General features: G+C 35.4%; 3 protein-coding genes across 7 annotated transcripts; 1 reads left to right on the plus strand and 2 right to left on the minus strand.

The window, feature by feature from the left end:
* Positions 1 to 14,345: 14,345 nt before the first annotated feature.
* Positions 14,346 to 22,371, minus strand: LOC149076026 (tetratricopeptide repeat protein 33-like). 2 transcript variants are annotated; one of them, XM_089243547.1, is made up of 5 exons: positions 22,241 to 22,371; positions 20,892 to 21,118; positions 17,863 to 17,944; positions 16,069 to 16,161; positions 14,346 to 14,721 (listed from the first exon to the last, which is right to left on the minus strand). In XM_089243547.1, the coding sequence occupies exons 2-5, from the start codon at positions 21,104 to 21,106 to the stop codon at positions 14,470 to 14,472; spliced, it is 642 nt and encodes a 213-aa protein (XP_089099673.1). In that variant the 5' UTR covers positions 21,107 to 21,118; positions 22,241 to 22,371; the 3' UTR covers positions 14,346 to 14,469. The 2 variants fall into 2 exon arrangements, with proteins under 2 accessions (XP_089099673.1, XP_089099672.1); XM_089243546.1 differs by having other exon boundaries at positions 16,069 to 16,200; positions 22,241 to 22,366.
* A 238-nt stretch (positions 22,372 to 22,609) lies between these two features.
* Rtca (RNA 3'-terminal phosphate cyclase) lies at positions 22,610 to 49,331 on the plus strand. The gene is made up of 11 exons (XM_089243548.1): positions 22,610 to 22,780; positions 26,122 to 26,222; positions 29,117 to 29,260; positions 30,103 to 30,226; positions 32,410 to 32,468; positions 36,115 to 36,259; positions 38,669 to 38,793; positions 40,105 to 40,163; positions 41,532 to 41,626; positions 46,148 to 46,252; positions 49,184 to 49,331. Exons 1-11 carry the CDS (start codon positions 22,670 to 22,672, stop codon positions 49,256 to 49,258), a joined length of 1,143 nt encoding a protein of 380 aa, XP_089099674.1. The 5' UTR covers positions 22,610 to 22,669; the 3' UTR covers positions 49,259 to 49,331.
* Positions 49,332 to 54,255: 4,924 nt separating this feature from the next.
* LOC149076028 (protein O-linked-mannose beta-1,2-N-acetylglucosaminyltransferase 1-like) lies at positions 54,256 to 209,930 on the minus strand. 4 transcript variants are annotated; one of them, XM_089243551.1, is made up of 24 exons: positions 209,594 to 209,930; positions 114,714 to 114,764; positions 76,173 to 76,405; positions 75,074 to 75,170; positions 72,583 to 72,716; positions 72,077 to 72,142; positions 70,929 to 71,042; positions 70,116 to 70,233; positions 69,399 to 69,497; positions 67,346 to 67,473; positions 67,090 to 67,160; positions 66,374 to 66,449; positions 63,019 to 63,063; positions 61,734 to 61,814; positions 61,109 to 61,167; positions 60,947 to 61,019; positions 60,715 to 60,843; positions 59,473 to 59,663; positions 58,594 to 58,638; positions 57,579 to 57,642; positions 57,419 to 57,490; positions 56,180 to 56,221; positions 55,994 to 56,061; positions 54,256 to 54,985 (listed from the first exon to the last, which is right to left on the minus strand). In XM_089243551.1, exons 3-24 carry the CDS (start codon positions 76,311 to 76,313, stop codon positions 54,913 to 54,915), a joined length of 1,986 nt encoding a protein of 661 aa, XP_089099677.1. In that variant the 5' UTR covers positions 76,314 to 76,405; positions 114,714 to 114,764; positions 209,594 to 209,930; the 3' UTR covers positions 54,256 to 54,912. The 4 variants fall into 4 exon arrangements, with proteins under 4 accessions (XP_089099677.1, XP_089099676.1, XP_089099675.1 ...); XM_089243550.1 differs by lacking the exon at positions 209,594 to 209,930 and adding an exon at positions 144,212 to 144,491; XM_089243549.1 differs by lacking the exons at positions 114,714 to 114,764; positions 209,594 to 209,930 and adding an exon at positions 107,732 to 107,956.
* Positions 209,931 to 210,281: the final 351 nt, after the last annotated feature.

The following is a 210,281-nucleotide window of genomic DNA, read 5'->3' on the forward strand; positions in this document are numbered from 1 at the left end:
AGAAAAAAAAATGATTTTCACCCCGTTTCATACACTATTTTTCCTCTCGAGTCCGTCCCGGTTTTGGACCCCATCAATATCTCAAACGTCCCCATGTCATATATTTCCACGTTTTATCATGCACTTAATTTGCTGGCCACGTGCGACTCGCATGGCCCCGGGTTTGGTGATCTCGTGTTTTCACCCTTGACTTGGCAGCACGAGCCGTACACTTTCTGTGTTATCATTATTATTATTATTGTTATCCATACGAGGTTTGAAATAAATGCGGCTGGTGTAACGCTGTGTGTGCGGAGTATCTGCTTCGGATTATGTCGTGGCGATATGGTTCTTTTGGGAGACGATGTTTTGGATGGATGGTAACTTTGTATGGCATGTGGCCTCGATTAGCCGCGGACGGTGGCCAGAAACCTACATTCCCTGCCCGAAAAAAATGGGAAGGGAATGAAAATTGATTCGTATTATCGAAATGTGATTAAAGTCTCCCTTGGACTGGAATTTAATAATATATCTTTGTTTGAAAATTTAGAATTTTATTAAAATATCATTTTAATGAACATATTTTTCAGCACATATGCAAGACTTTGCCTTGAGAGATGATCCTGGTACGGCCGGACTTGGGCAGGTGTGAAAGGGTGCGTCCGAACTGGAATATTATGGGCCGTAAAACTTGATCAAAATATGGGATACCATACATGGGGGTTTTTTTTCACTCTCTTTCTTTTCACATTTTTATGGGCATCTTTTTCTCAGCCACCTCGTTGGGCATTTTGCCTGTTGTGGCGTTGTATTTGTATTTGTGTTTGTACTTTAACTGTTTGACTAACACCTAGCTTGAAATTCCATCAATTTATGGATAATATACATAGACAATATGTGTCTTAAGGTATCTAACTACGTTTTAAACGTCATTTTGGGGAAAAACATAGATTTTTTTGTATTGTTTCCCCCCTTCCCGAACGCCCCCATTTTTTATGATTCCAAAACGGGCTTTGTAATGTTTGTATGACGCTTAGTACCGAAATAACGTGCACTCAAGTGTTGCGTTCTTATATCAAGTAATTTGTGAAAGAAACTAAACACGTTTTATGAAGAATGTTTTTTTTTTTAACATTTCCCTTGAGTGATTTCTAAAAATCTATTGGTTGTATTATTACAAAATTTTAATATATCTTATCATATATTGTTAAGGTTGTGAACTAAAACACATATGAGGTTTATCACAATTATTTGCCGAATTACATACACGATATGTAGAATGAAGTTTCAAGAAATTCACGTGCACATTAACAGATTTAGGTGTAACTTATGAGCATACCATACAACCATTTAAATTTCGGTTAATAACCTGCATCATTACTAGCTGAATGCATTGTGAAAATAAGAAAAAATTTCATTCATAGAATTTTTTGCAATCGTTTTTCAAATATTACATGAATTTTGCTTAAAATATGAGATAAAAATTATTTTTTTTATTGATGGATATAACAGCCCACAACCCCGGACTGATGCAAAGCAACTTACTTGCGTTACCTTAAATGAGGCAGGGTTGTGTCGGAAAAAAGTTAACAAATATTTATTGCATTGGTCCCCCCATTGCCCATGCTTGCAAGTGTCAAATCTCACGTCGTTCTTCCCGAAGAAAACAGCTACCAAGTCGATGTAACATAAAGCCATTTGACTAAAAATGGATAGCTGAAATGCCCAGGGAGAAAATTGCACGAACGCCAAGTAGCCGTAAGGGTTGAAGACCGCAGCCTAGGATTTCAAAAGAAGTATGGAGCAAATAAGAAGAAAAGTTGTCATGTTGAAGTGGGGAGAAAGTCTAGAATGGTCTAAAGTACACAATACATACAAAATATACACTTTTTTTTTTTTAAATAGAAAATGGCATTAGGTAATCCAAAATTTAATATTGTTTTCCATCATTTTGAGACACTTTATATAAAAAAAATATTATTAAAGTGCAATCCAGTACCATTTTTAAGAAGTGCGAAAGAAAAGTGTAGTTGGATACCTTAAACTAAGAAATATATGTTTCGGCCAGTTGACCCGGTCAATGTCTGAATTTCGGGCTTCGGCCAGCTAGTTAGCAAAGTATCTGGAGATTCCTGGCCAAAGAAAAGGCGTGATTCGGAGTCATCACCCAGTTGGCGAACTTTTTTGTGATAATTATGGCCATTTATGATTATGGTTAGCTATGGCAACCATTAACGATCAAAGGAATCAGAATATCGATATCTTAAGGGGATCGATCATGGATAATGTTAGGATCTCCAGCCACTTTCGGATGGACATTGGCCGGTCAGTTCGAGAACTGGACGATTTGGGGATTTGGCCGTAACATATACATGCAGCCCCGCCCATTGCGAGCACTAGAATTTTTGACAACTCACCTCAAATCAAGAATTTTGTTAGACCCTCTAGTGATAGAGTGTGAATTATGTAAAAACGTCTCTACACTAGACAACTTTTAGTCTCCTTGGAAGGGAGGAGCTCATGCACACAAATGGGGCCGGGTAGTTTCAATCTCATCTGGACACAAAATTGTTTTTCGCCCCAGGCCACTAAAACCTAAAGTCTGCCAGGGGGCCCCATGAAGTTCCCTACCTCTGACTGGTCGAAAATGTCTGATTATTAAATGAATATCCAAAATTTGGTATTTACATTTCGGGTCCCAAAAAGTATGCCAAGTATTGAATTGAAGAATGGGTGTTGGATTAAACAGTACTAATAGAACCTGGAGTTATTCAGTATTTATTTGAATTGTAACGTCTAATTTTGATTGATACACCGTCTTCGTATCAGTACAGCATATACTGTATGAAAGTTTTGTTAGTTTTTGCGTTCGTTCCCTGCGAGCGCCTGGTCGGGTCTCATAATTGTATTGTAATAGCGGTGATGAAAATATGTGAAGGCAGTTATTCAAGAAGATTTTGGTATGAAGATTTCTCAATTGACAACATCTTCACCACGGATTTTCGATCCTTCTCAATCGCAAGCACCATTAATACCCTGAATCAGAAAAATCCCCCGTATCCAACAAAGCACAAGCTCAATTAACATATTATTCTTAATTCTCGAATATGCTGTGGGGAGAAAGATTACGTGAATCACAGCAACTCGCAAGTATAAAATCGGCCACAAGCACCACGATCTCTCGAGTGATTGAGCTTTCAGCCAGCAGCTGTTTTAATATGTCTGTCTTACACCACACATGCTCATACGTCACTTGATACATCCCACTAACTCAAACTCAAACCCACTAACTAACTCAAACGTAAAAGGATAATTCAATTGAAAATAGACTTGCCACTATTGACATTCAATCTGAGAATTCTTTTTTTTTTTATAAGTCCTTTTAATCAAACTAAAATCCTTCTTCCAACCAGAAAAATTGAGACTTTCCATAGTTGTATTTTCTATTATAGATGCCAAGAAACTATTGATGAAGACTGCGTGAAAGGCCAGTGGGACTGTGAAATCAGGATCCTTGTTTTTGTTTTGAAACTTTATCATGCCAATTAAAATTAAAAATAAAAATTAGTGAATCGTTTCATTTTATTATATGACCGCGACAGGCTATCATATTATCTCTCGGTGGGCCCCGGCAAGTTGTCAAATCACTTCGGCGACGCATATTGCTTTCCAGAACATTGAGCAACTCCAGGCCAAAGACTCTTCCACCCGTTCTCTCTCTCTCTCATTGCATTTTCCATAATTTTCTCCATCACTTCACATACAATGCAGTCTACGGTATGCCAAGTATGCAAACAACAAAGTTGTATAACTTTCGATCTCACTTCGAAATAATCTCTCACAATAACTCCTACTCAATATAACAAACGTTCGTATATAAACACCGCAGTAAATAAACACCGATAACGTGATGGTCTATTGTGCTTTCAAAAAGAAGCCACTGTTACCAAAAAATACATAAATTCCCATTTTATACAATAGGATGATACCACTATATAATCCATACTTTATGTACACGTACTTAAGAAGTCAAACATGTAAGAGTGTCGAAAATATGGTGAAGAAATTAAAAAGCATCTCGAGCACCATTTAAGATCTTTCATACAGGACAAGGACTGAAAAGGTGTTATATCATACATATAATAACCATCTCTCCTCTTTTCCATGGGGGGTTTCCACCATCCTGTACGCATACTGGAGGGGGGGGGAGGTGTCACAAAGTTCTCTTCCCTCTTCTATCCGATTTCACACACAATGTATAACAAAGCTCATTGTTGTGTGGTGCTGAGTGGTATGCTCGAGTGGTGACAAACGGCACTTTTCGGTGGGGATGGGGTGCCACTTTTATGACGTCAGAACCGGGAAACAACCGCAACCGGACTCTTCGGTGGCTTTACTTTTTTTTTTTTTGGGTGGCACGTCTATTCAGGCATGTCCTTAAAAATGGTTTATGTATTGCCTGCACGTAATTCAGTAACCTCGTGTATATCTATGGGGAGACATTTTTTCCCCCCTGCATTTAAGTATAGTTTTCGTTGATCTATTTTATTCAGTGATATTTTTATTGGATTTTTATGGACCATCCTCTCTCCCATGGTTTTTTTTTTGAAATTTCTATTTGCAGTTTTGCTAATAAAATGGGTAAAGGCAGGTAAATGTATAGGACAAGAAAGACGTGTTTATATGTGCGTTATATTGAATCAATATCTCGTATACAGTCCGCTCAACACCTGTGGTTTCGAACACAAAGAAAAATTTCCGAGACATTTTTTTTACGGAAATTTCATTATTCATGTTGTTTCTGACAAGCAACTGAGCAACCTTCGCTTTTAGACAGTCATTTTAAAGCAAGGGTGCTCAACCTTTCTAAGAGTGCGGGCCACTTCATTGGCTTAAAAATGTCTCACGGGCCACATAAGTGATTTGAAAATGTGCCATGGGCCACTCAAGTGAGCTGTAAATATGCCGCGGGCCATTTGAATGATCTGTAAATGAACCGCGGCTCACTCAAGTAAGGTAATATGTCGAGAGCCACTCAAGTGATCTAGAACAGTGCCCAACGGTTACTTGATAAGTGGTCTGGGAATGTGCCGCGGGTCACTTAATTGATCTGCAAATGTACGGCGGGTCACTTAAGTGGTCTGGGAATGTGTTACAGACCACTTAAGTGGTTTGTAAATGGGTAATGGGTCACTTAGTTGATCTGAAAATGTACGGCGGGTCATCTGTAAATGTGCGGAGGGTCATTTAAATGATCTGTAAATGTGTCGAGGGTCACTTAAATGAGGTAAGAATGTGTCGAGGGTCACTTAAATGAGGTAAGAATGTGCCGCGAACCGTTTAAGTGATCTATAACAGTTCCCAAGGGCGTAGCGAGGGGGGGGACTTGGGGGTCTGGTCCCCCCCCCCCGAAATGTGAGAAAATGACCGAAAAAAGGGAAAAAGATGGCCAAATCCATTGTTCTGTCACTTTGGTCCCCCCCCAAAAATGAAAGTGGTCCCCCCCCCCCCGAACGAAATTTCTGGCTACGCCCCTGACAGTTCCCCAGATCACTTGATTCAACTGTAAATATGCGGTGGCTCACTTAAGTAATCTGCAAATGCGTTGCCATTTACCCATTTACGCAAAATAAATTTGAGGTCGCGGGCCACATTGGATAAATTTTAGGGTCGCATCTGACCATCGGATCATGGGTTGAGCATTTTTAAAAGGTTCTGGGCCTTTTGTTCAAATATTTCTAGGAGTCCTCCGAGAGGCTGATCTATATATTAAAAATATCTTGCACGTCTGCGAAGTATACTGTATGAATATATCGCGTTATTTTTTAATATAACTTTAAGCATCTACTGTTTTACTAATGATCCCGTTGAATTACCAGTAAGACGCTCTTAGGTAAAAATCTAATGACATCTGAACGGTTTGCTATGGCATCCTGGGGTGACCTTAGGTCGGTCTTGAGGGTACTTACGAGATATTTGTGGAAAAAGTTGTATTGAAAGTAAAAAGCTGTTTTTTTCCCAACAAATACAGTACTGTTTTTATTGCACTTTTTAGGGGTACAGTCGAAGCATCCGAAAACAGGGAAAGGGTGCCACGCGATATTTGAAATTTTTATCTAAGGAATTCAAAATGATAAAATTTTCAATTCGAAGAATTCAGAACAATTTTTTAATCTCAAGTTTTTTTATCTTAATTAACCTTTTTTAGAATACAAAAGGTTTAGAACCCCTGATCTAAAGTGTTTTTCTCAATCCAAAAAATTGAAATTTTCATACAAAATTCTTTGCCCAAGAATGCTATGAACTTAATAAGTTTTGGAATTCCAGTAAGTAATTCCAGTAGTAGTGCGCTGAGCCAGCACACATGGCGCATACCGCAGCCCATGCAGTAACTTTAGGCGAATGCAGTGGTTTCTCTTCACACAAATGAGGATTTTCGGAACCCCAAAATCTCCAGTTTTGTTTTGTTTTTTTTAATTTTAAAAAATTAAAAAAAAAACTACATTTTCGAAATTTCTGTACAACATTCTTACAGTTTTGCTAGTAAACGTACCGTTTACCGCATAATTCTATTGATCTTTGTTGTAGAGATATTTAATTTTGAAATAAAGGCTTATTCGCTGATCACCCTGTATGAATTGACATCATCATCATCGTGCCCCCCCAGCAATAATGACCTTGCCCCCCCCAGACTTCCAAGTCAATCACCGCCTATGCCCTAGGGCCCCCTAAAGTCACAGTTAGATCCCGGACATCTTTACAAATGAAATTTTAAAACTCTCGTGAATATAATTTTCGGAAAAAATTTCAGCAGCACACAATGAATCGATATATTTCTGTAATTGTAAAAAAGAAACGAGGCATTGAAAGATTTAATAACTTGTTTCGGAAACTTATTAAATCTTTCAATATCTTTCTCACAACGAGAAATTACAAAACTTTGGTACAAAAAAAAACCCATTTTTTTCCCCTTCATGAACAAGAAGTTTTTCCACAGAAATGAGAAAAAAAAAAGTTTTTCTTCTTACAATAAATAAAGGAAAGGGGCAAAGAATGAAAAACCTCGAAGAAAATATGAAATGGAGAAAATAAGAAAGGAAGAAAATGTATATGTGCGGTCCAATCCGAGAGGCAAGAAGGGATTCAATATTGTATGAGAGAGTGGATTCTCGATTTTTCCCCCACTTTTGGACGGTTTTTCCCCTTTTATTTAGCCTTATCTCTCTCGGAGTTTGAGCACACATTGGAGATGGTGGTGGAATGGGGAAAAGTTCTTTGATCCCTGGGGAAAAACTCAGCCATTCAACTGGCTGAGGGTGAAAATGCAGCGGCACCGTTTATCATCTGACCGCAGAAATTGGTGTTGGTTTATTTCTCAGTAAAACGGTTGGAGAAGTTTCGGGGTTGCTGGAATGGCGATTTATCTCTCCCTCTTTCCTTTTCGTTTCACGAGAATGTAACCAGAAATTTAGGTTTCTCGTGAGTTTTCTCAGTCTTTTTTTAATATACAATGGAACCTCTCGATAACGGATACCCATAAGACCGAAAATTTGTCCGCTAACGAGTAGTGCCCGTTAATAGATACTAAAATACACATTGAAGCCCGTGGACCTTGTTCAAAAAAGTGTCCGTTAACGAAAGGTGTTCGCCAACGGAGAGTGTCTCTTATGGGAAGCTGTATAAAAGGCATCCACTGGAAGAAAGTGCTAAACGAAATAGCCTACTTGAATTTCCTTATTCGGTAACTTGATAACTTGATAGCAGTGCTTAGTGGCCTTTGGTTTTCCAACTTCGAGACACAAATGCTAGCTGATTCCTCATTTAGAAGTCTCTCTACAGAGAGTAATCAGGCAGCGCTTCTTAAGCATGCAACATGCATTCCACAGAAACAAACTTCACGTTAGGTACACACTAGAGCCGCAACTAGAAGCTAGGTCAGCAGGGGCAAGCATGCATTTTGGCGCCCCTTTGTAATGTTAAAAGAGAGGTAAGAGTGTGAAATTTGCGCCCCTTCTGATCCAGCGCCCGGGGCAGTAGATCCGCCTACTCCCCCCTAATTGCGGTCCTGGTACACACACATACGCGCACATCCTGACGTGCACCAGTTCGTTAGAAGTTCCTCAGAGGAATGTTTACGTGGTGCGTATGCGGTTTAAAAGTAGTAGCACTTATTGACAGATTCATGCTCATCATTGGGAATGAACATGCAGCTTTTTTGTATGCGTATAATTCAAGATAAGTTAACGTAATTTCTCCAATAACAAATGAAAACAATTAAAAAAAAAAAAAACTTTGAACGTTCCACTCTTCATAACATTATAAACATTGATATGAAGAGAAGAAAATATATTCAATGCAGGCAATAGCTTAAAATTTGGTTTCCAACAGTTCAACTTTATGAATTTTCCTTGGTGGCATTTCAAAGCATTGATATTTTGAATCATGTTCAGATCACTGCATTTCTGATACCAATCTCCTCTAATGCTATTAGACATCAAAGGCGCAACTTTTTTAAGGCGGTGACAACGACCGGGGCATATCTCTTTGGGGGGGGGGGGGGCAATAAAAGGCCTTTCTTTCTTCAAACCGAGCACAAGTCCAACCTATTGCCATGGGGAGCGCCGCAACTAGATGCTTGGTCAGCCGGGAAAGCACACATTTTGGCGCCTCGTTGTAATGTTGGAGAAGTTAAAAGGGGAAATTCGCGCACCCTCTGGTTATGCGTCCGAAGCACAAGACCCGCCTGCTCCCCCCTAGTTTCGATCCTGCCCAATTTAATACTGAATTAGTTGTATCGGAAGTGGGCATGCGTACCAATAGTTTGATTACGTGTCTAGTGTTGTGTTTGAAATATCGGTGCTGCCATTTATTTTTTAAACTATGAGTGAAGTCTTATGATTGATTATTTGAATCGCTGTAGGCCTGTTACTTTCTGTCGCAAGACTTTCCAACGGGTAAATCGGCCCGCATTCGTGCCTCGAAGTTATGGAATGTAAGTGGCCTGCTATACTTGCTACCCGCGGAAGGGTAGGTTGAGGTGGAATAATATGAAAGCCACAAGTAGACACTCAGTTAGCTGAGGGAAAACTAGCATTTTGGCACCTCCGTATAGATTTGAAGGAGTGGCTAAATTCGCTGGCTCCGAAATTTAAACCCTTCACGATCGAAGACGTAATATTGCGTCCAAACTCCAGTGGAATAAATTCAAACAAATTCACTGTGTTTTTTTTCCTATCTCCTTATCATCACGAAGCTTTATTGTAGCCCTATGAACAGAAGTAGTTTCTTTTCCTCTCCCCGTTTTTTCTATATTCCTGTTAGCGATTTTTTTCACTCATATAATGTATCTTTCTACTGTATACATCTAAGAGCGAAAGAGAACACATACAGTGAGGGTGAAAAGAGGATTCTAAAAAAAATTCTCACCTATCTTATCTATTATACTTTTTCCGTTTATAACTTTTTTATTTCCCCCTTCCTTTTTCTAACGTGCGGTTAGGTTAGGACAAGGCTACCAGATTTATCGCCGATTCGTCAAATAGAGATAATCCAAATTTTCTGTCAAAGTGTCTGAAGTGGTTAAATCACATACATTCGCTGACAAACCTTCGACTCTAATACTGTACTTGAGCTTGTAAAACGGCTGCTTTTCCAGGAACTCCCTGAAATATAAAGTCATGTCCTTCCTATGTGTATAAGATGGTATAATTTTATGCACATTCCACGGCACGACATTAGATTTGAAGAAATCCCTTTTCATATGCATAAAATCGTAAAATTTTGTGCAGAAGGAAAAACAAAAACATTGCGAGAAAAATTCACTCAGAAGTTATTTCAGAGAAATTTATTTGTCATCACACCAACAAAAGATATGAAACAAAAACCAAACTGCGAGATCAATTTTCGATATTAAATTCAAAAGGTTTATAAAATAATTAAAAAAATTAATTATCTATATCAGAGACTTTTTTCATTGAGCACAAAAAAAAAGAAAGAAATATTGATGCCAAAAGTCAATAAAGAAACTCTCTCTCAATCTTCCAAGAATGTGATTACAATAACCCTAAAAATCAGAAGCAATTCCATTATTTTTTTTTACTCTTTTATTCAACAAATAATACTTTCAGCACAATTTCTCCCTATTAAATCCGCTAGGAAAGCGTGTTTTGATGGTGGCGTTCGGGGAATTTTCGGCAAAAGTTTTACTTTTTTTTCTGTATCGTATCCTCAGGAATTCGATAGCAAGAGAGAGAGAGACGCCAGTCACTGTACGTGGAATAGATACGTTTTGTGCTCGAAGAGTGGAGTGAAGAGCGGGCGAATGAGAAAGTGAGTCTTCGGCTAAAAAGGAAATGGCGGGCGTCTGCTCTGGAGTGTGACTATCGGGCCCTGGCACGAAGCGTCCCCATCCTCTTCAGGGTGCCACTGAATTAATCCCATTTAGTCCGGAACGTCAATGCCTCTCGCTCGGATGCAAATAGATTCCTCCTCCGTGAGGTCTCTGTCCTGGGTGCTGACGTTGATTGGGGGGAAAACGTTTTGCAAAGAGATAGAAAATATATGCACTTTAGGAATTGGAGAGGCGGGATTCTCAACGCCTTATCTCTTCGTTTCCTGCCACTTCGAAATTGGAACTTATAAATCGCTCTTTGATGACCATTTTATGCCCTGGAAAGTCATTCTAGCGTTGTCGAGAATTCTCTAACTGAGAGAATTTATTGACAATAAATTTACAACAATGAAATTGCGGCTGACATGGAAATGTACAATTCCATTTGATTTTGACCTGCTGAACACGAATATCACCATTAAAAAGTTTTATTGACGCTTGTTTTTGAGATACTACCATGTTGACGGTTGAAAAGTGCTTTACGAGCGTTACTACTGTGGAACCTTGATAACTCGACACCCCAAGAGGGAACGAAAAACATGTCGACTTAATTAAGCGGATGTCAAGTTATAATAGCGAGGTTTCTTTTTCATTTTATCTTTAACAATTTTTAAAAATCGTTTATGTATGCATATGTGCCTGAATATTGTTGAATATTATTATATTCCATCATCTACAAATTCCTAAAATGTTTTGATCTGCAATTTTCTATAATTAGAAGCAGTATAGTTTGATTGCCGGAAAATCTGCCATTTGTGAATGAGCGGTGTCAATATGCAATCGCCAGAATAACTTTCCTCCTCTCAGAACATTTCGATTTAGCTTCTCGACTCTAAAAATTTCAGAAATCATTCAAATCTATCAGTGGTCATCCTAGTCCACAAGTTGAGTTTTCAGTTTCCAAACAGAGGAATAACGGGAAGTAACCCAAAGGTATAGGAGAGGATCTACGACACATATCAATCAACAAACAAACAGCAGAAACAGTGAAATATAGAATTTTTGAACTACGCGAGTGTGAAGCTGAATACAAATTTTCATTTCAGTGGTACCCGGTAGAGGCGTAGGGTTGATCTTTAGAGGGGACACACCGGGTTTGGGAATTTCTTCCAGAGAATTCTCGGTTTCCACGATATATACGATCTAGCACAATGATTTATATGACAATAAATATAATTATATATTAAGAGGTGGTGCGCCTAAGTCCGCTTTCATTTTGCCCTGGGACAAGGGCCGTAGTGGGCCTTTGCGTGGCCCCGGGGCAGACTTTTCCTTGGGGGCCTTCTTGAAATGGTTATTATTATGCAAAAATAAGTGTAAATTTTTTGGGGCCCCGTAATCGGTTCGGAGCCCTGGGCAGTGCCCCGATTGCCCCAGCCTAGTTACGGCCCTGCCTAAGGCTATGGTGCGGTTGAGACGGCATAGCAACACACTTTTCCTGGATAAATATTCCAAAATTACATAGAACAGCTTCATTATCATCAAGGGCTCCGCGGAAAAGCCTTATAAGGGTCCAAAAACTAGCTGAAAAATTGATTGCATTTAAGCCATTATTTTAATTATAGGTTATAACTGCATTGTATTACCCAAGTTAAATTGATTTCAAGCCCTATATGAAATGTTAGTATACCCTCAGGATTAGGCCCATTCAAGAATCACCATTACCAGACGCGGAGCCGTTAGAGAAAATGATCTGTGGGGCTCCTTCGCATTGCGAATAATTTTCGTTTATTTGTTGTGTTAATTGGAATAACTATTATCATTTCTATAGTTGAAACATGGTAATCATGTTCTATTTTTGTTTAAAAAAATTAACTTTTTTTTATATTACCACTTATTTGGAAGTCCTTCAAGCGCAGGGTCCTGTGTGGCCTCATCTGTCACACAACCCTGGTTGCGACTCTGGTCAATTTAATCAAATACTAAATATGCATGTATAATAAATGGCCATGATTGTTTTCAGCGCATTTATGGTGCAAAAAATAAAATCAAAACAACATGTGCCCCAGAGCACTGTCCGATCCAACCATCGCCTTGTGTGAGCCATGACGTCAATTCATGACCTCTCGCGACAGTCATCGGTCAGCTGTACACAAACAACGCAATACAATGGATGAGCGATACATATTATGTGAAGTGGAGAAACAAAAATTTCTAATTTTCCTCTGCTTTTCCAACACCGACTGCGTTCATCTGAAACAAAATCATTCACGTCTAATGCCATCCGGTCAAAACAAAGATTTTTGGTTCAATTTTTTCAAACTCTTGTTAACCGGGAAATTCTTCTGGGAAATATTTTGCCATTTATTAAAGACGCATTCAATTTCTAAACGATCCCTTACAGTTTCTTCTCCCGTTCTATTCCATTCCCGCTTGAATAATATTTTCGGGAATGAGAGCAGAGAAGCGTAAAAGAGAGAGGCGGGGAATAAAGTCGAAAATTCTTCAGAAAATTTACCTTTTCTTCGATTGGTGGTTGGGAGAACGCAAACACAAATTTCACCTCATCCCGCTCGAGGCTCTGCTGCGTCTTTTCTCATAACGCGTCCCGGATACAGTTACCCCAAAAGGAGGTTTTCAAAAGAGATTTCCTCTTATCACTCCCGCAAGGTGCATTTTGCATATTCTCAACTCAACAATATGTATGCACGCACAGTATACAAACACACCTATTTCGGTGTTTTCACGCGTACAATTCGCAGTTCTTATTCCTTTCAATTCGAAGAACGTCCCGGACAAAACTTTGCTTTTGTTTTGATACAATGAACAAACTTCATTAATTTCATTTATACTTGAGCAAACAAGAGACTCCAGGGGAAAGGAATCCCGGCATTTAGTTAAACTGGTGAAAATCTCAAACGAATAAATGAAAGCATTGAAAGTATTCGAACAGAATGGTGCTATTGAATATGATGATAATTGCACATACATTTGCGAATAGAAATGTGTGCAAAAATTCATTTGAACGATCGTTCATGTTAGCAACAGATTCTGCAAAATTTTTCATTTATTAAATTTATATTTGAAGATTTCAGAATTCATGTCGAAGACTTTTTAAGAAAACTTGTTATAATTTATTTATTTCCAGTTGGATTTTTCTAAAAATCAACAGATCTTGCTCACGCGATTTCAGTCAGGAACAGTAGGAAATCCGAAACTGTTTCAACAATTTGGGAACATGTTTTTAGCAGTTTGTTTATGTAATAATGATTAGTAATGATGTAGAAAAAATCCTTAGTTGCTCTTTTATAAATACACTGTTATGCCTGGATTTAAAATAATTAATTTAAAAAAAGTATTTGAACTTGTTTCCAATGAAACATTCTTGTGCTACACAATGTGCTTCAATTACCAATATCATCTGTCATTCTTTCATGTGAATTTACTCTTAAAATTATTTTCTTTGATTGAAGAAATACAGAGAAAATTTTGTCTCATATCAAGAATGACAGAAAGGATCTAGTAACTACCCATGCTTATTTACCAAATATTGTGAGACAGTAAATTTAACTCTTCATACACACATTTATTCAGACCACAAGTTTGTTGCCTGTGGTTTGCATTTACAAAAATAAAATGAATCAAATAAGCTGACACAAGATTAAGCTTCATACTTTGAGCCTTAAACGTAGTTGCCCAAAAATCTTGCATAACTCTTAAAGTTGGTTCCATTCACATAGGAATCAGAAGCATGTTTTATAACCAAGAAAATTAACAATTGGCATATAATACTTGACGTGCAGAGTCACTTTAACAGCATCATAGGTCCCTAAGCCAGGTTATGCACTGAGCTTCCTGCAAGTCTAATACAACTGATGTTGCTTGCTATAAGGTTGTCGAGACCCCCTCATGCACTGAGAGGCTCTAAAGCCTGGCCCGAGGTAAGCTCGTGCATTGACAGCCCTGTTGATGTGAATGAAACCCTCAATATGATGTTTGAAACAAAACAATAATTAAATAAAATAATATCTCTACATTTAATGATTGAAACAAGTTATATGATTTAATTAATATCAGTAGAAACATTTACAGTTGAAATATGATGTTGCACAATTTCCGTCTTAATATAAAAGCTGGTTTATTTTCCTCAAGTTATACTTTTACGTCTCATCAGCTTTAGGTCCATTATCTCCAAGTATTTCTTTGTTATCAAAAGATGAAGAGAATTCTTCATGTATCACATTCTCATCCTGATGGCAAACTGCTCTTGTAGTTTCTGGACTATTTTCTGAAGGCTCACTTTCCAGTTTTTCCTTTTCCTCTAAAAGTTTGAGGGCCCACTTCAAATCCTCTATCCAAAGTTCTTCGCAACTTGGATTAATATGTAATGCTTTTGAAAAACTTACTATAGCCTACAATAAATGAATATAATTTCAATTAGAATTGCAAGATAACATTTGATCAAGGAAAAGTTTTCTTGTTATAAAAAATCATTTTGAAATACAATTTCAAAAGATTTGTTTGAGAATTAATGAGAATTCAATATCAAATGCATAATGAAATGCAATTTTCATTGTAAATTTATATCCACTTTACTCCCATTATTTTTCTTCAGAGTGAAAGAGGTTGTAAAACAATATGGCAGAGAGTGTGAAATTTTTATTTTTAATTTGTTGGAAACATTCCTCATCATTTACTTCTGAGTAATAAAGTGGGAAAAAAAAGGAAATTGAAATACGAGTCAAACTTTAAAAGATATATGTAGAAAAAGACATCCCCTTTTTTGTTAATACAGTATGTATATAAACCTGGCTGTGTGCGTGAAGAGATATTGATGATTGGGAAAGGAAAATTCATCTCAGCTCTCACAGGGATTCAACCCCCTGTTTCTCCTATGGTTGAAGATTCTATATCTAAGCTATGAAAGTAAATTGAATATTCTCTCCAAGGCGCGTGTACATATGCCGAATGGATCCCAGCAATGGACAGTGGTAACATTCCACTAATAGCTCCCAAATGGCATCAAGGCCATCAGATGGTGAAATGCACTGAGGCATTTCCTTTCCTTAACATCAATATTTCTTCACACAGTCGGCTTTCAGTAGTTTTAAAAGATATATTTATTAGTTACAAAATAAAAAATAAAAGAAGCACAGTGGAATAATTTTGATGCTGCAAAGAAACGGTAAGTGAGCTGATTTGCATCAGTACATGCATCACAGATGAGCTATAGGTATGTAGGTAAATCATTATCACAGTAATTTATTAAGATAGGTAATTGATTCACAATAAAAAAATAATGTGACTAATTGATTCACAATAAAAAAATAATGTGACTAATTGATTCACAATAAAAAAATAATGTGACTAATTGATTCACAATAAAAAAATAATGTGACTAATTGATTCACAATAAAAAAATAATGTGACTAATTGATTCACAATAAAAAAATAATGTGACTAATTGATTCACAATTATAAAGAAATTGATAAGAACATACTTTGCTAGAAAAAGTTTTAAAAGGAACAAAGTAATCTTGTAGTTTCTGTTCAAATAAATTTATTTTTCAAAAATAATATTTTGCTTAAATGTTATCAGTACCTTTACAGTATCTGCCATGCAAATATTTTGTTGTAAATCAGACCCCCAGAATAATTATGGAACAAAGGCATCCATAATTTAAATTTATAATTTTTGACAATAAGGAAGTAAAACAAAAACAAATTATATATTTTTGTAACTCAATGAAGCCACTAACCATTTTAATTTCACCCAAACTGAGCTGAGCACGACCAAGAGTCTGGTAAGCAACCCACCATCTCGGATCAGCCATCACAGCTAGTCTAGCTGACTGTAAAGCAGGAAAGGCTTTATTCATTTCCAGGAGAACCTTATAACAACAGAAGAATCATAAAATCTGATAATCTTTTGATAACTTCATTAAAACAAATAGGAAAAAAATGTAATTCTCTCTCTTTCCAAATCATAAATGTGTGTCACATCAAATTTATTAAAAACGTTCGCAATAAATAATTTTATAATTGAGAATATTAATGACTCTTATTTTGGCTCATTTTGAGACAGTTTCTAACTTGAAGCAACACTTTCATTCCTCCTCTTAACCAGAACATGGCCCGCTACTCTGTCTCAATGAAGAAATATAAGCAGGTGGTCAAAGACCTGAAAAATCAACACTTTCAATGGGTTTACAATGATTAATGAAATGCATTTAGAATATTTATCCCTTTCAGACTCTGAATGCACACAATGTGGTGGCTGCTTTTTCTCGCTGTAGAAAAACTTTTTTTAACCTCAGGAAGTTAAGCCTTAACTCAGAGGATTGTGTAAGTTTTCAGTTAGAAATAAGACGAATATGGACTTTGGGGGGTGGGGGGGGGAGCTTTCATCAGAAGGCAGAGCCTTCTACATACATTTGAAAGTTTTTTTAAAGATGGCTTCCAGGAGAAAGTGTGATATATTACATAAAATTTAGCAATAAAATTCTGAAAAAAAAATTGTATGTGAATATAAATATACCCTACATATCATCTTGGCTGAAAAAAAACTGAATAAGATGAATTATTTCTTCACTTATAAAACAAAATTTTACAATTTTTTTAAACATATATGTATTTGCTGACATATGTTTTAAATGTATTTTTTTGAGTATCAAAAATGCAAATACATTTTGAAAATTCCAAAAAATTAATGCTTGGGTCTGAAAGGGTTACAGTTATGCTTTCATAGATGACAAAAAAAGCATAGCTTCTGAAAAAAAAATTCATTTCTTTAAATAGTCTTCTGAATAAGTTTCATTTTTCCAAAAAATCTTCTGAATACATTTCAGTGAACAAGTCTGTATGGCTTTTGTATACAAAAAAAAAAAACAAAGTGAAATAAATGCAATTAAACTGATCTATGCAATTTGAAACACGTTAATAATAATCATCTACCTATCTCTTACTTAACACAATATCTCATGAGTCAACTGAAATTTGAATGAGTTAGTTCTTGAATTAGAAAGATAAAGTGAAATTTCATAAATCTCTATAAAGTGTCACAAGATTTTACAAAAGAAAACTTTTAATGTGTGGATTAAACATTTCGAATGTTTTGTTCATGACCTCAAGAAAAAATGCAAAATGATAAATTTCCAACGACAAAAATTGTAATTTAATTCTATTTTAGTTTAAGAAACATAATCCATATTAAAACAAAACACAAAGATGAAAATAGAAAAACAAAAAACATAAATAGAAAAATACAATCAATACTTGTTTTACGAACTCAAGCCATTATTTCTTTAAATTTGTAAATGAGAAAAATGTTTAAAGACATGTCAATAACGTTTGGGACCAGGAAAACTAGCTCATAACAAACTTTTCAGTTTGTAAAACTGAGCATCAACAAATATATAAAAATGTTTCATAAGTATTAAAAGTTGTTAAGAGCAAGGTATTTTGATGCACTCAGATCAAATTGATGTATCAAATAATAAAGTATATACAGATACATCAAGAAATATCTCAAAAAGTATCCCTATTAATCTCACCTGTGCTTTCATTTCCAGGAGCTGAGCATCTGATGGGGTTAGCAGTAAGGCTTGGTTCCACACAGAAATAGCATCAGCATACCTAAACAAGAAGGAAAAACTCATTCACTTGTACTGTCTGATTGTATAAAATGCTTGTCATTTGATCATTTTTGTTGCACCACGGTCATTTTCTGCACATGAGGGCTAATTAGAACGGGGCCTACAATTTATTGCCGATTCCAAATGGCAGACTTGTTTTTTATACTCATCGAGAGATTGGAAAAATGCTTAGGTAGGTACGTGAGTGGGGTGAGCCTACCTGTTTGTTTGCTGAGTGCGTGTATGCGAGTTTTCTATTCAAATCTACAATTTTCGATCGATCGACGTTATCAAATTTTGCATATGTACCAAATGGGACCCAACTTGAATGATAAGCTACTTTAAAATTTCTTCAAAACTGGGCAAATGCTCCAAATGGGCAAAAACTGTCGAGCAACAATGGTTTCTGAGCCTCAACAATTCTTCTCCTCTTTCGGAATGTTTACTTTGGTTACTGTGGTTCCCTAGCAATGCATTTCAGACATTCATATACCTTTACAGTGGTTTGTCACTTCTTTAATGCTGCCAGTATTACGTATAATAGTTTATTCATCCTTTATAATGGTTTTTGTCACTTTTCAATCCTCTCAGTAATTGAAGAAAACCTGGGCAGTGCATGGTATTGTAGCTAGTCATGCATAATTTTTGCCAAAATAAATTCCCCGTTTGACAAATATTCTACAAAAAGGGGGGGGGAAGACTAAAATACAAACGAGAGTCAATTTTGCGGGGGTGAATGAATGAATAACAGAACTTTACCACTGGACGTATCACATTGCCGAGATCTCTTCCAGCCCAGCTTCGTGGCAGTCTGAAATACTTTATTTCGAGTCAAAAAGAAAAAAAAAAATAACAAACTTACAAAATTTTTACAATAGCTTTTTCCCTGGACAATCACGATTCACAGATTTTGCGGTGATAACATGAAGTTAGGAAAAGTTCAGGGAGTTTCATTAAGAAAAATGAAAATGTACATATTACAACATAGTTTCCCACAAAACTTTGTATTCTATCCCCCTCTTCTTCAGAAATTTTCTTCTTTCTCATTGCTTCCCCAGCTCAAGTAAACCACTAGGATTCTATGTTAAATCTGTAGCTTCTATCTCCCCCCCTCCCCGGACATTCCATCACCCACCAGGGGGCGATATTGCCCACTTTGGGAAACACTGTATTAGAATAAAGGTACAGTAAAGCCTCCTCTAATGGCCACCTCCGAACAACGTTAATCTTCGAATAACGGCCACATTCTGTTGCAACCGAATGCGTCCCATGTTCTTGACAATACAGATAACCTCAGAACAACGGCCACTTTCGACATGGAGTCTGAAAAAAATATACGTACGTGATGAGAAAAATAATTTTCAAGCCGATTTGCAATGAAGTTCTCTTCTCCTTCGAACTCTACAGATGAGGAAAAATATTTTTTCCTGGGTACAAATGCTAGATAATTTGAAAAACATTGAAGTTGATGGGAAGGAAAACAGGGCCACTTAAGTGATCTACAATTGCGCTGTGGGCCACTTAAGTGATCTTTAAATGCATTTTAATGATTTATAGATGACATATAGATGCGAATTGAAAAATCGAACATTTTTCCACAAAACAGTACAAATACAACCCCCTTCTATTTCTTAAAATTTTGCTATTGATAAAAGAATTCCCTGCTTCCCGGCAAAGAAAAAGCTTGCAATAAAGTCTTGCCACAGAGAGCAACAGGCCTACGATGTACAATTAATTGTTCAATCATTACTCTTCACTCATAGTTAGAAAAATTGATAGCACATGGTAGCACTACACATAACATTACACAGAAACAAACTTCTCATTAGATTCACAACATATATACACACATTCCGGCATGTACTAATTCATTAGAAATTTCGTAGATGAATGTGTACGAGTTGCATGTAAAGTTAAGTAGTAGTGTTTGATCAGAGTATTCATTTTCACGTTTTCATCACCAACAGAATTTGACTGGAAATGACAGGTATCGGAACCCATGGGTTCAGGGTACTTGGGCTTCCCCTCAATTATTTATTGGGGAGGACTGAGCCCTCTCCCAATAATCCACAAATACACAATGGAATGCAAAACTCTTTCTTGCACACATCCTTAAGTCCTGAATGAATGAATGCCAGAACTTTGCCACTGGACTTATCCTGTTGCCAAATCCTTAAGTCCTGTACATGTAGGACAACTGACGTCTTTACACCCAACGGTGGCTTCATATTGGCTCCCAGGGTAACTGATATAAGGGTGGATCAAATGAAAACAGAAGAGTTCTTATACTTTTGGTTTATTTTTGTATGAATGTGGAGAAACTTTGTGTAGAGGTGGAGCTGGAAGTAAGGAAGGAAACCCTTACTGTGGAATAGACTTGCCCTATCTGTTATGTAGTCATGGGGGATCACATGATATGTGCTGGCAATCGTCCAACAGACAATCGGTTGTTTTTTGGATTAAAAATGGATTACTTGTTGGACGATACTGTCGGTTGACCGCAGGCACATACCATGTGATTCAGCATGACTACCAAGTGCAATTACAGTCCGAATAAGGGGTTGCCTTCAGGGCAGTCATTTCAACTTTTTTCGGGGGGGGGGGGGGAGGCAAAGGGCATGTACTAAAGGTACGCATATATATATATTTGTATATATATACCATTTGTAGTGTATTTTCAAAAGCCGCCCCCCCCCCACCCTCCTTAAATGACAGGCCTGGTTGCCTTTCTTATCTCCTGCTCCACCTCTACACATAGCTTTGCCACACTCATACAAAAATAGCCCAAATTATAACAACTGTTCTATTTTCAGTTCCGCCCATTCATGTATCAGGACTGATGCCAATAATAAAAATTTGGCATTTATAAGCATTACATATGGCAATAACAATAAACAGGCATTTTGCTTGTTGTGACATTGTATTTGTAAATGAAACTGTTACTCTACCTTCTATTCTCGGCAAAATTTACACCTCTTTCTTTGAGATGAGAACTTTTATCGCTGCAGCTGGTGTCTATTTTCCTTTTCTTTTCCCTAAACTTGGAAACATTATTGTTTTCGAAGCAAATCGGCGATGACCCATCATCATCTTCATCATCAATAAAGCTCGACGAAATGAATAAATTCTGTCCAATTTTACGTTTCCAAGAAAATGCTGTCATTTGATTCAAACCCTAAAAAATGAAATGGAAATCAGCTTTTTGAAGGGATATTATATTTTCACTGTGATCATGGTACACACCAAGTTGGTAACTAAAAAAAATTGTAAAATATGATTTTTTTTCTTTATTTTACTCTAAAATAAAAAAGAGCTCCTTTCCGATCCCTCTTTTTAAACTTGAAGGGTTGCTAGAAACTTGAAATGCAAGCTTAATAAATGGCACGCTTTCGTTAATATATGTGTGCATACACCTATAACCAAACATTGTTATTACTAATGCTTGAAGCCACCAAAAAAAACTTGCTCTCATTTCACTGGATTATGAAATGAGAGCTATGCTTTCAAATATTTCTCATAAACACATCATTTAGGTATCGTAAGAAATTGCATCATATACAGTCGAGCCCCAATTTAACATTATCATTTATTTCGCAAAATTTTGGTGCTATAATGAGTTTGGTGTCATATTGGTTACATGGTTCAACATACGTCCGATCTCTAGAAATGAAAGATTTGTTCACTAAATGTCTGGTGCTAAGTGAGGTTGGTGTGACAATGGGGGGAAAGGGGCTCTCAATTGTATTTAATTTTTAACTTATAAATTCGACATTGTGATAAAATTTATGATATTAAATCATAAATTTCCCGCTTAGTACACATAGGCAGAGATAGACTTGGAAGTCTGGGGGGGGGGGGGGGCACAATGATGATGTCAATTCATATATACATATGTACATTAGATCAGTCAACTCCTCCTTTGACGCTGGGGGGTGGGGGAGAAATGCCCCTCTATGCCCCCCCCCCCGTATCTCCGCCCATGTTAGTACGACTTATTTTCGGGTCCCAGCACTCACTTAAGTGAATTATATGAGTGTGTATAATTATACTCATCAAGATTTTCCGTTTAGTGTTTCCCCGCCTACAACGTCATTTTTAATGACGGTTTCTCAAACAACGTTATAGGCGGGATCCACTGTATTTGATAATTCAGTTGACAATGCTGCGTTATAATGACAGTTGTTACATTAAATCATATTTGCTAGTATTGAAAGAAATTAATTACGAATTCACATGAATAAATTCCACACAAATATTTTATATTAAATTAAATAGCATAGCTAGATGAAACTCTAACTTTTTATAAGCTTATTTAATCACAAATCGCATTCATAATAACTCTACAATTAATAATAATAAACATATAATTAAATATTTTTTCCCTAGCTTAGTCCTCCATCTCGAGAATGTAAACAAACAAAACATCACACAAAGATAGAGTATAGTATTAATATCTTCTATTCCTTCGGTTTCGGTATTTATTTTGAAATTGAATAGTTGATAATTTTCAGGATAAACATATCTTATGGACAATAAATTGCAGCTAAAATTACTCATAAAATGTTTTTATTGATTTATTTAGGATATCTTTTTATTTGTGGAAAATATTTTCGGGTAGGTATTTACAACCGATCTTAATTGTTCCTTAGAATTCGGCGCCGTTTACTTGAGCTTGATCCGGGGTCGGTGTGAAATGCTCAAAATAAAGCAATGACGTTGTTTTTTTATGCTTGTTAAAACTCGCGAGTGTCTCCGATTGTCTTTACTCCTCTTTAGACAGACACTTTTCAACATGTCTCAAAATGTTGTGGACATTGATGGAGCAATTTTGGAAGGGGTGAGTGTAATTTTTCTTCTTTTTATTTTTCACGTAAAATCTTTTTTTTTGTTGAAAAATTTGGCAAGAATATTGTGAATTATTTGCAAGAATTTTGTACCACGTTTGTACTTCTTTTTTTTTTACACATGTAATTCGAAATTCTCATTTCAAAACATTAAATAGCCATTAACTGTCATTGAGCGAGCGCCAAGTACCTCGTATATAAATAAACGCATTGATCACTTGCAATGAAAAAAAAAAAAGTGATATAATGTTACGATAAAAGTGTTGAATCGATGATTATTCATTATGCATAATCACCAATTTTATCAACCGGATATTATTCATAATCATATGCATAATATCCAATCGTCTCGGTACAGTCCCATAGCCAGAAATTTCGTTCGTGGGGGCCCATCTTTTTCCTTTCATTTTCTCACATTTCAGGGGGGGGGGGGGGACAAGAACCCCCAAGTCCCCCCCCCCCCGCTTTGCCCTTGTTCCGGTAAGTTTGACAAATTTTCCTATATTTTATCAGTTTTGCCCACAAACCCCCCACTACAGTAGTGCTGACAGACCTCCAGCCCGAAGGTCTGGGATAATTCTTATCTTTTTGTTTTTTCACACTGTAAATTCATTATGTAGATCGGCATGCAAAAAATCTCAGCTTAGGAGCCCTGCAGCAGGATGTGGGAAAAAGCATGCTTTTACCAGTGATTATGCATAATTCCCAAATAAAGTGGGTAATTATGATAAATATGGAAAAATTATCATGCAGAAGGAATATCACTTAAATCGAACCACTTATAAGTATCTTCCGTACATGATGGGTACACTGCACATATTTTGCCATAAAAAGTAAATGAAAATAAGTGTTGTAAGAATAGAAATGTATAAATTATTATCGGTCTTGTAACATTACTTTTCTTCATATTTAACATCACCAATCGAATCCATGATCCTAGATTGAAGTTTGAGCAAAATGTTTGGTAAATTTAAGTTATTCATTAAGGATTTATCAAATTTACCACCAATATTTCAGTTAGGAATCATACATTATCACTGGCAATTGTCATAAATTCAAAAAACTTACCAAAATCATCTGTGATTATGCATAATCACAGGATTTATCAAATTACCATATCATATACAGTGTAACCTTGATATAATGATACTCTGTGAACCAAAGAAGGTATTGTTGTTAAGGGATTACCATTATATTAAGAGGTAGCAGTTTAAGTTAGACTAAATAAGACTTAGAAAAATATCATTGTCGAGGAATTTGCCGTTATGTCAAGTATCATTGTGTATGTGTTTAATGAGGTTTCACTGTGTATATATATATAGGGTCATTTTGCCTGAAAGTCTCAGGGTAAAAGGGTCCTGTTTTGTGAAAATTTTCCATAATTTTGTAAAAAGCAAAAAAGTCTATTTTGTCACAAAAAAATGAAATGCCAAATTTATGATTTCGTTAATTTTTATTTTGTGGAGGATCCATTTTTCAGACCTGGAATTTTGTAGAGGATCCAGAAAACAGTCCTAAATATCAGCTGGACAGACCTTTGAGTTACTCTACCAATTCACATACTATGAGCTTGGTATGATTGATAAATGTACTCTGAAATGGTATCGTATCTCATTTTATTGGAAGACTTCCTTTTTCTAAGTCCGGATGGGGGCCCCATGTGTTGAGACAGTCCTGCTGTCTATATCGTGACGCAAACACCAAAATTCTGCCACTAGACTTCTTCCATTACCGAGATCTTCTCCAGCTTGACTTTGTGGCAGAGCTTAGAACACTGCCTATGCCAGTAGTTCCACCCTGTGGTACTTTGGTGGGTATGTGACGGCCATTCACAGGTGTATGCCACTACTACTACTTAACTGTATATGCACCTCGTATGCATTCCTCTACAGAATTTCTACCGAATCGACACATGCCGGCAGGGTATACCGCTTTAAATCAGCTTGATTTTTTTAAAATATCATTGATTTAAATCAAAAAATTTAAATTTTGTGTTTTCTTTACATAACTTCAATGACATTGAAGTAAAAGTAACCTGGTATGGTAAGCATATTACTGATATATGGTAAAGTTCCTAGTTATAATAAGTAGTGGTCGGCTGAAGTTGGTTTTCTGTGGTTCCCAACTTCAAGGCGCGAATGCGAGCCGATCTCCCCAACATCATTCAAGTCGGGAACACATCCATTAATGACAATAATTATTGACAACTTTGTCAATAGAATTTGTTTTATTTAGTTGATGCTGAATGGTTCTTTGGTTGTGCATCCAGTGAATTGAGATGTCTACACCATATGTGTGATACTGAGTTGGCACCACTCATTCAGTTTAATGGGGAAGGGGATGGGGGGGGGGGGCTCATGGACCAAAAACACTTTTCCTTATAAAAAAAAAAGATTATCCATGAAGTTAATTTGTGCTCAATGACCTTTCATGTTACATAAACACAGATTTTTGGTGTTCATATTTTTTGCTTATAGTTCATTTGTTTATTGATTAATGCTTAATTAAATTAAAGCAATTAAGAGAAAAAAGTTGGTGATATGAAAATATGAATTTTTAATGATTAACAAGATTTGTTTTAATTAATAAACAGCCAGTTAATTTTAATCAAAAAATAATTTAAATCATGATTTTTTCCATACTCTACATGCCTGAGAGAGGGAATGTGTGTTCTGAATGTATGTGTGGCCCTAACATATTTATGTTGTGGAATTGAACTTGCTTCCTGTTCATGCTGCCATCTGTCTTCCATTTTCTGAAGTAAAGATGAAAATGCTCGAATAGAACTGATTATTTCTGGCAAACACCTGACATTAACATGTACATGAAAATTAATGAATGCTTGAATTTTCATTAACATGAAAATTCAAGCATTCATTAAATTTCGTGTACATGTTAATGTCAGGTGTATGCCAGAAATAATCAGTTCTGACAAAAAAAAAAAAACCCTTGAAACATGATATACAATGGTGGGTGGGTATGCTTTATACATGCATTTTTAGCATTTGACATGACTGCTACATATTTCTATGGGAATATGCAAGTCTCTTAACGTTTTCAAATCCTACACAAGTTTCCTACATATTTCTAGCATGGTGCACATACCTTCTATCAATTCCTAATACTATGCAAGTCTCTTGCACATTTTTAGTTTTGTACAAATTTTTTTTATTTAAATTTATGATATTGTGATTGCTCTGTAAGTTATGAAAATCACATAAATTTTTGTCCTTCAAGAAAAATATTAATCTTGCATTCTTGAATTGACATTTTTTTTAAACTTTTCATTCCTATTTATTAGGGTTTTTAATTATCTCTTTCTATATCCTCACAGGGTGGTCAGATTCTTCGAATAGCAACAGCTCTCAGTGTCTTACTCAGACAGCCCGTCAGAATATACAATATTAGGGCAGGAAGATCAAATCCTGGGCTAAGGTAACTCTAAAGATTTCATTAGATTGATATGCAATAGCCCCTCACAGCCCTTGTTATTTTACAAATTTTGTGCCTTTAATTAGAACTGTTGTTAAATATTTACCTAATAATAATAAAACAAGTCCCAGTTGCATTTCCTTATCCCTACTTCTATCCAAGTTAACAGACAGCAAAAGTAACAGATGTGAAATTGATTTTCCACAACAAGGCATTTCTTGACAATTCATAAATATTTTATACATCAAGATTTTTTACTCAGTTAAACATAATTCAGATTAAAATTTGTTTTTCAGTAACAGTGAATTTCATCCAAAAGATCCCAGCATAAATCATAGCACAAATCAAAGATCACACCAATATGTTGGCTAGTTCATGTCTTTTGTTGACATCTTGCCGTTCGAAGTTCAAGCAAGACAGTTTCTCACTAGATCGTTAAAGTACAGCATGATAATTTTTTTGAAAAGGTGAGACCATCTTATCCTGTCACCATGAAGTTGCCATGGGACTTGTAATAGTAAGATGAAAGAACTGTTTATAAAGCATGGGAAGTGTTGACGTAGCACCAGAAAACTTCTCCGGATATTTGAGGACACCAACTGGGGAGGGAGAGAGCGTGTGTGTGTAAGTATAAGTGTCCACCCTGTCTGGCATTATCACCAATGGAGTCACCAGTAGGATCCACAGCGAGATCGTCACAGGCGCGTCATTCATCCCAAGCTTCCTCACTTCCACCAGAACAGGCTAGAATAAAAACTCAGTAGTTATTCTTAAAATATATTCTGGTCCACCCAGAATTGAGCTATTGCCTAGCCACAATTTAGAAATTACTTTTTACATGTTATTATAGTTACCAATTCTTGCCAAAGGCAAATTGAATCATACTAGAAAGTATGAGGTTGAGTACTGAACAACTAAGCACGAAGAAATGTGATCGGGTTCTATTTACGATCAGTATTTATACATAATCGGAACAGGTTTGTTCTCGCCCTATCAGTCCTCACAGATCTTCTGTTGAGAGATGGGACAAAAATATATCATCACATCCAATTTGCATAATCATACCCAACAATAAATAATCAAGTATCAATATAGAAAAAGAAAAAACCATACCAATTGAACTGGCCAGTTTTCTCCAATTTACATGCAGCACTTCTTTCACAATGTCTTTCCTATAGTGGCATGTGTAAGGTCAAAAAAGGTCTATTTCATAATTTCCCAACCTTTTTTGTCCCATCACCCCCTGCTTCAGCAACTTTTCTCCCATTGCCCCCATGCTTGAGCAACTTTTCTCCCATCGCCCCCTGCTTCAGCAACTTTTCTCCCATCGCCCCAACTCAATCTAACCCATAGGATCCTATGTTACTATGTTATACCCGTAGCTTCTACCCCCCCCCCCCCGGAACATTCCATCGCCCATGTTGGGAATCACTGGTCTATTTCTTAAGTTCATGGTCAGTTTCTTTCAACTGATCACATTCAGTTCCCTGGCCGGAAGACTTCAACAAGGGAATCTATAGAACATACTGTACATTATGAAAAGTATCAAAATTAGACAGTTTCACCCTAACTCCTTACAATATCTGAATAAAATAAAAAGATTTTAGGTTAAAAGAGGGGGGGGGGGATCCTGTTTTATAACAGTTTGGAAAGAATAAGCACTATTAAGCATTTTGAAGCCTGTTATGTTAGAAAGAAAAATGGAGTTGTCCCCTTTTCCAAACATCCTGTTTGACCAAATGGGACCTATGATCAATATGCTTACAACCTGGACTTTTTTTTGGCTAGAGTTATCAATTAGTTATTGTTATCAGAGGCCTTGAGTCCTGATGTGATCACATTTAGCGGCATGCACTGTATATAATAGCTTATTCATAATGCTGTTTTGCTGTTTTTGTATGGTTCCCTCTCCTTCCAGGACAATTATGATATAGATATAGATCTATCTTATAAAGAAGGAAAAGGGATATGCAGCTGGGAGAGCTTTGCTAATCCAAATAATAAAATAATGTTTAGCTGAAAACCAACTTAACCTAAATGACCAAATAAAGGTACACAAGAAAGGGCAAAAGAACCCCTTTTAATGCACAGGGACTATCCTTAATGGAGTGAGCCTTCCCCCTGGGTAAATAATGCATAGGAATCCCCCCCCCCTCGTTCCTGCAAGGCTTGACACAATTTAGTTAATTGCAATGAAATATGTACCTCTTACTGTTTTCTGTGATTTTTAACTTCGAGGCATGAATGCAAGCCCATCTCTATGTTAAAAAATCTTTCCACAGAGAGCAACAGGCCCACAACAATATAATAATTCAATCAACACACTTCACTCATAGTTAGAAAAATTGTTGACAAATAGCAATACTATAACAAGCATTACTCAGAAACAAGCTCCATGTTAGTTTCACAACACACACATACACGCACATTTCCCAGCATGGACCAGGTCTTTCACCACCTACTAAAATCTCTTCAATGAGACACAGCAGCGGGCTATGATTTGGTTAGGAGGTCTCTCTTACACAAGGTGGTCACTCCCCAGGCTGTATCCTCATGTTAAAATAGCCCTGCCCATTACCATTCAATCATTTAGTCTGTTTAAGAAGTCAGGTTGCTAAACAAAATTATCAAGTCTGTAATTCTCATCTAACATGTACAGGAAGCCACTGTCATCAGTGTTCAGAAGGCGAATATAGCAATCCAAAATTTCAGCCAATCTGAACAGGGTCTCTAGCTCCAATAGGTTCATACTAGTATGGTTCCACTGTGTATCGTTATAAAGTTGAGACATGTATTGAGGTAACCGCCATTGTGTATAAATTCACATCTTAAAATACCCTTTAAAAAATTGAAATTTCTTTTTTAGTGATGTAGTTTTTTCTTCCTATTGTTTTCAGGCCCCAACACCTTGCTGGGTTGAATCTCGCTCGTGATATATGTGATGGAAAATTGATTGGAGGTGAAGTAGGATCCACAGAGATTGTGTTTCATCCTGGTGTAGTAAGGAATGGCAGCTTCATTGCTGATCCCGGTACAGCTGGGTAAGATAAATTCATTCAAATAGTACACCAGTTTTTATGTAAATGTCTTATTGTGTATAGAATGATGAATACCAATGTTTTTCAATCGAGGATCCTTTAGACATTGGCTTCATCAACAAGAAATATCAGTGGCAAATAGTTATGGTGATGTTGTATTACAGTGATCCAATTTTATGCAGAGAGCAGGCAGGCCTGCAGCGCGGTACTCATACAACATAAAAAAAGAAATATGAAAAAAAGATGGCAGCACCAATTTAAAACAAAACAAGCATAACTCTGACAAAATAAATACCCAGACATACACTCAGAATAAACATTCCGGCATGTACCAAGTGTCGCAGGAATTCCACAGAGGAATTTTGTTAAGTACATGTATGGGTTAAATAGTAGTAGCAGCAGTGATCCCCAACTTTTTGAACCTTAAAGGACTACTAAACTTATAATTTTTCATCCCAACAGACCCTTAAATTCTATGTTTTGTTACTTGCATCCATGCAAGCAACAAAACATGCTATCTAATATCTTCTGAAAATTAATTTTTTGATATATTACTTTTATTCCAACTTTTTCTCTGGAAAAAAAAAGCTGCAGATGCACAGTCATTCATGCTAAAAGATTTGGATTTTTTTTAAAAACGAATAATTTTCAGATTATATGCAGAAAATTACTGTATATAGGTATTTATACTACAGTGGTGCAATAGCTGTGCTCAGACTATGAATATTATTCTCCTATGCACTCATGCAGCGAGCTGCAATATTCTGAAAATATATTTGTTGTGTATGACTTGAATTTTTCATGAAAAGTGTAGTTTTAACTTTTCTTTCTCTTAAAATTCCCAGGAGTACTGTGCTATTATTTCAAGTATCTTTCCCATGTTTGTTATTTGCTCCTGGACCTTCAGAACTCCGGTTAAAAGGTGGAACAAATGCCGAGTTTGCACCTCAAATTGATCATACTCTAATGGTGATTTTATTTCTGATGTTAAAAAAAAACCATCAATTTTCAAGTTCTTGTGAATTCAGTAAAATATCAACTACTCAAGTTCTCAATACTTGATCAATCTCAGAACTTTTCAGTGATTCATGTATTTGTCATTTTTAATATTGTTGAATGTTGATCAAAATTTCCAAATGATTTATTGCTCTTTAATAGCTGTTTGTGATGATTAATAGTATTTGCCTCAGATTGCTCTGTAAAAATTTTGATAACTGAGTAATTTTATGAATTATTGAATTCTCTATTGTGTTTTGTCTCTTCTTGTGAAGAAAAAAATTTAAAACAAAACTTTTTCGTTTTAACTTCTGGTTGTGCATAGGAAAAAGAATCTCATTATTCGAATGGTCATAGTAGAACCCCATATACAGGATGTCTGTAAATGATTGGAGCAGTTTTCATTTTTATTATTGCTGTATTAGAGATATGGTGAGGGAGGTTTGATATTGAAAGACAAGAATGTTTGGAAGTTTTATTCCGTTTTTGCTTGTGGCCACAGGAAAAGAGTAGTTGTCTTGTGTGTAACAAGATGAAGGCCAAATGGCAAACAAGTTTTTGCTTTTTTTTTCCTTGTGCAAACTCACTCCTATGAGACAAATGTATCTAGACCAGGGGTTCTTAATATTTTTCAACTGTGACCCAAAATTGATAACAAGATTAGCTTCACAACCCATTGTATGGTAATTTTCAAAATTAGTGGAACCATTGATGTAATAAACGCATTGGCATACACAAAGGGGGGGGGGGTTGGGATTCTAACCCCCCTTGAGCAAAGATTATAGTGTTATTTTGCAGGGGGGAAAAAAAAGTAAAACCCCCCTCAGAAGGAATAAAATCTTAAAATCCCCCTCAAGAAAATTCTGCGTACACCTATGAATAAGTGCATTTATAACAAGGACTGTAAGGGGATTTGTGCAACTTATCTAGGAAGCTGCTGCTAATCAAGTTTGGGTCATGACCCATAGGTTGAGAACCCCTGACCTGGATATGCTGAAAAATTGGTCCTTGTCACAATTGAAGAACACTCTGTCCCATTTCTATCATAGTGATTTTTGAATTCTTAAACACCAGATTGTGAAAGAAGTGGATCAGATTTATGTTGAAAATGAACACAAATGGCACGCTGTAATCTCTGTTTCCTGATTTCAACTCCTGCAGTACATATGTAAAGAAAAAGAAAACCAACTTTTTAAATGAGTCTTCCAGTTGTAAAGCTCGTTAAATGCCAACCAGATTTTTTTACAGAGAGTGAAAAAGAAACTTTTGTAGAGTCTATTTTTTTAGCTAATGCTTGTTGAAATGTTAATGTCATGCCATTAAAATTTTAAATTTCAAGCAGTCAGCTTAAAAAATACACTCTACAAAAGTTTCTTTTTCACTTTCTGTAAAAAAATCTGGTTGGCGCTTAACGAGTTTTGCAACTTGATTACTCAAATATAAAACTGTAAATTTTGGAATTCCATGTCAATATGCCCACAAAAAAATTGAAACAAATCCAATCATTTACAAACACCCTTCAGAGCTGTAGTCACATTGTTTTCTGGGAGAAGGGTTAAACTCCAGAGGTATGGCAAGTTGAATCAAATTATCTATATCAGTTGTATAGAAGTTATATATCATCCAGCCGTTTGCCATTTTCTCACATTTTGGTGGTGGGGGAGGGGGGGTCTCTCAACCTTCAGACCAGAGTTACTAGTCATCCTCATTTATGCCTATATTATCACATGTCTATCTTCCTGCATGCATTTTTACATCTTCCCCTTTTTGTGCATTTTCATCTGGCTATAACCCAAACAATCTATAAAACCTATCTTGAAATGTACTGTAATACCCATATAAGGGCCCTCCTAAAAGTCTTTGCTACGAAGGGGTATGCACTGAAGTATATGGAGACCACGACCTCTAATGTTGTAATTAGAAGGTAGTCAGTTTTGGGGGTGAGAGGTAGAAGCAATAAACTTGTGATTTGAAACCAATGAATTTAAGAAAGGAGGTGTGTGTGTCTGCAACCTTGGCCATTCTGTATTTATGATAGCCTTTGATTGTTTGTGTTCCCCTGATAAATATCATCTAACCTTTGTTACATACTGTATTTCTCATATTTTATGCTATATATGCTTGGTTATATGTGTTTCAAATTCTATCGATTTCAGGTTTTTCAGCCAATCATTGAGAAATTCGGTGTGAAGTTTGATTGCAGTATCATTAGAAGGTAAATTAGTTCTCTATTTGTCTGAGATTTTTGTTAATCATATTTGCATGTTTCTCTGTAATGCTTGTTATGTGTAGTGCTGCCATCTGCCACCAGTTTTTCAAACTATGAGTGAAGTGTTATGATTGAATGATTTTTCGTTGTAGGACTGTTGCTCTCTGTGGCGAGACTTTTTAACGGGGAGATCGGCTCGCATTTGCGCCTTGAAGTTGGGAACCACAGAAAACCAACTTCAGCCGACCACCACTGTGGGGTTCGAACCCGGATCCTCGCATCGCGAGTCCGTCACTATAACCACTCGACCACCACAGCATGTGTTCGTGATTAATAAATGTAAAATTGAAATGATTAAAATTTTTAAAAAATGCAGATCAGTTGTTTTTTTTTATATTATACCAAACTCTTTTGTGCTTAATTTTGCATTTATATATATATATATATATTGCAAATGCTTTATGAAGCCATTTATAAAAGCAACTGAAAATAAAACAGAATCTTACTGATGAAATAACTTTAACAATGTTCAACTTTAAATTAGAAGCAATGAAAATTTGAAGGGAGTTGAGCAAAAAAAATAGTTTTAATTTTTTTGTGTGTCAAAAATGATAAATTCACTTTTCTGTAATCTTTGATCTTGAAAGAAAATGTTGTAATGATTTAAGGTATAAAACTAAAATTTTAAAATAAATCTTATAGTCATGCAGATCTATGGCAGTTATATAAGAAATTTTAAATATTGGTCTGTGGTCATTATGTTATGCTTGATTGTGGATAATTTCAAAGCATTTTGAAAGATCAGTGCTTGAGCTGATTATAATGTTGCTTTGTAACAAACAGATATTAGGCATACAGGTTGATTAGCCTCCATGTGAACGAATTTTGAAAGTCGTCGTTAGAGGGCGTGTGGGAGCCAAGTGGAAATCATTTGTGTTTTCGAATGTGTGGATGGGGACATTCTTTTTTTGCACTGCAAGTTTTGAATGTGAAGTTATGGCGCCTAAAATAAATTTGTTTTGCTAAGGATGTTAGCACTTTTCCGCGTGTAGTTCAGCTTCAGTGCAATCACAAAACAGTGCAAGGATCACAGACTTCCGATAAGTAAAGGTGGAATTAACAACATCATTAGATGGATAAATGATTCGGACATTCCATGTAAGAAATCTCCCACAAAGGCTGTTCCGAAGCAAACCTGCCCTAAGGTCACATCAGCCATAGAACAGGTTTTCAGGTGTTTCACACTACAGGCAAACCCACCAACGCAAAGAATTATGGCCAGAAAGGCAACCATATCCCAACTCATTAAAGGCAAATTGCAATTACGGAAAGTGCGGAAAGCTCAAGGACACCTACTAATCTATAGGCATAAAGAACAAAAAAGGAATGCACGAAAGTTGTATGAAAATTATCTGGCAGGTAGCAAGAGTGGAAATTTGTGGCTTCCCTAGGTGAAGCTTGGGTCTACCTTTCCAACAGCGATAAAATTCGAGCCATCACTTATCATCCTGTCCATTGTAAGAGTCGACCAGAATGGGTTAGACAATGTAAGGAAGCATTTCCAAAGGGATTCATGATGGTAGCAGGATACTCGTACAGAGGGAAGCTCATGACCTGGAAAATCAGAAAAAATACAAAAGTTGATGTAATCAACTTTTGCATCTACTACTTCCAGTAATCGGTAATGACACCAATTTTCACCAAAGACATACCCGCCTTGTACGGAACTGATGCAAAAAAGGTTCACATTCACATGGACAAGGCATTCAGCCACACAGCTAAAAGCTCACGAGCTTTCTATGAACAGATGGCAAAATCCATAGGAATCAAAGTTATCCCATTCGACCATGTATTCGTCAAGTCTCCAGACGCAAGTCCGATGGATTTTTTGTGGCTTTGGACTACTTAAAAGGGCACTTGCAAACCATCGTCCAAGCAAAGTCAGCGGCCTATGGAAAATATGCAAGGAGGAGTGGGACAGAATTCTCCTGCCACAGCTTCAGAGAAGTCTCCTTCAATGGAAATTATGGTGTCGTGCCATTGTTCGAGAACAGGGTGGCCACATAGAGCACAAGTGCTGGTGGAGACATAGATTTTTCTAGTTGAATTTTATTTTCAAAATCGTTCACATGGAGACTAATCAACCTGTATGCTGTTGTGACATGAAACTATACGTACATACACATAAGCTGATACTTAAGTTGTGAGCACAAAAGTATTTCAAAAAGGAAAAAGTCATCTATTAGTATATTAAAGGTCGAGCACTCTGAATAAGCTGAAGCCAATGGTGGATATTCTGTGCTGTATATTATCAGCACCTCCTAGAGATAGAAGGCCTCCACAGTCTGCTTGTGATGTCAGTAAGTAGTCCATTTTCCCCCAGAATATTCAGGGGAAAATATTCCCTGCTCATGCCAGTATCATCATTGTGAAGAAAAGAAATGATCAGGCTTAGAATTGGCGATTTCTATGCCCTACATCAAATCACTATGTGGTATTTGTGAGCCAATCAGGAATATTCTACTCCAAAATAAGAAGAAATTAAATAGGATGCAGTGTTTCAAAATGTGGCAAACTTGCTAGGTAGTTTGAATGACGATTATGGCAAACAGTGCAGAGGTCTTATCTCTAAGAGGTGCTGATACTATACATTAAAACTTCCATTATCTGACACAATTAAGATGAGCCTGTGCCAGAAAATAAAAATTTCTGGATTAATAAATATGCAGTGATCTGAAGGTTCAGTATCATCAAATTAATTATAGTTGAATATGCAGTCACGACAGGACAACAAATGAACCACAAGTATTCTGGATTGGTACTATGGTGTTAAACATCCGAGAAGGCATCCCCACGCAACATGGATCGGCGAGATCAGGAAAGTGGCTGGAGTCAACTGGATGGTTAAGGCATCAGACGGAGTAAAATGGAAAAATTTAGGAGTCCTTCATCCAGCAGTAGATCAGTGGATTAAAAATGGTTGATGATGATGCTGTCAGATAGACTTTCAACAAACCAGAACATAATATGGGCATCTTTGCTTTAATTATCTAGGTTTTACAGCTGCATCACATAGTTTTTTTAGCAATAGCGTTTCTGATGAGTAGCAATATTGTTGCTGTATCTCGCTTGACTCCAGCTAGCTAATGTAAACAAAAAACTGTTCACACATTGAATTGTTCAAATAACATTATATTCCTCCAACCAAGCAATTATTTTCAAAAAATAATCCTAAATTATTGTTTTTGCATATTTGCATTCTTTGTTTTCATTTACGTAAGTAAAAGAATTTCTGACTTCTGTGATAATTTTCTCATCAGTAGAACTAATTAATGGGATCTCGATCATTTTTGGAGGGAGGAACGTTTCTTGAAAGTACAAGAATTTCTGAGTATAAGCAACTTTCAAGAAAGCATTGAGCTTGTAAATTAAAATATGACTGCATGTACAAAAGTCATAATGTTTTTTATTTGCACAATAATAATTGTGGTGGTTGAGAAATATCTCCATATTCTTTAAACCAATGAATAAAATTGCATCATCTTTTGAGTATTTATTTCATTCTTTCAAATGAAATGTATCAAAAATCATGTTATTGATTTTTCTTGGATATAAATGTTTCACATTTTAATCGTTCTAATAATTTTTCCAGGGGGTATTATCCAAAAGGTGGTGGTGACATTATAATTAGGATGTTGCCCGTCAATGGTTCCATTACAGCAGCTGAAATCGTAAACGCTGGTGAAATCACTAAAATTTTTGGATATTCCTTTGTTGCAGGTGTTCTTCCCATAAAGGTATTTTTCTTTTATTTTTGATTTTTATAAAATAGTTCACTGACATTGTAATTTACAGTTTATTAATTTACATTTCATTCATAGGTGATTTTTATGTCATAAATGCTATAAAAAAATATACACAATAACGTATGTGCATTTGATTCATGCCAAATCAGTCTTTTATTACATTCAGTTTCAGGCCATGTTGTTCACATTACTGTCAAAATATTGCAAGCATTTTATAGGTATTTGTTTCCTTGAGGAATGTTGATCGAAGCGAAAGCATGCATTACTATCAAGATCACCGTAGTATGCCGAGTATGAAATATTTTGTTTCAATGTAGCTCTCATTCTACATACTATGTTGATTACTAATCCTTTTTTTTTTTCACCTTGACAGAAAAAAAAATGTGCAGAACATTAGCTGAGGAATAACTCTTATCTTTGTTGAAGGGGAGACAAACATACATTCATTCTGTGTCGAGTAAACTGACTTGCATTCCTCCCATATTTTTCTTGTATCATTTGTTCGGAAACAGCTGTTCAGTTTGTCCCAGGGTTAAGTAATGACCACTAGCTTTGGTTTAATGAATTGCTGATAGGCCGTTTTTGTGGTTTATCACCAAAGATTTTAGAGTAGCATCCTGAAGGGTAAATTTTTTTTACTGTCAATTACTCAGTATTTATAGCTTTTCTGAATGAAATGTCCTGGGAATCCCATTGTTCATCAGGAAGTGAGAAGGGGAAAACTTTTTTTTTTGAGAAAGGATGGCTTTAATGGCTTTTCTTTGGTTTTACTTTTTTGGCAATTTTCCAGTTGTGTAGCATGAGTTCATTGTCTTTACTGTGTTTGTCTGTCTGGTGAATGTGTTTCAAGTGAATGAGAAGGAGACCCCCACTGAGCTACTATTTTCAATTTAGTGGTACCTCCTTTGAACTAGTTTGGCATTCACAGTGTCATTAGAGTCGCTGTATTTCATTCAAAGAGACAGATATGCATGGCTTAAGTACTTTGTGACAATACAAAATGAAAGATAAGTCGTTAGCAAATATGTTGATGTGCAAATTTATTTCAGAGTGAAATTTTCGTGATGATAAATGCTAGAATTTGTTACTTGATTAATCTTGTTAATCATCCTATCTCTAGTTTATTATGTTGCATATTATTTACCTAGTGTTTTACATCCTGTGGTCTGTGGATCCCTGGCGGTCCATGAGTACTATGTTAGGGATCATTTTTTCATTCACTACCATTACCTGAGTGACACAATTTGTGCTTGAAATTTTGATTTGTTACTTAAATTTTTTATAATATGCAAATTATAAAAAGCAATACATTTTGGATTTTATGGGAGACAAATGGATTTTAATAGATAGAAATTGACCTTCTGATGCTACATGGGGTCTGTGGGACATTGACTACAGGGGATCCATCAAAAAGGTTGGATAACACTGATTTAACCAATGAAATTTTCTTATTTAATATATAATTTGTATTCTGTGATATGCAATTGCACAAACTTTTCAATCTCTTTTTTTTTTTTTAACTTTCGCTTTTTATAAATTAGTAAATAAATAGCTGTTGTATGGTAGAAGTGACTCAAATAATTCATAATTTTTCATACACCTCTCTCCTTCAGGAGTGTATATAGGATTGAAATTTGGAAGGTTACATAGGGTTTCAGGAAGGAGGGGTGCTAGGAATTTGTTACAAAGAAATTTTGAGTTATCAATCTTCAGAAAATTATTTCAAATTAACAGAAATTAAGATAGCATACAAATATACTTTTCTCTCAAAATTTTATTTTTTTTACAAAAGTATTAAAAAAAACATTTTCAGTTTTTGATTGTCTTGGGTAGGACTCACTCGTCCCCTCTCCCACACTCTTCTTCGTGTATTCTTAAATTTCAGCAATGATTTATCCATCCACCTTTCTCTTCCTTAAACTGTCAACTTCAAATGTACAGGGTTCCCAATGATATGGAAAGTCATTAAAATGAAAAATGGTCAGAGTAATGTAAAATATTTGACAAAAGTCAAGAAAGTATGCAAATATTTGACAAAAGTAAGGGAAAAGTTCTGTGAAAGAATAAAAACTCAAAAACACAAAGTTATATTTTGAAATTTGGAAGGTTAAGAATTTATTTCTTTTTTCCAGAGTTTTGGTCAAGGAGATTCAGGGAAATTTTTGAATTTTTGTTCGAGAACTGATCAAGCAGATTTTGCTGGGAAGTCTGTAATAACCATCCATTTTTCTGTATTGATTGGAGTAGTAGTAGAAGTTGTAATATAGTGATTGTTTGATGGGTGTAAAACTAATTTAAATTAAAACAATCGTCTATCTATTACTTTGTTTCATCAATCGTGAGCTTTTTGTTCTATAATTCAGTTGAAATAAGTTGTGTTAATTATTATTCTTGCTGAAGATGGCGCATGTAATGGCAGATGCAGCTTGCAGGACGCTGAAGAAAGCCTGTCCTGATGCTTTTCTCAAAATTGACAGAGTCAAGGAATCTCCACATCTGGCTAATGGAAATGGCAGTGGTATAGTGTTAGTAATTATTCATAGTTTGCAGAATTTTTCTATTTTTAATTCCAAAAATAAATTAGTTTATCATTCTGTTTGCTTTGTAATATACAGAACGTGCGAGAGGTCCTGGACACATTTTAAAAATTGATGAAAATCAATCAATTCACATAAAAAAGAGCGGTTTGAACTAAAATACTTATTTTTACTAGTTTTTTTTTCCAATAAAGAAATATTTTAAAATTTCACTAACAGATAAGGCTGTATCACAAAATATAACTCCACATAAAATATTACATAAACAGTGCATAGTTAATGTAGTTCATGATTTGTGTTACATAAAATTACTGAATTTCAATACAAGCACCCTTCGTAGCTCTGGCTATTTCCAATTCAACCCACACTTCTGCTAACAGTAGGGTTACCAGATTTCAAAACTGAGAAAGGCGAATGAATGCTCGCACGCCCTTCATGACATCACTTTTTGTCATTTCCACAAAAAATGGCACCACTATACTGACAGAAAAACCCACCACTAAAATTTTTCCCCCACTAAAACAGAACCACTAAACAGACTGGGCAATATAACAAGGGCTGTTTCATAATGCACCAGAGTCAGTACCAGCTGGCATCATACGTGACACCATTGCTCAAACAGAACCAAGTGTGCCTGCTTTGCTACCTTGTCAATTGCGATAGTTTGCAATCACTGTACCTCCCATTTTACTGAATTGTTTCCAAAATTCAATTTTTGATTACTGTCTTTAGTATCTGTCAATTTATTGTTTTGCTTTCTTTCAACATTTTAAACACTTAAAAGAGAAATTTTTCAGTATTTGTTTATGAGGTAACTTCCAAGTATATTTTTCTCGGATTCATTTCAGTTTAATCAGATACATTAGTTAGTTTTTATTGGAATGATTGAAAGCAACTTATAAGGCAGATAATTTCAATTATCTTCAAACTTTCTAATAATTTTTTATCTTCTTGCTTTCATTTGAATTAAGTGTAGCTTTAAAAGACTTGGACTTCTTTATTACAAAGGTCCGGATGTTGTTAACCTTAAAAATCTTGAAAAATGGCCCCAAAACTAAAAAAAATACCCTAAATATCTGTTCACACACAAAGAATATAAATGAGGTACATGTGTGTGTAATTTAGTAGTAGTAGAGAGAGAGAGTGATCCCCATGGGTATCACATGCATAAAACATCTCTAGCTTAAATCCTTATCATATTACAACCGGCATTATAAAAAAGTGTTTTTGTAAAGTATCTGAGGAAAAAATCTACAAGTCAAACCAATTATTCTTAATTTGTGGATTTTTATTTTTTAGAATAGTTGCCGAATCATCAACAGGGTGTTTACTAGGAGGTTCTGAGCTTGGAAAGAGAGGTATTAAAAACAATCTTTTGATCTCAGATTGTATTTATTTATTGATTAACTATTCAAGGTTTTTACAGCATTCCCCTGCCTTAACCGATATGCCATAAAAATTGGGGAACACCAGCTTTTTAAATGTCGGAGTCTGATCCATTCTCAGCATGCCAAGAAAAGTAAGGTTCAATGACAATCACACCATACATTGATAAGACTAATATCAAATCTATATTAAATACAGTATAAATATGTGAATCAGAATAAAATAATAGTTTTCACTGTAGCAAAAATGTTTTGTCTAGGAATTTAATAACGATAATGAAAATTTAAAGTTTACTTATGGTTATAACCTAAGTATCACCAGCCAAATACAAAAATGAAAATATTGTATTGTGTACATTTTTTCTTTTTGCATGCTCCAGAGATTGAGAAAAATATGCTGTTGCTTTTTTATTGCAGTATCATGTTTTGCAGAGCAATTCTTTAATTTTTGTTCCGCTACACATTTAAATCCTAAACACATGATCAAAGAATTCAAAAATATTTTGCAGTTTACTGATTTTTCCATTTAGCCCATCTAATCTATGAGAATGAATATGCTTAGTGTCTGACATTTGCAATAAACCAAGATTTATAGTAGCAAAATCAAATGCTAAATTCAATCTGTACTTTGTACACTTCCAACATACTTTGTAAAACAAAAAAGACCCTAAAATGCAGAGAATAGTTGTTCAAATCTTCCAATTCAATAGATTCTTTGAGCCTAGATATTTAAGAATTTTCTGGGATCTGTGACTCAAATTTACTGGCATGCCAGAAAATACAGGAGAATGTAGTTACTATAATACAAATACCACAACAGACACAATGCCCTGCTTTATCACTAAGAAAACTGACTTTGGTTAACAGAGTTTTGAATGAAGGAGGGTTGGATGAGCTTGGTTTTACTGAATAAGCCACATGAAGTTAAATGCAATACAGGGCTGGACAAATCTTAGGTGCCAGGTCGCTATGACAACTAGAAAATCTGTATTGGCACCTTTTAACATGGGAAAAGTAAAAAATAAATAAAAAAACATTATTTAGGACCATTTTTTTCTTGAGCAAAATATCATGTTTAACTCCTAAGAAATCAGGCTGGCTCCTAAATATTTTTTGATTTGTCAAGCCGTGATATAATATTAACACTAAAATATGTATCTAAAGTGAATTAGTTAAACTGTGAGCACTGATAAGGTCCTCTGTACTGATTAACTTCAGAATGTTTGTGTTTTATATTCATATTTACCCTTATTTAGCTCTTATATAGCCATGGAAGTAATCCTAAGTAAAATGTGACACTACAATCCTAATTTCTAACATAGGCAAATTATTTCTCGACAGGTAAGACTCCAGAACAAGTGGGAGATGAAGCTGCCAAAGAACTAGTCAAAGATATCAAATGTGGAAGCTGTGTGGACAGATACATACAAGACCAGGTGATTTTTTTAAATTTAATTTTTGTATTACAGTAAAAAGCTGTGATAATCCCTTTTTTCTTTCTGAAGCAATGTGACTAATTATGTAGGTTCATCCTATATTTTATTGGCCATATTATCTGGCTGTTTAGACATATACTTATACATGGCTGGCTACAAATGGCAGCACCTATAGAACAGTAAATAAGTATAAATTCTCGCAACATATAAATATGTCGGGCTTCCCCACACACATTTTCCCCTCATGTACCAATTCGTTAGAAATTCCACAGAGGAATGTGTGTGAGGTGCATATGTAGTCAAGTATTAAAAGTCATGCCGGCCAGTACCTGCATAGATATTATCTAATGTAATGGGAGATTTCACTCTTTTTTAAAAACATTTTTTAATGTCAGTCACTTTAGTTCAAGTTATTCTACTCTGTGATAGATAGATAGGTATGTATGTTAATCCTTGTACAATAAAATTTTCAATCATATTTCAGAACTTATGGAAATTAGTTAGATTTGTTTCTGGTTTTGCCCAGTTTTAAACTGGGCTTGTCTTGGGATTTCATTGTGTATCTCTCTGCAGTCTTTCTAGAATAGAGAAGTCTTATTTCAAGTTATCAATAATCTGGATTGATTACTGACTCAATTAACTTGGATTATTGGATCTTCATTGTATTTCTAAGTTTGCAGTTTTTTTATAATCTTATTGGTAGTGTGTACCATATAAACTTGTGTACAAGCTATTTTTTTTTTGTTGAAAAATTCCTTAATTGGGGGGAGTCGGCTGATTTATACACTGGTCAGCTTTTGAGGAAAAAATATCGATGGTGCTACTAAATCAGTAAAGTGGTTTTTGTAGCTACAGATGACATTGGTTTTACCTTCCAGGTGAAACCCAAGTGGTAATTTTTTCCCAGAGTCAGTAAAAGTTGTGATCACCCATGCGATAGCCATTGATCCATTTAACACTAGAACCGTGGAGTAGGTCAGTTTGACCCAAATCAAACTTTGTTTTATCTCAAAAACTTATGCACAGATGATAAAAAAAAATTTTTGACTTTTCATGATATCATATTGTAACATATCGCCCCTAGGGCTTTATGTTCCATTAACCCTTTACTATTAACCTTAACACAGAGTGGTCCCCCCCCAGGAGAAAACCTGTTCGAATCACGGAATTATTGTTCATATGTTTATTTTGTGATATTTTAATAATATACATATACATTGTATGAAATATGATTAATATTTCTATATACCTTGTCTCACGGGCGAAGATACCCACAGACTTCCGTTCCGTCATCACGATTCCACGGTCTCACATTGCCGGAACTTTGTCAACAATGGGAGAAGCCTGATCAACTTCCTCCATCTTGTTGAGCCTGTTGCCACCCATACGAAAATAATAGTATTCTGATAATTGCAAATCTGGTTTCAATATGCAAATCCATCGAGTGACGTCATAGTTTTCTCCGTGCGCTGAAGGTCAGCAGTATGCCGATTGGTCCTACAAAAAAAATCTGTTCTCCACCGCTATATATACTCCTGGCTGATGCTTCAGCAGTACATTCGTTTTTCAGTTCATCTTGCTTCATCAACAAAGCAGTTCTGAGTGTAAAAGAGCAGGAAGCTCTCACTCTAACCTACTAATATCATATGGTATTGTGAGCAAACCCTAACCATGTTCGACTAATATTTTCAAGTGTTGAGTTTTGTGCTACTCCGACTGGACCGAGTGGTTAGTGATGAGTTCTTACGTATAGTTATTCATGTTATGTTCACATTGGTGATAAGGGGGTCAATGTTACAGTAATACGTCCGGCAGTGATGTGATTACGGCTTCTTGCAACGAGTGGAAATGGTCAACCTCTTCACGTGATGAGATCTCACTAGATGGTCAATGTGTCGTCTTCCTGTCAACTAATGTCTAATCTTGTGTGACGTGTCGTTGATGTGACAATTGGTGAATAGTGATCTTGCCGACATTATCGTCTGATTCCTCAGAGAGGTCGTCAGGATTCTCTTAGCCTGAGGGATGGTTGCTGACATAATTGGGTGAGGTCTTACATGTTTTATGTCGAGAATTTGGCAATTGTGTTCAACTATGTTTAATTGATTTATTTAATGAACATAACCTAAGATGTGGAAATGTGAAATAATAAATGATTTCATTTGGAAATATTTTATTTATATATATAAGGTATAAAATTTATACCTATATTTTCTTTGAGTTTGCCAATGACTTACATTATGGATGTACGAATCACAGGACATAGCCTATAGGAGATGCTACAATATGAATATTAATTCACAAAAATTTTATTCTCTTCACATCTCGTGTTTCAGAACTATAAGCACTTATACCTAGAACCACGGTTTGGGTCAAAATGATCCAACATACTATTCTATAGGAAAAAGGGGAGGTGTAGAATTTTTTTTGAAGTGGTTACCCTTTCTAAAAAGTATTTCTAAATGAAGATAGTGAAGAATAAAGGTCTTTCAAGGTCAATGTGCCAATTTATTGTCCAAGGAAATCAACTTTTTTTTCAATGAAGGAAATGGCAAGTAAAGCTATGTATTCCCTTTTCAGTATTCTTTTCCTTTGTAACTTAAATACCTGATATTCTGACAGCACCAAGAAAGGTTTTGGGACAGTAAAAGCTTAACTCTGGAAAAAACATGTAGCTGAAATTTCTGTAGGCAAACTCTGCAACAGAAAAAGAATAAAATTCTGGTTTGCACAGAATACGTTTTGAACGGATTTCCAAACCTTGGGAAGGATCAGCGTACAAGGAATCTCTCTCTTTCAGAGCACATAGTGATGCAGCTGATCAAGAAATTTGAGAACAAGGGCAGAAATGCAGCACCCGTCACTTTTTTTCACTACACTGAAGCTGGCTCAAATGCTAAAAGCCAAAAAAAACGAGCTTAGTAGGGAGGGTGAAACGAAATCGAAGAGCAATATTATTTGACGCAATGAAGATAGTGAAACTACATTTGCATGAAGCATCACTATGTGAAAAAAAATGATGCCACAATGAAAATTTATCAAGGAAAAAAAGATAAAAATATTTTATTATACTCAGCATGCTGCATCTAACAGTCTATATCGGCAGTGGAAGCCCCAAAAAGCTTCCAGAAATTATTTCACACTACAATTCAACAAAGTTTGCCATAGTTGTAGCCGATCAAATGGCCAGAAAATGTTCAGAGAAGGTAGCATCACGGGGTGGCCTGTCCATCCTAGATCTCACTATTAAAAAAAATTCCTTTATTTTGTATAGAGCAGTACAGGAGGCCAGAACTATTTTCCAAACACAGTTTCTCTAAAATTTTATTGAAGAGCTGCATTCATCATATGTTTTGCCCTTGTTCAAGAGGAAACGTCCGTGCACTCTTGATCATGTAACTGTTCATGAGCCATCAAAAACGAATAAATAAATAGAGTAATGTCAGGTAACATCTGATGTCATGTGAAAACAAAACTTAATTTTTACATCGGTTGTGCAAAATGAACATGCGGTGAATGTGCAAGAATAATGAAAAATATTTGCTCCAAACATAAATTTCACTTATCAGTAAGAAATCAATACTTATTTGACAGAATCATATTATAGACTTTCTCATACTTAATTTGACATGCTTATTTTACATTTTTGTCTTATTATGGGATTACTGAAAAGCAATGTAAATGTATTCTAAATCTTATTTTTACTGAATTACATCATTTTTAGCTAATTTTGAAGCCCATTTTATATTCCTAAACAAATATAGTTTCCCTTTATGAATACACAATTAAACAACATTGAATGACTATAGGGAAAAACCCAGGAACTGAAGAGAAATTCCTGTTTTTGCTTTGAAACACTGTTTCTTCACAGTTTGGGTCAATTTTACCCAGTCCGCGGCTCTAGGTATACCAAAAGGGCTGCGGTTCTAGTGTTAAAACATTGCTGTCTCGTGACATCTCAGCTGGCGAAAATGGAAAGAGGAAAAAGATTTGCATATGATGATTCTTCCAAACTAAAAGTAATTAAATAAAAAAAATGGCACAATGTATGATGACATTGTGAATGAGGCTCTTTGAATGAGGGGGGAGGGGGTTGTTGGTCATCTCCACCCACCCACCTATGACAATAGTATAATTTTTATTGTGGGGGGGGGGGGGTGATCGCTTCCTTCCCTATATCTGCTTATGCTTGGTATTTTATGTAGAGCTTGGAGAATCACAAGAAGAAATGGATTAGAAAATTTGGATCATTTTCCATTGTATGAAAATAGACATATTTTTTTACCTTTAAAATGCCCTGATTTTTGAAAGGCCGGCTTTCAATTTATTGCAGTTTTGGTGGTTCTGAAGTCGGTGGGGGGGGGGGGGTCAGTTTATATGGTAATTTAGTAGGGTAAATTTTATATGGTAATTTTTATTTTATAGTTATCCCCTAAGCATTTTGATATATTGCTTAATATATCAGGAAGATTGAATATTTTAATTATTTCCTACTTCAATAATAGTTGTCTTTTGTTACAGTTAATTTTATTCATGGCTCTGGCTAGAGGAAGGTCAAGATTGCTTTGTGGACCAATGACTCTACATACAGAGACAGCGATACACATTACAGAGATGCTGACCAAGGTAAATATTGAATATGTTAGTCTTAATTATTTAGTGTTGTATATTGTTTGGAATAATGTGTAATTTTATTTGATAAATTCAGATGAATTAAATCTGTGCACGATGCTGACGTGATTGAGCATAACGAAAAATTCAAGTAATATGGAATCTCATAAGTCTTCTCTTGCACTCTCTACTGCTAAAAAGGGGATATTTTCACTTTCCTCTTGTAATCATTTCACTAAAATGTGACATTTTCCTAGTTTTCTATAAAGCACGGTATAATAATGGAAACACATTTTGCTGTTGAAATGCTTCTGATGCATGAAAATCTATATTTTCCTCACAAAATTATGCCATGATAAAACCTGTCTATTTGGAAACATAAGGTGCCATTTACAAAGAATCAGGAATTTTATAATATTGCAGATATAGTCGATTTCACTTGAAAACTCCCTTGCAAAGTCTTATTTTATATTTTTATCCCACATTGAAATATTTCCAGTTTAATCAGTTTTCCAGCTTAATGTGCTTATATGTATTGCATAATCCAGATGACAACATTTCAAGTTGTATCCACTGTTGAAAGGCTTGAACTGACGAAGTATGACAAAAACTGACTATGGTTATGCTGTATTGTTAACACTTAGCACCTACTGTTTCTGCTTTAGTGCATGGGGTCTTGATACAAGGGGCCTGAAGATTGGGGTTGTGATCTTCCAGATGCATCCATTTTCCAAGAAAGCTTTGGTATCTCTATAAGATATATACATTCATTAAACGTATTACAATTTTAACTTTCCGATACTTACCATACTTTTAATGATGACAAAAAGATTCAGATTTTGAATGGTACCTCTTGATCAGTAGGTTCAACCACATAATTGGTATCAAGTAATACACATTCTCAATGCACTACAGCTGAATAATGTTAAAATATATGCATTAAATTATCAAGGAAAAAAAGAAAAAAAAATTTTCAAACTTTTTATTAGTCTTTAAAAGTTTGTTATTCAATAACTTGATAGAGAAAAGCAAAAAGCTTGTAGGCTAGCTTCTGGTAGAGTTTTTCCAAAATGAATTTGCTCATACAAAAATCATTTTGTATGAGCAGATTTTTTTTCTCCAACTTCAAATTATCCAAAAAATTCAAATTAAACAAGAAATTTTAACAAAATTAGAAAACTCAAAAGGAGTTCGTAAAAATTTAAATTATCCAAAACTTGAATTAACCAAGTTCTACAATACATTATTAAGAATACAGACTTCCCACGCTGTACATAATTTTGCTAAAACACTATTTCAAAGCTGCCAACTTTGGAGAATGAGAATTCTGGAGGTTTGTGTGTGGATCCAAATTCTGTACAAAAATAAATGCAAAAGGAATCTTTTAAAACATTTTAGGGATTTTTCATTAGTAAAAGGAAAATTTTAGGGATATTTTCCCGTTGCAAAAACCTAGACACCATGCAAGCCCTCGCTAACCATGGCCAACCAGTACGTTAAAGTCCTTGGGTTAAATTACCTCTTAAAAATCTCCAAATCTTGCAAACCAAAAAATCTCAGCCGGGCCCGAAACAGGACATATGGATAAAGCAGATACACATGATCGTACCTATTTTGGATTTCGAAAGGCTGGATTGACGCTTGCAGATTGGCGAATTTTCTGTTTTCTCCCCAAAAATGAGATATATTTTGTGATTTCATGAAATTGCAACAATTTACATAAAGCTTATGAAGCAGCAGTTTTTTTTTTCAGGTAAATTCTTGGGAAAAATATTTTTCATAAATGTAGGGATTTTTTACAATCATGGCAAAATTTGGGGTGTAAAAGGATTTTCCGGGAGACACTGGAAATTTGGGAGCTTCCTAGAAAATCCAGGAGACTTGGCAGCTATGCCATTTAACCAGTCAAGTGGTTACGACGGCATTTGCCTTCACTACCATACGTAATGGTGTTGCCTACGACAGCATTTGCTTGCGGACATGCAGACTTTTCTTTTTCACATAAATATGACAAAATAATTTGTCATACATGTGCAGCAGTACATCTCTGTACAGCCATCCTTCTACTTTATTATCTCATCACTAGATGGAGTTGACAATTATATTTCATGGTCTGAGATTATTATTACTATTATCTTTGTCATGTTTTGCAAAGCTGCATCCCCATCGCTTTTTTTTTTTTTTTTCGATTTCCCATTCTCTTGCGAAGATGCATCTGTTTTATTACTCATATATCTTTTAGCAAAGGTTCAACTACTATGGTTCCACATAAATCCATCAACAGCATTTCTTTTAGTCACAGGACATTATGACCCCCTTCCCCACTTTTGGGGTATCATATTACGTCTCGACACATTCGAGCTATAAAAAAACATGGTATAAAAAAAATATTTTAATATATCAAACTTCCAAAAAAAGGGTAAAAGCATGCGCATCTTCAAAAAAAGTGGGCACTGCGGGTAATGCTCGGAGAAATTAATTGGACAGTTGACTGGTTAATTTTAGAAATTGCAACCCGCAAAATTTGGGGCTGTAGTTTGACAGTTTTTAATGTCAAACTCCAGACAAAAAGCAGGGAATTTGCCTGTAAGCAAGTTTTCAAAGGGATGCCTGTAATAATCATATTTCATAGACACATTTCCACATTGCTAAACGCCTCAGTATGTGTTGCCTTCTCTTTCCTTGATGCTGTGCTTGTTTTCTTTCCATTTCAATTTTTTTCACCATTTTTCTTTTAGTTTCAGTATGTGTATAATTTTCAGTGCAGTATAACTCAATTAATGCAAGAAGCACAAAAAAAAATGGCAGTTTTTTTCTTGTGTTAGGCATTATTCGTAAAATCTGTGAAAAAAATAAAAATCTGAATAATGCCGTAACACATCAGTTTGAATGAATGTGGGGGGCAAAACATGTGATAGATAAAATCACACATATTTTTTTTATTAGGTGAAGTTTGAAGTGAAGAAGAAAACTGCAGGGAGTTTTGTTATAGAATGTGAAGGTTTGGGTTTCTGCAGATAATTTACATTATTATGCTGACTCTGCTCAAAAAATATGTATATTTATTCAAATAAAACGAATTCCCTACTTGTTATTCATTTTTGTAAACAACATTTATTAATCATTCTTTTGTACCAAGATATAGTCCATTGATGTCTTGCTTATCAATGATATTATTTTCATAATATAAATTATAATTATGACAAGAATTATATTCATCTTACATATACTATTTGTGAGGTTCAACATTTATTCCACAAATTTAATTACGATCAGTGATTGTGTCTATTTTTGGCAATGTCTTATGGGACATCACCAATTATCATATTTTACAGACTAGGCCTGTTATTTGAGATCCCACTTTATCATATTTTTCTCAATGAAATATGGCCATCAAATCATTTCAATATTTAGACAGTATTGAAAATACAGTATTTTCATGAAATAATGTATTTTTGTTAACTGTGATTCATAGCAGCCTTTTATTTCCACATGCTTCAGCAGTAGTAAGTAAATTGCACTAAAAAATAAATAAATTGCAATTTTTGGCAAAATTCAGTTGCATCCCATGTTTGTGGCATGCTGAACCCAAGTATGAAGATATAGTTTCAGTTGAACCCATATGGGTATTACTATTATCAATTGCAATGGATGAATAATTTTATCAAGTCTGCCCGTGAACCACTGTCATGGACCATATTTTGTGGAATTCTGATGTAGGATAATCATTATATGAACACTAACAAAAAAGTACCCAGTGCTGCCTGGGTTTTCTTCATATACTGGGAGCAATTAAGAGGTTTCAAACCATTCTAAAGGAGTGACCATGTTTGAAATGCATTGTTTGGTAACCAAAGTAAACATTCCAAAAGTGATTGTTGAGACCCTCCATTGCTGCTCAAGTTTTTTTTGTCTATTTCAAGCACTTGTCCAGCACTGTTGAACTTCTAAGGTAGCCCATCATTCTAGTCGGGCCCTGTTTGGTCTATATGTGAAATTTGGTGACGATCTGTCTAAAATTGGATTTGTATACAGAAAATTAACTTTATGTATATATAGATTGCAATTGGAATGGTCCTTGTAACAAGTGTTGAACATATTAAACGGTATATGCACTTCCGTAAACATTCATTTGAAAAACACTGCAGTTTTGTATTCTTGCTATACTAAAATATATTCAATAGAGTTGGCGCAACCGTAATCCATTTCATAGCCAAAGTTGTAACCCTGTATTGTTTTGTTCTATCAAAATTAACATTAGCAGCTATGGTAATTTATAAGTTAAACACAACTTATTTAGACTTCAGGAAATGTACTTGTTTTACATGATAAACTTCATTCCCTGTAATTTTTTTTTTTACCCGTGGGGAAAGGGGAAATATGTCTTGTACATTAGTGTTGTATTACACATGCACTGAAATATTTTTTCCATGAGCTTATCTGCATACTCATGGTTCAAAGTTTCTAAGGACTTCTCACCATGGGTATATATCATAGAAAACCATTTCTTTATCATATTCAAATATGCTTTGCCTTAGTTGGATTGATAGACAAAAAAAACTCAATGTCCAAACATTTTGTTTTTTAATAAATTTAATACTATGAATTTGATTGTTATGCAAAACAGTGCTTTTTTTATTAAGAAAAACAAAATTCATGTATATATCAATCAGTCAAGGTATTTAAAAAAAAAAACTGTTCACATAAATGTGACTAGAGAATACATGTTGGTTTTAGGATGGTGTAAAATTATACTGAAAAGTATTCAATTTTACTCATTTAAGAATCTCCTTTCGATCGACAAACATACATACATACACAACAGAAAGTCGTTAAAAATATATATTTACATGAAATTAATTGCTTTCAAATGAACACAATATATATAATAAATGCGGCAGTACATAGCATGAATATCTTCATAGTTAATTCTCAAAGATGATGCTTTTAGGTGAATTATATAAATGCAACAAACATGTATTTTTACGTAGAAGAGGCAGTTTACTCCAACACACTTTTTTTTAGCCTTTTAATATAGAAAAGTATTTCAGGGAACTGATATGAATGATGACATAAAAAGTGAACAGTTTATATCAGAGCTTGACAGATTTCTTAGAAACCACATTTTTTTTTTTTTTTATTACCAGCATTTCCAAGAGTTAGTGACACTTCCCTATATAAGTTGCCTTCACAAACACCGGCATACAGAAAGGAAGAGGATTAGGGTTATATAAATCTCCCCTTTTGAGCCAAGAGTAGGCTTATGCTCGGACATATACAGTGGAACCTGAATACCCCAAAAGTATTGATAAACACTGATTTAAGCAATTGTCTTAGCAAGGGGTTCATTTATATATATAATCTCACCCTCACAATTTTTTAATATTTATGCATGTATGTGTACTTATATATATAGTTGAACAATTATATTCCATTGTCTATAAATTAACAAAGAAAACTACAGATATGTTTTTAGTGAGAAAAACACAACTTGTTGAAATACCTTACTTTTAAATGAGCAGTGCAATTTGCATATTTTTTTTTAACTTTAAAAATTTTGATCTGGCTTACTCAACCATCACTTGCTTAAAAGTTGCAGATGTCATTCACATGAATGAATTAATCCATGCGAATGACATCTGCAATCATCTGTAAGCCAAATAGGATCATTCGCACCCCATTGATTTCTATAGCTTCTCCCCCCCCCCCCCCTCCCTCTAAGGTGGAAGTGAGAATCTTCAACCAAGAGAAAATGGAATGCAAAAATGTTAAAATACACTGTCATAAAAATTTATAAACTGAGCAATTGAAAAAAAATTAGTTGCGATAACGCAATACAAATTGTAGTCAACCTGAGCAGGGTTTAGCCGTCAAGTTAGGTTTCTTTCCATTAAATTTAATATTGCGCAAACTACAACACTAATATAACGTGATCCTCGTGTATTCCCAAGGGATCAGCATGATCCGTCCAGGGAATTTGTTAGTATACATTCATGCCAGAACCAGGATACGAACCCAGACCTGCACAGTGAGAAGCTAGTTCCTTAACCACTCGACTGCCAGGCATCTATGTCGTTATCGAGATTCCACTGTACCAACCACACATTAAAATATAGAATTGATACCTAAAATTTTTTATGGTCATGGCAACCTGGGATATGTTACGAGCCTGGCTTTTATGGAGGCTCAATGTAAAAAGCAGGTACCGAGAGCTTTCAAAATTTGCATGCTCCTTCTCCATGCGTTAGTTTTCATCAAGGTGGTACTTAATACTGTGTTGGTCATATGTGTATCTGAAAGATATGCGGCTGCCCAGCAATTTATGATGAAGAGTATCCTGTGCTTAAAAATATGAGGGTGTGAAAAAAAAAGTGTAATAATAAGAAAAAGAAGAAACTGTTACACAGGCAGGCTACACGTGTGTCATGGTGGTTTGAAGAACTAATGTCCGTACGAACATCTAAATTTCAACTTTCATTTTCAATTCTAATAATATGCTATGTTTGTGGTTAATATTAAAAGGTTATAATTGTGTAATTATGAGTTAATGGATGGTCGTTGAGTTTTACATTCATGCACATAGATGTTAAATTGTTTCTTCCCTGTGCTTTGATCTTTTTGCTATTTTTCTGGTCAAGAGATGCATAAAAATGTTGTTCAAACCAAATTAAGGTAGGACAAGAAAAATACCAAAATTGTTTTTTTATTTATCTACTAGACACATGTAACCAGTGATGTTGAGATTTTTGCTGCTGTTATAATTTATTTTTTGCTTCCTAAGCATGAGATGAAAGAGAATTTTTGGATTTAAATAATCCTCAAGATCTAGATTGTGTTCACAATGTAATGCATTAGAAAACGAGGATACAGATTGCATTTGCAATCGATTGAGAACTTGAAGCTTTCAGTCAACTTTGAGAATACACACAAAGAAAACAAAATAAACGGGACATTAAAATATACTATTGAAAATATTTAAGAATTGCACACTTGGAATCCTGAAATATTATGCAACAAAGCAACCCGATGAGATATTTTTTGGTCAGCAACAATTGAGATGTTTCATGAGGACAGAGAAATCAATGTGATAAAATGGATTTGTAAAAAGGTGTCAAGATAGGTAAAAGTCTGGTATTACACACACATGAATTATACTACTGCATTCAAAAAGTTTCAAGACTCTATTTATTACAGATAGAACCTGTTTATATATTTGGTGTTACCCTTCGAAGTAACTACCCTGTGCACACATACAATTATGCATTTTTGCAATTGTTCATACAAAAGTATAAATGTGGATTGTAAGCTTACTTTAGAACCTGTGAATTTTTTCCCTTTAGCAAATTTTTTATCCGAGAGGAAAAACAAAAATGTCATATCGGGCAACAATCGGGGATAAGCTGGCTGTGGATGTGTCGGAATGTGATGTTTCTACAGGTAATCTGACACCAGGAGGGACTTCTCAGTCTTTAAAAGTGTCTGCATGATTTGGTGAGATGCAAGCGACCAGAACCGTGGAAAGTCAAGTCGTGGGTGCTCCATCACAATAATGCACCAGCACAAAGGTTCCTCTTGGTGTCAAGATTACCTGTCAAAACATCACAAAACTTCTACGACCAACTTATTCTCCCTGATCTTAACACACAACTTTTTCCTTGAATAAAGAACTTGCTTAAGGGCAATGATTCTCAGGTTCTGAAGAAGTGCAGTAAGCAGCGACAAAGGCACTGGAGGATGCGACAAAAGAAAAGATTGCGATTGGCATTTACATCTTTGCATGAACAATAGCAAAAATACATAACATCGCAGGGTAGTTAATTCAAAATAAGAAGGTTCTGCATTCATTCTTCTGTGATAAAATAAGTTTCTGAACTTTTTTAACATAGTAGTAATACAAGCAACAATAATTTACCTGAATAAATTTCCATATCCAACAGAAAGTGGCCATGTATCTGAGAGATACAAAGCAACCAATACTGTTAAAGCATATATTAAGTTAAGAAATATATTTAGATTAGATATTTTGAATAGCATAGTAAAAACCCACAGGGACGTTGTTTTTTGGGGAAGCAATCTGCTTCAGACTTGCATGCTATGTTCACAGTTAAGTTCCTCACATTTTCATTGATAAATCACCATTTTCAAATGGTCCATGTTAGAGAACATGAAATATATAAGTTCTGAAAAAAAGCTTATCAAAAATAAAGTTGAATTAATCTGTAAAATATAGGTTTATATTTGTGACTTTTGGTTAAGCTGATTTTTTTTTTCCTCATAAATTAGTGAATACATGTCCACATAAAATTGATCCTGAAGGTAAATAGTTGCCCCAGTCATTTCAAAATCATTTTATCATTGAAAATTTTGTTTTCAAAGCATTTGAAACGAGAGAAACTTAAAAAAAGCATTAACAAAACTCAAGGTCAGGAACTTGACATAGGAAATGGCGAGACCGATCACAAAACCATGGAAGGGGGAAAAAAAACAAAAAAAGCACTGCCCTGCAGGCTACGTGAAGTTCGAGAAATTGGTTTTTTTTTTCATTTTCCTGTACATTGTTCACCGCTTTTAAATGACTGAAAGTGTTTTTCAGAGGTTTCATGAAAACAACAAACACTCAAACTGTACACCAATAAAGTTGAAAGGTGAGTTCATCAAGAGTTCTATGGCACAAACTATCTATATCTGTCTTTGTCAATTTTCTGGTCTTCTAGATATATCGGTGTTACTCGAGCTGGTTTGAAGGACCTACAAAATATCACAAGAAATAGCTATAACAATAATATCTTTGTAAACTTTACTTACCATCTTATAACCGAAGCATGGCATTTACTGTAATTTGCTGTAGAGAAAATTTGCATATGTAGCTTTTATGCATCAATAATGAATTCTTGAGGAATAAGAGAAGTTATCGGCCATGTTTTCATAAAAGAAAATTGATTTTCCTATATATCTATTAAAAAAAAATTTCATGAATTCATTTATTAAATATTTATTTCTACTCCAGAATTTTGGGGGGGGGGGGAATTGGCAGATAATAAATATGCACTTAAAAATTATGATGTTTAACATAAAAAATCTACAGACTATACACAAGAAAATAGGGTACAATGAAACCTCGCCACAGCAATACTCAATATAACTATAATTCTCTCTACCATGATATTTTTTAAATCTTGTTTAAAATTGCCTGTAGTTTAATGCACAACTACCCTTGATGCAATGATATCTTTTACAACGATAAATCCTTCTATAATATTTTTTAGGATATTTCGAAACAGCTACTACAATATTTTTACATGCCACTCAGAATCACTTTCAATACATTTTAAAATTTTTCACCAGTTTTTGTTCTTTTGAGGGTATTTATTAAAATCAGTAGTTTGTGCAGTATGTCCTTTGAAAGAGTTAATGAAGTTGCTGTGAAGCTACTTTCTAACAGTGTTGTCCGGTAAACTACAAAGTGAAACTATTTGAATTTTTATTCATCAACTAATCAATTAGAATTTTTTTTCTCTGAGTAAATGCCTATAAAAGTATTTTATGATGGTACTAACAGTGCCAGTTCGTGATGACAACAACAGCATAAATTTGCCAGTGCTACGTCGGTGATAATGCTACCTCTCGATGCAATCATAATCCGTCTACAATTATGATTTTTCTAGGTCCGCAAAGTATCGTTATATTGAGGTTTCATTGTATTTTAAAAATTAATTAAAACTGTAATTTAATGTGTGTTAATGCTGGATAACTTACGAATAAGAAGAATTTGGCACTCCCACCACTAAAACATGGTTCCCCTTCATGAAAAGCCTCCACATGCTCTGATGGAAAAAAAATTATAAGACATGGGAATTACATAAATTTAAAATAAACTAAATTTAACTTTATCAATGGAAAAATTTCAAGCATGGTAACTAATGATGGACATTTCAATCTTACCTTATGATAACCCCTTGCATCAAGATCCCATATCTTGAAACACTGGAACAATTAAAAAAGATAAAATTGAGAATGTATCAAACTTAATCTAATATTTCACAAAAAAAAATTCATACTTAGTATGAGTAAGGGGAACATTACCCTTTAATTTCTCACACCACTCTTGATTATACGATATACTTTCTACTAGTCTATACTGTACAGTGATATCTCAGCTTAAAAATTTTTTGAAGATTTTGGTTCATGTTTTTCAGCTTTAGCTAACACAAATATTTTAGTTGATTTGGGTGCATATGATAACATTACACAGCCATGTTTTGAACGGAAGTTTCACAAAATCATCATCGGAACTGTTGCCACTCAAGCCTCTCTCTCTCTCTCTGATTGATTTATGTCTGCCTTAGGAATATCTGTCGGAAAAGTGATTCTATCTCTTTTTTCAGAAAGTTTTTCAGCCATTTCATATAGAATGAATTAATAGGCTAAGACAAATTCTTTTCTTTTTTAAAAAAAAAAAGCTCAGACTTTAATGTTTTCAGTGCACACTGTAATACTCTTAGCATCAAACTCAAGGCTTTGGACATTCTAGAAAATTATTTTTTCAATCTGCATGTATGAAGCATAGAAATGAACTTGGGCCATTGAGGAAGAACGGAGCATCATCACTATGACCTGGCTGACCATGTCATATAGCACACCACCACATACATATCTTTTTATTTTACCCCTGGCTTGACAAGTGGTGGGGGGAATTTGAATTTATTCCAAACAACCCGGCCCACCCCACATAATATCTTTTTTTACTTTTCTCGGACTTTATACGCCTTCCTACATTAGAAGACACGGCCGTGAAATCATAAAAGTTTGTGTCATTCATTGACACTGCAACTCAACAATCATATACAAAACATTTTTGTGGTGGTGTCCATTAAATATTGTGTTACTAATGTGTATTTTTCATGCTTTTCTAGTGATTTTCAATTTTTGTATTTTCTCAATTTTGCTTTTTCATGTTTTCTGGACTTCCAAAGCTTGCAACGACCTCCTCATTTTTCCATTTATTTATTTTCTCCTTTGATCTAATTTCTATTTGTGTGTGTGTGTGTGTGAGTAATATATATATCTTTTTTTTTGGTTCAAAAACATTTTATTTGGTTTTTTTCTTTTGTAACTAATTGGCCTCTTTACTATTGAAACTCCCTTCTTAATAATTTTTTTATATAAATCAAATTAACTTACTTTTGCTATTTGCAACCAAGTAGAGAAATCTCTTGGACCATTCATCTTTATGAACATCACATAAACTTCTCCCTACAATCATATAACATAATTCACATTATTAATATATTAATACTAAAATGAAATAATTGAGAAATGGCCACATCTTGTAGAAACTCACTTTGGTATCTGGGATAAAATTTTCTTCACACGGAGACTTGCTATGATCTAATACCACAGCTTTCCTAAATAAATATTTAAAAAACATCACATCAAATGACGGTAATAGAACCAAAAAATTCATTTTTCATCCGGGAATTAAATTAAATTTGTTTAGAAAATTTAGTTAAGTTTGTTGATGGGATGAAAATAATTTATGCTTGTGATGTAGAACAGTGTTTCTCAACCTTTCCGAGCCAGTAAAATTGAAAAAAAGACCAGAAAAATGTTTGAAATAGTTCAGCGGACCATGAACTTATAGCAAAAGTGCTGTGACTATGTGACCTGTATTTTATGTCAGTATTTTTGATCATACCGATCTTTTTATTCGAAGCTCATTTGGAATATTTGTAAATCTTTTCTGAAAACATGAATGCAGGTAATTTTGATGAGTTGTAAATTATATTATGATAAATTATGGCTATAAATATGAATATTCATCAAACAAATTTGTAATGTTCAATATTTTTTCCATGAATTACATTTCACTGCAATTTTTAATAACCCTTCAGCAATTGGCGCTGACCCATATTTTATCATATTTAATATCCCAATTTTCCATATTTTTCTTAATTTAAGTATTCTCAACCCCCTCCAAATCACTATCAATGTTTTTCCATGAAGTACATTTTCGTTTACAGTGATTTGCAGTAGCCCTTTATTTTCCCATCCTTCAGCAATTTTTGCAATAAATAAAAATTTTGTTGGATACTGCTTTTTTTTTTGGTGATGACAATCAGGGATATCCCATATTTAGGATCACAATTTCCCGTATTTTTCCTCAATAAATTATGTCATCCCAAGTGTGGTCTAATTTTTTATTTGATCAAAAAGATATTACCAAGTGAGTTACATACAATTGAATAGTTTTTCATTCAATTTGAAATTAAGTACGCCTGTGAACCGACCACCTTTACAATCTTCACAGACAATAGGTTGAAAAATGCTTATGTCGAATAAGAAATTTATTCATTTACCTCAAGAGATCATGAATCACATCTTCATAATTATCATGCTTGAGACTGTAAATAAAAAATTTATAATGATAATTTTTGTATAAAATAAAAAAAATTTATTTGTCTTTGAAATTGGAAGTGAAAGTGGCATATGCCTAGATTTTTGTGTATTGTGTAGTAAAACTGTCTATGTGGAGTGTTTTTTTTTTTGTTTTTTTTTCAATGGGAGACTGGCTCACATTTCCACCTTGAAATTAGAAAACAAACTTCAACCAACCACTGCTGGTCCAGTCCAGTGATGTTGTGGGAGAAGTCTTTGCTCACTGTACATATTAGGAACACAAGTGGGTGAAATATAATTTAAAACATGAAATCCAGGTTTTGGTTGCTGATAAAAACAATCAGTTAGAAATTGTCTGCTATTATGTTAAAAAATAATGAACAAAACATTTGGATGTTAGTAGATTAGTGATTAGTTTGTGCTAGTGAGGTGTGTTGTGCCCGAGTGGCATGGTGGTAAGATCCTCGTCTACCATCGTGAAGGTTGTTGTCAGGGTCCCGGGTTCGAACCCAAGGGAGGATGTCGATAAGATATTTTCCCTAACGAACTCGAGGTGACCACCGATAGACAGCGCCTTCACTTCCAACCCATCTCACTAATGGCAGTAAATTGCAATATAGCGATATGGCCAGAGTTGGTGTTTGGTGAAGTAGTGAGGTGTGTTGGTTTTTCATACATGCACAACCCTGTATTTAGAACAGCAAATGAGCAGGTTAATAAGTAGCCAAATTAAAAAAAATTGCAGTTATGTAACCAATATTTAAAAAATGGTTAGATGTTTCTAGTTTTAAATATTTTTTTTTTTAATGTATTAAAAAAATGGCAAGATGAAGTCTAACCTGTCGAGATCTTTTAACTCAACATTTGGTTGTGTATTGAAGGCATGTTTCTTGAAATAAATGTCTTGGAAAAATGAGTTCATATTGAGTCCAGAGGAGCCAAAGTGATAAGTTCTTGATATGTCTGGAACAATGCACTCTCTACCTTTCCTGATGTCTGGAAGACGCATCCACATATCCCAATCCCAGAGCTAAAAAAAATGGGATTTTAAACATATTTTACAGATCATAATTCTGTGCTCAGATGGCAAAATGTTATGCTACTTTGTTGAAATTTCACAATGACAAATTTGTAAATAATATTTCTTCAACGTGCCACAACTGAGGCTTTTCACTTATTGCAATATAATTATTACTATTTGCCTCTGTTGTTTCCTCATAAACTGAAAAAGAAATACAAAATTTTACCACCTGCCAAAATTTTAATGAACGAGACTCCGAAATACGAACAACTCAGTTTTTTAGGAAAAGTGACTTGTAACATTTTGCCATCTGAGCATAGAATTTATATTATTTCAGTGAGAATTTTTTTTTTTTAGATATCCACAATTCACGTGTTGAACTTGTCAGATAATTCTTGCCGTAAACCACAGCTTAAAGGTGTGCTCAAAGTAGGACTGGACAAATCGAGGAAAAAAATCGAAAAAAAAATTTTTTTAGGTGCCAGGTACAGACACAGGTGGGAGGACAATCCTCCTCCTCCTCCTTCCCCCAGTCTAAAAAAAATATGCGAGAAAAAGGTCTGCACCATACAATACATGGTGTATGGCTCCAGCATGGGGAATTTAAAATTTATTTTCTTACCACTGTAACATTAATTAGTTTAATTCCACAAGAAAGGAGACAATTTCCACAAGACTGTATGTGCTATACAGAAGTAAAAAATTTTCTAAATGGCAAGAAGAATTTACGTTCAGGAAGTGGTAAAGTGTGTAAAAAAACTAGAGTAGAAAGGGCATTAAATTTCTGTTGCACCCAAACAAAGAACCCTTAAACCAGTGATTCCCAATGTGGGCCCCCTGGGGGGCGGTAGAAGCTACTGGTATAGCATAGGATCCTATGGGTTCGATTGCATTGGGAGAAAAAAAATTTATGAAGAAGGGGGCGATGGGACAAAAAAGGTTGAGAAACTATGCCTTAAACTCTCGCTTTGCACAAGAACCCATACTGCTGTTCCAATAAGACTCAGAGCACATTTGCATTTCCACATATTAAACAAACCATGCATCACATAAAAATCACCTTTTCTGGAGTCGGCCACCGTGGCTCAAGCTCCTCTTTGTACAAGCTGCGTTTGAGTATCCACCCCAAGCCAGGCATCGTCTCTACTCTGTACAGTAAACCTGGATCTTCGCTCGTATGCTCATACCCCTATGGAAAGAAAAAAAAATTCTATAGATTAGCTTATCATTTAAGCATGTCGAGTAATATTTCTACTCTGAAATACAGCCTCGACTGATTAATATAATACTACCTGATCATTCCATGCAGATATGCAATAAATAGAATCATCTTCTTCAAGCAAACGTAATGTTTGACTGAAATAGCTGTAAAATATAAGGTAAAAGATATCAATGCCAAAAAAAAAAATTACACATAATATCCTGCGCAAATAAGTTTTTTCTAATGTAATAACCTGAAAAAGTCTGGCGACACATCCAAATCTTCTTCTATGATAATTGCATACTTGGCATCCTGAAACAGAGTTTATGGTTGTTTATGGTAATTTTGATAAATTACTGTATAAACTACTATTATTTACTTATAATGTTATTATTTATTTATAATAATTTGTTTTATTATTTATTTATTTATAATAATTTGTTTTATTATTTATTTATTTATAATAATTTGTTTTATTATTTATTTATTTATAATAATTTGTTTTATTATTTATTTATTTATAATAATTTGTTTTATTATTTATTTATTTATAATATGGTAATTTTGATAAATCTGGTGATTATGCATAATAACCAGAAATTATGCATATTCTCTAATTCAGCGGTTCTCAACCTTTTTTGACTCGCAGAACCCTTTTTAGTAAAAACATTTGATGGCGGAACCCTGTAGGCCTATTTTTAATTATTCATTAAAGTTACTGATTTATTTTTACTATTTAAAAATATTTATAATTATTTTTTTAAATTTTAATGTTTTTTTTATTTTCCTAGAGCAGTCGCAGAGTCCGTGGAGCACTGGTTGAGAACCGCTGCTCTAATTTATCACATTTACCACAACAGATATATGATTTGACATACTGGGAACAGGTTGAACGTGGCTGTAAGGCTGGCTTTATAATGTTGAGATATCCTGGCATTTTTCATTCCTATAGGAGTGTGCTATAACAAAGATACAGAGAAATACATAACAAATCAAGTTAGAATACATCTGAAACACAGTTTGTTCAAGAAGTATCCTACCATAATTTTCAGTGCATAAATCAAGGAAGATGGGGAAAGTATGGTTTGATGCATGTATGTAGGCAATCCTTTTTTTTTCTTGCCTGCAAAAACTGCCAGTAGCCAACAGACCGCTGATGAGTGAGGAAGCGTGAGTGAGTACCATATCACATTTTTGTTTTTTGACAAAATGGCAGAAAAGACTTTATCAATGTTACTGCATTAATCATGATGGATATGCCGATTGTGATGCAAAACCTCTTAGTAGCACTCCTTAATGATGGTTGTGCAGTGCTATGCATACTCATGATGAACTGCGCCCTTAGAGTTATAGAAGATGGTCAGCATGACTTTGACATTGTATTTCCTGAAGACCAAATTGTCAGTAAAAATGGAATGAACTGATCCAATGATAGTGCTCACTTCATCTGCAAGTTCTCTGATCAGGATTTGATGATCTTGCATCACCAGAGTCCTCACCTGGTCAATAACGATCTTATTTCTGAATATGCAGCTATTCAGCACCTACCAGAACGTGCTTCACTCCCTATTGATGTTCTGCCATTTTTGAAGCAATTGTACTACTCCTTTATCGATGTGGTGAACACTTCATCTCTGGAGTTCTGTTGAATCTTGTGGTTGGTTTCCACTTGGAACCACAAAGCTTCACACAAAATTTAATGCATTGTTCAAGTTTTTCCTGCCATTTTGTTAAAAAAATGAAAATGTGACAGTGTTTACACTTCTTCATTCATCAGTAGTCTGCAGGCAGGAAAAAATTCAAGCATGCACACTAGGATGTCCTACATAAGTACACCAAACCATGCCTCCCCGGCTAGAATATACCCGGCCCAGGTAAATATTCCAATACTTCAAATAAAAATTTGACCCTGAATCAATGTTTTCCTTATTGAATATTTCAATGAATGTGCTTTCAAAGAATGCATTATTCATTTCTTGATTCCAGAGCTTCTCAATTCATAAAATTTCGTTTTTAATAGTTCTTAAATTCAAATTATTCACAGTTGAAGTACTTCACCCACTTAAATCTATGGTAACTAATAATTGTTATTGAAATGAATACTGTTTTGATGACATCAAAAATTGTCAATACACTTTAATTTTTGTAAAAGAGAATACATACTTGGATTCCCCTTAAACCAAAGAGTTTTGTCACTTCCAAAGGTTCCTGCCATTAGTAAATACAGTAAATATCAGGAAAAGCATGAAAATACACATTATTAAAGGAAAAAAAGTAATAAGTATAACAATGTTTAAATGAGAGTATAGTCCAGCCAGAGCACCTGGAATTATATCTTTGCCAAATAAAATCAATGAAAAATTTTGATTTTAAACGCAAAAAAAATGCATAGATGTTATAAAAGCGCACTCATGTGCTTACTCCAGTACAATAGACTAAAAAGATGAAAGATTGTAATACGTCAAACAAAGGTTCAAGTGAAACAGGTTTATGAAACAAATTCATAAACATTTGAAAGGATTACTTTTCAATGATAATATATATCCAAACTTTTCTTCTCTCTTCGTTTAATTTCATTGACATACTATAGTATTTAATGCTCATAAAAAATTCATATTTCACACAATTTCATCTCTCATGATGCCATTGCTCTTTTCACGTATATTGTGCTATATTCATTTGTACAACATTTATCATTCAGGTAGTATAGTCCTCCAACTACAAGATGACACTGGGCTACGGCATGTCACATCAGATCATTCTATTTATTTATTTATTTATACAATATTGTTGGCCCTTGGGCCTATACAAGAGGATGCGATTGAGAATGACAAAGATATTGTTTGATGTTGGATAAAAAACTAGTGATAGAGGGAGATTCAACAATAGAGCTTGGGAGTTTGTTCCATTCACCAATGGTATGAGGAAAGAAGCTGTATTTAAAGCAGTCAGTGGAAGCAAAAATAGGTTTTATTTTAAGGGAATGGTCGAGTCTTCTAGAGATGTAGGATGGTTTGGCTAAGATACCAGAAGTATCCATGTTGAACTGACCATGGAAAATTTTATAAAGCAATGTTAATCGAGAGATGAAACGAAGAGTAGAGAGAGGGAGGAGATGAAGTTCATTTTTAAGTTCGGACACAGAAATGAAAGATGACCAGCAGTCGTGAACAAATCGGGCGGATTTATTTTGAATAGATTCAAGTTTGTCTATATTACTGGAGGTGTAAGGGTCCCAGATTTCAGCGGCGTAGGAGAGGACGGGGGATATATAAGTTTGGTAACAGAGAAGTCTGATATCCCGAGTAGAGTGTTTAAGATTGCGGCGGAGGAAGAAAAGTTTGTTAAGACACTTCTGGTAAATGTAGTCGATGTGTTTGTTCCAACTTAGGTCGGCTGAAATAATGACACCAAGGTATTTGATATGTGAAACTTGGGATAACGGTAAATGATTGATGGAGTAGGAGTATTCAAGAGGAAGAAGTTTACGGGTAACTTTCATGTGAACCGTTTTTGAGATATTCATTGGCATTTGCCATACGGAACACCAGTCGGCGATGGAAGCCAGGTTATGTTGGAGAAGTTCTTGATCAGATTGATGGTGAATGATACGGTAAATTACACAGTCATCAGCAAAAAGTCTAGTGGTGCAGTTGAGGGATTGAGGAAGGTCATTGATATAAATTAGGAAAAGTAACGGGGAGAGGACCGATCCTTGAGGGGTCCCAGACTTTACGGAGGCGGATGACGAGTTATGATCATTAAAATGAAGAAACTGTTTACGGTGTTTTAGGAAAGCCTCCACCCAATTAAGTAATTGAACGTTAAGGCCAAGGCGGGAGAGTTTGAGAAGAAGTTTATCGTGGGGAACTTTATCAAAGGCTTTAGAGAAATCTAGGAATACGACATCAGTTTGTAGGTTTTTATCAATGGCTTCAGAGAGGTCGTGGATGAAGAGGGCCAGTTGAGAGGTAGTAGAGAGAGATTGTCTAAAGCCGTGTTGGTTGGGGAAAAAGAAGCTGATGGAGTCTAAGTGGATACAGATTTCTTTTGCTACAATATGCTCGAAGATTTTACAGCAGGAGGAAGTGATTGCTATTGGCCTGAAGTTAAGGGGGTTGGAAAGTGAACCCGTTTTGTGGATAGGAATAATTTTATTGATTTTCCAGTCGTTCGGGAGGGTAGCAGAATTTAGTGAAACATTGAACAGGATTAAAAGATAGTCGGCGACTTCATCAGCACAGAATTTAAGAATAGAATTTGGGATGTCGTCAGGGCCAACAGAATGGGGTTTCAGTTTTTTCAAAAGTTTTAGGATACCTTGTTTGGAGAAGGATATAGGGGGTGAGTTGTGGATAGAATCAAAAAAAGAGTATTGGGGAGGAGAGGGGTCTATTGAGAAAACCGAGCAGAAAGCTAAATTGAATTCGGTAGCCATCTCTGAAGGAGAAAATGTATATTTATTTGAACTTCTCAGGGAAGTGGGACCAACAGATTTAGGTCTAAGGTAACTCCAGAATTTTGTTGGATTGGTTTTTAAGTAATGGGGTAGAGAATGAGAGAGGTATCTGGACTTTTGGACGGAAATGAGGTTTCTGAGGTGGAGGCTGAAATTATGGATTTGAGTGAATTGGATTTGTTAGTTTTATATTATTTTATTATTTATAAAATATAAAACTAACTTTTAATCTATTTTTATCTATCTTATTTTATCTATCTTATTTTTATCTATCTTAGAAATCTATCTAACTTTTAATCTATTATTTTCCAGAAGGAAAAACCAAGTGTGAAAGCTTCGTTACTGATGAGCTATTTTCGACACACAATTGGTGTTAAAAGAATTGAATAAAACTCATTCAACATGATGTGACATGATGTAGCCAAATTTCATCTTGTAGCCTCCAAAGCAGAATATGCCAAAATCTGTGTCGTACATCACAGAACAGTCAGTGCTACTACAGACCACAATCTGGAAGAATTTTAACAAAAGAAAAAAAGTGTAGAAAACCCACTATTATGGGAATTTTTACAGCAAAACATTTCCAGTCATCTGTAGGCTCTTTGCAGAACAATGCAAAACATTCTGCTTGAGGTCTTGTGTTTGGAAAAATATAGTCAGTAAATAATTACAGTTGGCAACCATTTCTACGAACCCATACGAACGTGAAAAATTTCACATAAAATTGAAAGTTTTCAAATGAAAAAGACATTCCAAGGAATAGTATATTCTTTAGAAACAGAAGATTAGCTTGTAAATTGGAGGTTCATAAAAATCGGGCATAGACTGCATAAACATAAATAAATTCTCTACACCATACTGAATAAATGTAGTTAATTACTAGATAATAATCATGTGTATGTGATTTCCTACTTATAAGAGTATTTTTTTTAAAAAAGTTAATCCCTAATAGATGAAATCATCTGATATCTGCAGCACTGGATAAGACAGAAATAAATACTGTAAAAAAATTACAGAATATTAGCATATTATTAAACATGATAGGTAATTCAAACTAACCTCAAAATATCCATCAATGAAAACGGTGATCATTTCTGGATTGCATCCATTCGCTGATAGTAAAGATCTTAGCATTCTGAAATAAAATAATGATTTGAAAGCAATGGCAATGTCAAAAAAAGAGCATCATATTAGATAATTTAATGTTATAATGAATATGAAATTTTATATATGAGTAAATATTAAAATTTAATGTGTGTGAATGTTAAAATTTAAAGTTGTCCATGAAAAAAATTGTCTGCTTCACACAGTGCTAATGGAATATATATTGAAAAGTTATTTTACACTTCTTAAGAGCAGAATATTGTTATAAAAGTTATAACTATACTATAAAGGAATATAAAAGTAGTTTCTGTTGCCACAATAAACTAATGAGGGTTCCGGAAATACATTCCAATATATCAACGTAAATCGCCTACGGGTATACCAAAGTTGTGTTCAGTTTGAAAGGAAGTATATCAAGGTTTTATCATGTATCAAAAATATGCAGAAAATGAAGATCAATTCATTTTGCAGCAAAAGTTAAAATGTAAAATTTGTATAAAGTTTCAATTAAAAATATATGAAAAATCTCGATTGGGATATTTCAGAAATAAAATAGGCCTACCAAGAAAAGTTAGAAAGCATTCACTCAAAGAAAGAATATCACAGCTGCAAACAGTGATAATTGCTAGAGATGATAAATGTAAAAATTAACAACCTTTTAAAGTTCTCACCTGTAAAGGTAGTGAGGTCTGTTGCTAGCAATTATTGCAATGGGCACATCATGAATTCTGTTATTTTCAATCTAAACAATAATAAGACTACAATCAATAACATTCCAAGACGAAATGTAATGATTTAAATTTATAAAATGCTAATGTATAATTTTATTTCCATTTTAATTTTGTATAATAATAATTAATTTCCTACAGAAAATTTCACTATTTATAAGAAATGTATATCAAGATTTATAACAGATTTTATACTGACGTCTTTAGGTGTGAACGTAAGAGGAGCAGGGTCAACACAACTGCACACGCTCCCATATCCTTCTATGTGATTACAAAAGGCTCTTCTTCTGTGATTTTCTTCTGTGTCTGTCCAATCGCACTCACTTTCTAATTTAACATTAAAAAATATATATATATATATATATTGAAAAATTTTGTTGTAGTAAAATTTTGCAGTGATAGTCAAATATGCAAGGTAAAATGAAGATATTTTTTAAATTAAAGATTATATTCAATAAAATCTTCAAGCTTTAAAAACCTTAATATTGCAGAACAAAAGAAAATTAAATTTATTAAATCAAATGGGTGAGTACATCATTCTATAGTATATTTGGCACTGCTCAAGTGCTCATCTTAATGCATGCAACATACTTACAACTTTTATGTATGATATGGGAGGTTGCTTGTGAGCTTGATCATAGCCTTGGGATTTGTAACATCCACATTAAGTGGATCATTTGGTGCAATTATCAGTATTTTTTTTCTGTTATTTTAGCTTCACTCATTAAAAATTTTACTAAAAATATTTATTCTTATGCTACAATACAGGTTTTGAACTTTTTTTCTGTACTAGTTCCTCCACAAAATAAAGTGTTCCAGACTCTGCCACGAAGCTGAGCTGGAAGACATCTCAGCAACAAGATAAGTCCATTGGCAAAGTTCTTGCCTTATTTCACTCATTCTACTAGTTCCTTTTAAAAGCTTCCAAAATTTCTCTGTACCTCTCTATTAAGGCAGTGCTTAATAAAGCTGATCCCCTTAATAGCTTAAAAAAAATTGGAGGTACTTGTGCCTCTCTCAAGAAACTCCAATGCCATCCCAATGAATGGGCACCTCACAGTTTGATAACCACTGTGTTGTACAATTCGTCCATGCAAAAAGATTTATTGAAAATAAAACTATCATTTTCTGCCTTGATGTTCTCTTATCCTTTGAGAAAATTTCACGGCAATCAAGCTGTGATTTTCAAATTAATTGAATTTTATTTTTTAATTATTTAAAAAGCATTTTTTATAGACCGATTTCCATGTACAGGTGTCTGTCGTCTTACACTGTTATGCCATAACACAATTTTTAAAAGTTGATTTTAAGAATTCCACCCTACAAAATTTGGCTTGAAATTTAACTGTAATCCTGGAAATGAGCTTGCAAATCGAAGATATACAACATAGCTGAATCCTTTGACAATGAAAAATACATTGGATTTGATGATGATGTAGCTCAGACAAATATTAGAGAAATGCTCAACTACAACTCACCAGATAAACAATGCTACTAAAGTAAAGGAGACAAAAAATGGTTCTTGTCAGCCAAATCTCAACTGTTTCATTAAAAAGAATTATCAGCCTACCATACTAGGCTTTTCAGGAAAGAATGCATCCACACACTCACTAGAATCAGTCAGAGGTAGTGAAGACAGAAAAAGTATTCATTCAATTCATTTATATTGCCTAAATTCAAGGGATTTATTCAGTTTGAATAATTAATTCATTTAGAAAAAGGTCCTTTGCTGCTGGAACTTTTTAGTTCAATTTTTTAAATCCTTCTGAAGAAAACTAACACCCTATCTCGATTTTCCCCATGTTAAATTCAACTCACTTTACGCGATTGTCTTACATGACTATTTTGCTGAACCTTTTAATCACATAAAGTGAGAGAGGCCTGTATAAAATTAGAAGTACTGCATCAAATCACAAATATTTCTTTTAAAGGAAAACTTAAGAGTAGTTTTTTACGACCTCTTATACAGCAAAACCAGTCTAAGTTGGACATTAAAATGGTTCCATTAAAATCTGTCCAAGCTAGAGAGGTGTCCAAGATATAGAGGTACAAGACTGTGGGTGAAAGGATTATAGTAGGCTGCATTCAAAACCGTTCAATGTAGAGAGGTGTCCTAACTGACAGGTTTTACTGTACTATAAAAGATGTATTTCAGTTTCTTATACTCATTTATAAAAAAAAGTGAAATGCATTATTTTTCAAATATCATATGTTTGTAGTAAAAAAAAAAAATTAAAAATATATAATATTACCTTCAACAGGAACCAAAGGGACCTCAACTCTAAGTAGCACTGGAGCTCCCCAGCTATTGAATTCTGGGCTTTTGCTGTAATTCTCTCCATAAACTTTCCCTTCAAGGAAACAAATAAAAAACATAAATGAAGCACTTGAGACATCTTATTTTGAAGCACGAAAAAGAGTAATAGAAAGTTTTTAAATACAGTAAAATCTAAACTATCTGGTATAATTTGGTGGAAGGTCGGGCCAAATAACAGAAAAGCCGAATAGGACTGAGTTTCTATTAATACTCATTTCCTATCCCCACCATACCATCAAAAACTGCACCTATTCATATTTTGTGACCTCTTGGCACTGGTTAATACTTTAATGCATAATGCAAATATTTGTTATGTTCTGTGCTGTACGTTTTAAGAAATTATTACAGAAAAAGGAAGTCCAAGAATATAAATATTGTTATGAAAATTATGTAAATACTACTTATTTATCATTTATTATGCCTTTTCTTATGCATGTAAATAGTCATAATAGCCTGTAAATAATAATCTTATGTAAAATGAATGCATTCCTCTGTAAATATAGAAAATTGGCAACAAACTTAGCAAAGTTTGGCAAGCTCTGATGATTTAGCAATGTCATGGCACCAAGAGACTAGGCCGTATAGTCGAGATTTCACTGTATATTTATTTATAAAAGACAGCTATCTTTGATATTTGCATGAAGACATTTACCTCCCTTCTGTGTAGCCATGGCCCACATGTCTCTCCATCCGATCACATGAGCTTTCTTACTACCTAGACGCTTCAAAAGTTCCCTTGCTGGTTGCTTCATTTGGAAAGTACCTTCATCCTATGTTTGTCATAAAATACAAAATTCAATTAATATAAATTAATTATATATAAATTAATATAAATTTATAATTAATATCAATTAATTATATGGCCAACAACCGAATCAACAGAGCTTGGAAATTTCCTGCTGGGGTAACAGTTTTCAACAAACACATATTCACACAACTATAATATTAATACGTTTATGTTTTGGACAAATTCATTATAATCAATATAATATTTAGAAATTTAATTCAAAGCAAAAATTAAAAATTGTCATAAAAAAAATGGCATTAACATACTGTTGTGCCATCTACAGACACAGAGACTTTAATACAAATTATAATTACATTCTCAATCATAAGGCATTAAATTTTAAAGAAAATAAAAACTGTTTTTTGCATAAACCAATCCAACACACAAAATAACAAATAATGGAACAATCTAACTTGCAGTATTTTTTATCAAAATAGATGACGTCAAAGATATTAAAAATAATATTTTTTGCATGGTAGTATTCCTGAATTTCTCATTAAGCTGGATTTTCTTTTTTCAAGTGAAAAACATGTAGTAACTAGAGTTCATGGCAGTTCGTCCGCCAAGTCAAAAGAGTTCAAGTCGCAACAGTATATATATATCATCACTTCAAAATTATTACTATATAGGAATCATCATTATCACTACACAAAACAATCATAATTGCGCATCACTGACCTTTATAGTAAAGATAAGTATCCTCCCATCAGAAACCATATTTAAGAATAGCGACATAGCTTCATCTTCATGGGGTGAATATGTATCAAACATACGCTGAGCCATCACACTGCCCTTTAAATGGATAAAAATGATTTGAAAAAAAAAACTTAAGTTGTAAATTGTTTTAAAAAATACAACTTTTCAGATATTTTGTCATTTTTAATCCCTCGTAGCATTACACTAATAATAATAAACCAGGTATCTTCAATTTGTCTCTTATGAACACTGTGGTGTCACTAAAGTACATAAGATTACTTGATACAGTCGTCATTCAGTTTCATCAAATCAAAAAGACTTGAATGTTCATAGGATTGAAAGTTCAGAAACAGGTTTAAAATTCAAAAAAATGTTGTTTAGGACCACTGGACAAATTCACAATTTTTAGTGGCAACTGAATTACAGTGAAACTTCACTACAACAATATTCAATACAATGATAAATCCCTCTTCAATTATATTTCTTCAAATTTTATTTGGAATTGCCTGTAGTCTAATGTTGATCTCCTCGCGATACAATGATATCCTTTACTTTTAGAGATTTTGAAACTGCTATGATGTTTTTAATACTTCGCTCAAAATCACCTTCAGTATAATCAAACACTGCAAAAAAACAATGTTAGATCATTTTTTTCACTTTATAATTAGTATCGTGTTATACTGGAGATAATAGATAAGAGATCATATTGATAGTACATATTGATAATACAGGCTTTTTCAATTAACACCTCCAGTAATCCAGGTATTTCGATAATCCAGCACACCATGGTCTGATATGTGCAGAATTAGCGAGAGTCTACAATATTAAATTTTATCGCACCATCAAAAACTGTCTTTATGCAACAAAATTGTATAAAAGAAATATTTTTTACAACCTAATTTTTACCAAAAAAAGCCATATTTCTCTTAATCTGTGCTATATTGAAAATTATTTCTCTACAATAAATGTCCCATGTAACAAATTTCTCTATGGAGCAAAGTGGTTTTGTTACATGGAAACTCAGCTGTATTTTCAATATATTGATTGTCATATTGTTTATATTGTATATATATATTGTTTTAATATACACACTTACAAAAATAAAAGATTCGGGGAAAAGTTACACTTACAGTAGCTTGATTAAGGACTAGAACATGGATACCTCTCCCTTTGTTATCCTCTGCATCTTCTAGTATCTAAGACAAAATATAAAAAAAATCCAATCATATTACTATGGAGATTTAAAAAATTGACCACACACTGAATTATAATTAATAAAACCAAACTAACTATGTCCATACATATACACTATTACTTTTCTTTTCAATATTTTTTATCTGTACTGAATGAATTTTCAACTATTAAGCATGTAGATAAAAAAATTTATGATTTATATTTACCAAAAATCAATGATTATTTTCTAAATTATATGACCAACAACTGAATCAACAGAGCTTGGAAGTTTCCTGCTGGGGTAACAGTTTTCAACAAACACATATTCACACAACTATAATATTAATACGTTTATGTTTTGGACAAATTCATTATAATCAATATAATATTTAGAAATTAAATTCAAAGCAAAAATTAAAAATTAAGTCATATAAAAAAACAACAAAAAATGGCATTAACATACTGTTGTGCCATCTACAGACACAGAGACTTTAGACTGACTTGACAGAACTTCAACAGTTAATATTTTTGGCAGGCTTTCTTGTAATCGAAAGCTGTTGTGTCTTCTCTCATTCCCAACATAACCATCAGAATCACCTAGAAAAGGGAACGAAGTTTTCAAAGTGTCAGGTGAATATATATCCACTCAAAATGAACTTCATTGTATGCAGATAACTTACATTTTAGATTTATTATATCACAGTATTAGCCAAGCATCGATCTTAATATTTCTTCCCAACTGAGTATGCAGAGTATGTCCTCATGCATAGGCGTACACAGAATTTTCTTGTGGGGGGGGGGGGAATTCAATTTTTTTTTTCCTTCTGAGGGAAGTTTACTTTTTTTCCTGCAAAATAACATTACAATCTCCTCTAAGGGCCACCTCTGAATAATAGTAACCTCTAAACAAGGACCATATTTTATTAGAACCATATGAGTCTCACAGCCATAACATTACAATTAACTTCCAAACAAGGATTTCCAAACATGGCTTCAGAAAAAAAATATGTACATCGTGAGGAGAAAAATAGCATTCAAGCTGATTTTCAAGGGAGTTTCTCTTCTCCCATCCCACTAAACTCTATGGGGGGAAAGATTATATATACTTTGTTTTCTTGGATGCAAATGCTAGATGGGCATTCAAAGCAGTGAAGAGGAGGAAGAACTTATAAAAATATATTAGAGGAGACATCAGAAGACCTGCTGATACAATATTTGAAATCACAAGGGGAATATGCAAACCGTCTGATTACTAGAAACTCTTTTGTTTATTTGGCATTCCCTACTCCAAGGAATGGTTCAGTCCGAAAAGATGGTGCTTGCGAATGGGGAATGAATAGAAATACCCAGGGCATACATTTTTTGCGAAGGATGTGTCAATCTCAATCTTCTTTTTACAAGAATGCTTGTCAGCATCTTATGCCTTCAGCTATTGAATTGAAATTAAAAACATCCTGAAAAGAAGGCTTTATCATGGGTGGGAACAAAAAGGGTTGCTGGTACACCATATTTGGGTCCATATCAGTTTTTCTCGCCAAGTTGTTTCTGTTGTGTTCTACCTTAGCACTGCAAGCCTAAATTTTAAGATGCCAAAACATCACTGAAGCTTGATTAATAAATTATTGTTATAATTATCAATATAACCATATATAATCAATAATATAATTATCATAATCAATTACAGAATAGATTATCATTTTACATGCTTTGTAGATTACAAATTTTAGTTCTGTTTTTCAGAAATAAGACAGCCCCACTCCCAATAACAGCAACTTTCCAATAGTAGCCGCATTTTCACTGTCCTGTTAGTGGCTGTTGGGAGGTTTTATTCTAGTTGCATTATAAGTTGGGCCTGATTTGCATATGGGCAAGTAGTGGATTTGATCAGAGTTCCATAATTTATATGGGACTGTTCACAGCAGTCTTGTGCAGTGCTGCAAGTTTTGGATAGCTGAACACTAATTGTAAATCACTGACACATTTTAAACATGTGTACAAACTGAGTGAAATGTAGAGCTTTCACCATCAATATCAACAGACTGTTTCTATAGCAGTTGATTTAATAACCTCTCAAATGAAAAAAAAAACTTCCTAATAAATGTGACTCAGGTCTGGAACATCTGATGCATATCTTGCACACAACCCCCCCCCCCCCAAGGTCCTGACTGTAAGTTGAAGCAATGGAAATTGGGTTTCACAGACCGTGCCATCAGAGGTGGATTCATAAGTTTGCTGCCTACAGGCTTTTCAAATTTTTCCACCCATCTCCTATTCTAATTTGATGTTCTTGACCACCGCCAAACTTGTTACTTCAGTATGTAGCCTGCTTAGTGCCCCCCCCCCCCAGTAAATATGCCTCTGGGTGACACCATATGTAATCATCGTTTGCTGCTTTTTGTTATCAAAAACAATATATATTTTGTGCAAACACGTTTGTCGCAAAATCAGGTGAGTAACCATACATCCTTTGAATAATTATACCCTTTGCTCAACCTTAGATTATCTGTATTAACTTAGTACTTGGTTTTCCTTGGAAGGTTGATTTTTTTTTTACACAGGTTCCAATCTAATCTGTCCCAAAAAATCAGGTTCTACAGCCTTTTCAAAATGTTCCTTTTTGCTATTTACACTGGATATATAATGGTGCATTCATTTTTAATCCTAAAAACTTTAAAAAAAAAAAATTCACTTAACACTATTTTGTAAGGAATAGAAAATAGCATGGGTACATTACATAAAATTACAGCAAAAACTAAACTTGCAAGGAAAACACTTTAAAACATGAAAAATAGTATATTTGAAAGGCATTAAGAACACAAAAAACAGGAAAAAATAAAAAGGTGCACCCCCCATAGGGCTTTACAAAGAAAGGCAATTAGCAAATGAATCATAAGCTCTCTTGGGTAATCATAGTAGTAAAATAAAGATTAAAAAAACCATTTGAATGCATTTACCACCAGCAGATGAGTCTTCTTGAAGTTTTCGACTTGTGTCTAGTATGAAAAGGACATTGATCACTACAGTGATCATTAAGACTACCAGGAGGAGAAACTGGGAAAAGAAAAAAAAAATTAAAATATGAATAGTTTCATTAGTCTTATTTTTTCCACACTTTGTTTTGAAATTAGCATTAGTAAAATTTCAAGGGAGAAAAAGAATTCAGTAACATAATGATGAAGATTTGATGTATCCACACAGCTTATTACATAATTACAAAATTATCACTAACATGTTTTGTTTTTTTTGCATGTATAATATTTCACCAGGAAGTTCAACCCTTTATCTACTGATAGCATTTTAAAGTACTGGGTTAGATAATTTTGTTAAGTACTAACTAATTGTTTGAAAAACATTGTGTTTTTGTTGGTAATTATCTCATTGCATTTATATTTTTTATTAGCATGTATTATAATTCCCTTGTTTCATTTTTAATAATGTGGTATATAAAGGGTAAACCATGTCTAATGTTTTTATGTTCACTGTATCAACCAATGTTTCTCAATCACTGTCCCATGAAAGACTTAAAGGAAATGAACTAAATAATTTTCAAAGGGAATGCAAGGTCCAACATTGATAGAATATGTATGTACCATATTATCCTGCATATAATCAAAAGATTACAGGTTAGTCTCTCCACAGAGAGCAGGCAGACCTTCAACATGATACTTACATAACATAAAAATTCGAACATTTACCATTTTCACTTCAAAATATTCACTATGAATGTCATTCATGTTTTATAGTTATTGAAATTAAAAAATTAACTTTTATACTCAGTGCCCCAAAACCCAATTAGAATGTTGTTGCCTTGTATTAATAAGAATTCCAATTGTATTTTAATCAACAATTACAATAAATCACTTTTTCTACACTAAAAACTAAATCATAAAATATAAATATTTTATTCTGCATTTCTATCTGAATTCAAGTATATGCCATGGAAGTTTAAAAAATTTTAATTTTTTAAATTTTCAATGAAATTAATCAGAAATTTTCATCATATTTTGCTGCAATAAATCAGGTTAGAGAAAAAAAAAAAAGAGACATTTTTACCTGGAATATTTTTGACAGAAACCTCCTCGGAGGCACCTGTCGTAAATATGTGGTGGGAATGGCATACATATTTGCTGACTGCCTCTTCGTCATGAAGGGTTGGGTTTTTGGGTTGGATTTCCAACCGTCTATTGCTGTCATAGTAATAACTGAACATGGATTAGCTACCTGTTGATCTGTCTATCTAGCTGAAACAAGGCTGCCATAACATCAAATCAACCTCTCAGCAGTACCTAAGCATCCATGCAAAAAATATAAATCAATAAATCAATTACAATTAATAATGAATATAAAATTCATGTAAAAAAAAATATCTAATTGTTACATTGACATGGGAAAATGCAAAAAAAAAGTCACAAAAAGCCAAAACTTTTTTTTTTTTTGTGGATAACATAGTAAGAACCCATGACAGTGACATGATAAATCAAGTCCCTAAAAAAGAAATGGTTTAGTTTAGTTTCTACAGATCTCCAAAGATGGCATTAGCAATGAATATTTATAGCTTTGGCAGACACTTTGGCTTGTTTTAATATTTGTGACTTGCATGTCAATGCAATGATTGATAACTGTCAAAACAGGCAATATCATAACTAATGATGTGCCTTACCATTCAAAACAAATTTTCATGAAATGAATTTCATGAATTTCAATTCACTTGCTATACTATTGCATAGAACTATTAGCTATTTATGATTTTTTTCTAAGAATTACAAAATTACATTAAATAATTAGGCCTACTCATTTCTTTAATTCAATTTGGTTTTATTTGATTTCAAAATATTGACAGTAATATTTGAGTTCAATTAAAACTAAGTTCTCTACTCAGCTTATCTTGAGCTGAAGTCTATCATCTGGGATAAGCTATATACCATTCTAGTTTTTCTGAGCATAGGAAAAATTAACAAATGGTCGAGCTGAAAATTTTAGAAATGCGTGTTAATTGTACTATTTTGAAATATTTGTAATCATAAAAAATGAGCAGGAAAATGACATTTTGACAGTCACGCCTGTAATAAATTACATCGATTTTTGTCAGTGTTGAAAGAAATATTTTTGAATTAATTTGTATGAGATGGACCTATACCCTGTCCCTTACGCAGGAAGCTCCAGCCAGGAGTAGGAGGGGAGGGCGCAGTATGAACTTTATAGTTTAATTTTTTTACACTATATTGGTCACGGTTATAATACATTATGCTTTTATAGATCGGGGATTCTTAACCTTTTGCATATATCTTTTGTGCCAATAAGATGAAAGCCCCTAACGTTTAACAGAATAATATTCAGCACATAATAATGTAAATACAATTAATTATTTTTTCATTCATGCTCACAGACTCCCTGAAACCTTCCAAGGATCCCCAAGGGATTTGTAGACCTCTGGTTAAGAGCCTCTCTTTCTTTCTTAGTGTTGTGTGAATTTTTTGTGCTATCATATATTTTTCAAATTGTGAGTGAAATGTGGTGTAGTGATTGAATATCTGTACCATTGTGGACTTGTTGCTCTCTGTAATTGCTCTTGAGAATTCTTAACGGGGGAGATCAGCTCACATTCGCGTCTCAAAGTTGTGAACCACAGAATACTAACTTCAGCCAACCACCACTGCAGCGACAACGGAGTGCGAACTGGTTAAGAGCCACTGTTACAGATGAACTATTTAGGGGGCTGTGACCCTTTCAAAGCCATCATTGCCAAAGTGGTGATTGGCTGAAGTTAGTTTTCTGTGGTTCCCAACTTTGAGGTGCGTATGCGAGCCGACCTTCCCGTTAAAAAGTATCGTCACAGAGAGCAACAGGCCTACAAATGAAACAAAAAATTCAATCATTACACTTCACTCAAAGCACTTCTGAAATATAGATGGCAGCACTGAGAAATCTGACAACACTATATATATATGCACCTAGACTGTTAGGTACAGACATTCACATTTCCGGCACAACTCACTCAGTAGTAAATTGCACATGGTGATAGACCGAGTTGCGTTCAATTTGAAAGAAAGGCCCTTACATGAGTAGGGCTTAGAAGGCTCCAGCCCAGGTGCCCGGGACGATTCTTATCATGTTTTGTTTTTTGAGACTATGAATTCAGTATAGAGGGCCCTTAACCTTTTGCGGTCTTATGTCGAGGTGGAGCCGACATCGGGAAAAACTGGTACTTCATTGTTACAACAACCCCTTACGATTACAGAAGGCTACTGCGAATTTGGCTTTTTGGCAAAGCTCATAAGCTATACAAAAAACGCAACAGTAAGCATTCAGAGACTCACCTACAAAGTACCGAAAAACCTCTGTGCCGTGAAAGGGTTAAAAAAAATCTGATTTTGGGTCCGCCAAAAATCTCAGCGCCGCTGCACGATGTGGGGCGACCATAGAACAGTGTTTCCTCAAAGTGTGCGTCGCGGTAAGCTGGAGTCATAGATTTTCGTGCCTATTTATGATTTGAAAAACGGTGCTTTTATGTGTGAAAATATCTACTAAACTATTCTGGGGAGCCGCATATGAAGCATGAATTGGGCAAGAGGGCCGCAAGGTGAAAAAATTTGAGAACCACTGTCAAAGAGTGTCGATGATTTTTCGCGGCCTGGGAACCTCGTAGGTTTAATCAGTTGGAATAGAAATTCACCAGCATAATGTTGGTATTACTCCAAAATAAGAAAACTAACGGAAATGCACGAACAACTCCCAAAATGTGAATCAGTGTCTTCCAATTATGCAGGGTCATGATTTCGAGTGCGTAGTAATTCCACAACGATCTATTCTACTTGTTTATATTTCTTCCCCGTTGCTTCCTACACGCACACACCACGGGATATCAGTTACAACGTTAAACCACCACCCACACAGCAATGATGACTGACTCAAAAACCATTTGTAAACGCCACAGAAGAGAAAAAGAAAGAACACATTGGATGGAGGAAACAAGAAATCACAGAAAATAAGAACTGAAAAGAAAGCACATTCCTGAATGTGGACTGCCATCATCACCGATAATAACATTAAAGCGAAAAGAAAACACTATTCACAGATGATTGATGATGATGCTGAGGGAAAAAAACTGGAGAAGGCAATGACTGGGAATCGCACAAGAACCAAATGGATAAACACAAAGGCGAGAACGAACAAAGAGGAGAAACATATTTAAGAAAAAAAAGTAGAAGCAATGATCAAAAGGCACCCACACGTGACCACAAGTTGCTAGACACACACACAAGACAAAACAATGACAAGTTCCTCAGCAGAACCAATAATTATAAATGGTAGTGCTATGGGGAGAGATTTCTTATAGTAGACAGTGTCTTCTTCCCGGAAGCAAGACAATACGGTTTGTTCTAATATTAGAGGAGACAACCCACGAGTTTGTTACTTTTCTTTCTCACCATAGACATAATGAACAGTGTGTAACTGAAAAAATTTTCTCCACACGCTAAACTATAGTGGAAAAGAGCCACTGTACGTTTCTAAAATACTGGAGCTTCCAAGACAGACGCGGCCCTTCTAAATAGAGGGAAAGTTAATATGTATGAGAAAAATTTTGAATCACAAAAAATTGGCCCTATAAGTAGGTTGCCCTCCAAAAAGGTTTTGCCTGTCGTGGGAACTGTTTGTTAATTCCCGTCCTCATGCATCAAGTAGTTCAGTTGTTAACCAAGTTTCAAGTCCTCTCAAGTGCTTAAAAAAACTTTCACAACGTAAGTAACCAAGTAGTCACTGCCCATTGGATAATAATAGAAGCCACACCCACTGGCGCATGCGCATAGGGCTACTTAACCAAGAAATAGAATCGGGTTTATCTACTCGTCTACACTGAAAAAACATGTAAACGGCTCTTATAACGTCTGCATGCATTTTAAAGTACTGTTTACTCGACGAATCAAAATTTAAACTACTCTCCAGCACCTTCGTTTCCTATCCATCTCATTAATGGCAGTAATTTGCAATATAGCGATATGGCCAGAGTTGGTGTTTGGTGAAGTAGTATCGTAAATACTAGTATCTTAGATATTAGTCTTGAGTTGATGATGACTTAATGGCAATAAATTGCGTTATAGCGATATGGCTTAGTGATATTGAGTACTGACGTAGATACCGTCAGGCAGGGCCGTGTGAACGTATGGTAGGCCCTCGGGCAAGTGATATTAAGAGGCCAAAATCTCGCTAAAATCACCATTCGGCCAAATTATATATATATTTTATCGAAAATCACAGCAGATCTCATAACCATGAAGTCCCCGAGTGAGTCCCGCCGGGTCAAGGCTCGATGGGTCTATGCATAAGATGGTACTGCCAACAGGGAAGTTTTACTGAATTCTGAAAAGTAGTCACTTTTTTCTACCATATTTCACTTGAATTCATCATATCTGCGTCATCGTCCCAGGTCTCTATGACCCATTAATCATCTGCCATGGCTCCCAAGTCGCAAGCATTGGGCCTCTTAGCATTGTGGGCTCCCAGTTTTTCGGTTAAATTTATGTTAATTGCAATAAAAGGCTACCATAGGACCCCGGGGCTACCAACACGACTTATAGAAGGAGACCTCCGCATGAAGCTTGTGACGTCACTGCAGGCCATCTCACCTTAAGCCACTTTAAAAAGCGCCTTATCAAGGCGCCTTAATCTCACCTATAGCCACTAGATATACTACAAAAAAAGGATAAATATGACGCATGCGTCGGCCTGGTATATCAACACCCGCTATAGATAAGATCTTACCTATAGGGGGTGTTGGCTATATCCAATAGCTACAGGTGAGATCACCTTCTTCACTGACGTCACGAGCTTCGTACCAAAGCCTACTTCTATAGATGGTGTTGGCCGCACCACGACGATTCTGTCCATGGGTATTTTCATTCCTCCCCTTCAGTAAATGTATTGTACTTCCGAGGATAAAAAATAAAGGCTGAGCATATAGACTTCCGTTTGAACACAATTAATGGGTCTATTTTCAGTCACGCATTTTTAGAATGATCAAAAATTAATTTAAACTAACAATTCGGAGCACGAAATGTTACATAACGATCGATTTCAAATTTCTACCACATGTCAAACATCTAAAACAAGCTTCTCGCACGTGCTTCAAATTGTCTCTCACTAATAATCAAATAACAATTCAGAAACCGAAATGCTTCAATTATAACCAGTTGAAACTAGAACACACACACAGCTCTTCTTGTCAAATTCCGTCCCGAACAAAAAAATCACTCAAGTATCAGCTTATGGCGGAATCACGAGCGTGATGCTGTTGAAAAAGAATATTTAGGATGATTTCGTGTTCTGTCGTCAACTCTTCAACCGAATAGCTAGTAAGAGAAGGTGGAGGGAAAAAAAACCATCACATTGGTGAGAAATTATAATAATAATGGGGGGAAAAACGCCTAAATCGTAGCAACACGGAAGAATGACAAAAAAGAAGGCAGTGAATAATTTGTATCGTTACGCCACTGTCAACAAGAATGCCAAAAAAAAAAATATGTGAATGAGAGCAGTAAAAAAGTGATTTATGACACTGTTTCGCACCAATAATCAGAATACATATGCAGTTTAAAAAAAAAATAATCTTAAGCACTATTCATTTTTATGAGACAGCGAGCGATAAGTTGTTCCTGTAACTTCCGAATGGAATCTTCCAAAATGAAAGAAAGCGCTGATGATGATCCGTTTGTGAAATTAATTTCAAGGCACTATACGCCAGGGCGTAGGCGTACGCAGAATTTTCTCGGGGGAGGGGGGATTTAATCTTTTTTTCTTTCTGAGGGTTTACGTTTTTTTCCTGCAAAAATAACACTATAATCTTGGCTCAAGAAGAGGGGGTACACGCCAATGCACCATGGGTTCACAACACTCGACCCGCGGAAATCGTTCCAGTAGAAAAGTATAAATACAGTAAAACCCCTCTTAACGGTTACCCCTGTTTTAAAGCCAAACAAAAATATCCCGTCACGAAGACTATTCCAATAATGAATTTCGAACCCCTTAACGGTCACCCTCAGATACGGCCACGGACTCCATTCTCACCATTCGTTCCATTGGACCCCTATACGGACACCAATAGTTGCAATTTTGGTTCAAATTATGCTAGATGGCTCACTTCTAATATTTGATCCACTTTTTAGCTAATTTTCAATGAAATTTTGGCTTGACGTTTGATAATGTTTAACAACTCTGATGTCGGTTCGTTAGTTGTGCTCGTATGTTTTACATGGTTTCACGCTGTTTAATATGACCACTCTAGTAAACTTCATTCTTTGCTACTAAGAGAAAAGATTCCGAAGAGAAAGAAAACTGATTTAGTCGAATACAGTGAAAAATGTGAAATGGGAGTTCATACTCGTGCAAATGAATTCAATAATTCAATGCCGAGAGAACACTGTTTTGTTCCATTTTGAAAAATAAATTTCCCAAGACAAAAGGATTTGCCATAGACGCAGTTGTGTACGATTGGTTCGATTGATCCCGAACGCTGGTCTCCCCAGTAAGCCGACTAATGCAGGAATGTACGAAAATTCTAAAATATGTTGGATTTGAGGATGCGGACGAGCTACGTGCGTATAAAATGGTCAAAATCCCCATTCATCACAGCGAGCTAATATCATATTTTCACTCACTTATAAACACCGTTTACGGCTCACAGATAAACGTGTGTAGAAATGTATAACGACATGAATAATGAAAGTCGGAAACCCTCTGTTGTTGAGCCCATAGTCAATTTTTACTGAGCCCACCAAATTTTCAAGAAAGCAAATGGCTGTTTTCTTCCCCCCCCCCCCAACACATTTACTACGCCATCAGAATTATAAGGGGTCATTCAAAGCATCGATGGAAGGAGGGAGGGAGGGGGGAATTTCCAATTTGCTGACAACGGGGGTTTCGAATGATGCTTACGTCATCAACCACCCTTTATAAAAATATGAAATATTTTTAATGGCATCTTACTCGGTGCGCCAAAAACGAGAAAACCTTTCGCTAGCGTTTGTGGACAACTGAACTAGCATTCTCCCTATTGATATGTCCCTTACAGAGCCACTTCAGTGATCTATAAATGTTTCGCGAATCCAAGTGATCTGGAAATGAATCCGGGCCGATTAAGTGCTTTGGAACCGTGCCACGCATCATTCAAGTGATTCGTATGCCGCGGATCACTTAGGTAATCTGGAAATGTGCCGCGGGTAACTTGAGGGATGTAGAGCCACGCTGGGGGCCGCTTAAGTGCTCTAAAACTGTACCGCATGGCACTCAAGGGATCTCTAAATGTACCACGGATCACTTAAGTGTTCTGGAACTGCGTCGCGGGTCACTTAAGTAATCTGTGATTGATCTCATCAGCGGGCCACTTAAATGCTCTGGAATTGTGCCACAGATCTCCTGAGAGATCTGTAAATGTGCCGCTAAGTTCATTTTTATAAAATTAGGTTTGGGAGCAGGCCACATCGCAGGCCATTGGTACATGGGCAAAGGATTTATCATTATATGTCTTAGAGCAGTTTCCCAAAGTGGGCAATATTGTCCCCTGGTGGGCGATGGATGGTTCAGGGAGGCGATAGAAGCTACGAGTATAACATAGGATCCTATGGGTTCACTTCAGTTGGGGGGGGGGGGGGGGCGATGACAGACAAAATTTCTCCGAAGAAGGGGGCGATGGAACAAAAAGTTTGGGGAACTTTATGGTTTAGAGGGTGGGTCAACTTCTACATTTGCGAGACGTATTTAGAAATCATTAATATAACGAAGAATACCCACCAAGATAAATCTCTACTTCATTAAAAAAATGTATGAATCTAATCATCCCAAGAATTTCAGGGAAGCGGACCACACACTGACAGGAACTAGTCTATTCGGCATCCCATTGACTGTCAAAAGTACACAGTATATAGTATTTACAAAATAGTGTTAATTGAATTCATTAATCCAATAAAGATGATTTATTGATTTTATTTATCACCATATTTATTTATAACCCTCAATAATTCGATTGAACTTAATTTTTTTTCAATTGTACTGAAGAACTACTCACTCATCCGCCTCCCAAATGGCTATCTTACCCATGCTAAATTCAACTCACTTTACGCGATTTCGTCTTACGTGATTATTTTACGGAAAAGCGTAGAGCGAAGGACGCTTGTAAAAATGTGGCTAAAAAAAGACCATCGTTTGCTAACTCTATTCTCAGCATGTAGACAAAAATTAAATTCAAATGATATTAGTGTATGTAAATTTAGATAATATTCTTCTCGGACATTTTTTCGGCGTCTAGACAATGCAAAATCATCGGGGCGGTAAGTACCAGTAGGTGGAACCGAAATCGCCCAGTCAAGCACCAAGCACAAATCATCACGTCTGTTCCTTCTGTAAACACGCGGCAGTCACATTAAAAGCAGGGAAAGTTGAAGACTACCTGCTTTTTTTTGTTGTTGAAAACATCGCCTTATTACGGCTAATGCCGCATTCAATCATCGTAACAGTGCCATTTAGACCCATCTCCGCGTGTATCACTCTGCCATCATTTCTTGTATGTTATCTTTTCATATTATTGAACCAAAAGTACCAATAGCATCCGAAGCACGAGTAAAAAAGAAAAGAAAACATGACAGCGCACGTTTTTAAAAAGCAGCAGGAAAATAAAAAAAACAAAACGAAAAGCTCTCAAGGCTAATTCATTTATAAAGTTTTGAAGGAAAAATATATCAGACACACATCACAAGAGCAATTTCGTTACCAAGGACTATCCTCCTATAGCTTGAGCATCGCCTGTGACTAGCAGAGAGTGAAAAATGTCACTTTTAGGACGAGGCAGCGGCGGTATGAATATAAATATCGGTGGAAATAATTAAATAAAAAAATCGCAAGCAACAGAGAAAACAATGGAAGGCAATAGATACAAAATCTTGGAAGAGGAAAAGCCAAGTCTAATTGAATATCCCCTAAAAGACTTTTTTCCCCCTCCATCCCATTGGAGAAGAAATTAAACATGCCAACCAGGCTGAAATAAGAACAGATTATGGATCGAAAATACTTCAAAGAGAATCTCTTTTTTTTTTCTCCTTGTATTGCTACGTGAATGACAGTGAAGAATAACAAGATATGATTTATCTTTTTTCATGATGGTACTGGATGGGCGAGAGAGAAAAAACAAAATCTTTTGAACATTCACAATTTGCAGATTTGCTTCCCATGCAACAAAACGGAAGATATGGATGTCAAGCTCTTTTGAGAGATCGATGATGATGAACCGCAAATGCAAAATGTATAGTACAGTGAAACCTCCCTTACCGGACATTTCTCGTTTTAGCGGACACCTCTGGTTAACGGACATTTTTTGAATCTAGACGTCGACGAGACAATGTATTTTACTATCTGTTAACGGCCACTCCTCGTTAGCTGACAAAATTTCCGGTCCCCTGCATGGCCCCCACAAGGGGTGGGCTGACAAGGCTCCAACCCTGGGGCCCGGTGCGATTTTAATCATTTTTTTTTGTTTTTTAACGCTATAAATTCATCATAAAGGGGCCCTGTGAAAGTCTGGTCGGGGGGCCCGTAAAAGATCCCAGCCTAAGGGCCCTGCTTCAAGATGTGGGGGGGGGGGCATGGTCCCTTGGGACCCAGACACTCATGGGAATCGAGAGGTCCTTAACCTATGGGTCGCGAACCAAATTTGGGTAGAAGGGCTTCCGAGATGTGTCGTACGAATTTTTTTGCAGCCCGAATCGCACTTATTACGCTACTGGTTTCAATGATTTCGATAACCAGAGCTATGGATTAATCATTCATCGAAAATCATTCTGCCGATTTTAGGTCGCAGCTAATAAAAAAAGGCAAAAACCTTTGTTTTATTGTATAAGAGAGAAGAGTGCATCGCTTCTCAATAGGCATTGCTCATTCATAGGCCATGAGTGCGTGAAATTTTAGATTTGCAGGCAGTATAATAGGTTCGAGGGGCAAATATAGATGCAAAATCTCATATGAATCGATTCAAACATGCTTGTTCTGATTAGTGCAAAGGTCTTTATACTGTGCTGGATAAATGAAAAAATAATTTAGGCACCGTCTAAATTTCTTAAACGAGAAGGATATGGTGTTAAAAAAAATAAAACGCCCAAAATAACTTTTCTTCCCGACTTTTTACGGGACTCGATGACCCTTTTCCATGTTCACCGACGCAATTTTGAGAAATTTTGTGTTTTTCCTCAGAATTCAATTCAATAATCACACAAATTTAGGCACCAATTCCATTCTTTCAGTCACCATAACGGCTTGGCGCCTGGGATTTGTTGAGTCCTGCTTTATGAATGTCAGTCAATTTTAATAATTTACATATGATCCCATTCTGTATATAAACCACATTTTACACACTTCACGTCTTATATCGCATTGACCAGATTAGTCTGCCTATCAACGTTTGGGCACCATACCACAGGCTAACAGTGAAGTTAATCATGTGCTGTAACACGTATTATATAGTACTTGGAATTTCAAAACAGAATGCACTTTTTCTTTCTTTTTTTAACATGGTTACAGAGACCCAGGCGAGTTAACATATAGTGATTTCACTTGCTAATCAATTTTTAAATACAAAAATAGTTGATTAAATTTTGTGTGATTTTTCACCGATTTTTCAGTGCTGCCATCTTGAATCTAGATTATTGGTAAGAGCATTCATGAAAAAAAAAATACTCCGTATAATTTCAAATGCTACTCCACATTTTTTTACGTATACTAAGTAACGATATGCGACTGACTGAATAGCGTCTTTAAATCTGCTGGTCAACTAATAGTAAGCCTATACTGTAATGCTCTGGTCAGTAAAATTGGAAACTCCATCAAACATGCACAAAGATGTTTCGCCGTGTAAAATAAAACCTGTCTAGAATAGTTGGAGATGGCCCCGGTCAGTAATGTTATTAGTAATCATAAAGGAAGCTCGAAACAATCAGAGAGTCAATCCCAGAACTGTGGAACATAAGGTGAATGTAACAGTATGGTACATTCCATTTGTACCATTTATGGATGGCCTATATAATGAACGATTAATATATATACTCTCCTTTACATCAAATGCGTAACAAGATCAGGGGCGTACCATGAGTTTCAAGAAACTCCGGAGCAGATTAAAAGGCCCTGGATGTTAATTTTTCTGCATATACAAAATATACTGATGCGAAGGTTACGACTGTATTAGTTTTTCGAATGGACATTCGGAAATCCAAGGGTGATTGTTTCGGTATTTTATGTATTATTTTAGGTTCGTGGATTGAATTTCGAAATTATATAACGGACAAGAAATTTTGATATTGATTTATGTTGTAGCGATACTATTGTATAGCAACCAATAGCCCAGCAGATGGCGTTAGTCATCCATGGTTCACATAATGAACTTGAGAGAACCACGCACACCCACACGTTAGCTTCTACTATACTTTGACAAGTGGACGCCAGTATCGTTTTTAGTATAGGACAATTCCAGGTTATGGTGTCGCAGAGTTTTTCCCTAATAGGATTGTTAATAAATGGAATAGCTTACCTCCTGGGGTGGTCGTGCATTTTAACATAATTGATATGTTTAAAAAGCAATGCCATAAACATATTTGGGTAAATTGAGAAGCTATCCATACTAAGGTTAAGACAACCATAATCTCTTTATGGCAGTGAATTATATAATTCACGAAAAAAAACAACTAATAATTATCAGTTTTTTCTTTCGTGATATATGCTTTATATTGGATTGCTTTATTGTGGTTTTATTTAATATCCATATTCTTTATGGCATTTTTTTTAGCCATCTCGTTGGGAAATTTGCCAGTTGTGGCCGTTGTTTTTGTATTAGCACTCCCTATACCTTTCCTTTCTAGCCGAACACAACTCAGGTCTATCTCCATGGACAATTTACTACTCAGTGGGTTGTGCTAGAAGTATGTGTGTACTTAACAGTCTTAGTGCGTATCTAGTGTTGTATCCGATTTCTCAGTGCTGCCATCTATATTTCAGAAGTGAAGTGTAATGATTGAATATTTGTGCTGTTTGTAGGACTGTTACTCTCTGCGGCGAGACTTTTTAACGGGGGAATCGGATCGCATTCACACCTCGTAGTTGGGAACCACAGAAAACCAACTTCAGCTGACCAACACTGTGCCACCGATGAGGTTCGAATCCCGTTTTCGAGATGCGATGAAAGTTCGTCACTAACCACTCGACCCTTACAGCGGCACTCCCTATACAGCTCACATAATGAAAAAAACTGATTATTATCCTGACTGGGGTCCGTGATCTTTATCGTATTAGTAAGGGGGGGGGGGGTCCCTTGCATGGCGTAAAGGGTCCGCAGAACACAAAAGGTTAAGAAAGGATTACACTAAAGCAGTGTTTCTCAAAGTGTGCGTCACGGCTCCTAGGGTGTCGCTAATTTTTGTCAGGGGCGTCAAGTCGAGATGGATATATTGATTTGTGTGCCTATTTATGCTTTGAATTCGAAGTAGTGCTTCTATAAGTGAAAATATCTACTACACTGTTCTAGGGAGCCACAAATAAACCATGCAATGTACAAGAGAGCCGCGGGTGATAAAAGTTGAGAACCACTGCGCTAGAACACGATAGTCTTGAGACACACACAAAGACATTTGAAAACACAAAAAGCATTTAGTGAAAAACATTAGCACGTGTAATGCTTGCCAGCAGTTTATATTAAAATATTTTAAAAATATTTTTAGTGCAAGTGTAGAACAAAAACTTGAACACAGACGCAGAAAACTTAATAGTATTGGAAAATCTGCGTGTAACAACCCCCTTAAACAGAAGAAGCATCGTACCCAGGCACGGCCGGCACTGAGGTCTAAAAACCATGTTTAAAATTCGAAATCTGAAGAATCAAATGTTGATACAATAACCTTCCGACAAATTTACGGTCCCATAAATAAAAGAGGATATAAAACGAAACCAGAGACAGAAGGAAAAAAAAGTCTTCAGACCACGCAACTTATTTTAGAACCAGACAAGAAACTTAAGTGCAATAATATAAAATCCCAAGCGCTTTTTCATTCATTTTTACCACGTGTCAGCGGCCTCAAAAATGCGCAAAATAGAACCGTAAATGTTGACCTTAACACGCATCGGAATACATTTTCGTTTTCCATTCGAATTTTCTTCTTTTCTTCTTGTAAGCTCTCTCCCAACACTTTCGTCTTCGGAGAAACGGGGATGTATCAGAAAAAAAAGGCTACGATAAAAAAAAAAATGCTTCGATGGAAGAATATGGTGGAGCTTAAATAAGAATTCGCCAAGATATTCATAGGCATGTACGTATGTACCAGGCCGGTCAGCGTCGTCCTAAAAGCAAAAGACAAGTCTGAGGAAAGGAAGTCATTTTTGAACTATTCTACTCTTTCGAAATGGCATCCGAAACGGTTTACAAGAGAGAGAAAAAAAATTACAATTTTTTTTATAGACCATAAAAGGGTCGAAGGAAGGAGTCTAGAGGAACAGGACCATTGAGAAATCAAAGCCACTCTTATAGTAAGTTGAACTCTCTGAAGAAAGAGTAGGGAAAAAAATGGCATAAAAGCTATTCCAGTGGTAAAAGTCGACTGGAATTCCTCGACCCGAGTATTGCCAATACCATCTACTCCATTCATAGCTTGTATATATATGCGTGTTTTTTTTTTACTTCATTCCTGAAATATTAGGACGTCTGACGGCCAGCAGATAAGGGACTTAATATTTTTATCACCTAAGACTTCAAATAAGAAGCAGGGAAAGCTCCTATGAATAGTGCGTATCCAATGGTTATGGTCAAAACCCTTCTTCTCCCAATGATTTCTTTTTCTTGACATTTTTACTATTTTTCCGCTTTCTACCCGACATGAATGGGATATTTCTTTTTACCGCGACTGGAAAATCGGAAACTTTGCCTTTCAGAAAGGCCCGGAAGCCTTCGGCAATCCCCCGAATTCCTCAAGAAAGAGATGGAAGTCAGCGCGAACCTTATAGAAATCGGGAAATGAACTTACGGTCGACTGCAACCAGTAAGAATTCCTTCCAGCAAATGGAGACATCATTCTATGTTTTCTCTCCGACTCTATACAACTAATGCATTTTTCTTTCCTTTCGATTGAAAAATTATTTTACTCTTCTTTTCTTCTTCAGTTGAAGATTCATCATACGTACGAGTGCAGTATAAATGAAATCCAATTACTTAAAAATATGAACAGAAATTTCATTCACTTATTTCTCTTTAACCTCTTGAAAATTTCTTATGAATTTTACGGTTGCAAATCTTGCCTAAGGGGGAAACCACTTCCGTTCTGAATAGATTGGCTAGAGTAAAAGAAATTATGCGTTGGAAGTTTTTTGTTCCTTAATAATGGAAAAACCCATGAAATTATGCTGCGCCAAACACTGATCATGAAAAGTTCTTGTAATTGGTGTAATGTTGCACAACTCAAATTTACAAAAGAATAGAGCAAATAAATATATTATACAGTAAAAATACGTTATGACAATTTACAATTAGAGGGAAAAATTGTCGCTATAACGGAATTGTCGTCATAAACGATTTTTGGTCTGTAGAAACATAAATGGGGGAAATTACAGACTAGATAAATTTGTCTTTCCTTTTATTTTGAACTACTTTGGAATATTCATCTAGAGCAGTGGTTCTCAACCGGTGCTCCGTCTGCACTCTTGAGAGGATCCGTGGCCGGTCGAGGAAAATAAAACAAAGAGTAAATTTGAAAAAAATAATAATTATAAATATTTTAAATATAAATAAATCAGTAACTTTGATGAATAAAAAAATAGGCCTACGGGACTCCGCCATAGAAATTACAAATACAAATACAACGTCACAACAGGCAAATTGCCCAACGAGGTGGCTGACTTAAGAACATCATGGATCCCCGAGCCCCTACCTACTACTGCTACACCACACATGCACCCCCCCCCCCCCGCGGAACCCCCCAACGAATCGGTAAATGCGGGAATGTGCGTGTACGTGTAGTGCAACCTGACGTATAGTTTGTTTCTGTGTAATGCTTGTTATGTGTAGTGCTGTCATCTGCCCCCAGTTTTACTAACTATGAGTGAAGTGTTATGGTTGAATGATTTACCGTTGTAGGACTGTTGCTCTCTGTGGCGAGACTTTTTAACGGGGAGATCGGCTCGCATTTGCGCCTTGAAGTTGGAAACCACAGAAAACCAACTTCAGCCGACCACCACTGTGGGGTTCGAACCCGGATCCTCGCATCACGAGTCCGGCACTATAACCACTCGACCACCACAGCGGTTTATTTTGAAAATAAAATGTACACTGTTGCCTCTTAGCGGAAAGTTTTTCTGCTCAGGACCTGCCTGAAAGAAGAAAGCTTTTGATTGGTTCCTTTATTTCAGAAGTTCACGGGTCTGAAAATATTCTCATTAAATGGTCCAAGCAATGTCGGCTGACCAATTGGTTGATATTTCCTTGAGAAAAATGAGGGAAATTGTCAGTTATAGCAAAAAATTGTCAAAAGTTAGTGAAGTTGCCAACTATTACTAAAATTGCTGATAAAAACCCAATAGTGGGGAATGAATTGTTGCTGCAAGTCAGTGGGCCAAAATGGATTTTGTAAAGGAAATTATAGACCAACCAGAACCAGAACCAGAATAAAAATTTTAAGGGGATGCCTGACCCTTATGCGGGCCATATATTCCCCATACAGGCTGGGGGCCCGTCGCGTCCCCCTGATGAAGGGATAGACAAGTGAGTAATGTATGTATTTTTATGTAGTGTATGTATGTGGGAGGAAAGGTCATCATCATCATCCTTTTTTTTTTTTTTTGTCGTATTCGGGAGAAAATTTTTCGATTAATAAAATGGTTCTTGGTTTTAACACATTTGCAGAAAAAATGCCGGCACAACCTCAGATGTTAGTGTTAACATGAGAAGTGAGATAGCGAAGTTGAAGCTGTGAAGAAAAAATTTTTTCGATGGTACAATGCGACATTCGATTTGGCAAAACCAGCTGTGGTGCAGGAGAGCCTGGGAGGTGATTTTAGACCAAAAAAAGATTGAGAACTGCTGATCTAGAGAAGAGATTTCTCAAGCTTTTTGTTCTATCGTCCAATGGCTAAAATTGACAATGGTCGATAGAGCCCGGGCGGTGCACGGTATGAAATGAAATGTTCTATCGTCCCCCCCTTCTTCCGGAATTTTTTTCGCTCATCGCCCCTCCCCAACTGAAGCGAACCCACAGGATCCTGTCATGCCCCTAGCTTCCATCGCCCACCGAGGGCGATATTGTCCTGACTTTGGGAAACACCGATCTAGAGTTAGCTGGTTATGTATGTATACACAATGATGATTGAATAAATTTTGCACTTTATGAATGATGGGGGGGGGGGATGATTTTTCAAGGTAAATAAAACAACGATGTCAAAACCTGGGGGTCGTGTTCCACTTGCCCAACCAACACGTGGTCCTCTTATCTATGGGAGATGTACTAACATGCCCCGTTTATAAACACCTATGGATAGGGTGAAGAGATTAAATAAAATTCCGCTCTCTCCGATCCATTTCATGCATAATTAATTCTTAAAGAAAGGGAGAAGAAAACATGCTTTTCCAAAACTTCCGTTGTCGTAATAGCAAATGTGTTCTGATTTTTATTCATAAATAACTTGCTATAAGCAGATATTTCTTGTATCTTTAACATTAGCTCTTTGACAACCACTTGCGAATTACTCGTAATAGCGAGATTCTGGTTATACGACGTTAACGGCCTATACTATATGTGTTACGGTAAATGTGATTAATGCATAATCACATTAACCCTTACAGCGGCAATCTTGAAATATCTCGTCAAACTTAATCTGCTTTATTTCGGTCACCCCGAAATATCTCGGGTTCATAACAAGCTTTTATTTCTAATGTGGCAGTTATAGTGCGGATCAGGAACATTTTAAAAACACTTAAAGGGTTAATGGTTATAACATGAATAACCTCGTTATACACAAGTCTATTTATTAAAATAACGAGGTTTAATACAGTAAAAATGAAGGCATGACATCTACGCACGTGATTTTATAAATCGATTAATATAAACTAAATTATTAAAACTGCTCAAAAAGGACACGGCCGCACCCCCACCCTGCGTAAGAATCCGGAAATCCTCCCCCACCCCCCTCTTCTTTTCTAATTGGTTTTTGACAAGCTTTGGCAGAGTTTTTAAGATTTTAACACAAATATGCTTTCATTTCAGAGATTAAAGCATTTCTCAATTCATAAGGTTTACCATTTTGGAGAAGGAAAAAAAAACCCAAAATATTTTTCTATTCTTTACAGCCTTTAATTGCGTAAGTCTTCTAAAATTTATGAGATTCTCACACGTCATGTAAGACATTTTTATCAGCGAGAAAGAGGTATTTTTTCGACAGCAAATCAGTTACTATGACACCAAGACGAATATAAAAACAGCAAAGATAACAAGAACAGCTGTTATAAAGCAACTCAAACCTACCGCTTGGTAAAAGGCGGGGGGGGGGGATTAAACCACCTGACTGATTTGAAAACGTGTCGCAGGCCATTTCATTAAGTGATCTGGAACAGCGCTCAGGTTACTAAAATGATCTGTTAATGTACCAAGTGTTGCTTAATTGCTCTGGAACTGTGCTGCTACGGTGATCTATAAATATGCCGTGGGTCACTTGAGTGCTCTGAAACAGTGTCGCAGATCGCTCAAGTGAGCAGTAAATATGCCACGAGTCACTCAATTTGTCAGGAAATGATCCCTATTTGGTCTGCAAATGCGTCGTGGGGTCACTCAAGTGATCTGGGAATGTGCTGCGTGCCGCTTGATCGATATGTAAATGTGCTGCGGGTTACTCAAGCGATGTGGAACTCCACCGCGGTTCACTGAAAGTGATTTGGAAATGTGTCGATTAGTTCGTTTTTAAAAAATTGCGTTTGAGGTCGGGCGCCACATTTCGCCCGAGATCAAGGGTTGAGCGTGCATGCAGTACAGCATGGTAAACTCACGATACAAACCGGAATTCGAAGTTAGTTCGAAATGGCGGATACAATTTATTTTCGCTCTTTATAACGCTGTTAAGAAAAATATATTACATACGAAGATAAATATCTCGCAGAGGGTAAAATAAATAATGTGAGAATCGACTCTTATTACGAAAAAAAAAATGACGCCATTGTCTTCATGTTTCTTACCAACCTGCATTGGAACAAAAAACCCCTTATCCATAACGAACTATAAAGCCTTTGTCACTACGCTACATTCGCGGAACAACAGCTACTGCACTGCACAGCCTGAAACGAGGATAGTTATGAGCTGTTCAAGTGGCTCTGACGCTGGTGGTTTTGATGAAGTGAGTGTTAAAAGGGAGGTACGGACAACAGGCTACGCACTTGTTCAAAAACAGCTGTTCAATTTAAACTCGCGGACTTCCTTGTAGGAAACCCTCCGAGGGAAAGGTGGGAAAACAAAACGGCACACTCAGAAGTCGTCGAGACGCGAGCAGTGGATGGCCATTTTAGCAGAGGTATTTGATAAAGTGGTCGCCTATAAGTGCTTCTCGAGATCTTTTCAGAACAAAAGCCTAGAAACAGGTGTTGGAGATGGACCTATCTACAGAATGGGGGGGAAGAGGAAACGTAGAAATTGGCGTGTGTTGCTCAGATACTGCTCTTCAAATATCAACCAGGAGAGTCGTGATGTACTTGCTCCAAATGAATGTCAGGAGAGGGGGAAAATAAGTCATTATTGTTTGATCAGCCCTTCTTTTAAAAACTAACGAAAAAAAAATATTTCTCTGTCAGTCTCAGAAGCATTTCTAATCGATAATAATATGAGATATTTCTTTTAATTCCCATCTTCGGATAACTAAGGTGAAAATTGGCTGATGGGGTAATAAAATGGAGGGGGGAGGGGAATTATTCTTTTCAGCATCGTCCAATTGGAACTATAACTAGTCAAACTCACATTTAATGACCTCTACTATTACACAGATATAACATCGATAGGAGGGGGAACCGAACACATTGATCATTGATAATTTCTGTGTCGCACCGAGGTCATTTTCTGCACAATTAGACCGGGACTTTCAATCTATCGCCGAATCCGAACGGCAGCGTTCGACATTTGGTCTTTCTTATACTCACTGAGCGGTTGGTGCGCTAACCCCCTCAGTGTGGGACTCCCTGCAGTAGCAATATTTTTCTGCGGTCATGTTGTTGTCGTTTCTTTTATGATTCCGGGTCAGGAAAGTTTCTGACAAAAACAAATCGGGTATCGAACTCGCGACACCTCTAAATATCCTTTTGTACATCAGGCGAGCATCTTATCCACCTGGGCTACTGCGTCCAAACTGAACACAACCAGTCGCTGTCACCGAAGTGATTTTAGCACGGTGTCCGAATCACAATTATAAAGTCGATTATCGATTGTCCTGGCTGATTACTTAGAAGAATAATGTTAACGAACCTCGCTTTTATCCAGAACTAAAACCCAATGAATTCGGATACAATGACATGAATGAATGAACTGTGCCGCTGTACTTATCCTGTAGCCGAGATCTCTTGTAGCCCAGCTTCGTGGCAGAGTCTGAAACTGCGTGACCCTAACAGTCTGAGTGCGTATATAGTGTTGAGTCTGGTTTTTCAATGCTGCCATCTTTATTTCAGGAGTGAAGTGTAATGATTGAATATTTGTACAGTAATGGGCCTGTTGTTCTCCGTGACGAGACTTTTTAACGGGGAGATTGACTGGCATTCGCGCCTCGAAGTTGGGAACCACAGAAAACCAACTTCAACCGACAACCCCTGACTGTGGTGCCGGTGGGGTTCGAACCTGGATACAATGACACAAACCTCTCTTGTACTTTTGTGGTAGTAATCAATTATTACAATTTTATTATAATAAAATTTTCTAACCTGATGCATTTCCACTACAACTGCTTGTATAAAAAACGAAATGAATAATAAAATTTCTTATTCCGTCTAATCATGAATCCTCTTGAGCTATTTTCTTTTTCTGTTTTTTAAAATTTCGATATTACGACTTCCTGATATAATGTCCGTTTTCCGTGAAACGAGGAGCGTTGTTATAATAAAGAGCGCCGACTAAATGCCCAGACAAAAAAAAGGAATGTAGGATCGGGTTCTCACCTTCGTTTAATCCGCCGTCTATTTTGAAAGGATTTCTGGAATTAATTTTACAGACTAATTTTAAGGAATACGTCAAAACCAAAAAGAAAAGCTTAACTTGTCGATTTTAATATCATTAAAAGGTGCGTCCTTTATTTCTGTCACCTCGACTGAGGGTGGTTCAACTTAGAGTCACGCCATATGTACACACACAAAACGTTCAGGGATGTACCAATTCGTCAGAAAGTCCCCAGAGCAATGTTTACGACATACATGCTCAACCCATGTCCCGCGGGTCACATATGGCTCTCTGAGTCGTCTGATATGGCCTGCGATCTCAAACCTAATTTTGTAAAAATGAACTAAGTGGCACATTCCCAGATTTTAATGACCAGAGAACATTTACAGACAGGGCCGTCTTAAGAGCATCATAGGCCCCTAGGCTAAGTGATTTTCCTGAGGCCCTTACCTAACAAATTTTCGAATATTTCTCCGGTTCTAATTCCCGAGGCCCCTGGGTCGTGCCCGGGTGGGCCCATGCATTAAGACGGCACTGTTTACAGATCATTCAAGTGACTTGATGCACTGTTCCAGATCACTTAAGTGGCCCGCAACACATTTAAAGAACTATTAGGTGACCTCACAGCCCATCTACACTCAAGTGGCCTGGGGCGGTGCTCCGGATCACTTACTAAGTAACCTGAAGAATATTTAAAGATTACTGAAGTGACAAGCGGAACATTTATAGATAACTCAAGTGACTTTGGGAAAGTGACCTGGAGCGCTGTTTCAGATAGCTTAAAGTGACCCTCGGCGCAATTATAGATCACTTAAGCAGCCCCGGGCACATTTATAGATCACTTCCGTGACCCGCGGCACATTTACAAGTCAATTAAGTGGCCCGCGACACGTTTTCAAACCAGTGAAATAGCCTGCACTCTCCAAAAGATTGAGCACCCATTGTTTACGAGGCACATGTGCGGTTAAGGGTGGATTCACGTCTCCAGACACTCACCGTGTCGTGTCAGACGCTGCAAAGATTCTTTAACATAAAACCAACGAACGTATTCATGTCTATCGTATCGTTTGCTGCGCAGGCGCAGACACTTAACACTTGAATTTATTTTTCCTCTTTCGCGATTCCACGACGATTTTTCCAAAGCAAATCATGAATGAATCTTATTTCATCGCGCGATTACCGTAGTAATTCTTTTTGACTAATCGTAGTTGATAAAAAAAAAAAATCACGGCATTGATTTAAAAAAAAAAGTAGAAAAATAAGAACATGGAGATTCTCACTCTAAGATGGCAACGAATAAATAATCCAGTGGAAATCTGAGAACCGAAAAAAAAAATTTTCTTTTCCCCTTACAGTCCGAGTTTTCATTCCAACTTAAAAAGAAAAAAAAAATGGCAACTGCAACTTGATGCAAGCTCAGCAGAAAGACCATGACCTCAAAACATTCTACCTAAAGATGTTTTAATGACTAAATACCAAAAAACTCTAGCTATCATCCAACCAGCAAGACATTTCTCTTTTTACCTTCTTTTTTCTCTCTGAAGTTTCCTTAGGAAAATATTTGTTTTTTTTTTCGGTCCGTCACCCACAAAACTCAGAAGAGAGAGAAAAGAAGAAGAAATTAAATAGCAGGGGCGTGTTCTTGCCGCAATGCAAATCTCACAATTAGCACTAATGACAAGAAGTTTCAAATTGCTGATGCCTAATGATTAAAAATGGAAGAATAAATAAATATGCAAATATGGTACAGGGTGGGGAAATGTACAAGTTACTTCTTTCGAATCGAGATGACGTTTATTTCCACTCCTTAAGCAATTGATACAACAAATATCGCCTGCTATGAATTACACGAAATTGAAATTTAAAAAAAAAACCATGATTCAAAATTTCACCGTTTCTATTTTAATGTTGATAATATAGCACGTTAATCAACACACACGCACTATATTATATTTTATCTATTAAGTGTATAATTAAGCTTATTTTGTATGTACCAATTAACTTCAACTAAATTAGTGAAGCCTTCCAAAATATATGATGAAGTAGCAATAAAACTGAGTTAATAAAAATTACCTCCCAGCGAAATTTCTGAATGATGAATCTTATGTTACGGTAAATGTGATAAACGGGTGATTAACCAACTCGCTGGTTATTATGCATAATCACCATAATCGTCTTGGAAAGTTTGATAAACTTTCTTACATTTATCATTTTTACCGGTAATTGTGCATAATGCCCGAGTGAGGTAAGAAAGATAAATATGGAAAAAAACAATGCAGAAATATCACTTAAATTCAACCACTTATCAGTTTCTCGCGTACGTGATACGTCCGCTAAACATATCGTAATTAAAATTGAATTATATGAAAATACGTTTATCAGTACAAAAACGTATAAACTTATTATCAGTCTTGTAATGTGTGTGTTAGCTTTTTTCACATTTATCAACATTTCCAAACATAATTAACATCGCCGATCAAATTCATCTCATCCTAGACTGAAGTTTGAGCGATATTTGCCAATACGAGCCGAAGTCCACTCGTTGGGTATTTTGCCTGTTGTGGCCTTGTATTCGTATTTGAAGATGAATACACAATCACGGTAAAGGTGACAATTTCCTTGGTTCTCTCCCGACATGTGCCACATTATACGGGGGGGGGGGGGTATTTATAACAAACGAACTTCTAATAAAAAAATATTTTGATATACACAGATATTGTAACATTTAATTTCATTAACCTAACAAGTTACTAAAAATAGACCTACACAAATTCAAATTTTAAAAAAAAAGTTTAATTTTATTGATTGGAAGTGAAAATCACATCCAGTATAAAAATAGAGCATATATCTGTATACATTGCTTATATCTCCCGCCTGTTATAGACTTCCCGATTACGATAACGAACAAGAAAACCATCCACTCGGCAATAATTTTCGAAATTTTTCTTAAAAATTTAAAATTTTTCAAGGTATAAATAAGACATAAATCGATGCATCCGCCCGCTCCTCCCAAATACGAAAACTGCAAACTTCATTAATCTTAACCTGAACAAGAAAATTAATATTAAGGTAGAAAAAAAAAATTAACGGATACTAGGTAAGTAGAGAACCAAAGTTTTCAAACACGCTTACACCAGAGAGAGTTTCGCGCTCCACTAAAAATACATGTAACTCATAAAAGATGCAAATTCAATTTCCGTCACCAAACTTATTTAATTGCGAATGAAATTCTTTTTTTTCTATTTCTGTACCACGGAACGCAATTTCCTTCGGTGTAGAGAAGAGGAAAAGTTTCCCGTATTCCTTAATTGAACCACGAGAACATTTCCCCCACCCCTTTTACATAGGAAGCAATTGAATTAGTTCGGAAAATGAAGAAAATATTTAGATTAACAGCTGATTAGTTTTCCGGGTATAAAAATAGAGGGAGGGGGCCAGTGGAGATGAGCTTGAAACACATGGAGGTTAACGTTAATATAGAAATATTTCGATAAAAAAAAAATAACTTTTATTTTATCTTTTTCATCCACGTCCGAATTCCGTTGATTATGTAACTTGTGTGGGTTTTTGGACTTATCTCTAATTCCTTTCGTTTTCCAATTTCGTACGGAGCTTGCACAAGTGAAAAATGAATGTGTGTGTGAAATGAAGAAAATATAACCGAGACAGAGATGATCCAGACTTTTCTTTGGTCATTCAATCGGTAGGAAAAAAAACCACGAAACTTTCGAAAGAACTGGATGAACACCCCATTCAGACCCTTTCTTCATTAGTATCTGCATAATTTCGGAAAAACGTTCATTATCCTCAATAATCCCAGACGTTTCAAAAATGTAAAAGCTCTAAATCATGAATAGAAAATTTCATCTGTCTTAACAGGTGACGCCATGTTCTCCGAAATTATTGTGACTTTTTCTTCGGGCCGTGAAATTCGAAAAATGAAATAAGGTGAGTAATACATTGATGGAGTAATTTATTTTTTACGTAAAAGTTGATAAATGCCATTAGAAACGGGAAGAACGATGAATATAAAAAAAGTGTGGAGAAACAATACAAACCAACGATCTGTAATTAATTTCGTGTTTCATCACTAAAAAAATATATATTTAAGGAAAAAAAATATTTTTGTGCAGTTTTCTTTTGATCTTGGTTCTTATTTATGATTTCTAGGAATAGTGGGATTCGGTTCTCGAAATTTTTGAAGATGACATTGCGAAACTTATGATGCATTGATGCATCACTGAAACAGCATATGATTCCTTAATACACACACAACAGCTATGAAATCAGTAAAGTAAAAATGTTTGTACGAACACCAAAGTTCTATGCACGGAAGTACGAATAACTCTGTAAATGCAGAGTATATATACAATGCAAGGTAGTTTATTAAATTCAACAAATTTTATATCATTTTATTCCACTGGACACTTTGTTTCATTATAATGGTTTCAGTCGTCTCGTTAATAAATGTGTCTGCTTTCCCTCCCCCCCCCCCCATTAAATAACTTGAAATGGAAAAACAAATAAAGTGAAACCTTTTGATAACAGACGTCATGTGACCGCAATTTTTGACGCTAACGGGGAAGAGTCCGTTAATCTAATAGAATAACATGTCTTGACTGGCTGATTCATCATCGCCGAGCAGAAACCACTGAAGCCAAAACCATGAAACTGTCAGTAGTCATATTTTATTATGTAGAAGCTCACTAAGAAAGGATTTCTCAAAATTCAACCCCTAAAGGGTTTCACGTCTAAGGGGTTGAGGGGGTTTTCAAAGTTTTATATGGAGAAAGCTATGAATATAAAATTTGGTCCGTTTTTTTTTAAGTAACGTAGGGACTCGGAGACAGCGAAGGGATTTTTCAAAGGGAAGGGGATTTTCAGATTTGTAAATCCACACGAGCGACACCACGGGTATACAGTAGAATGCATTGAGTTACGCAATCTTCAAAAGCGTCCGACGGAAGGTGTCCGTTATGGAGGTTCCATTGTAGTCCCTGATATTAGTGTGAATGTTTCAACTATAGTCAAACACGGTTATACTGACACCGATGATTCTGCTAGTTTTTTCTGTTATAACCGAGATGTCGCTATAACCAAGGTTGACGTTTTCAAAACCTTTCAAGTTAGTAGGAAAAATATAATTACACATAATCAAATACCAAACATGTATAGTATAGTTTTGTTTTATAGTCTTTATTTCATAATAGATTAGGATGACCATGTTTTATCGAGAAAAATAGGGAAATTTAAATCACAAATACGGGACATCGTCAATTCCTTGCAAAATTTTACTAACTGCCCATGAAATTGCCCATTATTGTTTATACCAGGGCTGGATGAATCCAAGCACCAGGTCACCATGGTGGCTAGGAAATCAGTATTGGCGCCAAAAATTATTTTAATGTGGTTGCTAAATTAAAGTAAATTACTAAATTAATGTATGAGGGTGACGAAATTTTCTTATTTTATTATGCTATCTTTTAACATGGGAAAAGTAAAAGAAAACAATATTTAGGACCGCTTTTCAAAAGCCAAATGTCATGCTTGATTCCTACGAAATTCGGCTGGCGCCTAAATATTTTATCGATTTGTCAATCCTTGTTGTTTATTAGTTGTCACCCGTGGCTTCGCTCGCGTGAATTTGGTAAACTGAAAATTGTTCGGCGACGATTTCCCCCATATAAAATTTGAACCTTTCATGACCACCAACGGGGGAAGAGTTGATTTTAGAGAAATTGCGTCTTAGAAGGTTTCTATTTACATAGAATATAATACTCACTAAATTTCATATTTATAGCTTCAGATTTTTATGTTCAGCGATGATTGCTCCGTATAACCTTAGGGGTCGAATTTCGAAAAACCCCTTCGTAGTGAGTCTTTAAATCTGAAGTCTTCAACCTTGCATATGAATGCCCGAAATCAGGACGATTTTAATCCTTGAATGCAATTAGTGCAAGGTATTCAATCGGGACGTTGATCGCGAGCATGAAATTGGACTCGGGCATAGAGCATTATGGGTGCTTCAGGGAACACCGTGGTGCTCGCGAGCAACAGGTTGAAGATGGTTGCTTTAAATCATGAAATAAAACTACTGACCGAATTTCATATTTATGACTTCAGCAACCCCCCCCCCCCCTTCCCCCAATGACCACTTTAGGGAACGAATTTTCAAAAGCCTTTTCTTTCTGACGTTTTGCATTTCAAAATGAAACTACTGACTAAATTTCATATTTATAGCTTCAGCGGTTTTGGCTCGGTGTTGTCAAGTCAGGGCATGTTATTTTATATATGTATATAGATAAATAACCCTTGGAGCAAAATGCACAGCTGAAGTAAATCTGTGGTGAATTAAACAAAAATATGTCTTTATATTCTTGGTCAATGCATGTTCATAGACGTTATAAAGCAAGATTCATTAACATCATCATACATGGAAATTAGCAGGTTGACGTTGTAGCAGAGTTTTAATTAAAAACATGATTGTAATAACAGAGATTCACTATATTTATAAATAAACCGAATGAAAATGAGGCATTTGAAATTCAGAAGAAAAAAAAACACTCAGCCATGGGCTACATCTTGACACTATCGGCCTAGTCATTCATAGATGAAAAAAACTTGCTGCAGCAAACATCACAATTTTCATCCATCTTTCAGCTTTTGTACTATAAAAATTATCAACTTGAGGCACGTGATGAATTTTTTATTTTATTTGTCAGTGTCATCGAGTAATCAGAGATACGTGGTGTTCGAGAATGACATCAGCAACCGATCTCGCGCCACATGTAGAAAGACATGAGTCATGGGCTGACATTATTATTGCCACACGCGGTTTATCTCCCTCCGTCCATTTATTTGATGGTACCCGCATAAACCGGTTTATCAGCAAATCTCATTGCGTTAGATTTTTTTTTTTTCAGTAAAGCACCTCAAACAGAACACCGCCCTTTCAATTTCTCATCTTCTCTTTTATGAAAAGCATTAGCAGAAGTTATAGTAAGGCTTAGAGCAACTCCTCTGAATTGAATTTCACCAGCCAAGCGAAAATGTATAATTTTCTACAAATCCATGTTTTTTTATAGCACACTATCTAAAGCCATCGGTGCCTTTCGGAAGTTCAACAGAAAAAGAAATTGTACCAAACCAAATTAAACACCGGAAAGTGCGGCTCGAACACAGAACCCGGCACAAAGTGAGAGGAACTCAATATTATGAAAGGGAGGGGGGGGGGGGGAGATTACATCACACAATGGATGTATAAAAAACTACCCGCAAAAAAAACCATTTGTGTTATTTTCTTCTGAATGCCTTGACAATGAACTTTGCCGAGCCGTGCGATTCCTATGTCGTGTTATAGACTAAGTTCAAAAACAATACATTTTCTGCACACAAAAGACAAGGGAATTTTCTTCCAAATTATTTTAGCGAAAGGAATTCGGAAAATCCGTCATAGGCAACTAAAAACAGAAAACGACCAGATAACATACAAGGTGTGTTTTCTTTTTCTTTCTTTTCTCTGAGAGAACTTACATAAAAATTGGGGTTGGAGCTTTGGGGGACCAAGTTCGTGGGACTCAGCAGCCAACCATTGGAATGCTGAGCAAAATAAGAAAGAAGAGAAAAAGAGGGAACAGAACACACTGGAATTTTAAACTGAGTGCGAATTTTTATTTAGTAACCGAGTTTTTATGTTCTTTATACATTAATTGTACATTTTGTTTCGCTTGATTATCTTGAACTAAAATCTTCATGTTTAATGCATATTTTTAATAGTGGTTTCTAGAGGTTTTTCAAGAAACTTTTTTGCTCAACATTTTTTTGAAGATACTCTTTTTCAGAGGGTTTAAAAAAATTTATACCTTGGAAAAACTTTGGACCATAAATTCTTGTCATTTCATACATTTTAAGTTATTAATGTTTATTATTGCATAATATACCCAGGGTAAACAAATCCCAGGTGACAATGTCTCCATGGCGACTGAGAGATAAGAATGAAGAATATGCTCCAAAATTTTCTACATGTGATCATTAGAGCTCGGAAGTTTAGGCAAAATGCCATAAATGCCTTTTATTGCCTATTTTCAATTATTTTTTTAGTAAAAATGCCTATTTTAACATAATTTTAAGTTTATTATTGAATTTCAGAGGCTATAATCTTTAAAACGTGGATATTTTGAGCATTGAGCTCTTTCCAAATGAACTGAATTGCCTTTTCCAAAATGTTCCAACTCTCAATACTACCAGCCCTATTTGAATGGAAATAAGTGATCTGAGAAATAGGGAATTTTTGTGTTTCCATGCAATAACTTCGTTTTCACCCAATGATGTAAGACATGAATGACTTTTCTTCAGATAATCATCAACTTTGTCTCAAATGGGCACTGGGAAAAATAGAACCCCCCTCCCAATCACTAAATACTAACTAAAACAAAAACTGCATGTTACTTGTACCCTGCCTCTCTGAGATGTAGAGTTGGTATTTTGGGTATTAACTAGTATTATTAACAATACTAGTAGTATTAACTAGATATAAAATATCTAGTTAAATACTAGATATTTTTTTAATAGTATATCAAATTTTCAATACGTGAATTGTCATAGTATTTATGTTGAAAATTCTTAGACAAATATGGAATTCATACAAAAAAATTTTGAGATAAAATTAGGATATAATGTGTATTCTAATATTGTTTTTTATGCACTTTTTCAAATGAAAATCAAAAAGATGTGAAGGATCTATAAACACATATTGCAATTGTTATTTTCGAAAACTGTTAGGAGGAGAGGCAAATAAGAAGACTGATTTGTGATGCTACTTTTCCCCAAAGTAGAATGTACCAAAAACTGACCTCTTAGTTTTTTTTTTCTTTTGTTTTTTTTTGAGGTTGTTCTGCAAAGTGCATCACAGTTTTTGGCATATTATACTTTTGGCAGGGTTAGTTTGATTTTGCCCAAACTAGAAAAACCCAGGTTAAAAAAACCCACCAAAAATTACAACTTAAAACTGCTCTTACTCGTAAACACTACGCTTTCTAATGATGTTATTGCATTGTATACTCTATCCAGATAAAAATACATTATTAATAGCTACATATTTACTATTTCAATTTAGATTATAGGGGTTAGAGGAAAACCCCTTGAGATGGGTGATGAGAGGCAAATCAGAAGACTCCTTAACCTACCAAAAATTACACCTCAAAATTGCACTTACTTACAAACAGTATGCTTTTAATGATGTTATTGCATTGTCATAATGTTTGTGAGTAAGAACAGCTTTAAAGTGTAATTTTTGGTGGGTTTTCCCCCCCTCTAGCCCCTATAATTTAAATGGCATTGAATATATATATATATTTATTAATGTATTTCTCTCTAAATATAGAGTATGCTTTCTACTGATATTACTGCATTGTTATACTATATTTAGAGAGAAATACCTAAATAAATGTGTATTTGTTACCGTCAAAGTGTATAATTCAGTTATTTTATAGTTATATTACTGAATCATATAGCATACAAAATGTTTTTTATGTTACAGTCAAAGCCTGAAATAGACCAAATTGAGAAAGGATTAAAGATAAAAGAAACATTTAACTTTCAACCCCCCCTACCCCGACCGCTAAATGTAAATATGTTTCTTTTAACAGAATTTTACACTTAACGGAACTTTACTTAACGGAATTTACACTTTAACGGAATGTAGATCATTATTCTATGAAATAACTAGTTAATGTATAGAATACAAGCGAGTTTCACGCTTTAACTGATCCAATCAATTATTCCATGTTATAACTAGGTATTTTATAGAATAACATATTTCATACTTCAACGGCAACATATTCAATGCTATTTAGATTATAGGGTTTAGAGAAAAACCCATGCAAAAATTGACCAAAAATTACACATTCAAACTGCACTTACTCGTAAACACTATGCTTTCTAATGATGTCATAGCATTGTCGTACTCTATCTAGACAGAAATACTTTAATAAATCTATGTATTCAATGTTATTTAGATTATAGGGGGCCATAGAGCCAGACATGGCCCAGCCTCTGTTCCACGGGGATATAAGTATCATAATAAGATGCAAAACTGTTTTGTTCCTCTTCCCCCTCCCCAGAGTTTTCTGCAATGAGCCACCACTGATATAATAATTACATAAATAATTACCCTATATTACTAGGTCTATTATGTTTATGTAGGCTACAGTGTATACAACTTACTATTCTCATGCTTGAATATTGTAAACCTCGAAAAAACCCAGCGGGTTGGGTTTTTTCTGGGGAAAAAACCGGGTTTTTGCCAACTTAGATTTAGGGGGATATCACATCATTTTTATAACATAAATAAGAAATAATAGGCTAATAACTTTGCAAAATGGAAGTAAAGGGAAAACATGCAAACAAATGTACCAGAATATTTTACTTCCATGCATGCAGATTACTGCAAAACAACTTAGACATGCAACATGATATAATTTCTAACATAAATTAAGAACCCCGAAATCTTAGAATTTTCTTTTTTTCGTGCTTCTTTTGGTATCTATTTGTCTATTTCTGTTTGTCTGGTAATGTTATTTTCTATAACATTTTTTATTAGTTGTCAAACACAGGCCTACACATTATAACAATTTGAAAATACTGAGAAATAATATTACTTTCATAATTGATGAATCACAAATTTAATGATTGAAAAGGTTTTAACAGACATTTCCACAAGGCATGCACAAAGACATCAACACCCCAAAGAAGTTTAGTAAAATAAAGTGTTTTATCTTAAAAATTTTCAATTGAATTCAAATTTAACATGTTCCGAAAGAATATGTGCAGGGGTAGACTTCTGTCTCATTAATAATTATTAAATAATCTCTTCTAAGAAAAAGTTTCTCAACGAAAGGTCAAAATAACCACTTGACCCTGTCACTGCATAAACTGTCCTTGAAATTTAGATTTTTAAACAATAGAATTTTTTTTCACGAATTCATATCTGGATAGTTCAAGGTGAGTATGGAAATGTGTATATTATAGTGATGCTTGGATCTGTGTATACAAAAAAAAAGGCTGAAAGACATTTCTCTGTCATCTTTGAATGCATTACAAGTTGTATACAAGAGAGATTACTCAGAGAGATGTCTCACGTGTTTATAAATGAATGCTTGGGGGCATAGCAAGAACAAGTTTTGTGGTATAACCACTGCCCCATATCGTGGTGATGCTATTTCCAGAAGGATGATGGATGCGAATGACACATCCTTCAAGAAAACAAAGAAATTGCGAAGTAAAAATATATGCATCTCAATTTAAACGGAGACTTTTAATGTCATATTCAAACAAACACGAGACAACAAAGACGTTTCCACAAGGTATGTCTAACATAAACACCCGGTATTTTACAAGAAATTTATTGAGGTAAATAGTGTGTCTTACCTAGGAAATTTTCAACTATAGTTGCATGATTTTTCTTAATTTGTCGGATATTGAATGGATGGAGAATCGACAACGGCAAAAGCACATACAACACATCCAACACACTCAAGACACAACAACAACGGCACTTTCACTGCGGGTAAACATCAAAGGAAAATAAAAATATGCAGCTACAATTTTTTTTTCTCTTCTTCGCCTTGACTTCACGCCCATGATTATATCCTCCCTTTATCCTGTTTTCTGTTTTTGTAAGCTAGCGCCATCTATCGATTCTATTAAGAGTGTGAATTGGATTCGACCTCTTGAATTTGGAAATTCTTTTGAATTTAGCATAAAGAAGCTTGGAATGAAAACAAACTAAAGAAAAATTTATATTATCAATCCAATAATATATAAAGGGATATGCATGGTCCCCACATTCTGGGGCAGGGCCCCTAGACTGGCATCTTTGGCAGGCCCAAAAGCCAGATTTTTTTATAGCATGGAAAAAACAAAAAAATCATGGTATTTGTCTCCCAGGCCCCAGGGCAAGAGCCTTGTCAGTGTCAGCCCCACCCTTGTGGGGGGCCATGGGGATATTATTTCATAGAAAATTTATTTTAGGATTCAGGAATTGGTGTTATAATTAATACGTTATGTCCTGTTGATTTAAATGCTTGAAATTACGCATAACACTTGAAGTGTTGTCTTGACGGGTAGCATTACGAGCAGGGCCGTAACTAGTCTGGAGCAACCGGGGCACTGCCTCGAGCCGAATGGGGGGCGCCCAAAAATTTCCACTTACAATAATTTTGGTCGAAACACTTGAGGAGTTCGTCAAGATCAGGAATATACGTAAAGGAAGCCCGTGGAAAGAAAACGATCCAGAGACTGATGAAATACAGTTTTTTTTATCATTGCCTTCGCATTCTTCATGGGAGGAACCCCTAGGCTATGATCTTTCGTGCCACCCCCTCCAGGCCAGACTTTTTACGGGCCCCGTATAGTAAATCTATAGTGTGAAAGAACAAAAAAAATGACAATAATCGTCCCTGGCTCCCCGGGCTGGAGCACGAGGGGAGCACGGTATTTTATTCACTATTTAAAGAAAACTATTCACATCCTTGTATCGGATAATATATATATATACATATATATGTTCGCCGTTTTTTCACACGTATTATTGTTTTCTTAAAACAAAATAGTGTATTCTAAAATCTTCATAATAAACTAAATTGTAAAGGAAAGGAATTTTCATTACCACAAAATGAACAAAAGAAATGGAAATCTACAAATTGAACTTGATCAAAAATATTTTTTGAAAAAAGCACAGTAGTACTTAAACATTAATGATAAACTTCAGTATTATTGATATTCAGCTATCAATAATTGTCATGAATGAAAAATGTAAAGAGGAAAAAGCAAATTGTATTGTTTCTCCAAGGCCATTTTATTTATTTCGGAGGCCATTGGTTCTGTCTTTTAAAAAAAGAAGAAAGACGTTAGGCCATCATTGTTACACCTTTGTTTTAAAAACCCAGGTGTACTCAACCACCCATGATGATTTTTCAGGTTGATAACAACGTTTGCTTTAGATATTCCACGTCCACTCTAGCTTTCACCCTTTTTTCCCCTTTATATATTTTGAATCTGGTTTGTCTAGAGAGCTCTATAATTAATTCACCATAAACTTTATTGTCTCTACCCAAACAATGGGTTTTCCGTCTCTTCAGAGAAATAAAAATATGTTTTATTGAGAGAATTTCTTTTCTTCATCAACCCACGGTTTGTTCTCGTTTTGCCTAATGACAGTTCGGCATCTCAAGGCAATAAAAGACTTTATGAACACGATGGAATTTTTCTTTATTTTTAAATTAACCAACAAATAGAGGTATCACCATTACATTTGATTAGTTCAAAGACTTTGGAAAGAAAATGAATTTTTTTTTTTAAATGGGACAATTTTTATATTGCTTCCGGTGAAAGCAAATAACTAATTTTATAGCCATATCAGCAATTATTGCTCCTCTTTTTTTACTATAAAAAGATATTGTTTCATAAATAAATATATTTGGGAATTCTTTACAGACATATCAAACACGAGAATTTATGTAAAGTCGAATTCGTAAGAAAGGAGTAAATGAGAACGTTTTCAAGGCTATAGTAGGTTTGCTATTTGATTGCAATGAAAATCTTTCGCCTTTTATTTCACATCTCAAAGTAGAAGTTCGGTTAACACGAGTGCTTTCTTTTTTTTTTTTGCACCAGGTGTAAATAATTTCTTTACACCTGGTTAATAACCGTTATACCGGTTACACCGTATAACGGTTTACACCGTTAATAATTCCTTTAACGTGAAAAAATAAAAAAATTTGTATATATTATTTATAATTTTTGTGATTGTGTTTTTGATGGGGTTGCTGTATTTTTGAAATATATGACATCCATATTGTTATGGGCATCTTTTTCTCATCTACCTCGTTGGACATTTTGCCTGTTGTGGCATTGTATTTGTATTTATGTAACGCAAATTGTCCTTAACGTTCAATTATGCACTCGTATGTATTGTACTTTATGTGTGTCATGTCGATTTTTTTCATTTTACAGCGCCACCTGTAAGTGAGAATGTAACTTTTTTTTTAGAATCTGTCAAACGAAACTTTAAGCCATGATAAGAATTTTAGTGCAAACCGCACCTTTTTATGTCAACTGGTTGGTCTGTTACATTCATTTTTTGAATGGGCCCTGGACTTTTCACCCACCCTGTATTTTACTTTAATTTTAGAATCAGCAATCAAATTTTTATTACCTTTCAGAAAACTCACGTGAGAACACCCTGTATGAATTCAGAAACAATCATCCAATGAAACGTCATTTAAGACTCAAAATAAGATTGTTTTTAAAGAAACAGGGGTACCTAATCAAAACGCAATTCAGTAAATACAGCCAAATTTTTACAAACAACAAAATCAATCGGATTTGTTGAAACCTAAATACTATTATTACTCAGTACTCAGAATGTTCACCTAAGAAACTTTTAATTATCGAATTTAATGGACATTTTCGTACAGATTATTAGTCGTTTCATTTGTACATACATAACGCATATGAATTTTTAAAAAAAAAAGACATCACATAAAAGAATTGAGAGAGAGGGCGGGGGGAGGGGGTCCTTTCCAATTCCGCGAGGCTTGTACGGACGCCTTCCATTAGCGCCTTTGATCCCGAAGTTCGTAAGCCTCCAGGCGCCGCTATTTTCGGTTGAGAGTAATGTTGGCTATGCTCTCATATAATGCACAGTAAAGTCGGGAAATGTGGAGGAGAAACTTCTCTCTTATCCCTCGGAGGTAAAGTCTCTTACGATTAATTAAACGAGCACCGATAACTAGAAAATTCTGAATATGTCAGTGAATGTTTTCGAAAATTCCGAACATTTCATGTTATTAGTAATACATAGGCCATTAGCGAGATACAGGAAGGAAAAAAAACGAAATTCGCTTGAATTTCAATGGCATTTTATTAACTGGAATCAAGATGCTCAATGTGTATTAAGTAATTTCTTTCTCGTTTCAAATTTATTAACAGTCATTCATTCGTCTTATGGCTAAGGTTAAGGTATTATGGCTTATGGTAAGGTATTCGTCCTAGTCAAATGTATGGGAATCTCGCTTGTGCCAGATCACAAAACTTCAACTACGAGGACTCGCGTATCTGTTGTCCCTCTATCGCAGAGGTGTATAACCTTTTCGGTCCCAGTCCGAGGGACAGGTATGCGGTAGTTCTGCCGACCGCGGGTCCGAAACTTGCAAACTTGCATATGTATAGGGCGACCTTACGATCCTCCTCCAGACCAACCGTGACCCCCGCTCTGTCCTCCTAGGGGATATAAGCTGGTTCGTCTCAGAAGACGTGGCCCACAGTGGAAAATCCAACGACAGCCCTTACGACCAGCATTTTACGAGAAATTTTCCCGTAATTTTTGTCATCCCCAACTTTTTTCATAAAATGTCCCGTTTTCCCCCTTATTTTTCAACGAGGCTTACTTGAATTTTTGTAATCAAGAATTTAGAGGTTATTGTTATGACTTTATGTTAGTGCTTTTTTTTGCCATAACTGATATCTTTACTTGCCTTTGGCATTTTTTTTTGGCTGCAATTTAAAATTTTTCTTGCTCTTGACAATATATATGACAATATTGGTTGTAATTGGGAATTTCACTTGAATTTGACAATTTTTTTCGCGATAATTGGTGATATCCCGTATGGATCCCGATTTCCCAAATTTTTATGTAGAAAATATAGTCAGTTTAGGCATTCATCATGTTCAGTGTGTATTGATACATTACTACCGGAACACTTTTTGTGGGCCGAATGAAATTCCTTGGCGGGCCGCATTTGGCCCACGGGCTGGAGATTGTGCACCCACACTCCATGGGCCCATGAATATTTGAATATACATGGCAAATACATGGTAAAAAAAAACACCGTCATAGCAATTTCTTTTCTCAACTTTTTTAGTATTTTAGGAAAGTACACATTTAGGTGCATTTCAGTACAAAACATGACTATATAAATACAATCCCTTTTTTTTGTTCTTTAGAAAAAGCTGATTCTTTGTCGGCGCCACATTTGTCGAGAGTAGCTAAAATATTTCAGGTGTTCAGAGATTATTTTTATAATATTTCAGGACTAGAAATATGAAATCAAGGTGAAAACTTTCCAACTTTGCCAATGAAAGTTTGGTCTGTTTATAGGTACCATGAAAATCAAAGAAAAACTGTATACGTATTTTTAGTATCCTTGATTACCCCTTTCAGCCAATTAAAAAAATCCACTCTAATTAATTAAATTTCTGTGCTACTGTATTGTTTCAATTAAATATGCGCTAACAGCACCAATTTACGTGTTTCCAAAAAAAAAAAAAAATTCAACACGTTTCTATGGGGATGGACCATAATTTATGAGATAGACAGAGACACCCACTATTGATAAAGTGACAGGCTATGTGTAGTGATCCCTGGAACCCCAGGCTGACTCATCCACCATTTTTGAAACAAGTTTGACGTCAGCATCACCGTTATAGCCAGTCACTGTTCCCTATCCTGCTTTTTTTTTAATGGTGAGGCGTTACTTTGGACATCGTCTTTCTTTCTTTCAAACCAAACACACGGCTCTGGCTCTATTGGCTTTAGCCAATTTTAGCCATTGCCCCTGTGAAGGGGCGAGACAGTGACGGGGGAACTTTATTATGCACAGTCAATAATATCAGCATGAGAATGTATCTGCGTACATAGAATCTCATACACACAAAATATTACAGCTTAAAAAATAAAAGAATAAATACAAAAACACGAAAAACAATGCAAATACATATTATCACCATCGTTTATCATAGTTCCACAGTATCATCTGACGTTAATATCATCGCTATAGCCGTGGCACCTACTATACTATAGCAGATGCCACTGCTATAGCGTCGTACTTTCCACTCAAAGACGGCGGCTTTCTCTCTCTCTTTACCTATTAATATTCATAATCATGCACATGAATCGAACCCTTTTGTCAAAATTTGCTTTCGGGGGTTCCATCTGCAACAGATGGCACCACGGAAATAACCGAACTATCGATACTCTTTTGATATCCGTATTGTTTAATAATACTCTTAGGCAGAGTGCACACTATACGAATACGATAAGCGATTTAAACTGCAACTATCGTATCGGTTCATTGTGTAGCCGACCTGACAATTAATAAGGAATCTTTAGCTTAAAATCATATCAATGTATGGACATTTATGCTTTATTCGCAAACGCACATATGCAGATAATGACCCGCATGGCCCCTACATCCTGGAGCAGGGGCCCTAGACTGGAATATTTGACGTTCTCTCCAAACCAGACTTTTCACGGACGTTTCTATAGTGAACTTATTGCATGGAAAAGCGCAAAAACTGATGATAATTGTCCCAATCCCATGGGCTAGAACCCCTGTTAGCCCCCACCCTTTGGAGGGGGGATCACGAGAGCACAGTGTTCTTTAACCGCTGGTCCGTGGACCAATGCCGCTCCTTGGAAATTTCCTGCTGGTTCGGGGAACCTATTTAGACCAATTCATATCTACCCAATGAGGCTGACCAACCAGATCATGGCCGCTCTGTCTCAATAAAGAGATATTAGCAGGTGGTCAAAGAATATTTCGACTATAAGCTGGAAGTTGTGCATGTATGTGTTTTGAACTTAACATGAAGCCTGTTATGTGTATTGTGCTTCCATTTGTGCGCCATCAATTTTTCTGACTATGAGTGTAATTGATTGGCCACTATGACCACTCGACCACCACAGCGGCTAAATTAGAGGTCCATAATTGTCTCGATTTTACTGGTCCTTGGATTCAGAAAGGTTTAGAAACGCTGTAGTAGAAAAAGCTTTTTCTCATCGAGAGACAAAATCATCAATTTCAATATTGAACTACTAAAAAATATTTTAATAATATATAATAGCTCTCTCTCTCTCTCGATTCTTTTCCCAATCACAGTGGAAGAAGAAAGTGAACATTTGCTGGAACGATGTACATGAAAAATCCCTTCAAAAGATTTCCAAAGTAACGAAATCCCAAACCACTTTTAAGAATTCTTTTAGTAGTCTATTATATTTTCTCTAATTTATTGTGGAATTCGATTCCAACAAGAGTATTCTCCGAGAACATACTGTGGAATTTGTACAGCTGATATCGAAGCACTCAACGATGGTGACAAGCCGAAATCAGTTGAGGTATTTTTTCCGTTTCGTTTCAAAAAACAATCATTAAACACAATCTTTCGTGAAAGTTAACAAGAATTCGTAACATTTGAACCTCTCTTCCCCCCCCCCCCCCCCGACATTAATAAGAAAGGAGAATTTCATAATGAAACTGCAAAAAAACAGAGACAGATATCCTATAAAACGATCTCTACTCTTTTGTAGAGATAAAACTAATAATGTAGAGGAAATTCAATCAACACTCACCACCTGGTTGTCTTAACCGGCTTTAGGTATTAAACATGGAGCTGCGAGAAACTGCAAATGAAAAAAAAAAAGAGAATTTTTTCTCAGTTAAGTTGAACATCAATAGTTGTTATGAATTCGTAAAATGTATTTGCGTACGTATAGAGTAAGAAAATAATATATACGATTCATATGTTTGTGTCACACCTTCAATCTTTGAAATAATCAGTTAGTAGATTACTCGAAATAGAAGTAAATACGTGGTTGTGGGGTTGTTTCGTTGTGTAGTTTCTGAATTATACAGCATTTACTGCAAGTTAAATTGCTCATGTTTTTAGTATGTCTTTTTTTACTTGAATTCGTCTTACGAAAGCATTTAAACGCTCATATCTCAGGAAGTATTCAAAATCTATCAGTGTTATTTTTAATATTAAACACAGTAATTTCCAGAGTCGTCTTAATAGCATTGTGGGCCTCTTGCCTATCTGGAAGTACCTGTTTATATACAGTATACCAATTTATATATATACAGGGTGATCACTTAATTCTCCTTGCCGCATTTTATTGGTGAGCCATTGAGTCTAGAGGCATAACTTCCAAATAGAAAAAGTATCCAACCACCGTGTAGTACTCAGATACGTCATTCGTGTTTCAAGGGGTTGTATAGTTATTCAAATTCAAAAAAAGACTTTTTTATACGGACACTCTGTCCTCAAAAACCTAATTAGAAAGTCGATGCATTTTCGCTCTTGGGGTCAAGAACTTTCACGTTTTTAAGTGCAATATTCGCTGAGGTATTTGAATCGAAAAATATTGGAGGGAAGTTCGAAAAAACATAATTAATGAGGATAAGAAGCGTTGTCCGTTCGTTTTTGCTGTTATTTCCCAATTTTCCTCCGATTTTTGAAATCAAATATCTCTACAAATATTGCACTTAGAAACATGGAAGTTTATTTTTTTGTTGGCCTCAGGAAAAACCTGCAGCAACTTTCTAATTGAGTTTTCGAGGGCAGGGTTTGCGTATAAAAAGTATTCTTTTTATTTCGATCACTATAAAAATTCGCAATACAGCACATTATGGGATGCATTTCAATAAGCAAAGCATTATAGTTCGCAATGCACCACAATACGCAACATGCAATAATGCAACATGAATGACGTGTCTGAATTCTACACGTTATTTTGATTCTTTTTCTAATTATGCTCTCTCGGAGTATGCGCGCTCTCTCTCTCTCTCTCTCTCTCTCTCTCTCTCTTATTATGCTCTCTTTTATTTCTAATTATGCCTCTAGGATCAACGGTTCGCCAGTAAAATGTGACAAGTGGAGAATTAAATAACCATCCTGTATGTATTAAGAATATACTGTTGTTTTATCTGAAAATTATAGTTCCATATTTTCACTATCACTGGGCTTCCTAAGCACTGGAGGTGACTGTAACCGGGTGGGCCCACGTACTAAGACGACCCTGGTAAGTAGAGAATCGTCTTAACCTTCTCAGGGGCATTGACAAGATATCTCGTCTCCGTAAAATCCTCTTACTTTAGCATTGGCAAGCCCAGATATTTTTTAAAGTTGATTTCCCAACTGAACACTTTTCTTCATAATCTGCACCCCCCCCCCTCGTACTTCGCATCTGCTGAAAATCGAACAAATCCTCATCATTAAAAAGTATATGGAATTTTAAAGGCGGTTTGTGCTACTATGACGCGGAACCATACTGAAAAACATACCAAGGACACAATTATAAAATATGATTTGCACCACGACCTCAAACCAAATTAACTTGGTAGCACATTTCCAGATCACTTAAGTGACTCGCGATGCAGTTCAACATCACTCTAGTGGCCCACGGAACAATTCCAGATCACCCAAGCGGCCCGCGCCACATTTAAGGATCACTTGAGTGTCTCTGTCACAGTTCCAAATCGCTTGAATGTCCCGCGGCACATTTAGATATCAATCCAGTGCCCGTGACGCGTGTTCAAATCGATATGATCTGGCCCGCTCTCTCTTAAAAGTTTAGCACCCTTGGCTTAAGACAGGATTGTTCAACGCATGTCCCGTTTGCCACATTTGGCCCTCGGATTTGTTGTCGTGGCCCGCCGATCATTTTCAGAGAGTGATTGAAAACACTGAAAAACGATCAACTCTAGAATTAAAGAAAGAAATAATTCCGGAATAAATTGATGAATATTCAGAATTAACGTAAGAAATAAATCCAGAATTTATGAAAGAAATTATTTCAGAAAAAATGTTATGAAAATTATGAAAATTTAGAATGAAATAATTCCAGAATAGGTGAAAATTAAAAATTAATGAAATAAATTTAGAAATTTTGTGATAAATAATTTCAAAATCAGTGAGAAAAATAACTTATAAATCAATAAGAGAGAGATATATAATTTCGTAATTCACCATCAGTAATGATTGCATAATTATTGAAAGAAATTATTTCAAGATGTAATTGTGAGAAAGAAAATGTTTTCAGATTTACCGCAATAAATAATTACAGAATCCTTTATAGTGATTTCAGATCAAAATCAATCATAATCGATTAACTAATTCAATAATTAATCAAAAACCTTTCCAGAATTAATGAAAAAAAAGTCATTTCAGATAAAAATTGATAATTATGAAAAGAAATAATTAGAGAATGAATGTCTTCAATTATTTTTCTCTCTGTTAAACTCGGGGCCCCATTAGCCCTTTCTAGTAAGATGTCTCTAAATTAATAAGTTGGTGGCCGCGGCCTTCATGGGAAATTTCAATTTGGCCCGTTGAAAGGTTGAAGATCCTTGGTTCAAGATTTTCCTGTTCGAATCGAGTTCCTTAAGGGCCGCATTCACCGACATGGTTTAAACTGTAGTCACAATTTTTGGATAAGAGATCAACATGGATTGGTTAAAAACCTGAATTTAAACAATCCTTGTCGATCTCTTATCAAAAAACTGTGACTAGTTTAAACCATGTCGGTGAATACCGCCCTAAGTCAAACGCTCACTCTGATCAAACAGCATATGAACATTTATAAACCAAATGCAACCTATTAACCACATCAAATAATTCTGCAACTTGAACTATTCATTCTAACAAAAGATATACTTTTTTTTACTTCTGTATCGAATCGCTCTGGGACAGGGAATAATGCTAGCCAAAGTCAGCTGGAATTATGCATGAGCCATAATCTCTCCCGGCAGAAGAAATTTGTATTTCCAATATGTGATCTGCATCACGGACCGAGAACACCACCGGATACCATCGATATGCCACACCGGATCGCTGGACACGCGAGAGCGTAAACAACCATCACAATTTCAGTGTTGCCGATGGGTATCTCGAATGTATTACCGATTCAGTTCCGAACTCGAAATGCATTAAAAAGAACGAGGAAAGATATGGCGGGAGATCCGTCATATCATTGGTCACTCTCTTCTCTGGGCAATACATTTTTATACGTATAAAAATGCCACTATGTAAGGGGGAGAGGAGAGATATGAATAAGCACGGTTACGGTCCGATTCATTTGGACGGTGTACGGTTGAGCGAACATCCAATTGAGAGAAAGAGAGATGGACAGATCGACAATATACAAAAAAAAAAATGCGTTCTAGTCTTTTGATCATGGGTTCCCTTTCTCACGCCGCCATCATCATCATCGTCGTCCTAATACGAGTAGAACTGACCAGCAACAACGATTTGTGTTTGTGTGTGTGTGTTGGTGGCAATTGTGAACTGGAAGAGAGAAGATGATGGGTTTTTTTTTGTAGAAAATTGTTTCACTTTTTCCTGCGGAGGTCACGAACAATGCGCGTCGGTGAACTCTTTAGTCCAGACGAAGAATAGACTGAAAAATAGTTATTCTTAAACATAGGAAAATTCTTCTATGTGTGGTATCACGCAATACGAATTGGATCAGCCCCGGTGGTCAGATGATTCTTTAATTACTAACGTACCGGGGGATGATTTCCGCATGGGTATAATTGGGATATTTGCCGTGAGTACCCACATATACTTTTGAAAGCCCAGATTTAAACAATATATTAATCGCTGACGAACTAAACATCTTCGACCCTAGTCGTGGAATTCTCCGAATGCCTTCTTTGCTCAGAGTAAGTCAAAGTCGGGTCCTGCCTCAGAGAAAAGAACTATGATTTTACGTGGAATTTCTTTGAATTAGTCTTGGATGTTGGTTTTACCCAGGTCAGTGAATAGTTCGATCTACTGTACAGCCAAATATCGTCACGGCCAATGTTTAGAGATGGACAGATCTACCTTTTTATAATATAATTTCGTCATACTTGATCATTTGATCTGCTTCCAAATAGGCAATGTTTTGGTAAATCTGGAAATATTCAATCAGAATTAACGATATTTGTCTAGAAGCAGCCGAATGTTGCCGTTCTGTCATATTGAAATATATTTCGGTCTACTAGTCACCGAAATTGATAGGTATTTTAAATTTAGCAAAAGGCAAATCCGAATTTGAAGTGGAAAAAAAAACTGCTACTAGGTTTTACTTTAGGCCGCAGGGCTGCAACTAAAAACGAAAATTCACCCTTCCGCCCGGGAGGCCAGATTACATTTTGACACCCTACTACCCATAATTTTTAACGCAAAAAATAATATACTCAGCACCCATCCTTTTCCAGTGCCGGGGGCACCAGATCCCCCGCCCTCCCTCAATTGCAGCCTTGCAAATGTGAGGTCACATGTGTGCAGGAACAATTGTGACCGTTGCCCAATAAAGAGTCTTGATAGGATATGCATGGGTCTCACTTCCCGACCCATCCCCAGACCCTCCTTTAATAGGCATAAATAATTTATTGATATACAATATCTATATGAGATTTCAATTGCGTTTGCCACCAAATAACACTAAAAAGAGCTCGGTTGGTCTTATTTGTCTTGGAATGGTAGGTTTGGCTTCCAAATGCCTCTTCAGCTATAATTTGCCATGGCGTTCTTAAAATATGAAATTTGCTTTAAATATTCGCGAAAAAACAATTTTCCCACTCTCAGTGTGGCTCAAGAACAGTTTACCTTTTAATGTGGTAAGGAAAATCAAAAAGCTTGGAAACTTACATTCAAATGATTTTTTACGATTATGGAACATCAATTAGCATGAATTACTCAAAGACACGAGTTACTGTTAAAGATATATAGTTGATGGCATAGTAGTTCAAATCCATCCTGAATTCAATAATTCTCAATATCTATAGTCATAATCCGAGGACTGCAGTTATTCGTCAACAAACGTGGTCAGTTCTTTATGCATTTAAATGGAAATCGGGTTGATCGTCACAATCACTCAAAATCGATCCCAACATCACGTGCCTCGATTGACCAAAAACACACATTTCCCGCCCCGTTCGACTGAGACTTGGAAGGCGTAATTATCTCGTAAATCTGACAGAGAAAACATCATTTTGCGTCGAATTCACAAATTACCGACATCGCGAGAGTTATAGCGTACTAAATGGAATAAATATGGATAACGTACGCTGTTACCATTCGAGATTAGCATACACATTTCGAGGAGAGTCAAATACAACCATGCGCACGGATAACGCACCTTTAGATGCGTGAAATGACGTCATCTGAATACGTAAAAAGCATATAAGCGAAGATGTAAGAGAGGGCGACCATTTGTCTTGTCATTTTGAGACACGGAAACGTTTCTGGAGAATGCCCTAAACGTGGTGGTTTTATTCCCAACTGATTAAGACATTCCTCTCTGTTGCTTTATTTTTACTCTGTTTTCTTTTGTTTTCTTTTCTTTTCCAAAAAAAAAAAAAATCAGCCAGCATTAGTTAAGAACATAAATGCAAACTATATGCACTGGTTGAGTGATCTACCTGATCATATTACAGGGATGAGTCAAAAGATTTTTTTTCCAATATTTTCCTACGAGCAATGTTTGCCGCTTGTATTTCATATCATGAAAGACATTTACTGCACCCAAAGCTGTGTAGCAACGTCATAGATGAGCTTTCGATAACCATTGCATCAAATCTAATGTTCAATGATGTTATATGACTAGTAATATTGAAATTTTATACTATTATTTTCGAGAGCAACAATGTATTAGTAGGTAGGTATTTCTCGAGCTAAATAGAGAGACCGCCAAGTCACTTTGCCAGATGCTACCAAGACTGCTTTGAATGTGGTAATTTACTTTAGTCACGTACAATACATGAGGCAAACCATCATAGAGTTTATGTCCCGCTACTGAGTTAACCACCATATCAATATTTTGATTCATTATATTATTCTTTTTGAGCCATCAGATTGAGTCCAGTGAATTTCACGAGAACTCTGTCACGGGAGAACGTTTTCTGGATATGTTAAGCCTTTGCGGGGGGGGGGGGGTAAACAAGATAAGCCGAACCCAACCAGGATGTGCCACTGAAGTTATTTTTTCACGGAGTGTCCCTAAGGATATGGTGGTGTCGAAAAATTCAACCGGCGAGTCCCCCCATCCCAAACAAGCACTCCCTCAACATGATATAAGTCAGAAAATATAGCTGACAGTGGGGCACGACACTTGAGGGGCCACGAGAATAGTTGAACAAAATTTTGATGCAGTCTCTTGATGTAGAGAATGTGATGCACAATAGTAAAGAAATATATATATATAGCTATACATTGTGGAATAATGCTTAGGGGCCAACAGAACAGCTGTACAAAATATTGATGCACAGTTAAGTCTTTGCAGGACGTCAGTGGCAACTTGATTTTTCAATTGGAGTGAAAATGTCATTGCACAACACTTATGGATTTAGTTTTGCTCAATTCAAGAACGCAAAATGCCCTCTTCACTGCAGACGCAACGGTTTTCACTGACTAGTCACGTGACACATTCCCTCTATCAACTGGCCGGCGCTATTTTCCAAGGTAGCGAGACACAAACTTTATGAGTATATCTACTTTAAGAATCTTAGTTGTGATCTGTGTCTTCAATTTTCACTGTTTAACAACATGTGAAACTGTATGCTTCGTTATGAATCACCCTGTTTTTCAGGCTGATGTGAGTTATGTGTTTATAGTATAGCTATTATATAATGTCCTTAGTTCGTAGTGATGTTTGAGTAGTGTGAAGAAATGAACGTGGATACCGCCAAATTTAATAATGTTTATCTTGAGAGTAAGAAATCGGCACGAAATATTTGTTTTGGAAAAATATGGAAAAAGCAGTCGATCTCAAAGAACATCACTTGAATGGTTCAGAAATTTTCACTCAAGTTGCAAGATCAGGTAAGGCCAATTAAGCCAAAAATTGTTCGGCAAAAAAGATGACTTCACACCGTGTAATACGATGGCTTGTCTCTACTTTGAATGCCAAGCACCTTTCGTTAACAATTGCAAATAAAACAAGTAAGTGACTAAAATGTTGCTCAATATTTATTACTGTTACTGCGTTTTTCGCAATAGTTTTCCTGATGCTCCGTTTACAGAACGCTGTAGAAAAAAAAAAAAGTTATATATGAAAAATTAAACTAGAACAATCGGGGACGTTGATCTCTACATAACTTTGAGATTGCAGTCGGATCGAAGCTCGTGCCGGGGTTAAAAAAAAATAGTTCCGAGACCTTCCGTGACTTTTTCCTGTTGAAATTGACGAATATTCTGTGTTATCTTGACTTCCACGCACTCATAGTAAAAATAAAAATTAAGAATCGCCTCCAGGCTACAAACCACGTGAGAATTTCCAAACTCACAAAAAATAGGGGAATAATTTTTTTTTTGCTATTCACCGTATAGAAGAGTATGATTGAAAAGAAATGCGGAAGCGTATGCGCCAAAAAAAAAAAATCCATGATGGTCATAAATGACCCATTCGATCAATTTACGTAATCAAGAAAAATAAAATTCACCTAGTTTTACTGTATCGATGCATTCCGATAATTTATGGCGCAAATAAATGCGAACATCATGTGTGAACAACATAGAATGCAAATGAAAATAAGAATTGATTTGTTTTTTACTTAGAAATTTCCCGAATCCTTGAAAAGATGTTTAAAAAAGTCGATGATTCTTAAATAATGAGTTTTCGCGATAGAAAAGAAAACTTCATTATGAGGGAACATTCGACACGACGCGACGTTTTTGAATGGCTGGCTATGTAGAAATTGAAAATTCACAGAAAAGATAGAAAATATTAAAAGCTTTAAGCAACTAAAACTCTCTTAATTTCTGATTTCTGTATGAAATCATGATAATCTTATAAGAGCGAAATTTCTCGAGTCCAATTTTTCCTCATTGCGTGTGTAATGAATGAATTTTAGAAAAACATTCAGCTTAAATCATGCCAATAGGGCAGTGTTTCTCAACCGCCGGGCCGCGGCCCAGTACCGGGTCCTGATATCATTAAAACCGGCCGCGAATCATTGGTCGTTCAATTTTCCTCCAATCATTCACTGTTAGCCATGTGTTTGACCGGGCCTTCTACTTACAAAAATAAATGAAACCGGGCCGCGGACTTCCAAAGGTTGAGTACCCCTGTAATAGGGTATGTTTATGATTAATAGAGATTTCAAAGATACGTTCTGCATCTCTGTACATAAAAATTTCAAATGGATGTGTCGTGATCTTTGTTTGATTTTGCATTGTTCTACTCCGGGTTAACCTAATTTTGACTGATGTTGCATTTGCGTAACATTGTTCAATTTTATTCATTTAATTCAAATTTTGTATAAAAAGAGAATTTTCAGAAATTAAAATGTCTAATGAAGAGAGAGTCGTTTAAATTTTAAAAATTTGTTTGCAAATAAATTCGATTTTTTTTATGACTATTCAGAGATTATATAAGTTTTCAAAAATTTCTTCCAAATTTTCTATCCAGAATTTTTTTTCCAAGACCACGAAAAGAAATAATTTTTTTTAAATTGAAAAAAAAGTTTTTCCCGAATTTTTTCGTCACATGTTACATTAGGTTCCCGAAATCATAATTATTAATTATTTTAATTAAATAAGTTAATTTTTTATCAAAAAGTTAATTAATAGAAAATTAACACTAATTACAAAGAAAAAAATGCTTAAACGTTACCCAATTTTTTGAAACTTAACAAATATGTTACTAGCTGTTACCCGCGAATTTGATAATCTGAAAATTGCTTGGTGATAATTCTTTCCAATAACCTTTGAATTTCTCACGACCCCCCCTTGGGTGTTGCATGTCCAGAAATCCCGTCTCGGCGAGTCCAGATATTATAAAATATAATACTGATCGAATTTCATATTTATAGCTTCCAGCGGTTTGGGCTCAGCGATGATTGTCCCATATAACCTTTGAGCCCCCTCATGACCACTTTAGGGGCAGAATTTCGAAAAAAAAACCCCTCTTGGTAAGCTTTTACGTCATGAAATAAAACTACTGACCAAATTCCATAAATATAGATAGCTACAGCGGTTTTGGCTCGACATGATTTCTCTCTGTAACCTTTGAACCCCTTCTTATGACCCCCTTAGGGGTCGAATTTCGGAAAACCCTTTTTTCAGTGGGCCTTTACTTCATCACACAAAACTACTGATCAAATTTCATGAATATATATCTTCAGCAATTTCAGCTTGTAATTGCGTAAGTAAACAATTGCGTATTGTTTTCAGCGTAATTTCTCTCTCTCTCTCTCTCTCTGTTACCTTTAAATCTCCTTTCGACTTTCCCCCAGGGGCTGAATTTGAAAAAAAAAAAAAAACCCTTCTTGGTTTTTCTTCACAACGTCACGAAGTAAAACTTCTGAACAAATTTCATGACTATAGCTTCAGCGGTTTTTGTTCGGCATGATTTCTATATGTTACCTTCGAACCCCCCTTTTGATACCCTTGGAGGTCGAATTTCGAAAAACTCCTTCTTTGCTGTTTGTTTACGTCATGAAATAACACTTCTGAACAAATTTCATGATTATAGCACCAGTGGTTTTGGCTCGGGGTGATTTCAATATGTTACCTTTGAACCCCCTTAGCGGTCGAATTTCAAAAACCCCTTTTTAGTGAGCCTTTATGTCATGAAACAAAACTATTGACTAAATTTGATATTTATAGCTTCAGTGGTTCTGGCTCGGTAATGGTGAATCAGTCTCAGTCAGGTCATGTTATTATATGTGTATAGATTTAAGTAACCAGTAATAATATTCAGAATATTGTGCAATTTAGTCTCATGCCAGTTTCATAAAAACCCCAACTCCTGTATTACCTACACCTTGGTTTATAATCCCACAATTTTGTTGCTCTTTGAATATGCATTATATTCGAGTTTGACTGTACGTATTTCGTAAGAATTCGGCGATGCAAACTCGAATATTTAGATTTATGTATTCTCGATGACCTTTCAACGGTGTTATATAGAATTAATCAAGTCCTCAACGCACAAGGACAAACCCCCCCACATTCCAAGGTGAATTAATTCTTATCATTTTAGAGATATAACTGGATAAAGTGGCGTGTGTTGGCATCTTCAGTAGGTGGGTGAGTGACTCACGGAGGTGTATGTGTGTTTACCTGCTTGTAGGAGGACGCACACACATTGGGCGTACTTGAAGAAAAGATTCCATGCTGAGGGAAAATGGGTAAAAAGAAAAATAAAGTAAAAGTGAAATGGAGAGAAGAACGTTTGGAAAGTTCGCTGAAGCATAGATGAGGAAAGTCCCACTTCGAGGGCCCGACACCATTTCGCAATTAGGCGTCGGAATAAATAAAAAAAAGTGAAAGTGGCTCACACACACTGAAGTCGTCCTTCTACAGGACGACCAACCCGGTGATTCTTCTAATAACAAATAAACCCAAGATCGTGGGATTGAGAGTATATCTTTCTTCTTTGTCACGCGCTATCACTTCTGGGATGGAATTAATAGAACCTACCTCATTTTCTTGAAATGAAAAAAACAAAAACGATCTGATAAATAGAGCTATAAGCTAGTACTGTGTGCGTGTGAGAAAAAATCGTAAATCCTTCCCACCGTTAAAAAATTGTATCCGATAACATTTTATTACATGGTCAATGATGGGGGCCTAGACGTCCCGTATGTCAAAGAACTGTGCCAGGGTCCTTTTTTTTTTCTTCCATTTTTTCTGCAAAATTCTATAAGAAATCTAGAATAGCTTTTCATTCAAGTAATAATTTAAAATTCTTTAGATTTTCAAAAAATAGAAAGAAAATCGTGTCTTCTTTGCAGGGCCGGCCTTAGTCATTTTGCAGCCCTCTACACATCTACATGCGTAATCTCACAAAAACGAAGAGACTGACAAGACTCACGCCCAGAGACCTGGACATCAGCCATGCATTTGTTTTCCAATTTTTTGTATTATAATCATATGAGAATATATATCCCATTATTATGTATATCACAAAATTAATGCTTTCACACTGATTTTCTGATATTGAATGCAAAGGTACAGTGCACAGCAGTACTCCGCATTTGCCACCGCAACGGGCTCCACTCTCACAGTAGCAGAAATGGGGAAAAAATTATTAATTATTAATTAATTTAATTATTTTCAACCGCAGAGGAAAAATTTTATGAAAATCTAAGCAGAGAGTAAGGAAGCAGCATCGAAAATTCTTCCTCCACGAACGAGTAGTAAAAACAAGTAAACCATTTCTAGATGGTCTCTCTGGTGGTCGGGGGGGGGGGGTCTGTCTGGCACGGCCCACCCCCCGCCCAACAATTCCGAGACGTCTTTTACCAATTTCTTGTTTTTCGCACTATAAATTCGCTACAGTAGGGCCAAGGAAAAATCTGACTGAGGGCCCGCCAAAAAGCCTAGCACTAAGGTCCACTAACAGGATGTGGGAGGCCATGCTGTCTGGTAAGGGCCAACACCATCTATAGCAGAAGGCCTCCGCGCGAAGCTCATGACGTCACTGAAGAAGGTCATATTACTTATAGCCATTGTTATATGCTTTATATACTAAAAAAAAAGGGTAAAGATGACTCATGCGTCTCCTTGCTGTATCCAATGGCTGTAGGTAAGATTGTCTTCTTCGGTGACGTCACGAGTTTCGTACGAAAGCCAGCATTGCATGTACCCATCATCAAAAGAAAAGTACCCTTACGGCAAGTTTGACAAACCAATGCGTGAAATCGGATGATTTCAATCCATCAATACAATTCACGCAAAGTGTTTACTTAGGGCGTTGAGCAAGTGCTCGCGAACACAGAATCGAGCACTCTGGGTGCTTCCGGGAGCACCATGGTGCTCACGTTGAAGATCCCTGGGCTAAACATTTTCAGTCCGCCAAGGTTCAGCTCTACTTCTTGAAAACCTTCATTGATACGAGGAAATGAAGGTTATGCAGGCATGGTGGCAACGCTAATTACTGTAGTACTAGAAAAAAAAGCAAAGTTCATTCGCTAAAAAAGTGCAGAACAAAAAAAAAGTAAAAAAGTGTTAAATGATTCAAATAAGAATAATAATTTTGTAAAAAAAAACCAAAATGTAGAAACACACAGGCACAATGCTGCTGGCTTAAGCGCATACAGTGATGGGTCACAGACATTCTAAGAGAGAAAAGTTTAAAGACTTTTTTTCAACCACCTTGTTGTTTTATTTATTTTTATTTTTTTGGTCTCCTCGTATCCTAGTTTTCTTAATTTTTCCAGCGTCTCTTTCTTTGGTTAGAGAGAGAGAGAGAAAAAAAACCCGGGCTAATTAGGGTAATCGGTTCTCAGCTGCTAGAAGAATTCTTATGGCGATGAACGAAAGTCTAGAGAACTCATCCAAAAGGCTGATGAATATGAGTATTAGGGGCTTGATGAAATTCAAAGAAGAGAAGGCATTATAGTGTTTTATTTAGGTTTTTATTTTTGGTGCTAATGAACGACATGCCCTCCTTGAATAATGATGGATATGGTCCTAGTCCTATATCGGCTCTTGCTTATCTGCAATGTATGGTCTTTTTCTTTAATGTGTCTTATACCATACTGACGAAAATTCACTTTATCTTAACCCGTTAACGCCATCACCTTGATGGGCTTTGAATTCCATTTCGGTATTGGGATATTTTGTTGAAATTGTGCCAATTTAGAATATTCCGAGAGATTTGTTAAGGGGGTCACATACCCTTTAACATGGGGGGAAAGTTAAAATATCATTAAAAATAACTTCAACCATTGTTTTATTAGAATTCCCCCTTCCCCACATTTTTGATTGAATAAGCTATCCTATGCCAGTATCAAATTTTACATATCTCTAACATTTAATATTTTTAAAAAAAATTTCGAAAAATACATTAAAAACAGTTTGCATGCAAGCTAAAATGACATGACATTAATGTAACCATACAATGATGAAATCATAAAATGAGCAAAAAAAGATTGAAACTTCTTTAACTCATTCCTATTTGATATTTAATTTAAATTTTAAATTTTTAAAAATTCAAAGAAAGGAATTTATTTTTTTTATAAATCAAATACTGTATTTACGTATGGATCTGAAATCTTTTAGTCCATTTTATGAAATTAATCGCTTTCCTCATTTTAATTTTAATAATTGTATAGTTACATTGATGTCATTTTATCATGTGCGCAAGCTGTTTTTAATGTATTTTTTTGGAAATTAAAAAAATCAAGTATTAGAAATATGTAAAATTTTATACTGGCGTAGGGTAGCATATTTAGTCAAAAATATGTGAAAAAAATTATAATAAATGAATGATTAAATAATATTTTTAATGATATTTTAACCTTTCCCTCATGTTAAAGGGGTATGTGACCCCTTAAATACATTAATAGGATTGATGACACTGGAGGACAAGTGTCCTCAATTGAGGACAGCATAATATGATGTCATTATAGTGATATAATAATAATACATAATATGATGACATTATATGTCACAACATATATGAAAAAGAAGTTAAAGTGAAACGAAACTGAATCGTGTTAGTCATTCACATTAAACTGTAATCTATATAATCAATTATAACGAATCACTTGCACGGAAAACATCAATATAATGTTCGATAATATAAAGATAATATAAGAATTTTTTCGATGACAATCTCTGAGTAAGGATGTCATCGACATGTGATAAAACATACAGCCATCTAGATGCAAGGCTAAAATATTATATAAAGCCAAATCCTAGCTGTCCTGAAATGAGGACACGGTAGAAACGGGTCAAATTAATTTAATAATATCTTTTTCAAGGTATTTTTTGTCTTTATTTAAATTTCTTAAGCCAAATTGTTCTCTCTTTGTTTCTCTTGCTATGCAGTAGCTATGCCCAAAAAACTTGAAAATTTAAGCATTTCTTCACTTCAAAATATGGAAGATAGATGAAATCTGCCAGCAAGTACACGAAACAATCAAAACTCTGACAACACAAATAGATTTGAGGCCACATATGCACTCAGAACACAGTTTTTGGCAAAGGTTTTTCACAGAGGGTTTTTGACGTGATGGTTTAAACCGTCAAAAACGGCCATGCGTCAAGAACCTGCCAACCCTGCCATGAAGTTAACTACTTCAGAATTTTGAGCTAAATAAATGGGCTGACATCATGCCAATTATCGCGCTTATTATTAATGGCGTGCCGTTAATAATTTTCATGCCATGGATAATGGCATGAAGCGCTCGTAGACCAGTGTTCCCCAAAGTGGGCAATATTGGAATGGGAGGCAATGGAATGGTCCGGGGAGCGGTAGAAGATACTGGGTTTTTCATAGGATCCTATGGGTTGGCTTAAGTTAAAGGCGATGAAAGAAAAACTTCGGTGGAAGAGAAAGGGGACGATGGAACAAAAAGTTTGGGAAACTGCCGTAGACTTTGATGCAGTTTGTTCTTCAGTGGATTTTCAACATTTGTTGTAGGAAAACTATATTTATCACAAGATGGCTTTTAATCTGTAACGTGTAGTGGTGTTCTAAGATTAGAAAAGTTTAAGAAATGTAATTTCAGTTCTGAGAATTCGCTAAGAAATCAGAAGCATCTGGAATAGTGGATTTATGTGCCACGGTTCACCCTTGGAATGTCCACATTTCTCACACTAATTTATGTTCATATTAGGAATGATGTCGCGAGTCACATCAGACAGCTCTACGGGTCACATTTAGCCTGCGAGTCACTGGTTGAGTTATGGTCTTAATTTATATCCGGGGGTTCTCAATGTTTTGTGTTCCACTTGACCGTTTGTGTTAATAAGACAAAGTACACGGAGGCCCGGATTAACCCATATGAGGCCGTTAAGCACACAAGTGATTTTGGTGCACCTCCCCCCCCCCCTCGCCCCTTTACTTTTAACTTTAGTGCATGACCCGGGAGCTCATGACAATTAGATTTGTTTCAATTTTCAAGAATAAATATGTAAATTGGTTAGCAGGTACTTCTGTGGGGGGGGGGGGGGGGGTTAAAAAAATAATTTCACTCAGGGCGCCTATGATCTCACGGCTCGGGAGCCTCGAATGCCCGGGAGGCCCCATGACAATTTGATTTTGTTAAAGTTTTGGAGAGAGTAAGTATGCAAATTGGTAGACAAGTATTTATAGCTAGGTGGGGCCGGGAGGAAAAGTGATTTTTCAGAAAAATTGGTTTTATCCGGGGACATATGATGCTGTTGAGACGGCTCTGATCTTACTTTAAGGAAAAAGGAGCAAAATTTCAATCCAAAAACTGAGCATTGACACGAGTTCTTTTTCGCAATTGCCTTAGTTTCTCTGTTTTGGTGTCACCGTCAGAGCCGCAGCTAGAAACTAAAATCTATCCTATTATTTGGGTGATATGTATTCATTTTGGCACCCCCCTCTCCACAATTTTTAAAGGAAAAAGTAAACTCAGCACCCTTCCTGGTTCAGACCCCCCACCCTCCCTTAGTTAGTCTTGTTCACGCTTTCGATAAATATCTTCAACTGTACAATCAAGTGCTCTTAAAATTTTAGGATTTTTCTGCCGGATGGTTGATGCTTGGGAAAAAAATAAAAAATTAAAAAGTACTATTTGATCATTTTTTGACTGTGGTGCCTTTTTTTTCTTGATGCCCTAACCCTGTACTCATTTTACTTAATGATTAATCCGGCTCCGAGTACACGGCTTCCTTGTGCCAATGAAACAAAAACCACAGATCGCTTTTGCAAAATAATATTCAGTGTATATCAATGTAAAACAATGAGTTAATTTCAAAGAGAGATGTGTTTTTCAACCTACAAAACATCTAGGAAGGAGACTTTCTGGAAATAACACCGATGTTAACTTGTTAAAGACAAATTAGTTGTCTCTTCCGAGAATCGAACCCAGATGACCAAGTGCAATCAGTGCAAGTTCACTAACCAATACACCACAGAGATACAACTTCCCATTCCTTAAAAAAAAGCAATTTCCCTTTATCATGGTAATTTCCTTAAGCATATAACTCTATTATGCGTGTTTTTGCGTTCACAGCACCCTTAGAAATGAGATTAAAATTTCGGGTATGTCCCATTAGTTCTCATCTCAAGACACAATTCAGTCCGACTGGAATACCGTTTTCGAGGAGATTAAGTTGCTTCTCTTGCATGACTGTAAATGTCGTTCGTTTTTTTTCTCAGCCAGGAACACATCTGGTGAAGAGACTTTCTGATTTTCATTTCGAGGTAACGTCCGGAAAAAAAAAAGTTGCATGCTGCTATGCACATCACGCTATTATTGTTGCAAGTGAAGGAAAGTTGTGTCTCTATGGTGTATTGGTTAGCACTCTCTCCGGATTGTAAAAAAACAACAACAACAGGTTCTATTCCCTTTGGATACAGCTAACTTTTGCTTCTGAAGTTCACCACAGCATAATGTCCAGAAAGCCTTTTCTTCTTGAGAGTGTTAATAGTTGTCTCATCCAAACTCCAGTCTCCTGAAATCAATTTTTTTTTCTTGTTCCTCCATGAACCCTTGGTAAAGTATCCCTGATTTAAAAGATGGACACACCCGTAATCAGAAAGAATCTTTCATAATCCTTGTTCTTAGACAAAGATTTTATGTAAAAAAAATCGTAATACGTGAGATTACGTAATATTTTACGTAAGATTATACGTTACTTATTACGTAAGATTTGATGTAAAATAAAATCTGATTGCGTTTGAAAAATAACAATGTTCTATTTGAAGATCTTTGAAACTGATGAAAAAGTTCACAAACTAGTAGTTGATTGATGTCTGGTGTCATACTCGTCTAATAGAATTTCTCAGTAATTTTCGTTCTACATATTTTCGAATGCGTCAGTGGAAGCAGATATCATTCCCCGATTCATCATGTCGTAAATATTTATTGGAATAATGATTATGGATATAGTGAATATAAGGAAAAAAATCACTGGTAAAAAAGAACTATAGTCCAGTATATCTCAAACTATCAGAAGTATCAAAGATTTTCCCAGTGAAATCACTTAAATAACTAATAATAAACTGATAGATTATAATATGTCCACCTACGCTGTCACAGGACAATTAGGTCGTTGAAATTGTAGTTGGTATCAAATATTCGTAGAAATTTTAAGATTTTCTTTCAGTATATTTATGTAGGTTTTCAGGGCACAATAATAAAACGATGGATACTTCTTATTGCTGGAAAAAAACCAATATTAAAAATTAAAAAAAAAAGATTAACCGGATTCAGTGAAATCACTTCGTCCTGCCAGATAACAACGATTACCGAAACATCCATTATGTGTCGAAAGCAACCTCTCAATTCATCAATGTCTCAGTAAATAAGAACAACAAAAACATGTAGTGAATATCCGAAGAGTCATGGGATGTATAGGCTTGTTGGTGACGTCGAACGGAAATAATCTTTGATCGGCAGCATTCATTTTCGATATCAGGACTTCTTTCAGCGAGATAACTGCCTATACTTGATACATTTTTCATGTTATCAATTAATTAAGCAAACAGAGAGCATAAAATGACTCTGAATACAGATCCAGTTACAACAACAACAAACTTATTTTGTTTGGAAAATTTGCCTATCTGACACGATCGCTTTCACTGTACTCAGCGAATTATCTTCATGGTTTTCAATAAATTTTCGAGAAAACGGAATCATTGATATACCATAAAAGTAGAACAGATTTTGAGCGGAGATATGAAACTATTGGTGAATTATCGATATCATTTAGATTCAAACCCAAAAAACGAATCTTAATAACGCGTTCACCCGATTTTAACCCTTAAATGCTCAGTTTTTTTTTCTTTTTTCGAACTGATAATTTTTCTCATAGTTAATGACACGTATATATAGAAAGCCGGAAAAATCCTTTAAAAAATATATTTACAATTGCTTGTGTGAGGCCTTCTTATTGAAGACATGCAAAGTCTCAAAAATCGCATGTAAAATAAATGGAATTAATATTACTTCCGAGTATAAACTATCTTCTTCGTGATTAAAACTATAGTAAGAAAAAAATTCGAATTGCGAACTTCAGGGTTAAAAAAAGACATGCAAACAAAGCATTTCAACAAAATCGCAACTACACGTGCTTTGCAACAAAGAAAGAGTTGCTGTTGTTAATTGGGACATCTACCAATAATTAAAAAAATAAAATGCAAAGAATATGACCTCACCTTTTGCGAAGGCGGTTCTGAATTTTTATCTTCAAACTGCCTCTGCAGTAATGTACGTTTAAAGAACCCCCTGAAAAGGTACGCATTTAACGGTTAAGACATGATAAAATGGTAAATCTTTCTTATTGGCTTTTTGTGAACTAAATACAGTCGACATGCGTTACAGTGACACTCTTCATTCCAAGGAAAAAAAGACATATTGAGAGGTCATTATAGCGAACGTTTAAAAAATAGCTTCTTTAGGGAATACTAATATAGTTGTAATAATTAATTACATGCATACACATGCATGAACCGAATTCTCCTATATCAAGAATTCAGATCAAATACAATTTTGTCAAATGAAAAGCACGGGTTTTGTACATTTCTTTTTGAAAAAAAGAAGTGGTGACGCAAAGCTTAATTCGAACGCTGTATTGCATTGAATGGTCTTTGTAGGTTGTTATAGAGGATGGAAAATAACATTAACTGAATACGAAAAAAATTGGGGCTTAGCGAACCGGTCATTCTACTGTAACAATCGCAATAACACATATTCGTTATAATGAGGTTCGATGTGTTATCTTCCGGATTTAGCAGTTATCCCTTCCCCCCCCCCCCTTCCAAATAGAGAGGAATCCCAAGCGGTCTTACAGGCTACACACTTTAAGACCTGCGATAGCCTAGAACCTTAAATACAGGATATTTGCCTTGTAATGTGAGAACCATAAAATAACCATGACACACTACGCAAGTTGAACATCACAACCCTATTATCCGGGCCGAAGCCTGATTTCTTGATGCTCAGGGGTGGACTTTTTCTTCGACCCCCTAGAAAAGGTAATTATTATGAAAAATAAGTGTAAGAGAGTCCCCAATTCAGCTCGGAGATCGTGAGGCAGTAACCCGGTTGCACCAGCCTAGTTACTAGCCTGCCTATTATAATGTTTATATTTGTTGTCCCGGGAAAAATAAACCTCTTCTCCTCGGAGGTTACGTACGGATTACCGAATACGGAAATTCCGCAAATATCGCGAAACTATAAACCTTTGTTATTTAAGCATGGCAGAAGTAGAAAGGGGTGTCCCAGTGATTCTCTGCAATGTTTTCTAAACGAACACATTATAATGTCTGCTTCTTCTTCATTTCAATAAATTTGTTAAAGTATGGTGACGAGGCTTCCTCGATCAATTTTTATACGTGTGAAGAACATGCCATAGTCGGGATCTATGCCGCGGGAAAAATTCATTGAACATTCAAAATAAAAAAGCTCTGTGTTGCTCGTAATGAACTTGTTTTCCACTTCTTAATCTTGGTCATCATGCGGTATCGCTTCAGTTTCAGGCCAAAGAACTTTGAATAGTAAGTCTTCGCTGAGAGGTGCTTTCAGATCTATTTACTTCCGGAACGAAACGCCGTTTAAATCAAAGAAACGTTTTTTTTTTACTAACTAGTCGATAGTTTTCCAAACTTTTGTTAATCGCCCCCTTCTTCAAACTGTTTTTTTTCTCATCGCCCCCAACTCGAGCGAACCCTCATGATATTGTATTAGCTTTTACCTTCCCCCTTGGACCACTGCATTGCCCTCAGGGGGGTGATATGACCCACTTCAGGAAACCTGATCTAATCCAAGAGCTTTTCTCTTGTTCATAAAAAATATTGGTAAATGTGCCTTATTCTTTCCCTTCAATGTTCGCGAATTTGCAGATTTAATAATAATAATTATAGAGTAGCAAATTATGCAATACCTAAATTGCGTTCTTTTTTTTACCGCAGCCGCAGAAAAACAGAACTTTTTACGTAAAAGACCGGGCTGTATCGTACCTATAGCAACGGCTGATTAATTTTTAAGTTCTTAGTTCTTATATATATATATCTGACTGTAGATTGAATCACTGATGCCTAATAATGTGAAACCGCAGCGATTAAGCTAATCATTGCCAGTATTTGCAATTTTTCTTCCAAGTTTTTCATTTTCTGAAATATTTAAATCACAGTCTTTTAGAAACATTTCCAGAAGCAATAGAAAAACCTTTATTAGGGGTTTATAAAACTTTTATTTGTCACCGACAATTTATATTTTGTCCCGATGCTAAAATTAGCAGTACATATAAAGAAAGGTGTACTTCACTTCTACAAGATATACTGAAAAAGTGTTTTCCAGAAAACTGAGAAAAAGACCGCGAGTATAAAAGCCACGAATACCGCGAGAGCCGGCTGTATTATATTGCCTTACCCAAAAATATTTTCTAACATCTCTCGCCCTAAAGTTCAGCGGCACATTTACTGGTAATCACTGCACTATATGACACGCTGATTGTAGTTATATTATCCAACTACTGATTCTGATTCTCACAGGAATGCTAGTCTTAATAACATGAGGAATTGAATTTTTCCGTTTTGTACATTTTAAAAAAAATCGTACTTCAAAGAAATTGACATATATATCGTTCTCCCCCATCAGAACAATACAGTTAGTAGAAAATAAAGCCATTCCTATTTAAGTCCTACTACAAATTGTTCTTTACCCAATTATGATTTCAAAGCGGAAAATAGACTTTGCAGAAGAACATTTCTTTAATCTCTTAGAAATGAGTAATGCTTTATAAATTCAGATAAGGTGGAAAATCATTGGCGTGAAAGCTGTGGCTCTTTTCATCCGTCACCTGTTGATGTACCCGGAAGCTTTACTTATATCGCCATATTGCGTAAATCAAGAAGAAAACGAACTTCCTTATCTTATCATTACAATAAAAAGCAACAAGTATTGCCGTTAACGTAAACGAGAGAAATCAAATGCCTCAAAAAAGAAGAATAAAGAAAAGCAAATAATTCTGACCGTTGGTGATTCTCGCGAGAATCCGTTTGTGTATTTGAAAGAAAAGAAACGGACGAGACAGAAAGAAAGAGAAAAGCCAAGAGCCGGCATATCTTTACGTACCTATATGGTATTATAATATACATGTTGTGTGCTGGCATATGGATGAGCGCCATGTAACGATTTGTAACGGTCCACCGAATCTTAAAGAAGAATCTTTCCGCCAATGTTTATTATACAAACAGTAATTCGTTCTTTGACGTGGTGTTCGGCCCGGGTTCGTGTAGTCATTCCGTAAGTGCCAAGGGTCAGAGCACTTACGTTGTTCAAGTACGCGAGGACATGCAGCGGCGGCCTAGCCGAAAAAAAAAAAGGGCTTTCCTTTTTTTACATTTTCGTTTCAAAAAGAAAAGCTACTTTTCTTCTACTTCCATGACTTTTTTCTTTACTCCATTTTGAATTAATTCTAAGAATATTCACAAAGGTTTAAATAAATGTAGTTTTTCCTCTAGCATTCAAACTTCGTGAACTTCTGTCCCTCAACAATTTCAATGGTTAATTTTTTTTTTCTAAAGAAGATGTTGTATAAGTGCAGTGAAGTTTCAAGAGCTGTGGATACTGGGATCAATGGAGCTTCAAAGTCCTTGAAAGAAACCGTGCAATCGATTTGTTCCGTTTTAAGAACTGATCAGAATAACGTGAAATTATTTATTCACGGTTTTTATTAATGCTCGATTGGATATGCTCAAATGGGTTGTAAAAATACGCTACCGGTGAACCCTAAAGGAACTAACCATCACTTAATAGGAACTCAATTTCAGAAGCCGGTAGCCCGAACGCTTACGTAGTAAAACCTTCCATACCCGGAAAAATCACAAATTTGTGTTTGGATGTGCATGCTCAATTATATTTATGGACTAAAAGAGTAGCGTATATATAAGGTAGGTCATTGACCAAAGAAGTAATGCAAATAATTTGCGTTATTTGCATTATCTTTTGCGAACCATTTTGTCAGATTCACGTAAAATATTACAAATTAAACCAGAGCAATTTTTTACAATGTTTCATTGCCTTTAAAGCTTTTTATTTAAGCTCTTTTAGAGCTCTATGGAAACCATCTCTTTCTCTCTGCATCCGATATTATTTGTATTTGAAATTGTTTAGGACTCCTTTATTCAAGAGCCATCTCAACGAATTCAAGAGCGTGGCTCCCGAAAAATATTCGGGCTTCCTTGAGAACCATTAAAAATTTTTCAAGGGGAGTATTGCATCAAAACATACATGTATAAATACAGAATGTACAGATGTGGTGAAAAGTACCCAAGTATATGAATATATTAATACAAACTTGAATCGAATTCAGAATAATAATAAAAAATTAAGAATTGATGAATAAAATAACTTTGAAATTGATGAGAAAATTCAGAATTGATGGAAGAAATGATTTCAGAATCAAATAAAAATAATAATTTCTAAATCTTCTCTCTCGGAAATATAGAATTAAACTCTTCAATAATATCCTGTTTGGCTCAGGGCCGGATAACGTTGATTCTTCCGTCAAGACGCCACTAACTACATAACGGAAAGAATTTAAGAGTCACAGGTACCCTATACCGGATGATTCTAAATTCATGGGATAACCTTTAAGAGGTGATATAAGACACCTAAACAAGCATTTTTGGTAGCAGAATGTGCTGTCAAACCGCAATAGCAAAGGCGGTAAAGAGTGTTTTTAGATAGCACACAACAGCACTTCACCAAAAGCAAACATATTTTTCTGACGGATTTGCTGCAATAAGTGCAATCAACCATTCGAGGGTGCAGGGTATTGTAATAATGCGTCAGCCCTTGTCATAGTGCAACCTGGGTAACGCAAATTGTACCACAAGTCATTATACCGCTTGATCATTGTTTGGCGCAGCATAACCTTGATGGTCCTTGCACCGATAAAAAACAAACTCTAATCCAATCCGAATGTACATATGTACCCTCGAATGGTTGATAGCACGTATCGCTGTGAAATCGGTCGGAAATATATGATATTTGTTGTGCACTCTCTAGAAACACTCGATACAGCCTATGCTATTTCGATTCGACCGCACATTCTATGGCCAAAAATGCTTGTTTAGATGTCTTATATCAACTCTTAAAGTTTGTCCCATTAATTTAGAATCACCCTGTATATAAAAAAATATTCTACAGGTCAAACTGAAAGTTTCCACAAGTAGAAATTATTTAAACGATGTATTTACATGAGTCAACATGGGTCGCATTTCATGCGACGTCGAGCCGACTCCAATTATACTTTGTATTTATATGTAAATTTGAAAGAAAACTGGTAATCACGTCAGAAATTTCAACTTCGTTCATTTTCCGAAAGAGGGAATTGATATTCAAATTTCTTTTCTATTTCAGCGCTGCCCTGAAACACCATCAGCAGTATGGGTATACGTATAATATGCAGGGTGTCCACTCTTACCGTTAACCGATGGCTATTTCCTGAACCGCTGGTTTTAGAGACAACTTTCAATTGAAGAAAAGAAATTTCAAATGACGTCGCCCATCATCTTAAATGCCGTTCAAACAGAAAAAGTTGCTGATAAAAAAGTTACAAAATTTAAATTTTGTGATAAGTCTCCCGTTCTTCCAATATTGCAACGTTGTTGCCCTGTCTCTCCTGCGGCTAACAAAAAGTTTCCACGATTCTAAGCAATATTTGCTGAGATGTTCAAATTTTAAAAAAATCTGATTCTTAAAAAAAAGGGGGAAAGAACAGTACAAATTAACGGGCAACTCTCTTTTCCTTCATTTATATATTCTGTTCTTTTCCCCTTTTCTCTCTGGTTTTTTTAACTGAAATATCTCAGCAAATATTTGCATTTAGAAACATGGATTTTTTTGTTGGCCTCAGTAGAGACAGGGACAACGTTGTAATTGGAAATTAGAGGATAGGGGGGGACTTATCAAAATTTAAATTTTATAACTTTTTTCTTTTTCAAACGACATTTAAGATGATGGGCGATATCATTCGCAACATTTTTTTCTAGTTAAAAGTTGTCTATAAAATGAACAGTTCAGGAAATAGCAACTGGGCAACGATAAGAATGGACACCATGTATATCAGGGGGTTTAAACTCATGGTCCGCGGGCCACATTTGGTCCTCGGAGCTTTTTAACGTGGCCTACCCATTATTTTCAGAAAATAACTGAAAGCTTTGAAAAACGATTAATTCTAGAATTAATGAAAGAAATAATTCTAGAATTAATGAGAGAAATAATTCTAGAATAAATGAGAGAAATAATTCTAGAATAAATGAGAGAAATAATTCTAGAATAAATGAGAGAAATAATTCTAGAATAAATGAGAGAAATAATTCGAGAATTGAGGAAAATTCATAATTATTGAAAGAAGCAGTAATGCAAAATTTAATTAAGTTTAATTGCAGTATGCAATTAAAATTTTTGGAACAAATAATTCCAGAATTTCAGTGAAAAGAATAACCAGCAAACCAATCAGAGAAATAATTTCATAATTTCTGATAGAAATTATTTCACAATCAATAAAAGAGTAATCGCATAATTATTGAAAGAAATGATTTTAAGTTACTGTATATTGAGAAGGAAAATGATTTCAGAATCGCCGAAATAATCAAAGAATCCGTTAAAATGATTTCAGATTAAAATTTATCTCAGAATTAATCAATTTAATCAGTAATTAATCAAAAACTTTTTCAGAATTAGTGAAAAAAATACTTAAGAGCTAATCGAAATTGACAATTAGTAAAAAAGAAATAATTTCAGAATAAATAAAAGTCTTCAATTATTTATGTCCCTGTTTAACTCGGAGACATTCATTTGCCTATTCTATTCAATTAAGATGCCACTGAATTGGTGGCCCGCGGGAAAGTTCAATTTGGTCCGCCGTGTCCGGAAGGTTGAAGACTCCGGCTGGACTGGACATAAACTCAATTTCAGTCAATCAAACTTTCTCAGAAAATCAGATATTCCTGGGATGTTCATTTGAAATAATTATCTTTGAATTTAAATGAACACGATGTAGTTTCTACGGCTGAATTGACAAAATGTATGAAATCATCAGAGATGTTATAAAGGGAATTATTTTCAGTTCCGCAAAAAATGATAGATTATTCCGGCTTCATCAGAGGGCACTGTTCAATGATTTCAACAACGGTTCGGTTCATCATTACATGCCTATATGAGTATGAAATGTGTAAGTCGACCTCTTGCTAAATAAACTAACACTGTATGAACCCAAAATTACCGAAGTGTAGTTTTAGTTTCAAGAAACCGAAACGGGTGTAAGAATACAGTACAAAAGCGTATTCATTCGCTCAAAGCATTTCACAGTCCATTTTTTTCCATATCCAACGTGTAATCCGCTTATCCAAGGATGAGTAATTTCCATGCTTGGACAATTTTTACGAGCAGTGAAAAGAATATCACGAGATACCGTTTAATGGGTGATTTTTTTTCCCAAAGATTATATGCATTAGAAAAACTTTGTAAATAAAAAAAATACATACAATTTTTTTAAAAGATGTGTTATGAAAATGGGTTCGTGTCTTTTCGGGGGTTTTTAGCTTCAGGATAGAATATTTTAAGAATTCCCCGACGGATTTCACTGTTTCTTAAGTAAATGATATTGCCCCGTAGAAATTCACGGAAAATAATCGAATGAAAGTGCCCGAAATGTTACATATTTATGATGGCCAGGCCATTGAAAGAAATGGGAAAAATATGTAAAAAGGGGATTCCACGAAATTCATTCAGTGTCAATGGCTTCTGTGACTGAACTCTCTGTCATCACGTGGTTATACATATTTGAACAAAATAAAGTTTCCGTATTAAGGCTTCTATCGTATGGGAATGGGAAGCTGATGAATATCGATATCTTCGGCTCACTTATATTGAATGAAAAAAAATTATGAAGTATTGAATGACAGTTGAGTCGAACGAAACCGGCCACCACATCATTTAAAAATCTTATTCGTTCCGCATTTTTTTAAATAATTTCAAGAGACTTTTTGGACACCATGCCTTAGGCGGACGTGGGAAAGAGAAATTGGTTGTATCTTCTGGGAATCAAATCGAAAACCTTCTACAATCTTGGTAAATGCACTCACAGGGATGGGGGGGGGGGGGCACTTGTAATGGAAGAAAGGTCATGTCTCTGTGGTGGCATAATAGTCAGTGCACTCGCCTGGATTGCAAAAGCCCCGCCGTTTGATTCCTGGCAGAGGCAGCAAACGTTTGTTTCCAAGGTCCGCCTTGGCATAGTATTCAAAAATATGCGATAGAAAATATCTTTCCTTGATATGTGCCGGCTGAGAGAAAAAGTTTTCCTTTCATCTTAATAATTTTTTCTTTATTTTTCGGTTCAATATTAAATTTAACTTGACGAAAAATTCAGTGTTTCGCAAAATTAAAAAAGACTGCTCTGAAGGAATGATAATTACAGTCGATTCCCGTTTTAACGAATACAGTTATAGCAAAAATTCTGTTTTAACGAAAACTTTTCTAATCCCCCAGAGAAGTTCACATAGAAACAATGTAAAAATCTGGAATTCCTTTATAGCGAAATTTCGTTATAACGAAGTGATTTCTCCGGTCTCTTAGAGTTCGTTATAACGGGATTCGACTGTACTATAAAAGTCCAGTGGAAGTCCAAAAAGGTAAGTAAAATGAATGAATGTGATGTATAAATGGTACAAAAAATAAATAAATAGGAGAAAAAGTATCGGACCAAGGCAAAAAACATAAATAGTAGAAAGAATTTACGGACCGGCAAAAAATACATAAACAGGAAAAATAATTGGCGTATCGGCAGTAAATAAATAAGAGAGATAACTTGCGGACAGGCAAAAAAAAAAAATACAATAGGAAAAATAGAGAACCAGCAAAAAATACATAAACAGGAGAAACAATTTGCGAACCTACAATAAACAAATACAAAAAAAAATTGAGAAATAATTTGCAGAACCGCAACAGAAGTACCGTATTTTAAACATGTTGTATAAGGAATCCCTTTTTACAAATAACTCTGTTCAAAAAATGGGGACGGAGTTCTTAGGGGGTCTCTATGGATAGTATTTTAGATATATCTTTTCAACTTTTCCAGATTTTAAGCCGGAAAAATCAGGGGATTCCTTATGTACGTTAAAATACGGTGAATAGGAGGAATAATTTGCAGACCGGCAAAAGATCATAAATAACAGAAAATCATACATACGAAAAAGTCTGAAATAGGAGAAACATTTGCGGACAGGCAAAAAAATACATAAATACGAAAAAAAAAATTGAGAACAGGCAAAAATACTTAAACTGGAGAAAAAGTTTGTGGACAGACAATAAATAAATAAGAGCAATAATTTCCGGACCGGCAAATATACATAATAAAAACAACTATTTGCACATAAATAGGAAAAATAATTTGCGGACCTGCAAAAGATGGATAAACAGTATATAGACTACGGTTATCCAACTGGGGTTCCGTGACAGTTTTTTTTTTGGGGGGGGTTCCGCATGATCAAATGCCAGGAACCCTTAAAAATAACGGATCCCGGAGAGTTTTCAAAATTGAAAATTTTCTTGTTGCTGAACTTTCTTTCATAAAGCTGATCTTTGTTTTGAATTTTTACGAGATAGTGTCGCGATTAAAAAATGCCATGACCACTTGTATGACTAACTTAGAGAATGTGGAAGCATGTGAATGACTAAAACAGTGCGAAAGTATGTGAGTGGCCAAAAGAATGACCTGGTGAGCGAGGGACGAAAACAATGACCTGGTGAGCGAGGGACGAAAACAATGACCTAGAGCAGGGATGGCCAACAGCTGGCCCGTGAAGTGATTTTGTGCGGCCCGCGACAAGGTAAAAGTACCGTGGAAAAATTGAATTTGTGATCATTATTTGAACTAGCGGCTCCAACAGCAAGTTTCTTGATTGACAAACTTCTTATTTCTAGTGGCGAAATTAATTCAATAACTAATTAATTCAATTGATAATGGAGCGGCTTATACACCGAAGTTGCACCACTGATGCGGCCCGCGACGCTATAGCTGACCATTACGTTGTCCCGCGAACAGAAAGAAGTTGGTCACCCCTGACCACCCATGCTAGAAGGTGTGAAAGCATATGAACAACCGAAAGATAGTGACACACAGACATATTTACTGTATGGGGGGGGGGTGAAGAAGGCTCTAGTCCGGGACGGCTAATTTAGGGGAATATGTAAGTCAAGACGGTCATCCATTCCAGTCTGAGAACAAGACTAGAATGGATGAATGAATTGCAGCGAAATTTGTATAGTTTCTAGGCCACGAAACGATAAATCCACAAAAATATCTACGCAGCAAAACAACTAAACTCTGTGTACACGGAGAAGTATTCTCATTCTTAATCATTCTCAAACTGTAAAAGTCTATATTTTATAAACTTATTAACAATAAAAAAAATCATGTCTTTCTTGTACTGTAATAGACTATTTTAAGCTAAAGCTCTGCATCCGATTACAACCGACAAATAATGTCATTCCCGTTTCATAATAATCATTACATTTTGCCAGTATTACTAATGTTATTTTACTTTGTACAAACATCAACTGTTCAAATTTTGTAGCAAACTTAATAATTTAATTATTGTTTACGTAATAATGTGATAATATACTAATATCACATTATATTGATTTTTTATGAGCACATTAGTCTTCACCAATCTTATTTTGAATGATCATTAACAGTTGCGTTTTTTATTTGATAGGTGGTAGAGGGAGGTTCCGGTTTAATCAATTTATATCAATATAATACATCCTGTACTGTATAGCTATCTTGTAAAAGGCATATTTCGACGGCATATTTATAATAACTACATGAATTGAGCGAAATGTGTTGCGAACCGGCACCGGTCCACAGACCAGCGGTTGAAGAACGCTGGTATAAACCATAAACCTCAAAGATATTGTAATGCATAAGTTCGATTTTGAAATATGACAACGTGAATCAACAAGTTGAAAAGTCGGAGAAGAATCAATAAGGGTTCTCCGTGAAATATAATTATTTAAATTTTATCAATTAAGTCGACCAAAATATTGATATTTCATAGTCATTGTCGTAAAGTAAACGTGAGAACTGAATTTCAGATACGATTATTATCTTTGTTTTAGGATAACAAACTTTTCTTACCTGTAACGAAAAATCCACTTTCCACGCAAACATTCGATCTCCCATCAGAGGAGGAGAGGATGAAATTAAAGGGGAAAAAAGGGAAAGAAATACGGAAACGAAAGAAAAAAAAAATATCGAAAAAAAATAAAAACTTCGCGGCTTGTCAATTTTTGGGAAAAAGTTTTTGGATATCGTTTCAGCGAGAGCTTCAAGAACAAGAAGATTGGGAAAGTAACGAGAGAGTGAGAAAAGAGAGAGAGAGAGAGGAAAGCTTTTCGGCGTTTTCCAAAACACGGTTAAGATCAGGTGGGCGGCGTTATCAGTGCCCCCTAGCGGACAAGAACTTAAATGATCCGTGTTATCTTCGCAACATATTGGTTCGAGTTTTGGAGGAAGCGTTCAGGCATGTCTTTGTGGATGGCGGACACCTGGGGCCTCAGAGAAACTCTTTTCAAATTTCCGTTGTCTTTCCTCCCGAGAAAGACTTATGCCGACACTGGGAAACTTTTAACGGCAAACTTGCAAAATATAAAAGTAAAGAGAAAAATGGTGCGAAATTCGGTTTTCTGAACTCTGTGAATGCAAAAAAAAAAAATTAATTAATTAATAAAAACCTAAGAACTGTGTAACTGTACGAAATAAGGATCTTATGCTTAGTATTATCAATACTAATATCATATCTTTGTCCACTGCTATTTGACCGATTTGAAACCGAAAACGGAATAGTAGATAAAATTATGTATATAATTAGAAAGTACAGTGAAACACTTTTAACGGCTACTCGGCGTTCCGCTAAAATGTGGAGGTGACCGCCGAATAGAGGTTGTATCACAGGAAAAACGCATTTCAGAGGGAGTGTGTCAAGATAACGGTTTTCAATGTCGCAAAATAATCTTGTGCTCAATTTATTTATAATGCCCAGAAAGAGATAAATATACAGTGAAACCTCGCTACAACGATACTCGATATAACGGCAAATCCCTTTACAATGGTATTTTTTCAAATCTTGTTTCAAATAACCTCTAGTGTATAATGTTAAACTTCTCTCGATACAACGCGATATCCTTTACTATGGCAAACCCCTCTATGAAAATATGTTTTAGGAGGATTTTGAAAAACCCTGCAACGTTTATTATTTTCATTTATTTTTCTCTCGAAATATTCTTCAGTATATTTTTTTAGTCATCTCACATGTTTCAGTTTTTTGGAGGACCTCTGATAATATCGGTATTGGGCACCACCTAATCACCGAAAGTGTTAGGTATCGGTATTTTTTGTGTGATACACCAAAGTGTACTGCGATAAACCTCTTTACAGGGGCAATGCACGAACAGAATTTCTTTTATCAGCTGATCAGTTAAAATATTTTTCAGCGAAAAAATACTCAAAAGCATTTTTTTTTTGATACCAAGAGCGTCGATTGAGAAAATTTGCCAACTGCAGCATAAATTTGATGACACGTGATGATAATGTTGCCTCTGGATATAGCGATTATTCATTTACAAAAATATTTTTTCTTGATCCGGTGTTATTATGTATATGAAAGTTTCACTGAAATACCAGATCATCCGATCATTCCTTAATCTGCATTATCCGAAATCTGTTCTTCCCTTATAACAAGTACATTTTCTTTTTTCACATTTCTTATAATCCCTCACTCTTGCTTTACTGAATCTCTGCATGCTAAAAAAGTGAAGAATGTATCCGCAAAGAAAGAACTGCCATATATCCTTTGCCTATTCAGTAAAGATCACAGGTTATATTTGTCTGGTTTACCTGTCACCCCGGGAAAAAATTTTCTAAATGTCTTATCAGCAAACAGCAACCATATAATATTAGCCTTTGTCATCCTATTTACAAATGTTTCCAACCTGATAGTGTCACACATTAACAGAAAATCCGATTGATTCGAAAAGACATTGATTCGGATGCAGGAAGATTATAATGTTATAAAAAGAGATCTATGAGCTCTGAATGCATTGGGAAGAAGAAAAAAAACGCACAAAAAAACTTGTGTTTCTTTAACTCTTATCTAGTGGCTGCTGACCGCATACAGAGGTGGCCGCGGAATAGGGGTGTTTTTTGTATTATGTCTATGGTGCCTATTGTCCGTTCCGAGAAAAACTGGTCGCGAAGTGAAGTTGGCCGGAGAATACAGGTGGCAGCCTATGGAAGTTTCACTGTATTTCATACGGGAAAATTCTTGTCCTTGTCGGAACCGTACTAAACACATTCGCATCGGGATTTTCCTAAAACTTTCATAATATAGTCTACGTCAGCGATTATAATTACAGATAATGTTATCATTCGGGTATTGTTATCATTTTTGCAAGAAACAGACCAATATCATAATTCATAAATGGGGAAAATTTCGTTAAAGTTGTTGGAACTTTGGTTTGTTATCAATTTTTTTCCCCGTCAAGTTTTTTTTTTTTCCATTTTGAAGCTAAGGTTATATAAACCAAACTTATTTTTTCCCAGTAAGTTATCATTATCAGGCTGCAAGGCTATGTGAGAGGCTCTAGAAGGTGTTCACTCCCCCTCCCCTCTCCATTGTTGACTAACATTTCTGAACTCAATGTCGTAATCGGTGCTTAATATTTACTGTAGTCCATGCACGTGTGGAGCTGCCTTTGAAATGACCTCCTTGCCACTGTGAAGGCAGAATGTACGACAAAAAAAAAAACCTTTTCTTGTGGTCTTGATCAGTTTCTATCAGGTGACCAGATTCAAATTTTTTTCCCTTGAGAAGTTCTCAAGGGGTCCATGAAAGTATTGTAAATTAAGAAAAATATCGTAATTCGTAGTATACATTAAACAATTCCATTCCAGTGTAATGGAAGAGTTTAATGTATGTATTTCCAGTACAATGGCCTTAAAGTAACAATGCAGGATTTTAGCTTGAAGGAAAAAATTTGCCCGTTTTAGAAAAAAAATGGAACGATTGAATATTTTGCAACTAATTATGTGGGGAAGAAAAACAGAGTTGTCCCGTTAACCATATATTCCGTTCGATCAAACGGGATGTATGGTCACGGTACTTGCAAACGGGGGGGGGTTGTTTTTTTTTTGTTTTTTTTTTTGATATAGTTATCATTCGATTATGGTTATTATAGTTATCGGAAAGCCCGAGTTCCGATGGGATCACATCAAGTGACATGGATTGTAAATCGGGGTATTCTAGTGATGTAAAGATATTTCAATATGCGTGTAAAACTGGAATTCTCGTTTCCCGATTAGAATGTGTTAATATTATGTTCTCTATCTATATATTCCAAGTAAAATTTATCACTTATCATATCATTCAGTACTTTATTTCTACTGTCAGTGGCCAAAAAATTTAAAAAATTAGGAACACCCCTCACTCAAACATCGACTCGTCCGTGCAGCACGTGCGCTGACGTAATAAACTGGATTTGCTGATAAAAAGCTTTCTCCTGGTCTCTGGCTCCAGTTAACTTTGCAATTTGTCTGTTCATGGGGGAACAAGAGATTTGAGTAACTTTGAACGCGACATGATTGTCGTTGATAGAAGGGGTGGTTCCAGTATCCTCGAAGCAGCTAACCTTCTTGGCTTTTTTCGTACAACAGTATCTGGAATCTTCAAAGAATGGCAGTTAAACCAAAAACTTCTAGCGGAATAGTGAGCGGAAATCGCACGTAAACGAAAGAGGTGAAAGGCGACTGACATTCATTCTGTGCAGCAACAGAAGGGCTACAACATAACAAATTGCAGCGCAATACAACTCACTATCATCGCAAAGCATATCCGTAAGCTGTACAAGACTGATCTTAAAACGAATTGGTTTTAATAGCCGGCTGCCAAAAAGAGTCCCTTTGATTTCACTGCAAAACCAAGGAAAACGACTTTTGTGGGATAGAGAATGCCAAAATTGGACATTTGATGAATGAAAGAAGGTTGTCTAATTTGACGAGTCAAGATTTATTTCTTCTCCATGACGCTGATGGCAGGATCCGTGAGTGGCGCAAGCTGCTTAAAGCCATGCATCCGGCATGCCACATGACAATGTTAGAGCGGGTGGCGTCAGAATCAAGGTCTGGGAAAGGATTTTTACAAAATTATGTTTGAAGTCACGGGCCTTATTATATGACTCCAAGAGGTACATTAAGCCTGTGGGTCTTGGGTTGAGCATATATTAGCCTTGGTTTATTTTAAAAAATCGTACTAAATGGGGAAATAAGAATTGCGTTAATCGCGGATACAATCTAAAAAGAAAAGGGAACGGGAAAACATGTCTCGGGTAAGAGAAAATATTTGTATTTTAAACATATCAAATAGAAACAAGTTTTTAAGAGTAATTCGGAAGGACTTCTGTCTCTTTTTCTATGTAGTCCCAACAAAAACAAAGACCGAAACTCACTTTAGGTTGTTCACCTTTTACGTTCATCAAAACGAGAAAATGATCCGAAAAAATCAATTGAGTAAAGAAAAGAAAAAATAAAACTACTTCGTATCTTAAATGCTGACGAATCAATCATCCATGATTGTCAGTCCTCTTTCTCCTATACTATTACCACATCAAAATCATTCAGTTTTTCTACAATACCAATTAGCCCTTCTTTTTCCTTTCCTTTTGTATCCAACAAGGTTGTAGAGTTTGTTCTTGAAGATATCAGTAACGGGTACTATAACACGATCGAGAAACAAGCTCACTTTTTTTTTTTTTTTCATAATGTCGTATTATTACTGATCGTAGTGATTGACAGTAAGCACCTCATGTAGTGTTTTAACCTCACCACTATAACTTATAACATCCTGTTATATTTTCTGTTCTTCTTCGTTACGTGGAAGATAATGACTACGTTTGAGGTATGCTAATTGGGGGAGAGATAAACCGAAAAAACAATAGAGTTGCTTCACCGAAATGATTCTTACACGAAACATAGGGATAGTTAGTTCTGCTATAAACAATTTTGACGTACCATGAGAAGTACTCTTTTAACTATTTTTCTTCTGTTTAATATCTCTTCTTTTCATTCACTAGTTCATTGAAGTTCAAGATTCTCAGTTTTAATTTCAATTGTTTTGAAATAAACCACCATGTGCCACTATTTACAAGGAAAGAGTCCCAAGGTGCCGTCTTCAAAAAACTATGAAAAAATTCAAGTACATTCATCTCACATATAAACACATAGAAACCAATACGTTATCGGCAGAATACACTTATTAAAGAAGCAAAAAGTTATTGATAATGATTGCAGTTGGCTTTACTCATCGCCTCTCTCGCTTCTTGGCAATATTTATAAAAAAAAAAAAAACCTTTTTACTTTCTTTTCTTCGCTTTCCTTCAACTTCTCTGTTCTAGGAAAACACTAGTTGTTTTTCTTTTTCTTCTCTTTCTTTGTGCTGTATGTTTTCATGTTTCGTTTGAATGACGCAGGGCCGCAACTAGATGCTTGGTCACCCGGGGCAGGTGAGCATTTTGACGCCCGCTTGTAATGTTGAAGGAGAGGTTTGAGAATAAAGTTTGCGCCCCCTCTAGTGCAGCGCCCGGAGCACGAGTCCCGCTTGCTTCCCCCCTAGTTGCGGCCCTGAATGACGTCACTCTAGAGTTACGGAATTTTAAATTCTTCTGTTGGCGTTCGAAATAATAATATTTACTTTTTTTTTCAGTGACCCATACTAATTCCGTCGGATTTTTTAATATTTATATGCACATTTAAATGAGTAGAATCAGTGGTTTGTTTTTTTTTCCTATACTTTTTGATGGCATCACCTTGGGACCCTTTCCTTGTTAGTTCAATCTGCAATTGTTTTGTTTTTAGTTTTGAGCTCTGCAAATTTAATAGGTATGTTCTACAAATGAAGCAGGTTATTTATATTTGAATGAAATATTCTAGTCAAATAATTTGACTGTGCTTCAGTCATGATTGTGAAAAAAAAAATATGCGGAAAATGCATCTTCGATTATTTTTCCATTCAGGATGAAAGAATTAAGCCTTATTCGATATAATACAATATAACACGTAGGTAACAAAAAAATGTAATCAAGAACTGATTCTAATATTATCACAAAGACGTAAATACAAAGTTGCCATCTCTCGATAAAAATTTCTTCTACTTTCACAAACACATTTTTCAATTCTCAATATTTTTCGATCTTTTTCTATGACACATACAGGGTTAGAGAATTGGCTCCATTAAGTTCAAAGCACAACCATTTTCTGGGACAGTGGCGTCGTTAAATTGCTTTAAACTACTGTGTGATAAAAAAAAAGTTTGTGATTTTTTTTTTTTAGCATTTAGTTTTAAGGGTGGACGAAATTTACCGACAAAACAAATAAAAAAATTTCAAAGGGTTGGTGTAAAAATGTCGTTGGAGATGATTTCTCGATAAAATGCTTTAAAAATTCATTCGATGGATTCTTTTCTTTTCTGTATCTTGTCCATCTTTAAAAAAATGTTCTTCATGGAAATAGTTCACCTTGTTTATTTCGAACAATTAAAATATACTTCTTTAATTAATTAATTATTCTATAAAAACATTTTTTTGGGTGCTACAATCAATATTTTTTGTGAATACATTAAAAACCAATATGTAGGATGATAATATATCATTACACTGTACAGTAGAACCTCTCGATAACGGACACTCATGGGACTGAAAATTTTGTCCTCCAATGGGAAGATACGATATACAATATAACCTTGTTTGTACGACTGTCACATTTATACGACGTTTTTCTTCGGTCGCAATCGGTTTCAACGCACTTTAATGTTAAAAATGTTTGCTGTAAAAGTAATACACCGGTGGTTGTGCATAATCACCAATTGTCTCAATAAAGATTGATTAAATTTCAATGCATTTATCACTTTTACCGGCGATTATGCATCATTCCCAAATAAATAAATATGAAAACATTTATTTATTACTTTTATTCTCTTCATTAAACCAATTAACTATTTTTGCCAATACATAATACATGCAGTACACATATTTTCAATAAAAATTGAATTAAAATAAGTGTGAAGACGGTAAAAACATTCAGAACAACATTATCAGTCTTGTAATGTTGGCTTTCTTCACACATATCAACAAATAAAACCAACACACACATTACCATTCAAATTCAACATCTTGGACCATAATTATGTTCAGTTAATTAGGTAATTAATTGACAATTTACCATATTTACCAACATGAGCTGGGGATTAAATATAACCTTAGTTGAATATGATATTCAACTCGGTTTATGACCAAAAATTTATAAATTAGAAATTTAAAAAAAATTAGAGTTTGCCTGATTTTACTGTCCTCTATCGAGGATGCCCACTAACGGGGAGTGAAATACATTAAAGCCCAATCCCATGGGACCGGAGATCAGAAAAGTGTCCGTTAATGGAGAGGGTCCGTTATGGGGGGGGGGGTTCCACTGTATACAGAAGTGTATCATCAGATATATCATTACATGGGACACACGAAGAATATTTGGAGAACACATATCAGAATTTACTGAGAGCATTGAGAGTATAAAAATAAAACGAAAATAACTGATTCAGTAAGGAAACAGCAAATACTTCAAAAACTTAAATAAATTTGAAAATTTTTCTTGCAAAAATTCTGAAGAGAGAGATGTGATGCATCAATTAATAATTTTTTCTGATCCATTCATATCTAGCATGAAGAAAAAGCGAAGAAAAAATCTAAGATTACCACAAAACGCCTTCAATAACGCAAAACTGGTTTTGAACATTTGAATTATGATCATAATAGTATTATGACATGTAATTAATAGTTGTTACGTTGCCATAAGAAATTTTTATTACTAAAAATATGCATTTTAGAAGCTGTAATCCATAAATTTTGAATAAAATTATTAAATTAATAAATTATACGCAGTGTATTTAACCCTTTAAGCGGCATTGCAAAGATATGTCATCTATCTCTTACCCTTTATTTTAGCATAGACAAACTCAGACATTTTGTAATGTTGAAAAAATTTCTAGCAATTGGACGGACACATGGTGAGGCATTTTGCGGAAAACGTGGTCAAAAATCTGTCTAATTCTATACAGAAATGTGGATGTGGTCAGTGCCGTCTTAACGCATGGGCCCACCCGGGCACGGCCCGGGAGCCTCAAGAGAAGGAGGGCCTCACAAAAATGAGATCTAGTTACAATTTTCGAGAGTAAACATGTAAATTTGTCTAGTAGGCCTAGTTTAATACGTGTGTCATTCCGTCAAAAACTAAACTTTTACTTTACAATGCTTTTATACTTTCTACACTCGCTTACCGTCAATTGATTTAGGGTCGCACATAGTCCGAAAACCTAAATTACTTAGCGATCATCCATAGACGCTTCCTTAGAACAATTGCTCATCATCCCCCCTTTCACGCATCTTTCCACACTATACCAAGATCATTCCGAATCATATACTCTACGATTATTTTCTTTCAATTTTATGATCAAAACAATAAAATTACACATGTTCTCGGATATTATACAACTCGCTTCCATTAACCACGAATATGATACTCGTACACGTAATGTACTTTTCCCCGCTGCAACTCGCATTAATATGCTTTTCAACAATGTTAATACTACGGGCCCACGCTGCTGAAATATGATACCTGTCGCTTTAAGAGAAATCAATAGTCTACGCATGTTCAAGACCCATCTGAAAATATATTTAACTCAACAGCCATAAGAGATTTAGTACATTTATTATTTTTTTTTCTCATTATAATAGCATCAATTTATGTTGTTGTTTTTCGACAATTTTTTTATTTTCCTGATTGTTTTTGCCAACCCTTCTTATCGGTCATCAGGGCATTAATATGTCCTTTTCTTCGTGGTTCGACTGTAGATGCACAATTTATATTATAGTGTTTAATGCACTCATCTGTATCAAGAATCTCTCATATCAGTTTTATAATTCTCTGTAATGTTTTCATATACGGAAATGAAATTGAAATTCAATATATTCTCGTGAAATTCCCGGTTGTGCATTTTAGGTATGAGATCCCGGGAGAGAAACTCTAATCTACACTCAAATGAGTGAAGAAATGAAATCATATTCGATCGTTATGCAGTAATTGAAGTCTTCATATGAAAAATGGCCAAATTATAAATTTCTAAATAGGAAAAAGAAAAAAAAGCTTCAATATATTCGAAGCGCATATTCTCGTTTAAGTGAAGCGAGAGTAATTTTTAATAATCTCCACCTGTTGAAGAAAAGCGAAAGTCGAAGCAAACTCCTTCAGAGAAGATATCATATCATTCGTCTTTTGATCCCTGCATATTCTCGAGACATTGTCAGATATAAGAAACAAGTCAAGCGTTTCCTTATTTAGTCAAGCATTCAGGGAAGAGGGCGGGAATATCCAGGAAACACAATGTCAAGTGGTCCGCAAACATTCCTGTAATATCGGGAAAAACAGCATTTAAGTACGGTGAGTTCATCTCGAAGGGAGACGCGGTAAACTTACAAGACGGAGAAATAGCAAAGGTACGTTCAAGGAGCTCCAGCGATTCTCAAGACAACGTCGGAAGAGGAAGCAAAAAATAAGAAATTTGCCCGGCTTTTCTCATTTATCTGACCGGAAATTTGATACTGGAATTTTAATATATCCATACTCGAAAAATTTACATTGTCATCCCAAATGAAAAAAAAAAAATCTGAAAATTCTTTTATTTTCGATGTTATTTCATACATTATATTGGAATTAATTCACTGATGCATGAAAAAAAATCATTAGAAGAATAAGTCAAATTAGGTATTCATTTACTGCGTATAACCACTATCCTTAATGAGTTCATGCTTAAAGAACGCGTAATTACAGTCGAACTTGGTTAATTCGAAGTCCGAAGTCACTGGAAAAAAGTTCGAATTATATAAAATTGAAACCACCCAATTAATCTATCCTGGATCTGTAAAATGACTACAAATTGCAACTTAATCATCAACATTCACATAGGATAATAATTATCAATTATTAAAATTTTATCATCAATTACGAAACTGTTTCCCAAGTTTTAATAATTTATAATTATAATAATTGATTTTAGTTTCTTCATTATTCCATTGTTTTGGAATCAGCATCGCTGAAGAATTTCTTGACCATGTTCAAAGCCTGGATTACGGAAACAGTTCGTGGTCGTCAGTTATGAAACTGTTTCCCAAATTCTGGTTATCATTTTTGTGCTGTTAAGGAAATATACTTTCATTAACATATTACAAAATATGAACTTTCCGATACTTTCCATACTCTCAATGATGGCAAAAAGATCCAGATTTTGAATGTTACACCTTGACTATAGGTTTAAAAGCATAATCGGTATTAAGTGGTGCACATTCTTTATGCTCTCCAGTTGAACAGTGTCAAAATGAGACTTAAATTAAATTATCAAAAATAAAAGAGAAACAGAATTTTTGAACTTTTATTAGTCTTTCAAAATTTGTTGTTTAACAACTTCATCGAAAAAATCTGGCTTCCTGTATAATTTTTCCAAACTATTTTGATTTCCGATTTTTTCGAACATTAGTTCGAACAAAAATCATGATTTTTTCCCTCCAACTTATAATTATCCAAAAAATTCGAAAAGGTTCGAATTAAGCAAGAAATCTTAACGTTAAATTAGGTAGAAAACTCTCTTTCAAGGGAAGTTCGTAGAAGTTCGAATTATACGAAATTCAAATTAACCAAGTTCTACTTTACATAGTTCAAACGAATGATACGCACATCGATATAAATAACTTATCATCATTGATGTAAATAATTTATCATCATTGATGTAAATAATTTATCATCATTGATGTAAATAATTTATCATCATTGATGTAAATAATTTATCATCATTGATGTAAATAATTTATCATCATTGATGTAAATAATTTATCATCATCTATATAAATAATAGAAATGTTTCAATTAAGAATAAAATAGTTGCGTAATTTCCAGTAAAAGCCACATCCAGAAAAATAACCAGAAAAATAGAGGCTTTTAAACGCAGTGGTTTTTAATAAGCTGTATCTTCGTATAAGTCGTGCGTTATTTTCATTCAAAAGCTAAAAAAATGCAAAAATTTTTATAAAAAGTCAATTTTGTACACTTAGCTTACTTTCCGTTCCTTTTGAAAATTTTATAATAACTTTAAATACAGTGCTAATGAAACATTAGACATGTAAAATGTTTATGAAAATTCATTGGGATGTCAGAAGAAAAGTTACTGGATAGGTGACTTTGAATTAGCCGCAATAGCTAAACATTAAGTTTTAAGTTTTATTAACATCAAGTTCTATAAGTAACGGCTTCATTACGGGATATCATTGCAATTATAAAGAGAAATTATTGAAATTATTTCATTTCTTAATTAATATTTATGTTTTGATTGTCTCGATGTGCGAACTATAAAAGTTACGAACAAAAAAAATTGAATAAGGTTATTCAAGTTATGAGATAAAAATACACAGTTGTATATACGAGCAAAAAATATTGGATGGCAATTGTTCGAGTTACGAGCAATGTATATTTGAATTATTCGAAATACAAACAAAACATATCGGATAAAAAATTTTGCCTGCTCACAAAAAAAAAAATTCTGAAAATCGACCTTCCGGGCTCTACTAATAACGTACTGTAATTTTTTTTGGACTACGGTAATTAGAAAAATTAATGTCAAACAAAAAACAACTAAAAAATTAATAATTAAGTTATTATCATGTTATAAAAAACACTGATAATACGTACACAAAGTTTTAATATTGACTTTAAAAATTTGAATCGTAAATTTGGAAAACAATACGAATGAACTCGGTAATTTTAAGATTAATAGTGAACAAATATTTACTTCGAGTCACAACAAAACAACGATTTTAATTGAATAAATAAATGAACATTGTTTCCAATAAGAGTTTCCATTTCTTAAATATTGAAAAGATTTAGCTCTGTCTGAAATGAACTAGAAAATTTTTTTATAAAAAGATTAAATTTTAAATTAAAAAAACAGAAAAAATTCTTTCATAAGTAGAGAATTTTTGTCCTTGTGATAAAAATTGATATACACCCATGACAATGATAAACAGTATAATAGAATAATATATGTAAAATATTTCTTTGATTTGATTTTTTTCCTTAAAAATCTGGTGCATTGAATTTTTTAATGATGAAATTTTTTCATGGTCATTTAATTAGTAACATAAAATAATTTGTATATAATTCTAAATTAATACTGAAACTTAAACATAAGAAAATGCGTGATTTTCATATGGCAACATTTTTCAGCCCAAACATAGGACTTTTTGTAAAATAAATTTGTTGTTTTTTTTCAAATCTTTTGTAAAATATTCTATAATTAGAGGTTTCATTTTTTTAATGTTTATTTTCCGACTTGAAATAAGGGTCAGTCGTATCAGTGTTCTACTATCGACACAGGTTTCCTCCACCTTTTCACTTTATCCTATCTGCCCACGGGCCACACAACATATCGAAGACGGCCACATTCTCCGCTGACATTGAAAGAGTGTGTTGACCGCCTTCCCAACAAAAAATAGCATAAAGCAGCGGGTCAGAAAAAAATAAATAACTGTTACGTCTTAATTATTCGAGTGCTTCAAATCTCGTATTATTTTCTTCCTCGGGGGGTATCAACATCGATACGATTCGATCAGTTTTTTGGGTAAAGAAATTATAATAGTTATTGTAATGGATATAATCAATGGAGAAAAAAGGGTGATAAAATTAACCCCAATGACTGAGGTTTTAATGTTTCCGCGTACAAGGGTGATAATCATTATCATTATAGCGTCCAGAACTACCGCGGGGCCTACCTTTGTGTCTGTTTGTCTGGATGGAAGCTGTCATTTCAAGTTATCGGCGTCAAATCGGGAAAATAATTATTGTTAATATAATTGTTAATTGGAATCGTTTCGGAGAGAGGCTGTTGGTTGGATGAAGTTTCTATGGGTTTTGAGGAAACTCATTTTAATAACCTAGTCTGGAACTGAATCAGCCGGCAAACTATTAAGGCTGGTTAGCAAACATGTAGTTTTGCTATTTTCGTACGAGCGAATCGCAATGAAAAATTTATCACATTCAATTAAGTGACGAAGACGTACGATTACTGTGAAATTTAGTATGATCGATCATAATTATGTGCGAGCCTCTGATGAATCTCATATGATACAAATTTCTCGAGACATTGCGAATGACTAGTTGACAATTACACAAAATTAAGGCTGGGAATCGATTAGAATTTTTAACTGGTTAATCAACAAATTTTTGTAGCAATTTTTCCTTTTTTTTTGGAGAAAATCAGTTGTTTTGGAATGGTCGCTGACTATGAAACACGTTTTTCAATCTTCATACTGTTGCTTGTTCGTCTTTGAAACTAGAAAAATCTCGCAAAGAGAGAGAGAGGGATGTTTCGCTTCTAAATACAAGTAAAGACCTCTCTTTCGCGGACACTGGCAACACAAGATTTCGTCTGTAAAAGAGGGGTGACCGTCAATCTAGGGTTTGAAGTGCGTACTCTTTTATTATACCAGGGGAAATTATTATCTTTGCGTGAAAGAGGGATGACCGCATCTGAGGGCGTTGCAGTCAAGAAGGGTTTTACTGTGATACATTCTAGTGGGAGCAGATGTTTCTGGAACAGAAAACTGTTGTCTACAGTGGAATGAAGTTAAGTCGTGTTTTTTTCTGAAAATCTCATCGAAGACATAAACAAAAGACAGAATTTGATTACCACTAGTCCTTGGTGACCAATACTGTAAAGAGAATGCACAGGCGCTAGTCACAAGCACGTTTAAGGCGTCATCTTGAAAGAAATCAGTCCCTGACCCATACTAGGTCTATCCCAGCCGTCTTTCCCGCAATAAGGTAATACAACAAAACCCCTCATAACGGACATCCCTCAGATACAGTCATCCACGTCACGTCAGCGTAAGCAGCCTTAAAATCAGAAACTGGCCTCCAGGTATCGACAGTAGAGATAGATGGGCTTTTCCGGTGGCAACAACAATTTCTTCCCACGTTCACATTAGCATAAAATCTAGAAAGACTTGTCATTTGATATCAAATCACTGTTAACCCCATAGTAATTCTTAGGCCAGGATTGCACTATAAAAGTTTTTATAAAAGTTGTTTCATAAAACTTGAAAAATGCAACTAATAAGCGTATCGGTTACATTCGAGCAAATGTAACCGATAGGCTTATTGGTTGTTTTTTTTTTTCAAGTTTGTAAAAGTTTGTGTTTTTGTTTTTTATATTTTTTTCATTGTAAAAGGTCTCTTATCAAACTTTTTACAGTGTAATCCCGACGTTATGTATGGAATATTCATTCATAAAAAATTTCTGGTGATATAGCGGGGTTTATCTGTTGCTGGTTACAAATATACAATATTTAGCAAAAATTATTATATTCGACTAGAATTGGTTAGATTTCTCGGTATTGTCATGTTCAGACTTGATCATCCCCAATTAGACCGGTAACACCATAAAAATCCTTTCATAATACTTAAAAAATTCAGCCAATGAGCTTTAATAAGCAATATCGATTCCATTCTCTCGAAGGTAATCGATATAGATTATTGGTTTAATTTTAAAGTTTTATAAAAGAAATTTTAAAAACTTTCATAGTTATACTTGCCTTAAGATGCTCTTTTAAATCACGAAATGGCGTAGCATTGTATTAAGTTTTATAGTTTCACCTAAAACTTGCCGTTATTGATACCCAAGCAGGGTGAATGTCTTAATTTAATAATCTTCGAAAAACACCCAATTAATAAGCTTTCATTCATTATTCCACGCACGCTGATCAGTTGAGTAAAACATCATGCGCATCGTGATCTCAGAAACATGTGTATAGATTGTTATCGATATATTTCAGAACAAACGAAAATGCGTAAACGATTTCTCACTCATTTAAATTCCTATGCGAATATTATAGGTATTTTGCAATCGATAATTTTAATTTGATTATTCCTAAAACAATGGAAAATCGAGAACGTCTGTTGATTACGACCGATTTATTTTCGAAAAAAGTCTGAACACGCAGCGTAATAATGTCTAGTGACCCCGCTACGAGGGCCGGTATAATCAACACTTTCTAGAGCAAGAACCAAAGAGTGGTGAACTTTAACCTGTATCCGAAAACACATTTCAGGTGTAATATAAACATGAAAAGGGGGTTTCGCAACTTAATAATAACACCACAATAGAAGAAAATGACCTTGTCTCTAGTGCCTCCCAATAGTATGCTTGAACCGAGAGAGAAAGAGAGAGAGAGAATAAAAATTATAAAAAAAATAGGTAGTTTTTTTCTTCTAAATTTTTTTTTACTTATATTTTCTTCAATAGTGTATTATCTCAATGTATAATCCCTTTCGTTTGACCGGTTTTCTTGGAGGTTCTAGAGACCTGCTTCAAAAAATATGCTCGATCTCTACCTCGAGCTAACCTTTATCTTAGAATTGTTGTCCTATTTCAGGGACTTGAATACGTTCAAATGATGATTTTTTTTTTTGTCATCGAAAATGATTTTTATAAATTTATTTGGAGGAATGTTTTACACAGAATCCAAAAACAGTTTTATTCCTATGCATGCAATGAGTGTAAACAAAGTTATGGCTGATTTAAATCATCTGGAAAACAATGGTTTCAAAGGCTACAAACAGTTTTCAAACGCGTTTTTTGAAGTTTTATTCCACGCGAAACCAAATTTCTCAGAAACTATGCAAGATATTCATAGAATGAAATTTTTCAATATGTTCCAGATAACATCAGCTGTGCAACGAGCTAGGATCTTGGCCATATGTTAAGACTTCAATATTTTACAGCTGTTTAAATAAAAAAAAATTAATTTTGTTGACAAAAAGCGTCATTTTGTTTTAAGAAAACCACCATATCTCAGACAATATGTTGTGTTTCCTAAAACTTTTACTCCATTGCACAGATGACAGTCATAGCAACATACAGCAACAAAACTATTCGAATATATGCTGTAGTTTTCAGTGTATAATGTCTGGCGCAAGTACTGAAAATAAGCTGATTTTGATCATAATCTCAAAAAGTTGTAGAAATATTTCAGATACCTTAGTGGATTTTCTTGTTTTATACAGTATTATGATTAAAACAACACGTTTTGTAAAAATCTCACTGTTTTGAAGAAAGAAAGTGTCCCACACGTAGTCAGTGCCTTAAGAATGAAACTTGTTACTAGGAAAAAAATTAAAATTATACAGTCAAAACTCGGTTATAACTACATTGAAGATTCCGCAAAATTTCGTCGTTACAACCAAGGTTGATGTTATCAAGAACATTCTTAAGTTTTAAAAATGCAATCAGATGCAATCAAATAGTGCGTGCATGAAGTCGTAGTTTTAACTTATAATTTCAAGTTTTCGGACACATTCATTCTTCGGGAACGCTTTGAAATCTCTCTCGGAGATGTGAAGCGGGACACCTCTGAGGACTTTTTTTCTGGGATTTTTTCGCTCACTAATTCAAATTTCCATCAATTCTGAAATTTAATTGATGATGAAAATATATCTTCCAATTAGTTGTCATTTTTGAATTCATCAATTCAAAATTTTCATTAGTTCTTTGATCAATAGGCCCAAAAAGTTTCATTAGTTTTAAAATTATTTCTTTCATCAATTTAAAATTTCCTTTGGTTCTTTCAATTGACCAGATTCGAATTTCTTTTTCCGAGAGACACTCTCAAGGGACAATCCATGAAACGTATTGTACATTAAAAAAGAATCATAATTCGGGATATACATTAGACAGCTCCATTCGCCTCACAATGGCTGAATAAAAAAATACCGGATTTTAGCTTTTTAAGTGGGGGGGGGGGACAAAAGTCCCGTTTTTCGGAATGAAATTGAAAAAATTGAACGATTGAACACACACACACACACATTTTTCGACCAATAATATCGGATCGACAAACAAAGTTGTGCCGTTTTACCAATATTCGTTTAGTATAGGTCCCGTACGATCAAGTAGGATGTATGGTCACCGTACTTGCATACAGGATTTATTTTGGATATTGTTATCGTTCGGTTATTGTTATCAGAAACCCCGAGTCCCATTGTGATCACATTAAGCAACGTGGACGGTATACAAAATCTAGGCTAAGGAGTCCCAAAATTATTTTCGCTCCGGGGCACCGTGTCTGATAAAGGGCGGCCCTGTATTTAACGGGGAAAAAGTTCGATGGTTCACATCGATAACTTTTATTTTATGGGGAAAAAATTTTTCCCCTATTATAAACAAAAATTGATAGTTTTTTTATATAACGTGTCACGTATAGAGTCATTAAACGTATAGAGTCACGTATAGAGTCTCAACCACCCTAAGGTCAAACTACGTACAATCACCTCGAAAGAAAGAGACGGCGTCATTGACAGCCATAAATAACAACCAATTTCACAGTTCTTTTATTGGTTATTTGCTATATTTATAAATACTACGTCAAATGAGATCCGGAACTCGTTGCTGTTGAAGCGAATAGACACAATTCGTATAATGTGAGAGAAGTCTCTGTCAAAATATATTTAAATTTATTCAATGTACTAGCCCAATGGCCATTTTCGCATGAAATTCATTAATTTCTATTTCCATCACCCAGAAAAAAAAAAAAAATTCTTTCTCTTAAATGTTTTTATGCATTTTCCTCCTTTTCTCTTTTTTCAACAATAGATGCCGCTATTACTGCTTTTGTTATTAATAGGGTATCGTCGTACAAAAAATGCCTTTGGGATTAAAATATGGTAATTTTGTTTTCTTTGGATGGATCATTGACACGGCTGTTTATATGTATATATTTTTTAATTCATTGCTTCATATATGTTACTGCCAAAGCCCGAAGTTGGTCACTTCGCGAACTGGTCAGTCCAGTTAGCTCGGCCAATGTCCGAAATTCGGGCACTAGCGATCAAAGGAATCTCAATATCGATGTCTTAGTGGTACATATACAGGGTGATTCAAAACTCAACGCACAAACTTTTAGGGGAGGTGGAAAACACAAAAACAAAACAGAATCACATAGGAATGTATCACTTTTTTTGTGCATAACTATGGATGGTAAGAACTTTGAGAGCACTTGTTGTGAAACTTAACGTGTATACGTACTGTCCTCGTGTAAAGTATCGCTAAATAGATAGTTTTTCCAGCCATTATTGGCTTTGTCATTTCCATATCTTTCGTTTATCCTCCAGCTGATCAGGTTGGGGTTTCCGGTCATACATTCCTGTGTGATTTTTTTTGTTTTGCATTTGTGTTTTCTACCTCTTCTAAAAGTTTATACGTTGAGTTCTGAATCACTCTGTATAGGGCTGTATAGGGATCGACACATAAGGGTCGGCCAAAGCCCAGCGAAAACCCGAATTTCGGACATTGGCCGATAACATATTGGTTTTGATTACGTATCGGGAAGTTACTGAATACTTTAAATACCTTTATATGTCCTTCACAAATGATTTAATTAATCATGCAGGCGGTCGTTTCGAAAGTTCTGAGCGTTTTTCTTCTAGTTAGTGAATGAGTGGCAGAGTAGTTAGTGTTGCGAGCGAGTGACCGAGTATGCGACCTAGAGTTGAAATAAGTGACCTCGTGAGTAAGTGTCTTGGTAAGTGACGCAGTTGTAGACTGAATGATCTAGTGATTGAGCGAGTAACAGAATGAGTGACCCGGTGAGTAAGTGCGTGATCTGGCGATTGAGTGTGTGACAGAGTGAGCGTCCTGGTCAGGGAGTAACAGAGTGAGTGGTCTAGTTAGTGAGTGAGCGAGTGAATGGCCACGTGATTGAGCGAGTGAATGACCACGTGATTGAGCGAGTGAATGACCACGTGATTGAGCGAGTAACAGAATGAGTGACCTGGTAAGTAAGTGCGTGATCTGGTAATTGAGTGTGTGACAGTGTGAGAGGCCTGGTCAGGGAGTAACAGAGCGAGTGAGCGACTGACAGAGTGAATGACCACGTGATTGAGTGTATAATAGAGTGAGCAACCTAGTAGGTTGATGATAGAATGAGTGACCTAGTGAGTGAATGAAAAAGTGAGCAACCTAGTGAGTAAGTGAGTGACCTAGGGAGTAAATGAGTAACGTAGAGATCAAGTGAAAGCGGCCACTGAAAGATTGATCGAGTGACATAGTGAGCGACATTGTGAGTGATATAATGAGCAACCTAGTGATTGGTTGAGTGATCTAGTGAAAGAGTGAGAGAGAGCACTAGGTTTAATGACAGGTCGGTTTCGCTCATTCATTCATTCGTTCGTTCACTTGCTCACTGGATCATTCATGTCGATTTAATGTCGAAGAATTGTTGGTCGGTGAATTTTCTCAGCAAGGAATTTTGAATTCGCTGAATTTTCCATACACGGTCTGGTCAATATGGTGGTTATGATAAAATATCCCAGTTTATCTTACGGGAAAACGAAAAGAAAAACGGGGCATTCGAAATTGGTCGTTTTTTGGTGTGTTTCTGAAGCTTGTCACAAACTGACATAGGCGTACGCAAGATTTTCTCAGGGCGGGAAGAGGTTTTTTTTCTGCAAAAATAGATAAAAAATACTGGGTGGGGGAAGAGAAGGCCAAAATCCCTTTCCCTTGCGTCATAGGCAGGAATAGACGTAAAAGTCCGGGGGAGGGGAGGCACGATAATGATGGTTGGGGGGCATGATCATGATGGAGTCAATTCATATATATGCATGTACATTAGATCCGTAAGCTCTGCCGTTGACGCTGGGGAAAAGAGGGAGCCACCCCCCGTATCTCCGCCCATGCCTGACGTACACCAGTGCACATGAATATAGATCAGTGGTTCCCAACATATGGTCCACGGCCCACAAGACAGCAATTCGATCTTCAACGGAAGGGCAATTTAAAAATGAAGTTATTAACGGTGAATTTTTTTTTTCATTTCTAATACTTTTCAAGCAATTCTCTTTTAGTGGTTTCTTTGAGAGCTTTGGCCCAAGTTAATGACCTTTTTTGTCTTTCTCTTAGTTCAATTTTAAGTCTCAATTTAGATTCAATTTTTACTTCGTAACCTATATTTGCTGCACGACAAGAAGGGTGGACTACGAAGAAGAAGAATGAATTTCAGCCTTCCAGACCAGTAAAACTGATACCAGGGAGAGTCTACAACTTGCGGCCAGCCACGTAGGGGTACTGGAAATTCACGAAACTGATACGTCGTTGAACGGAGAACCTTATTGGAGGAAACTATAAACACTTAACATGTAAACGTGGTGAATAAATGCCACCCATAATCCAGCTAACCAGCCGATGTAGCTTCAGGAATGATGAAAATCTCCTAATTTTCGAGGAGAATTAAGATGTAGGATACTTATGGAACAGGAATGTGCGCGTAGAATGAGCTAAAACACCTAAGTGTCCGAACATTGGCTGACTTGGACACTTGGACCAGGACTCCATGTGACGCAAACATGACATCGATTTGTCGTTGTACGGCTTACACGACTATGACGTGATATCCAACGAACGCCACCAACGGAACTTTGTTTGATTATCGAGTCCAGACGTGCCAAGGACGTTATAATATCAGTTTAGATTTCGATTCTTAGATCATGATTCATCATAATTATTCCGTTGATTTATACTTCTGTAATTGAACTTGTTATTCTGTTATACAAATTTATACAGATATATATACATATACACATTTAATAAAATTCCGGATGTACTCATCTTTCGGGAACGCTTCGATATCTCCTTGAGATGGGAAGCGGGGTGTGTCCGGTCCTTCAATGTTCAATGTCTTTCTCTTAGTGAATAAGAGCGCACGTTTTGAATATTAAGAACTATGAGAGAGTCAGGGTATAGGGAGTTATGCATGGGAAAAAAAATTAAATGCGAATGAAATGGTTTACCCGCATTTCATGCTGTTTTTTTCTTTCCAACTACATCCTCCGTTTCAAATATCGCTTCGAATATTGCACTTTGAAACTGGGAATTTATTTTGTTGGCATCAGGAACAACTTTATAACTGGACAGGAAACAACTTTATGCTTGGGTTTTTGGGCATAGGGTATCCGTAAAAAAGTTAATTTTTTATTTTATTTCGATAGCTATGCAACACCCCCTTGCAACATGAGTGAAAAATCTAAGTACTGCACGTTATTTAGATACTTCTTCTAATCAAAAGTATGCCTCCCTAGAATCAACGTTTCTCCAGTAAAATGCCGTGCGTCCTGTTATCTATGCATCTTGTATATATATTTGTATCATATTGTATTGTATGGTTTCTGTAATTTGCCCTATGCTTAAAAGGATGGGTGTCGGAAAAACCGGTTTATGTAAGTATATAAGCGGGATCCATCGTATAAAAATACCTAGAAATTTCAAGATAATATAATACTAACCAGCCGATATATATATACAATATATATTATACATTAACCATATCAACCATAATATTTATAGCCATTGAAAACTGATTTAGCTGGAGTTATGAAGAGAGGCCTCATGTTTTGAATACGTTTGCATAGGAACAACGCTGGTGTCGGGGGAGGGGGAGAGGATGATCATAGCTTTGAAATTTTCAACGGGATGGTTAGGATGGACCATGAATTATTAATACGCAGTCAATCGACTGCTCTGACAAAGGGACACCGGTATCGATTGGTAAGGGACAACTCAAGGTTATGGTGTCGAAGGAAATTTTTCTCTAATAGGGTTGTTGATAAATGAATAGCTTACCTCAGGGAGTCGTGAATTCTAACACAATCGGCACGTTTAAAAAGAAATACGATAAACATATTGAGGGTAAATCGAGCAGCTATCCATTCTTAGATAAGACAGCCATAAATAGGTTTTTTTTTATGGGGAGTGTATTATACTTAACATGTATATATAGTTTTAATTTATATAACTGTACTTTTGATTGGGTTGCTGTATTTTAGAAATATATGGCATCCATATTTGTTTTGGACATCTTCTTTTTAAGTCATCTCGCTGGGTATTTTGCCTGTTGTATTTGTATTTATATATATGTATTCAACATAATTGTCTTAATGTAATTTTGCCTTATCATTTTCATGCCTAATACACACTCATAGTAAGAAGGAAGAGTCTACATGGGTTGAAAGAAGTGTCTAACAAGCCAATGTCTGATTAAATTCGGCCGAGGCTCCGGGCGTAAAAGAAAATATTGGGCCTCTTAAATCAGAAAAAAGTGTGAAGTTTGGGTTTTTCGGGGCCCATCAGAAGTCGGGGGGGGGGACCCCGGGCGTGCTCCCGGTGCGCCGCCCTTAAATTTGCCTCTGTATCTAACGACATGATAAAATGCGAAGTGTAAGAATATTTGAAAATTAGTGGATTTTTTTTTTTGTCAAGTTCATACATAAAGTCTGCAAATAAATGTGTTTCTGTCACTTACAGAAACCGGCCACGGAGATAGAGCACGGACATGAAAAATCTGTGCAAAAATCAGAATAAATATTTGCAGCGCACGTTTCTCGGAAATTCACAAAATTCAAAGTTTGTGCAACAAAACAGACAGAAACGCGAAATACGCGCGCAGAATACGAAAAGGTTTTATCACCTAACGTTGACAATGATAGTGCAAGGGACCCTCCACGACCATTAGCCATTTAGCTAAAACTGAGGAGAGACACTTAAAAATCATTCCTTAGGTAAATAAATCCGGAGCACTTCTGTCCTATAAACTGCTTCCTCCTTATTCTTTGGTGAGTAAAGAGTTTACTGCTTCCTGAGTCAGCGCGTTGCTGTTTACGGCCCGCGCGAGTGCAACCTTTATTATAAAAGAGGCTTTCAAAGAAAACAGAAAGGAAGGCTTTTCGGGAGACTTAAACCCGGTCATTAAGAGGAAACGGAAATAGTCGAGTGGATGACGGTAGGAGACCTTTCAAACGCCATAACGCATTCGAACCTTCTTTTGCCGGTATGGCTGAGTATGTGCGTGAAATTGTAGATCGTAATATTTTGCTATTTTGAAAAACTTGATCGATATCGGAGTATCGAGAATCGAAGCTGTTTAGATGGATACTTCCGTGGAGAAATGGCTATGCAGTATTCTCTTCTGGATTGTCAAAACCCGGTACGACATGAGTTTGATCTGAAACAGAACCTGACTGAATATGCCATTTTTTTTTTCAGGTCATAAACCCTTCAACTCTTACAGCGGCATCGACGAAATATCTCGTCTTACTTGAAGTCTTTCATTTCGTCAATTAAAATATATCTCGCATCCTTAATCCTTTAGGGGGTATTTAAAGTTTTCTTGATCCGCATTATATAACTGCCAAGGTCAAAACCACTATACATTCTAGAAATTGCTACCTATTTTCAAGAACATTATTTTTTTTCGATCGCGCAAGCTGATAAATGCTTCCACCCTTTAAAGAATAATAATAAGGGGACAAGGAAGGGAAAAAACTGTAGTTTTCTGTTATTTATGCTGTACGCTTAATCGTATAACTACCTCGAGAAAAGGAAAAGCCTCCTTTCTCTCCCCTTCTGTTATCAGACTTCGGATAAAAGCCGACTCTGCCCACTGGCAGTTGATTGACGGGAGGGCGGAAAGGAAAACATGTTATCAGGAGAAGAAAACGTACAACGGTATCTGGGATCCAAGTCGCCGAAGTAAGAGAGTTTTAAGAACCCGAGATATTTCCGGATTCTAAAAATAAAACGGATCGAGTTGGACGAGATATCTAGGGATTGCCGCTATAAGGGTTAAAACTCTCTTATTTGGGCAATGCTGATCCCAGCCTCCTTTATATAGTGGGCTTTGCTAGAAAATATTTTTCCATCCTTCCCAACTTCCCAATCTGTCAGATCAACTGGCAGTGGATGGACTTCGTTTTCAGTCAAATTTTGATAACAGAAGGAGAGAGACGGTGGTTTTTTTTTTCCTCCACTTCGGGATAGTATGGGAATCTGCGTACAGTATAAATAATAGAAAAAGGTAGAGTACTTTTCTTCCTTGGTTTTTTTATTATTATTTTCAGTTTTGGGGGGGGGGAGCACTTATCAGCAGCACAAAATCGGAAAAAAATAGTCTTCTTGAAAAAATGGGCGGCATTTTGTGAAGATTTAGGGATTTCCACTGTGCCAGTTATAATGCGGATCAGGAAAATTTTAAATAACACTCAGAGAGTTTAAGTCAAATAAGATAGATTCTTTTGTAAATCAGGAAGAAGATCATCATCGATATAATTCCCAATATAGAAACTAAAAATTTCAATGTCCAATGTCAGATTATCAATTATTATTCCTTTGCTTCAAAACTATATACTTGATGAGAAAGTAATTATTAAATATTGATCGGTGGGTTGATGGTCAGACGTGAAAATTTAATTCTAATTGAATGAAAAGTTATTGAATTGTTGTAATTGAAATAAATAATATTTTTATGGGTTCAAGTAAAAAATTAGGTCATCGTGATTGAAGTAATGCCTGCAAACAAAAATATATTTCACGAAAAAACCGCTTATTATGCCTAGGAATAGGTCAGATCTTCTGCACCATCCATTCGATAGCTAAAATTGGTTCTCTGGGGTAGTGAATTCTAACACAGTTGACACGTTAAAAAAGAAGTACAATAAACATAATGGGATAAATCGGGAAACTGTCCATACTTAGATAAGACAACCATAAATATTTTACAACCATAACATTTTACCCTCACATTTCTCTGTTAGACTCAATCATTCCCAAAAATTTCAGCCCATCTTTGCCTCTTCAGATTATCACAAATTTAGCTTCTTCCCAAGAAGTATTATCGACTGGAACAACCTACTACGAAATATTGTAGATTGTACTACGATTTCCAAATTTTCCTGTTCCATAAATCGTTATTTTCGTCATACATAACTTCCGCATCCTCTTGTATAGGCCCCGGTCAAACAATATTGAATAAATAAATAAATAATAAATATTTTTTATGGCCAAGATATTATATTTTATCATGTTTACGTAGTTTTTAGTTTTTACAACCTCACTTTTAATTGGGTTGCTGTATTTTATGATATATTATGGCAATTTAATATGACAAATTACCTATGTTTGTTATGGGCATCTTTTTTTTTCAGCCACTTTGTTGGGCATTTCGCCTTTTGTAGCCTTGTATTTGTACAACTCGTCAGATTTTCAAAAAAAAACAACACAGAAACTCTGAATAGATATGAATGATGACCACAATTTTGAAAAACAAGAAGTTGGACAAAATAATCATGTTTGGTGAGGGGTCCCGAGTCATCACTCAGACTTGCACTTTATGCAGCTTAACTAATTTGTCATTATAACGGACCTACAAAAGTCCTTATTCGCCATCAGTATCCGCAATCTCCTCAGGAACTAGCTTCTAAAAACAAACGAGTTCTGATAAATATAAATGCATTCTGGCTTATAGATTGCATGTGTTCAATTCTCTCTTCCACACTATCAGATAAACCTTTTAGTTCATCTTAAATTCACTCAAAAACGATTTTCATTTGATTGTCCCTTATATATAGACTATATACAAAATGAAAAAGTTTTTTTCCCCCCCAAGCATCAAATTGAACCCATTTCATGGTTTAGCAATCGAAAAAAAAAATTCTTTTTCTACCATCTTCTGTCCTTTGATTTCTTTTTCCCCCTTATTCCTACAAGATTTGCCATAGTTGCCAGCAGAAGTTCCGGAACAGATTTCCGCTTTTCCCATTCACAATACTTCCTTATATTTTTTTTTTTATCTGGCCAGCATGGACAATGCTTGCTACAATAAAAAAAAAAAAATCGAGAACAAAGAAAGATATCAGAAGGTATAGAAGATATTCTGGGGAGGAAAACGGAAAAGGAATTATGCTTCAGAGAGAGATCGTTTCGGTATAAAATCGAGATGATACTGAAGGACACACACACACACACACAAAAGAAGGGGGCATTTTTGCCTAGAAGAAAATAAAATAGAAATAAAATATCTGTCTATATCAAAGTTATTACACGAAAATGGGACGAAAAGAACAGCGACGCTGCGTGGGTACCATGAATTCCTCGATGGCTTCTACAACCGTTCTTTTGTCCCGACAATTTCACTGCAAGTTCGATGAAAATGCGTTTTCTAGTATTTGGGGACATATGAGAAGAAGAAATGTTAAGGAAAAAAAATGTCTCACAAGCTCTCTTGCTCCGTGTAACTTTGTGGCTTCTTTGCATTTTTCAATACCAAGATCCCTGGAGCGAAAACGATCCAGAAGTTAGAAAAGAGCTTTAAAAAATACTGGAAATTCTCCTTGCTTTTCTGTCCACAAATCCTTATGCGTTCTTTCTTCTCATCCTGTTCTTCACTGGAATTCGTCTCCATATTCAAATTTTTTTTAATGATTTTTTTTTTCTCCCCCCATGGCCTAAGGAATTCAATGTTACTGAGGTGAACAAGAAATACTGGGTGTATAGGTGCCGATATGAATAAAACATTCGGGGGAGGCTGAAAGTTGCCAGTCTTCCTGTATACACAGAGCCACCCTTAGGGGTGTGCGACAGGTGAGGTCACACCGGGCCCCGTCCTTTTAGGGGCTCCGCACACACGATGATATTTTTTTTCATTTGTTCTGAATTTCCATCAATTCTGGAATTATTTCTTTCATTCATTTTGAATTTTCATGAATTATGGAATTATTTCTTTCAATTATTCTGAATCATGCTAATCTGATAATGCTATCTCATGGATGCTTGCATTGTTTATTTCCTTTGTTTTGAATTTTTCATAGGTGCTGGAACTATCCCTGTAAATTACTTTTTATTTTATTTTTTCGGTTCACCGATTCTGAATTTTCACGGTTGATGAGAAGAAGGCTGTGCTAACACTTACAGGACACCCTGTATAAAGGCAATATTAAAATCATGCCAGAACCCACTTAGAAAGTCCGGATCTTGCACCGTGCTATTTCTGGCTGTTTCCCACGCTGAAGGAAAAACTCCAAGAAAAAGAGTTATTAGTTATTTCAGTTGTGAAGGGTTCACTGAGACAGCTGCCAGAAAAAGCCTTCTTCACTAGCTTTGAAAAGTGGATTGAATGATGGGGACTATTACATATATCAACTGAGGGAAAGTATTTTTGAAATTTCTTGATTTTTATGATTTTACTCTAAAGTTCTTACGGAACAACGCTTGCATGTGAAAGCCTATGGTATGCATATGCTAAATGGATGTACAGTATAAACCCCCCCCCCCCAAGTAGAACACCTACGGTGCCATTAATATCTAGCCCAGTTAGAGAAATATCCAAGATATAGAGGTACAGTATTGTGGACATTCTGTGTTATAGGATTAAGGCCGGTTCTATTCAAAATCGTCTAATAAAGACAACAGCGTCAACCGAAAATTTAATTTTGAAGCGTAATTTCACTTCTCCCAAAAATTTTAAGACGTATTTTTGCTTTATCAGTGAGAAAAAACTTGAAAAAAATTACTTAAAATTTGAAGATATAAAAACTTGGGGGACTAAAATTGAATTTGAATTCGTGAATCACGCGTCTAGATACGTACTGGCGAACACCGGTAGAGAATTGTTCAAACTGACAGGTTTCACTGTGCAACTAACACAAAACACATCAGACAAAGTAAAAAAACTGCTGTTCGCCAAATTAAAGTTTGTATTCTAGGCATGTATCATATCCAAAAAAAATTTCTAACCCTCTGCTTTCTACTAAGAAGAAAAAGAAAAAAATAATAATCCTTCTTTTTTTTTTCTCGGAATGTACAGTAATGTAACAAAATCACAGGAACACATCATCCTAAAAACTGATGACCTCGGTGATAAAATTCCCGGATACTGTGACAACTCCGTAGAGAGAGAGAGAGATGGGATTCTGTAACGCTGAAACCATCTCACGCGGGCAAGACGAAAAATATCAGATAATGGTTCGGAAGACACACACTTTCACAGACGTCTATGGAATAGGAAAAAAAAATACTAGAACCAACACAATGACCCGATCCAAGGCATTAACCGACATGCGCTTAATTCCAGGAACGTCAGGACTTATCAATTTGCTATCAGTTCGATGTGTCAACCGAAAACCTTTCCTTTGGTACAAATAATGGGAAGACAGAGAGAGAGACCTCGAATATGATGAAAATGGTGATGATGACTGCTTTTTCCTCCTCTCCCTGACATGGTTATGATGTGAGTAAAAGGTCCATCCAGTTACACGCACTCCGACGATTGGCTACCGTAACCTTCTCGGCACCCACACACACAACATACCAAGGCGCTCATCCAAGTCCGAAAAGCGATAATGGAAGAGAAATTGTTTGTCGGGGGAGAAAAGCGACTATATCAGGGACATCATGGAGACATAGGGTCCAAAAGAGAAGACATATACGGAGAGAGAAATACGAGCAGTAATTGATTTTGCAGCAAAGTGGAACGAGCTCCCGGAATGACCCGGTGGATGACTATCCCAAGCCTGACAGCTTTCATTATGATGATGATGATTATGTTAGTGTCAGGGAGTAGGTTTGTCCCCCCCCCCCTTGATGGACGTCAAGTTTCGTTCGAAATGGAAATGTATTTGTGTGTTTAGGATATAAGCAATACACAATTCGTACACTTTAATGGAAGCTAACAACTTGTGATTGACAAAAAACTGAATAGATCAGAGCCGTTCTTAGGGGTGTGCGACAGGTGCAGTCACGCTGGGCACGCTTCACACTCCGCACTCACAGGTGATTTTCTTTAATAATTTCCAAAAAATGTTTTTGTTTGAGTGACCTAGAGAATGTGTGTGTAATCATAAGAGTAACCTAGAGTGTGTGTGTGTGTGATCATAAGCGTAACTTAGAGTGTGTGTGTATGTGATCATAAGCGTAACTTAGAGTGTGTGTGTATGTGATCATAAGCATAACTTAGAGTGTGTGTAATCATAAGAGTAACCTAGAGTGTATGTGTAATCGTAAGAGTGACCCCTCTGGAGTATGTAGCCCTTGAGAAAGAGCTACCAGGTCAGTAAATGAACAAAATATTCACCAAAGAAATGCCCAATAAAGTATGCAAGCATGGGTGAGTGACGAAAAGAGTAACAGAGACAAAGGCGTATTTACAGGGGCTTGGGAGGGGATTGGGCCCATGCGTGGATATAGGTTTAGTCCTATCTCTATCAACAGTGACATATATAGAGAATTAGACCAAAAGAGTGACCGAAAGAGCGTGGGACCAGGTCGGTTAGCGATCGTAAGAGTGTCGTAGAGCGTGTAAAATAATGTGAGTGGCCATAAGACAGTGTGTAAGCATGTGAATGATCAACAGAAGCGTTTCTCCACCTATGATCCGCAGACCACCTCTGGTCCGCTGCGATTACACATATGGTCCTCAAGCAGACTCGATAATTAAATTCTAATTGAATGGAAAATGATAAAATTGTTGTGATTTACACATATAAGTCTATCCTTGTGGATTCAAATGAAAAATTAGCATGTGATCGACCAAAGAGTGACATAGAAAGTTTGCGAGAATGAGAGAGACCACATAAAAAGAATGACATAGAGAGTGTATATTCATAGGAGTGACCTAGAGTGAGAGACAAGGGGCTAAACGAGCTATAGCCCAGGGTACGGTAAATTTGAGGAATGAATGGTCAAAAAAAGTTAGACTAGAATCGACCGAATTCGGCAAAATTTGTTTAGCACACAGATGTCAAAGCCATTGTACATAAACGAATGAAAAATGTCATATAAATGTAGCATTTATAGCATCATGCGTGATTCCTTTTCTTCTAATGAAGATGAGAAGAAAACGGATGTATGAAGTAGTTTAATGAATGTGCAATTACTGTTTACCGAAAAAGAGAAGCTTTTCTCGGTATCTTCGAATGTTGGATTTGACCAGAAAATTAGGCCACGAATTTCTTCCCTTTGGGAAAGCCTTCGGTATCTTTTACCTAGCTGCTGCTGCTGCTAATCTGTCCGCTTATAAACCTCATTATTCCAAAATGTAAAGCATGGTTATAGCTTCGTGTAGCTGCTGTAATCTCCGCCTTAATCTGAAACGGAAATACGGGATTTGTGCGTGTGCGTATAGCGCGTGAAACGCACGCGGAACGCTTCAGACATAAGTTTCCGAAACCTCTTTCCTCTCTTAAAGCCTCGGCAATTACCATTTCATCTGGTCTGTTTGCGGGCATGACGGACACAGAAGAGGTATGAATAATTACCCCAATTCCGTATGGTTTCGTGGGGACTAATTGCAAATCAACGTCTTGCTCAAGAAAGCGAGAAAAATTAATTTCAATCAGTACGGCTTCTGGTTGAGTCGTAATTTTCGATGCAACTTATGCGAACAATTATATTTTTCCTCGCTTGGATTCGAATCGTGCTTGTGATATTAATATGATTGGAAATGAATTTACGAATGGTCTTAGACAACGTCGGTTGCAGTTGTTGAGTGAAGCTAATGAAAAACAATGTTTTGTTACATACGAATATCTGTAATAATGTCTTTCTTTGTGTAGCTTTTTGTACACAAATAAGAGAGCTTATTTTCAGAAGGGAACATTTACATTTTTGCTAACTTTACAGTAGAAGTAAAAAACATATTCCTACGGCATAAGTTTGCATCACAAAAGTAGAAAATAGCTCAACAAGTGGCATGTATGAATGGTAGAAGAACATCTAAATATTATGTTTCCTAATCAACTTTCATGAGAGTTATCCACATTTGAATTTTGGTAATGTTCCGTTTTGAAAGAAAATTAGTGGATATGTTATATTTTTTGATTAAAAATTGAGTGACCCGCGGCACAGTTCCAGATCACTTGAGTGGCCCCGCGGCGCCTTTTCAAGCCATTAAAGTGTCATCCGCACTCTCCAAAAGGTTGAACACCCTTACTCCAGTGACTTCGGGCTGACCGCGCGTATGTTACGCAAACAAGTATTCAAAGTACTTCAAGTATTTTCTAGAAGTACCAACTATTGAACGAAACATAATATTTCCAATGAACCAATGTGAAAAGGGAAAAAAACATTCATATCGTAAAACTTTTTCCAGAATAAAAATGGCGCGATACTGATGAATAAATTCTCTTGTCAAAACATTGAGTGGAACAGTTTTCTTCTCTCTGAAAAAAGACAAAAAATAAGAATCTCTCTCTCTCTTAACGTGGTAAAATAACTCGGAAAGATCGGATCTACAAAGACGAAAAAAAAAGGTTCCACACGGAAAAGAATCGTAAGTGTTTAACAAAATGTTGATGTAAAGGTTCTCATCTGGTATCAGATGGTTGATATCATGGATCTTTCCATTCCCAAGACACAAGAAAGTAAGTCTCACTGTTTTTTCTTCTCGTCCTTCCTTTCTTTTATAATAATATTAACAAGATCTTTAGTGTATTTCCAAAGAAGAAAGAAAAGCCAAAACCATATATCATTGTGTAAGAAATAAAGTTCAATGTTTTTACAAATGCATTGCAATTTTTTTTCCCCCCACTAATTTTCTACAACCAATCATGTCATCCATTTATGTCATAGCCACCTGTTCCACTGTTATCATATGGATTATAAAGGAAAGAATTTACGTATAACTGTTAAAATTCAAGAAGAATAATCATTACAAACAGAAACAAAAACTATTGATGAAGTTTGCAGTAAAAAATTAACCAAATTTTGAAGCTTTTAATTATGTATAATAATAATTATTATGTTACCCGCGATTCGTTAGAAATTCCGCAGAGACGCGTGTACCAGGTGCATGTACGGTTATGTAGTGGTATTGTAATGATTAGGACTTGGATTTTTATGATATGTCTTTTTTTTTCTATGTCATATTTTAAGAATTTTTAAGCAATAGATAATCTTTTTTGCTCTTTTATTACCCAAAATTTTAATAATAAATAACCAATATAGTTATGCACTTATACAATGAATTCTTGTGTTTCCTCTTTTTTTGGAAGAAAACTTTCGCATTCAAGTAGCCACTTTTTTGTGCTTGAAGTATTTTTTTTGCTGTTTCTGAATAGCGCTCCAATCACTTGCGAGAGATGTTATTCATTTGAACGCAAGAAATCTTCGATGCATTTTCATCATGCATCAACGCAGGAATTTTTGTGAGGAGGGGCAGACCCTGTTTTGCCACCCACACCCCGTCATTTTAAAACTCCAAAGAGCTCTATAATAATATTTTTTGCATTATGTTTTGAAGTAAAAATAATTTTTCCAATTTTTTCCCTTCTAACTGCTGTTTCTTTAAGTTTGGTAGTTGCACTCTTTTGTCCCTTTCTTTGATTCTGTCGCTGTTTAAAGATGAGTGTTCAGAGTAAAATGTTACGAATTTTTTCCTAGACTGTGTGGAGAAAACATTTTCAGCACCGATGATACTCGGTGTGTGGTCATGTGGGATTCGCATCACAAGGACGGAGGTTCGAATCTCAACGGTGGCGCAGTGGTTGTTGGCTGAAGTTGGTTTTCTGTCGGTTTCCAGCTTCAGGTGCAAATGTGAAACGATTTCCCAGTTGAAAAGTCTCGCAGCAATGGCTGCGAACTCTCTACAACTATGGCCGCAACCAAAAACCAAAAATTGACACTGTCACTCGTGGCAAGTACCCATTTTAGCACCCCTTCCTCGTAATTTTGAACGAGCAAACTACAAACTTGGCGTCCTTCCTTGTCCAGCTCACGAGGCACCAGACATTTCTCCCTGCCCTCCGATAGGTGCAGCCCTGCGTGCAACTGTACAAATGTGCAAGCATTACACTTCACTCACAATTTGAAATACAGATGGCCGAACTAACTTCACGCACAACACTCGATATTCACGCAGACGGTTAGATACATCAGGTATCAGAACATATGCACACTTTTGGCACAGCACACATCTGAAAGTGGATAAAATGGTTGTAAATTTCCCAATGAGGGTAGATTGGAGTTGTGCAAGGTTTAAAAGAAGAATCGTTCCGATGGTTCCAACGCTGCATTTTAATTTGTTAAAAATACGTTAAAAGTTCCAGCATAAAACCTATTTGATGCGCAGCAACATTTGAAAATGAATTGCACAGAAAACAGTTATTGTCCGTAAGGTAGGCGTGTTTTCCATTTGAATCTGGTGAGAAAATTTTAATTACAAAGGTAAATTGATGAACTTTTTTGTTTATTTTTCAACTTAAGGTCACATTTTAAAGATTTTTAGGTCATTAAAATCCGAGCCTAAACAATAATATTAAGAATGTATTTCCATGTGAATACAGTATGATAAGTACGAGGGCTGTATTTCAAATAATGGCAGTTTGATAATATCTCTTCGAGCGTGTTTGCAGTTTCGCATATGTATAGTGTCGCATATGTTTAATGTATAGTTTCCCAAATTTTCCATCGCCCCATCTTCAAAAAGTTTCTTCTCATCGCCCCCCAACTCAAGCCAATCCCTATGATCTTATACTACACTTGAAGATCCTACCGCCCTCTTGGATCATTCCATCAGCCCCCGGGGACTATATTACCCACTTTGGGAAGCACTGGTTTAGTCTCTACTGATATCCAAACGGACGTGTGTAAGAAAAAAAAAGTGCGCCGAAATAATACGCCGGTTAGAACGAAAAAAAAATTAAAACTTATTTTATTCAATGTATAAATCTTGATCATTGTTGCCACGCTGTCAAAGCACGAAATACAAAGATGCGCGTAATGTTTTTGTTATATCTGTAAAATAACTACATATTTAATTTTTTTTTTCATTTCATTCGATAATTAAAATACATATAAAAATCAAACATAAAAACTAAAAAGAAAATTTTCAATATTTAATTATAATTTTTATCCGAAAAAAAAAATCTCTACAAAAGAAGAATTTTTTCAATTAAAAAAATGAATCACAAATATTTACTTGCAATATTATTTAATTAATTTAGAAATAGAATTTAAAAAAGGGAGTCAATCAAATTTGCAGTCAAATAGTAGACTTAATAAGAGCATTTCAGTGATGGATTGATACATATATTCGTGTACAAGATCTTTATAACTTAACTTATATACAGTAAAACCTCTCCCTGAAGGCCCTCTAAATAGGGTCAATGTTTATGTTCTGGAAATTCCTATGCACATTAAATCACTTTTATTAAGGGGCAACTTTACCAAGAATATCAAGTTCATAAGGAACTAAATGATACCCGGCGACGTTGCCCACCCCGTTGAAAAAATGTATATATCTAGAGCTCAATTATAGTCGGTATTTTCCAGTTCCATCTGAAAGAAAGTGATTCAATGATGTTAAATGTGACAATAGGATTTAATAATTTAAAAGTTCAAAAATTAATTTGTCTTTATTAATTATTTTGTGAGCAAAAAAACTTTCTGCATCAAATAAAAATAATTAATTTTTATTACAAATTTCAGGTGATCGCTTGTAGATGCACGATATTTTTTGTTTTTCCATCTGGTGCGTGTAGATGGAAAAATTTTTGGGATTTACCAACACGCGAACAGGCAACGTAACGTAGCTGTCAGTGTGAAAAACAGGGCTCGAGTAGGTTGATACCTGCCACTGCCAACGACTGGCCTCTTGCGCAATAATCAAAAATACACGGATTGCAGCAACACTTATACACATACCGAAAAAAAATACAATGACCAAAGCAACATTTGTACTCGTAAATTAAGATTTTTAAAATTCAAATTGCAATGGAAAACTCATTAAAAATGCGCATCTACATCTTTGGCGTAGAAAAAAATTTCTGCATCTGATTATAAACATGGAAAAATGGTAAAAAAGATTTTCTGCAATAGAAAGTGAAGGAATAGAAAAACCTCCAGAGAAATAGGTAAAGAGAATTTTCTGCAATAGAAAATTTTACCAAAATATTTTCTGGTGGAAAAATGATTACGGTTTCTTCCACACATTAGCGAAGAATCTTAAAAAAAATTGGAATGATACGATCAACGGTGTGGATTTGACATTTATATGTCAGATGGAAATGGTGGTCCACTTAAAAAGGTTTTACAGCAATTACGTAAATAAGACATGATAGTTAGTCTATCGATACGATTGTGATCAAAAATACAGGGTGCATAGCAAACAGGGAATACGGCATTTTACTGGTGAACCGTTGATTGTAGAGGTATACTTTTAGTTAGAAAAAGTTTTCACAAATAATGTGTAGTACTCAGATATGTCATTCACGTTCGAAGAGGATGTATGGTTATTAAGATAAAAACATTGACTTTTTATATTGTGCGCCTCAAAACCTAATTATAAAATTGTTGTCCTATCTCTCCCGATGCGAACAAAAACAAAAATTCCCTGTTTCTAAGTACAATATTCACTGAAATAATCAAATTCGAAAAACATAGGAAATTTGGGCAAAAAAGAGCTCCAAATGCGGAAAAACCGTTTTACCCGCATTTAACACTGTTCTTTCCCAACTTCCCTCCGTTTTTGGAATTTGAATATCTCAGTGAATATTGCGCTTAGAAACATGGAAATTTTTTCGATGGCATCAGGAGAGACAGGACGACAATTTTATAATTAGGTTTTGGGGTGCACGGGGACTGTATAAAAAGTTTATTTTTTTATTTTAATAACCATGTAAGACCTTGAAACATCAATAACATACCTGAGCAATACACTTTGTTTGAAAAAATTTTCTAATTGGAAGTATACATCTATAGGATCAACGGTTCGCCATTTTGCTGTGCACCCTGTTTATTACTTTTTTTATCATATGATGAAGTACACTCCGACTTACGAACTTCAAAACAAAAATATTTTGGTTGTTTCAAGTAAAATTTAATGAGACTGTGTGCACACTAGAAAAATCCGCATTTTTCCAAATTTTCCGACATTGAATTTATCGGAATTCCCTCTTCGAATGTAGCAGAAAAGTTTTGCCTCATTTTCCGAAAAATTTCAAGAAGGCATATCATCATGGCACACACACACACACACACACACACACACACACACACACACGCTTCTTACATTGTCGTAACCGTAGATTAATTGGCTGATCTGCTTCCAGAAACAGCGACATCTGCCGGTCGGGGGATTGCTCGAAGAAAACCTTGTTGGTCGTAAAAATTACGTTCGCGCGTGTTTTTATTACGAGGCGAAATGTGATTTTAAATAATAGTCGGCGCGGGGCGTTTATTGCTCGAGATACTGATTACGAGCAGTTAATTATTGATCGAATTTACGCGAAGTGAAAATACTTTATATTCGGAAGAGAAGAATTTTTAGCTCACAGTGAGACGAAATACATCGTTAGAGAGAAATAAATGCACCATCAAATTTAGTTTTAATTCAATGAAAAAATATATATATATTACAATTTATTTATTTTTTCATCTAGAACTAAATATTTATTCTCAAAATACTTCATGTTCCCGAAATTTAATGTTTTAATATTCATCTCTCTTGTGAATCATATTGTTTGTATTTTATAATGCAGTGAAATGAAGTCTCTCAATAATCTGAGGTGAATGAGACACATCACCCCAGATTATCCAAAAAACTATAAAATAGTTGAAATTTAATTAAATTTAGGTCCATTTAATAAATTTATATGTGCTTATCACGTGACCGTGATTGGGACGGGGACAAGTATTTTGCGGCTGAGGACTAGAGGAAGTACGGGAGGGGGAGGGGCTTAGCGGACTATAGCCGGGAACGGCAAGTTCGGAGGGGCAGCAAATTTGAGGAATAAATGGTGATGAAAATCAGCGAGAAAGGCATCAAAATTTCACTTACGGTGAAATTTTACGGTTATTCTGCCTAGAGAGTGAGGGGGGACTAGGTCAGTGAGCCACCAAATGAGTTTACCTAGAGAGTTTGCATGCGCGAAAGTGACCAGAAAATGGCCTAGAGAGAAAGGGAAGAAGTTCGTGAGCGATCAAAACAGTGTGCAAATGTTTGGGTGGCCACAGAGTGATCTAGAGAATTTGCAAGAATATGAATGACTTAACGAGCAGGGTACCAATAAGTGAATGACCAAAATAGACTTGAAGCGTCTACCAGCATGTGAGTGATCAAAAGAGTGAACCAGAGACAGGTATTCACAGGAGGGACTAAGCGGGTTCTGCGTCGGCTTAACGAGCTTTGACCAGGGTGTCAAATTTGAGCAATAATTGGTCAAGAAGATTAAACTAGAATAGAAGAAGGGCGGCAGAATTTGTGTAGCCCATAGGCAGCAAAACCATAAACGCGCCTATGTTCAAATCGAGTAACCCCAGTACCCAAACTTGATTACGTCAAAAAAGGTACCGTTGGACTTGTCTTAAAAGGGTTCTGTCCATAGATCTATCCTTAAAGTTCTATCCATAGACAACACCAAATTTTATCCGCACTATGTAGTTTCTGATATTTTCGATACAATACATGACGACCGTCATGGCAAAGTAACACTCTTCTGGTACTCAAACTCGAAGATCAATGCACAGGAATTGAAATACCATTGGATTTTTATTTTTCGAGATATATCCCAAGAGAGAGAGAGAGAGAGAGATTCCACTAAATTTTAATTACAAAATATACTACCTTTACTAATTCATGAGCGTTTAATGTGGCATGCTTTCATGAAGGCACTGTTTAGCCGTTCGTGTACTTAAATCCAATAGCATATCGCCATGAATAGTTGCCCTAGAATTTGTCTAGACAAAGAACTTAGCCTTAGATACCATTAACTTCTGTTGCGTGTAAGAACTCAACACTTAGTAAGAAATTAAGTGTTTAAAGTGTATTAGAGCAATTTTCATGGCGCTGCACTCAACTTTTCGTGTTTTCAGTCTGTAAGAGGTACCAGATTTTGATGACGCATTCACGCAAAAAAAGCCATTATTACTCGCATTTGTAGGGAAAAAAATGAACAATTTAACAATGGGTCTTGAAGTGAGAATTCGAAAATTTTCGACATCTTGTTGGAAATTATTTACTCGGATTATTCGGAACCTCGAACTTTTGGGACTAGGATTTCCATGACGTGACCACACTAGAATCAGAAATTTTAACTCCAATATCTGGCCGAGGCATATGCAGCTTGAAGAATGACTAATATTGCTTTTTTTCTAGGAAGGAAATGGAGTGACATTGTGCAAATATATATTATACATGCTCAACCCATGATCCAAATGTGACGCTTGGAGTCATCTGATGTGGCCCGCGGTGAATGAAACATAATTTTGTAACAGTTAATTAAACGGCACATCGTCAGATTACTTAAGAAATCCACAACATATAATTCCAGAGCATTGCTACGCAGTGCACTTACAGATAATTTAAGTGGCCCACGGTACAGCTCCACATCACTTAAGGGACCGGCGGTATATTTGCAGATCACTTGACTATCACGGCATAATTTGAGAACACAAAAGTGGCCCGCGGTGCAGTTCCAAATAACTCAACCAGCCCTAAACAAATTTACAAATTATTTTAAGAGAGAGAGAGAGAGAGTGACACGCAGCATATTTACAGTTCATTTAAGTGACCTGCGGCACAGTTTCAGTGCATTTAAGTGGGCATCGCTGCAGTTCCACAACGCTTACGTTACCCGCGGCACAGTTCCATATCCCTCAAGCGGTCCGCAACACAATCACAGATCACTCAAATGATCTGTGGTGCTATTTCAGATCATTCAAGTGGCCCGCGATGCTATTTCAGATTACATAAGTGGCCCGCGACACGTTTCCAAACGCACTCAAAAGTGGTCCGCACTCAAAAGTTTGATCACTCTGTGTATATTGTATTCCTGTGTATTGCATGTTTGTACTGACTTTGTGTATATTGTCAATACAATGAATATAATTAAGTACGAACAATGATTGACGATTTCATGTATTTCCTGGATCGTAAAAGAAGATTTTTACGGCCGATGAATCGCTGTCTTACAAAATGAATTCGTTTGTTCAGGGACTGGATTTTCCCACATTTAAATCATAAACCCGAAAACATCTGTTTCCACCGTTATTATTTGTTTCATCACGGAAATATTGTTTGCGTGTTTTGTTTTATTGACATGTGAGTCAATGGAAGTTATTTGTTCCTCGTTCTTTGTTTTCCATGTGGCACCAAGATTTACATTGAGGTTTGTTTCGTGGAAAATTTGTCGAAGGCTTCGTGGGAATTAACTCGGAACGTTTCCAGACTGTATTCACGACCGTGTAGCAGCAAAGAAAAACGGAATATATTTCATTTTTTTATATTTAAAAAACGACAACGTGAATAGAGATCTGTAAAACAGATCAGGGAAGTTTTGTCATGTATTCCAGTTGCTGGAAGCTATTGAATTTGCATAGTATGTGGGAAAACTGTTGGGAATGTCTCGATGCGTGTTACAATTTTTTTTTTTTTACCCCTTTCGTCCTGTCCATTCTCCTTTCTTTTTCATCGACCAATTACCTGCCATTTCTTGGACTATGACGACTGTGAGACTTCGGTAATCGTTCGTTTATCGTTTCGTTCTGTTGGATATCCCTATAAGAATTTCCTTATTTTGAAGAAATGGCCAATCGTATATATGTATATATGCATCAACAGCTTTATTCAAGCTTTATCTCCAAAAAAACCACAGGGAAAAATATTTTCAAACGCGTATAGAATATTATATCTCTCAAATAACTTACACTTGGTAACAGCTGCATTATGAAAAGAGCAATTAGTCTGTAAGAGCGGCCACGCAATTGAGCTTATTTAGGCATTCTGTTGTCGTAAAACAATTTTGTGACTCTACAGTATCGATAAACATGGACTGCATAAGGAAAGTAGATGGCAAGGCTCTATACTAATTTCCCGAGAATCAAAATTACATATTTTTCATCTTTTTTCACTATACATTCACTAGAAAACAAATGCAGGTGGGTAGGCAGCTCTGCAAAAAGTCCTTGCTGGGAGCGACGGGTTAAAAAATCTCTCTCTCTCTCCAAGACACTGTTTATATATTTTATAAGTTTGCTATTATTTTTATTATTATTTCATTTTTCATATGACATACCTATAAATTGATAGAGTATTAAGCCAAGATTTTATTAAGTATCTACAGTAGGTAGTCTGAAATTACAGAGTTAAGAAAATCGCCTTCGTTCATTGAATATTTCATTTCAAAATATCGAAGGCAGATGGCAACATCAATTGAACACGAAGCACGCACTCTGACAATATAAATACTATAAGGCCACACCCAGAACAAATCTTCGGGCGCGCAATTCGTTGGAAACTCTTCAAAGGTAGATCAGTTACGGTTAAGTCCAGAATCTTCAATGTTTCAGACATTGTGCGAGGCCAAATTGAAAATTTCCGTGCAGCCCGAGGGCCACCAAGTTTCTCCTTGTGGTATTTAGAATTGTAAGATGGTATTCGGATACAAGGACCTAATTTACAGTAACGTTTTAAAGGGTGGAATAACGGGTCACAAATTCAACAGGGGTCCCAAATCATTGAAGATTCATTTGCTTTTGAAAAAATATCTTTGATCAAATATTAATTCTGAAATGATTTCTTTCGTTTAATCACCGATTTTAAAAATTTTTTGATCAGGTATTTCTTTTATTTTGATTCTAAAATTATAATTTCAATAGTTCTGAAATTACTTCTTTTAATTATTATAGAATCATTTTTTATTAATTATGAAATTATTTCTTTCACTAATTCTGAAAGTACTCATCTATTTATAATTAATTAATTGAGAAATTAATTTTTTTTATTAAGATATTTGTCCTACGGACCTTTTGCGAATTTTGTTTTGAGTCAATCGACTTTCACTGTTGTGTCAGTTTTCTTGGAATCGATGGTGGGCCATAGCAAAAAGTTCCGCTGGACATGCGTTGAAGACCCCTGGGGGTTGAGTATTATATTCAGTAAACACAAACTTCAATAGTTTCATCATTCGATTGATTCTACTTTTTTTGGTAAGTGTCTTTCTTAAGAGTTTTAAAATTTTGTAAGACACTATTTTAACTTCTTCTTCTTCTTCTTCTTAACCGTACATGCACCTCGTGCACATTCATTCCTCTGTGGAATTTCTAACGAATCGGTACATGCAGGAACTTGTTCTGTGAGTGTACGTATATGCATAGAGTCCTACCGTATTCATGTTGTTAGAGTTGTGCTAGTTTCGAGTTCATGCTGGTGCTGCCAACTTTGTCTCATATTTTGAAGTAAAGATGTTAATTGAATTTGAATTTCTCATATGATGTAAGTATCATGTTGAAGGTCTGCTGTTGTCTGCGGAGAGACTTTTCAAATGGGAGACCGGATCGCATTCGCGCCTCGAAGTTGTAAAACCCACTATTTTAACTGTAAAGTAAACGCTTTAAACCAGAACGGTCAATGTACGGCATAATATGCCTATATTGAAATTTCAACCGGTTGTGAAATTCAGGCTTTAATCTAATTAGTTCTTATCGAATTGGGACGTAAAATGACCATTATGTGACAAATTGAGCTCAATGATTATACATCCTTATACTGACAAGATAGGTTAATTCACGTCTTCAAAAGATAAATAAAACAATCTAATAGATAAAACTATTTATTTATCGACAATAACGTTTTTCTTTGATGTATATTGAGTCATTTAATGATATGGAAATTTACTATTCCTCCTTTTTAATTTGTTGATATGGATTGACATGCATTTTGTAACGGTTGAATAAATACTAGCAGAGATATGATTATGATTTACTGCATCAAATCTTCGCAGTAAATCATAATCATATCTCAACTAGTATTTATTCAACCGTTACAAAATGCATGTCAATCCATATCAACAAATTAAAAAGGAGGAACACATGAAATTATAGTAAGCTTATCACGCGAATTATATTACCGATATATGTAAGCAAAAAGATGTGAAATTATTGGAAAAATTGCGAAATACACCGATTTTATGATGAATAAGCTCGGTATAAATAATACATCATTTAATATTTGGGTTACCACTAGCCCATCAATCTCAAAATTTTCAGCTGGTAATTGATGATCCCCATTCAATCAACAAAGAAAGAGATTTCCAGGATGGAGAGAGAAGAATCGTTTTAAAACCCCGTTTCTGATCTAGTTCACACGTAGTTTTTCTTTCCCCGTTCAACCAGCTCTAATGGTTGTGAATTTACCACGATTTTGAGAGAGAGAAAAAAAATTCTAGTCTTTTAACTAAAATTGTTCTTCTTCTCTCGAAGAAATTAGATCGTCTCCGTTAGGTCACAACTACTAATAATAATGAATCAGAGGAGATCATCCGAGCGGATAAATCGTGGGACACTATCTCCGACATCTGGAAAGAAAAATAAAATACCATGACTATATATGAGGGGAATCAGTGCAAACTAGGACCGGATACCGCATTAAATACTCTGGCTTTAATCTTTCATGGTTTTTTTTTTTCACTCTTTCAAAGACTAGTCTTCTCATTCATTTCGAGCTGGGATAGTCCGATAAAGATTTAATCACATATATATAGGTGATTAGGACTTTACTGGGAAATCGTGTCCGGTTACTGCACCAGTCAAGCTTGGCTGGTGTCAGCGAAAGAGTTCTGAATCTATAAGACGATTCTCAGACCATAAAGATGAATGCAAGAGAAAACAAAAAAAAGAACGAGGTTGACGAATATCGTGGAGACAAAAAGATAACTAACGATAGTCTTTTTCCATTGAATCTTTTACCCTCTTCTTGCTTGATCTTTTTTTTTGTCTAGATTTTCTACGGTTTATGAGCTTCGTCATGGCGAGATTTAAAAAAGATTCAACGCTGGCACGCCCAATATTTAAAAGAATTTGGAACAAATAAACAAACCGGATGCAGATATTTCTTACTATTCTTAAAATAACCATAGCGTCAAAATTCTATCGTGTCTGAGGATATAATATATAATCGGATCTATTTCATGACTAGAGCAGCGTTTCTACAGTACCCAAGGACTAATGAAATCTCTGAAACAATTCGACGTACCACCAATTTACATAATGACTAACTCTATATGTCCAGTATTTTACGGGACATTCTTGTATTTTCACATATTTTTGGCCTTTCCGGCATTCTTTTATATCAAAATAATTTTCCCGTTTTTTGAACGAAGCCTATAATTGAATTTATAATCTTCATTAAAATCGTTCATGAAGATAGTTTTCATAACTTATAAATTATGTGATGATAATTATGGCTATAATTTATAAATCTCATCTCATTTTGTGTCTGTCATTTTTCTTTTCATTATTTTTTTCCACATTAACTACATTTCAATTCACTGCGATTTCCAAAATCCCGTAATTTTTCACCCATTGGTAATTTTTTAAATAATTTTAGCAATATTTGGTGACTTTGCCGATTCATAGCATCCTTTCTGGTGATTCCCGTATTTTCGATTCTTTTCTTGATAAAAACATAGTCAATTAAGCCCCGATATGAGTGATTTTTTCCTTAAAACGCATTTCTGTGTACTGCGATTTGCAGCAATCATTTATTTCCTCCTAATTCAACAACGCGCGCGCGCGTGTGTGTGTGTGTGTGTGTGTGTGTTCCCACTATAGTACTATAAACTAAATACTGTATATCCTGTATTTTTCACAATGAAATATGCTGTAGTTATCCTAATTTTTCATTGGAATCTCCAGAAGGATATTACTTTTAAACAATTACAACAATGGAAAGTTATTTTATTCATTTAGAATTAAATTATCAAGTCTGCCTGTGGACCAACTGTGCCATAGTCGTAGATCATAGGTGGACCCGGGACCAAAGGTTGAGAAACTCTGGACTAGATTTTCGACGTTTGAACCCCTTCAATGGTTAAAAGACTGTTGCTCAAAATTATAAAAAACGTGAATATATTTCTAAAATATACAGCAGATGCTGTTAGTTATTGCATTGCAAAGAGAAATTCAGCTTTTGATAGCGTGGAACGCCCCGAAAAGCACCAGTTAGTAACGTATGCAATAGGCCAGTGTTTCTTGAATTATTTTTTGCCCATGACTTACAAAGTCCTGCCATCTATTTTTTCAAACTATGAGTGAGGTGTAATGATTAAATATTTGTAACTTTATAGGTGAGTCCTTCTCACCTCTCGGGTTCGAACCCCTCAGTGGTGGTCGGCTGAAGTTGGTTTTCTGTGGTTCCCAACTTCAAGGCGCGAATGCGAGCCGATCTCCCAGTTAAAAAGTCTCGCCACAGAGAGCAACAGGCCTACAACGTTACAAATATTCAATCATTACACTTCACTCACAATTTGAAGTATAGATGGCAGCACTGAAATATCATACACACCCAGACTGTTAGGTGTACACACTCACTTTGTTCCAGACTCTGCCACGAAGCTGGACTGGAAGAGATCTCGGCTACGGGATAAGTTCGGTGGCAGAGACCCTGGCGTTCATTCATTCAGATGAGTCCTTCTGTGTGGTGAGACTGTTTAATCGCTCATTCTCACCTCGAAGTTGGGAACCTCTGAGAAACCAACTTCACCTGACCACCACCCTCCACTGTGCCGTCGGTGGGGTTCCAACCCGGGTCCTCTCGTGTTGCGAGTCTGTCGTCACTATGACCACATGATCGCGCAGTGGCAGTTCTGAATTCTAAAGTTAGTTACTATGCCCACCATATTTCACTTAAATCTCACATCTGTGTTTTTTTTCATCAGTGTCTATGCTCGCCCCTAATCTGCCATCAGTGGCATCGGGTTCAAGGGTTTTGTGGGTGCTGGGACATTCGCAGTATTTTGCATACAGGGCTTAGCAACCCGCACAACTAATGCAGAAATCAAAATCTCCCGAGTAAAGATCAAACAGAGCACACGCGCCTACTCAAAAACATTTCCCCCACCCCTTACTGATAATGGTTCCTCTTTCTTATTTTCAACATGGCCTCCCTCAGAACATAGTATTGTCGCAAGAGTCTGATGGTCTGTTGGAAACCGTACTTACTTATCATATTAATTTCCTACTCTCGAAAAAGACTTAAAATTTAAAATTTTATCATGACTATTTTGATAAAAAATTTTTGATCGATCAATTTTTCTATACGTGAAGTTTTGGAGAAAAAATTGAAATTAAATTAAATTTTTTCTTGAAAACAGGATTAAATTTTTTTCAGTTTCCTTGTAAGATAAATTTTCGATTAATTCCAGTCAATTTTCAAATGTCTTAGATTGAAACTAAAGAAGAATGTCCCCAATCTTCCGACAAACGAAATAATTGTTGTTACAACTATTGGGGCAATCGCAACTTGATGCGTTAAATGCAACTTACTTATCATTTTCATTACCCAATCGGTCCGAATTTGTTTAGTAAATATTTTTTCGAAATCCCAGTGTCATTTCTCGTCCTATAAGTAGATTAATTGTGTTATCTGATTGCATTAATTTTACGCTCGACTGAGACAACCACATATTGAACGCGAATATATCAATCTTTAACGAGCAAGTACGAAAAAATTCGGAGATATTATTCTAAACGAAAAACCGAGCTAATTTTCTAACAAATCTAAAAAATTACGATGCATATAAAAAGGGGCATTCGCGGGGAAAAACGTTTCCTTCTTATAAATAGCCTACTAACAGAAATAATAGGCAAATCTTGACTTGTATTAAATTACACTCTGCTTAATTATATACTTCAATTACATCATTTTCTCACACTTCAATAATGCTTGCTCGTTATTTCGTCAAGAAATTTCACGGTTTCCTCATAAATAAATCAGTAAATTTTTTTCTCGTTATCGGTCTTTTTCCTGTTTTTTTTTTTTTTTTTTTTTTTGCTTGAACACTGACACAACTTCCAAGAATCTTCAAAAATCCATCGTATAATTTTCCTTTCAGGAAATCAATAATTTTAATTGACCGGTCTACTTTTAAACGGAAATTATCTTTTGTTTGGAAAAATTTGTATGAAGAAAAAAAAAGACAGTGACCTGTCTGGTCGGGACATTGAACTGTACAAAACTCGATCAAAAACAAAAATAAGGTTTGTTTTTTCCTAGTATCTAACATAGTCTGCATTTAAAAACCTCTTCTCTGATCGTAAGACTTCGATTCTCTTCTTTGAACTGGAAATAACGTCGATATATCGAATTAACCCTCTATGATTCACACCCATAAAAACGTATTGAAAAATTAAAAAAAAAATGCCTTAGTAAAATGCATGCTGTTAGAATATTTTTAATTTAAATAAACACATCCGCGCAGTAATTTAACTAATTAGAGTGGATTTTTTAGTTTGCTAAAATGGTTAATTAAGGGTAAAATATACAATTTGTCTTGATTATAATGTTATGCATACACTGATAAAATCTTGCTTAGCAAAGTCAAATACAGTGATGCCTCGATTTACGTTAACCTGAGATGCGCGATTTTTGAGAAAAATTCATATTTCTTACATTTAAGCAATAATCGCGGGATTACTGCTGAGATAGTAGAGATTATTAAGTGATAATTAATATAAAGATTTGTTTTATTTATCAGAATACTATATATGTATAATTAAAGTACAATGTTTTTTGAGAGGCTACAGTGTATACCCGTACAATATGAAGATGAGACTTTTCCGTTCTTTGCAAGTGGAATTCAAGGCTTATGTATGACATCTGCTACCTTTTCAGAAAACGTAAAAATTCCATACCTGAAATTTTATTTTATATATTATTTTTATTTTAATACTGTTTTTTTTACTTGCAATATAACGTGATTGCAAGTCTTAGAAAAAATAGTTTTATATGATGCTCTTCGATAGAAAATTCACCTGCTAATCAATCCCACATTAATTTCATTCCATGGGTAAAGTTTGTTTCCATGCCTCCAAACTCAAGCAGCTTATTTCTATAGAAGGACTAAAGGTATGATCAAAAAATTCAAAGCATTTAACAAATTATTTTCATTGGCACATATTTTAGGGAATAGTCTTTTTGAAGGACCAGATTGCAGTCACAAGGCAAGTTAAATTTTATGAAGTTAAAGAAAAACATCATAGCTGTCACGTTAATAATAAAAAATGCGTAAAAAAACGGATTTTTTTTTCAAAATTTTGGTTTTAATCAACCAATATTTACATGTACTTGTATGAGTTACTTACCCCGACTCTGCGAATGTCATTCGCCATATGGGGGTTCCCCGGAGGGAGCATTTATTTTCTTAATTTAAAAAAAAATTACATATGTTAAAATATATACACATTCTATCCCCGGAGCACCATTGGCCCAAGGTGCCAAAAATTCAAATTCATACCCGACCAACGCGGTTATCGTCAGTCCCACCTATCGCGTAACTACGGAGTATAACTGTAGTTTTTATTTTGAATTTTATGTCAACTTTGTGCGATTTTGTAAATCCCTGAACACGTAAAATTTCAGCAGCTCTCAAAAAATGACATCACCAAGGAATAAATTCTTTCGAGATTAAAAAAATTTTGCACTTATATAGCCGTGTTTTGTACAGAAATGAGACTATAAAAGATGTTTTTCTAAAATACCAAAAAAAAAATGAGAAAAGAAATTGCTATGTTTTATTTTTCTTTTTACCATGTATTTGCCATCTACGGGTACATACTATAATTTGTCCATTTTTCATGAATTTTTAATGTTTCTCTGCGGACCTCCTGCACACCCAAATCCATTATAAAAAGCTCGATTTTCTGTCCAACAACGACTCCCCCCCCCCCCCACCCTGAAATAGGTCCCAAATTTTTTTTATCCCCGTTATTCAATGAGAGAAAAAAAATTGGATACAATTGAAACCTGTAATAACCTATATTTTGAAAAAATTATTATTTTTTTTCATTTCCTTATCTTTTCATTTATTAGTTGCAAAGTTTAGTGCATTGCGTAATCACGATCGAATAAAGAAAATGGGATTACGTGGTAAAATATGTTATATATGAAATAGGCCCGCTATTCTGGTTTGCGTGATGTCAGCGTGGAATCCTAATCAGAATAGAGCATCATTCGGGCTGGTACCAATAAAGTCCATTGAGTAGCCGGAGGTCAGTTACTTTAGGATTCCAAAACGCGAAAGTGATAAGGCGGGAACAGAAAAGGAACATTTCCTCTGGCAGGAGGATGAGGATGTAGACCTGGCCCCATAATAATCACCAAAACATCTTCATTTTCTCGCCTTGTAAAACAAGGAGGGAAAACAAAAGCATATAGTGACCCGGCGCTGACCAAACCTATTGTAATGATTTTAATCGTACCTTTCTTTTTTTGCCACACTTTAACGGTCGCGTTTCATGCTTATCTAGTGAGTCTCATCGCAAAAATGAACAGGTTTCTGTAATAAGATTACAAATAGTGATTACTGTTCTCGCAGAGGAGATCTCCATCAATGTGATAATCATCATTCGTTCCATGTGAACTCGAAGGAGTGGAACTTCGGAAAGTTACGTACGAAAACAATCATTGAATCATCATTTCCTCAATCATTTATTTAGAAATTTAGATGTTTGAATCATTTTACGTGATTATCCAAATCACTCTATTGAAGAAATACTTTTTCTGGTTATGGTAGTGTCCTGGCTAAAGTAAACAAACGTAATGTCTTATAGTGAGAGAACCTGCACATGGTCACTTATAAATTTGAGTTGCGTAGAAGACGGCAACTCAGGTTTATTTTCTGGTTAATAAAGTTCAATGCGGACACCATTGGTGACTGCAGGTGCCCAGATCGGTACTTGATCTTTTAACACGTGTTCAACAGAATTTTATTATCTAAATTGGGGGAGTAAAGGTAATTTGAATAATTTATAAAATATGTTACGAATAATTACTGTTACGGTAAATGTGATAAATTCGGCTATTCTGTATACTTACCAAGCATTTTGTCAAATTTGATAAATTTCCCTAAATTAATCATTTTTACCGGCGATTGTACTTAGTACTCACACAAGAGAGAGCGTCGTTTGTGTAAATTTAATAAGTACTAAAAGATATCTCAGATAAAGGCGGTCAATTTCAAGTATTCATCAAATTTACCATCGTCACTAGGTTATTATGGATAAACTCCTGTAAAAAAGTGATAATTTTTTTAGTATTTATCAAACTTACCGAGTCGATTGGTAAGTATGCATAACACTACCGGTTATTATGTATAACAATCAATTTATAGCATTTACTGTAGCATAACTATAAATATTTATCTAATATATTTGCCATGTTTTTTTTTTAATTTTTCCCACTAGAAATATATTTGAAATCACTACTACTACTATTACTAAACCAGACATGCAACTCGTCCATGTTCCTCTGCGGAACTTCTAACGAATTGGTGCGTGTTGGAATATGTGTGTACGTATAGTGAACCTTCCGTGAAGTTTGTGTCTGTGTAATGCTTGTTATGTGTAATATGCTGCCATCTGCAATAATTTTTTTTTTTTAACTATGAGTTTTTCTCAACTCATAGTGAGTGAAGTGAATGAATTGTAATAAATGAATAATTATACCGTTGTAGGCCTGTTACGCTCTGCGGCGATACTTTTTAACGTGGAGATCGTATTTGAAATCACTGCAGAACTAGTATTACTAGTTTGACTATATTTCTTCGAAAGAAATACGGAAAAAATTGGGTCTCAAATGCGGGAAAATACAAGAAATCACAAGTTGTTGCCAAAAAAAGGAAACTTTTGTCCTTAAGCTGAAGCAGTCAAATGTAACTTCGCTGCTATCATACTCAAACCACAAAGTGAAAGTCACTGGAGAAACCTTTGCAATGGTTAAAGTGGAAAATAAAAAACATTAAATTTATTGTGGTGAATGAGCAAGCACAGCCAATCCTAGGTAAAGAGATGCTTGTGTTCAAATGAACCTGATTAAGAATATTCTATTCATATAATCAGAATATTCTGTAACTGTTAATTTTCTGTATTCAGTCATTTTTTCTGTTTTGTTGTAAAACATAATTATTAAGTTCATGTGTAAAATTTTAACATAGTTTGACATTTCATAGACCTTTTCTTAACACCTCCCTATTATCCAACGTTCTGCCTTTCCGTTTATGTCAGATAAGCGAGACTCTACTGTACTTGGCAAAGTTCATACCCGTCCTCTATGTGAGCTGTGTAATAAAGTCACAGAATAGGTTTGGGACAGTCATCATCAACGGGCATTTGAGGAACTAAAGGTGTTTTGTTTATAAAAAATATTTGGTGGTTTCGCCTAAAATTAGCAACATTTTTGGCTAGAATTCGCAATGTCTAATATTTGCGCGCGTTGTGTGTGTGATCCCTATTCCTTTCATTTTTCTTGATGATGTATGGTCACAACTTCATGCGTTGCATTTGATTACAGCTGATTAAATTTTTCATCAACCAAGGTCTTAAAAACGTCGATCTCATTTATAACGACAAAATTTCGTGCGAGTTTGACTGCACTTTCCCAGACCATAAATGGCGATATCTAACCAGTGAATCTGAAGATGTATGACATAAGAAATGTTTTGTCATTGAATCTGAAATGGAATAATTATTTTGTATGTCTCTGTATCTCATAAGCATTCACTTACCGTCGAATTAGAATCGTGGCCTTCACTGAAGGCGCGGGAAAAAAATGATCTTAGACTCACATTAGATTATATGGTAACTGTTAGATAAAAGGCTTCAAAAAAAGACGAGAACATTCAGGAACGCGTATGAAAATCGAATTCATATTATACGCTGTGTGAGCGTAACATACGTTGCATTAGCCCGGTTCGTTCGCAAATCTTAAGATTTTTGTCCATGATAATAACGAGATGAACTATTTGACTAGGCCAAGGATAGGCATAATCGGGATTCTACCTTAGCGCTGACTTTGACCTTTATATACGGATTTTATCTGGAGAAGAATCATCATGTCAATTTCTTTTTTCTTTGTGAAAAAACAAAAACAGATGTTGAATTATTTGTACTAAAATGATGTACGTTTCTCTCCTAAATCAATGTCTATGATTATTTTTTAAAGTGAAATTATTCTTTTCAAAGAAAAATGGGTTAATGTCTTGCTTGTGATTTCTTATAGGAAACTAACACAAAAAAATAATAATAAATGTTCATCACGTTTTTCATTTTCTTCAAATGGTCTTTTTTTCTTATAATTTTTTTTTTCTTTAATGTTTTGTTACCTCAAAGTAAAAGATGAATGAATATTGAGATAAGATATTGCAAAACCTAATAACTCATACTAAAGTGAAAAGTCTGATAGGTTCAGAATTCCATCTTCAATAAACGTGATAGTAAAGTTCTAGAAAAAAAATTTCAACACATTAAACTAATTTCAAAATTTATGAAAAGTTTAAAATTTATTAAAATTTCAAAATTTTTGAAAAATTTAAAATTTATGAAAATTTCAAAATTTATGAAAAATTTAAAATTTATGAAAATTTCAAAATTCATGAAAAATTTAAAATTTATGAAAATTTTAAAATTTATTATTTAATAAAATATTTTACTTTGGGAAATATGATAAACTTGTTGGGAATGATCTAAATGTTATCCGTGCTTAAATGAATGACTGAAATTACAGGGCAGCGTACTTATATTTTAGCTGACTTTCCTTAATTTTCTGTATTCAGGCTAGAACAAACATATTTTTATGATGGTTTTTCTACAATTTTATTTCTTAGTAAAACATATATTTAGATTTTTTTCACAATTTCAATTTATTTACTTGATTTAAGAATACTTCAGAAATTAAGTTTACTTGATCCATACTTAGAATAAGAAAACCATAAATATTTTTATGGGCATTGTATAATATTTTTATTATGTATATATAGTTTTTATAATTGCATTTTAATGGGATTTCTGTATTTTAGAAATATGGCATTCATATTTGTTATGGGCTTCTTTTTCTCAGCCACTTCGTTGGGCATTTTGCCTGTTGTGGCCTTGTATTTGTATTTTTAAATGCAAATACGTACTTGAAAAAAAAGGAGCAAAGACAAAAAAAACACCAGAATGTATTTTTACTTGTATTTCTTTCCTTATATCTGTCTTGTTACTTTCTTTTTGTCTTGTCTGTTTTTACTTTTTTTTTTCCTCCAGCCTCCTTGTTGGGTAATTTGCCTGTCGTAGCTTCAGATTCTGTATTTGTATTTGCTTGAATTTAAAAAAAAATCCAATTTATTTCTGAATTCCCAATTGTTAAAACTATTTTTGAAGTGAAATAGTGTTGATTTCTTTTACAGTTGATTTTGCCCACTTGACCGGTTATTTAGCTCACCAATAAAAACAAGAATAGTCACCGTTTACGGTTATAGTCACAGAGATTTTCTGCCGTTTACATTAAAACTTCCCCAATACCACACAGGTTTTTGAAGTCATTTCACTGGCATCTGATTTCCCATGAAAAAATACTGGGGTTTTTCTTAAGGGGCATTTAAAGTCATTTTTGACCCTCCATGGCAGTGGTTCTCAAACTTTTGTTACCCGTGATTCCCTTGACCAATTCAAAATCCATCTGCGGTTCCAGTATAAACCATTCTGGAGAGCAGGCAATTTAACTGATAAAAGAACCACTTCAGAGCATAAATAGGTACACACATCAGTATCACCAGCTTGCCACGATGTCCCTGACAAAAGTTGGTATTGATATATCTTGTACAACAAGTGGGGAAGTGTGATTGTGTGGAGGGGGGGGGGGTGAAGTTGTATGAGGGGTCCTGCTGCTGGACCCTTGATGGTAGCGAGAGTGTCCTATGCAAACAAACACGAATATTTACACAACGCAGACGTTTTAATTGCATCATGAAAGGTTTTAAAGCTTTTGAGTGGAAATGTATGAGATAATATGGAATTAACCAAGTTCGACTGTAGTATAGTATAGTATACTACAGTCGAACTTGGTTAATTCGACGTCCAAGGTTACTGAGAAAAAGTTTGAATTATCCGATTAATCTATCCTGGATACGTAAATTAACTACAAATTGCAACTTAAGCATCAATATTCTCATAGGATGATAATTATAAATTATTAAAATTTGATCATCAGTTACGAAACTGTTTCCGAAATTTTAGAAACTATTAGTTATAGTTCAAAAATTTCCGATACATTTCCCTTATTCTTAAAATGAAGATAAAAAGTTTGAGATTTTGAATGGTATACTTTGATCCATGGAGCTACGCAATTTGTATCAAGTGGTAAACATTCTCGATGCACTCTTGCTGAACAATGTTAAAATGGGCATTAAATTATCAAAGAAAAAAAACTAAAAAATTTACAAATTAGCATTCTAGTATTTTCTTATACTGACAATTCACATTTGAAATAGCTCACTCGTACTTTTGTTCAGTTCATTCAGCACGTATAGACTTTTTATGAAATTAGATAACGGAGTTGCGCCGTTTTCCGATGAACAATGGTAATTTTTTCAAAGAAAGAAGTACTCGTTTTTTTATCAAAATTTCATCATAAAGCCTGAGTATATATCTTCAGGTCTGACTTCGCATTTCTCTTCACTTTCATCAGCACACAGAATGTCACTCTCCGCTATCCATACAAAGGTTTTTAACAGTTGGCTGTGCGAAGGATATTTTGGAAAAAGAGAAAAATTCAACTGCCCTTGAGGAAAATCGAACCCACGTCCTTTCACTTTCCGGGTGGACGCCCAGGTGTATGGATAGCGGAGAGAGACATCGCCCCCTCGGATAAGTTGCCATCTGACTGGCATTGTCAGCAATTGTGAGCTTCGGCCTAAGTCAAGTCCGACCGTCTACGTACGGTCCCGTTCAATGCACACGAGCTCCAAGGAAAGATTGAGATATTCGTTGCGTTCACCCGGGAAGTGAAAGGACGTAGGTTCGATACCCCGCAGGGGCAGTTGAATTTTCCCTCTTTCCAAAATATATCTTCATATCAGCTAGCTGTTAAAAACCTTTGCACAGAATATTAGCACGGCAGATCGAACCAGAAGTCAAGATCTAAAAAACGCCATCCATAGTGTGGTGAAATTTCATCAGAATTTTAAAATTATGGTCGAGAGAAACAAAGTCTTACTCCTTATAGAATTTTTCCAGGCTAAATTTGCGCATACAAAGACCACGATTTTTTTCCCTCCAACCTCGAATTGTCCAAAACATTTGAGAAAAAATTAAACAATAAACTTTAACATTGAATTCGATAGAAAACTCAAGGGGAGCTCGTAAAAGTTCGAATTATCCGAAATTCGAATTAACCAAGTTCCACTGTATATGCGTACTTTCAACATTTCAATAATTTTTGAAAATTATTTCTCTAAAGATAGAAATGAAGGGAAATCGCACACATGGTGTCGGACAAGAAAATACAAAACATCACTACCGTTGCCATTCCACAATGCCCTAATTACTGAGAAAGCTTTTAATTATGGAAACGCGTCCAACCTCGCAGCAGTTTCAAAGAAACGTGATACTCATAACAGATAAGGGGGATTCACTGGAAGATAATTAATGTTCTGCAAATTGACTAAGGAAAACATGAAAATAAAAGATTTTTTTTTTCCCATTATTATTACTATTTTTGTCACCGTTTACTCCCATAGTAAAAATGATGCTTTTGTTCTCCAATTCAGTGAAGAGTATGTGTTTGCGCGCGCGTGTGTGTGATAACACAGCCATTATTGCCGTATCCACATCTATATCCTTTTTTGGTCTCCTTTTTTTTTTTTAAATTTTAATTTTTTTAGGAAATCGTTTTCAGATAAAAGGCGGAAGTTAAGCTACTGAATATTTTCGTTTCACTAAACTCCGTGGCTTTTAATTTTCCATTTCCCGGAGGAAAAAAAAAATTATTTTTCCCGGAAGTTACAGGGTTTGCGAAAGCAATAAACGATAAAAACTGAAATGTATGTTAAAAACGTATGTCTTTTTCTGAAAAAAGTAAATAAATAAAATTTAATAGGCTCTGCTGTAAAACTTTGTTACCGTATCACATAACGGAAAGGGAAGCGAATTCAAAGGGGAAAAAAATTAATTAATTTTTGTGGATTTGAACTTATGTGAAATCTAGGAATTAGTGTATTAATGTCGCTAGAGAACTATAAAGTCGCGATATAAATTTATTTTTCAATGCGAACAAATTTTTTTCCAGTGAAAATTGCACTGCATAATCGTGAAATTTTGATAAGATAAATGACACTCGAATTTCAGTTTTTAGAATTAATGTACGTATTGAGCAATCGAAGATTTTAGAAACTGGAGCTAGGATGGGTATTACGGGGTGGGGGTAGAGACTGATTTGAATTTGGTAAACTTGATCATGTTTTTGAAATTAATGTAATTGAATATAGACTTAAATTTTTTTTGGTAGAGGAATTGCAGCGTATAGTGAAACTAAAGATGAAAATTTTTTGCATCGCTAAAGCCGAAATGAGATGTTATTGATGCAACTTGAAACAAAAAAAAATGCTTTGACAAATTAAGAGAAATCATTGAAAAGAAATTGCAAACCAGAAGTATTTACGAGAGTGAAAGTACTACATGCAACGCTCTTGGTATGTACAGTACTTGGTACTTGAGTCATAAATATTATATATAACCTCACATTTTCGTCAAACTAAATGGGGTTTTTTTTTTCGTGAATTACATTTTAATCTCCTTCACGTACAGGCTTTTGGCCACAAATTTGGAAGAATATAATGTGAAGTATCGGCGGTAAATCTCAAAAATTGGTTCCCTTGTTAGTATGTTAGAAATAGATGAGGGGGAAAGATGAGTGCAGTAGATTTCTTTTTCGTAATTTTTTAAGAGAAAAAAATCCGTCACACGGTAGCAGTAAAAAAGGCACAGCTCCACCAAGAAAGACTATTAAAGGTAAAAAAATGCCGAGGTCAACGGGGAGGGGAAAGAACAACTTCTGTTCATAGGGTTACAAAACAGCTTCTTATGAGAAAGGGGGTAAAAAAGCAGAGAGAGCTGGAATGCATTTCCTTCCATCTGCGTTTGGGATCTTGTCCCTGATCGTGAAAGGGTTAACGCAATGTGATTTGTAGTAGAGCTTTATTTTCCGCCATTTGGGATTTTTGCAGTGATGAATGGCAACCGTTCTTATTGTTGCTAGCAATACTTATGTAAACTATTGTGCAACAATTGATGATGTACTGTATTTTCTTGTTAGGGGGGAAACCAATTTCCCGTAATTTTCTTGAGGAAATACGGCCAGTACAGGTATATATCGTGGCGTGTGTATTGATACTTTTCTTCCGGAACACCTTTCGTGGACCGGACGAAACCCTTCGGAGGGCCGGAAGTTTTGCATCTCTGCTGTACAATAATGATCGCTGAGATTTTTTTGTAGATTTCATTTCCTTTAAACAAAAATTAATGTGAGCACTACTACTACTTAACCACACATGCACCTCGTACATATTCCTCTACGGAATTTTAACCGTAGGCAATACAAGCCTGCAAAATTGGAGGGGTGGGGAGTGTGAGGGTTAAAGTGAGAACGTTAACGAGAGTAAGCCGATTAATCTTCGTGTTGATACAAAGAAGGTTTCACTAGAATGGTTTTCATACAGTACCATGTTGAAAATTGTGTGATTTCACAATCTAAGTGGCGAACCATTGTAGCTGAGACTTAGTTCATTTTTTCTTTCAATAGTTTAGCGTTCCTAGATTGCATTTCTGAATTGTTGAAAACGTGCCTCTGTGACTTCAACCTCCTGTCTTTTTTTCTAAATGTCAGTGTATGTATTGTCAGTATTATGTCGGTATATGTACTATATTTTAGAAAATGTCGGCTCCTCTTTAAAAAAGTCTCAGTCCCATTACGTTGTTTATTGAATATTAATTGATTTTCTAAATCGAAAACTCATAAGAAATAATTCCACTCCAAATCTAAATTACTTTACACAAAAGACTGGAAATTTCCATATTACCTTTCCTTTATAGATTAAAGCATGTCCAATAAATAGTTTCCTCATCGCCTTGTTTCGAAAGCAAGGAGTCTGCCAACAACGGCGATGATAATACAGACGAGCCAAGACATTTCCTATTAAGCTATGAAAAGGGAAAAGTAAGATATCTCCTTTCCCAACAAAATGTTAAAACATATGCTTTTATGTGTATCTGTGTGTGTCAGAATGTATCATTTTCTGGAAAACACTTCGCATTGCTCCGACTTCAAAACGGAAAAGGCAAAGGCAGGTAGGTAAAACTGCGACGTCGTCAACACCCAAGTCTAGGTTTATCGAAATAGCGATAACACAAATTTCGATAGCGAGTCTCGGCGAGAAAATCCGGGAAACTGTATGTCGTCGGTAGAAAATGAAAAGCAGTACGCGTATGAGAGTAAGTAAGAGAGAGAGAGAGAGAGTCGATTTAGACTGCGCGTTGTGTGTGAATGTCGTCTAGCTTTTGGGTAAAGTTTATTGGGAAATTTGAATGGGCGGTGAAATCGGGTGGCACAAGCACACATTTGCAACTGGCAAGAGAAAACGGTTCTATAATTGGAATAAAGCTAACCTCTACGACATCCTTATCCTCATGGTTTGCGAGGACTCCGACAGATAATTTAGGCACTAGATGGAGGTTTGTGTGTGTGTGTATATATATGTGTATTACATTAAATGTGCTTCCAGGCAAAACAGTTAGGTTGGAAAAGGAACAACTGCGTGTAGGATATTGAAGAGAGGAGTGAAACGGGGAAAGTTGCTCACCATTTATGCCATGAAGTCATTATCGGTGTTTTCTGGATAGTTCTGTCATCGTGAATTGTTGGAAAACCTCACATGTGTATTACAAAAATAGATTCATTCAAACTCGGTTTTTACGCGTATGATTACGATATTTAAGAGAGCGGGGTATTTTTGCCGTTATAACCAAGGTTGATGTTTCAACAAACCAGTGTGAAAATGTATAACGCTATAATGAAGCAGTTATTTCAGCCTTATATAAGTTATGAAAAATTTAATGAAACAATTTTTTCAAACATTACCAGGTGAGATGATTGTATGCAAAGATGCAAGTCACATCTACGAAATTTGAATTGACGATGCGAAGGGCAGGTATGCGTTTTTTTTAGCCTGGCGTTTCCTAAAATAAGTTATAGAAATATCTTCAAAGAATTTTTCCAGCGTAATTTCCCCGTAAGAATATTTCCCAGAATTCACGTAAAAAAATTTTTTCCAGGAATATAACAACGATGTCAAAACTAGAGGTTGTGCACCACCAGCCCAACTAATGCACCCACAGATAAAATTTTATGTTTTCCCACCTCCTACATGGATTACAAGAAGATAAGATACAGCGCGTGGTCCTCTTAGCTCTATTGGGGGTAATGGCACGCCCAGTTTATAAACTCCCATGAATAGGGTGAAGGAAAATGCCACTCCTGCCGGTCCATTTTAAACATAATTCTTAGAGAAAGGAGAAAAGAAAAAATACTTTTCGGAGAGTTTTCGGTTGTCGTTATAGCGAATGTGTTCTTATTTTCATTCATAAATAACTCGCTATAAGCGAATATGTCTTGTATCTTTAACATTAGCTGTTGAAAATCACTTGTAAATTACTCGTTATAGCGTGATTCTCGTTATAAGCCGTAATTGTTATAATAGGCTTTTATTGTAATCAGCAATCATCCAACAATTCTGTTCCTATCATCATTGTTATCTAAAATAAATAAATATTTCATGGATGTTTTACGCGTGAATTCTAAGAATTTCTTGAAAAAACACCAAAAACAGAGAAAAAAAAATGTGTCATTATAACCGAGATCGTTCCGTTGATATTAAAAATGATGTCCATCTCATGAATTAAAATTCAACATTGCTTTCTACAGTATACAGGATGTTCTGTTAATGGACCGATGAACTCAGAGGATTGTTAGTAGGCAGCAAGAGGAACAAAAATCGCAATGGAACATGGTGTCGCAAACCACGTTGAGAGGGTGAAAATCGCGAAAAATGCATGTCAGGTTTCGACGTCACGTTGGAACGACAAAAAGTACAATGATAACTACAAAATGATTTGTTTGATTAATTATTACAAGATTTGTTGGAAAAAAGTGGTGGCCGCTGACGTCATTGCACAGTCTACAACGATGTAAAAACGATTCCCGGACGTGCTCGAAGATACCAGATATGCTTTTGACGTCTGCCGCAGCGAGGACAATCCGCGCTATGAGATCCTCCGGTATATCTATAGGCGTCGCATAAACGAGCGATTTAAGATGACCCCATAGAAAAAGTCACAGGGATTGAGATCAGGCGAACGTGAAATCGCATTCAGCGATCAACTGACATCCACTTTTGGTCTCCTGTGGACTCAAAGCCTGCATGCGTTTTTCGCGATTTTCACCCTCTCAACGTGGTTTGCGACACCATGTTCCATTGAAATTTTTGTCCCTCTTGATGCCAACTAACAACCCTCTGGGTTTGTCGGTCCATTAACAGAACACCCTGTCTGATCAGAGGGGAAACCTTGCCTTCCTGGCACTGCGGTGAGGTTTCGTGATAACTAGAGCCCGGATTATATGCAAATGCATATGTGCATATGCATTTGCATATCTTGGCCTTTTCTAGTATTAATGCATGTAAATGCATAAAATCAAAGTATTTTCGGAATAAGTGCATATATTTCTGAAGCTCGATCACTTTTTTTTAAATAATCTCGAATGTAGCCGATACGCATATTGGTTGTATTTTTCAAGTTTTATAAAAGTACTTTATCAAACTTTTATAGTGTAATCCCGACATGTGCACTAAGAAATAGAAAATATTCATTTTTGAAAAAATGTCTTTATCTGCATGGTTTTTAATGCATATTTTCTCAGTTTTGATACACATCCTGGAATTATTTTAAATTTTCCAGATATGTTTTTTATACACATTTTGGGGATTTTCCTCATTTTTTGCAGTTTTAATATATTCTGGCATTTTTGGTGCATATTTCGGTATTTTTAGTGCATATTTTGACAGTTTTAAGTGCATATTTGCATATTTTTAGAGCATATTTCGCCACTTTTTTAGTGCATATAATCCGGGCTTTAGTGATAACCGAACCTGTCACAAATGAGTCTGGCTCAACATAGAGACACGAGTTTTTCCTATAACGTAAATTGTGATCCCTTGTAGAGAATATAAATTATTTTTTAAGAAGTAACGATTACCGGAAGTAATTCAAATGTGGAGCATTTTTATTTAAGAGGATTCTGTGCATTGCGAGCCACCTGGAAATGTTCCTGCGTATAGAGAAAGCGTTTTAAAAAGAACCTCAAACTACGAATATAATAAATTTCGTACTTTTTTACTGGGTTATATCCTAAACAATATTTTCATACTGAAGCGTCTTCTACATAGACTAAAATACTACACTGGAGGTCATAAACAACTTTTCCTATTTACGAGCCTCTTGTGACCGTAATTTGTGAGGAATCGAGATGAAATTTAAGATTCAGACGTGGGGTAATCGAGATTTTCGCAGGGAGGTAAGAAAAGCATCCGCTCTCACGGATACAGTTTTAGCCCCTAAATTCTGCAGTTTTTCCACTTTTTTCGTTTGTTTTTTTTCTCCCCTATTTTGAAACTTCGAAGACATGAATAAGAAGCTTTGAAAAACGAGAGATTTTCCTCATTGTTAGGAAATAACTGAAATACAGCGTTTTCACAAGAAAGTTGAGTTTTTAAAAGAATAAAAATAGATGTGTTACTTCCGATTTTTTTTTTTTTTTTAATTTGATGATCAAATCTGTTATATTATTACGTGAAAACCATCAGAGAGAGTATTAAGCTAATATAAATTAGAGGAAATATTTTTATATTAATTTAGAGAGAGAGAGAGAGAGGAATGTTAAACTTTTATATTACTACTTGATCTCGAATTCTCAATTAATAACTGCACCCTAATGACTTTAAGATACGGAATAAGATATTTTGACGATCTTGTTGAATCTTTAATAGCAATAATTGACGAAAATGGACCGAATTAGTTTGATAACCCGTGGTCGTTTCATGTTATTCAAATTTATTTGCGTTAAAACATTTAATAGTATTTTTGAGATAGAAGAATCGGGGGGGATCTTACAAATATAATATAGGAAAAGCTCATATATCTTTTTTATTCTCATTTTACTCTGAATCTATACAGGCTGTCCTAAATTGTTTGTACTGCAGATATCTGCATATATATATATATAACATACTTTTAGTTACACACAACTTTCAATTTACTTAAAATCTCAAAATTTATTTGAGGGGGGTCGTATACATAGAAAAATAGAGAAATTAACTACGAAATTCGGGATTTTGCCGTGCTTTGGCCGGCACTTATATGTCGATCTCTATACATCCCTGAATATATGGATCGCTAAGATATCGATATTAAGATTCCTTTGATCGTTAAGGTTGCCATAACTAAACATAATAATTATGGTTAGCTATGGCTAATTATAAATGGCCATAATTATCACAAAATAATACGCCAATGCGGCGATGACCCTGAATCATAGGAATCGATATAGAGGGATTGATGTATAGGGCCGTCTAAAGCTCGACGAAAGCCCGAACTTCGAACATTGGCAGGGTCAACTGGGCTAGCCAGTTCGTGAAGTAGCCAGCTTCGGGCTTTGGCAGTAACATATATACGTGTACAGTGAAAGGCCCCCCCCCCCACCCTCCCTCTTTTGCGCACACTATCAGGACAAAAAAAAAACCTCGCAAAAAAGAGCCCCCTCCCCCCTTCTTTCAGACTTCAAAATGAATCCCAATTTGGAAACAAATGCAATTTTAATAACATAACGTAAAGATTGTGGGTGAAACTATTGCTGTGCATGTATACATGAAATTTGATTTACAATGGAAAAAATAAGTTCTCACGGTTTTCTAATTATGTAATTTAACTTAACGTTTAAGTTTTAATTGAAGATTTTATATTAGTACTGCATTAGGCATTATTTTTGCGGGGAAAAAAAATACTGCGCTTTTCAACCGAAATAAAAAAAATAATGTATCACGTACGGATCTCGATTTCCCATTTCCCGCATTTTTATGAAGGAAATATGATCAGTCCATGCATTTATTGTGTTGTGTGTGTATTGATTCTTTTCCACTGAAAGGCCTTTGGCGGGGCGAATGGAAGGCCTTGGTGGGCCGCATTTGGCCTACGGGAATAGAGATTGTGGACCCCCTGGGTCCAGAGAACTAAAATTTTGATCACAACTCTAGAATGGCCTGTATTGGGGGATCGTGTTTTTTAGTAATACTTGAAATTACCTCCATCTTTAAACCAAAGAGACAGCATTGCATATTCACCTCTTAATGATCGATATTTTATATGTATAATGCATTTCATGTTTTTCATCATTTTTTTTCCCCCTTTCGTGCAACTTCCGGTTGCTCATGAGTGTTCTATCAGAACTATTTGTTCCACAACACATCGTGCGTAGAATTCATGGAAGTCCAAAATGATACGATACAATCGGCAGTAACATGGAAAAAAGCATAGTAACATTACTTTGATGACGGCAGCACGAAAAATAAAAGAACAAAAATGTTATTAAAGCGTGACTTTGACTTACTGATGTGTGTCGAGCGTTGTCATTGTGGATTCTTTGATTCGCTCGTGAAATACACTCTGAAACATAATGGCTATTAAATGACTACAAAAGACATGGAAATAAAATCGTGTGTGAACGACCAGGATCATGGAAAAAAAAAAAAAAGACTCCTTTTTTTTTTTCCATGTTCGTCTAAAGAAGAAATTATCGGTCCAAAACGATTCAGCAATGCAAGTATTGGATATCATAGAGAAATAAGTGATGTGTTTTTTATTTTTCTTACAGCCTTTCATACAGTCCGAAACGAATTTCCGAACACATTAGAGCTATGAAGAAAAGAGCATTGAATGCGCGCGTAGGAGGAAATGGCTCGTTATTATGATGTTCGATCTCTTTGTCATTACCGTAATTATCAAAAGTGATACAAATAAACTGCACATACAATATGACTGAAATAAATGAAGCAATTGGAAAAACTGTTAAAATGAAAAATCAGTGTTCCGAAAATGAAGCGAAAAGTTATTATTATTATTTTATATATCTGTTTGAATTACAATTAAACTCGGTTGTAATGACAGCGATTATTCCAAGAAATGTTGTCGTTATAACCGAGGTTGATGTTTTAGAGACATTTTAGAGATCGTCCCCCTCATGTGAGAAGCATGAATGTGCAAGTTTTCACTTTTTGGGTTTACGTATCAGTTGGGCGGACGCTTTATTTTGATAATTTTTGAATCACATTATTGAATCACATGTTACAAAGCATTTTAGGGAAATGACACTCATAGAGTAAACATTCAAACGTCATTTCCCACGTTTTGTAAATTTCCACATTCATGCTTCTGTCATGAGGGGGGCGATATGTAAAATATAATCAGATGCAATCAAATACTGTACACGAAGTTATTATTTCATTATGATTAGGATGACCCTACTTAGGGATATGATCTTATAAATATGGAGTATTGATAATTCTCGCCAAAAAAAAAATTACCGATTTTCGGTGAAATTCCGAATTATTACGTACAAATAACCCTCGGCAGGAAATAAAGTGATACAGCAAGTGAAGCTAATTAATTTCGGAACCCCGACATTTCGTGTTTTTCCGCCAACACTTTTCATTTCCGACCCACATCATTGCTATATAAAAAATTTTTCTTTATGTGTATTTTACCTTGTCTCAAAGATTGGCTCATGAGTTTACGGACACCCTGTATACAATACTGTAAAATACGGAAGATCGGTTGATTATAGTTATCATTATTAAAAGCGTAGATTTTTTATAAGAGAATTATTTTTCATTACGGTAACTGTGTCAGAATTCGTTCATTCATTATTTTTCAATTTTTATAATTGTTAAATCATTATTTGCACACAAAAAAAACGTAATGGACAATTTATTTGTTAATCACTAGAGCCCGGACTATAGGCAAATGCATATTTTGACCTTTTTTTAACATTAATGCTTATAAATGCATAAAATCGAAGAATTTTCATAATATATGTGCATATTTTTTGCAGGTTTATTTGAAGCTCAATCACATTTTCCATATGATTTTCAAATGAATATTGCTCATAATATTTTCATAACATCGGGTTTTTTTTTCAGGATTTAGTGCATTAATAAAGATGTTTTGTAAAATATTTTCCAAATATAACATTTGTTTTATTATAGCGCTATTTTGGGATGGCGTTAAAAATGTTCAATTTTTTTTAGAAATATCTAAAGCTATTTCTAGAGAAATAGCACGAAATTCTTTATTACTGGTATTTCAATAATGAGCAGCTACGACTAACTAGAAATTAAAAATTATCAAATAAAAATATGTAGAAGCTATTTACATATGCAGTACATGCTTTTTGTAAATGAATATGCACACTAAGAAATAGAAATAGAAAATATGCATTTTAAAAACATATTTTTTACTTATTTTTATAAATAGTGATTTTTTAACGCACATTTTTGTCTTTTTGGTATATATTTGGGATTTTTTTAATTTTTCAGGATTTTCAGTGCATATTTTGTGTTTTTAATACATATTTTGTGTTTTTAATACATATTTTGTGTTTTTAATACATATTTTGTGTTTTTAATACATATTTTGTGTTTTTAATACATATTTTGTTGTTTTAATGCATATTTTCATAATTTTAGAGCATATTTCGCCGTTTTTTTAGTGGATATAATCCGGGCTCTATTAATCACACATTGTAAACCATTATTTGTTATCACATATTTACTTTTCAAATATACATCAAGTGATTCGGTATTTTTTGAACTTTTAGCTTGGTTCAAGCTAATATTTACCGGTAGAACCTGATCTACAGACCTTGTCCATTACATTGCGGCAATTTCCATTATCTCTACCTTCCCCACTTTTGAGAAGTTTCGCTGAAAAAATAATTAATTAACAAAACTAGTATGCACGAGGCTTTCTTCTTCGACGCGTCTTCGCAACTTTACTCAAATGCTCGAAGAAAAGTGAACCACGGGGGGGTTCGCGACATCAAAAAGTTTGGGAAACACTGCCTTGAGAAGTCAGAACGTGAAAAAAATATATTATTGGATAAGGCCGTGAATTTGAATCAGAGCTATCAACGTGATAAGCCCCAAATTTTTTTCCTATTCATCCCACACGTGTTATTTTTTATCCAATATAACGTCCTACAAAGACTATTCAATACAATACAACGTCCGAACTCAGCTCTGCCTTCACCCTTTTTGCAAAGAAATGAACGGAATTCGTCATATTTTATTGCAATTAATTCCACTCCTTAACTTTATTTTTCTCAGACCTGATAAATTTTCATTGCAACTGTTTGTTATGCTATGAATAATATAATTTTTCATTCCGTCCAAATATGGAATTCTCTTAAAAAAAGCTAACTTTTTCCCAATCTTTCGATATAACGACCTCCCAATATAACATCCGTTTTCGGTGGGGGAGCCGTTATAACGACCGGTGACTATACTAACGTTCAAAGCCGAGTAAGCCACGGCTTTATTACGGAAAATTACGATGCGTAAAATACTATAGTAAACATAATTGTAATACCTTACCTCGTGTACCATAAATCGATTTTTTCCGAATCCTCGAGTGTGATGCACAAAAAGTCTTGCAAAAGAATTTCTCGAGCACTAGATGCGCGTGCTATTACGCAAACAATCCATGAACATCACATGATAGAAACTCATAAAACACCGACCGAGACAGTTTTTTCACCACAGAGCACCAAAGTCAAGTCATGAAATACCAGAAATAGTGGTAGTGCGGTATTTCCGAACGAAGAAACTGCTCTCGCTTCTTCGAAGAAATGCTTGGCGCCCACTAACTGGCCCAACGAGATCTACAGATTCGCTTCAACACCATCAACCAGACCAGAAAAGAAACAAGAACGCCGGTACCAAAAAGAAACGCATGGACACAGACTGGTTCTGTTTCAATGTTGTTGTTTTTTGTTTTTTTTTTTTTCGGATGCCCAGAGAAATGGGTTAGTGTCTTGCTGGGTCAGTCAGGAAAACAAGGAGAACGTATACTATTCTTATGTATTCGTAATTTAAACGCCAAAGCAAAAGTCAATACCTATGTAAAAAAAAAAAAAAGTATTCTTAAATAATACGAGGAAAATGAAAACCCCCGCGATGGGAGAAATTTTGCATTATTATTATCATCGGGAACGAAGAACTAAAGTTAAAAAGTCTCGAATCTTCAATCATCTCTCAAAAATAATAGCTGTAATCTTTTATA

Source organism: Pholcus phalangioides, unplaced genomic scaffold (assembly GCF_987345545.1).
Source record: "Pholcus phalangioides strain wild (caught in Gottingen) unplaced genomic scaffold, Ppha-v1.0 ptg000015l_1, whole genome shotgun sequence".
Lineage (NCBI taxonomy): Eukaryota > Metazoa > Arthropoda > Arachnida > Araneae > Pholcidae > Pholcus > Pholcus phalangioides.

Excerpts from the sequence above, each read along its gene's own strand:
- LOC149076026 (XM_089243546.1), bottom strand. The coding sequence starts at position 21,106 with ATGACAGCATTTTCTTGGAAACGTAAAATTGGACAGAATTTATTCATT. Across the intron at positions 16,201-17,862 it reads TCCTGGAAATGAAAGCACAG|GTTCTCCTGGAAATGAATAA; the intron begins GTGAGATTAATA and ends TGTTGTTATAAG. Across the intron at positions 14,722-16,068 it reads GTTTGGGTGAAATTAAAATG|GCTATAGTAAGTTTTTCAAA; the intron begins GTTAGTGGCTTC and ends CATTTATTGTAG.
- Rtca (XM_089243548.1), top strand. The coding sequence starts at position 22,670 with ATGCTTGTTAAAACTCGCGAGTGTCTCCGATTGTCTTTACTCCTCTTT. Across the intron at positions 22,781-26,121 it reads ATGGAGCAATTTTGGAAGGG|GGTGGTCAGATTCTTCGAAT; the intron begins GTGAGTGTAATT and ends ATATCCTCACAG. Across the intron at positions 30,227-32,409 it reads AAATTGATCATACTCTAATG|GTTTTTCAGCCAATCATTGA; the intron begins GTGATTTTATTT and ends TATCGATTTCAG.
- LOC149076028 (XM_089243551.1), bottom strand. The coding sequence starts at position 76,313 with ATGACAGCAATAGACGGTTGGAAATCCAACCCAAAAACCCAACCCTTC. Across the intron at positions 67,474-69,398 it reads CCCTTTGGTTCCTGTTGAAG|AAAGTGAGTGCGATTGGACA; the intron begins GTAATATTATAT and ends ATGTTAAATTAG. Across the intron at positions 67,161-67,345 it reads TTACGTTCACACCTAAAGAC|ATTGAAAATAACAGAATTCA; the intron begins GTCAGTATAAAA and ends ATTATTGTTTAG.